This window comes from Mytilus trossulus, chromosome 5 (genome assembly GCF_036588685.1).
Source record: "Mytilus trossulus isolate FHL-02 chromosome 5, PNRI_Mtr1.1.1.hap1, whole genome shotgun sequence".
In the NCBI taxonomy this organism is placed as follows: domain Eukaryota; kingdom Metazoa; phylum Mollusca; class Bivalvia; order Mytilida; family Mytilidae; genus Mytilus; species Mytilus trossulus.
In genome coordinates this window covers 46,050,110-46,338,467 of record NC_086377.1, presented here as the reverse complement: position 1 = coordinate 46,338,467, position 288,358 = coordinate 46,050,110, and the positions used below count along the sequence as shown (strand labels likewise).

General features: G+C 32.1%; 7 protein-coding genes and 1 long non-coding RNA gene across 19 annotated transcripts; 5 read left to right on the top strand and 3 right to left on the bottom strand.

Annotated features, from left to right (window-relative positions):
- The first annotated feature begins 32,162 nt into the window (after positions 1–32,162).
- Positions 32,163–36,353, top strand: LOC134718889 (toll-like receptor 4). Its single transcript, XM_063581738.1, has 2 exons — positions 32,163–32,218; positions 33,720–36,353. The coding sequence occupies exon 2, from the start codon at positions 33,735–33,737 to the stop codon at positions 35,892–35,894; it is 2,160 nt and encodes a 719-aa protein (XP_063437808.1). The 5' UTR covers positions 32,163–32,218; positions 33,720–33,734; the 3' UTR covers positions 35,895–36,353.
- Positions 36,354–42,304: 5,951 nt separating this feature from the next.
- Positions 42,305–53,059, top strand: LOC134718005 (perlwapin-like). Its single transcript, XM_063580504.1, has 7 exons — positions 42,305–42,416; positions 43,921–43,948; positions 47,206–47,352; positions 49,639–49,770; positions 50,670–50,810; positions 51,170–51,348; positions 53,036–53,059. The coding sequence occupies exons 1-7, from the start codon at positions 42,369–42,371 to the stop codon at positions 53,057–53,059; spliced, it is 699 nt and encodes a 232-aa protein (XP_063436574.1). The 5' UTR covers positions 42,305–42,368.
- Positions 53,060–59,005: 5,946 nt separating this feature from the next.
- On the top strand, positions 59,006–64,937 carry LOC134718004 (uncharacterized). The gene is made up of 7 exons (XM_063580503.1): positions 59,006–59,123; positions 59,490–59,576; positions 61,706–61,795; positions 62,615–62,790; positions 63,348–63,420; positions 63,901–64,023; positions 64,745–64,937. Exons 1-7 carry the CDS (start codon positions 59,006–59,008, stop codon positions 64,885–64,887), a joined length of 810 nt encoding a protein of 269 aa, XP_063436573.1. The 3' UTR covers positions 64,888–64,937.
- Positions 64,938–66,098: 1,161 nt separating this feature from the next.
- Positions 66,099–78,349, bottom strand: LOC134718003 (endoglucanase F-like). The gene is made up of 12 exons (XM_063580502.1): positions 78,313–78,349; positions 75,151–75,344; positions 74,658–74,865; positions 73,817–73,987; positions 72,320–72,504; positions 71,393–71,552; positions 70,505–70,616; positions 69,440–69,590; positions 68,839–68,995; positions 68,100–68,265; positions 67,485–67,675; positions 66,099–66,136 (listed from the first exon to the last, which is right to left on the bottom strand). The coding sequence occupies exons 1-12, from the start codon at positions 78,317–78,319 to the stop codon at positions 66,099–66,101; spliced, it is 1,740 nt and encodes a 579-aa protein (XP_063436572.1). The 5' UTR covers positions 78,320–78,349.
- A 28,814-nt stretch (positions 78,350–107,163) lies between these two features.
- LOC134719690 (uncharacterized) lies at positions 107,164–109,953 on the bottom strand. Its single transcript, XR_010107661.1, has 3 exons — positions 109,852–109,953; positions 108,464–108,493; positions 107,164–107,394 (listed from the first exon to the last, which is right to left on the bottom strand). It is a non-coding gene; the product is annotated as an uncharacterized LOC134719690 (long non-coding RNA).
- Positions 109,954–111,544: 1,591 nt separating this feature from the next.
- Positions 111,545–135,591, bottom strand: LOC134718002 (slit homolog 3 protein-like). Its single transcript, XM_063580500.1, has 10 exons — positions 135,528–135,591; positions 131,204–131,406; positions 124,774–124,845; positions 122,995–123,066; positions 120,814–120,894; positions 119,438–119,509; positions 116,868–116,939; positions 116,114–116,185; positions 112,960–113,117; positions 111,545–111,756 (listed from the first exon to the last, which is right to left on the bottom strand). Exons 2-10 carry the CDS (start codon positions 131,380–131,382, stop codon positions 111,545–111,547), a joined length of 990 nt encoding a protein of 329 aa, XP_063436570.1. The 5' UTR covers positions 131,383–131,406; positions 135,528–135,591.
- Positions 135,592–152,870: 17,279 nt separating this feature from the next.
- Positions 152,871–155,558, top strand: LOC134718001 (uncharacterized). Its single transcript, XM_063580499.1, has 2 exons — positions 152,871–154,696; positions 155,516–155,558. The coding sequence occupies exons 1-2, from the start codon at positions 152,871–152,873 to the stop codon at positions 155,556–155,558; spliced, it is 1,869 nt and encodes a 622-aa protein (XP_063436569.1).
- A 3,330-nt stretch (positions 155,559–158,888) lies between these two features.
- Positions 158,889–253,478, top strand: LOC134718888 (unconventional myosin-Va-like). Of its 12 annotated transcripts, XR_010107463.1 has the most exons (47): positions 158,889–159,081; positions 161,730–161,837; positions 168,912–169,023; positions 169,995–170,051; positions 170,505–170,649; positions 171,584–171,740; positions 172,224–172,354; positions 172,888–172,982; positions 173,401–173,508; positions 173,818–173,924; positions 175,649–175,780; positions 176,607–176,740; positions 178,840–178,921; positions 179,348–179,488; positions 180,924–181,133; positions 182,192–182,329; positions 183,104–183,133; positions 185,501–185,598; positions 186,228–186,314; positions 188,065–188,176; positions 189,032–189,076; positions 191,025–191,236; positions 194,898–195,012; positions 195,568–195,759; positions 196,284–196,373; positions 198,893–199,117; positions 199,899–199,992; positions 201,070–201,332; positions 201,828–201,908; positions 204,940–205,101; positions 205,765–205,941; positions 210,135–210,258; positions 211,152–211,193; positions 212,645–212,834; positions 234,612–234,732; positions 235,316–235,333; positions 240,087–240,164; positions 240,599–240,692; positions 241,429–241,578; positions 242,013–242,164; positions 242,750–242,839; positions 244,138–244,288; positions 245,210–245,343; positions 245,995–246,152; positions 246,955–247,126; positions 247,797–248,944; positions 248,995–253,478. XR_010107463.1 is itself a non-coding variant. In XM_063581725.1 (46 exons), the coding sequence occupies exons 1-46, from the start codon at positions 159,055–159,057 to the stop codon at positions 248,031–248,033; spliced, it is 5,778 nt and encodes a 1,925-aa protein (XP_063437795.1). In that variant the 5' UTR covers positions 158,889–159,054; the 3' UTR covers positions 248,034–253,478. The 12 variants fall into 12 exon arrangements, 11 of the variants coding, with proteins under 11 accessions (XP_063437795.1, XP_063437799.1, XP_063437800.1 ...); XM_063581725.1 differs by having other exon boundaries at positions 247,797–253,478; XM_063581729.1 differs by lacking the exon at positions 189,032–189,076 and having other exon boundaries at positions 247,797–253,478.
- Positions 253,479–288,358: the final 34,880 nt, after the last annotated feature.

Sequence of the window (288,358 nt, the reverse complement as noted above, 5' to 3'; positions counted from 1 at the left end):
TGCTGTCCATTGTCATGATTGTATTATACATTAAATCCTGACATAAAAAATATGGCTGATTTACTATGCGGGTATATAGATTTACAAATTAAAGTTCACATATGGTCAGTTTTGGTGGATGCGGTCAAACAATTTTGTTGTACAAGTTAGCTGGAGGTATCAAAACTACTGAAATTTTGTTTCGTATCAATATTTTGAATAAAATGAGGACATGCTGGTATCCTAAATTTATGAGAACCAAAATTTTTTGTTATTATATTGCAATTTTGCTGTCCATTGTCATGAATGTATTATACATTGAATCCTGACATAGAAAATATGGCTGATTTACTATGCGGGTATATAGATTTACAAATTAAAGTGCATATATGGTCAGTTTTGGTGGATGCGGTCAAATAATTTTGTTGTACAAGTAGTTTAGGCAAACAAAAATGTGTAGTGATTTTTTAAATGAATTAAACTATTGCTGATTGTGGCTGCATAGTTTAAGGATGTATAACTAACAAGGACGTATACACCTAACATCAAATATACTTCTTTTAAAAAATATACATAATATGATTGAATTTGATCTCGGAATATATGTATATTCAGTGCCTGTTATCATTGTAACCGAGATCGTTTTTATAATAGATAGATTGTCAGATCACAGATAAATTTGTGTTACGTTCTGTGCGTACTTATTTTCACATATTTGTATTTAATCCTGTTCATGAAAATGAAGTATTAATTTTCAAATTACTTTATTTTCGATGTTTATACTACGAAACAAAGATATTAAAACGAAGAGCAGTCCTGGTTACAAGTAAACTTAGTATTGAGCAGACCAGTCAAAAGTTAACTTGGGAACAGGTCTGGTTTTGATCGGATTTGTCCAAGCAGAAGTTAACTTTGTGACAGGACCGGTTTCCAAGTTAACTTATGTTAACTTTATGACAGGACTGGTTCCGAAGTTAACTTATGTTAACTTTATGACAGGACTGGTTCCGAAGTTAACTTATGTTAACTTATGACAGGACTGGTTCGAAGTTAACTTATATCAATAGCGGACCTGTTTCCAAGTTAACTTTTTGGCAGACATAAAAACAGTCCTAGGACCAAGTCCGCTTTTCAAGTTCACTAGATTTTGGTCCTAGGACTGGTCAGAGCAGTCCTATATTCGGTCACAGGTTAACTTTGACCAGTCCAAATGACTGGTTATCAAGTTAACTTGCTGTACAGGTTAGGAGTGCACCCATCTGTATATAAATGAAAATCGATGCCATAATTATTTTTAACCATGATATTCATCCAATCCCTATTGATTGTGAAATCCATACATAATCTGTAAAAAAAACATATCACATTAACATGACCCAAACATATACATTATTTTTATCATTCTATGTTAGTCGGTAGCTATTATATGTTGAAATTTATATTAATCAAATTTAAAAAATTTGAAAATTGACCGAGACTTGGTCATCAAAAGTAGTTTTTCCTCAAATGATCGATAATTGTTGATGAATTAAATCATTCTTGTAAAATATCGATTAATGTTGATGAATTAAATCATTCTTGTAAAATATCGATTAATGTTGATGAATTAAATCATTCTAGAAGTAGAGCCAAATTTACCAGATGCAGTTTGGTTATCTGAGAGGAGTTTGTCTCACAATCATACACATGTGACGGGTGGTTGATGTAATAATTGCACAATAACATGGTATGCTTACGACACAAAAATCACAACCTGAGCGTACATATGAACCTGTAATGCAATTCAATGTGAAATTAGGTATATTATAGACAAGAATTTTATTAGGCGCAATTTGTAAGAAATAGGGATGAATGTTGTTACCAGAAATTTAAAGTTACAGTTTTCCTAATTCTCTCTTTCGTATTAAGAAATATGTCTATAATGCACTCGGAATTTTCTTCATCGATGTTGTTGAAAGTTGGTTTGGCATCGCAATGTCGTATATTTGTTGTTCTTTCACATTGTTGAATAGCAAACTTAGACAATTTAGTATAGAACTTGTTATCTTTGGTAACCAACAAATAATCAGGTGTGTCTTTTCAAATTGAATTTCAAATACACACTCATGTAGGGAGGCATATCTTTGAACGTGAAAAATAGTTTATGATAATGAGCTCTTTGTTGGCTGGCTGTTATATTAGCATCATATTTGAATTGTGTTGCAATGGTTCTCAACAAGCTAAATAGTTTCCGGGATGAAATGAAATCAGTAGGAATGAACAAAACATGGGTTTAAACATGATTTGTACTCCATACAATATGTTAACGCTCTTTCACACAAATAAAATTACAAAAAGCAATTAGCAGTTATTTTATTATAATTTTGTCAAAATAACCCCCAATATTTTATGGATTTATTATAGACTTGCTAGGCTCATAACACAGATATTTGATTTCATGGTTCAGCACATGTCTGAATACAAACATATTTAAAAATTAGCAATCAAATAAATGACTCAATTGAACTTTGTTTATACATATATACTAACAAAATCCATTAATAAAAATGAGAATTTATTAAAATGGAAATTTCCAGAAGAATAAAAAAAATTATGTTTAATACCTTCACAAAGTTTGCTCCTCCTGGATAAAAAGGTGCGTTTCTTAATACTTCGGATATCTCAAACTCATACTCTTTGGCCGGAAACCTATTTTGTGTTGCCTTTTTTAATGCCCCTACAAAGAATTAAACAAAAAAATAAATTATTCATTTCATCAGGTAAATTATCAGTGTTGAACAGACACCAGTTGAATATTCTTTTCAATATTTGAATTCTTTGATAGTTATTCTTTATATTACATTGGCAATTACACAAATATACAATTTATCTGTTTTTACCTTTTAATAACATAAGTATGATATGCTAAATGATACTTATAAGAAAGGCTGAAGATTACCACTTGTTCTACTACTTAACATGGGGAATACAGCTAATAAAAACCACTATATGGGATATTTAAAAAAAAATGATGCCTTGGCTTCAAATCTTTGTCAGTCTCTTGTGTGATACTATATATGTGATTAATTTTATCAGATAATGTATTATGATAAGTTAATTCCTACTACCAAAGATTTTAGCTGTATGTGCTATGTATAAAAAATAGTGTCCAAAAATGTACCCCAAAATGTCAGGAGTGTAACGCGTTTAGTGTGACATTTACAAGAAAGCATGTGCACTCATTGATGATATAGAATAAACAGGGGCAGATACACTACCATTCAATATCTTTCCTAAAACTATTATATCTAAACCATGATTTCTTGTTTAAATTTCCCATCTTTGAACATTTTTACGAACAGTATACGTTATGTCAAATAAAAAAAAACCAAGGCATCAATTGCAACATTCCACCTTACTGTCATAGCTGGAATAATAAGGAAAGTATACGGCTGTGAACAATCATTGTCAGATAAGCAAAGAAATGTTCCAAATGAAATGGTGTGTTAAAACAATATGATCAGAGAATGTATTTCAGTCCAAGATCTAAAATATTGAAACAATCTGTTTCTCTACAAAACACATATTTTTATCTAATAGTTGACTGTGCACCAAACAAGGATCTTCAGTTTGAATTCAAAGATGTTTTAATCCATAATGAAATAAAGCAAAGTTTATCAGATGCGCATTTGGTTGATTATATATGGAATCACTGGTTCATGTCTGGAGCGGGCCTCCTCTCTGGGGTAAGTCAGTGCCCCCCCCCCCCCCCCCCTTTATGAAAAGTTCTGGCTCCGACACTGAATTAAGCTTTCATTATACAATAAAATTTGTTAAAATTATTGATTTATATACTTACGGTATATCTCAAAAAATATATAATATAAACATGTATATATTAATTATTTTATTCTTTTTAGTTTTATATTTACAATATATGCATAACCTGTATAGTGTGTGGTTTGAACTGATTTAACATCTATTTATTTTTAACCAGATTTTTGTGACAAAAATGTCGGTTTTTGATTTGGGGATGTACGGCGGTCGGGCGGCCGGGCGGGCGTCCACCAAATGTTGTCCGTGCATTTACTCATGAACCGTTCAACCAAACCTTTTAAAATTTTAATATATTGTTACTGACAACAAAATGAAGGTCAAGTTCAATAAAACGATTTTGACTTCTACCTTTCAGGAGTAACGGTCCTTGAAAGTTTAAAAAATGTCGTGTCCGTGCATTTACTCATGAACCATTCAACCAAACCTTTTAAAATTTTCATATGGTGTTACTGACAACAAAATGAAGGTCAAGTTCAATAATGACGATTTTGACTTTAACCGTTCAAGAGTTACGGTTCTTGAAAGACTGAAAAAAATAATTTTCAAGTCGTGTCCGTACATTTACGCATGAACTGTTCAACCAAGGCTTAAAAAAGTTTAATATGTTGTTACTGACAACTAAATGAAGGTCAAGTTCAATAATGACGATTTTGACTTTTACCGTTCAGGAGTTATGGTTCTTGAAAGATCATAAAATGGCGTTTCCATTCACGTTGTTGCATTTACTCATGAACCATTCAATCTAAGCTTTTCAAATTTTAATATGTTGATACAGATGACAATATGGAGGTCAATTTTGATATTGACGATTTTCACTTTCACCATTCATCAGTTATGGTTCTTGTGATATTGCCAGAACACAAACAAATGTTAATAAATCCGGTTTGCTGTCGTTGTGACAGCCTCTTGTATCAAATTAATCAAAAATAACAACATTTCTCATTTATTTAACTGATTTAGTTTCTGGGGTTATAGTAATGACAGTTTTACAGGTTCTATGGACAAGCGATGGTGGCTTTATACATTGTTTTTATATATTTTCAATTGGAAGTAACAAACTATTTTAAAAAGTAGTTATTAAACTAACATGAAAGAAAAGGCTAAGTGAAAATGTTGAATGACAATATAGGGGTAAATTCAGTAAAAAATCTCCCATTGACTTTAATGCTAATCTATGTGTGGAAATAAATATATACCTGATTTACCTTTTAAAATTAAAACTTCCATATATCATTCATGAAAGTACTAATGAAGCCCTATCTTTTGCAACAATAAAAATATAGGGTCATGCGGCATTTTTGGGCATTCACATGGCCTTGTTTAAAGTTGCCAAATCGGAAAAAAATAAGATTAGGTATGACCAAACTTTACATTTGGGAGATTAAAGTAACAGCTTAGAATATTTGAAAGCAATTATTTAACATAAAAATGCAATTACAAACTTTTCAACACTTGTTTCATAGATGAAGGACATGTAATCATGAAAAGTTGTCTAGTAAATTCTTTAAATAAAGAAATGCAATGCGTAACTATAAATGAATACCTTCATGCGGTCAGATTAATCCATATATTTGAAAATGTCCTTTTTCAGATTTCAGAGACAACCTATAAAGATATCAGGAATTGAACACGACGAAGACCTAACTGCGACAAGTAGTGCAATAATATTTCCTGTGTCAGAAGAGGAATCCCAAATTGTAAATGTTCCATTTAGGATTTTGAGTGACATACACCGTTGTGCGAAACAATTACTGAGCGAAGACGGAAACATTACATTATTACCAGGATGCAAAGACGGGAATCGTTTATGGTAGCGAATTTCATAATAAACAATGACCCACACATTTTAAAATATCAAGCAGGACCTGTCACAATATGTTGCGACAAGAAATGCTCAAGGTACTGCAGCTTAAACCTCTGCCATCACACCTTAACACTTAGTCAGTATCTTGGCATATTTAATTCTTATCTTAATAGCTACAGAAAAAAAATATAAAGATAAATGTGATGTCACTAATTTGGCAAATGCAAATATGGCCACAAACAGAGGAAAGAAAGCCTCTAAAGCAACACAAAGAGAAACGGTGCTGCAAATAAAACCAGTATTGAACTACAGGAATATGTGGAAAAAGACATTCCAACTCAAGATCAACCATTTCATCTGACATTTTGTGCTGGTTTAATCCGTAAATGTTATGGTTGTAACCAGGAATTCTCAAAGAAACATGGAAAGTCGCCACATGATTTACTTTTAAAAAGGTATGACTTCAGATCATACTTCAACCCTAAGTCAAATTGTCAAAAAACGTCTTAGAACATGCAGAGCACATACTTTCACTTTAGTGCAGAATGTGCACGTCGACTAGTACCAGGATTTGAAATGACACATGTTATAGTACACAACGAAATTAAAGAACAATTGAAGGAAGGACACAAAGAAATTTTAGATCAGCACAACATTAAATACTATGTTTTTTACAATTATGTGTGGGACGACACACATTGATCTTAGCTTTCCGTCTGACTGTCTGTCTTTCCGTCTGTCTGTCCATCCAATAAATTTAGTTTTACTATGACAAGTTACAGATAAAGTTTAAATTCTGTTTCGGTCTGATATTTATTAGTTATGACCCTTGGACTTGCGTAATTAATTAATGAGTTTTCAACATTTTTATGCCCCACCTACGATAGTAGAGGGGCATTATGTTTTCTGGTCTGTACGTCCGTTCGTTCGTCTGTCCCGTGTCAGGTTAAAGTTTTTTGTCAAGGTAGTTTTTGATGAAGTTGAAATCCAATAAACTTGAAACTTAGTACACATGTTCCCTATGATATGATATATCTAATTTTAATGCCAAATTAGAGTTTTGACTGCAACTTAACGGTCCACTGAACATAGAAAATGATCGTGCGAGTTGGGCATCCGTGTACTATGGACACATGCTTGTTTATCACTATGCTTGGAGATGGTGATATGAGTTTAACCGTGTTAAATTACAGATCAAGTTAATTATCAATTTTCTGCTCTTTTTGTGTCATGATTAAACATAGTGATTTAATATTTGGTATACATATATATTGTGTTTAGACTTGTTCTTTTAGATGCTTCATTAGGAGTTATATACAACTTGATGTACACATGATTATTTATCCTTTTTATTTGAGAGTACCTGCTTAGATTCTGATAACTTGTTTTTTTTTTTTTGCTTTCCGCCTGAGCAAACTTTAAGCGTGTATGCACATGGTTGTAAATGAGAAAATTGTTATTGTTATGACCTATGTATATTGTTATTATGCCACATTTTGGGATTTTAAGTGTAATACAGAGTTCGTTCTCATTGTTTTTCCCCAGATGTAAGAGTGCCAGTCTTTAGTTGGATAAAACACATTGTCATACACCCCTTCTCATATTTTGTAATTTGCCGTTCAACTAAGGGATATATTTTGTAACTGCCTAGTAGTCTATGGTGTGGGACCGATTATGAATTTTGACTCGATTGTGTATAGAAGCATTAAAGACGACCTTCTGAAACTGGAGCGGACCAATTGTAACGGTGGGACCAATCATTGCCCTTGAAATCTCAACGATTTTGGTGGGACAGTTAGTATATAAAGGGCTTTTCACGAGGTGTCTGTAAGATTGTGGGCCCGAGACAAGTGCTCATGAACCTTTCTAAACCTATTATCAGATACTGAATGCAACCAGCCCCCATTGACTCAACACCTTACATAAAGATATATTTAACTTTATTAAACAATCAAATGCACAGTTATACCCCAATGGGGTTGAAGGCATGACATACAAATTAACAATTACTTAAACAGTACATCATAAAAAACAAAGAATAACAAATTAATAAGACATTATATACTAGGGATGACAACGAGTACCCGAATAGTACTCGGGTACTCGATCGGAAGGCCGAGTACTCGAGTACAGTTTTAGTACTCGGATACTCGTTTGCTTGTTATACATTTTCAGATACATGTAGTTCTCTTCAAACTTAAGTTATGTTGAAACATCCCCTTCGTAATATTAAATAAGATTTATCAACAACAAACATATGTTTAACTTTATCATGGGATTACTAGTAGCACCAGTAACATCCTTTCCTTAGGCAGCAACAATTCGATTTTTAGGGGGGGGCTATGGTTTTTTTTGGAAAAAAGAGTTTGTTTCCAGTTTTTGGAGAAAATTTGTTTTTGATACTATACCCCCCCCCCCCTTGTGAACACACAACAAAAAAGGAGCAAGCTATGTGTGTAATACGTTTGTCTTTCGTTAACATGTTTAAGAAAGGTGATAAAAAAAAACCAACCTCAAATCCAAACTTTTCAATAGACGTTTAACAGATTCATCCGAGTACTAGCGAGTACTCGAGTATCATGACCGAGTATCCGAGTATTAAATTTCAGATCTTTTGACATCCATATTATATACATATGTACATATCATGCAGCTGTCGAGTCCACCCTCCTCAGTGACCATGACTTTTTAACAAATGGAGCAGTATACTGCATAATTAACGGACACGAAAGACATACTACCAATTTCTATTAAAATTCTCCACAATATCTATATAAGAATAAGTATTTTAAACTTTCTGTAAAAATTCAAGTCTCAATTTTTCATTTTTTTAAATACAAACAGAAAGTGTTCTTCATCGTCTATTTTATTTAAAACAAATGGTGACATAAACGTTCTACTTTTTTTATATTTCTGTATCTGCCCCTTTCGATTTCCAAAATATGGTCACTTACCTTCAATTTAGTAAAACATTTCCTGATTTCAGAGTTATTTTTTTTTTATTAAATAAGGCTCAATTTCATATATATATATATATGCTCCGGAAGGGTAAGCAGATCCTGCTCCACATGTGGCACCCGTCGTGTTGCTTATGTGATATCAAATTCGGTAAATAGTCTCATTCGGTAGGTCACATTCATCAAAGGGAAGGAGATTGTAGTTACGACGTAAGGAATATCTCCATAAAGTTTTGTGATGCCGTCTCCTGTCTTTTTATTTCTGCTATTTTGTTTTCTAAATTTGCCTATGATTAAAAAAAAATACCTTTCAGCAAGAAATAATAAATCCTATGGTTGCAAAAGCAATGTTTGTGGATTGTGTAGTATACTTAGTAATCATTAACATTGTTTTTAATTTCAAACTATAAATTGCGATATGTCATTTGGTTCTTGTGAAATACAGAAGGAAGGACAGCATATAGCACGCAAATCCAGTGCACAAATAACTATTTTCGAATTGAAGCTCAACAAACGATAAAACAGGCGAATAAACTAATTCAATATATCCAATGATATAAAAAAAAAAAGTCACGTGACGTGATCCACACATATCACACACCCTAGAGCCTAAAATACTAAGAAGGTTTCACTCAACTTTACTAATTGAAATCTTACACTTCTAATTAATCATTTAATCGTATGCGAATCTAAGTATTAATGTTTTCTATATTTGTCATTTGGCTTGAAACCACTGCTGAATATTTGTTTTCTTGGTAGACTTAATTGTTACTGGGTTAGGTTGGACTTGGTGAGATTAGACTTGGTTAGATTGGACATGGTTAGGTTGGTCTTTGTTAGATTGATCATGTATTGAACGCCACAGCTATCTTATGTGGAACTCCGATATTACTCTATGTGGTTTTATTATTACTTGATGATATTTTGTCTTTACTTAATATGGTTTTGACAATACGAAATGATGTTTTGATATAACTCAATATGGAATAGTCCTTACTTAATGATATTTCGATGTTACACAATATGGTTCCGTATTGACTTGATATAGTTTTGTCATTACTCAATATGGTTTTATAATTATATTAGCTGTATATGGTTGCCATGACATAATCTCACATGGCTTGTCATCTAGAAAATGCTTGTCAATAACATCATCTCAAATGACATGTCTTATAGAAAGGGCTTGTCAATAATATAATATCATATGACTTGGCTCCTAGAAAGAGTGTATCAATACCATAACATAATATCACATGAAATGTCGCCTAAAAAGGGCTTGTCAATAATATAATCTTAGTTGACATGTCTCCTAGAAAGGGGTCGTCAATAAAATCATCACCAATTTCCTCTTGATTTGTATTTACTTCATTACTGCAATAATCTTTCTCATGTCAGCATGCATTAATAGTTCATCCTGCATTGCCCACAAATGCATGTTAAGTTAATATGCAATGCATCATAATTAATAAGTCAAAGTATAGAATGATTATAAGTTCATCCTACAGTGGCATTTTATGGCTTTCCGATCATGACTTTAATCGTCCAATGGCTATATTGATTTACATAATAAAGAGAAAAAGGGATCAGTTTTGGTATTTGTGGTTATATATTTTGCTTTACGAGTCATCCTTAGTTAATGGTTACACTAGAATGACACGAAAATCTCTTGAAGACATAAGATGAACCACAATGTATACCTCGCAACTACAAGTATACTATCAGACATGGTTTAATCAATTTTATTTTCATTGCTGATAATCGTAGGAAGCATTTCAATGTCAATAATATGTATAATTTATTCAATAGTGTTCCAATTACACATTTTGCTTACTTTTTAAAGAAGTTGGAACATAGTTTACAATTTTGTTTCAATAGATATTTTTTTAGTATTTTCTTTTTGAAATAATTGAAGGAAATTTTACAGGTGAATCTTTTGTTAAGAAGGGACAATGCTGTTTGTTTGACACATTCACTATTTCCATTCTCAATTTAGATGATTGTACTTGGTTATAGTGATAGTGATACGCATGGTGGTAATTTTACCTCTCTAGTTTGCTAATTTATCCTATGATCCTTGTAGAAAGAAGGATATCGAGATTATCTATTTCAAATTGAACAGAATTGAGAATAGAAAACTTTGGAATGAAAAGAATCGACAAAAAAATATTTGTGACTTTTTGTCATATTATATTTGTGCCTTTAAATCCTATAACTTGCTGTCCGTTTGCCAAAAAAAACAACAAACGAAACCCCCATTGCAGTGAGATGGACGTTCCCTTGGAGGAAACTTGTATATACCTGAACAAACTAAAATATTAATCAGTAATGGAATTGCTAATATACAGATTACACCAAAAACATTTTATGCTAATATACAGATTACACCAAAAACATTTTATGCTAATATACAGATTACACCAAAAACATTTTATGCTAATATACAGATTACACCAAAAACATTTTATGCTTATATACAGATTACACCAAAAACATTTTATGATAATAAGCTGTGTGTTAGCCAGCAGCAATGAACACACCAGAAAAGAATGAGTTATACATCTGATTTAACACGAACACGACTTAACTGAACAGCTTGCAACGGTTAATTGTAAAATTTAAAAACAAGCAAAAGTCAGAATAGTCGTTAACATAGAACATGGAAGCAACTGAACCGTTGTGTGTCCTCGAATCTCCATATATGGACATTTGCTTTGCTAGTCTACTCATTATATCTAAGTATAAAATTAGTTCAGTTAAAGTTAGCTTTGCTTTCATCAATATTCCTATATTATTTAGAGAATGTATCAGACATTTCGTATAACATGCAGAAAAATGTATGAAGCATACATTATTAAATAACAAACATATTGAATAGTGATGGGATTAATAATAGTGTCACTGTACATATAACAGCAAAATTATATTATGATCATAAGCTCTTGTTTAGCAGTAATTAAAGCAGCAAACTTTTACAAATCATTGCGATTCGGGAAGTTTACGAATATATATAAGTGCATGCTATAGTCAATTGTTTTAATTAAGAAAAAACAAATGTTTGAATTGAAGAGTTAACAAAAAAAAACCACCTACCCTGGCATTTGTGATATCGAATAAAATAAAATCACTCATGTCTAAATAACCGCTTGATTTTAAATGTCCATTGAATTCAAAGTCATACTTTCTTAGTAATAATTTGACAAATGCCATTAAATCGTTTTGTTGGGAATTTGTAAGCTATATTCTATGATTCTAGCGTGTCAATTGATTCTAATGGATTAATTACTGTTTAATCTATGTTATCAATGTTCATATGTGTGTCCAAGAAGGTGTATTAAAATTTCCCGTAACGTCTACATGTGTGTCATTCACTTAGAATTCTATAGACTAATCCTAAGTACATAACAAGAAGGCGGATAAGAACTTGAGTCAAACGCTGGTATATTGACCCCACTATCGGAATAATAACAAACATAACATTCCAAGCATGTTTCTTGTTTCAAGCAAAAATCGAACACCTAAAGGTACATCCATTGTCCATTCTTGTATAATATTGAATGACTTCCAACGTAGTGGTTTTTAAAGGCAGTGCTTTAAGGCCTGACTTTTAAGTCATGAGGTTCATCTTTTCATACGCAATCCATGCTGGGGGTCTTTTGGCCAGAAATAGATCCGGAAATGTTCGAATTTCTCCTCTTCTTTTTATGGTATGATATGGTTTTTGTTTCTTTCATTTACATTGGGGACTAAAGAAACGATCAGTGTGTATTGTTCGTTTTATAGAACTTGTTATAAGTGTGTATTTTGCATTATAAGCAGTCAACCTGACTATAAACTATCATTATTTGTATATTCCGTGTGGAAAGAGGTCGGGTCAATTTCAAGTGTTATCTGACATCTAAAGATTCTTTAATTAGTTCAGACGTTGATATAACAATGAAAAGTCGACTGAACATGATTAATATTGCATCTTCTATAATTCAAAGCGGAATTCGGTTTATGAACGAGAAACCGTAAAGCGTTTTCAATTTCGGTATTAGTTATGTATGTTATCTACGTATTATCCTGGTTCCCGGTACTCCGTTCCGGGTATTAGCTATTTGATATATTTGATGTGTAACATTACAATCGGGTACCAGCCAATCTACGTGTGTATGTGTACATGATTTACCGCCAAAATGACCGACTTAAAAAATAGTCCATAAACGTTCCGTATAATGATATGCAAATTCATAATTAATCGTAACTTTTTTTTATCTTTGTATAATCAATATAACAAAATGGATTCCACAAAATTAAAAATAGCATTATTTTACGAGGATTTCTCATATTTTTTTCACTTCCGGGCGCAGTAAAACGTATGTTTTGAAGAAGCTCGAAGAATTTGACAAAGTGAATTGAGAAGGAAACGGATAGATATACGTTCTTGCTATCAGGTAAAACAATTTAAATGTACAGAACAAACACATTTACTTCACACAAATAGTACAGGCTTAAGCTTTTTATTGTCTAGCTTATACACGACTGTAGTCAAGTGTTTAAACAACGGCGGTGACCTACAAGGTACGGGTCATACTGGGTCAAGTCTAAATATGTAAACACATATCCACGGGCTATTAGGTAGAACGCATCGTAATGCAATATCTACAATTTTTCCTCCTTTATACATCGTTTAACCAGATATATTTCTCCTTTTTACATCGTTTAACCAGATTTATTTCTCTTTCAAATACACTAAAACACGGGTTGTATGTACGTATCTTTTCTAGTGTTTTCTTGTTGTTATTAAAGTTCATTTGTTGATGTTTAGAAATTTTTGAACGACTGAACACAGGAGTGAATGAATGCAACAATTATATATACTGAAGACTTGGGCTGTACAATGATAGTGTACGTATATCATACTGATAATCATTCTAGCAGTAATTATGTTAATTTAGGATGTAATGTCTAATGACAGGAATTCATGAGCTATGCCTCAGGCTTTCTGAAAAAATATCAATGACAATGTAAACAGGAACAAAACATTGACACAAATGATGCTCTCTTCTATGTTATATAGTTATTTAGGTATATGTGTTGCACAAGTTTCAATTAAACTTAAGTTATAAAACTTTTTTTCAGGGCACAAACCCACTTTAAAGAGACTTGTCTACTGCCATACCCATCCTATTTTCATGCACCATTTGCAAGCAAGAGACTGAATGGTTTGCAAAATTAAAAATCAGGACGGTGTCCAATTAAAACAAAAGAACTAAACTGGATGAATATTGTAGGAGAAATCTAGACATGCTAGAGGAAAGTTTTGATTTGTGAAATTGGTTTTCCTGAAAAGTCATTCATCCTAGCCTGCAGAAAGGAACTATAACTGTCCACCACCAACTGACGAGCTAATGTTGAGCTTCACATATGGAATTACTCAAATACCATCAATGTCTATGTTTTCAGCACAAATTTCACAATTTATGACACAGCTGTGCTTTTTTTTATACCGTTAAAGAGTTGTATTCCAAATTTTATTTTTTTATCAATAAATATATATTATATTAATTGTGTCATCTAAGAACAAAGTCTTGTATTTTACCAAAAGATGCATACTAGTGAATGAAAGTGGTGCAGTTCATTTTGCTTTGGTATATAGAATTGAATTACAATTGTTCATGTTATTGGAATGCATATAAAAATAAGGAGATGTGGTACAATGTATATGATATTTAGTGAGTTTATCAAGCAAAAGTGAATAAGAAATAGGTATAAGCAGTTACAGGTACTACTGTACATTCTCAAACAAGGAGAAAAACTCATACCGTAAAGAGAATTTCATATTTACAAGTAAGTTTTGTTTTTGCGTTGAACAATTTTCTTCTATTGTTTTAATTGCAAATATGGGAAGTGGTTAAAATGCTAATGAGACAGCTGTTATGGCCACAGAGCCTTAATTGAAAACTTCTTTTTCATTCATACCGGTAGAATAAGATTTTGCCTGGAGTAAGAAACATATCTGCCAACTTTTCAAAATGCACATGGGGGTTTTACGTGAAAGATGGTTCATATACATGTAGTCATACAAAACCTTCAAGGGGGTCTTCAAATGGAAGCAGGACAAATCGGTCCACTTTTTAAAAAAACACCACAAACTGATTTATCAAATCACCCCACATGTGAAATTGGTTAAATCATGTTTAATATTACTCCTGCCAACTCGTCCCACATGTGAAATTGGTTAAATCATTTTAAATCAGGGTTCTCACTAAGGATTTTTGAAGGCGAGCCCAGGGACTCGTCATTTTTGGCCACGGTGAGTCATGGTAACTGTGTTCAGTTTATACAAAATATTTCAATATTGATGTATTTGTGGACTCACCAGTTTTGAAAATGGTGAGTCCAGACAGATTTTGTTTGAGTCCAGGACTCATGGACTCGCCTTAGCGAGAACCCTGTTTAATATTACTCCTGCCAACTCGCCCTACTTATAAAAAAACGGTAATTTTTAGATTAATATATATATATAATTAAAAATAAAAACTTGCACCACTTTAATGAAAACTAATCTACACAGAATACAAACAAACCGAAAATTAATTTAATTACTATTATTGATATATACTGAAGAATAAATGTAAGTTTTGAAGCTTAGTTATTTGCATAACAATTGAAAAGAAACCTGTTAATTGTATCATAATGCAATATAAGGAATTGAACTTATATTCAATGGGATAACATCTTTTTCCATACGTGGGGCGAGTTGGCATTACTAAATTCATCCTGGTTAATAATATATTTATCTAGATTTCACCGATTTCCATTAGGTGGGACCAGTTGGCAAGAGTTATATTAACAGAATTTAACTTATATACAATGGGATAACATCTTTTTACATAAGTGGGGCGAGTTGGCATTACTTAATTTTTCCTGGTTAATAATATATTTATCTAGATATTATCGTTTTCTATTAGGTGGGGCGAGTTGGCAGGAGTAATATTAACGGGATTTAACACAGTTCACAAGTGGGGCGATTTGGTAATCCAGGTTGGGGCAGGTTTTTTTTAAAGTGGGGCGAGATAGTGAAAAAGTGGGGCTATTTGCTAATGGGGCGATTGTCATGGATTCCCTTCAAATATATTCTAATGTGGTTTTTGGCTTCTTCTTGCATTAACAAATTATAGCCATTGTTGAATTAATTGTTTTCTTTAAATAGTCGACAAAATTGCTCTTACAAAATTTCCATTTGGGAGCCTCGAGCTCGATGGAGGAAATACTCTGCAAATACTGACAGTTGGCAGGTATGGTCATCAAAAAAGTTGACATGTTACTATGTACATTTACCATTATGTTACTTGATGTTCTTGCTATACACACAGTACAGAGACTAGTCAATCTTTGTGAACTATTTTTTTATGGGAGTCATAGAATATGCGTATACAATCAATAATTAAAAATAGTCTATTTATATTGAAAAGGAAAAGTTCTTATATATCTAAAGAAGAGGGACGAAAGACACCAAAGGGACAGTCAAACTCATAAATTTAAAGCAAACTGACAAGGCCATGGCTAAAAATGCATTTCATGGCGAGGCACAGAAAATATACTGTAAACAGTAGACTATAGATACATGTATAGGTGAACTAAGGTACAAAAGAACTCTAAATCTTAAATTCTACAAACCATCTCTGTTCTATGGAAGATAATGATATAACTGGACTAGAAATACACACAACCTGTAATTAACTGCCTTTACAGCGCTTTCGCGCTTTGATTAAATCATTTGTTTCTAAAGCATCTGTCACCATTTCTTTCTTCCTCTGCACTTTCAACTTCTTGATCATCTTCAAGAATATGTTCTGTTATAAAATTACCTCAAGTTTGTTCAACTTTAAATTCAAATCTAGACATATCAGTGACTTCTGAGATCGATTTTAAAGTATTTGGTCTCAAGAAAACGATAGAGTGCATGAGTAAATTATGTCTGTTCATTAGTTGACATTAAATTGTACTTATTACATCTGCCATTTGGAAAAGTCTTTCTGATTTAACTTCTGCAAATATATGAATTTTCTTTTGATGGGTGCGTGATGATACACAATCAAAAAGGAAAACATTCTCTACATCTTAAGAAGCTGCAGTTTCACCCCCAACAACTTCATACTGCACTGACTTGTTTTTCTTAGCTAAACAACACCTATTCATGAATGTCTTTTAAAACAACCCCTTCCGTTTCAAAGCATTTTCCTTCCTATGTAATATATACATTCGACGCTGACATTCACCACAATTAAAAGAAACCTCTGTTCTCTCACTAACAGTTTAAATTAACTTTTCTGTTGCTGCATGTATATCCACAATTCCTGTAATATAAAACAAAATCTTCATATTAACTATTATATTCATAATAGTAAAAATATAACACTAACATTTTCATAAAAGTGAAAAGGGAAAGAGAGAATATGTTCCAAAATAAATAAACATGACCATAGAGAAGACAACAGCTAAAGTTTACCAATAACTCTTCAATATTTTGTAAGCAGGACCATATATCCTGTTCGGCAAATGAATGCTTTAAAAACTACAATATTGATTAAAATTAGTTAACCAAGTCTCAGGATATTGAGTATTATCACCTTTAAATTTTTCAATTTTTAATTGATTGATTGATTGTTGGTGGCTTAACGTCCAGTGTCAAATATTTCATGCATATTCAGGACGAGAACAAGTTCACAATAAATACAATAGGTAGGTTGATACAATAGAGGCCATCTGGGATGATGGTCGGAGAATTTTGGACTGCCACCGAAAAAGGAGGGTATATTGGATAGGGACAGAAATTTTGCCTTGCAACAGGCCACCTACGGACCCCTCAAAGAGTTGTTGCAAGGGTTCTTAGCGTGCAAAGAGCGTGGCACTCTCTTTACACGAGGCTTCGGATTTAACGTCCCCCTTCTGACCGGACGTGACTGCGAACTTGATACATCCCGCACAGCCAAACGGACGCCCCACTTCGGCAAGCGTTTTACTGCCGGTCGGGAGAAGACCAAGTGTCCATATTTCTATACCCCAGTCACTCTTGGTTGTACCGTCATACCTGAAGAATTTATTGATGGTAATGTTGATTGTCCTGGTCCTGTTCCTGACGTTCCTGTTGTTGTAACTGACGATGTGGTAGTTAATGCACTTGTTTCAGCAGTAGCGATAGCTGTTGTGTCAGTTGTTGTCAAACTGGGATACAACGCATCAAAATGCTGTGGTGACTGTAACCGTGAATTACCTGCAACATATGTCGGTATTTTGTAAAGCGTGGTAGGAATTATGGCCGGTGTATGCTAGATGGTCGTACCGGCGCGATACTTGATGGAAGAGTTGGCGGTCCTGTCCACGATGAAAAGAAAGGATTGGATTTTATAGGCGAAGACTGCGAAAAAGCTGGTCGTCTTCGGCAACTTGGTGTTCAATCGGATAGCCCTTTTAGAAACTAATAATGTCGTCCTGTTGGTCTGCAAATATATTATGTAGACGAAATGCGCGTCTGGCGTACTAAATGAGAATCTCATGGTACATTTGATTACTATATCAAGGCCTTCAAATGCAGAGTCTAGTTTGTAGTGAACCTGATGTTTGTAGTTATCAGGGGTCTTTCCAGGTTTCGCTGTCTTCTTTTCGTTGCTAAACATGGTCATCTACCATTATATTGTCTTGATGTTTTGTGGTGATGTGTCCAACAATTGTAAAACGCTATGGCACAATCTAGGGGGAGGCTGACGGTAGGAGGCCGGAACCAGTAACGAGAATGAAAACCAAACTAGAATATCAATATAATTTCAAAGTACACATTTTGAAGTCAGAGTAAGTTAAAAACAATGATAAAATAGTACAACAATTCAGGGTTCATATTAAATTATTGCAATAAAAACTACTGTTTAAATAAACCTCTGAATTAAAATATTAGTTACTTAAAAACTTTTTTCAAAAATCAGTACAACAAGAAACATTACTATTGTTGGCAAGGAAAAACAATAGTTTTTACATTTGCAAAGGAATGTATATGATGTACATCAAATAACAAACATATTTAATAATGATGGAATTGCTCCTATGCAGATCGCATCAACATTATTTTATTATTTTATGATCATGAGCACTTTGTTATGGGATGTGTGATGAAATCAACAGACAACAATGAATATTTTGACACGAAAAAGGACACGAACATGTGATATTGCAGGCAATATTTAATAAGTCGTATTCCAAATGAGAAAAAGTTGAATACGATGTTAATAAGAACGGAATCATTGATTTAGTTATGTTCGTCAACACATCTCCTTGTATGGACATTCGCTAGCTAGTCATCTAGAATGTTCGTCTCATCTCCAATTGTTGAGACCGAATTATTATGGTTGCTGTGTACTTCTCATGGGTATCAGTTGTTATGTTGGGACTATGGATGTCTATGATGATATTTTATATTGATAAACATGATGGTTATTTCCATCCTCTAGTTCGTTAAGTTCTCTTACGGTTCTTGTAGTTAGAAATATGTCTTGACATCTTGGAACTACATGTCGTTGTTATGGATTTGATTGGCAGCGAGAGTGGGACTTGCGCCCTGCGAACCCCTTTTAATGAAATAAATAAGAAACTAAATTTGCTGGTAGAATCAAGTATTGTGTTGATGTTTTGTGGTGTTTTTGTATCCCAACAATTGTAAAGCGCTATGGCACAATCTAGGAGGAGGCTCACGGTAGGAGGCCGGAACCAGCAACGAGACAGAAAACCAAACTAGAATATCAAGAAACTGGCTTTTAATTTAACAATGAAAACATTAAGATAAATACAATATAATTTCAAAGTACACATTTTGAAGTCAAAGTAAGTTTAAAACAATGATAAAATAGTACAACAATTCAGGTTTCATATTAAAAAATAACAATATTATATACTGTTTAAATAAACCTCTAAAATAAAATGATAGTTGCTTAAAAACATATTTTTTTCAAAATTAAAAGTGCTATTTTGGAATCTGCCTAACGACCTTTGTAAAAGAATAAACAACGAGAATTCAGTTTTGCTGGGAGGAAAATGATGTTTTAATTATTCTTTCTTTTCTTTTCTTTTTGATCAAAATATTGCTAACACTTCTACGATTTGTATAAACATTTCAGTGTTCTCATAGTTTCTTTAAAGTATGTATCTTTCATCTTGGCCACTTAAAAACTTTCCCAAAATTTTGTCAAAATCGTAGCTACTATCCCTTTAAAGTTAAAATATTACCTACTGCCTGTATAAATTGGTCTTTTTGTTCTTCTTAATTCAAATGATGAGCCTGTCTTCTGTTGTGAGATATAGGCATTTTAATAAATTTCAAGTTTTAATATGTGAAACTTTGCAATTCCACAAAACTAAACAATCATGTGATACAATCTATTTTCTGTAAGGGTATGGTCTAGATCTGTTTATGAACACGTTAAACGTGTCATAGAACGTGTGAAAAGAACTAAGTTATTAAGTGGAAATATACCTTTGGCATTGTCTCCAATTGCCAATCAATTAGTATTTGCTTTAAGTTGCCTAGTTAATTTTCAAGAACCTTTAGTTAAATGAGAAAAATACATTGAATACTTTTTACATGTGCATGATTGTATCCATATAAAATATATATAACATAAATAATATATTTATTGACTTGAAGTATAACTGGTGTATTAATGTCTTTAAAAATAATAAAAAAACAGTTTCCTAAGATTACGTTAACCCAAAAAAAGTCCCCCTGTCATAAGGCAAGTTGATTGTATTGTACATAGAAAAAACCAGTGAATCTTTCTACATGTCATTTGCAAAATATCCAATGACGTTGTAAGAGTCATAGTAAACATACACTTAAACATCAAATATATATTAAATAATATTACTTGATATGACTGTCCATATGTTTTGTAAAAAATCATATAACATAACTTTTATTAGTCGAACATTCCTTTTTTATTGCACTCGTTAGGAAAAATAGAGAAAACATGGACTCTGTTTGCCTTTTGGTCAGATATGTAATTGTATGTCCCTTTCATCTACAAAAGGTCTACGATTTAGCAAATTATCATTATTAGGCTCCTTTCCCATCTCTCTTTATAGTTTGGCGTTGTAGTGTCAAATCGAAGCACACGAACACATATAAATGTTTCAATTCTTTTAGTCTTTTAAATTGTTGTTTGATACCACTCAAAGCAGTCAACCTCAGTTGCTGCTTTTCTAGTCCATTTGTATTGTTCAAATACACCAACCTTATTAGAAGCTGTTTACCCTCTGTCAAAATGACAGAAATATACAAAATGGTTATGTAATATTTGGGTAGAATATAAGTCTGACACTTCCTTTTCTGACGCATCATAGCTCAACTCAAACCTGGCCAAGCACTGTATGTTTGATAGATGTCAAGATTTTGAGTAGTATCACCTTTACATTTTTCAATTTTTAAAATTGTTTGTAGAAGGTTGTACTGTCCTACCTGAAGAATTTATTGGTGGTAATGTTGCTTGTCCTTGTCCTGCTCCTGTTGCTGTATTCTTAAAAAGTTTCTATATTCCTTATATATATTATTTGTTTTATTGTAATTCTTGTCAAGTTTACTAGTTTATCTTTCGCCTTCACTAATCTTAGTGTCGTATGACTTGGTCTGTGATTAATATCATGACAATATTTATTTCATATACATCAAAATAGTTGAAAACAAGAATGTGTCTTTAGTACATGGATGCCCAAATCACAAGACTAACAACATGAACAAAGGCCAGATAATCCTGAATTTGGGACAGGCGCGAAAATCGGAAGCTTACACATGTTATTTTAAAATCTTAAACCCCCTCTCCCTTTACCTCTAGCCAAAGAAGAAAAAAATCAAACACACAGCAATACACACAGTAAAGCTTTGTTCAAAAGAAGTCTGAGTCTGATGTCAGAACAAACAACCTTGACCGAAAACTTAAACCTGAAGTGGGACACAAGGACGATCGGATGAACAGACAAATGGACCACAGACCAGAAAACATAATGCCCACAAATGGGGCGCAACAACAAAACTGGGTCCATTTTTTTAAATTTCACTTTATTTTTACACATGATTATAAAACTATTCAAAACATAACCTTTAAAAAGGTAACAGACATGTCAGTTGCTTACAGACTTCAGGCACTTTTTTCTATTAATGGGACGGTCAAATAACCATATATATATATTATGCATGTATGTACGGATATATGGATAGTTTACTGTTCTCTTACCATCAAATTTTCCAGAACTTTATGCGCATTACCAACAAAGACGCATGCAATTGGAATATAGGTAGTTTCATTTTCAAAATAAATTTTGTGTTTCTTGCCAATTATATGAATTTAAGCAAAATAATCTTTTTAATTTGCCTAATATAAATCATGGATCCGACCCTAATACCAGAGAGTGAAGATTGCCCCATTCAAACACTAGATTTTGAATTGATAATAAGCAGAAACATAAGAAATGTAAAGATGTTGTTATATATTGGTCTATCTAAATTTTCACAATAAAAAAAAAATGTTCTCAAAGTTGTTATTGACTCCCTTACAGGTGTAGTTTATTGCATTCGGATTTTTTAAAGATATTTACCGAGATATACTTATGGAAATAATATTAGGAATACATGTTACATTCATAACCAAAAAAATAAAGTTCCTATAGGCATAAGAATGTATAAACTAAACTTTGTCAGATGAATATGTCCAATTTAAACGGCATATTTCAGCTTTTTATTGCTCCGATTGGCTATGAAAAATATAAAAATAAACTATCGCACCAACCTTGCACCAAAAAAATATTTTATCCGAAGTTTGATATGTATAAACTTGTCAAAATGTGAAAATTTCTAATTGGTTCAAGCATGATGCGGTGGTCAAAATTTGGAAAAACCATCCAAATTTCTGTATTTTTGCTTATTTTCTCAATTATGACGTCATTTGCACCTACCATTGTGACGTCATTGAACATTTTGTTGTTAAATTAAATCATTTTTTTTAAATCATTGACTCATATTCTGATAATTTATGGAGAAAAATCTGCTCTGTTCGAATTTTTATTATCTTGTAAATTTGGGGCCATTTGAGGCCATTATAGCCCCTACTCTAAATTATTTTCCAAACCAAGAGACTCGCCTAGAATATCAAGAAACTCGCTATCAATATCATAGCGGCTTGATCAGTTTATATACTAAGTTCTGAATGTCCTAGTAACCCTATCCCCAAGGGTGACTGGGGTATAGAAATATAGGCACTTGGTCTTCTCCCGACCGGCAGTAAAACGCTTGCCGAAGTGGGGCGTCCGTTTGGCTGTGCGGGATGTATCAAGTTCGCAGTCACGTCCGGTCAGAAGGGGGACTTTAAATCCGATGCCTCGTGTAAAGGGAGTGCCACGCTCTTTGCACGTTAAGAACCCTTGCAACAACTCTTTGAGGGGTCCGTAGGTGGCCTGTTGCAAGGTCAAAATTTCTGTCCCTATCCAATATACCCTCCTTTTCCGGTGGCAGTCCAAATTTCTCCGACCATCATCCCAGATGGCCTCTATTGTATCAACCTACCTATTGTATTTATTGTGAACTTGTTCTCATCCTGAATATGCATGAACTATTTGCCACTGGACGTTAAGCAACCAACAATCAGTCAATCCTAGTAACCCTTAACGGACTGTAACAAACAAAATATGTGCTGACGAAGGCTGACCTTTGTCCGAACTCTTAAGATGTTCTATATAACTCTACTGGACATATAAATATAATTTGGCAACTGCTGAAGTCTCACTGTACAGACAAGTTCAATAGTTTATAATAGTGCTCATTTGCATATTTGAAATGTCCTACGCTTGAAAAATGTATAGAACATTTAGACAATAATTTTATGTAAAATAGCTTACAAGTCAAGATACGAAACATTTGAGTTCAGATAAGTGAAGTTCTCGGAAAAGAGAGAAGCATTCACTTTTAATGCCGTTTCTATTTATGTGTTCAACTTTCATAGTTAACTTAATAAATTAAAATTGAAATTAATTGTTATTACATGGAAACAAAGGTTGAAACGTTTATACGAAGTGTTGCCCATATATTAATCTAAATCAATTTCAACAACTGTGTTCAAGCTTTTTAACTTGTTTTTTTAACTTCTGTTTCAAGTGCTGCATGATAATAAAAGGGGTTATAACTACGAGAAACAGAAAAAAAATATAAGGTATTTTTTTTCAATCATTAACGAAAGTGAAAAGTGAAATAGTAATTTGCTTTTAGATGGCACTATGTTTAAATTAGGCAAAGAAACAAAAAACGGTGAATTGTTCTCTTGCCTGAATTATTCACTTGTAAGTTGTTTAAACTGATTACGGCGGTTGTCCCTTTTCCGTAAAAGTTTTTACTTTTGTTTTTCTCATTGTGTGTATATATATATTGCATATAGCATTTATTAACAATATCAAGAATAAAATTGAAAATGGAAATGGGCAATGTATCAAAGCGACAACAACCCGACCATAGACAAAAAACAACAGCAGAAGGTCACCAACAGGTGAGAAATTCCTGCACCTGGTGGCGTCCCTCAGCTGGCCCCTAAACAAATATATACTAGTTCAGTAATAATAAACGTCATACAAATTTCCAAATTGTACAAAAAAATTAAATTAAAATAATACAAGACTAACAAATTTGTTAAAATAATCTGAGAAGCCATCGTACTTTGACTAAAACCTTGGTGCATACCTTATTAGAAATAACCCCGAAACCAAAAGCTACTCTTTTCTTTTTCTTTATTGTATATTGTTTCAGGGTTGCAAATAAATTGATGTTGACGATCATGATCAGCATTATCACTGCAAAGCAAAAATAATAAAAAAAAAAATGAGCATCTCTTTAGTTTCAAAATCATTAAACATGAGAAATATAGGCGGAGTTGTATAGATAACGCACTCGTATCATTTTTAATAAGTGATAGCCTGTCTTAATTTTTCCTACCTGATTTTATGTTGAGAATTTGGTAAACCAAAAATAAAATTAATTCACGAATTGTATGTTTAACACTTTTTCTCTGACTTCTGGTCGATATAAGCTTTTAAATTTGAAGACCGTGTTAAAGGAATGTCAAAAGACACAATTATTTTCAAATAAAAACTACCAGTGTTTCCAAGAGTCTAATTTACGATTACATCTTTCGTGTAAGTGCGATCACAATTTGTCACTTTCTCAAATTTCAAGCTGTGACCAAGGTTTACTTACCTTTGTTGCGGTCCTTGGTATAAATTGTGCGATTGATCAATTACGGACAAACGAATTGGATCAAAGTAAGCAAGTTCGCATAAAGGTGAATATTAAATGCCTATTTTTTTGTAGCTTCTTAAAAAAAAAGAAGATGAATAGGTTTTTTATTTGCACTCGATTCCTTTATAATGGTTTCACTTATATCCTATGTCAAATTATCATAACACCATAGGACCAATACTATAGTTGTATGTCTGGTAGTAATAAAATCAAAACACAGCGCTAATGTAACACAAGGACCCTAACGCCATGCAGGCTGGTTAACTGGAATTTAATGTTCATTTTTTCACCTTTGTGCAATCACGTTCTTTGTTTTCAGTCTTGCGTCTAATATTAAGTTTTTAGTTAGACCTTTTTGAATAGATCTGTAGTCTAGATGGGGATTATCTTCTATAATTGACTGCAGTAGCTGATCTAAATCATCATCACATATTGAGCTATACTGTTCTGATGTCGACAGACCATGAAACCTTAAACATTGAGATATTAACATAATGAAGCATAACCGCAGATAAGAAATATTCCTTAAAAAATCTGCAGTATTAAACATCATCAAGCTTATAGTCTAGAAGGAGCATTAAAGCTTGTTCTTTATCTGTTTTCGGTGATTGTCAGAAAGGTGTCGCGTATCTATTAATCCTCAGGTGTTACTTTTGAATGATAATTAGATGCCTACTGCTCAGCTGCTCTATAGACACTGCTGTCAGGATATGTAGTAATATGTCTTACTTCAAAACCGTGCCTGTACAGTTTGGATAAGCTCTCACTTGCACTCCGCTGCTCATTTCCTATGCTTTCGACCATCTGTAAGTTTTGTGTACTTTCACAATTTTTTTATTGATGTTTTCATTACTATGATCCTTCCCATGACTGCATAGTTCATTTTTTGTGACAAGATTGATTACTAGCTTTTTATTTGTCATGTTTTCAACAACAACATAATAAATTTGGGTTGCTCACTGAAATGGAGTTTTACCAATACCGCTGTATAGGGGATTATTATAACATCCATCGCCTTCAACATCAATATGAGATTCTGGATGACCCCGCATTTTATTTATTGATTTTAGTTCAGTTCTTATATCAGCCATATCAGCTACATTTTGAATTTCAATCTTGCCCAGTGTTGTTGTCCAGGCATCTCACCAACTCGTATAACCACACAAGCTTTTCTGAATCCACCCAGTACAGCAGTCCAATTCCATCTTGGGTGCTAGAATGAGCTAAGTTGTAATAAATTCCAGCAAGGACTTTATCCAGATTTACTGTCTGGTCTATTTAACATGCTCTCTATCTCATGTTTAGTACTAATATATCTATTACACAAATCGCATGGTGTGTGTATAACTGGTAGATCGTAAAGTGTGATCTTGTCATATCGTAACCTAAAATCCATGGTTGTAGTGTTTTGGAAAAGCCTTTGAAGAGCAATGTTCAGCAAACTTCTGTTACTTTGGATATACATTATTTTGAATGGAGGTTTCCCCTCCCCACTACATGTATGTAAATCTGAATGTGTTAGTTTTCATTTGGAGGAGGAGTGTGAAATAAACTTTTAAAAGCTTGGGGGGAGAGTCGATCTCGATTGAAAAAATATATAAAGCAGTCCAATCAAATTTGATTCCCATTTTCAGAATACATTTTTATACGACCGCAAAAATTTAAATTTTTGTCGTCGTATATTGCTATCACGTTTGCGTCGTCGTCTTGTGTGGCGTCCGAATACTTTTAGTTATCGCACTTTAACTTTAGTAAAAGTGAATAGAAAATCTATGAATTTTACAACAGAAGCAGTACCAGCAATAGTGGAAACTTAAATCCCAACCCGGGTCAAATGAGTCAATACAACAGTAGCAGTACCAGCAATAGTGGAAACTTAAGTCTCAACCCGGGTCAAATGAGTCAATACATCTACAACAGTAGCAGTACACTTTTCAACCTCAGGAGCAACCCATACAACATCAGGGGCAATCCATTCAACCTCAGCAACAACCAAGAAGGTCGCAAAGAATCCGTAACCGTGTAAATAGACTTAATCTTTGAACTTACCTCTGTGTGAGTATACCGTCGGCAATCACCATGATCAGTATCCCATGTTGTGATTTTTTTTAATTCAGCTGTTCTGCTTAAAGATAGCAAGCTAGTACAGTAGTTGCGTCTTTAAAATGTAATGTTAATTTTCTGGTAATCACATCACTATGTATCAATGTGTGGTATAGAGCAACCAATTCCGTATCGAAAGATGAAGTGTTCAGATAGTTCCAATCATAAAGAGCAATTACTTCACTCTTAATATCAACATTATGTTCGCACAACCCACAAGGAAAGTGCATCATATCGAATTGGTTAATATTTTCCATAGCATTTACAACTTTGTCTTTTAACTGTAGAAATTCCATCTTCAAAGTTTTATTTTTTTATTTCTGATGTATACATATCAGGCTTATATATCCTTTCGGTAATTAAAAGGTCAAGAAGTCAGCCTTTTCTTAACTAATTTATTGGTTTATTTTGCAATGAGTGTTGTAAATGCAAATGAAGCAAGGCAGCAAGGCAATACGAAAAATTAATAAATGTTAACTGTAATTCTAATCAACTTTTACATTTATATTTGTAATGTTCAAGGTTTCTATGTTCTTTTCAATCGTATATAAATCTAAGTTAAGGGGTTGCTGACTGTTGTACCTTTATTTGGATTTACAAATAATCTTGATGCTATGTACATCTTTACATTGACACATGTGTTTTCTGGTTTATGATCTTATTAATTATGTGTATATCTGTGATGTTTATTGTAGTGGTTAGATTATTTGTACATTTGTTTTTAACGATATTCAACTTTTAATATTCAACTTTTAGCCAACATGGTTAGTGTATGTTATTTAGGAATATGTCTTCCATGGCAACATTAATAGAACTCTTCTTGGCTATTGTCTTGATATAAATCCAGACATAAAGAGTTGTCAACGAATTTGGGTGGTTCTTTTACTTTAGATTTAGGGAGTTAAATGATTCGATTTCATGCACAAATTGCTTAGGAATATAAAGTGTATTTTTCCTCTTGATACTCATCCTATATTTTATATAGTTCATGCTTTTGTGAGCGTCTCTTGTCTTTGTACTGCTTTGACTGCATATATAATTCTTATTTTTCATTGTGTCGTTGAGTATTTTTCAGGCGTGGGGCAGCACGACTTCCTGGTTCGATGGAAAACCCAGCCGCTTTACAGAGTTTATGATGTATTCTCCAGGGCCATTATTTACATTGTGTTAAGCTGTTTGTAAATCTTGAAATCTGGAAACTTTATAGCATGTCTAATTCATAGTTTTTCTGGACAATTGTTTTCTTCTTGATTGGCTGGACTAGATTTAGGGAGTTTAATGATTCGATTTCATGCACAAATTGCTAAGAAATATAAAGTGTATTTTTCCTCTTGATTCTCATCATAAAGTTCATGCTTTTGTGAGCGTCTCTTGTCTGTGTACTGCTTTGACTGCTTATATAATTCTTATTTTCATTGTGTCGTTGAATATTTTTCAGGCGTGGGGCAGTACGACTTCCTGGTTCGATGGAAAACCCAGCCGCTTTACAGAGTTTATGGTGTATTCTCCAGGGCCATTGTTTACATTCCGTTTAGCTGTATGTAATTTTTTCTATTCAAATCTCTTAAAATTATGATTTTCAAACAGGGAATATTGTATTATTTCTGTACCAAAATATTTAGTACAAATCAAGTACTGTAAAATACAAATACCCAAATATTACAATAATTTTAAAGTAAGGAAATAGTACTAAACATTAAAAGTAAATTTCCAGTACTAAATGATTTTAGTACAGCAATAGTACCTTTGCAAAAGTAGCTGTGAATGTATTGTCAATATGGTCCTATGTTAAACGAAGTCCTCCCGTTCGCGTCCGTCGTGGAATAAGGATTGAATTAAATTTAAACAACACATGATCAGCACCGCACAATAATCATAAATAAGGCCGTTAGTTTTTTCATTTGAATCGCTTACAATGTCAATTCGGGGCCGTTAATAGCTGACTATGATGTATGGCTTTTGCTCAATGTTGAAGACCGTACGATGTCTTATAGTTGCAAATTTCTGTGTTATTGTGAACAATTGTCCCATTAGCAATCATACTGCATCTTCTCTGTTTGGTGTGTGTGTGGTTGCATTCAATTCAACGGTCCTCTAAATGAAAACAATTATTATTTATATATATATATATATATATAACAAGTCAAAAAGGGTACAACATCACCATAAAATAACTATAAAATATACAAATATTAGATATTTCGGATAACAGATATCCTTCTTCAATAATAGCACGATGTCAAATGAATCATGTCAATTCAAATTGAGACTCTATCAAAATCTTGATTTATACAATTTAAGCGAACGCTGGAACAATTTTAAAATTTCCAAACACACCGCAAAGACTACAGAAATATGCCAAAAATAAAAATAGTTATTTACGATGTGAAATGGCACAACTTAGGATTTCCAAAGGATGTTACAGTTGAGATGTAACAACTGCATTGAGGGCAGTCCTCAAACAAAAAAATCAAAATAATCAAAAATGTCCTTACCGATCCAGGATGGTATAAATTAGACAACGGTAGGGCAATTACAACGGAAACTACATATTAAAGCCTTCCAAACGAATAGCAGTCTAATTAATAGTGATTGAAAAAAAAAAAAAAAAAAAAAAAAAAAACAATTTTGTATATTGAGCTTAAATAATTACATCCTTTGGAAATTGAGCTTAAATAATTGAACGTGGCAACGTACTTATACATCATCCCGAATCAATGAAAACCTGTAATTTAAACGGTAATTTTAAAAATAATTTCGAACTGTAAAGCCAGTACAAAATCCGGCGTTGTTTGAAACAGGTGGTCACAGGAAAATGAGGGACTCGTTCTATGTTTTTTCATTTATGCCCTCTGGGGAGACTGTCCGTAACTTTCTTATCCAAAATCTTTCCCGAGCGACTCTGTCGACCTTCGACCAACACTCGTTGTGGTCTATGATCGTGATGGTAAGGTTTTTGAGATCAGCTTGTGTGTGTCCAGGTGATCTCAAATGACGACTTACGGGTAGGTCGGGCTTGCAAGTGTAGTCACTTCGATGACCATTCATGCGTTTGTTAAATGGCTGCTCTGTCTCGCCAACATACTGCATGCCACATCGACACTGAAGGAGGTATACAACATTCTGGGTTTTGCAAGTTACATTGCAATATATAGTGTACACAGACCCAGTCGAGTGGCAAGTGAATGTTTGAGTATTCAGTATTTGTTGACAAGTCAGGCAACGTCTGTTACCACATGACTTGCACCATCCTGCAGTTGAACAGCTTTTATTTGAGGAAACGTCAGCTCTAACAAATAAGTCTTTCAGACTTGCTGGTCTCCGAAAGACTTATTTGTTAGAGCTGACGTTTCCTCAAATAAAAGCTGTTCAACTGCAGGATGGTGCAAGTCATGTGGTAACAGACGTTGCCTGACTTGTCAACAAATACTGAATACTCAAACATTCACTTGCCACTCGACTGGGTCTGTGTACACTATATATTGCAATGTAACTTGCAAAACCCAGAATGTTGTATACCTCCTTCAGTGTCGATGTGGCATGCAGTATGTTGGCGAGACAGAGCAGCCATTTAACAAACGCATGAATGGTCATCGAAGTGACTACACTTGCAAGCCCGACCTACCCGTAAGTCGTCATTTGAGATCACCTGGACACACACAAGCTGATCTCAAAAACCTTACCATCACGATCATAGACCACAACGAGTGTTGGTCGAAGGTCGACAGAGTCGCTCGGGAAAGATTTTGGATAAGAAAGTTACGGACAGTCTCCCCAGAGGGCATAAATGAAAAAACATAGAACGAGTCCCTCATTTTCCTGTGACCACCTGTTTCAAACAACGCCGGATTTTGTACTGGCTTTACAGTTCGAAATTATTTTTAAAATTACCGTTTAAATTACAGGTTTTCATTGATTCGGGATGATGTATAAGTACGTTGCCACGTTCAATTATTTAAGCTCAATTTCCAAAGGATGTAATTATTTAAGCTCAATATACAAAATTGTTTTTTTTTTTTTTTTTTTTTTTTTTCAATCACTATTAATTAGACTGCTATTCGTTTGGAAGGCTTTAATATGTAGTTTCCGTTGTAATTGCCCTACCGTTGTCTAATTTATACCATCCTGGATCGGTAAGGACATTTTTGATTATTTTGATTTTTTTGTTTGAGGACTGCCCTCAATGCAGTTGTTACATCTCAACTGTAACATCCTTTGGAAATCCTAAGTTGTGCCATTTCACATCGTAAATAACTATTTTTATTTTTGGCATATTTCTGTAGTCTTTGCGGTGTGTTTGGAAATTTTAAAATTGTTCCAGCGTTCGCTTAAATTGTATAAATCAAGATTTTGATAGAGTCTCAATTTGAATTGACATGATTCATTTGACATCGTGCTATTATTGAAGAAGGATATCTGTTATCCGAAATATCTAATATTTGTATATTTTATAGTTATTTTATGGTGATGTTGTACCCTTTTTGACTTGTTATATATTATATTTTGTAGTGTACAGAATCATATTACATGATCCATCGCCCTGTAAGATTGATCGTTGACTATTTATTCAGTCATTTTATATATATATATATATATATATATATGTTCATATAGTCTTATGCTCAACCAAGCTGGCGGCCATCTGCAATTATGGATCAGCTTTAAAGTAAGAACGATGGTTCAGCACATCATAAGTTACATGCATACAATGTTTGGTATCATTCCATTTAGTGGTTCTCATAAAGAAGACACATGTTTGTACGTCACATATGGTCATTTGTTAAACTAAGTCACCGGCTGGGGGCCATGTTGTTTTTTTTTAATCGTAGTCTCATTTACAACTATTGGTAAACACCTCATAAGGAACATTCATGCAATGTTTGGTTTCATGCCATCCATTGGTTTCCTAACGGAGGTCCAAAATGTCAAAGATAACTACGACGAGAACGACGGACATCAAGTGATGAAAAAGCTCAGTTGGTCCTTTCGGGCCAACTGAGCTCAGAAGCGAATCAAATTTATAATTTCAATAAATTTTGATGGTTGAATTTTTAATATATATGTTAGTAAGATATCACAAGTTTGACAAACAATTATGAATCATTTCCGAAAGTTTCAACGTCTAGGTCTAAAGTGTTTATGACAATAATCTATATAATATGATCACGTGATATCCGACCATTGATTTGCAATAAGTCTATAAATCAACACATCTCCATTGTCTTCCATTATTTTCTAAAAATTGAACTACATCAGGTAAGATTGATTTAAACAATTCAAAATTTGGTGACTATGTGGAACGCATCTATCCCATCGAATTGGAGATAAAGGATACTACAGATACAGTTAAGTCGGCTTCATATCTTGACTTACATCTAGAAATTGACAATGAGGGTCGGTTGAAGACAAAACTTTTCGACAAAAGAGATGATTTCAGCTTTCCAATTGTGAACTTTCCATTTCTTAGTAGCAACATTCCAGCAGCACCTGCATACGGGGTATATATATCCCAATTGATACGATATTCCCGTGCTTGCATTTCCTATCATGATTTTCTTGATAGAGGGTTACTGCTCACAAGGAAGCTATTAAACCAAGAGTTCCAAATGGTGAAGTTGAAATCATCCCTTTGTAAATTTTACGGACGCCATCACGAGTTGGTTGACCGTTATGGAATAACCGTTTCACAAATGATATCGGATATGTTCCTTACGTCGTAACTACAATCCCCTTCCCTTTCATGAATTTGACCTACCGAATTAGACTATTTACCGGATCTGTAATCAAATAAGCAACACGACGGGTGCCGCATGTGGAGCAGGATCTGCTTACCCTTCCGGAGCACCTGAGATCACCCCTAGTTATTGGTGGGGTTCGTGTTGTTTATTCTTTAGTTTTCAATGTTGTGTCATGTGTACTATTGTTTTTCTGTTTGTCTTTTTCATTTTTAGCCATGGCGTTGTCAGTTTGATTTAGATTTATGAGTTAGACTGTCCCTTCGGTATCTTTCGTCCCTCTTTTATAGTTGTATTTCTCTATTAAATTATTGACGTTAGACTTTAATTATTAGATTATTTAATTTCAAACTGGTAAAATAATATTAGCAGTACCAATGTTTCTGCCCCAGATTCTTATTTCGACTGTAAGTGTCTCTTCGGGGATGCTTGAGGCCAAACTATCTCGAAATCCAAATTTTAAAAGGCATAGATAGAAGTACTATTAATGCGATTGTAAAGCACGAATTTTCTTACGATGTTTAGTTTCGATTTACATGTGTTCATATTTCATTTTAATCCAAAATACCATTGGTAAATAAAAGTAACTTTGATCATTCATACATTTAAGTTAAAAATCTGTATCGTTTTACCTCATAGGGGGGAAACACATAGTCAACGAGTCTACTTATCGAGGCGATGTGTTCATTATTGTATGCTGGATGCAGACGCTTCTATTACAGAACTAAATATTATATAAATTGTGCTTAGTGCATAGATTTATTTTGCCATACCAAACACTCTAATTTGTTTAGAAGCCATCCTTGAAAGTTGTACATACCATTTGTGAACGTTTGTTATACACATTTAAATGCATAAATGCCACCGGTGCAGAATGTTATCGCTGTGTTGATTACCTATATGGACTTTTGCTGTTTTCTGCTTATTGGTTGGGTTGTTGTCCATTTGACACATTACCAATTTGCCTTTCTCAATTTTTAAATTACATTTGTATATATCATGATATTATTTATTTATTTTAGAATTTCACAAGGTACATGATGGCTTCGAAAATTACTTTCACACATGTTGCAATTGTTCTTGGTATTTGCCAGAATGTTGTCCTTGCAATTTGGTTACCATGTGATTTCAATGAAAAATGTCGCTGCACCAGTATTCCACAACATGCTGAAAGGGATAGAAAAGAAATGCTGAATGTCGATTGTTCAAATAGAAAATTAAAGGAAATACCAGATTTACCATCAAATGTTTATACTTTGAGTTTGAAAAAGAACAATATTAAAGTGATACACGATGACACGTTTAGTCAATTAAGAAATCTTTCTGAATTGGATTTATCGTTTAACAAAATCACACGTCTAAATATATTCTCTTTCAACGGACTGTCGAATCTCCTAACCTTGAATCTGAACAATAATCCCTTAATGTACAGTAAAAACGCAATTCCAACTGAAGTTTTTAAATCGTTGATTTCCCTGAAACATATATGTATTAGACATATTACTCCAATTGGTAGTTCATTACCAGAAGTAGCGCTATCAAACTTGAAATTGCTCGAATCATTAGAAATAGATATTCCGTTATCAATAACGCCACGCACAGTAATTTTCGGGAAACGTTTAGACTCTTTAGAACATCTTGAAACCATTAAAGTTGGTCAATGCCTATATTTTGCTATTAAAAACGACACTTTTGTCCATCTGGTTCATTTGAAGAACATATACATTGACATATTGTGTGTGATTTCAATTCTACCTGGAGCACACTATAGTTTGAAAAAACTGCACAAAATAGAAATGCATTTTTTCTACAATAATGATATTTTTCCAATTCGTGATGCAATTAAAGAATTAAGTCTGACACCTGTCCAGGCAATCGTTTTTAAGAAGACATGTTCGCATGGAAGAGAGGATCCATTATACATGTGGAGCGCCCTGGCATTGGGTTTAAACGGTTCGTCAGTAAAACATTTAAAACTTACAGATAACAACCCAGTTTGTCTTTTCCCAGTATCAAAATGGTACCCAGCTCCGCCATCTTTACTAACATTGAAACTGCCAAGTAACAAACTTGACCGGTTCGCATTGGATTTGACAAATATACAGAAACTAGTTTTACGAGACAATAATCTTGGGAATTTTCTTCGTTTGAAATCTTTTAACAAACGGTCGGAAAGCAATTCCAAACTAGAATATATTGATTTATCTGAGAATAATATTTACACATTGATACCCTCTATATTCGAGGGACAGGAAGAATTAAGATTTATCAATATAAGTAACAACCATTTACAACAAGTTTTATTTGACGTGTCACGGTCAAATAATTTAAGTTTCTTAGATTTATCCAACAATTCAATCTCAGCTTTTGATCCGAATTCAATGAGAATGTTTGATTATATTTCTTTTACTTCTAATCTTACGATTTATTTAAGGAATAATTCATTACAATGCACATGCAAAACATTGATATTCTGGAAATGGGTAGTCGGAACTCGTGTTAATGTATTCTACGACCAACAATGTTCATCGGAGGATGGAGTTGTTATTCGATTCATGTCTATACATAAAAGAATTCAGGAGTTAGAAAAAGAGTGCATATCATATGTCATTTTCATCATCATTGCTTCAAGTGTTCTGATGGCTACTCTAATTTGTATCGTTGTTGCCGTTGTTCATAAATACAGATGGAAACTTAGATATATGTTTTACCTTGCTAAAAGCAAACATCGAAGACAAGAGGCAAGCACTGATTTTAAACAATATGTGTATGATGCTTTTATTTCTTACTGTGAACATGACAATTTATTTGTTATAAATGATTGCATTCAAAATTTAGAAATGAACAGAAACTTCAAACTATGTTTACATCAACGCGACTTTTTACCAGGTGAAGAAATTACGACTAATATAACAAATGCAATACATGAAAGCAAAAAGACTATATGCATTGTAACGAAACACTTTTTTGATTCTTATTATTGTATGTTTGAGTTTAATATGGCCCGAATGGAAAGCATGTATTCAAGGGATAAAGGGAACATTATTTTTCTGATATTTTTAGAGCAAATCCTACCTCAAAATATGCCCCTGATATTGTTGGAACTTGTCCAAAAAGACTCTTATATTGAGTATCCAAATGATGAACAAGGAAATATTGTATTCTGGGAGAAAATAGACGAAGCATTGTGCCAATAACATTTATTGTGGTACACGAAAACTACACGTAGATAAGTCTGTAAAAATCGACAGAGCGTTTTACTGACGTTATATGGTTAAGGAAATAATACGCTTCTTAATGTTCAAAATACGTGTTTGTCAATCTGCTATTTTACCAATGAAATGTTCCGATAAAATGTGTTAAAGAGACAACAACCCGACCAAAGAGCAGACAACAACCGGTAACCACCAATGGGTCTTCAATGCAGCGATAAACTTTCGCACCGAAGGCGTCCTTCAGCTGGCCCCTTACCAAATATGTATACCAGTTCATGGATAATGGACGTCATTTTAAACTCCGAATTATACACAAGAAACTAAAATTAAAAATCATAAAAGACTAACAAAGACCGGAGGCTCCTAACTTTGGACGGTGCAAAATACAGCGGGGGTAAACATGTATATATTGTGTAAAAAAAATTGTGAACAATAAAATAGTCCGATTAGTTTTATTCAATTTGTTTTGTACATCCTTAATACGAATAAATATTTTAAAAAAATAAAAAAGGCATTTGGAACAAAAAACTTATTTACAAGTAGACCATTCTTTTCAAATAGATAAATATATGTTCATTGAAACACTTGGATTTGATCAGCAACAGAAAGAAAGTTGGATCATAAAACTAATGCAAATTTCCAAATTGGTTTATATATCTTTAGTTTGAAGTTGATCAGAAAAGGAGATGACAAATGATGTCGTTTGCTAATGATGCTCGCTCTTCTTGTTTTTGAATTTTTGCCAGATATTCAAAATTCTCCGGATTTAAAAATGTAGTGCCAAAACGAAAAATATCAATCCCTACTTTTCTTTTTTTAAATTTATTACATATAGTTTAAAAAGCCATATTTGAAAAAATTCTATGAAATCGTTGTTATTTTCTATATTTGTTTAAAGAAAAGTGTGCCAATGTTTAATGTATGAAAAGTCTAGAGGGTAATTTGTTCGCCAAAGTTTTAATGTCCTATATTTAGAAAACAAGCACACGGACCCTTCATTTTCTTCTGCTATTTCAATGTCATTGTTGTACATACAATCAATTAAATGACATAATTTTAAAAAGCTTGTTATTTTGAAACAAAGAAGCGAACATCATTAAGAGATACATTTACCTTGAAATTTTCTGTGAACTTTGAGCAATTGATATTCCTTTGATGTGACTACTGTACTCTGTCATTCACTTTCGTCAACAATTTTGTTTAACTTCAGAAGAAAGGTTGTTCTCGTTTTTATTTTCGCTTAGAGTAGGAAAAAACATGGATGAATTTTTAAATTTTAATACACGGTTGATGACACAAGTCCTTTGACAGCTAACATTTTTATGAATCTGTTTATCCGATTCTACTTATCATGTTATATTGTCATCATTTCGTGCGTTTAGGACTACGGCTTGCCATGCAAGACCAAGCAACAACACATTAATACATTACTACTTACATACATAAATGACGATGTGAACGTTTTCCTAACGATTTAGAATATCACTAATTATTTCAATGCCATTTGGAGAGTAAAACATAAATCAATGATTTTAGTTGTCGACGCCATTTCAAGCATTCAATAAAATATGATATTGCAACTCATACCACATCTTCCTATATCTATCTGATTTCTTTAAGTGGATGATTTAATTTGATTCGATTTTTTTGGTGTTTTAACGACACTTTTGGGCTATTTCGTGGCGGCCAGTTTTTATTGGAGGAAAACTGACAATTTTTGTCAATTAAGTAGATGATAACTCATTATAAATTATACAACATGTATGTACAGTATATGTGCACTACTTATTGTCGTTCGTTGTCATTTGGACATACGTTTAAGTTTATTTTCTACATATATTTCGATGTCTCTTGTATGGTTAACATTTAAAACATTATCATGGTGTGATGAACACAAATACTTGTTGTAGGAGGCAATCAATTTGCTTGTACCAATAATAACGTATTTTCCAGTGATAATGGAATTTATCCACCTTGTGTTTTCCCGTTTTATCCTCTTTGTTGATCCGAATTTGTTTGTTTGTGTTTGTTCCTCCTATGCATGAGAAGTTAGTGTTATTCACGTAAACGTTATGTCTGTAATAAAACTGAAAATTAAAATGTAGAATATTTCAAAGAGACAACAATCCGACCAAAGAGCAGCTCTGATATTTATACATATGTTATCAAGATGTATTAACGTAAACATAAAAACAAATTTCTCAATGTATTTGTCGTTGTTATTTCGCCTCTTATCTTCAAGATACAGTTGTATGTGTCTTTTCTTGAATATACCGTCTATTATATTAAGAGACATTATGTGTTTTGGCATTGGTGTTTGTGTGCTTTAGTCCCTCATTATGTTAAAGGTTTAGTTTACAGTTTATGTTTCATTAACAGAAAACATAAAACGCTTCTTTATTTTGGTGTTAACTTTCAAGAATGAAAACCACATATATTACACATGTAAGTGGACATGAACGTGAAAATGGTAAGGACGAAAGATACCAGAGGGACAATCAAACTAATAAAAATTAACACCATGGCTGAAAATGAAAAAGACAAAATACAAACAATAGTACACATGACATAACATAGAAATCTAAAGAATAAACAGCACAAACCACATCGAAAACTAGGGGTGATCTCGGATGCTCCGGATGGGTAAGCTCATCCTGCTCCACATGTAGCACCTGTCGTGTTGCTAATGAGATTACAAATCCGGTGAATAGTCTAATTCGGTAGGTCACATTTATGAAAGGGAAGGGGATTGTAGTTACGACGTAAGGAACATATATATCCATTATCATTTTTGAAACGGGTTTTTCCATAACGGTCAACCAACTCGTAATGGCGTTCGTAAAATTTGCGAAGAGGTAATTCCAACTTTACTACTTGGATCTATAGATTTTATAGCTACCTCGTGAGTTTTCAAATGCTGTATATAGAATTAAGGATTAATTTAAAAAATAATCTTCTAACCTTTCCCGATTACCTGTCATTTCCCTATTTATTGTAGGGGTTTATCGTTTAAACTTTCTATGTAGTGTATTTGCAAAGCATGTTGACTTTTACTATTTCGCAATGGCATTTCCATATTCATTCCGTTTAAGTTTTTAAACATTTCCTTGGTCTGTTGGTATCTTTAGACATTTTAAAAATGTTGTTTTGGAAAATGAAATATTCAGATTAACAGGAAGATGTTAATAGGGTCACGAGGAAGAAATACCATGTTTATCCACTTTAAAAAAGTAAATATACTTTCAATTACGTTAGGGAGGAAATGATTATGGATTGAATATTTTAAGTCGAATAATAATAAACAATAACCAATACAAATACCGTTAAAGACAATACCACACAAACTGTTTACACTTTATAAATTAACTCTTTTACTTCATTTAACATGAATCACATGTATTTTACACGCTTTATTCCAACATTACATAAACATTGCTATGGTTGTCAGAAAGTCATTTAAAATGAGAAATGAGTTTCATTATTAACACTTAATGTAAGTCACAATGACTCAATATTTAATATTTAATCATGTAAAGTTGTGTAAGCGATAACAAGGAAGATAGGCAAACAATTTCAAACGAATGTTATCACCCATACGTCAAAGTAGTCACCATCATTGTAAAAGCAAACGAGTTTGAAAGAAACGAAAGTCTACAGAACAAAACGGAAAACTAAAGATGTAGAAACACTTAACAACACCAATAGTATGAAGTGACATCAGGACCGGGATGCAGTTATTGCCTCGCTTGTGATCCCGTCTTGTAATATCTTACAAGGCTTACGTTACGAAGCCTGTGTGTGCTGGTGCGGCGTAAAGCAATCACAAATCAATCACGCAATCCTACTTGAACATACTATTCGTCAACGAACCGATTAGTTAAAGTCTTTATCATAGAAACTGTATCTTTTTGATAATTTGTATTCATAAATAGACTCTCCCTTTTGGTAAAAGCGTTTACGTAAAATGAATGAATTGACAGACTAGTTGTCTTTTGAAAAAGAATAAATACATATTGTTATAATATCTAAAATAGATCTCGCTTTGGTATAGCCTTTTTATGCTTATATATCTCAATGTGAAATTGAAAGACCTGGCCTTTTTGAACTTTTTGTTATTGTAAAGAAGTTGATGGAAATCCGAATCATCTGAAATTTAGGAAATAAGAGTTACCATAAGTATTCTAACTATTTTTTTTAATAATTTTACCTCAAAATATTTAAAAAGCGGTAAATTAGATAATCAGGCATACTGTTTACTTGTTCTTTGGTGTAGCATGTTTACACATGCAGCAATAGATTTTAAGCGTACCATTTTGTATTAAAAACATTGTCAATTATTTCTTTTTGAAAATTTTCGATTTTCTATAGGGAATATTGATATAAAGAGTTGAAAAATCAAAAGTTTTGAAGGAATTATTTTCAGAGAAAGATTGATATTTTAAATAATCTACAAGTTCTTTAGAGAATTGTATAATTCATAAATTAATATTCGAATAAGCTTGTAAACAATTTCACAGTATTTCTGAATACCTTTTGAGAAAACAATTTCATTTCAAATTCAAGTTAAGATAGTTGATAAATAGATATCTTATACTCTCAAGCCTAACGATCGATACACAATTATGCCTGTCTTTGGACTTTATATTGTTGATTGAGCGACATGCAAATATGGACATCCGTAACTATAGTATAAATGTTTAAACCTAGTAAAAACTTACGGCACACATCACTGAAAAAGAATTGAAAGCGTAATCGGGGTTTTTTTGTAACTTGATGTTTTAACTGTTCATTATGAAAGTTATTCATCATCGTAAAAAGAGCTTGAATGAGGAAGTATTTAGACAGATTTATCGGTTCTACTGTAATCTATCTTATAATATAACACATTTGTGCAATCTGGTCACGTTTTTAACGATCGTTGATTTTTTTTATAAAAACAAATATTATCAAATCAAAATGTTCATTTCCTCTCTTTAATTACTAGCATATGGACCACTCATGGTAAGATATGTGTTACTTCAATACTTTAAAAAAAGACAACTTATTTTTTCAAATATAAAAAGGAGAAGAGTTGAAGAAGTATTATAAACAGGGAGTTTTCCACGCACTATTCTGGTACGGTTCACAATTTCAATTCGCCTAGTATTCGCTGGCTCTAAATAATAAATGTATTATAGTAAACATCTTCGATACAACGTATGGTTAAAAAGGGGGATCATATCAGTGTTTCTATATTGGAAGCTTGAGTATAAAAATATTGTCTCTAGAACCGCAAATCAGGCAAAGTCAATGCAAAGAAGGGGTGTTCGTTATGGTATGTGGGATGTACACATATTAGTCGAATTAAGTGTATAACTGTTTTAACCTTGGATTCCAGCTTGGACTTCAAACATTAAAAGTTTTCTGGTTATCTTCCTTTAAGTCGCCATTATTTTTAAGGAAATCAAATCAAATGTCAATCTCGTGCACACCCAATGCCTTCAAAACCTGATAAAAACAAGTAATTATAAATATAAAATGAGAAATAATTAGCAGACGATGTCCACCTTGGTTATCGAAGTTTTTATTGGACACCTTTTTCTTCATGACAAAGTGAGGTATAACTTTGTTTTATTATTGTTAATCCAGTTGCTCAACGACGACCATATTTTGTATTTAGCTGTTTGTTTGGCGTTAACAATTTCATGTTTCAAATTGAGGATATCAACTCAATAGTTTTGTTCCATTAAACTTGACCGAATTGATCAAAACCAATTTTATTCTCTGTAGCTTGTCCCATACGAATACAAACACGATTACATTTGTATATTAAAAGATACCTTTCATTTCTTAATTTGTGTTTTTAGAATTCCACAAGGAACATGATGGCTACGACATGTGATAAAGAACAATCAAAATATTGAAATATACATTAAAACAATCAAAGGATTCTAAACATTCAAACCTATTAAAAGGGTCATATAGACTATCGATGTGTTACGACTAAGTGATTTGATGTTCTATAGACATGCCAAGTTGCTTTTAAACAGCAACGGAGATTTGTAATTTCTGGAAGAATATTCTAGAAACAAACCAGCCATAAATAAACATGTTGAGGTTATATGTTTTCACTTTAATGTAATAGGATATATATATAGCAAATATTCTCTTATTTTACTTTAGTTATATAACAATGTCAGGAATGCAATATGTTACGTCAATCTAGATTAATCATATGTGGAATAATTGGTTTTTAATGTATGATTTGTTCAGTTAATACTTAAACTTCTTGTATGCGAATTAAATATGCTCACTTTCATAAATTTATTAAATCTTGGATGATAGGATTTTCACATTTTGTAATTATTGTAACATAACTTTTCGAAAAATTAACCAAAATCTATAAGCTGTAGACCATATAAAAGTAATTACGTTTACTAAACTCTGGAAGCAGAACAATATTCAAAGCTGATCATAATGACGTATATTTGGATATATGTAACGATAGGTATATACTATCTACAAGTAAGTTTTATTATTTACATTCAAAAGCCATACCCTTTTGGATCAATGGTTTTAAGTCTGTTGAACAAGACATTAGTATTTTTGTGTTTCCTTATTATAGATTAACTACCAACGAGTACTCGATGTATTCACCAAGGTGTTATGCGTAATAAATACAAAATATAGATAGGTCACTTAACGTTGATATCGACGTTATCATTCGGTACGGAAAATTTAATATAAATTCTTATAAGAAGAGCTTCCCCCCATATTTTACATTGAACTTTTCGAAAACAGAGATTACCAATTAGAGAAAATTTCAACTGTTGTTCACGACATACTTAATATATTATTTTGCATCAGCAAAGTGTATATAATTGTGTTACTCCAAAATGTTATCTAAAATGGAAATTTTTTTTAAGAAACATATTCTATTGTGTAAAAAAACAACTATTTTATATATTATTTTAAAGACATACAAAACTCTCGAATATATATTGGTCAAAAGTGAACAAATGTGAAATTCTGTGTTTGTCATTGGTCCGTGTACGTTGTATATGGTTTTTTTTTCTTGTTTTTTTGTTTTATTCATACATAAAAGGCTTTTTTCTAGTTTAAAATAATTTACATTTCATCGTGATGGTAGCAAATATCAGACTACCTACAACAAATTTTGTGTTTCGATCGTTGTTCATGCAGGTAAACCATGCAAAAATGTACTTAATTTGAACGTTGTTGGATTTTTTGGTTCATTTCAACATGCTTGTATTTCATGTATTCAACTATATTATTATTTTTTTTATCATTAATAAAATAACATCAAACGTTCTTTTAAAGACAAATCAATTATTCGAATATATATCATTCACGTCTGAACAATAATTTAGTGTTTGCCATGCTTTCCTGTTTGCTATCTTTTTGCTTTTGTTTGCTGTTCAATACATAATCTAATGCTTTTGTTTTTTCCTCGTCTGACAAGATTTATATGTTTTTTTATAAAGGTGTATTACATAGCTGACTACCCATTTCGGGTTTTAATCATTGTTAAAGGTCGAACGGTGACCCATTATTATCATAATATACTAACTGTTGATTCTGTTGGATATATAAAAAAAGAAAACGTGGTATGGTTGCCAATGAGACCACTCTCCACAAGAGATCAAACTGACAAAGACAAAACTGAAGGTAACCGTTCGGACTTCACCAATGAGAAAAGCCGATACTGCATAGTTAGCTATAAAAGTCCCCGAAATGACAATGTTAAACATTTTAAACGATAAAAAAAATAGCGGCCAAATGTACATATAAAAAAAAGGAACGAAAAACAAATATGAAATGCATAAACAAACGACTATCACTGAATTACAGGCTCCTGACTTGAGACAGGCACAAACATATAGAATGTGACGGGGTTGAACATGTGAGCCGGATCCCACCCTTTTCCCTTACATTGGAGAGTGGTGTTACAGTACAAAATCAGAACATGTATATTTCAACCAATTTAATTTTTCTTATTTATTATCAGGTTGCAACTAGTCAACGCAACAACGGTGGTAAGTAGGAAAGTCATATTCTCATCTACTTGTATCATGTATGAAATATATGTCAAACATTAAATGCGCATTTATTAGATGCATATTACCAAACGTTAATATCATTACTCAATTATTTCAGTAGACGATCAGTAACCTTTTTTTTAATAGACATGATACAAAAAAAATTTGCTTAATTACAAACTGCAATATCGATGAATGCATAACTGAAAACGGATGATATTTACTTTTATTGGTTTATGATTTGTCATTACAGTATTTCATATGTCTGTTTTCAAATACACGGGAAGTATTTATTCATACCGACGTATGCATTTAACATATGAAATCCATATTTGCACTGGTTTATATATTGTAACAGCTTAATTCCTAATCCTATTACGATTTTAACTATTTGTTGTGAGAACTAGTATTCTGTATTACCTGAATTAATCATTATATCTTATTGCCATTTAGTCCACGCAGAGTCACTTGCAATGACATAATCAAATGAAAAGAAAATTATTCAATTTCTTAAACACAAATCAAAGAAAGTAATTCTTTGTTTGAAGTATTAACTAAGCTTTACAATCAACTTTTTGATTTTTAGCTCACCTTTCCTAAAAGCGATTGTGAGCTTTTCTTATCACTTGGCGTCCGTCGTCGTCGTCTGTCGTCGTTAACAATCTATCAAAAATCTTCTCATCTGAAACTACCATATGGATTTGGATTACACTTAGCATGATTGTTCCTTAGATTATCCTGCAAAAAGTTTGTGCTTCGATTTTTTATCCGTCAAAAACATGGCCGCCGTTACTTAAAATATAACATAGGGGTCAAATGCAGTTTTTGGCTTATATCTCAAAAACGAAAGCATTTAGAGGAAATCTGACACGAGGTAAACATATTCAGTAGGTCAATATCCATAAGCCCTGAAATTTTCAGATGAATCAAACTACCCATTGTTGGGTTGCTGCCACTTAATTGGTAATTTTAAGGAAATTTTGCAGTTTTTGGTCATTATCTTGAATATTATTATAGATAAAGATAAACTGTAAACAGCAAAAATGATCAACAAGATAAAATCTACAAATAAGTTAATTTGACCAAAATTGTCAATTAACCCCTTAAGGGGTTATTATCCTTTAATGACAATTTTTCACAATTTTTTCATCATATTTGCTAACTTTAAAAAACCTTCTCATCTGAAACTACTGAATGGATTTGGATGAAACCTAGCATGATTGTTCCTGAGGTTATCCTTCACAAAGTTTGTGCTTCGATTTTTGATACGTCAAAAACATGGCCGCCGTTACTTGAAATAGAACATAGGGGTCAAATGCAGTTTTTGGCTTATATTTCAAAAACGAAAGCATTTAGAGCAAATCTGACGGAGATAAAAATGTTCATTAGGTCAATAACTATCAGCCCTGAAATTATCTGATGAATCTAACAACCCATTGTTGGGTTGTTGCCACTTAATTTGTAATTTTAAGGAAATTTTGCAGTTTTTTGTCATTATCTTGAATATTATTATAGATAAAGATAAACTGTAAACAGCAAAAATAATCAGCAAAGTAAGATCTACAAATAAGTAAATATGACCAAAATTGTCAATTGACCCCTTCAGAGGTGATGGTCCTTTAATGACAATTTTTTCACAATTTGTTCATCATATTTGCTCACTTTAAAAAAATCTTCTCCTCTTAAAAGAGGGACGAAAGATACCAAAGGGACATTCAACTACTCAACCAAATTCAACCACACTTCAACTGAATGATCAGTAGGGTGTATAAAATAAAGTTTGTGTTTTATTTTCTATTTCGTCAAAAAACATGGCCGTCATGGCTAAAATAGAACAAAGGCTTATATCTAAAAAAATCCAGCATTTAGAGCAAATTAGAGAAGAAGTTATAGTATGTATTAGGTCAAGGTCTACCTGTCCCGAAATTTTCAGCCGATTTATCCAGAGATTTAACCAAAAAAAATAAGGTGAGCGATTCAGGCTCTTGAGAGCCTCTTGTTTTAAGATATTTTCATTGTTGAAACATTGCTACATATAGCCTCATGATTTACAAGAAATATGAAATTGTAGATGTTTGCCAGCATAAAATAAAATATCAATAAGGTAAAGGAAAATTCTTAAAAACACAAGTACATTGAATTATTTGATGTCGATATGATGAAAAAACTTTGTAGAGAGCATCAAACTTGTTGTTTGTGAGGCATATACTGTATGATGTGTAATGATAAAGAAATTTAATATTTGTTTTGAAGAAATTATCATCCATGTTTAATGAGACTCTATATAGATGATCACCCCGACGCGAACACCGGAGCTCCTTATCGCTTATTTTATTAGGTCAGAGTGCGTTTTACTTTTTCTTGTTATTAAACATCAAAAAACGCCCTTGACACTTTTTTCGAGCATGGTCTTGAGAAAACGATGATAGCCAGTTGGAAAGGGACGATACATGGCTGTTAAGAGTGTTAATGGAGAGCCATATCTCTTGCACGTTAAACACAACCTTGTAGACTTCGAAACGAGTAGGCTAATCCCGCTACGAGGCAGCACTTGTACCCGCAAAGAAGAAAGTGGTTAATAGAAACTTGTTTCCCAATCCACAATAAATGAATATGTTTATATATATAAAAAAATGTAATCTGAAATAAAAACTTCCTTTACAAAGTAAACAATTTTCGTAATAGGTGAATCTTTTAATTTTTTTTTATTTTCCTATCCTTCCAAGGCTGACCGTGGCATAGAAGTATTTTAACAACATGGTAAAGATGTTCATGTAAACTATTAACATTGAAAGAGTTAAAAAGAATAGCCGACGATGTTAATAAACAATACTACTAGGAAATATATTTCAACCGAACTACTACAGGTGATCCAGAAATCGAATATATATTTTTTCAAGAACAACAAATATAAAGAAGGTATTTGACAAATATTAACATCTCATTAAACGGTGATCATGATTATTTAGCTGCAATATTACGTACTCTGACACTTCTTTAATCACCATGTTTCCATCGATAATTAATCTGCGCATATAACACATATATCTTGAAGTATTTTAATACACTAGCAATTAACATAGTAAAGCTTATATCTTAGACTTAGATATGTATTATATGTTCTTTCATGCACACCTTATATTTATATTTACTATATATCTCTTGTGAAATTCTTATATTGGTGTAAAATTGTGTATATGTATCCTATAAGCTGTATTGCTTTCGGAATAAAGTATTATTATTATTATTATTAGACAATAGAAAACCTGGACGATGTCCAGCCGTTCCACCAGATCCAAAAGGTACATGTGTTGACCTACCAATATGTAGTGTAGATAGTGATTGTTACGGTGTAAAGAAGTGTTGTCCAAATGGTTGTGGACATGAATGCCTTTTTCCAGGTAAGATATACATTTTATTTTTTTCATTATCTCCGTCGTTCATTCCGATGTTAACAATACAATGTATTACAAGGCAAATTTTAAAGGAAATTGTGAGTCTTATAGAAATATAATTAAACTAAATTAACGTTCAAGGATGTTCGCCTTTTTTACCCGAATAAAGGATATCTGTTTTCAATTAATTGTACATTTCGATACAAAGCTCACTCATAGAACAATTTAGACTCATCTGATAGATAATTGATGAAGGTTTCAGGAAAACTTGATTTAAGGAAAATAATGCTTATGTTGGTCACGTGATATCTCTCAAAAAGCAACGTGACATGCTGAATTAAGTGACAAAAATGTACAATTAAAGCAGAAAAGCGGTTGTACAGATATTTAGTGACAAAAATAGAGCATAGTGTGAGTGTTAAAAAATGCATGAAGACTTTTGGAAACGTTATAGGTAAAAACTTTATACAGAAATATGTAAAACCTGTCTGATTGGTAGAAATACCGAAAAATAGTGTTTTTTTGAGAATTTTTGTAAAAGTCAAATAAATGGCCCAAGTTTATCATAAAGATGTACTATTCATAACTGCTTACAGAATGAGCCTTTAGGAAAGACTTTTGAGTGAATATTTAATGAAAATCTTGTATTATTGAGTGCCCAGGCTAAGAATGTAACAAAAACAGAGAGAGAGAAGAGAAAGGGGGGGGTAAAATTTATCATTTTAATTAAATCATGTATTTCAGTTGTCTTAATTGAAATTGAAAGTAAAGTTAAGTTAAATTTGATATAGGAATTTATTTTTTCACCCTCCGGCAGTGAGGTTTGAACACACGATCTTTCTGGTGTCAGATTGTACATCTTACCACTATGCCACAGAAACCATTGGAAACCAAATAAAATTTTAGCATATAGTATTCAAAAGTACCAGGATTATAATTTTATACGCCAGACGCGCGTTTCGCCTACATAAGACTCATCAGTGACGCTCAGATCAAACCAGTTAAAAAGCCAAATAAATACAAAGTTGAAGAGCATTGAGGATCCAAAATTCCAAAAAGTTGTGCCAAATACGGCTAAGGTAATCTACTCCTGGGGTAAGTCACCTTCTCTGTATGAATAGATTTTTTTTGAGAGAGAGAACATAATCCAACTTCTTTTTCTTAAGAAGCTAGTTTTTGAAAATTACGATGTTGTCAAGCAAATATGTAAGAAAGATATTCAGAAATGATTGTGTTATTCGTCGATATGTTACTTTTTCTATATCTTAGCGATACGATATCTAACATCCCTATAACTAGACACTTTAGAAACAAAGATTTGTTATTGCTATTCCGACTTGGCTAACACTTGTTAAGACATTTTAGATGTACTCATTTCTTTTGCTATAAAAACTGACAAAAACAAACATGATTGATTGATTGATTTTTGGTTGCTTACCGTCCAGTGGAAAATATTTTATGCATATTCAGGACGAGAACAAGTTCACAATAAATACAATAGGTAGGTTGACACGATAGAGGCCATCTGGGATGATGGTCGGGAAAATTTGGACTGCCACTGGAAAATGAGGGATCCTTGTAATTTGAGTTTTGTTTCAGTGTTGATACTCTATCAATCAGATTTTTTGTGTATGGGTTTAGATTACAGTTCTGATAGTATTCTTGTAAATGATCACGACACAGTCATCAAAGTTGCCGTATTAAAAACAAAAAACAGCAACAATTTGTCTTGTGGCAATTTGTGAAAATATTCTATTTAAAAGTAAAAATAAAACAGTTTTCCCTAAAAACATTCTTGTCACAATAGGGCAAATTGACACTGCATTTTGTTGTTTTCAGTCACTAAAAATCAGGTTGGTTGTATTCTGATCATTAATTTGAGCCAACAACCACATATGTACGTCAAAAACTGTCAACGCTACCAAACTTCATGCAAACTACTCCTCGAAAAAAATGACTTATCGGTCAGATTGACCGATAGTAACGTTAAAGGGTTAAAACCATGTAAATGAAGAGAAAAAGCAAAATAACAAAAAAAAACTGAACTTTAGGGAAAATTAAAAACGGAAAGTCATCAATCAAATGTCAAAAGTGTCAGCTCAATCGAATCAAACGAACGAGCCCAAACTTTTTCCTAAATGAATTAAACCTGGTTTTGTAGTTTGCTTAACCTCTCGATATAAAGTTGATTTAAATTGACACTAATAAAAATGGTTTATTACTTATCAATTTGATATCGTTAGTGTCTTTTATGCATCTGTCCAACTTATTGAATAAACATCTCTATCTTAGTCGATCCAAAGCCTGGTATCTGTCCCCCTAGTGGCGGCGGTCATTGTGCTGAGCACTGCAGTAAAGACAGCGATTGTCAGGATGTTCAGAAGTGTTGTTCTAACGGTTGTGGACACGATTGCTTCTTCCCAGGTATGTCATACATATGATGACAAAATAAATAGATACTAGATACAGGTTTTTTGTCGAGCATGCAACTTTTGTTGCAGAAAGCTCGACATAGGGATAGTGATCCGGCGGCAGCTACGGCGGCGGCGGCGTTAGCTTACTTTTTAAAAGCTTTATATTTTAGAAGTTGGAAGACCTGGATGCTTCATGCATTGTATATAGATGTCTCATGTAAAGAAGTTTCCGTCAGTCATATGTCAAATGTCCTTCACCTCATTTTCATGGTTCAGTTACCACTTGAAAAAAAAGTTCAGTTTTTTTTGTAATGTTGAATTCTCTCTTATTATAAGTAAAAAGATAATTATATTTGGTATGTGCGTACCTTACAAGGTTCTCATGCCCGTCAGACAGTTTTCACCTGACCCTGACATCATTTCGTGGATCAGTGAACAAGGTTAATTTTTGGCGGTCAAGTCCATATCTCAGATACTATAAACAGATACTTAAACTTAAGACTATTAACATCATTTCAATGATTAGTAAAGAAGGCGAGACATTTCAGCGTGTGCACTCTTGTCTTTTTTTTATATTCATGTTTCTCCTGATATGGAAGAGAACATTTTTTGCCATTTTTCTGCTAAATTTCGTCGTGACATTTTAGAACAGTTCATCTTTACATTTAGTGTGTACAAAGATCTGAGTGACGTTTATCATGTTTAACGATTCAAATATTATACAATGGTTTTCAGGATCATAATTTGAAACGCCAGTCGCGAGTTTTGTCTACATAAGACAGTGACTCTCAGATCAAAAAAATGAATATGAACAAAGTTGAAGAGCGTTGAGGACCTAAAAATCAAAAAAGTTACCAAATACGGCTAAGGTGTGTACAAATAAATACTATTTCAATGTTTCTTTCTAAGTCACTGTTAAGCCTGGTACCTGTCAAACACTTCCACCTGATACTGTTGGGACATGTGTTGACCTTTGCACTGTGGACAGCGATTGTTTAGGTGATCAGAAGTGTTGTTCTCATGGTTGCGGACACAGTTGTTCCTCTCCAGGTAAGACACGTAATCAAAAGTGTTGTTATCATGGTTGCGGGCACAGTTGTTCCTCTCCAGGTAAGACACGTAATCAGAAGTGTTGTTCTCATGGTTGTGGACACAGTTGTTCCTCTCTAGGTAAGACACGTAATCAGAAGTGTTGTTCTGAGGTTGTGGGCACAGTTGTTCCTCCCCAGGTAAGACACGTAATTAGAAGTGTTGTTCTCATGGTTGTGGACACAGTTGTTCCTCCCCAGGTAAGACACGTAATTAGAAGTGTTGTTATCATGGTTGCGGACACAGTTGTTCCTCTCCAGGTAAGACACGTAATCAGAAGTGTTGTTCTCATGGTTGTGGACACAGTTGTTCCTCTCTAGGTAAGACACGTAATCAGAAGTGTTGTTCTGAGGTTGTGGGCACAGTTGTTCCTCCACAGGTAAGACACGTAATCAGAAGTGTTGTTCTCATGGTTGTGGACACAGTTGTTCCTCCACAGGTAAGACACGTAATCAGAAGTGTTGTTCTCATGGTTGTGGACACAGTTGTTCCTCCACAGGTAAGACACGTAATTAGAAGTGTTGTTCTCATGGTTGTGGACACAGTTGTTCCTCCCCAGGTAAGACACGTAATTAGAAGTGTTGTTATCATGGTTGCGGGCACAGTTGTTCCTCTCCAGGTAAGACACGTAATCAAAAGTGTTGTTATCATGGTTGCGGGCACAGTTGTTCCTCTCCAGGTAAGAAACGTAATCAGAAGTGTTGTTCTCATGGTTGTGGACACAGTTGTTCCTCTCCAGGTAAGAAACGTAATCAGAAGTGTTGTGCTCATGGTTGCGGACACAGTTCTTCCTCCCCAGATAAGACACGTATATGAACAAAAGCAGTGACCTAAAGCATTGTCAAAATAGGAAGCAATGCTGATGATACTGTTGTTTAAATTTAACCAGATTAAAAGTAATCTGATAAGGTTTCGATCTTTTATATTGTAGACTAATTGTTATTTGAAAAATAATGTAGACATACATTGTTTTCCCTTCTTAATACTACTGTCTTATGTTTTAATACAAAGAGAGTGTTTTATTCATATAAGAACACAGTTTATTAACTTCTGATCATATCATATTTGTATATTTCAAATATGTTTATTATGCTTCACGTTAAAATGCCATATTTTGATTGGCTAAGAAATGGGTGTCAATTTACTCTATCACATGGCTGAGCGGGTGACAATTTTGTTGAATGTTACCCTCTCGTCTAGACCAATCAGAAATCGATAATTCAAAGAACAATGAATTGAATTTACATCAAAGAATTAAATACAATGCTTAAGTTCTACGTTTTGGCTCAGATTTTATTATCGACTTTTCAAATAAATAAAATAAAACATTTTGCTTGACTTTTTTTGTTTTTTCTAATGCCCGTAACGTTGTTATGAACGTGACGTCATAGAAAATGCTTTTAAAATAAAAGTAATCTGTAAAGGCCAATAATGATAGGACATTCAGTATAATAAATTAAATAACACATAGCTGAGAGGGTGATAGAGCAGATTGTTTTTTTCTAATGCCCGTAACGTTGTTATGAACGTGACGTCATAGAAAATGCTTTTAAAATAAAAGTAATCTGTAAAGGCCAATAATGATAGGACATTCAGTATGATAAATTAAATAACACATAGCTGAGAGGGTGATAGAGCAGATTGGAACCCCTCGAAAAGGCATTGTCAACCTTGGCTTCGCCGCGGTTGACAATGTTTTCTCGGGTTACAATCGGCCCTATCACCCTCTTAGCTATGTGTTATTTATATAATGTTTTTTAAACATTATGGAAGAGAATATGATGGTTAAATACGTTTGATTATTTAATGTCATTAGTGTGTCACTCCAAAGGGAATGGCAATATGGTCACCAATTATCTTCCTCCTTTCATAAATGGTGTCATTTATACAAATATTCTTAGCATTGTCATGTAATTGAGAGATTTGACTAGCCATAATAACAGATTCAACCCACATTTTTCTTAAAATATCCTGTACCAAATCAGAAATATTACACTTGTTATCAAATATCTCGTTTATATATGCTGGTGTTTGTTTTGTTGCCCGTTAGTGATCATATGTTTTCTTCTTATAATTGATTTGTTTCCCACGGTCAAAGTGTGTAAACCGGTTTGTTTTCTTTCAATCGAAGTATGTCTTTTGAACAACAGTATAATACTGATGTCTTTATCTATCATATTATGTAGAAGGAATCAGCACTGTATTCTTGAAACATAACTTGAGAAAATATTCCTTTCATATTTTACTTCTTTCATCACTCGACATACCTCGATTATAAGTTTACTATTAATGAATGTGTTAGGTTATTATAGCAACAATTTCTTATCATTTTAGTCACTGTATGTCCGCCTGAACCAAAATGTCCAGTACCTCCAAATGGTCCTCCAGGAACATGCAAACCGCAGTGTAAATTTGAGTACAACGTTATCAATGGACTCCGATGCAGAGTAAAGTGTGTTATTGGTCCACAAGGGCCACAAGGACCACCTTGTCCACCAACCGGGGTAAGAACTTATTCACTTTGATTTAAATTATGTATTTCATAATCGACCATGTAACCATGGTACCTATAGAACGCGACCAGAATTAAATAATTCAGTGGTTGGATGAGTATCAATTATGTATGGTTTAAACATATATGGTGGTGTATTGTTCTCATTTGAAAGAAAAGTAGTTCTGAAATCTGAAATTATAACTTATCAAATATTGTCATCGATTGCTCACACAGACATTTAAAACCAACAGTATTGTGGTTATACAAATATTATAAACAAAATGTATGAGTCAGGGAAGATACTATGCGTTTAGCAACTGTGTTTGTCACTGTTGGCTTCCTTTCTTTGAAAATGATTTTGAACTAATCTTCAATTAACCGTAAATTGAATTCTTATTTTTTGTTTTTGGGAATGATTTTGTTTGTACATTCGTGTCTTATACAGTGAAATAATTTCGAAATCATTATTCATTTTAATAATTTCAAATCGACAAGATCAGAAATTATAGATCAACATTCATATATTCTTGCATCAATAGAGTGAAATAAGTCTTCAAAATTAAATATTTAATATATCCATGCAGCAACCTAATAAGTCAAAATAATATATTACTGTTAGAGGGAGTGACGTATAGTTAATAGCAGCATATTTATATATTGATTTATTGAAGGTGTTCATGTAAATTTACTCCAATTTTCACGTCTACCAGTAAATGCACGATTACAAAATTGCGTTAACTTGGTCAAAAAGAAAATGTCAAATGTATAACCGAGTAAACTAACATTAAGCGATTTAATGAAGTATCCCAAAAAATATTTACAGAAATTATATATTTTGATAATATTGTAAAATCATCAAATGTAAGGGGTTTTTTACGGTAGATTTAGCTAAGTAATGTTTCGATACTTGAAATAAAGCAAAAGACTATAAAAATCGAAAATAATCGATAAAACTTATTTATGGAGTATACATGTATACTTATTTTAAATTATTTGCCATAGTTCATGATTTAATGAAATTAAAAATGATTTAAATGATCGACGATGTATCATTTAGATTCCATCAAATGCGTTAATCGCTGCAGACATACATGTGTAATTTCAGTCTTATTTAATGGTATATGTACTTGTATACAATAATTTTAGTGTCCCGGTGCAGGAATACCAGAGCCGCCGGCAGCTCAACAAGGTTTCTCTGGAGCAATATTAGGAGGTACGACTCATTAACAAGTAAAACAATGTATTCAAGGTCGAATTACTTACACAAATTTGAAAAATGTCCTCATATCAAAATACTGTTCGAAAAGCCAACGAAACGAACCAAGATAAACAATATAATTGGTGTTGTATTCATATAAGGCAGAGTACAACGTTTTAAAGTAAAACGTTTATGGAGAAAGTTGCAATACTTTTACCCAGAATTTGAACAATCTTCTCAAAACTTTGACTAAACACTCATTACTTTCAGAGATTTTAGATTACGAGTTAAAAAGTAAACCGCATTGTGTCCTCTACTATTTCGTGTGTTTTTTGGTGTTTTTTTTTTGTTTTCATTTACGACTTGGTATTACAAAACATTACATCTGTCATCCGATATTAATTAATAAATATTCTATAAAATTCTCCTTCGCCCTGCTCGTCCGAATTTAAAGTATTTAATCTCTAAATTCGATAGGCTATAAACAAGACAATCACAAATACAGGATAAGTTGCTCGCAGTAACATATTATTTTCTCTAGCGATACAATATTTTATTTTACTTTATTGTACATATTTCTTCGATTGAAACAATTTATAAATACATGACACATAGCATTGTTCCTCTTTCGCATCGTTTCTTTTCCCCTGGCTAATACCTCCAACGCCTGTACGAACAATAAACATAGCAGCAACTGCACATAAACATATGTGACCAACTTCAATTCGACGCTACTGTGAGCACCACCTTCGATACTAATACATTTAAATGCCAAACTTTATATAGTACCATTAAACCCCACCCATAAAAACCGCCAAAACTTTCCTCGTGCCTCCTGCACCTACCATCAAATTTATAAATAGTACAAACTGTTACAAAACCAGTATTCGAACTAGTTATACTAGTTCCCATCTTTAAATAATAACTACAAATAGGAAACAGGAAAAACCCTATTTCAAACGAAATAAAGTACATTGAACGAGTGGTATATAACGGCATTTTTTTGGTAAACGACCGAACAAATTGTATTTTGTAATTAAGGAGAACGTACGAAACCGGGCACATGCCCAGTGTTCCCGCCAGGTTCTGGAGGAACTTGTGTTGAAAAGTGCAGAACAGATTCAGATTGTCCCTGGAAACTTAAGTGCTGTTCTAGTGGTTGTGGACATATTTGCCAATATCCGGGTAAGTTATAGGTTTCAAACGTCTGACGTATTAAATCATAATCCTGGTACCTTTGATAATTATTGACACCACTGAGTCGATGCCGCGGCAGGAGGATATTTTGCCCCTGAGGGTTTCACCATCGGCACTTCGGTGTTGACAAGAATATCAATTAAATTGTATTTTTTTTTAAATTTCCTGTTACATAACTTTTTTCGAAAAACTAAGGATTTTCTTATACCAGGAACAGATTATCTTACCCGAATTTGGCCAAATTTTTGGCATTTGTGGGTCATTAATGCTCTTCAACTTTGTACTTCTTTGGCTTTATAGCTATTTTGGTCGGTGCGTCACTGATGAGTCTAATGTAGACGAAGCGCGCATCTGGCGTCTTAAATTATGATCCTGGTACCCTTGATAACCAATCAAATATAACGTAACTTACAAGAATTTGCATTTATATTGACCATACGATGACTACTAGTTGATAAGATCTATGTTCATGTAGGGTCAGTTGTGTTACTTGAAACCATTCCCAATCTCATGACTGTATATGCTTATCAGATAGTCATTGGACATGGTACATTAACGCTGTGTTTTTGAAAGATTTGAAGTGGGTAAACTCATAAATTGCAATTTATCTATGAAATTGAATTTATAATATGGACGGTAAAACTAACGATAACTTTGAAATAAGCGAACAAAAGAAACTGAACAATTAAGATTTACGGATATCATGTTCTCATGACGTAAAGCATTTAAGATTCATTCAATCAATAACTATGACAATTACATGTTTTTTTTTTTCGGTCGCCATAAGTTTAAATAAAAATGACGAGAAATATCTTCAAACAATATCTTCAAAATAGGTGTACAATCTTTTTTGACGCGTCTGAGATCTGGGTGAAGGTATTGGAGTTGATCCACAACAAAAACAACGGATATTCTCGTTTGTAAACGATATTCCCAAACGAGAAAATTACACATAGTAATGGTAATCTGGATTTTCTTTTTTAAGGACCGATACCTACTTGTGCGCCTGCTTGTGACAAGTCATGTCCTTTTGGTTTTGTGCTAGATGAAAACAACTGTCCTATTTGTGAATGTAAAACAGGTAACACATTATATATAGTGTAAATTTTAATTTTAACGACAAGTAGATATAGGAAGAAGTGGTATGAGTGCCAATGAGACAACTCTCCATCCAAGTCAAAATTTGAAACATTACAAACCATTATTGGTCAAATAACGGTCTTTAACATAGCGCCTTGGTTTACACCAAACAGCATATTCCACAAATGAGCAGTGTGAAAACATTCAAACGGGAAAACCAACGGTCTACTTTGTAAATAAACAACAACTTCTGAACATCAGATTCCTGACTTCGGATAGATGCAAACAAATGCAACAGATTAAGACGTTTAATAGTAACCAACATTCATCATTATCGTGCTTAACTGGAACAACAGTGTTACATCAAAACACCAAAATACACTCTATGAAATATCAAACAAAAACATATTAACACAAAAATTAACATACATTTAAGAAATAACGTTGATCTATTATACAATGTAAATACAGCATCAATAAAATGAGGGATGAACACATATAGTAAACGTAGTATACCGCTGTAGTTTGTTAATCATGTTCGAAAAAAAAAATAATAACCTCGAACAAAAAGTGATCATTTGTAGACATTTGCACAAACAAAGAAGAATACAATATTGAGCAATAAGTATGTACTATTTCAAGGTTGTATCGGAAATTCAGAGCCTTTGTTTCCACCAGTTAACTGTGCGGAGGGACCACGCTGTCCATCTAGTTACCAGTGTGTTATTAATCGCGAAGGGACCTTTGGAGAATGTTGTCCAGTTGGTAGGTCTTTTGAAATGTTTGTGCTCGCCCGATAAATGCATTAAAAGTTATTAGATATTAAAATTACTAATCAAATACCATATGTAGACTATGGTATACGAACGACGACAAAATTTATGAGGCATGTTTTGCAGAGTGGATATATAAACCCGCATCTACAGGGGATTGCGATGTGAAGAGGTGGTTTGACACGTGTAATCTTTAATCTACTGGCCTTTTCTCTCTATAATTAGATTTAAAGTCTTTCCTTTTTTGGCTCAAATGTACATCCTGCATATGCATTGCACCTCACATGACTGATTTTTTTACCAACAGTTTGTCCTACATTCTACTCTACTCCTGAGTCCTATAGAAATTCAATTGGTCCGTTTTCTAACAGTATATATACTGGTGAGTTGTGTCTCTATGATATGAATCATTACTGGAAAGCAGTAAATAGACAACATATGTCTAGCCGTATTCGTAGTCTCCAAAAAATGATGTGCTTATATGTACGAGTGTATGGTGGACTAGGCCATATGTTTTATTTGACACAACGTACTTTTGGATATTTGAAGTTGGACAATTTAAATTGAATGTGGAAAATTTGTTTATTAAAACATTCAACCAAGAGGTAACGATAAACGCAGAAACACGTTTTTTGCGAAAAATATTAAACGTGTTTTTTTATGGTTGGTACTATTTGACTAACTTGGCTTATTTATAAAATCAGACATTTGGTGCCACGCTGTTAATGTCATAATTACAAACTTCAGCTTATCCTTTTGCTGTCCTCAAATTGTTGTCTGTGAACATATATGTTAACCCCTCTCAACTATTTAAAACTTTATTGCAATAAATTTGTAATAGTGTGTTAACATGTATTAGTGTGGATGTAACTGTTACAATTGTTATCAATCATTTTTCGTTTTAGAATGCCCTCAATTGCTCTGTCTTATTCCATGCCCACATGGCTTCAAAGTTGACAAAAATGGTTGTCAGACATGTCAATGTTTACCAGGTAAAGTATTGTTTAACGTCATTCCCACATGGATTTAAGTTTGACGACATGGATTGTCAGACATGTAAATATGTATCAGGTAAAGTTTTGTTTTACGTCATTCCCACATGGCTTTAAGTTAAACGACATGGATTGTCAGACATGTGAATATTTATCAGGTAAAGTTTTGTTTTACGTCATTCCCACATGGCTTTAAGTTTTATGACATGGATTGTTAGACATGAGAATATTTATCAGGTTAAGTTTGTTTTACGTCATTCCTAAATGGCTTTAAGTTTAACGACAAGGATTGTCAGACATACAAATGTTTAAACGGTTATATATTGTTTTACGTTATGGTCATATTGCCAGAAGGATTGGAAAACAGGTGAATGTTTACCAGGTAAGACATATTTTTACGGCATGACTGTCTGGCTCTATGTATGACGACAAGGATTGCCAGACATGTGAATGTGTACCAGGAAAGAAACATGTTTACGCCGTGCCGATATGGATTTAAGTTTAACAACAAGAATGGTCAGACATGTAAATGTTTACAAGGTATGACAATGTTTTACGTCGTGCCGATATGGCTTTAAGTTTGACGACGATAATTGTCTGACATGCAAATTGATAATATTAGACAATGAAATAATTTTGAAGAGTTTTGTTTTTTGAAATGTTTTTAAACCAGATTCAAACTACCATATTCTTCTCAAAATGACTTTTCTAAGATTTCACTCGTTCCATTGCTGATATAATGTTTGATTTTTTTCAGTTTTTGTTGATTTTCCTGTGTTATGATTGACGCTAAAGTCCGGTATTTCCGGTATTTTATTACTTATCTTGTTAACCATTGCAAAAAAAACTCTAAATAATATGATACATTGACATTTGTCCATTAATTTGGTTTTCGTTGTTTTTTAGCATGTCCAAAAGCAATATGTCACAGACCATGTGAATATGGCTTTATATATGATTCAACAGGCTGTCAGACCTGCGATTGTAGAAAAAGTAAGTAAAACATGTGTTGGTTTTTTTTTCTACGCAACTTATTTTTCAATGTTCACTTTATTTATAAATCAACGTAAGTCATTGTTTAAAGCTGTCTGGTGATTTATAATTTCTATATTATCTGGTCTTTTGTGAAAAGTTGTCTCATTAGCAATATTAACCATACCACATTTGTTTTTATTTTAATATTTCATGTTGTCATGTGATATACAGTTTTATAAAATATTGCGTCCATTCACAATGATGACATGCTTTATTTAGTGTGTTTAACGCTATGCCCAAACGTTTATGGCAACTATGATTGATTGATTAACAATTGTTTCTCAGAGAGAGAAAAAACGAGACATTTTCCGTCAGAATATTTGTTGTTTTACAATTTTGCGACCCGTTTTTTTTAAATAATAACTCCATAAAGTTAAAAATATATATACAAATAGACTAATTCGGATTACTTTGAATACAACAACACATAAAATGACAATCTGTAAACACCCGTAGTTTTACAATTATTTTAAAGTAAATTCATGTTGTCACCGATTTTGATTAACAGATTGCTATCTTTATTTAAATCGAAATAACCTTTTTAACCTTTACACAATATTATTGTATGTTCTTTCCGCGTAAATTGACTTCAAGTCAATAACACCCTTGTGTTTCGTTTATTTCGGTAATACACACAATTCTAATTTAGACAACTTTTACCAGAGGAAATGAACCCTCAAATTTGAATGGACGATGTATATGTCGTGTACAAGTTGCGATTTTGTTCAGGTTATAACATGTACAAAATTGTTGTACATGTTATAACTTGTATGATGCAAAAATACAAGTTAAAACATGTACAAAAGTACCTCATACATGTTAAAACCTGTACAAATTATTGCTTAAAAATGGTTTTAACTTGTACAAAATTTAATATAAATCTCAATAAAGTAAAATATACATTTAAATTCACCAATGCATAAAGAACAACAATAAAAAGGGTCAGAACCTGTCTTTTTCTGTAGAGGACAATGATCACAAAATTTCAGGAATATATGTTTCATGACTTATATTGGCAAAATGTGTTTTTATGTAATTGTATGTTTTATGCAGTCCATCTTGGCTTAAATAAGTGTGACACTATTTACTATAAGCTTGCATTTCCTAAATGACAATTACATTAAATACTAGTTCTAGTAACTAAATTCTTCCAAAAAATTTAAGAACAATGCCTAATAATTTTGGGTAATATTCCTCCCTTTCGTTGTATAGCATGCAAAGACTTAAACGATGTCTTATATGCTTACCTGTAAAAGCAAGAGATAGCTGAAATAGTTTTCATTGGACCACGCTTCATTATCAATGTCTTTAGATCTACTCTTCAACTCTTCAACATTTTTGGCCTTCAGCATGTCACTTATGTAAATTTATAACTCATTTTTTTATAAACTATAAGATAATTGCATGAGGCGAATGTCATTTTCATGTTTTAAATATATATCCTCTACTTTGAAAACATGTTTTTGTGGCATTTTGATGTTGTCTGCTCCATGGGCGGGTTGTTATCTTTCAAACACATACCCCATTTTCATTCCCAATTGTATTTGTAGACACATCTGTTCTGGCTATCTTCTTGTGTCTTTTAGTGTCAACTAGAATGAAAGTATGTTACTATTGCCTTCAAAGTGGACACTCACATTTATAATTCATCAAATAAAGATATGACCATAGATAGACATAACAGGTTCTAAGATATGTCCTTTGATATATCGTATGACAGGTCTTAGGAATGCTTCGTAATACCAACCCCTGGCCATTAACTATATCAAAAAAGGACAAAACACACTAACATGAAGGAATAATAAAAAAGTTATGAAAATATTTTTCAGGTTTATAACGTCTGTTACGATAATAGAAACATATCCCTATTTTTCGATTTTGAACAAGGTACTTTTGTACATGTTATAACTTGTATTTTTGCATTTTACAAGTTATAACATGTACAATATTTTTGTACACGTTATACCCTGTACAACATCGCAACTTGTACACGACATATATATAACGGAGGATTTCAGCGACTAGTCTACTAGTCTGATGATATACTTATGCAATGATTGAAATGACATATTTGATTTTTCTTATAGGATCATGTCCTCAAAGGCTTTGCCCATGGGGTTGCCCGAAAGAATATAAACTTGGCAAAGATAGCTGCCAGACCTGTGATTGTAGACGCGGTATGTAATAAACATGGCATAACTAAAAAAAAATACAACTGTTTCCATAATTTAGTGCAGTGACAAGTTAACAGTGTCTAGTTGTCGACTTCAATGATACGTCATTCTTGCATGTTCGATTTGTATTGCTGTAAATCAATTAAATCGTATTCACTTTTGTCCGAGCGTTTATCAATTTTCATATATATATCAAACCCTGTGTTATCAAATGTAATGGTATATCATTTCTGAATATAATCCAATGACAAAAATATGTGCATAGTTACCTATTAACGTATGTTTAATGGTATCGCTCTGTTCGATATCTTTATTTTTCGTCACTTTGGTGAAAAACTTAAATGCACTATTAAAATGTTACACACACTTTTATCATAATATCTATGATTACGCTCAAAAGGTACATAAGTCGTACACCATTGTTAATATAAAAGTAGGCATTCTGAATATCTAAAATGTTTCCCAGTTAGACCTTTTTCTCGGTTTTCTGTTATCTTTCAACAATGGTTGACCTTACTTTGAAATATGATCAATACATTGATCGGTTGGTGCGTCCATTACGCACAGAGCCAAAAGTTGTATGTATATCCAGGACGAGACCAACAATTACAATAATACAATAAAGAAGTGCGAACGCGATGAAAGGTTGGAATATACAAAAAAATTATCTGAATTTTTATATTGTTATTTATTTTATTAGATATAAGATTACATCCAACTACTAAATCATCAAGTATCACTTGTCAACAATGGTTTCTGTGTTTGATCAAATGTATCTGATTGACAACATTAAAAAAGTGCTACACTTTTGGGGTATTTCAGGCATACCGTGTCCTCAAGAACCTATATGTCCTCTGCCAAATTCACCGCATCCGTCCTGTCCTGGACCGTGTATATACCAAAATAGAATTCTAGATGGCATAACATGTAGAGTCAACTGTTTTCGTGGACTTCCACCACTCCCTGGTAGACCAGGCGATCCGTGTCCACCAACGGGGGTATGTAAATAGGAAGATAGGGAGCAATTATTTATGTTTTACTTAATTTTTGATGCTATCAACTAATGTTTTGATCTTGCATGGTCATACAAATGTTTACAGAATATTTCAATTGGAATAAAAAGTTTCACTAAGATAAGGAAATTTGGCAATTCCTTTTTATTGCCTATCGACAGTAAACAGCTTCCATAAAGAGGACGTATGTTTTGCTTTGCTGGGTGTGATTACTCCAAGTCAAGTCTGTTTAGAATGGAAAATTCTAATGATATAAGGTGCAATTAGCGTTTAGAAACTTTCCAACAACTGTGTGTTATAAGGTTATATGTTTTTCCAATATTACAAAAAGAACGTTATTAAAAATTTTTACTAACTGCTCTAGTCGTTTATATTGTTTATATGTTCTCGTCCTAATCATGCGTACACTATTGTCAAAATATGTTTAAATTAAACAAATCTCTTTCAGTCGAAATTCCCTACAGCAATCCGGGTTAAAACTTATAATATATATGAAAACGCATTTACCATATGTAACTTTCAATTGTTAAATAATATTGTAGTGTCCAGGGAAACCAACTGGAGCAGCAGTTCAACACGATTTTCCTTTAAATCCTCCAGGAACACCACCGGGAAGTAAGTGTATATCCCAGCATTTATTTAGATAAACTGTGTATTATTTAAACAAATACAGGGTCAATTTTCGATAGACGCGTGTTTCGTCTACAGAAGACTCATCAGTGATGCTGGAATTAAAAAAAGTTACAAAGAAAAAAAATTAAAGTACGAAGTTGAAGGGCATTTCAAAACCATCTTCTAGCGGAAACAAAAGTTGTATATATTTCTCAACTAAAAATGTATCAAAAGATTACATTGAAAGAAACATAAATTATACTATGTGAATTTGTCTTGTAAATGTATAATGCGGTAGTTTCCATGCAATGTTAAGATGTATTCATACTAAGAAATTCCTTTCTCCATTTTTTTTATTCCCTTCTCAATTTTATATTTATTTAATATGACATCTTTATCAACACAACACCTCAATGTTGAAATTCGAACAAATGCAATGAACCGGAGTTGTTGTATTTTTTTGAATATTAAATACCGTTCCAGATTGTCCAGTTGGACTTCCATTACCAGGATTTAACTGTGGACTTATACCAAACCCTGACAAATGTCCAGCAGGATCTTTCTGTAACGTCGACCCAATGGATAGATTCGGTGTATGCTGTCTGGGTAAGACACTATATTCTTGAATGCAATGGAAATAACTGAAAAAATCAGAAGTTATTGCGTGCATTTGTTATTGCTATTTTGTCATTTTACACTAAAAATTTATTTTATTTCTTTAATATTTAGAAACATTCTGTTTGATTCATATAAAAAAGAATAAAATTTGAATTATTTTTTTTTGCTAATTATAACTCTGTTGTCTGTATTCGCATTAACAAAAACATCACAATTTTAAGTATTATTCGAATTTACATATACATATCAAATAACTCCTCAATAGAAAAAACAAAATATATCCCCAAAAGCAAGGAATCTATCGTGTTTTTTTACAAAAAATATTATGCTAGTTTATTATGAATAAAGGTGATAAATTTATTTATGAATTAGGGCCTACCATTCTGAATTTTTCTCGGTGTTGAGTATTTTGGTTTTTTTACTGTTTACCTATATTGTTTAGAGAATGTTTCTTACGAGAAAATGTTCAGTTAAATCCAATTAATTCATATCTGTATATAAATGAACATTTTGTTTACACAGTGTGTTGAATAGCTGTCCGTCCTTTCTCTGTTTCTTAAGTGTTTTAAATCCTTAACTTGAATAGTATTCTCGTTCTTACTTGCAAATGTATAATGACATACATAATTGCTAATGTATAAATGTTATCCTGCGTTTCATCCTATGTGTGCCTAACTTGTAATAAATGGTCTTGTCTTGTCTTTTTCAGATCGCCGTTGTCCAGTTGATCAAGGTTCTTATTTCCACTGTTACGGACATTACCACAGATACTGTAAAGATGATTCATCGTGCCCTAAAGGGAAAAAGTGCTGTAAGCAGGGTTGCTCCTACAAATGTGTCGATGCTGTTTAACTTTCATTGATTATATTTTTTGAAATTGAACAATACACTTTGAAATTGTTAATAAAGAATCAAACAACAGTTAATCAAATTTATAATAGAACTTGAAGTTGGAGGTTCAGCTAGCTATACAACCAGGTCTTATCCACCATTTTTTAGATAAGCAAATGCCTGTTCAAAGTGTGAAAATGATAGTTATAATTCATTCGATTGATGTGATTTGGCTTTGGATTTTGCTATTTGATAACGAACTTTCCGTTTTGCTCGGACTTCAGTATTTTAGTGATTTTACGTTTTTTATTGATTTAATATGTTGATCACATTTACGGGTAAGTCAAACATGCTTACGTTGAAAATCACTCAGAAACTTTATAAACGGCTTTCATTTTGAAAGTGATTAATCATTTTCAAAATCAGCTGTCCGTTTGATAATAAATGGCTCTCTCCTAGTTAGTCATGGAAACAATTAAAAGCCAATACTATATATATGGGTCTCAATAATTCATCAATTCTGTTTTTGTAGATTAAATGACGAATCTAAGGGTTCAAGCAATGGTAAATTCATTTTGGTTTTGTATATGATTTGACTATTACGGTTTCTGTCTTAAAATCAATAGTTAATAACCAGAAACGATTCAAAAATCAGCGTTAATCGTTTGACCATGAGTACATGTTTTCAGGAAGAAAAAAAATCATTTGCTTTTTTGTGTAAGAGGATGGAAGTAAACAGTAGCTTCTTTTTCACTATTATGTATTCCAATTCACACAACTCAGAGGTTTAGCACTATAAAACTAGATTTAATCCACCATGTTCTACATTTAGAAATTCAAGTACCAAATCAGGAATATGACAGTTGTTGTCCTTTCGTTTGATGTGTTTTATCATTTGAGCTTGTCATTTGATTTGGTTTGTTATGTTTTGAAATTTCCTTGGAGTCCAGTAATTTTTTGTGATTTATAATTATAAGCCAGCTTTTAATTAATAAAATGTTCAGCGGTTATATAATTTTCGTAGTTTCTTGTTTTATTCCATCTAGTGTGATTATAATACACTCCTTTACTTTTTTTAATTATTATGTTTAAGAAATAAGGAAAATTCTGAGACCAGATCAAGATCAATTTAGATCAGGCTTGTGTGTTTACTATCAGATTAATTCGGTAAGGTTAAAAATAAGTCAAATATATGACATTTTTTTTTCTTTATTTTCAAGAGAACACAATTTTCAATCCAGAATGTTTCGAAGGTGTAGTGACTTCAAACCTGTAAAAGAATAAGTTAGTCTAACATATTTCTAATGCAAAATATCTAAAACAAAACTCCTCCTAATAAGTTTTAATTATCAACAAGTCATTATATAAATTATATGTGTGTGTGTATATTATGAGTTTCAGTTAGATTTACTTATTATCGTTTTCTATTCAGATAATAAATTTGAAATTATTGAAATTTGTCTGAAAAAGAAATCTAAAGTATTTGAACAAATAAGTAACATGATACATATTATTAGAAGAAATCAAAGTTCATACTCTCTGACAGAATGTTGTAATGCAGAATATGGGTTTAGCGACTTTAAAAATCATATCTTAAATATGTGTCTGTCTAAACCATAACGACAGTCAAATGATGTATACTAAAGGTCAAGTCGATACTCATATTATTTAAATTTGTAAAAGTACTATCTCCGACCATCATCCCAGATGGCCTGTATTGTCACAACTTACCTATTGTATTTATTGTAAACTTGTTCTCGTCCTAAATATGCATGAAATATTTGCCACTGGACGTTAATCAACTAACAATCAATCATGTTATAGTACTTAGTAATATAGGGAGAAGGTTTGGATCCATTAAAACGTTTAATCCCGCTGCAAATGTTTGCACCTGTCCTAAGTCAGGAATCTGATGTACAGTAGTTGTCGTTTGTTTATGTAATATATACGTGTTTCTCGTTTCTCGTTTTGTTTATATAGAATAGACCGTTGGTTTTCCAGTTTGAATGGTTTTACACTAGTAATTTTGGGGCCCTTTATAGCTTGTTTTTCGGTGTGAGCCAAGGCTCCGTGTTGAAGGCCGTACTTTAATCTATAATGGTTTACTTTTTAAATTGTTATTTGGATGGATAGATGTCTCATTGGCACTCACACAACATCTTCCTATATCTATTTTAATGTAAATGATAGTTTTCTATGTGTGTGTATTCGCTATTGCTACACAAAAACAGTTGTTTCAAGAACAGTTAATTGTTAATGTCTCGTTTTGCTGGGTTTTTGTTTGTCTTAACTTCTTTCGTTGATCTTTATTTTTACTCAACTTGTTTTTGACTAGATTTTAATAGGTTAGTTTTATCACAATCTACTGGGCGTAATTTTTGGTTCACAGAAAACTCGGTCAAAAACTTATTGTAATTCAGTAGAAATAACCGTGTTTAAAGAGCACAATGAGCCGTTGCACAGTCCAATGGACTATGGGTAGTTGTATTGTTCGTACCCATAATGAAACTAACGTTGATCGTAAATGACGTTTTTGACCAACCACGACACTTTTGTGCACACTTTTGAAAATATTACCCATCATGCATATTATATTATTTTTGAATTATTGTGATTACCTGCAATGGCGCCTTGAAATCCAGCATTATAATCCACAGCCACTTCGTTTCGGACATAATCCGAACGTACGTCATCGTATTCGTCATTTGGTCCCGGACCTCCAACTATTGCCCCGTACAAAACGTGTGGATTCGGATACTTCATTTCATAAAAATCATGTGAACATGAGGCTGGAATTAGCGGACATGAGCTAAAAAAATATTAATTTTGTTATAAGCTGTTACAAAATTAGTACTTCATGATATTAGTGTAAACAAATTGCTTTACTTAAAAGTTACACGCATATTTTCAGGGATATTCATTTTTGACGTGCGGTTTTACACATATTTGATGTGCTTGATACATGTAAACATTTTTATTGGAACAGAAGTGAACACTGTTCTTTTTTTTAATTTTTTGTCTTAGGGTTAACTAAACAATTTGTCAGTATTTGGGAAAACATGAGACAATAAACTGGCTAATTTCTCGTTGCCCTTTTTGTTTTTTGTTTTGTTAACTTGTGAGTTTGAATATCCGTCTGATATCGTTCGCCTCTGTTTTACTAAACGAACACATTAAACGACCTGACTTATTAATTCAAACAGTGAATCAGTAATAATCCAATATAAACTCACGCTGCCCTATGATGTTCATGTGATGGAGGGTTAACACCAAATCCTACAACATAACTTCTTCCGGTATCACCTAGGATATAACCTATTTGACCTTTAGCCCAGTTTCGATATTTTGTAGGATTTATTCCAGATTCAGCAGCAAGAAGTGCCATAAAAGCATTATTTGCTAAGAAAAAAATAGAAAATAGTTTATTTGTTTTAGAATAAAAATATTCGACTTTTTAAATTTAAAAACAAACAAAATGTACTTCGGTAAAACATTTTTTTCTAAGTATGTCACCTGGAGTATTTAATAAAAAAAAAACACACGTTTTTAATCAACATTTTTCAAACATCTTTGTTTGTTTACTTTTATCAGACACTCTAAAAATACGAAACCAAAATATGTACGAGAACTAAAAAACAAGGAATGTATACTTACAGTTTACTTTAAGAAATCCGTGTGAATGTATTTATAATGTCTATATTAAGGCTTTTCTACCTCAGACATAGATTACCTTAGCTTTTGGTATAACTTTTAGGAATTTTGGTCCTCAATGGTCTTTAACTTCGTACTTTTTTTAGCAGTTCTAATGTTTTTTATGGATTCGAGTATCACTGATGAGTCTTTTGTAGACGTAACGCGCGTCTGGCGTATATATAAAATTTAGTCCTGGTATCTTTGATGAGTTAATATAAGCCTATAAATTAACATTTAGGATATATTTTAGCAAATACGAAATGTCTTATTTAACATTACCCGCATGTCTGAGAGAACCCCATTTAGTTCGGAATGCCAGGCCTTTTGGTGTATAGGGAACTGCATTCGGGCCTGTCGCCCCAGGTAACCAATTAGTGAATGTAGTTTCGATGTCTTGTTTGTAAACATCTTTCTTTGTTATCTGATATAGCAAAATCTGAAACAGTAAAATTGTAATGTTAACTTTGTGAAGACTTCTCTTTACTTTTACCTGTTGACAACAAAAAATTAATTTCAAGGAATTTGAACCACAAAATTTCAGAAAACTTTCAATGGTAGAGATGTGACGAATAGCAAATAATTAGGAAAATCTAGACATCTTGTCATTACCTGCAAGGTAAACTTGAAAATCACACAACAGCAGGACACATTTCATTATACATACAGATGTTTGAAATTACCAGTTTAAATCATCGAAAAGCTTGATTAATCAACATTTTTAAGTGACGCTCTCGGATCAAAATAGGTATAAAGCCAAATAAGGTAAAAAGTTGAAGAGCATTGAGGACCCAAAACTCCAAAAAGTTGTACCAAATACGGCTTAAGTAATATAATCCTGGGATAAGGTGAGCTTTAGTTTTTCTAATAATTTTATAACTACCATAGATGCAGTAAACTTGCTTCCCCACGATTGTCCCCATTGATTTCCGTGTTGATGATAAGATTCAGCATCTGTCAAGTACTGGGTGTTATTTGTTGCTAAGTATAACATGGCTGCCCCAACTGCCATTTCATCTTGATATTCATCTGATCTGTAAACCACATTTAATTTCATAATCACATCTTTCACAAACAATGATTATGTCTATGCAATTTTGATTGGTTGTCAATATACGTAAACGCCGTCACGAATCGGTGTCAATGTACTCACGGGGACATGTTGTCATCGTATAATATGATACGACACCACCAATTCACATAATTCAACAGAGAATATGTAGCTCCTTGCATTTTTGTTTAATATGCGCAAACGCCGTCACAAATTGGCGTCTATGTACTCATTAGGACTCGTTTCGTTGTATAATATAAAATACGACATCACCGTTTCAGTTCACATTCCAATTTTCAGCTTACAGTACAGACGCAGTTTCAATTGCAAGTAGAACATCTTGTTTTTCATTTTGTGTTGATATAACATAGCGTACATTATCATTCAAATTGACTCCAGTGGCGAAAACCCAAAGAATTTCACCAATAAAATCATTAGAACATATGTATCCGAGGAAGAACTATTTAGAAACTAAACCTTCATCAGACTTGAAAATGTATTGCAATGATTGCCAGACTTGTGTTTCGTCTACAAAGAACGCATTGCTGCCGCTCGGACCCAAACATATGCAAAAAAGTAAGCAATCATTTTAGTTTATATATAGAAATTTGAAGAAGGATATGTGGATGAGGTCAGGGAACTTTGTGTGACACTTTATATGGTTAAATAAAGGATTTGAGGTTCATATTTTGAGGAAACCGAATGCAAACAGAAGTAGAGCTTAATAAGTAGAAAACACAAACTCATTGGAATAAGAATATATTGATACGTTTGTTATAATTTTATACATCTCACAAATTTGGAAAAAAAACGCGTACGAAAGATCTCAAACAAACCTACAAGACTTTAGTCAATTGCAAAAATATTCTTAAGATATTAATTTATTTAATATAATACCCGTAGAAGGGGCCGGCTTCCTTAACACTTTGACTGTATATTCCTGGATAAGTCTTTCCAAATGTATAGATCTGCTTTGAATGATTCAAAAGTTTGGCAGAAAATGCAGGATCTAAAAGCATAAACATATAATTTATGCATGTCTAATTTGTCTGCCATATTACAATTTAATATATATATATATGTAAAACCTTTCACTTTTACACTAGTTTTACCTATACGGTTTCTTTTGGTAGAAAACAAGTTTCGTTGTTTAATGGTATAATGAGTAAATTGAATTGTACGGGCAAAGATGACAATATTTTACAATGGTCCATGTAAGCTAAAGTAGGATATGATAATAAAAGATGAAGATGAACAATCAAATATATTGCGTATACTTCAATGAGAATGGGTTTTTTTCGGTTGTGTATTCCTTTCTCAAGATTCAGTCTACTTTCAAATACCTATGTGTATATAGTAACATGACTAATTATCTTTACATCTTTGCAGGTTCATCAAATATCCTCTTGAATAGAAAAAATAAAAACAGATATACAAAACACATTAAGGGGGTGGGGGATATGTCCTCTTTCCAATTTGCCTTTGTCACACTGACGTTCATACATGTATAAACTTTACAGTCTTCAATGTATTATCATGTTAATAAACTAACGATTGCAATCAAGGCGTTTTAATATAACTAGTCTCAACTATAGATTTGTAAGCTTCTTATAAAGATCTTTTTGGAATATCCTTTGCAAATTTCATCGTTGTCCCTAGATCAACAAGATCTTAGCTTTTGTGAAATGTTAAAAGTTTTTCTAGGATATATATTTTGTTAGGCATTTTGTAATATATCACTGAATTTCAGCAAGGTTAACATTTGAAATCTTAAGTATTAACAACCTTTATCTTTAAACACCATTGATGCAACAGCCATTGCGGCTGCGTACTCCCCAGCTATGTCACTTCCTGGTTTATCAGATGTCACTTTAAATGATGGTCTCGCCATTGTCATGTCCTCTGGTCTTCCCCAGAAATTGTGATCTAGATTTCCATCTCCTACCTTAATATAGAATTATATTTATTTTTACAAGACCGTTAATAAGATCAGTTCACTATTTCATTTGTTTATATTTGAAACAATGGTTGTGTAAAATGCGGAACTGGAGTACTACCGCCATATAGAATGATTTCAATTATCAAATGGGCTTACCATTTCATACCTTTTTTTTCAATCAACCTGCAATAATTTAATTTTGGATGTAACGCGTCTCCTGATTGGCTGACGTCATTTTGTTATGAGCCCATATACATAATTCAGTCATGTGACCGTGACGTCATCAACGTTTTTTCATGATTTTCTACGGTTTAAAATGGAATTTAGAATTAAATTATAAGAATTGACTGTAATATTTTTACTGTCTATTCGAAATAACATAAAAAATGTGGTGCACACTGTTAATCAACCCGCTACGCGCGTTATTCAGTGTGCACCAAATTTTTTATGTTATTTCGAATTCTTCTTAGACAGAAAAAAATATTACAGTCATTCCTTAATTAAATATCTTAAACTAAGAAACATGTTGATTGTACATGGTAATTGACTTGTGTTTTTACAGTATGTTCAACATTGATTGATTCGAAGCCGTTCGTCATGTTTATTTGCTTTTCTAACCTTCATGAGGAAGGTGAGTTTATTTTTCCAATCTTCAAGCATGTGTTTTTAACAAACGATAACTTTTTATTTCTTCTTTTATTTAAGATGAGAATTGATCACTTATAAAAATTTCTTCATTTATTTAAAAAATCAAAAACAAAATAAAGCTGTACCTGAAAATAAAGTTCATTTTGTCCTGTATGACATTTGAGTAACCATTCTAGAGGCCAACGAATACAGTCATACATGTCATCCAATTGTCCACTGGCTTTGTATGCGTCTTTGTATTGTAGGAGACTCCATGTTATTAAAGTAACAGCACTGGCTTGTGGAAATCCAAATTTTACATGATCACCAGCTACAAATACAAGAAAACATATAAGTTGTTTTTCTGATGATCTTGACAGGCTATAACGCCCTCACGCAGTTGGTAATGCATGAGGTCACAAAGGTAAAAAACAAAATGATAATGCCGTAATAGATTCGAAAAACGATTACAAGACAATTATCGTACATCTAAACACAAATACTGTGGATTCGTTTATTTTCGTGGTTCCAACTCTCGTTGACTTAGGATAACTTGCATTTTAGTCAAAGGAGTAGGTTTGACAATGGCCTCAAAGTTAAGGTTCAATTGATGAAATATTGTGCACACTTTTTAAACACTTGAGTGTCTACTTCAGTCTAATTATATAGTGTATGTGAAATGTTTGATCTGATTTAGTCATAAAAGACGCCCCAATTCAAGCTTGGATATGTAAAATCTATCAAATATGGCACAAATTGTCACTCATTAGGTGGGTTTTGCCAAGAATAACAGTGGCCGCATCCGTTTACATTCTCAATCGTTATAAATGTTATGTATAATATAACATACAATTAACATTTAAACATTAAGAATGAACACAAATGCGGCCACTTCGATTGCAGACGGAAATCGTCTAAAAATTATTCAGTAATCTAGTATGACTTTAGGATGCTAGTACGCGATAAATGTGCATTGTACTGTCAAAAAAGGTCCATACATATACACTGTAAATAACAGAATTTTTCTACTTTCCAATAAATAGCTAAACGTTTACATTTTGACAATATTATACAACTGCAATATTTTGGAGCCAAAAACGGGTCTTACTTTGCCTACTCCTTTAAATAAGTAGTGTTGCAAAAAATCTGCATCAGTCTGGTGCTGAAAATGCCTATTTAATTTACAAGTTATCGAAGCCTTAGTAAACATGTAAAACATGAACCAAAGGAAATATGGATATTTTGCATTTTATTGTAGTTTTGTTTAACAAAAACGAACTGAGCTTATCTACGGACGCAAAAAAACGAACTATGTGTTACATCTTAAAAACAAACGTCATTGATTTTTGATAGAAAGTATCTGTTTTAAAACAGACACATATAGTTATGAATATCATTACCAGATAACTGTTTGATTCACTTGTCTTTCGCTACACTTTGCTAATGAATTTTTCCACGTTTTGTTTCGATCGTTGAAACAAAGAAGACGAAAACGCGTCTTGAGTACCAAATTACAAACTAAGAAGACTCACACATGGGTGTAAAACAGACAATAGTAAATCAATGTGCTTACCGTATTTTTGTCTTAATCATTTATATTCACAAATATTTAAAAAAAAAAATGATTCCGGTAATGAACCTACCATCATACCATCCGCCTGTTAAATCCTCTCCGTTTTGTCCCCGGTCATTGAGTGCCGAGTCTTTCCTCCACGGTATGTTATTATTAGCAGGAAGTTTGCCCGACCGTTGAGCGCGATAGAACATAATAGATTTCATTAAAACTTCATCGTAATTGTATTTTGTTCCATCATCTGCAAATACAATTAAAAAGTAAATAATGATAGAGGTTTTCTTGCTTTGTGCAGGAGAACTACCTTAAACGTTGCAAAAATATCTATTATACAAAACCACAGACAGAGGACGCTCTTCATATTCCGGACATTTGCGGTTAAGAATTCAGATATATGCGAACATTTTTTTTTATAAAACTTATGAATTTGAATGTTGCATTTTAATCGTTTAGAAATGTTTATGTGTATTGAAATATCTGACATCAAAATACAATTTCTGCTATGCAAATAGGCAAATAAATCGATAATATAAAGTTTGATCTATTAAGAAGGAATTAAGATCGGCTATAGGATAGACAACTGAAAGGCATTAAAAAAGGATCATGACGTCATCTAAAATGACTTAATATAAAAGTTCTATAACTTGCTAATATTTTAGATATGTTCGACGTAGCATATCATATATATTGTATGCTTATTGGTGTCAATGATTTAACACACAATGTTCCATATTATTGAAAAACTGGTAACTCTATTGACATTTGACAAAAATTCAAACTTAAACTATTCGCTATGTTACTGGTTCATATCCATTCATTATGCTTGTAAAAAAAACAACAGATTTTTGAAACCCTGAACATTTTTCTTCATATTCACAATATGGTATCATTGATATTTGATAATAACGTACTATTTGGTGGTGTTGGTACATTGTAAGTGTCGTGCCCCATGTTTTGCAAAATCGCCTGCGCAGATGGAACACTTCCGTCCTTTGTTTTTCCTTCTACCATAATATCAAACTGGTGTTTAGTCGTCTGAATGCCAGTGTGATCTTTGTTGACAATATAATGAACTGTTTCGTTGTTCGAATCTTTTACAAATTCCAGGCCGACTGGAGACTGAAATAGACAAAATACATCAAATTTATTATATTTGTTTCATTAGAAATACTGAATTGTCTACAAATACTACTGAACAGAACTGAATTGACTGCGGGAAATCAGTTTCAACATTACAAAAACTTCCTAATTGAAAATTAACTGAAAAAATGAACATAACGTAATGTATTGATCAGACTTTTCAAACCTTATCAGCATTATTCTCATTTACCAGTGAAAGAAAAACAAAAACGTCCATGATACAACAACTTAGAAACAACAAGATACATCTAGATGTTAGCTTACCGTGAGTCCTGTGACTGCTTTGGAAAAGTCTATCTGCATTTTCCATCCGACTAAATCTTCAGTTAGGTTGAATATGAAGTGACCCTTGAATACTCCATTGCCTTTATCTGTCACTTGAACCATAGGAGTTGCATCAAGTACACCAACTATGACAGACAGAACACAAAACCAGCGAATCAGCATCTTATTTTTTTCTAAAATTAGTAAGTTCCTCAAACATACAGCATACTTTTAAATACCCTAAATGGAGAACATTTTCCATTTCACTCAATATATATGAGTTACTCGTATTAATGATTGATAACTTTTGTATTTTATTTTGTTTCAATACCAATTCATTCAGTGATACATTGTATACTACTTTTACTCTTTGTACAAATAGTATATTTGAGTTTCAGAAGTTATATAAAAGAAAATTTCCAGAGCTACATGTCTTTATAAACAAGCTAGTCTTAAATATTTTATAAGGATCGAATGACTAACAGTTATTTTTTTCATATAAATCTAGCGTCAAAATATTTAACTGAATGATTAGTCATACATTATCAATTAAACTTTTCCTATATTGTTATTGTGTTGGTATCTATATGCATGCCGTACTGTAATGCTACAAAATAGAAGAGATTATCAATAAGACATCTACATATACCTTCCAGTCTTTTTGCAGTTGTTACATGGGTCATTACTTATAAATAAGAAGTGTTCTTGTAGCCAAACAAATAAATACAAAGGAGTAGGTCTGGTAAGGGCCGATTTTGGCTTTAAATTATAGGTTCATCTAACGAACGATTCTGGACACTTTTTAAACACTTAGGTGTCTATTTCATTTGATTCAATTAGTTTATGTGAAAAATTTTAACTGATTTAGTCAGTGTTATCATCAAATACAACTTGCATTTCAATATTATGAATGAACACGAATGCGGTCACTTTCATTTCAGACGGATTTTCAGTAATTTGTCATGACTTAACGATGCAAGTTCTCGATATATGTGCATTGTATTGTCAAAAACAGCCCATAATTATGTAGCTGAAGCATTCTACTTTCCAGTTAATAGCTAAGATATTACATTTTCACAATTTTGTAAAACTGCTCTATTTTGGAGCCAAAAAGGGGTCTTACTGAACCTACTCCTTTCAAATACAATGATTGTACGCAAGTGTATAGGCCACTTAACGGTCGTCGACAGTCTGGAAAACTCAAACCTGATAGTTGTCTACAAAAAGCACTTGCATGGAAACGTGAACCATGGCTAACAAGAAACAACAAACGATTAACATGAATGACTGACCAGATTCTTTCACAGAACATCATGATTTGCCAAAACGTTAGAAAAAGAATAAAAAGCCAGTTGCAACTAGTTTAACTTCCATGTTTGGTACGAATTGTCAGACTCAGTGAAATAATACTTTTGTGAGAAAATATGTTCACTAAATAAATGCAATTTATTTTTCGACAGGAAATCAATTATTTTTCCTCTTTTTTAATAAATGTTTTATAACCGCTTCATACTTGAAGTTCCTAGATGTTTGGAATGGTAAAATCGTCAGTGCCTCAACGTTAAACAAAGATCTTACCTGTCATAGGATATATATATTACAGACACTAACTAAGATAGCATGATATACCAATACCTTATCAATGATCTATATTTTGAACTTAGGTAATGACCAATATTCCGTCCAATGTCAATAGTATCAGGGGATAAAACCGAGGACACATGTCTTTCTTGTACCAAGTTAGGAAAAAGGCCATTGTTACATTATAGTTCGTTTCTGTGTATGTTACATTTCGGTGCTGTGTCTCTGCTTTGTCGTAGTTCTCTTATATTTGATACGTTTTCCTCAGTTTTAGTTTGTAACCCGGATTAGTTTTTTCTCTATCGATTTATGAATTTTGAACAGCGGTATACTACTTTTGCATTCATTTATCGATAGATTTTAATGAACAATTTCATCTTTTAATGAATAATATTAGGAATGAATACACTAAGGGGGAATAAAAAAATGTAAAAATGAAAAGCCTGGTATACGATACATTAGTGATTCAAATATGATTCTAAAAGGCTAATGGACTCCGAAGTAAATGAAGTTTTCTGTTTTATTGGGGGTATATATATGAAGCTATGTCCCGTTTGCATGGGGATGTGAAATGTAATCCTAATTTTAACAATAATTTTAGATATTCAAGCAATTTAGAGAGCATGTTGAAAATTATAATTGGTAAAGTGCATATTTATGTATCAATGCTACATGTAGGTCAAAACACATTGAATGTAAAGTGTTATATTTTACAACGAAGATTGTCGTGCATAGTGCATGATGTGAATGGTTGTGTGAGCAAAAAGTGGCCGGTTTAAAGATTGTTATTCATTAATCATGTTGTTGATAAAATGTGCGTGATCACGTACTGATGAATTAAATTGCTATTTTCAGTATTTTCTCGTATAAGACAATAATCACAGTTGAATATAATTGATTTGTGTAAATAATATACTATCACATCGTTTTTTTATCCCAATGAAATGTTTCACATGATCAGTTGTAACAAGGATTAAATGTGGGGCTCGGGTAGCATGTGAGGGCTTACACAGGCATCTTGATCTCCAAGACGGGAATATCAATTTGTAAACACGCAACGAATCTAGTGGAAAGACGTCACGAACAGTCCGGGAACCGCATGACTGTTGCTTATAATAAATGTATCAGTGACAACATTAGCCTGAATAAAACATAAACTCTTTCTAAAGTTTGATCACGCCGATGTATTTATTCATTATCTATAATTAACCCTAACCTCAGCGCAAACGCCGCTTCTTGTGAAACAATAAACTATTTCCCTTTATAATCGAAAAAAAAACACTTTGAATTTACAACCACACATGATGAGGGTAAATAAAAGCCGAAAATGATAAATGATTAAGTCTTACATGAGTACACTGTAACATGGCCAAACCGAAAGGCGATAACTCCCTATAGATATGGAGGGTGAACGAGATACATTCTTTATTTACAAATTATGCCCATTATACAATTTTCTTTCTGAAGAGGAAAATTATTTTCCTGTTATGCTTAACATTGTTTTCTACCACTTCATACGCTAGTATCGTAGATATATGTAAAGGTCATCTACGGAGCATAAACTTTGAACAAAGATCTTACCTGTCATAGGATATGCCACACACTGAATAAGATAGCATACTATACCCAACCTTATCAATGATTCTTATTTTTGAACGGAGATCAAAATCAATTATGCTGACCTATGTTAAAAGAGTGACGAAATATACCAAAGGGACAGTCAAACTCATCAAGTAAAAAACAAACTGACAACGCCATGGCTAAAAATGAAAAAAGACAACCAGAAAAACAATAGTACATATGATACAACATAGAAAACTAAAGAATAAACAACACGAACCCCACCAAACACTAGGGGTGATCTCATGTGCTCCAGAAGGGTAAGCAGATCCTGCTCCACATGTGTCACCCGTCGTGTTGCTTATGTGATTACAAATCCGGTAAAAAGTCTAATTTGGTAGGTCACATTCATGAAAGGGAAGGGGATTGTAGTTACGACGTAAGGAACATATCCGATATCATTTGTGAAACGGTTGTTCCATAACGGTCAACCAACTCGTGATGGCGTCCGTAAAATTTACGAAGGGATGATTTCAACTTCACCATTTGGAACTCTTGGTTTAATAGCTTCCTTGTGAGCAGTAACCCTCTATTAAGACAATCATGATAGGAAATGCAAGCACAGGATTATCGTATCAATTGGGATATATATACCCCATATGCAGGTGCTGCTGGAATGTTGCTACGTAGAAATGGAAAGTTCACAATTGGAAAGCTGAAATCATCTCTTTTGTCGTAAATTTTTGTTTTCAACCGACCATCATTGTCAATTTCTAGATGTAAGTCAAGATATGAAGCCGACTTAACTGTATCTGTAGTATCCTTTATCTCCAGTTCGATGGGATAAATGCGTTCCACATAGTCACCAAATTTTGAATTGTTTAGTGAAAGAACATTATCTATTTAGCGGAAAGTAGAGTTAAAGGATATTGCTTACTTCTCATCTTTCTTCCTAAGAAGTTCCTGAATGAAGTCAGCCTCATAATAATAAAGAAACAAGTCGACGAGTAGAGGGGCACAGTTTGTTCCCATTGTCAATCAAGAAATCAAGCGTCTTGATAATATCAGTTTCAGAGAATTTTTTGTTTAAATCAGAGTGATTCTTTACAAAGTAGGATGTATCCCTCCCTAAGACAAGATACTTGTATCTACGTTGGCCATTCTTTTTTATGAAGCAAAGTAATATCAACTCTTTCAATTTGTCTTTTAGTTTAAAATGTGGAATACTTGTGTAAAGAGTAGAAAATTCAAATGTTTAATGCTGTTACAAGATGAAAGAGAGTTAGATTGTATGTACTCTAAAAGATCTAAAAGATAAATAAAATAATAAATAAAAGAAGATAACCGAGAACAATTGTCTTTATTTATAAATATTGTTTAACAATTTCACAAAGATTGTACACTTTTATGAATTGTAGCATGACTGACGACATTAAGGGGGTGGGGGGGGGGGGGGGGGGCTTTCACAAACCAAATGTTTAAGTAAGTCTGATATACGACGCAAATGATTCAATTATGATAATCAAAAGCTGTTAAACTCATATGTAAATGTGTTTTTCAGTTTATCGGGTGTATATCCAGTAAGGATGGGGTTGTGAAATACAATGCTTTTTAACTGTTATATCTAAATATTTACAGAATTTCAGTAAGCTCAACGTACATTTGTAATTCATGAGAAAACATTGAAAACTATGATTAGTATATGGATTTTGTTAGATCACAAACAATTTTTGGGGGATTCGAGCGTCACTGATGAGCTTTCGTAGACGAAACGCGCTTCTAGCGTAAATACAAAATGTAATCCTGGTATCTATGATGAGTTTATTCACAACCTCTAGTTCGATGCCACTCCTGGTGAAGTTTTAATTCTCCGAGGGTACCACCAGCCCAGAGGTCAGCACTGCTGTGCTGACAGGTATCTTCCTTTATATGATCATGTAGATAAATTAACTATTTACAGAACTTTGGAATTTTTGAAATACTAAGGCTTTTCTACCACAGGAAAGATAACCTAAGATGAATTTGGCAAAGCTTTTAGGAATGTTGGTCCTCAATGCTCTTCAACTTCGTACTTTATTTTGCCTTTAAATATTTTTTGGATTCGACAGTCACTGAGGAGTCTATGATGAGTTTATTCATATTTAGTATAATTTTCTATTTAATAATAAAGGTTGTCGTGTAAACTGTAAGATGTAAATGTTTGTATGAACGAAAGGATATTGTGTTCATGATTGTTGAGGTGGGGTATGATCACACACTGATAAATACAATTGTCATCTGCAGATATTCGTCTTCGGCATAGATAATAATTACAGTACTATGATATTTTGTTTTTGTAAAATTATATACTATCATAACGTTGGCTTAAATGTTTTACATGATCAGTTGTAACAATCGTTGATTTTTTTTGGAGAGGAAATTAATTGATTTTTCTTTTTTTGCAATTACGTTTTTTTCAGCCACGTCATACTTTAAGCCCTAGTGATGCTGACCAGTAAAGAATCTGGTTATAAACTTTGAACCACGAACTTTACTGTCACAATGAGTTATATATCATAACATAACAATGCTTATCAATAATTCATATTTTGAACGCAGTCATGACCAATATTCCGTCCAATGTCAATCGACTTAGGGCATATAACATAGGGCATTTGTCTTTCTTTAAAGACCTCAATGGTTGATTTCACTAGGATTTTAATCCATGACACAATTGGCGTATTTACACTTTCATCAGTAAAAAATGACAAAAGTTATTAAGGGGATAAGGCTTGAAAGAGATGTATGTGAAAGTAGAAAGAATAATATATTAGACAAAAGTTATTTACCTATTCTCAACTGCTCTTGAACTCATAAGTAGATGATGTTTCCGTTTTATTCGGTGTGTATATATGCAGCGGCGTTGTCCTTTTGAACATAATTGCTACTTGTTGTATATGAATAATGGATACGATTCGAAAAGTACATGTTTAGATGTTGTTTGGTCAATACACATTTGATAAACATTATTTATTAAATAATGAAGATTGTCGTGAAGAGTGCGTGAATGTGTGTTTAAGCGAAAGTGTGGTTGTTTACTTGTTGTTATAAATAATTCACGTCAATGGTATTTGATGATCGCATTATGAGTAAAGCCAAATCGACTTCAAAGTCTTGATCACTTCAGTTGTTCTTATTCACCTTATGTAATGATCACATTAAAACAGTTGTTTGATTGTAGTATCACAATATCCGTTCCTTCTTATTCCTATTTTAATGTAAACATACGATGTGTAATTCGAATTTTGAATGTTGAAATCAAATGTTGAATTTGAACAATAAAGGCAAGAAAAAAAATTAATGTTAAAAGTTGAATGTTGAAATCGAATGTTAAATGTTGAAAATGAATGCCAAAAAAAAATTGAAAAAATAATTTCAAATGTTGAATGTATAATATTGAACCAACTTTACATCCGTTTTAATTAATACCTGCTCCACCATAGAGAACTTAATCCCGATGAATTGTTTGAAAATAGATAATATACGTAAGACTTCAATGTATTCACATGAAAACATCACAACCTAACCTTTTTTGGTATCTTTCTGTCCAGACAATTGACGAAAATAAAAAAACGGTTATTTCAATACATTCACCAATATGTCCTTGACAAAGATGATTAAACAGAACTGTAACTTCCTTGATGGCAATTACCTTTTAGGTGGTTGATCTATTTTAATTGATTATTAATAGTACATGTATACATTATCTTCCAAGATGTGGTAAAATTTGTGACATATGTTGCTTAAACATTTTTATTTACACATTGTTTTGCTAGATTTATTGATTCGTATAAAAAAAAACTGATCATCATATTCATTGTTTCCTTCTTCCTTCTTTTTTTGTATGCGAGGAGGACCTTTGTGTATAGCAATTAAAAAGTACACCAAAACACATCATATTTACAGCTAAAGTGAAACATGTGATACATGTAGAGTGGAACATACGATACATGTACAGTGAAACATGCGATACATGTACAGTGAAACATGCGATACATGGAGAGTGAAACATGCGATACATAGAGAGTGAAACATGCGATACATGTAGAGTGAACTATGCGATACATAGAGAGTGAAACATGCGATACATGTAGAGTGAACTATGCGATACATAGAGAGTGAAACATGCGATACATGTAGAGTGAAACATGCGATACATGGAGAGTGAAACATGTGATACATGGAGAGTGAAACATGCGATACATGGAGAGTGAAACATGCGATACATGGAGAGTGAAACATGCGATACATGGAGAGTGAAACATGCGATACATGGAGAGTGAAACATGCGATACATGGAGAGTGAAACATGCGATACATGGAGAGTGAAACATGCGATACATAGAGAGTGAAACATGCGATACATGTAGAGTGAACTATGCGATACATAGAGAGTGAAACATGCGATACATGTAGAGTGAAACATGCGATACATGGAGAGTGAAACATGCGATACATGGAGAGTGAAACATGCGATACATAGAGAGTGAAACATGCGATACATGGAGAGTGAAACATGCGATACATGGAGAGTGAAACATGCGATACATATAGAGTGAAACATGTGATACATATAGAGTGAAACATGCGATACATGGAGAGTGAAACATGTGATACATGTAGAGTGAAACATGTGATACATATAGAGTGAAACATGCGATACAGGTACATTATAATGTAACATGCAATACATGAAGAGTGAAACATGTGATACATGTAGAGTGAAACATGTGATACATGTAGAGTGAAACATGCGATACAGATACATTATAATGTAACATGCAATACATGAAGAGTGCAGTATGTGATACAAGAATAGTGAAAACAGGCGATACATGAAGTGTGAAACATGTGATACAGGTACAGTATAACATGCAAAACATGAAGAGTGCAATATGTGATACATGAAAAGTGAAACATGCGATACATGAAGAGTGAAAAATGCGATACATGTAGAGTGAACCATGCGATACAGGTACAGTAAAACATGCGATACACGAAGGGTGAAACATGTGATACAGGTACAGTATGAAATGCAAAACATGAAGAGTGCAATATGTGATACATGAAAAGTGAAACATGCGATAAATGAAGAGTGAAACATGCGATACATGTAGAGTGAAACATGTGATACATGTAGAGTGAACCATGCGATACAGGTACAGTAAAACATGCGATACACGAAGGGTGAAACATGTGATACAGGTACAGTATGAAATGCAAAACATGAAGAGTGCAATATGCAATACATGAAGAGTGAAACATGCGATACATGTAGAGTGAACCATGCGATACAGGTACAGTTAAACATGCAATACTTGAAGAGTGTAATATGTGATACATGAAGAGTGAAACATGCGATTCATGTACAGTGAACCATGCGATACAGGTACAGTTAAACATGCAATACTTGAAGAGTGTAATATGTGATACATGAAAAGTGAAACATGCGATATACGAAGAGTGAAACGTTGATATATGTAGAGTGAAACATGCGATACAGGTACAGTAAACATGAGATACAGGAGGAATGAAACATGCAACAAATGTAGAGTGAAATATGCAATACATGTAGATTGAAATCTTTGATACAGTTAAAGTTAAACATGTGATACATGCAGAGCGAGAAATATAAAGAGTGAAACATGCGATACATGAATAGTGAAACATGTGATACAGGTACAGTATAACATGCAATACATGAAAAGTGAAATATCTGATACATGTAGAGTGATTTATGCGATACATGTAGAGTGAAACATGTGATACATGTAGAGTGAAACATGCGATACATGTAGATTGAAATATGCAATACATGAAAAGTGAAATATCTGATACATGTAGAGTGATTTATGCGATACATGTAGAGTGAACTATGCGATACATGTAGAGTGAAACATGTGATACATGTAGATTGAAATATGCTTTACATATATATTGAAACATGCGATCCATGTAGAGTGAAATATGCGATACAGGTACAGTAAACATGCGATACATGTAGAGTAAAATAAGCGATCCATGTATATTGAAACATGCGATACATGTAGATTAAAACATGCGATACATGTAGATTGAAACATGCGATACATGTAGATTAAAACATGCGATACATGAAGATTAAAACATGCGATGCATGTATATAGTTTACCTCTTACCTGAAAATCGTATCGTGCTGACACTTATTTTATGCAATAGTTGATTGAACCTACATGTTAAGAAATATCACAGCGCACCTTTTGAAAACTATCAAATCGTTAAATATTGAAGATAAAAACAAACTTTTAGACCTATGACCTCAATTATTGTTCTTGATACTTTTGATAATGATATAGAAACAATAATGTTGTTTTGGTTTACATCGGATTTTTAAACTAACATATTAGAAAAAAAATAGCTGTTTCCAATCAGATTCGATGCATGTTTGTGTATGGACTATTCACATACGACGTTGTGAAATACACGAACCGCTACGAACACTTTGTAAGATCTCATGTGCTCCGGATGGCTATGCTAATCCTGGTTTACATGCGGGTTTCTCAAAATAAAATAGTGGCAGCAAAAAAGGTGTTATGCTCTAACGCGATCCCTATATAGATTTAAAAAGCTTTGTTTGAAGTCGGGTGTAGTTAAATGCTTTTATGTTCCAATTCAGAAATTCAAAGGAACATAAATTATTTACCAAATTAACTCTCAACACCTTTGATGTGGATCACCATACGAGACAATGTGCAGTACAAATCTAATTTTATTCAAGAAAAATTCAAAAAGTTACGGCATCATCACTGTCTGTCTAGGCCAATCTACAAGAAAAAGAAACAATTGTTATTTTGTACGTTAATATAAATTCTGAATTAATTTATTAATTCAATTTATAAAAATCATTAATCAAATGACAAACGTACAACATAAAACAATAACATATTGTTAGACTGAACAACATCAATGACTAACATTTAAATACAATATAATTTAAGCATACAACCGCCTATATAGTAGCAAACCATATTTATTAGGAACTTATTCTAATATCATAATCAGTTTCATCCCCTACCATTTAAAATCCTAACCTTTTATATACACTCAACACCCTGTTTTGATGATAAACAAGTCAATCCGGCGTTTTTCAATTAATAAAAATCAACACCCTGTTTTGATGATTAACAAGTTAATCCGGCATTTTTCAATTAAAAAAAACTAATAGATAAAAAACTGTTGTTTGACATGAATTCAAGTTTCTAAAGAACTAACAATAAGATTGGTTGATCCTTCTTTGGTTGCTGAATATCATGTCGCAAATCTTTCGTGAATGTTCTTGTTGAACATTAAGGTAGTACCCTACACTTTGCCAAAAAGTCATCTTGCTCGTTTAGTTTTCATAAAAAAATGTTGACAAAAAACATACTTTGACTCTTTGAAAAAAAATATAAAAATTTCTAAAAACTTGAACCAATTACTTTCTCGGAAAAAATGGTTGGATATATAGCAGTTTGACAATTTCTAATTCTGATAATTGAAAAGTTTGATATTTCCTTAACAATACAACGTGATTAAAACGTATAGCTGATTCCACAGAGTTATCTCCCTGTAGGTATTGATATGTACCACCTTAAATAGAAGGCGTCCATCAGAGACTTTTGGAGTGCTACTGAAAATGAGAAATGTTCCCTTACATTTTCAAAATACTCTATGTTATTTCCATGCAATACAAATATTTGTATCTTAAACATGGACCTACACTGAAATAGTTATGTCTCTGCTGGTGTACTATCAGTCAATGAGGATAACACCAGCTCAGTAGTCAGTACTTTGGTACTGACATGATTTAACAAACTTTACTAAAATTGTCCGTTAATAAATTTTGTAATTATTATGGAACTAAGGTTTCAACACCCTCAGGCAAAGTTGGCTTTAGATGAATTTGACTGTTTTTACTTTTGGTATTGTTGACATTTTGCTCTTCAGCGATTTTCGGTACTTATCGATCTTCGGATTTCAAATGTTTGGCTTTCAGCGTTCTTGATGAAGGTAAATCCAGAAAAGCTCTTCGGACGCAAGAAATTATTGAACGTGCTGTTTGTAATTTTTTATGTCAACGGAGTAATTGTTAAAAGCTTGTGCAATACTATTGTTGAATACAAAAACAATTATTTTTTAATAAACTGTACATTTGGCAAAGTTAACTGTACTACGGGCTGTTTCAACTACAGTACTGTATTATTTTATCGCGGATAGTTGACTCATTAGCAATCCTTTCATATATCCTTATTTTTCTAGCACATAAAATCTAAAAACAAAATTTGTTCGGAGAATTGTTATACATCATGCGAAACCTGACTAAATTATCGCTTCCATTTAGACCTCACTTGCAATCATGGTCACCTCTATTCAGCAATCGACTACCTATCACGGTGACTTGCTGACCCTCCTAAACGTTTCCGGGATATCATTCAACTTTTTTCAGCGTTCACAATCTAGAGATAGACAAAAGACATGTGTTTAAGTCTGTGTGAATAACGATATGTAGATATGTATGTTAGCTAAGGCTTCAAACACAGATATAGAAACATTAATCGATTACGTAAAGTTAGAAACTTTTTTTCAAAACGAACATTACGGTCCGATTTTTTTTGTCGGTTCTTCAAACTTCCCACACCAACCGTGCAAGGGTTGTATAGCCAGTCAAATTCGTTAAAACTTTTGTCGTCCACTCAAAATGTGCTAGTTATTTTAAATTGTTCTACAAAAGAAATCTTAATCTCGATGAACTGTTTGAAAAAAGATAATATACGTAGACTTCAATGTATTTACATGAAAACAACGCACCCTACCTTTTGGTATTATTCTGTCCAGAAAATAGTCGAAAAAAACGGTTATTTCAATACACTAAGCCCTGGCGAAGAATAGTACATTCCTTGTTGGCAACAACCTTTTAGTTGGTTGAACTATCAATAGTATATATATACGTGATTGTCCATGATGTGGTAAAATTTGATGTATGTTGTTTAAACATTTCTATTTATACATTGATTTGCTAGATTTATTGAATCGTTGTCCTTTAATGACGTGAGAATCCCTGTGTAAGCAATTTAAAAGTACACCAGAACACGTCATCATTCAGGTATATGTTTGGCCAAAGCAATTCAACAATCTTTACTGTGTAAAGTCTCGCTTGAGTGGTGTATCGAGTCATTTGCCTGAGTGTATATTAGCTACTGTAGGGACTGTTTTAAACGTAAGTAAAGAAACGACTTGTATTATGAATACTTTTCTGTATTCACAGCGTCTAACATTTTCTTTAACAACGTCGGTTTACCAATTAAAATTTATACTTATATGGATTACTTTTAGCTTGAAACAATGTTTTAAAAATTCATGTATTATGCAATAATCTTTTATATATAAAATGCAACACAAATATTTTAATTTTGCAAAATTGTGCTTAGTTTTTTTGTCCATTAACTGGATTTTAATTCACTATTTTTTTCACTACAGCGCATTCGCTTAGCCTTATGTCAAGTGATCTAGACCACTCGACCAAATCCGCAGCATAGACATATAACTATAATTCGTCTAATTGGAGAAGGCCGTACGGTGACCTATAGTTGTTAATTTCTGTGTCATTTTGGTCTCTTGTGGAGATTTGTCTCATTTGCAATAACACCATCTTTTTTTATATTTACGTGTAATAATGAACGAACATATATTGTTTTGAAAAAGTCGAAAACATCCAAATGATAACACTTCTGCTAATGATTTATAAAGTGTATGTTTCTTATCACCATCGATAATTCGCCGTTTCAGAACTAATGCATACTTGGTAATATTTAAATAAGTATACACCAAAAAATTGTGATTGGTTAGAAATGTCATAATCAATGGAAATTCAACCAATGACGTGATTTATTTTTAGTTTGGTAACGAACAATGAAACAACAAATTATACTCTTGGTTCTGAAAAGGCGAATTGCATCAATCGTATTTTATAATAAAGGAATCGGAAAATTTTAACACCTTCCTTAGAATTAAAGATGTATATTAGTTCAATCACATTTAATATTAGTTATTTCTTTAATACATTTATAACTAGACTCATTGGATGCAGCCATATCTATAAATTACACCCACTTTGCTTCATAACTATTGAGTAAATTATACATTATGTGTGTGGAAGACATCCATATCTATAAATTACACCGACTTTGAAACATAACTAGTGAGTAAATGATACATTATGTGTGTGTAAGACATCCATATCTATTCATTACACCGACTTTGAAACATAACTAGTGAGTAAATTATACAATATGTGTGTGTTAGACATAACTTTAAATTACTCCCACTATACTTCATAACTAGTGAGTATAGTATACATTATGTTTGTGAAAGACTTCCATATCTATAAATTACACCGACTTTGAAACATAACTAGTGAGTAAATTATACATTATGTGTGTATTAGACATAACTATAAATTTCTCCCACTTTGCTTCATAACTAGTGAGTAAATTATACATTATGTTTGTGTTAGACATCTATATCTGTAAATTACACCGACTTTGAAACATAACTAGTGAGTAAACTATACATTATGTGTAAGTTAGAAATTACTATAAATTACACCCATTTTGCTTCAAACCTAGTGAGTAAATTATACATTATGTGTGTGTAAGACATCCATATCTATAAATTACGCCGACTTTGAAACATAACTAGTGAGTTAATTATACATTATGTGTATATTAGACATAACTATAAATTACTCCTACTTTGCTTCATAACTAGTGAGAAAATTATACTTTATGTGTGTGTTAGACATAACTATAAATTACTCCCACTTTGCTTCATACTTAGTGAGTAAATATACATTATGTGTGTGTTAGACATAACTATAAATTACTCCCACTTTGCTTCATAACTAGTGAGTAAATTATACATTATGTGTGTGTTAGACATAACTATAAATTACTCCCACTTTGCTTCATAACTAGTGAGTAAATTATACATTATGTGTGTGTTAAACAGAACTATAAATTACTCCCACTTTGATTCATAACTAGTGGTTAAATTATACATTATGTGTGTGTAAGACTTCCATATCTATAAATTACACCGACTTTGCTACATAACTAGTGAGTAAATTATACATTATATGTATGTTAAACATATAGTAGAGAATTCTCGATACCTGACTTTACTAACGTCATACATAAAGTATACGTAAGAAATCACAATTAAGACTATATTTGAGATTGAATTGTCTCCCTTTTTCCAAAATGCATTCAGTCATAATTTCGCATTTATCTTCATATGTTTCCTTAATCTAATTAGGATACTAGTATTTGAATTAAGACAACGTTAGTGGAAGACGTTTATTTTCAGTTAGGGAATCATGAATATATTGGTCAATTAAACAATCTTTTGTTGGTTGATACTGTACGTGTAAGTCTTTTTTGTTTGATAGAAACAAACCGATCAAAAAACAGATACAGCCCAATGCCATTAATCGGCTGGATTCTGCTTTATGGTCTGGTGTGGTCTTTTTGAAATGTTTTTGTCTTTCATTTTGTTTTATACTTCATCATCCCGGGCTTTAATTAATATCTCAGATCGTTAATCTATGTCCTAGCTAAGACTATTTCTTACGAGTTATCTATTGTGAATTGTTGCAACTGTCTTTATAAACTGATTTTTACCGACTGCTGTTGCATCGCTTTCTAAACTTAGGAGAGAATTTTTGAGTCGTTAAACATGTTTTTCCACCGCCATAATTTATGCTCGGTCATGTGCTACTAGTATCAGTGCTTGACTTTGTTGCTGCTTATAATATTTAGGTTAGGTTCGCACATGATTGCTTTCTCGTTTAAATTCCCTTTCCAAAAAAAAGAGATTTCGTCTGTGCACAATTAGTCGATCTTTAAGCTAACATGCACGACTTAAACTTGAAAAAGCAGTTTTGACTTTTTTAGTATTTAGTGATTCTGATAACTTAAAATTATTGACCATTAAATCGCAAGAAAAATAATCGTAATTAATGGAAGCAAAGGAAGGTATAAAGAGCTGATATCCAGTTTAGGATTCAATAACTGGAGACACTGCTATACATCTGTTATTCTTTGTTTAACATGCCAAGGGTTAATAAAATAAGTCAAAGCATATTATTATTATAATATTATAATTAAAATAAAAAAATTCAAAATACAAATATCATCTCACTTTGTTGACCGTCTATCCACGATATTCACACCAAAATAGGTTGTATCTTTCATTTAAAGTTGTGTTTGACGTAAAGTTGTGTTTGACGTATAGTTATCATAACTAGTAATTTGAAGGATTTTTTTCCACGAAAAAAAACCTTCAGATATACCTTATAGTTAAGTCAGAATAAACATGTGTGGAATTATAAAAAAAAAATCTAATGATAAATATTTATGGTTGATACAAAAGTTCACGCCAACATATAAATGTGTCGTATATCTTATATCAAGATAGTTCTTATAAAAAAGAAGATTTGGTATGATTGCCAATGAGACAACTATCCACAAAAGACCAAAATGACACAAACATTATCAATTATAGGTCACCGTACGGCCTTCAACAATGAGCAAAGCCCATACCGCATATAGTCAGCCTGTTTGTTTATTGTCGTCAGTTCATAATTAAGGCAAACTGAAATTGAGCCCTGGGTCTGGACTAAAGCTCAATAATGAAGGTCATACGGTAACCAATAGTTGCTTAAAATCAACATTACCCCCCCCCCCCCCCCCCCAATTGTTAATATTGATAGATATCGACCATTCATCTTTTGTGGTTAAACAAAAGGATTTTTAAAAAGTTTTATTCTTTATTGCTTCATATATAATACTTCATTAAATTGTCTGTTCGAAATAAAATGCCCCTCCGCACCAAATTTTTAAACAAATAAAAAGAGTGTTCGTTCCTTCTATGATGTTAACATTAGAAAGAAAATTAACGGAACATCTGAGTGGCTATCTCCTGGTCATAGTGTACCAAACATCTCTTTAAACGAGTATCCACAGAAAAGCTGAACACTTAAGTAACGAAGTTTATTTTTTGGGAAGAACTTCTTGCAAATACGTTTATGAAATATCGAATGAAACAAGTGTGGACACAGGCTAGCGTTGATAGTATCCAGCACATAAAGAACTACACGGCCAAACTCATAAGACCCAAAAAAATCCGAACTTGGTCTGGATTTAATCATAGACATTGCCAGCCAGACAATACCACCAGAAAGACAGGTATACAGACAGATAAGACTATCAGACCGACAAGATCATCAGAGAGACAGACCGACAGGCAAGACCACAGACAGTCACACAAAACACCAGACAGACACATAAAAAAACACCACCAGACAAACACACAAACAAGACCACCAAACAGACACAGACAGACAGCCAGCCAGACAGACAAGATAACATGACAGACAGCTAGCCAGACCAGACCAACATATAGACAGAAAATACCACCAGACAGACAGACAGACAGACAGACAGACAGACAGACAGACAGACAGACAGACAGACAGACAGACAGACAGACAAAAACACCAGACAGACAGACACACCAGATAAACAGACAGACGGATAAGAACACCAGATAAACTGACAGCTCCACTTCACAGGTCAGGAACTTTTTTAACCAGTTAACTCTAGATGAGTAACGATCTATATCAATCAACAAAATGTTTTTAGCTAATTAAGCACAAGTCCCACACAAATCAATTTAGTTTAATTAACCCAAGTTAAACTTAATTAGCATATCTTTGCGTCTTGGCTTTAAACGCCATATATTAATATGTAACATAACGTTGCTATGAAATAAAGAGAATAGCAAATATATTTGCGGGTTCCTAAAAGGTACATGAAATACTGTGGCGATCGAATATCTACATATTAGCCTTTTCAAATGATTTTTACATTGCGTTCTTATATTGTACTATAACACCACTGTTCCAAGTTAGGGGGAGGGTTGGAACTCAACTAACATGTTAAACCCCGTTTTACGTACATACGTGCCTGTCCCCAAGTCTAGAGCCTGTAATTCAGTGGTTGTCGTTTGTTGCCGTGTTTCATATTTTTTTTTTCGTTCATTTTTTTGTACATTAATTAGGATTTTAATATTTTATTGTTAATCTTTAAAAGATGAGTCTATCAAAATTATTGGTCTCTTCAAAACTGAGTCGATCCAGAGCTTTACATTTTATGTAGAAAATGCATGGAGAGTTGTCTCATTGGCACTCACACCACATCTTCCTATATCTATAATACTATATTGCGGATAAAAGGCATAGACTACAATTCATTGACGGTTCATGTAATTGTTGTCGTAAAGTCACTTTAACTTATATAGCTACGACTGGCTTACGAACTTGACAGATAAGAATTAATTGGAAACTAGTGATACGAAGAAAGAATGTTATTTGTTATTAAACAACAATTTCCTATAAGAAATATTTTTCTGTGATCTATATGTTTTATTTATATCCCCCTTTTGATGCTTTTATCCATGGACCTCGATGTTTCCCCCTTGTTGACACCATGTAAACGGATATTATCTATGAGATTAAAACATTTGTTTCATCAAAGAGCTTAAAACATTTGTTTCACCATTACATTTTTTTAGATAAGGTTGTACAAGTACCGGTTGGATGAAATTTAAAAAAAAAAAAGGCAGGACAGAAATTTTGATTTTAAAAATACAGGACATGAGTTTCGATTAAAAATAAAGGCAGGATGAGCAACTGGGCAAAAAAAACCCAGACCAAATATAGTGAAAAATATAAATGCAGGACAGAAATTACAACCTTAAAAAAAATGCAGGACACAATTTTTTTTTATCGTACCCCCCCCCCCCCCCCCCCCCCCATACAATCAAATGGTAGCTTCCTGAAATATCAGATGTATGACATTAAGTTATATGAATATACCCCTTAAATTGTGATGCGGCAACTGGTCTACCATGATAGGAATACTAACCGCATCATTTAATTTCAAAAGGTTTTTCGAGAAATCATGCATTGAATTTGCGCTTCAGAATTGTGCAACATTTAGCGAAACTAAATGGAATCTGTAGGAAAAAAAGACTTCATCTTATCTGTGAGAAGATATATTCAAACTTCAATGTTGGATTACGTTATACAGCCGAGGTTAGTTTCTTTATCGTCACTGGAGTGCCGATTGGGAGTACCAACATCTTTCCGCCTTTTTGGTTCTTAATTTCTCGGATGGGTAGATTTGTATAGAAACAGTTCTAGGTAGTCTTTTTTATCTAGGGTTACAATGCAAAATCACTGGCAGTTCCAGCTCAGACCAACTCTTCACTAAAAGATTGAGTAAATTAAAGTAGTTCCGGAACAGAATCGATCAATGTTGGGAGTCTAGTTATAACGGTACAACTACGAGACAGGGCTTTACGGGTTGGGGTGCTTTCTATAAGGTCCGCGTTCTCAAATTCATATATTGACTTGACTAGGATGTAGAATTGTCTCAATGGCACTCACACCACATCTTTTTATTTATATTGATAGGTTAAAATTCAAATTTGGGTGCTTTTTGTGACGTTTTCAAGTTGTGTTATTAAATATCGGCCTAGTGTAGTAATGCTCATTTCACACTTTAAAGTATTGTTGCTGCTGTTGCTTCATGTTGAGTCATATACAAGGTGTTTCCATGTAATGCTTCAACTTCCTCTACAGCTCTTCTGCTCACTACCTTCATGTGTGTGTTTTGTTTGTGTCATTTTGGTCTTTTGTGGATAGTTGTCTCATTGGCAATCATACCACATTTTTTTTTTTATATTTGCTGCTGTCGCTACTTGAGGATAGAGTGTTGTTATTGGTGCTGCTGCTAAAAATACTCATATTATGATTTTTTTAATAAACTGTTTTCAATGCTCCTGCAACTTTTGTCGTTCTCATTTCACTTCTTAGTAGTTATGCTGCTGCTGCTGTTGCTTTAGGGAAGAACGAACAGAGGGGATTTTTCTTTAAATTCATAAACATATAAATATAGAAAAAAAAAGCATGCAATGAGTTTGAATTTGATTTCCTTTATTTGATTCTTAAAATCAGCAACAGCAACATCATAACTATCCCTAAGCAACAGCAGAATACAATGAGCATAAGAGCAAGCTATACAGAGCCCCAAAATGACCATTGTATCAGAATTCAAACAGGAAAACTAACGGTCTAATCTATTTTACAAAACGAGAAACATTTATCAAACATACCAACAAACGACAAGCACTGTTCCTGACTTAAATTCTTGACTGAGGACAGGTGCATATAATATATGCAGCGGATTTGAACGTTTTAACAGGCGCCAACCTTCACCCTAAACCTGATACAGCAGTATATTAACATTACAAACAGAAAAAAACGCACTATAAAATATTAATTGAAAACGGCTTTACTCAGACTAAAAAAAAATGAAAGTAATATGAAATCGTGTGTAGCAGTGTATGACTGAAATTTCTTCAAATTTACTTTTCATATCGTGTAATGGCTCTTGCTCTTTCTGCATGAAAGAGGATAAACTTTCAGAGAGCAAAAAAGAAATATTTTTTTTTGCAGCCATCAGTTTCATTTCCTGTTATCTGTTTTGACTCCTTATAATTTTAAAATCTTGATTTATTTCCTTGCATAAACTTCAAAGTTTGTTCGATTTCCTGTAGTATGCGCTGCAACGCATTTAAAAAAATTGAAATTGATGACTGGGGGCTCTACAAAGATCTTCTAGTAATCTAAATAAGTGTTCATCGGTTGATAAATATCATTGCACATTAACATAACAACTGTAAAGATACAAAATTAATGTCGTCTTCACCAAAAACTTAAATAAATCAATTTGGAAAAAAGGTATCAAATATGTCAACTTCAAAAAAAAGATACTGATATATCTCATTTTATCTATAAAAATCGTATTTTTTAAGCTTACTGTCAAAAAAATATAAATCTGTAAAAACAATCACCGACTTACCATCTTACGTATGCAAATATATACGTTATCACCTGTTTAACGGTCTAATAATGATTTTGGGAAAAGAAAGACAATCCAAATTAATAATTTTCACTTTCATATGTATAATGTATGTTGAAATGACGCTTGGAAGGTATAAATAACATGAAGTTGACGCTTCCTACGTACAAATACCATTGTTAAGTAACATTTAACGTATAAAGTAGATACTTATGTCGCTTGTGTTGTTTTCTCTAGTAACACCTTATGTAAGAATGCTGGGTTTCGATTGGTTAGTAGCCAGTGTATTTTTCACCAATTTATACATTATGTGTGTGTTAGACATAAAATGCCTTCGTATAGGGCTTTTGGAATTGATTACTTACAAACCGATCTTTTAACATTTATTCATAAAAGAATACATCCCCTATAACACACCTGTTTTTTATTGATTTAAATAGGAACATACATGTATCCTCTATAATAAACCTGAGACTCTTTTCAAAAAAACACTTACGATAAAGGGAGTTCGCTTCTTAGTTTCAAAATGCATAACTTTTTTCAAAAAACTAGTTTATACTTATAATTTTGGCGGGAAAATATTATCTCTTGACTTTTCATAGCTTTATCATTGTCAAGTCTAAGTTTTCAAAAACTTTTAAAAAATAACTAAAATTGCATATAAGACTTTCACAGATGGCTTATCATTATACATGTAAAAGATTTATTAAAGGAAGAATGGGGTCAATGGGCAATTTATTTACGACATTCAAATGGATAAAACCAGAGGATTCCAAAAATCTTGACAAAAATCCTTAAAATAACCGTAAGTAATACTGAGGTATGTTTAGTATACGATTTTTTTTGGTTAAAAGAGGTTCCTCTAGGGTAAACACGGTTATTCAAAAACTGAAGCGAAGGTATGATTGACGTGTGTATTGCTGTTATATTTTCCCTATGTCATATTTAAATTTCAAATTTAAAACAAATCTAAGTCTTACATGAATTATTTCTCAAAAACAAAAATGAAAAAATATGTTCAATTTCGGATTAAAAAAAAACAAACCCTTTTTGGTTGGCTACTATTTACTGTCAACTTCAGAGCTGAGATGTCCATTGACCTATAATGGTCTACTTTTATTAATTGTTGTTTGATGGAGAGTTGTCTTATTGGCAGTCACACCACATCTTCCTATATCTAAGTTGTGAGCCCCCATGTTGACGTGTTCAAATCAGAATAAAATCTACAATGTTGCAAATAATGCAATAACATAGCAAATGAGGGTGTTTACGGGACGGAAAACCTTAATTTTGAGAGTTTTCATCCATATGAAAAAAAGTAAAATCACAAAAACACAGAACTTCGAGGAAAATTCAAAACTGAAAGTTCCTAATCAAGTAGCAAAATCAAAGGGTAAAACACATCAAAGGAATGGTCAATAACTGTCATATTCCTGACTTGGTATTTTCATATGTACGAAATGGTGGATTTAACCTAGTTTTATAGCGCTTAACCTCTCAATTTTACGACAGCCGCATTAAATTCTGTTATTTTTACAACAATGCGTGAAAAAAACAAACATAATCGGGAAAATATTTAAAATATGGTTACAATAGTCATCTCTGTTTTTGACACTGTACAACGTCGTGTTAAGACATGACTGCACCACGGCTGTTCTTGAAATTTTATTCCTTCATTTTATTTTTTATTTTTTAAGCTCTAGTGCATTAATTCATTTTTTTATGCATTAGCATAGGAGAAACGGTTTCGAAAGTGTTTTTTTTTTCAATTTCAATGTGAACACAACGAAATCGACATAATGTTAACAAACATGTTACGATACGTATGGATTTACGTGGGAGTAAAATAGTTACAGCCACCAATATGTTAATCTCTGATGCTGCGCTAAATATAGATATATCGGGATATTTTTCAAAGGGGTTTTGACAAAGAGGAAGAAACACGCCTTATCTAAAATGTCAGTTCACTCATATTTGAACTTATTTGTCTCGCTGTTTAGTTATCAAACTTACGCACAGAAACACATTTGAATATTATGATCAATGTTGTGTGCAAAAAGGTAAAATCACAAAAATGCTGAACTCGTCCATAATCACATGGCAAAATCAAATGACAAAACGCATCAAAAACGAAAGGATAAGAACTGTAATATTCCTGACTTGGTACAGGCATTTTCAAATGTAGAAATGGTAGATTTAACCTGGTTTCAAGAAGTTTTAGAACATTTATGCATGCACAAATTTCTTCAATTACATGCTTTCGAAGCGCTTTTGAAACCCCAAAATATAAATCACATGTTCACATATGTTAGATATAATTCTTAATACACAATAAAAAGGGCATCCGATTGAAAACACATTGGTTAGATTGTTAAGAAATAAAAGATAGAAAACATTTAATCATATTTTACTAAATTATAATCCTGGTACTTTTGATAACTATTTAAACCACTAGGTCGATGCCACTGCTGATGGAAATTTCGTCCCCGAGGGTATCACCAGCCCAGTAGTCAACATTTCGGTGTTGTCATGAATATAAATCGTGTGGTCATTGTAAATTTCCTGTTTACAAAACTAAGGATTTTCTTATTCCAGGCATATATTACCTTAGCCGTATTTGGCACAACTTTTTGGAATTTTGGATCCTCAATGCTCTTCAATTTTGTAATTGTTTGGCTTTTTAAATATTTCGATTTGAGCGTCACTGATGAGTCTAAACTAAATTATAATCCTGGTACTTTTGATAACTATTTAAACCACTAGGTCGATGCCACTGCTGGTGGAAGTTTCGTCCCCGAGGGTATCACCAGCCCAGTAGTCAACATTTCGGTGTTGTCATGAATATAAACCGTGTGGTCATTGTAAATTTTCCTGTTTACAAAACTAAGGATTTTCCTATTCCAGGCATAGATTACCTTAGCCGTATTTGGCACAACTTTTTGGAATTTTGGATCCTCAATGCTCTTCAATTTTGTAATTGTTCGGCTTTTTAAATATTTCGATTTGAGCGTCACTGATGAGTCTAAACTAAATTGTAATCCTGGTACTTTGAATAACTATTTAAACCACTGGGTCGATGCTACTGCTGGTGGACGTTTCGTCCCCGACGGTATCACCAGCCCAGTAGTCAACATTTCGGTGTTGACATGAATATACATCATGTGGTCATTTTTATAAATTTCCTGTTTACAAAACTTTGAATTTTTTGAAAAACAAAGGATTTCCTTATTCCAGGCATAGAATACCTTAGCCGTATGGCACGACTTTTTGGAATTTTGGATCCTCAATGCTCTTCAACTTTGTACTTGTTTGGCTTTATGAATATTTTGATTTGAGCTTCACTGATGAGTCTAATGTAGACGAAACGCGTGTCTGGCGTACTAAATTTTAATCCTGGTACTTTTGATAACTAATACCAAATGTTAAACTTTCTATTCTTAGTGACAAATTTAGATTTAAACTGCAGTCAAATTCAAATATATCCAATCAAATCTAAATATGTATTTAGATTGTACACTTACAATAACAAAAGTTAACACATGATGATCATATCTCGGAAACCATAGTATTTCACACTGCGTCAAACCTGGTCAGGATAAATCCAGAAAAGTGCTTATGGCGCAAAACATTTATAACGTGCCTTTCTCTTATTTTTCAAGGACAAGCATAGAACAGTTTGTACTATGGCGAATATAGGGATACTTATTGCAATCGTCAGTTGTTTACCAGAAACATATGCTCAAAGTTGTACTGTACAAGCACTGTCGCAGTGTAAATGTTTTGCCGGATTGGTAGATTGTGAAGGAATCGGTTTAACAGAAATACCAAGAAGTATTCCTAACACCACTACATATTTGTAAGTAATTTTGTATTGTTATAATATGCATAGTACCACTTTGTTTGCACTGGCACCAGATTCGCATTTCGACATGTCTCTTCAGTGATTATCGAGGCCAAAATATTTGAAAATCATAAACTAATTAAAAAAGAGCGATAAACAAAAAAGGACCAAAAGTTCAGCCATAGCTAGGCGTGGAATCAGAGCTTTGTATGAGGGGATACATTTCATGATTTTATATGTTTTCCAAAACTTTACGTGCTTTGGTTAGCTATCTTAAAATCATGTACCAGGCTTATACATTGATTCGCTAGACGCGCGTTTCGTATACATACGACACGTTGCTGACGCTTAGATCTTTATATGTAAGAAGCCAAACACGTATAACGTTGAAAAGACGTTGATAGACAAACAACTACTTGTTAACTTAAACTGCATATGCATATATTTGTCATTGTGAAGAAATTGGGAATTAACGTACCTTCTAAACTTTTCCATTTTCAATATAGGATTAGATGACTATCAATTTACAGAATTTAACTGTAAATGAGGTAACTAAGCAATTATTGAAATGTCATTAAAAATCAGATAGCATATTAGTACATGATTGTTCTGTAATTCGTCACCGTGGTTTTTTTTTAATAAATATTGGTATGAAATTCGTGTTGCTTTTTGTTCATGTTGTTACCATAAACAAAACAATACGTATTGAAAACAAAATACCTGAAAAGAAGATGGAGAAATGACAAAAAAAACAAATAAAAAAGAATAAACCTTTTATTAATGATCAAAGTCAAAAGTCCATTTGCAGCCTATAAATCAAAATGAAGACTTTAACCGATGGACGTCGAATAAACTCTGTCCAGATCAGAGTTGACTTTCTACTAAAATCATTTGACTCAACCAGAATAGGACTCAATCGATCAATTAACATATCAGGTTACTTTTCGGTAACTAAATGCATATGCCATGTCGCTTATGAGTTGAAAACATCGAATGGGTCATCAAGATCTGTAAAAAGTAAAATCACAAAAATACCGAACTCCGAAGAAAATTCAAAACGGAAAGTTCCTTATCAAATGGCGTAATTAAAGAATAAAATACATCAAACGTATGGAACGAGAATTCAAAACGGAAAATCTCTAATCAAATAGAAAAATCAAAGGATAAAATACATCAAACGAACTGTCATATTCCTGACTTTGTACAGGCATTTTTAAATGTACAAAATGGTGGGTTGAACCTGTTTTTAAATGCGCTAAACCTCTCACTGTATTGTCCTGTTAGCTTAGGTAATATTAGTGGCATGCGTTCTCCCGTATATCACTGATGGTAAAGTGTTTAAGGTTATATTTATAACCACAAATCTAAACAAACGTATAGTCGACCAATATGCTCTTCATCTTTATTATATCATGTTTATTGTGTTTGTTATGGGAATCCTGGTGATTCTTCATGAAGTTAGATTTGTTGAACTTGAATGTAAAAAGGAAATCACAATAATACTGAACTATCAGGAAAATTCTAAAAGGGAAGACAATTAAATGGCAAATAAACAGTCAAACAGATCAAACGAATGAACAATAAAAGTTATATTCCTGACTTGGAAAAAGTATTTTTTATGAAGAAAATGGTTTCATAGCTAGCCAAACCTCTCACTTGTATGACAGTCGCATGATGAAACACGGGTTTTGCGTATTAACTTATAATCCTGGTACCTCTGATAACTATATATTGTCAACGATGCGATTATAAAACAAACATAATAGGTAGAAAGGTTAACTCAAATGTAAGACAAACTTATCTCTATGTATATACAAAATGTTGTTGTAATTCCGAGTATATCTAATACCTGTAGATACCTTGGATGGTCGCTCCAGCGGTCAGGATCGGTCGGTTTGCACGTCAAGTGTAAATATAACCCTACGAATACAACTCAACACAATTGTTATTGATAAGGGCCCCGCTACTGAGGTAGGCCCTGCTAGTTTAACTCAAAATCAAAAAAATAAGGAAATCATACCAAATTTATAGAAAATATGCATCATTGTCTGTTTTCTTGTCGGGTGTTGTCTCTTTGACACATTCCCCATTTCCATTCTCAATTTTATCACTCTTAAAATGTATACAATCTATCCCCCTAACAATTTGAACTTGGTTTCATAGCTAGCCAAACTTCTCACTTGTATGACAGTCGCATGATGAAATGCGCGTCTTGCGTATTAACTTATAATCCTGGTTCCTGTGATAACTATATATTGCCCCCCTCACAATTTAAAAAAGCACCCAACCTATCCCCCAAACAGACCCTTCGTATTCATTGGTCTACAGATACACTTAAAAGCTGGTAAAATGGGTTCACAACAAATTGTGGATTGCTCTTCTCTAGATCGTATACCAACTTCCCCTTTCTTTATACAGACTAAACACTTAGTGACTGCAGGTCCTCTATATAGTTGGACCCAAGAGATTGTGCTGATCCATTCTTCGTCATGAAGAGTTCAGTCTCATTTTTCTTCACTTGTATTGTATGTATACATGTGTTAAGATAGGGAATTCCAGGGTCTCAGTGTCTTCTGTTGGGACCCCATCTAGCTGTGAAAATGCTCACACAAAAGACTGGTGTTCCACTGTCTTCTGGAGACGACTGCAGATTAAGGATATTAGTGCCCATATTATCTGCTTTTAAAAGTCACCTTAAACTCATACTTGAATTTTCTGGATTAGGAGATCAGGATTCCTTGTCGAATAAAGATTCTACATTAATGACTGTTCCTTTGAAGATTGAACTGTTGTTGTCACTTAAACCTTTCTGCCAATTACTCTCGTTGAGGACCATTGAGCCTTGCTGTTCATTTCTCCAGTTGAGGAAAGGTCCACAAAAGTGAGGGGTGTATGACCCTGTTCAGTGGTGTCAGTTATTCCTCCGTCAACGTATGAATATTCTGTAAAAGAGTACCCGGTAAATCTTGGGTGCCTTTTAAGGATTTCTTCGAGCAACAAATAATCGTCAGGAAGGTTTCAAAATGCCCAGGTTGCCAGCGACAACGCCCGATCAAGCCAGTCCTCAAGAGAGTCTTCGTGATCTTGTCAGGCATTGTTGAACTGGACCCGGGATCGCCTTGAAACAAAAACGACTGTGCAGCTTCTCAACAAGCTCATATAACTCACCTCCCAGTCTCTTTCTGTTAAGAGGGCATGTTATTCATTCGCCTTTCCTTCAAGGCACCAGCAAAGTCGATACTTGCATTCTTGTGGACCCCTCTACCAAACCTCTGCATACATTGTAAATTTTGTGAAGAAAGCCTGCCAGTTGACCTTCTATATATTAAGTATTTTCCGGGGCATTGTTGACTTTCAATACGCCGCCTGAAGTTCTCTGTGACCCACCTATGCTGTCGATTCCCTTGTATTTTTAACCTAGGCCTAACTTCATTATATACTATGGGTAGGCCTATTGTCTAAAGTTCAACCTAGCGGTAACCCTATGGTTATACTGGCCCCATAAGTACGGGCTGGGCTTTGTCTTGTGTCATTGTCCCTGCTGTTTTGCCAATCTACATAGGTGCGGGATGGGGTCTGCTTTATGTCCTCGCCAGCCCCTATTGTCTTGCCACTGGTAGTTCATACTACAGGATGTCCCATACTGCCCCTCAAGTGTTAGCTGTTTTGGTATAGGGTGCTGACCCCCGACTAAGTTGCTTGTCTGACCGCTTGAATACGAAAGGGGTGCCCCTTTGGTTTGGCAAATCTGATCCCACGCGGTGTCTTCCCCTGTAGACCAATATGGCTAGTTCCCAATACTACCCCCGTGGTGTGGTGGATTATCTTGGAATTGGTCATTAATATCGTGGTGACTCTTCTCTTTTTTCTGCAACTGTTCCCTAAAGCCTCCGTACCAATTCAAAGGGGTCTTAGGCCTATCCCTATCATCCCGAAGATATGGACATCAATCAAGGAAGGCACAATCCATGTGGCTGAGCCCTCCCAAGGGCCCTGGACTTTGCCCCTGGTGCCATGCTTCTTGATTAAATACAGATTAGCCATGTACTCGAGATGGTGTGCACGGTGAAGCCATGTGGTCTACGTCTTTAACATTAGTAACCCTGTTTAACATCTCATCATCTAATTTTTACTGTAACAAATTTTTTTTTTAAACTGAGGATTTTCTTATTTCCAGAAGTAGATTACCGTAGCCGTATATGGGACAACCTTTTTCGAATTTTGGGTCCTCAATGATCTACAATTTTTTTCTTGTTTGGCTATATAACTTTTTTTATCTGAGCGTTACTGATAAGACGAAACGCGCGTCTGGCGTATAAAATTATAGTCCTGGTACATTTGATAACTATAGTATACTGTTGCAGTATATGTTGTCTTTAGATGTCATTCGGGTACTTTTGTGTTTTGGTTTCATTTATTTGTCTTTTTGTAACCACCATTTCATCGTGCATGTAAAGGCGTCGATCGATTTTTCGGCAATATATAAAAATGATCAAACACCAGCTGATATGATGTAGAAGAAAAAAATTTGTGTTACGTAGTGTTTATTACCCGACGTATTAAATCATAATCCTGTTACCTTTGATAACTATCTATTATTTGTTCATGTGGGGTATTTATTGAAATGATAACCACGTTTGTCTTTTCCGAGTTTAAAACCTCAAGACCTCAACCCCAATATGTCCGAGTAACAATGGCCCTCTAATCCAGACTGGACTTCGGTCCAAACGCAGGCATGATGAGATGTTAAACGGAATTACAACTGTATTATATGGGGGCCACATTGCCCAACAAGGTACATCATTCCGAGTGCATTGTCAATCTGCATTTAAGCAAAAAGCATGGCACCAGGGCCAAAGTCACGGCCCCCTGGGAGGGCTCAGCCAGATGGATTCTGCCTTCTTTGACTGAGGTCCATATCTTCGGGGTACTAGGGCTACAAGGAACAGTTGCAGAAACGATATTGGTGACCACTACCAAGATAATCCACCACACTACACGGGGGTAGTATTGTGAACAAGCCATATTGGCCTGCAGGTGAGAACACAGCCTGGGATAAGAATTCCCCAACCAAAGGGGTCATACCTTCATATTTAAGCGAACAAGCAAGCAATCATACTAGTCAGGGGTCAGCACCCTATACCCAAGCAGCTCATTTTTATGGGGGCAGTATGGAACACCCCGTAGTAGGCATGACCAGTGGCAAGACATAAGGGGCATAAGGGGCGAAAGCTCAAGGCATACACAAGCCCGCATCTATGTAGATATGCAAGACAACAGGGGCGAGGACACCAAACAAACCTCAGTCCGTACCTATAGGGCCAGTATATTCATAGGGTTAGTGCTAAGGGGAACTTTGAACAGTAGGCCTACCCATTAGTATATATCAAGGTCAGGCCTAGAAAAAATACAGGGGATTCGAAAGCAGAGGTGGGTCACAAGGAACTTCAGGCAGCGTCTTGAAAGTCAACATTGCTCGAAAATTACTACGTATGAAGGGAAGGGCAACTGGCAGGCTTTGTTCACAAAATTTGCAATGTTTGCAGTGGTTTGTTATTTGGGTCAACAAGAATGCAAGAATCGACTTTGCTGGTGTCTTGAAGGAAAGGCGAATGTATATGCTGCCCTCATAACAGAAAGATACCGGGAGGTGAGTTAAAGGACGCTTGTTGAGAGGCTGTATAAGGTGCACCCTGGGACTACACGAGTCCAGTTTAACAATGCCTGGCAACCTCAAGAAGAGTCCCTTGAGGACAAAACTGCTCGGGTGTTGTCCATTGCAACTTAGGCATTTTGAAACCTCCCTGACGATTATGTGTTGGTGGAGGAAATCCTCAAAAGGCACCTACGCTCCTGATCCCTTAATCCAGAAAATCCAAGTTTGAGTTTGGGGTCACTTTTTAAAGCAGATTATATGGCCACTTATAACTTTAATCTGCAGTCGTCCCCGGTAGACACCAGTCTTTTGTGTGACTATTGTCACAGCTAGATAAGGTACAAACAGAAGACACTGGGACCCTGGAATTTCCTAAAGGTATACATACAGTACAAGTGAAGAAAAACGAGACTGAACTCTTCACGACGACGAATGGATCAGCACAATATCTTGGGTCCAACTATATAGAGAACTTGCAGCTACTAAGTGCTAGGGAGGGAAGGTTTGCATACGATCCAGGGAAGACCAATCCATAGTTGGCTGGGTTCCCAATATGTTTGGTACCCATTGTACCAATTTTTTAGTATATCAGTAGACCCATGAATACGACGGAACTGTTTTGGGGGATAGGTTGTGTACTTTTTTAAATTGTTAGGGGGAAAGGGGGATAGGTTGTATGCTTTTGTTGTATATTTTCATTAAATTTGGTATGATTTCCTAATTTTGTTGATTTTGGGCGAAATACACAAGGCCCATCTCAGTAGTGGGGGCCTTATCAATAAAGCGTAGGATTAGTTTTAGGTCATCAGATAGATCATCAAGAGATGTCGAAGAACTGCCCAGAAATCATCATCTTCCAGTTAAAACTAATGGCTATACAGACGTCTATTTACACTTGTAGAGCAATCCGGCCAATCCTGACTGCAGGAACGACCATTCAAGGTATTTATATGTATTTAGATATACCCGGAATTACAACAACATTTTGATTATTTTGCATATAAATGGAGATAAATGAATGGTATTTGAAAGTTTGCCTTACAGCTGAGTTTACCTTTTTACCTATTATGTCTGTTTGTTTTGTTCACGCATCGTTGTCAATCTAATGGAATCAAATGCGACTGTCATACAAGTGAGAGGTCTAGCTAGCTATGAAACCAAGTTCAATCCACCATTTTCTTCATAAAATACTTTACCAAATCAGAAATATGACAGTTATTATCCATTTGTTTGACCTTTTGATTTTGCCATTTCATTTTTGACTTCCCTTTTAGAATTTTCAACTGAGTTCAGTAATTTTGTGATTTTTCTTTTTACAGTCGAGTTCACCAAATCTAACTTCATGAAGAATCATCCGGATTCCCACAACAAACACAAGAACGGGATATAACAGGTGCAGAACCTTTTGATCGACTTTGATTTGTGGTTGTTGATATAACCTGAAACACTTGACCGTCAGTGATATACGGGAGAACGCATGACACCAATATTACCTAAGCTAAAAAGGCACGTTATAGAAACAGATGACCAATACGATGTGTTCAACCCATAAACTACATGGGGTTTGCATGTTTATCTTACCTCCTATACATTTCTAGGAATGTGATTGGTTAAAAGATTTGATATTAGGTTAGTAGGGAGGCGGGGTTTATTCCATACACGGTTAGTAGTGGAGTTACGTCCCTTTATATTCCATATACGGTAGTAGGGATGCTGGGCTTATTTCATACACGGTTAGTAGTGGTGTTACGTCCCTTTATAAAAACAAAACGGAACTGAGAAAAAATCTTAAAAGGTTTCAACATACGAAGAAAAAGATCTTGATGACCAATACGATGTTTTTCAACTCATAAACGACATGACGTATGCATTTCGATACCACAAAATAACATGAGAAGTAAATTAATTGATTGCGTCCTATTTAGGTTGGACCAATTTATTTTAGTAGGAAGTCGCATCAGATCTCGATAGAGTTTATTCGACGTCCATTGGTAAAAGTCTTAATTTTGATTCAAAGGCTACAAAAGGAGTTTCAAGTATTTTCATTTGTAAACTGTTGCTTGTTCTTTTTTTCAATGTTTTTTTTTATCATTTCTTCATCTCTTTTTCATGTAATTTATTTTCAGTACGTATTGTTTTGTTTATTGTATCAACATACATAAAAAAACAACATGAACTTAATACCAATATTTATTATAAAAAAAGCACGGTAAAGAATTGCAGGACAATCATGTACTAATATGCTATTACACCACAAGTAAATCTGATTTTTAATGTCATTTCAATAAAGTTTTATTTACCTCACTAACAGTTAAGCTCTGCAAAAACATCAGTGCACGAAAGAAACGATTTGTATAACATATATTTCAACTTTCAAATAGTGACAATCCCTCAATATATAATTGATCAAATAAACCAAATTTTTCCCGCACTTATGCACAGTTCTATTTTACACAAGAACATGTTGTACACGTCAGTTGTTGTGAGTGTATCCTCTCTTGAATTCAGTCGTCAATGATAAAAAACTTTCTATTTTCTTCCTCTTCTGTTTCCTCTCTTACATCCTACATTTATAAAAATACAAAGTAAATAATATTACTTCCAAATTTTTCCGTTTAAAATTCAAACTTTTTCTTATATAATTTGCTTATCTATACATACTGTATTAAAGTTTGCTTGTTTAATTGTTTGACTTTTCCCTTAGTTTTGGAACTGCATGTAACAATATTAATTTTTTGTCAGAACACACTTTTTACAAAAAGTAGACCGGGTAAAGACATATGGTAACTGATCTTCTTCGAATAGCATTACAGGCCTTAAAAAGTTTACTATATATTATATGAGGTTTTTTTTATTGTTGAAAGCCGGGCGAACTTTGGTGGTAATTTGTCTCAGTAGCAATCATACCACATCTTTTTATTTCAATATCAAACCGAAAGTTTGGCTGTGCGGAATTTAAAGGTAAAAGAGTGCAATGCTTTCTGCATGTTAATCACCCTTGCAGCAGCTCTTTGAGAGGTCCGTAAGTGGCATGTTGCAAGGCAAATTTGTGTCCCTTATTCAATGTACTCTCATATTCCAGTGATAGTTCAGATTTCACCGACATTCATCCTGTATTACATGACCTATAAAATTGTATTTATTGTCAATATATCTCGCCCTTACTGTGCATGAAGTACTTAACACTGGACGTTATGCAACCAACAATCACTTTCAAATTATCAAAATATTATGTTCGTTTAAATAGGACAACAGAACGTTAGACAATACAAGTAGATTATTTTATTCTTCTTAGAACAATCCACAAAGTTCTGCATGCTTTAAATAAAAGGAAATATGACCCCATGTTCCATATACATGCTGCAGTAATTTCTGAAAGCATGGACTAGTAAACTGTTACAAATAAGGACAATGTGCGATAAGAAAATCGAAAATTAAAACGATCGCCAAATGGACTGCAGGAAGACACATGGCATTTTGATCTGAGCTTCACTGATCAGGCTTACAAAGACGAAACGCGCGTCTGGCGTATTAAATCATTATCCTGGCACCTTTGATAACTATAGTCATATCATGTTTTACTTTTGAATAAATGCGTGTTTCGAGAAATACAAACAGTATTAGAATATTTACCTTTTCTTTTATAAAATTTTCTGTACGGTTCTGTAAATGAATAAGTCATTGAATATCAGAATAAATTATATTTAATTTGATAGGTTTAATTTTATGTTTACTTGTAACTTAAGCAAGGTTTAAGTATTTTAATAGTCATTTCCTTTAAAAATGATTAATTTCGATTTTGTTTAATCGAGTTTCCTTTGTCAAATTTAATAAATTAAGGATAAACTGGTTATATGGGTCTTGTATAGTATCCATTTATGTAGAAAACGTGTCACAATTTTTTATCAAAAGTGGTATACTTCAATTATTTGGTCTTTAGCGATATTTAAGCCTACAGATGTTCATTCTGTTGGATAAATCTTTGGACGTCCGTGTGCTCCCTTTTGGTCAACTGCGATTTCGTTAGTTAAGTTTTCAAAAACGTACCCATTAGCTATGCTTCGATAATATTTGAACTTTTTCAGCTTTATTCATGACATTTGATATAGTTTACAAACCTATGCAAATGTATAACACACTCTTTTATTCAAAGCCTTTTTCAAATTATTTTTCAAACGCACAAATGTAGTTACGTGTGTTATACTGACCAGTGTAACACAAACGTTTCAGAAAGTAGAAAATGGATTATATTTTACTCCGAATTTTTACATTCTTTTTACTACTTTTCCTACTGATTTGATCTACATTACTTTACTTTAAATGATAAATAAACAGATGCGCCACGAGCGCATGATACACCCGTCATCTTTTGTGTGAATTTAAATGCAATAATCATAAATAGTTTCTGAGAAAAAAAAACTCTTTTTACCCAAAAAAAACTCAATAACTCTAAAATGAAATTTTGAATCATCACGAAAAAGTATGTAGATCTTGAGATTGATATAACTAAGAAGTGTGTAATGTTTTAGCAAAAAACATAAATCGTTTTAAAGATATATAAAATGTGGAAACCCCCTCCCCATTCTTTTAAAAAAAACTCAATAACTCGAAATTATATTTTGAACCCTCAGCAAAAACCAAAAGGTATACAGATCTTTAGATTAACATAAATAAGAAGTGTGTGCCGTTTTAAGCAATAATTATAAATCGTTTTTTGTGATACGGCGCAACATGTAAAAAAAAAACCGGTTTTAGATATAAAGTGCCCTTACTCAAAAGTTTTAAATCTTATTTTCACCAAAAAGTATACAGATTGTTTGACAATTCTTAGGAACAACTATGTTAAATTTCATGAAAATTGGATTAGTGTTTATCAAACTAAGGTGCGACATGTTTATGCGAGACAGACACACAGACGGACAGACGGACGCCAGTCGTCTGTGTACCATAATGCGTTCCGTCAAAATGTTGACGGGCATATACAAAGTTAGTGAAGTATAGATGGTCTGCAATAAGTATACCTGTACAGTCTTTTAAGTTACAATTCATAGTTTCCATACTAGATCCTACACACTCTTGTCCATTGTCAGAAGGTGGTGGGCTATCACAACTTCTGTTCCTTGATCTTATACCGTCACCACATGTGACAGAACATGATTGGGTCGACCAGGAGCCCCATTGGCCGTCAACTTTCAAAGATAATTGATATAGAATATAGATAAAACGCATAGCTTAATCAGCGAGTCTTGAAGGCAATATTCTTAATAAGTGTTTTTTACCAAAATTGCTTCAAATAAAAATGGCCCCCAAAAAAATATGACCCTATATTTCATAAAACATGCTGCAGTCAATTCTATAAGTATGATTACTGTAAAAAAATAAGTTAAATGGAAAATCGGAAATAAAAACGATAGCCAAATGAACTACAGGAAGACACATGTCACATTATGTTTCCCTTATTTATTTTAAACCAAGAGTTCCAAATGGTGAAGTTGAAATCATCCCTTCGTAAATTTTACGGACGCCATCACGAGTTGGTTGACCGTTATGGAATAACCGTTTCACAAATGATATCGGATATGTTCCTTACGTCGTAACTACAATCCCCTTCCATTTCATGAATTTGACCTACCGAATTAGACTATTTACCGGATTTGTAATCACATAAGCAACACGACGGGTGCCGCATGTAGAGCAGGATCTGCTTACCCTTCCGGAGCACCTGAGATCACCCCTAGTTTTTGGTGGGGTTCGTGTTGTTTATTCTTTAGTTTTCTATGTTGTGTCATGTTTACTATTGTTTTTTCTGTTTGTCTTTTTCATTTTTAGCCATGGCGTTGTCAGTTTGTTTTAGATTTACGAGTTTGACTGTCCCTTTGGTATCTTTCGTTCCTCTTTTATAGATGCGTGTTACAAGAAATACAAACAGTAAGTATGATATTTACCTTTTCTATTATAGAACCTTTCAGATGTAGTTGATATAGACTTTCGATAAAATGCATAGCTTATTCAGCGAGTCTTGAGAGGTCAAGGATATATTCTCCTAAGTATGTTGTTTTTAACCAACAATGCTTTTTTTTCTTGCGGTTTTAATCGTGGGAACAAAACACACAAAATCAGGAAATATTTTCATTGAGTATATCACAAATGGTAATTGGCACATTTCTTCAAGTGATAGCTTCTATTCAGTAACATAGTAAGTCAAGATAAAACACATTGTTGTGTTTACTTATCTTTAACAGAACATTCCTACATTTGTTTTACGAGACTATGTAGACAGACAGTTTTAATCGTAATCAATATTTCGTCACGTTTCGAAATCTGACCAGATAACCATAATAGGTAATTGTAATGTAGAAGTGGATTCATAAATATACGTAAACATATTTTTCTTAAAGAGAAGTGATACTTAAGTTATATTGACAATATATACCTGGACAAACTCATAACTACAACTACTTGCTTCAATAGTGGCGCTTTAAAGATCGGAACACAAAACTATAGGTTTGTTTATATTTAGTAAGTGTATCACAAATGGTTGTTGACATATTTGCAGAAGGGGACGCTATACTTAAGTTTTACAAACAATATATACCTGGACAAACTTCTAAACTACAATTATTGCTTCAATAATGGCACTTTTGAGATCGGAAAACAAAACTATAGGTTTGTTTTTATATAGAAAGTGTATCCCAAATGGTTGTTGACATATTTTCAGAAGGGAGAAGCGATACTTAAGTTATATTGACAATATATACCTGGACAAACTTCTAAACTACAATTAATTGCTTCCATGTTAGGTCCAACACATTCCTTTCCATTGTCAGAGGGTGGTGGACTGTCACAACTCCTATTTCTTAATCCAGTACCAACACCACATGTGACAGAACACGTCGGAGTAGACCAGGAACCCCATTGGCCGTCCACTTTTATTAAAAATGATATTTATCAATATGTTTAATACAATATTCTCTGATAATTTGGACCAAAATTGATTCTTTTTTTGTATTTCTGTAGTCAAAATACAATAAGTTTATACTATGAAAAACTTCGAAAAACAAATTTTCATTGACATATTTCTGTAAAATATCAACACATATTCAGTAACATATTTTTAAACAACTAATTATAATTTGCGCGAGTAATTAATTTTCGCGACTTTCGCGAGTAGAAAAATATCGCAAATCTAAATCCCGAGCGAATATGTAAAACATGTCCTCACTTAACCATATCAACTAAATTTGAAAATTGCAAAATTTAATCACCGGAAAATGGACTAAAAAGGGCTAAATGCGAAATACTGTATTCGCGAAAATAAGTTGATTTACAGTAGTACCTCAGTCGTCTCATCAGTATTTCACCGTTGTGTTAGTTTTATTCAGTGTGGGTGCATCAGTATTGTGAATAGTGCATACATACACTGTCTACATTTGGAGTGTTTTAATATGATTTATATCTCATTAATGGAAATGTTAACTGAAGATGAGTAAACTTCTTTTACTACTGCAAACTGTTTTATTATAAATTTGATAAATATTTGTTATATCAATCTTTATGAACTCGTTGATTTATATCTAGGTCCCACACACTCATTTCAATTATGTGAAGGTGGAAAACTCTTAAAAACAATATTATAGCTGATGTTTTAGATAATTTCCAATGAGTTCAAAAAGTATAAACAAATATATACCAAGTATTAACAAACCATCATTAATTGCAGTACATGGTTAAAATCCTAAACGCGTAAGACGATTATCCAATCAGCAGTCTAGAAAGCATTTGCTTTTACTTCTTCAAATCAATCCAAAAACTACAAGTTGGAGTTGAAACTCTCCGCTATAGTACAGTAGAAAAAGACACCTCGATAAAGATCAACGATGAAATAAAACTAAAATAGCGCCCACATTGAAAGCAATACTATCTTTGTAAACAAGCCTTGTTCAAATTTATGCGCCTTGTGTACCTTATTACTTTTTACTTTGAAACCAACCTTAGCTTACAATATTTCTTATCCTTTGGAAATAATTGAATATTTGATGGGAAATAATACTTATGAAATGTGAAATCACACCACAACAGCAGACTAGATACTCTTTGATTTAACTCTTTGAAAGAACAAGGAAACTTACCGGGAAATGTACAATGTGACGTATTAAATAAATTGATATCTGTCGTCCGGTTAAAATCGTTACATGTTCCATATAGATTTCTTAATTTGGGTTGATTCGGTCGCCATTCAAAAAAATCTGTCATCGTACAGCACAACAGTGGATTATCTGCCAAGACCCTAAAAAATCACTTTAAGTTACTTGTCTTGTTTTTATACAAAATATTCAATATGAAGAATATAAAGAACATTCCCTTCCCTTCTTTAGGAGGTACCTTACACTTCAAGGAAATAAATCAGCCTTGCGTTTTAATTACGCTGTATTATTTTGGAAATATAAAGCTTTTCTATGATCAAAATCGGTGTTTGTCAAACTGCTATATAACAAAAGATTTTTTTCTGATGAAATGGTTGGTTAATTTGTTTTTAAATCATATATATTTTTGTCAAAGGGTTAAAGTAAATATGTTTAAAAAAACATATGGAAACTAAAGGAGCCAAATTAATTTTAGTCAATGTGATGGGTACCACCCTAACAGAGATTGAATTAATTTTGTGGAAATAAATAATCGTGAAACAGTGTAATTTTTGTTTACAGGATAAGTCATCTGTTTATGGTACCTGCTCAAACAGAGCTTTAAGGACGTGAATCAAACCTACAAATGATTTTTATTCACTATCAAGTGACCTACATAATGTGCCGATGTCGCAACAAAATGGCGACACGTTTGCGTGGTCTAATATCGTTTGATTCCATCGGCAGTTTAATAGACTGATCTGTGATGCTTCAGATAGTGTTTTATTTTCGAGTGTGACACTTTGAACGAGTTGAAATGTTCATGATTGATCATATACACAAAGCAAAATACACGCACCCTTTCGACGCGACCGGTATTAAAGTTTTAATTCCAGTCACTAAGTTTTGAATCGATTCACTGAGTTTTGAAGTGATTCACTATGGTTAATGCAAATAACTTAATTTCTTTTGCAAATCACTAAGTTTTGAAGCGATTTACTAAGTTTGAAAGCGAGTCTTTTTTCTTATATCAAATACAATAATGACATTACGTAGCATGAAATCTAATAAGAAGTAATAAACAATGACATGACATGATAAAATTTAGATTCTATAAATCCTTGCCAAGTTCAGATCAGGGGACACCGATGTCCAGCTTCAAGTGTACAGCGTTGCATCAAGTATCCCTGTTAAATTACCACTTCATACCCAGATAGAATATTTAGTGAAATTAACAAAGAAAAGACATTGGTTTAAATATCTGAATACATTCATAGTTGTAACATAAAAGATTTCCTCATTCGCAAATAGCGTTATCGTTTATATTCATTAAAATAAACTACGATATATAGCTACGGAAACCAATCTTTATCTGGATAATTTTTTTGTTTTTGTTTATTTTATTACCTAATAAGAAACGAATTGCGGTTCAGTAAGTTTTTGTTTACTTTGTTGATATTTATCTTCCTAGAAAAGTTTGCTACCCTGTTTCAAAATAACAAGCTTTCTACGTCTTGTAAATTGATAGTATGGTAATAAAGGAACTAAAAGAAATGAAACAAATAAGGGTTTGTGTTCTTGTTTTACAGTTATAAGCCATTGACAATTTGGCGGCAAATATTTCTCTGTAGATTTTCATACAACTTATAATTAGGTCTTTCCACTTTTCTGTGGAAAGACCTATTGTTTTTCTTCTGATTATTTTTTTTTTTCTTCCGCCTAATTTTGTTCTTGCGATAAACATTTGTTTCGCAATATGTCGCTTAGATATTTTGTATATGATATCGAACAGTTTATGCGCTTTTGAAATTTACCCTGCGTAAACGAATACTTTTCTTTGTAGGAGTTATCTCCCCAAACACTGTTTTCCTTGTTATCGCATCTCCTTCGCAACCGTTAAAGATTATGACAAATTTATTTTACAAAATTGCTCGTTATATCCTTCGCATGATTTGTCCTATTTTGACCGAAGCAATATGACCGCTCCATATGAGAGTTATTTCCCCTTATGCATCTGATATAAGTGATATGAATTTCTATCTTATAAACCATAAGTGATAGAGACCTAGGATCTTTTGATTTGAGGTCCTTGGTCCCAAAAAATGAAAATTAGGTCAAGGTCAAAGGTCAAGGTCATATTCTAATATTTGAATTTGGCTTATTGTCACTTATATCCAAAGACTGTATAAGATATCAACAAATTATTTTTACTAAATTGTTAGTTGCGACATGTCGTAAGATGTAAATTTTGATTGCAAGCGTACGTTGAATGTAAAAGGGAGTTTTCTCCCCTCTTGTATTTAAAATTGGTGATATAACTCATTAACTAAATATAATTAAGACCTATGGTCTTTTGATTTGAGGTCCTTGGTTTATGACCTTGAAATTGATCTCCAGGTCATAGCTTAATTTGACGTTCTAGATTTTGACCTTTGCTTTTATTCTATATGTAAACATGATAAAGATATACAACTTTTAGAAAAAGGTATCAAACCATTTAACCTTGAAAAAAACAACCGGAAGTGACTTTTTGTAAACCGGAAGTAGCTATTTTTGTACTTTATTAATATAAAAGTATATAGAACCAGATATTTTTGGAATCAGTGTCGAGTAAATATTCAAATATAATCGGAAGTAACATTTTTCAAACCGGAAGTAACAAATTATCTCCCTTATTTAAAAAAAATGTATGGAAACAATATATTTTTGGAATCAGCTTACTAGAAGCTATCATTTGACGATTGAAATGACATTTTAAACTTAGTTTCACAACTTTTCATATCAAAATACATTGTTTTGATGGAAAGACCTTCAATTGTTCTCTGAACAATTGGTTTTTAATTGCTACTTTTTTTTCTTTTAAAAACAATGGAAAATAACAAGAATTTGATAGGATTTTAAAACATAGCTTTTAAACTATATGTTATGAAACTATGAAAAGCAAATAAGGGTTTAGCGGGCATAATTTGTAGTGTCGCTACATTTGTAAAACCAAGGAATTCCGAATATCTGGCAAAAAAAATGTTAAACCAGAGAAACGCCTTATTAAATTTGTAGATCGCAATTATATCGCTCTAATAAACCGGGACTATATTTGGATGATATGATTATTTCAGTATACAGGACAATGAGTGGATATACACATTTGGATAATACGTACAGCAGGGAAATGTTTGTTGTTGTGTTAAATATATTCGCTGATACAGTTGTCAAGTTATTACCCCAAAGTTGTCTGAAATAAAGAAAATACTCACAATTAATGTCGACAAAAACATACCTATAATGAATTCCAAAAAAAAGAATTAAAACAATTTAGCGATAGCAACTCTTATCCTACCGGGCTCCATCGAGGGACATGAGGTTGTCCTTGGTGGCTTCCTAATGAAGACGTTGTATAACTTTAATGTGGCTTTACTATTATTGACTCTTGCCTGTTTAGCCTGGGCTTGTGTAGCTTGATCTATTGTACAGTTATAATATGCCTGCTCAGATAAATATTTGATCATTCAGTCTCTGGTGCTTGTTATCTGTAACTCTTGTCTATAATTGTTAGTTTGTTCAGTGTAATTTCTTAACAGTCTCTCATGTTATTACGTATACTTTTTCTGAACAAAATCAATTGATTTCGTAGAGCATGATGAATATCATTCCGTTTTGCAATTTTAATGTTGATTGATTGGAATAATTCTGATATCATCTCCTTTGAAACATGCAATGAACTATTAAAGAGTAAACGTGAAAAAAAGATAGGATAACAAAGCAGATAATGAATTTTCCATAGTAACAAATTGATAGCAAAGGGATAGATCGATGAGATAATGTTTTAGCATTACACACAATATATCATGTTTTAAATTTGATAATGTCACCTGTATTTTCCAGTTACTTTGTAAAAAATATAAAGACATACTTACAAATTTACTAACGACGAAAAGCCGTTGAAAAATCCAGCTTTTATATAGGAAATATCGTTGTTAGGTAGGGATCTAAAATGTATTAACAAATAAATCCCCTTTTCACTAAATACATGTAATAACATCAATAATATTTTGTCACATTTGGTTGCGATTGTTTTGTCTTTTTTTCTTGTTTATTTTTTATTTTTATTTTTTTTGTTGCTTTTGGGGGGGGGGGGTGCAGATAGTATCTCAATTGATTTAAATAAACCAATTATGCTCTTTATTTCTTATATGAACATTTTTAAAATACATCTCTCAATTACTGGATTTTAAAATTATGATTTTCACACGTGAAACTCAATCAAATTATTTAAGACAAAAACATCATTTGAAATTCAATCACAACATGTAAGACAAAAACACGATTTATATTGTCAATATTAGTAGTCCTTTCTTTTATTTTTCTTTAGATACCTTCTTACGGTGTGGACATTTACTGACTCGTTAGCCACGCTAATTTCTGAACTAACATTTCAAATTCAATAGTTATTACCCTTGTATAACTGGTAAATTATTAAGTTTGAGTTCTTATCGCCTTCAATAAAATTGAGAAAGGAAACGGTGAATGTGTCAAAGCGACATCAACCCGACCATAGAGCAGACAACAGCCGAATGCAACCAATGGGTCTTCAATGTAGCGAGAAACTCCCGTACCCGTAGGTGTCCTTCAGCTGGCCCCTTTAAAAATATGTATACTAGTACAGTGATAATGGACGTCATACTAAACTCCGAATTATATACAAGAAACTAAAATTCAAAATCATACAAGACTAACAAAGGCCAGAGGCTCCTGACTTGGAACAGACGCAAATTTGCGGCGGGGTTAAACATTTTTATGAGATCTCAACCCTCCCCAATACATCTAGTCAATGAAGAAAAGTAAACGCATACCAATACGCACATTAAAATTCAGTTCAAGAGAAGTCCGAGTCCAATGTCAGAAGAAAAGAACAAAAGAAAATAAATAAAATGACAATAATACATAAATAACAACAGACTACTAGCAGATAACAGACATGCCAGCTTCAGACCTCAATAAAACTGATTGAAAGATTATGTCTTCATCAAATGAATATCAGGCATAATCCCTCTCGTAAGGGGTTAAGTATCATACTATCTTAAAATATATGAGACGAACATAACCATGTCATGCCAGTTGGTTTTTTTATTTAAATAAATGTGTTTAGTTCCGATGCAAAGACAGCTTTAAAACTTGTTTTATATAACAGCAGTGAACTCATTTAAACACAACTGAACATTTGGAAGCCTTTTAACAATCAGGATGTCGTATTTCAATTTTGCTGTTGATTTAAGAGCCTATACATCCTTACACGGCCCACATAAACCTAAAAATAATGAACATGAAGTTATCAATTTCAACGGTAATAAGACCTTAATCAATACATTCATTTGCATTTATTTATCTTTTTTAATGTAATGTATTTTTTGTGAAAGTGTTGCTTGTTTGCAACTAGTATTAGAAAATTATAAAACTGTGTATAGTAACCCCTCAAAATTTGATGAAAATCAAAAAACATTTGCACAATTTTTAATTAAATTAAAAATAATTTCATAATTTTTTTTGATAATATCATATCAAATATATCTCGAGATTTAATGATATATAGATTATCGCTGATCATCTCAACGAGATTGATTTTCTCGGTTGAGCAGGAACGGCGAAAGCGAGTAAAAGAAATCGAGTTGAGATGACCAATGATAATCTGTTGATCGCTGTTTTACCTATGACCACGTTGTCAATTTTATATCAATGTCATTAGCAACGCCACGTGCCTCATAAGTTTCTGGCGAAAATTTTCATCTCAAGCGAGTAGTATGATATGAAAAAATAACACAAAAAAAAATTAAAGGAAAAATTCACAAAACAGCGATGATAATATTATTTATGCAAAATTTAATTTGTTTTTAGGAAAAACACTTGTTTCGGTTGTTTAACATTCTTGTCTTTCAAATATGAGGCTTTTTGCGTTCCTAATTAGATAACTGCATTAAAGCGCTTCGAACTCATGCAACTTATAACGTACTTTAATCAATTTGTAATCACTGAATCGGTACATTTGAACTGACGTGATTTTTAACAAAAAAAATTAAAAAACGTTGTGATTGGTTAAAAACGTTCTAAACAATTGAAATTCAACCAATGACGTAATGTCATTTTCATTTTTGCGTAGTTACTACATAAGTAAGCCGCCTACCAAAACCAATAACAACAATCTCGGTGTACGAACAATGAGATTACCCATAGTCCTCTAGTTTCTGTAAAGGCAAATTGTCCATTTACAATTTTGAAATTTTTGGAAACTATTATTTCAGCATCCACAGGCAAAGTTGACCATGTTGACCTCAGATGAATAAGGTTAATTTTTATTTTATTATTTTTAGTAATATGACTCTTCAATTTTTTCAGTTCTTATACTCCTTGGCTTTCAAATATTCGCACGCATGGAATTATAATGTGTTTTTTAAATGAAATATAATTTTTCAGTATATACTGTGATACTTACAAAGTCTTAAGGGATTGTAATCCAGATAGTAAATTGATATCTTCTGATGAAATTCTACAATTTATAAGTGATCTGCAAACCAAAGCAAACACATATGTCAACATAAAATTAAACAATTGGCGATTAGCAAGCAACTAAATTTGTATATTATTCAATATACTTTGGTACACCAACAATTAATGACAAGATTGCAAATAAAATACCTATATAGTATGTTCATGAATTATAATTGAAATTTAAGAATGACTTATTGGAAAGGTTCGGGTTTCCAGTTTGAACATGACTAAAACATGTAAAATCACAAAAATACTGAACGGAGAGGAGAATCCAATCGGAAAGTCCATAATCACATGGCAAAATCAAATGACAAAACACATCAAAAACGTATGGACAAAACCATGTAAAACAAATATATGAATAACAGACTAAGCCTACGTGTTATTACACATTGGACATGTATATTAAATTCATTAGCAGCTTATTAGTTTTAATGTTTCTATTTCATATTTTATATTAGCAGTAGGGCAAGCTTGTTTATTTCACATCAGATATAAAATAAGAATGTGCTATGGATGCTCATGAGACAACTCTCAACAAGAAACCAAATAACACAGTAACTAGCTGTCATAGGTCACTGTACGGCGATCAACAATGGGCAGTATGTTGTACTTTTTAGATGGCAGGTTATACCTTGATGCAGGACTCCATTATAAATGTGTCACATGTCACATACTAATGTAGATTAAACGAAATAGCACGTCTGCTATAAAGGGATGTAAATTGGTGTCCATAGAAATACTTATAATCTAGTGATAAACTTTTTTGTAGGAATATTTTTTTTATATAAATTAGGCCGTTTGTTTTCTCGTTTGAATTGTTTTACACTTGATATTTTGGGGCCCCTTATAGTTTGTTGTTCGGTTTGAGCCACGGCTCCGTGTTGAAGGCTGTACCTTGACCTATACTTGTTTACTTTAATAAATTATTGTTTGGATGGAGAGTTGTCTCATTGGCACTCATACCACATCGTCCAGTACCTATAAACTTTTTTGTAGGAATGCTTGATCACATTCTAATGTGATGTCTCTGTAAAACGCATGTTACTGATGAAGATACCTCCAGATTTAAGACTCTATCAATCTTTCGTTTATTATGTAGTGTATTGCATTTTCGTCCTATTATTTTCACCTTGGTATTGTTCCTATTGTTTGTGCTGTCGTTTTACCTATTAGATATAAGTCTAAGTAATTATATAATCTTAATGATTATATAATACAGAATGATTATGAATAATGATAAAAAATGTTTTCACTTTTCATGGTTTGGATTATTTGTTATTAAATGTGACTAAACCAGTACGATACATTTATGCTTACAGAGATGAAAGGTTTGTAAATGAATTAATTGCAGTCAACACTTCTCCAGGAATATCAAGTTCAGTATCTCCTTGTAGGGAGCTGTAAATAAAACTAATTATTAAAAGATTGTAATTCCATAAAGAATATTATGCATTTTTTTTGGTCCTACACAAAAGAAAATATGTCAAAGAATTACGTGATCCCTTTAATAAGCTAAAACCAACGGATTTACTGTTAATTTTATTTTCCTCGGTATGAATGTCCGTTTCTTGAGGAAAACTTGCATTTTCTTGGATATTTGATTTTGTTGTTTAGCTGAAGTCTGCAAACATTCCTAAAGAAAATTTGTTATTCTTTGGGCATTGGAATTCTTGCTTCCCAGATAACCACGAAATTCACGAAAATTGGTTTTAACGAATTCTTATTAAATTTGTTTATCAAGAATAGCCGATTCCTTTCATAGCGCAAAAAAAAAAAACGTTTATTCATCAATCCCATCTTGTAATTTGTTTTGGCTTCTTTGACTTTTTCGTCTTTCGCGTCAGCTTATTGTCGACTTTGTATGCATATCCAAACTAATGACCCCAATAATATGATATTTATATAATGCTCAAGAAAAACTGATGTTATAAAAAGAAATATAGATTATAGTTCCTTTTTGTGCTCTTTAACAATAATCTAAATGTAATTGGTGAACGAGTGGTCAAGCGCGTCGGTTATGGTCAAGGCAATTTGATATAATTTAGTCATTAGAGGATTGCATGAGTGAGATGATTCCTCTATTTGAAGTTATTTATATTTTTTATATGTTTGCGCGTCTTCCGATTGGCTGACGTTGTTTTGTGTATCAGCTAATAGACATAATTATGTCATGTGACCGTGACGCCATCAACGTTTTTTTTTTCATAGTTTACTCCGGTTCACAATGGAATTTAGAACTGAATTATATGAAATGACTGTTCTATTTTTTCTGTCGATTATAACTAACATAAAAAATATGTGGTGCGCACACAAGAATAACACACTATTCAGTGTGCACCCCATTTTTGATGTTATTTTCATAGATAGGAAAAATATTACAGTCATTCCTTAAATAACAGCTAATATTAATTTTTAGTGACATGCCAAGAAGGACAAAAGACCTTATCAACCGTGATTTATTTTGTTAGATCTGAGTTTGCAAAACTGAGTCTTCCAAATGCGTATGTGTCTCCTCATGAGGTTTCTCCGACGTAGTCGGTATAGTTTCGGTTTGTGCCCTTTGAACTTAAGGACGCTTAACTATGGCAACAGAATACGTTGCTCGAAAATCCTTTCTGTGATTGGAAAAAATGCTGTCATGGTGGGTGATTTGGTTGTGTCTGAAAAAACGTCTCAATAATTATATCGTGATGGAAAGCAAGTGAAAAACTATAAATATTTGAACTAGATCTTACAAAGATTTATATTTTTATTAAAATAATTGTTTCTCCAATAGCTCTGTGTATCCATGACAGCTGTTTATTCGGGACAATTATATTATTTTTAATGTAAACTTTGTTGTACGAACGTACATGACTTTTAGAACGCACCTACGCATATGAGATTTCCGCGGGGTTTTGGTGAATGTAAACAGAAAGATACGAGGACCGAGAATACTGAACACAAACAGAGAAAACGTTATTCAGATTGAGATTTAATTAAAGAGGTCCTGCATCATTAAGTCATTGTGCTTCTGAAGGTTATCGAAATTATAGTTTTAAACATATACTCAAATTTAAATACGTCGGATATCTTTTTTAAAGATAGTTCTTGTTTATTATGTGTTCACTTAGACGTTTTATAGTGTTTTGAAAATAACCAGACAGCATAATTTATAATTATTTGATTATTTGATAATCCAGAACTTTATTTTTGTTTATTTGGTTATCTTGTTTAACAAAAATATTAATAATTGTGTGATTATATAAGCAAATCAGTTGTGATTATGTGATTACTTTGGCACCCCTATGAACGGCCCTGCAAATATTCTTGTTAAGGCAAAGTTATCAATATTTACAAGATCCGATCGCATTAGTATGTCTCCAAGCAAGCTATCAAATATTTATTAGCCGAACAAGATGTCTGGGTTTTTTTCTTTTTTCCCCACGAAACATATTGTCTGAAAGTAGCCCTTTTATAGAAGTCATTACGCTACATGCTTTAAAAGAAAAAACTCACAGATAAGTCAGTGACCAAAGCCAATCGAACGCACCCGTTTCTATACTGGTAATTGTATTACCAGTTAAACTTCTGAAAAATATTTAAGATTATATTCATATAAGGTAAACATATATTCATATTATTTCTTGATATTGGATTTATGTCTCAATATATTACTTTAAACAAGCTTTTACATTATGCCTTCATAGATATGCCTAATATACAACTATTTTTACTAACGAAACATTTAATAATCACATTTTCACAAAATCTTAGAGATAGAGAAAACTATATAAATAAAGGCAACAGTAGTATACCCTTGTTAAATAGTCATGAAACACCCGTGTCACAAATCAATACGGAGGGAATCACATGAGCTAATGTAAGACATAATAGTGTCCTGTGAAAAAGTGTGCACGTGGACAGTTTTTTATTGAAATTTGGTATTTAAAAATGTCCATTGCCATGGAATGGTGTCCCTCAAAAGGACAGATTTTTACTGCTAACAATATGAAATAGTGTCCACTCACATGACAAATTTTCATAGTAGTTGCTATAAAATTGTGTCCTCCAAGGGAAGTAATACAAAGGTCATACGAAAGTTTTATTATACTTGAATTTTAATTAAAATATGAAGGATTGATGAGAAATTGATCACTATACAAATGTAAACATAGAAATAATGGATGGAAGTGAATACAGAGAAATTTAAGTTCTAAGAAATACCCAGCAAATGGTAATGACAGTGAAAGAACAACAATAAGAAGGAAGTATAAAATTAAATATGAAGAACTTTACTATATTACTTATGTCAGAGAAGAAGGCAATAGAAAATAAATAATGTCCATTGCCATAAAATATTGTCTCCTAAGTGTACAGCATTTTACAGCAATAGCTATGAAATATGGTCCATCTGCAGAACAAATTTTCGTAGTCAATGTTATCAAAGTGTGTTCAATAAGGAAAATAAAACTGAACAGCATCTGTTACTTATTTGAGTTTGAATTATACATTTTTATATAATATTAAAAAATATGGATATGAAGATAAGGATGGTATGATTGCCAATGAGACAATTTGTATGCCAAAGTAACAATTAATTCAAGTTCGTTATTAATGCGTCCAGTAATAACAAGGCAATGGATATCATTTAACAGTTTAATACTTTAATCATATAAAAAACTTAAATAGGTAATATTGTCAAAATGTGTCCGGTGGACATTTTTTCATGGAGTACATTATTAAATCCTACACTATAACCAAAATGGTGGATACAAGAATTATAGTAGACGCTGATTACCCTTCTCGGGCATACGAAATTCAAATGTTGTTTGCGGGAGGATGATCATGTTGCTCGTATAAAAAAGAAGATGTGGTATGATTGCCAATGTGAAAACCCTCTACAAGAGACAAAATGACACAGAAATTAACAGCTATTGGTCAGTTTTAATGTATCTTGGATGTCATTTGTCTCAACTCGGCAAATTCCGTACCCTCATCTAACGATAGAAGGAGAGTAGCGGATTCTACCGAGGATTGCCGAATGTCTACGATGTGTGATGAAATGTTTTCAATACATTGTAGTAGAATAGAATTATATTATATTTTCGGTAATTAAAAATATGACCGTCTTGCACATTTATATAAATATTATAATTATGGTGCAATAGTCAAGTTAAACGTTATGATTGGACATCAAATCTTCAAAAGTTATATAAAAAAAAATATAGTATTTAATATTTAAAAAAATGGTTGAATAAATAATGATTTGAAATCTGTATTTATAAAGCTACTTACAATAGTTCGAGGGATGTCAATCCGAATAACGAAGCTGAATCTATTATTGTTATCGCATTTCTATCAAGGTATCTGGTCAAATAAAGTGCAGTTGATCAATGTATAAAAATCCTAAAGACAGGTTTGGTCCAATATAAATGCTACATACATATTTGTTAATAACTGAGTTAGTTTTTCAGTAACTTAATTATATATATATATATATATATATATATAAACGCCTAAAAAAGTGTACACAACAACTCCAAATACAAAAAAAGGTAACTATAAATGTAATTATTTATAAATATTTCGGATAACAGATATCCTTCGTCAGTCAGATTCTGATGTGAAATGAATCATCGTTGAGTCTCGTTAGATTAAACTTTTACTAAATCTTGAATTTTATACAAAAAAAAAAGTCAAAACCGAACATCAGTAAAGACGCTTGCACCATTCTAAAAAAATGTTAACATGACATAGGTTATATGGTTTATTACAACAGAGAGCTCATATATATGCTTTAAATACAAATAATAATGTGCGATTTGAACTAGCACAATTCTAAAACTGTATCGGGAACGACAATTATGATGGTATAACATGTATACGCATGATAACGTCTGTAAAATTACCAAATAGACAGCTCTGCTGTACGATCTAAATATTTGAAATTGAGAGTAAAGTAGTTACAACAGAGTCTGAATATATAAACATCGTGAACAAACGGCCGCAAAAATGTAATAATATTTTTTACTAAGTATAACTAGAAGAACGTGGCTAGGGATAAATAAGTACCTAGCCACGTTCTTCTAGTTATACTTAGTAAAAAATATTATTACATTTTTGCGGCCGTTTGTTCACGATGTTTATATATTCAGACTCTGTTGTAACTACTTTACTCTCAATTTCAAATATTTAGATCGTACAGCAGAGCTGTCTATTTGGTAATTTTACAGACGTTATCATGCGTATACATGTTATACCATCATAATTGTCGTTCCCGATACAGTTTTAGAATTGTGCTAGTTCAAATCGCACATTATTATTTGTATTTAAAGCATATATATGAGCTCTCTGTTGTAATAAACCATATAACCTATGTCATGTTAACATTTTTTTAGAATGGTGCAAGCGTCTTTACTGATGTTCGGTTTGACTTTTTTTTTTGTATAAAATTCAAGATTTAGTAAAAGTTTAATCTAACGAGACTCAACGATGATTCATTTCACATCAGAATCTGACTGACGAAGGATATCTGTTATCCGAAATATTTATAAATAATTACATTTATAGTTACCTTTTTTTGTATTTGGAGTTGTTGTGTACACTTTTTTAGGCGTTTATATAATTTATTTATTGTGTACATGTATCGTTACTCGTAACGATCCAGCGCCCACGTGGGGAAAATCGTTGACTACTATACAGACGTTTTATATATATATATATATATATATATATATATATATATCCCATATTTGTTACAAATACGTCGGGTTTTGCATATGTAATAACCTCAAAATTAATGGGGCAAAACAGAGGTTATTAGTTATTGTGCCCTGATTCCAAATGACGTCACGTCATTGCATCCTTAACGACACCTTTGGGATAAAATGTTTATAATTTTACCTGTTATGTTTCATTACATTGTTATAATTGACCCTTTTTTTCTTTTATGCAGAACTTAAATATGTGATAAAAAGATTGTAACATATTGTCCCAGGTATAATCCCTCGATCCATATCGGCCCTCGGCTAAAGCCTAGAGGCCGATATGGGAGTCTCGGGATAATACCAGGGCCAGTATGGAAAAGGGCATGTTATAATCTATACATATATATACATATATATATACAACTCGTCTAAACATCAACCCAACAATGTTAGATCTGTAAATTTGCTTTCGCAAATTTTTGGTTCTTCCCTCGCCGGGATTCGAACCCATGCTACTGTGATATCGTGACACCAAATCGCCTGCACTGCAGCCGTCCCGCTAGACCACACGACCACCTGGGCTCTCAAAAAAAAGAGCATTCGGTGGCCATATGTTACCTTTCCACGTCAGTTTTAATCTAGCGGCGTACTACAGTACATGATATATAAGGCATGAAGATGTTATTGTTACAGATCAGCTAAATTATCTATAGTAAAGGATCCTACAAATTAATGTAAGATACAGTCACAGAAAATAATTATATTCATAAGTCCGTCTGAGTCAGTGACAACCCTACAACAGATGTATCCATCGGATCGCCATCAATGATGGTGATACATGGCTGTGTACATAATGTATATACAACTCGTCTAAACATCAACCCAACAATGTTAGATCTGTAAATTTGCTTTCGCAAATTTTTGGTTCTTCCCACGCCGGAATTCGAACCCATGCTACTGTGATACCGTGACACCAAATCGCCTGCACTGCAGCCGTCCCGCTAGACCACACGACCACCTGGGCTCTCAAAAAAAAGAGCATTCGGTGGCCATATGTTACCTTTCCACGTCAGTTTTAATCTAGCGGCGTACTACAGTACATGATATATAAGGCATGAAGATGTTATTGTTACAGATCAGCTAAATTATCTATAGTAAAGGATCCTACAAATTAATGTAAGATACAGTCACAGAAAATAATTATATTCATAAGTACGTCTGAGTCAGTGACAACCCTACAACAGATGTATCCATCGGATCGCCATCAATGATGGTGATACATGGCTGTGTACATAATGTATATACAACTCGTCTAAACATCAACCCAACAATGTTAGATCTGTAAATTTGCTTTCGCAAATTTTTGGTTCTTCCCTCGCCGGGATTCGAACCCATGCTACTGTGATATCGTGACACCAAATCGCCTGCACTGCAGCCGTCCCGCTAGACCACACGACCACCTGGGCTCTCAAAAAAAAAAGAGCTCTCGGTGGCCATATGTTACCTTTCCACGTCAGTTTTAATCTAGCGGCGTACTACAGTACATGATATATAAGGCATGAAGATGTTATTGTTACAGATCAGCTAAATTATCTATAGTAAAGGATCCTACAAATTAATGTAAGATACAGTCACAGAAAATAATTATATTCATAAGTACGTCTGAGTCAGTGACAACCCTACAACAGATGTATCCATCGGATCGCCATCAATGATGGTGATACATGGCTGTGTACATAATGTATATACAACTCGTCTAAACATCAACCCAACAATGTTAGATCTGTAAATTTGCTTTCGCAAATTTTTGGTTCTTCCCTCGCCGGGATTCGAACCCATGCTACTGTGATATCGTGACACCAAATCGCCTGCACTGCAGCCGTCCCGCTAGACCACACGACCACCTGGGCTCTCAAAAAAAAGAGCATTCGGTGGCCATATGTTACCTTTCCACGTCAGTTTTAATCTAGCGGCGTACTACAGTACATGATATATAAGGCATGAAGATGTTATTGTTACAGATCAGCTAAATATACATATTGAAGGCCGTACTTTAACCTATAATGGTTTAATTTTTAAATTGTTATTTGGATGGAGAGTTGTCTCATTGGCACTCACACCACATCTTCCTATATCTATATATATATATATATATATAAACGAGTCTAAATTGAAAACTACGTTCAAACCTATGACTGCGTTGGATAAAAACCGCAATTTTTATACGTGTGCATGTCAAACAAATTTCGTTGTAGAAGGGTCTAAAAACAGCACAAACAACATTTCCCAAAAGACCAAAAGAGTGAAAAAGTATATTTAAACAAAACGCATTTGACTAACAGGTCGAACAACTGATGTTCTTTAACCCTGCTGACTGCCATTGGCGATTGCCAAATAAAATTGATCAAAAGATGTAACAAAATGGATCCTAATATAAATTTAATACGTCACAGAAAGAAAAGAAAATTGTTAACTTGTGGACAGGATGTTGTGCCACAAACATTCGGTGTCAATATTTCTTTAGTACACCATATCCGGATTTCGACAATAAATGTCTCTTCAGTGATGTTAGGGATCGAAACGGTATTTGGAAGGCCATATAAAAAGTAACCTCATTTATAGAGAAAGTACCCTCATTTTTAGATTAACTCTTGAATTTTAAGAGTCAATATATAGGATATATATATATATATAGCATATAGGTTGATATACTAGGAAGATAAACTCATTGACATAAACGATTATTAACTACGTCCTTGATATACCCGTGTGTTCCTAATTTAAACAGATATCACTGCCAATGACAACATTCAAAACCAAGTGGTAGATTGAAAAACAAAATATATCTTGACCACTACATCTTTTATGCCACCAACAAAAGAAGAGGGGCATTATCTTTTCTGATATGTGTGTCCGTTTGTCCGTTTGTTTGTCCGTTTGGCCGTCTGTTTATCCGTATGTCCGTTTGTTCGTCCGTCTATTCCACTTCAGGTTAAAGTTTTCGGTCTGGGTAATTTTGGATAAAGCTGAAATACAATAAAATTCTGACTTAGTACATATGTTACCTATGATATAATACTTCTAATAGTAATTCCATATCAGATTTTTGAACCCAATTTACGGTCTACTAAATATTGGGAAATTAGTGTATGAATGAGGCTGCCATGTTTTTTTTTACTCATTTTTGTTATTTTAGTAGTAAAGAAGCATACGCGAGTAAAGATATTGACTGACATTTGACTAGTCGCCAATCAGTCAGTGTTACCTATCTCTTAACCAACATATTATCAGATTATTATTTTTCATGTACAAAGATCAACAAATGAAATTCTTTATATGGGACAAAACTGAAAATGAAAATGAAAAATATTTCAAAGAGACAACAATCCGATCAGAAAGCAGAAAACAGCCGAAGGCCAACAGTTGGTCTTCGTTGCAGCCAGAAAACAAGCACCTGGAGGTATGACTCAGCTGGCTCCTAAATAAGGATTTGTACTAGTTCAGAGGAAAAGAACGTCATACTAAACTCAAAAACCTTTGAAATAAAATTAAAAAACAAACATGATTAACAAAGGCCAGAGGCTCCTGATTTTGGAAGGGCATAACAATGTGGCCGGGTTAAACATGTTTTTTGAGATCTCAACCCTCCCCTTTATCTATAGCCAATGTAGAAATTGTAGCGATATTAAGGGAGTTTGTTTCTCAGTTTCAAAATAATTAAATTTTCAAAACACTAACTTATATTGACAGGTGATTAATAAAGGAATCAAAAGAGCAAACATATATAGGTCAATGTTCTTCTTTTCTAGTCAAGTAAAACGCCATTACTATATTTGCATATCAATTGTGTATACATATCTAGTGAAAATAACTGAAGAATAATTTTAATGCTCAATTAAGCTATATACGGTTTATTGGCTGAGTAAGCGTGACCTGCAATTTGTGTATCACATGTAATTTCCGACTGTATATCGGCTATAACACATACACAGAATCAAACAGCCGGAATGGACAAGTTAGTGGGGTATAATTTTCCTGTGAAATATATGAATGGGTAGATATTTTTACATCAATCAATACGTATCTTTTTTGCGGAGGAGGATTTCAAACCGTAGCCTCACGTCTGTACCCTAAATAGCTTGCTAAAACAGATGCAATATTACAAACAAGTGGGGACAACAACAACAACAGCATTACACAGTGAATAAAGTCTGAAAAGCCATGAATGACTAGATAGAGCTACAATAATGTAAACTTTATCAAATGTACCAGGTTTATAATTTAGTACGCCAGACGCACGTTTCGTCTACATAAGACTCATTAGTGACGCTCAGATCAAAATAGTTATAACGTCAAACAAGTACAAAGTAAAAGAGCATTGAGGACCCAAAATTCCAAATAGTTGTTTCAAGTACGGCTAAGGTAATCTCTGCCTGGGATAAGAAAATCCTTAGTTTTTCGAAAAATTCAAAATTTTGTGACAGGAAATTTTTTAAAATGACCATAAAATTGATACATATGTTATCCTAAATTGAAAATGGAAAAGTTAAGAAGGTACACTAATTTGCCATTTCTCCACAATGACATATATGCATATTTAGTTTGAGTCAACAAGTATTTGTGAGTCTAGCAACGTCTCTTCAACGTCATACGTGTATGGCTTTCTACATATTAAGATCTGAGCATCAGCGATGTGTCGTATGTATACGAGACGCGCGTCTAGCGAATCAAGTTATAAGCCTGGTACATGTTTTTAAGATAGCTAACCAAAGCACTAAAGTTTTGGAAAATATATAGAATCATATAATGTCTCTCCCTCATACAAAGCTCTGATTCCATGCCCAGCTATGGCTGAACTTTTTGTTCCTTTTTTGTTTATTGCTCTTTTCTAATTATCTTTTGATTTTCAAATACTTTGGCCTCGATAATCACTGAAGAGACATGTAGAAATATACGAATATGGTTCAGGTGCAGACGAATTGGTACTATAAATATTATTACAATACAAAATTACTTACAACGCTTTTGTGGTGTTCGGAATATTTCTCGGTATTTCTGTTAAACCGATTCCTCGACAGTCTACCTCTGTTCCTCCGTGAAGACATATACACTGCGACAGTTCTGGTACAGTACAAATTTGAGCATATGTTTCTGGTAAAAAACTGACCATTGCAATAAGTATCCCAATATTCGCCATAGTACAAACTTGTCTATGCTTGTCCTTGAAAAATAAGAAAACAGCACGTTATAAATATTTTTCGAATAAGCACTTTTCTGGAATTATCCTAACCAGGTTTGACGCAGTGTGAAAAACTATGGTTTTCCGAGATATGCTTATCATGTTTTAACTTTTGTTATTGCAACTGTACAATCTAAATACACATTTAAATTTGATTGGATATGTTTAAATTTCACTGCAGTTTAAATCTAAATTTGTAACTAATAAGAGTAGAAAGTTTGACATTTGGTAAAATATGATTAAGGTGGTATGGGAGTCTAAAATAGAAATGATAGAATTTGTTCATACTTTGCCAAAATGTAGTATCTATTGATACATGTTAAAAAATATTATAAAAATGATAGGTCACCGTGCATTTTTTCAAGCTACGGGTCGTGACAAAATGACACATTTTGTATGGATTATACAGGAAAAAACACCATTTTGTGAATAGAAACTAAACGAAATGATAGAATTGTAAAATAAATTAGGAAAATATTGCTTTCAAACAATGCTTTGATAATATCAAAAGAAAAGATAGGGTCACCGTACGTTTTTTCCGGCTAAAATACAAAGTAGGAAAATTCCATGAACAATCCAACAGAAAATGCACTGTTTTAGAGTTACCTCCCCTTAAAATTACAATTTCAAAATATTTAAAAACAACCAAAAATAATCTACACTTGTACATATATTTATATTTATAAGTTATATTCTTATAAATTGGATCTTTTAAATGTAGAAACACATGAAATATCTGCATTCTTGCATCAAATTTTGCTAATTTGATAGAAAATATGGACCTTAGATTCTCTGTTTTTTACAATCCAAGATGGCGAAAGACACCCATACCTCCTTAAATGTTTTCTATCTTTCATTTCTTAACAATCTTATTCTAACCAATGTGTATTCAATCGTATGCCCTTTTTTTATTGTGTATTAAGAATGATATCTAACATATGTGAACATGTAATTTAAATTTTGGGGTATGAAAAGCGCTTCGAAAGCATGTTATTGAAAAAATTTGTGCAAGCGAAAATGTTCTAAAACTTCTTAAAACCAGGTTTAATCAACCATTTCTACATTTGAAAATGCCTGTACCAAGTCAGTGACGTGTTTTGTCATTTGATTTTGCCATGTGATTATAGACTTGCCGATTAGATTTTTCTCTGAGTTCAGTATTTTTGTGATTTTACTTGTTTTTTGCACATAGCATTGATCATAATTTTCAAAGTTTTTTTCTGCTTGTACGTTTGATAACTAAACAGCGAGATAAATAAGTCCAAATATGAGTGAATGGACATTTTAAATAAGGTATGCTTCTTTCGCTTTGTCAAAACCCCGGTGAAAAAATCACGATATATCTATATTTAGCTCAGCATCAGAGATGAAAATATTGGTGACTGTTACTATTTTACTCCCACGTGAATCCACATGTGTCGTTACAAGTGAGTTAACATTATGTCGATTTCGTTGTGTTCCCATTGAAATTAAAAATAAACTTACGAAACCGTTTTTCCTATTCTATTGCATAAAAAAATGAATTAATGCACTGGAGCTTTAAAATTTAAAGGAAGTTCACTTGTCATGTTTTAGGATTTTTGTCAGATTTTTGGAATAGTTTTTATGAAAAGAGTTGCAGGTTTTTTAGAGTGGATATATTTCTATTTAAATAATTGACGAAAGATCGGTTTGTTAGTGTAATCAATGCGCCGTTTCAGAATCTCAGTATTACTTACGATAATATAAAGGATGTTCACTTGTCATCTTTTAGGATTTTTGTCAGATTTTTGGAATCCTCTGGTTTTATCCATTTGAATACCTTAAAAAATTGCTGATTGACCCCCCATTTTTTCTTTTATAAACCTTTAACTGTAAAATGAATAATAAGCCATCTGTGAAGTCTAAGACTTGTCAATGATAAAGCTAAAAAAATCAAGAGAGAATATTTTCCCACAAAATTTCAATGGCTAATATATTGAAAACAAGCACATTGACATGCATCATTTTTTTTGTCTCCTTTATTAATAACATTAATCCCCTTATCATTATAAACTAGTTTTTTGAAAAGTTAACTATTTTGAAACTTTTATGCGAACTCCCTTTATCGTAAGTGTGTTTATGAAAAGAGTTGCAGGTTTGTTAGAGTGATTATGTTTCTATTTGAATAATAGAAGAAAGATCGGTTTGTTAGTGTAATCAATGCGCCGTTTCAGAATCTACTGCATCATGGGTAATATTTTCAAAAGTGTACACAAAAACGTCCTGATTGGTTAGAAATGTCATAAACAATGGAAATTTAACCAATGACGTGACGCGTTTTTCATTTTGGGGTACGAAAAATTAAATTACCAATGATGCTTGAGATTCTATCACGGCCATCTCCAAAAGTCCATTACGAAGGCATTATATGTCTAACACATACATAATGTATAATTTACTCACCAATTATGAAGCAAAGTGGATGTAATTTATAGATATGGCTGCATCCAGTGAGTCTTGTTGTACACTGGCTATCAATCAATCAAAACCCAGGATTTTTACATGAGGTGTAATTATATGTCTAACACACACATAATGTATAATTTACTCACTAATTATGAAGCAGAGTTGGTGTAATTTATAGATATGGCTGCATCAAATGAGTATTGTTATACACTGGCTATCAACTAATCAAAACCAAGGATTCTTACATAAGGTGTAATTATATGTCTTACACACACATAATGTATAATTTACTCACTAATTATTAAGCAGACTGGGTGTAATGTATAGATATGACTGCATCCATTGAGTCGTGTTATACACTGGCTATCAACCAATCAAACCCGAGATTCTTACATTAGGTGTAATTATATGTCTAACACACACATAATGTATAATTTACTCACTAGTTATGTATTAAAGTTGGTGTTATATATAGATCTGGATGTCTAACACACACATAATGTATAATGTTCTCACTAGATATGTAGCAAAGTGGGTGTTATTTATAGATATGGCTGCATCCAATGAGTCGTGTTATACACTTGCTATCAACCAATCAAAACCCAGGATTCTTACATAAGGTGTAATTGTATGTCTAACACACCACACATAATGTTTAATTTACTCAGTAGTTATGTAGCAAAGTGGGTGTAATTTATAGATATGGCTGCATCCAATGAGTCGTGTTTTAAATGTATTAATATTTAATGTGATTGAACTAATATACACCTTTTTTACTCAGAAAGGTGTTTAAATTTTCCGATTCCATTATTATAAAAATACGATTTTTGCAATTCGCCTTTACAGAATCTTGAGGATCATGAGTTATTTTATTGTTCGTCACCCAAACAAAAAATGACGTCACGTCATAGGTTGAATTTCCATTGATTATGACATTTCTAACCAACCACAATGTTTTGGTGTATACTTTTGAAACTATTACCAAGTATGCATTAGATGGATGGTGAGTTGTCTCATGGGCACTCTAACCACATCTTCCTATATCTATTAGATTCTGAAACGGCGAATTATCGACGGATAATACGATACATACACTGTATAAATCATCAGCAGAAGTGTTACCATTTGGATGTTTTCGACTTTTTAAAAAAAAAATATTTTCGTGCATTGTGACAAGTAAAAAAAAAAAAGATGGTATTATTGACAATGAGACAACTCTCCACAAGAGCCAAAAACGACACAGAAATTAAGAACTATAGGTCACCGTACCGCCTTCAACAATGAGCGAAGTCAGAACGTGCATAGTCAGCTATAATATTTACAATGTAACACTACGACTATTAAAGTTATATTTCTATACAGTGGATGTGGTCGAGTGGTCTAGAGCACTTGACATAAGGCTAAGCGAATGCGATGTAGTGTAAACACGGTGTGAATTCAAATCCAGTAAACGGACCAAAAAACTAACACACTTTTGCAAAATTAAAATATCTGTGCTGCATTTTATATATAAAAGGTTATTTTATAATACATGATTCTTTTAAAAACATTGTTTCAAGCTAAAAGTAATTCATATAAGTATAAGTTTTAATTGGTAAACCGACGTTGTTAAAATAAAATGTTAGACGCCGTGAATACAGCAAGTTAATCATAATACAAGTCGTATATTTACTTACGTTTGAAACGGTTCCTTTAGTAGCTGATATACACTGAGGCAAATGACTCGATACAACACTCAAGCGAGACTTCACAAAGTAAAGATTTTTTATTTGCTTTGGCCAAACATATACTCTAAAGATGACGTGTTCTGGTGTACTTTTAAATTGCTTACATAGGGATTCTCGCGTCATTAAAGGACAACGATTCAATAAATCTAGCAAATCAATGTATAAATAGAAATGTTTAAACAGCATACGTCAAATTTTACCACAGCTTGTACGATCACGTATACATGTGCTATTGATAGTTCAACCACCTGAAAGGTTGTTGCCAACAAGAAATGTACTATTCTTATCCAGGGAAAAGTTGGTTTAGTATATTGAAATAACCGGGTTTTTTTCTATTTTCGACTATTGTCTGGACAGAATAATACCAAAAGGTAGGGTGTGTTGTTTTTATGTAAATACATTGAAGTCTTACGTATATTATCTATTTTCCAACAGTTCATCGAGATTAAGATCTCTCTTGTAGAACAATTTAAAATAACTAGCACACTTTGAGTGGACGACAAATGGAAGTTTTAACGAATGTGATTGGCTATACAACCCTTGCACAGTTGGTTTGGGAAATGTTAAAAACCGACAAATGAATTCGGGCTCAGACTTTTTAAATAGCTATAATGAATGTCCGTTTGGAAAAATGTTTTTAACATTACGTAATCGATTAATGTTGCTATATTTGTGTTTACAGCCTAAGCTAACATACATATTTACATATCTATATTCACACAGGCTAAAACACTTGTCTATCTCTAGAGTAGAAACGCTGAAAAGAGTTGAATGATATCCCGTAAACGTTAATGAGGTTCGGCAAGTCACCGTGATAGGAACTCGGTTGCTGAATAGAAGTGACCATTATTGCAAGTGAGGTCTATATGGAAGCGATAATTAAGTCAGGTTTCACCATGATATATAACAATTCTCCGAACAAATTTTATTTTTTGATTGTATGTGCTAGAAAAATAAGGATATTTGAAGGGATTGTTAATGAGTCAACTATCAGCGAAACTATAGTTGAAACAATCCATAGCACAGTTCACTTTGCCGAATGAACAGTGAATAAAAAAAAGAAATGATTTTTTTTTATTCAACAACAGTATTGCACAGGTTGTTAACAATTACTCCACTGACATAACTATCTTAGTGAAGGTCCCGGTTTCAGATACAAATAGTTGTATTGCATGTAAATAACATAGAGTATTTTGAAGATGCAAGGGAACATTTCTCATTTTCAATAGCACTCCAAATGTCTCCGACGGACGCCCTCTATTTAAGGGGCTACCTTACACTACAGGGAGATAACTCTGTTAAATCAACTAAACGTTTTAATCACGTTGTATTGTTAAGGAAATATTAAGCTTTTCAATTATCAAAATTAGTGTTTGTCAAACTGCTATATATCCAACCGTTTTTTTCCGAGAAGGTAATTGGTTCTTTTTAGACGTTTTTTTTTCAAGTATATATTTTGTCAAAATGTTTATGAAAATTAAACGAGCAAAATTAATTTTAGGCAAGGTGTTGGGTACCACCTTAATGTTTTACAAAAACATTCATGAACGATTTGCGACATGATTTTCAGCAACCAACAATCGATCAACCAATCTAATATAACACTAAACTTAACACATTTATTTAAAAACCAGTTGTTGGCATGACACGGGTTATGTTCTTCTCATATATGTTATGATGGTATGGTACTAAACCCCTAACGGGAAGGATTGTGCCTGATATTCATATGATGAAGACATAATCTTTCAATCAGTTTAATTGAGGTCTGGAGCTGGCATGTCAGATAACTGTTAATAGTCAGTTGTTATTTATGTATTATTGTCATTTTGTTTATTTTCTTTGGTTACATCTTCTGACATCAGACTCGGACTTGAACTGAATTTTAATGTGCGTATTGGTTTGCGTTTACTTTTCTACATTGGCTAGAGGTATAACGGAAGTGTTGAGATATCATAAACATGTTTAAACCTGCCACATTTTTGCGCCTGTTCCAAGTTAGGAGCCTCTGGTCTTTGTTAGTCTTGTATTATTTTTAATTTTAGTTTCTTGTGTACAATTTGGAGTTTGGTATGGCGTTCATTATCACTGAACTAGTATGTATCTCTGTTATGGGGCCAGTTGAAAGACGCCTCTGGGTGATGGAATTTCTCGCTGCATTGAAGACATGTTGGTGACCTTCTGCTGTTGCCTGTTCTATGGTCGGGTTGTTGTCTCTTTGACACATTTCCCATTTCCATTCTCAATTTTATTATTGTTAGTTTCTTAGAAACTTGCATTCATGTCAGACAACATTTTTTCTATATATTTATTTTTTTCGATTTAAAATAGCTACATTGACTTTGTCTATATCTAAAACAAGTGTTAAGTGTATATACTATGTTAAGGTTTGCAATGGTGGTGTTGGAACTGGTTAGACTATTTGAATGAGTTCCTTATAAATATAGTTTGCTACTATTTAGGCGGTAATATGCTTTTATGATATTGTATTTCTATGTTCGACATTGGTGTGGTACAGTCTAACAATAAGTTATTATTTTATGTTATACCTTTTTCATGTGATTAATTTTTTTTTTAAATTGAATTTATAAATCGATTCAGAATTTATATTAACGTACAAAATAACAATTGTTTCTTTTATTGTAGATTGGATTGTTATGCTTGTTACCTGCAGCGGCCTAGACAGACAGTGATGATGACGTTTTCTTTTGAATTTATCTTAAATAAAATTAAATCTTTGCTGCACACTGTCCGGTTAGGTGATCCACAACAAAGGTGTTGAGAGCTAGTTTAGTAAATAATTTATGTTCTTCGGAATTTTTGAATTGGAACATAAGAGCAATAATCTAGATATGACTTCAAACAAAGCTTTTTAAAGCTATATAGGGATCGCATTAGAGCATAACACAATTTTTGCTGCTACTATTTTATTGTGAGTAACCCACATGTAGACCAATATTTGCATACCCTTCCGGTTTTCGTAGGGGTTCGTGTATTTTACATTGTATTATGTGAATAGGCCATACACAAATATACATTGACTTTGATTGGAAACAGTTATTTTTTTCTGATATGTATGTTTAAAAATCCAATGTAAACCAAAACAACATTATTGTTTCTATATCATTATCAAAAGTATCAAGAACGATAATTGAGGTTATTTATTGCATGTTTCACTCTGAATGTATCACACGTTTTACTATAACTGTATCGCATGTTTCAATCTCCATGTATCGCATGTTTCAATCTACATGTATCGCATGTTTCAATCTACATCGCATGTTTCAATCTACATGTATCGCATGTTTCAATCTACATGTATTGCTTGTTTCAATCTACATGTATCGCATGTTTCAATCTACATGTATCGCAGGTTTCAATCTACATGTATCGCATGTTTCAATCTGCATGTATCACACGTTTCACTCTAATTGTATCGCATGTTTCAATCTACATGTATAGCAAATCTCACTCTTCATGTATCGCATGTTTCACTCTAACTGTATCGCATGTTTCAATCTACATGTATTGTTTGTTTTAATCTACATGCATCGCATGTTTCAATCTACATGTATCGCATGCTTCATCCTACATGTATTGCATGTTTCAATCTACATGTATCACATGTTTCACTCTGAATGTATCACATGTTTCACTCTAACTGTATCGCATGTTTCAATCTACATTTATTGCTTGTTTCAATCTCCATGTATCGCATGTTTCAATCTACATGTATCGCATGTTTCAATCTCCATGTATCGCATGTTTCAATCTACATGTATCGCATGTTTCAATCTACATCGCATGTTTCAATCTACATGTATCGCATGTTTCAATCTCCATGTATCGCATGTTTCAATCTCCATGTATCGCATGTTTCAATCTCCATGTATCGCATGTTTCAATCTACATGTATCGCATGTTTCAATCTACATGTATCGCATGTTTCAATCTACATGTATCGCATGTTTCAATCTACATCGCATGTTTCAATCTCCATGTATCGCATGTTTCAATCTACATGTATCGCATGTTTCAATCTCCATGTATCGCATGATTCAATCTACATGTATCGCATGTTTCAATCTACATCGCATGTTTCAATCTACATGTATCGCATGTTTCAATCTCCATGTATCGCATGTTTCAATCTCCATGTATCGCATGTTTCAATCTACATGTATCGCATGTTTCAATCTACATGTATCGCATGTTTCAATCTACATGTATCACATGTTTCAATCTCCATGTATCGCATGTTTCAATCTACATGTATCGCATGTTTCAATCTCCATGTATCGCATGTTTCAATCTACATGTATCGCATGTTTCAATCTACGTGTATCGCATGTTTATATCCACATGTATCACACGTTTCACTCTAACTGTATCGCATGTTTCAATCTACATGTATCGCAAATCTCACTCTACGTGTATCGCATGTTTTACTCTACATGTATCACATGTTTCACTCTACCTCTATCGCATGTTTCAATTTACATTTATCGCATATTTCAAGTTACATGTATTGCATGTTTCAACATATATCTATCGCATGTATTAGATGCTATGAACACAGAAAGGTAATCATAATACAAGTCGTATCCTAACTTACGTTTAAAACGGTTCCTAGAGTAGCTGATATGTGGTAAAAGTCTCGATACTTTACTCGAGCGAGATTTCACACAGTAAAGATTGTTGAACTGCTTTTGCCAAACATATACTCTAAAGATGACGTGTTTTTGTGTAATTTTAAATTGCGATACACAAGCGTCCTCCTCGCGTACGAAAACAGGAGGAAGAAGTAAACAATGATCATGATGATCAGTTTTATTTTAAAGGAAAACCGTTCAATAAATCTAGCAAAATAATGTGTAAATGAAAATGTTTAAGCAACATATGTCAACGCTTACCACATCTTGGAAGATAATGTCAACATGTACTGTTAATAATCAATTAAAATAGATCAACCACCTAAAAGGTTGTAAATAAGTTAGTTACTATTCTTTGGAAGGGAGAACTTAGCTTAATGTATTGAAATAACCGTTTCTTGATTTTTAATGTCTTTTGTCTGGAAATAAAAATACAAATAAAAAGGTTAGGTTGTGTTGTTTTCATGTAAATAAATTGAAGTCTTACGTATATTATATATTTTCAAACAATTCATCGGTATTAAGTTCTCTACGGTAGAACAGGTATACTCACACTTTGATTGGGTAATGTTAAGACCGACACATGAATTCAGGCCCAGACATTTTAATATCTATAACTTATGTCCTTTGGTAAACAGTTTCTAACATTACCTAATGGATGATTGGAAATTTTTATGAAATAAGTAAGGAATTTGCGTTTGATGCCTAACCTTACACATACATGTACATATCTACATATACTTACACGCTTGAAAACATGACTATGCCTATCTCTTGATTCACTTTACCTTACATTGCAACACTAAGACTATGTAAGTTATATTTGTATTCAGCGGATCTCGTCGAGTGGTCTAGAGCGCCTGACATGAGGGTAGGCAAATAAGCTATTGTTTATAAATGGTGTGAGTTCAAATCCAGTTAACGGACGAAAAAAATTGTAAGCATAAAACCTTATACTAAATAAACACTGTTAGATTTAATTTTTATATTTCTAATCAAAATAACTACTTCATAACGTTTTATCAAGATAAAGTCAAACATTGTTTAAGAGGTCACTTTAGGGTATGTCGGTTTCTCATTTTACCTTTGGATACTGGACACATTTCTTTTCCCTGGTAGATAAATCAAATACAGTGACCCTTGCTTCAAGCTAAAAAGACTAGTGTGTTGAATGTGGTGAAATATTACGGCATTAGTTAAGTGCCCGCTGTAAAGAGTTGAATAATATCGTGGAAACATTAAGGAGGGTCGGCGAGTCACCGTTATGTGTAGTCGATTGCTAAATAGAGGAGACCATTATTGCAAGTGAGGTCAAGATGGAAGCGATAATTTAGACAGGTTTCACGATGATATAACAATTCTCCGAACAAATCTTATTTTTTAGATTTTATGTCCTTGAAAAATAAGGATATTTGAAAAGATTTCTTGTGAGTTAACTATCTGCGAAATTATAGTTGAAACAGCCCATAACACAGTTCACTTTGCCAAATGAACAGTGTATAAAGAAATAATTAGTTTTTTTTTTCTTCAACAACAGTATAGCACACGTTGTTAACAATTACTCCACTGACATAACTATCTTAGTGAAGGTCCCGGTTTCAGATACAAATAGTTGTATTGCATGTAAATAACATAGAGTATTTTGAAGATGCAAGGGAACATTTTCTCGTTTTTAGTAGCACTCCAAATGTCTCCAATGGACGCCCTCTATTTAAGGTGCTGCCTTACACTACAGGGAGATAACTCTGTAAAATCATCTAAACGTTTTAATCACGTTGTATTGTTACAGATTTCTCAATTGTATTTTTACGTGCACTTAAAAGTAAACGCGCGTTTACTTTTCGCGTTAACTTTTTGTTTTTATATGCAATGATTAATTTTCAATAAATTAATTAAAGAGGTGTCATTTCATTAAATGCAATCGTCAATATGTTGATCGAACATGGACAGATGGATATTTTGATGTACCTTATCATGTGATATATTAGGTCAGTGTATCCAGGATACGAGGACAATCTGCGTTAACGCGCGTTTACTACAAACAGTAAACGAGCATTTACTTTTTTACAAAAATAGAAGACACTCTTTTCGCGAAGTGAACGTCAAAGTAAACGCCCGTTTACTCTAAACAAAATTAGAAGACGCGCGATTTTCGTGTTAACGCGGATTTAAACGCGATAGTAAACGCCCGTTTACATGTAATGCTTGGTCTGCACCCAAATGTAGGTGTTGGGTACCACCTTAATGTTTTTTACAAGAACATTCATGAACGATTTGCGAAATGATGTTCAACAACCAACAATCGATCAACCAATCTTATTTAACATTAAACTAAACACGTGTATTTAAAAAACAGTTGTTGGCATGACACGGATTATGTTCTTCTCAAAAATGTTATGATAGTATGATACTAAATCCCTAACGGGAAGGATTATTTATATGATGAAGACATTATATTTCAAACAGTTTAATTGAGGTCTGGAGCTGGCATGTCAGATAACTGCTAGTAGTCTGTTGTTATTTATGTATAATTGTCATTTTGTTTATTTTCTTTGGTTACATCTTCTGACATCAGACTCGGAGTTGAACTGAATTAGTCAACGTGCGTATTGTAATGCGTTTACTTTTCTACATTGGCTAGAGGTATAGGGGGAGGGTTGAGATCTCATAAACATGTTTAAACCTGCCATATTTGTGCGCCTGTCCGAAGTCAGAAGCCTCTAGTCTTTGTTAGTCTTGTATTATTGGTAGTTTTAGTTTCTTGTGTACGATTTGGAGTTTAGTATGGCGTTCATTATTACTAAACTAGTATAGATATTTGTTATGGGGCTATCTGAAGGGTGTGGGAATTTCTCGCTGCATTGAAGACCTGTTGGTGACCTTCTGCTGGTGTCTGTTCTATAGTCGGGTTGTTGTCTCTTTGAAACATACCCCATTTCCATTCGCAATTTTATTAGTGTTAGTTCCTTAGAAACCTGCATTCATGTCAAACAACATTTTTTTCGATCTATTTCGGGTTTTTTTTCGATTTAAAACAGCTACATTGACTTTGTCTATATTGAAAACAAGTGTTAAGTGTATATACTATATTCAGATTTTCAATGATGGTGTTGAAACTGATTAGGCAATTTGAATGAGTTCCTTATACATATGTTGTGCTACTTTTTAGGCGGTTGCTTTTCTCTAAAAGAATTATAAAACCAAATGAGAACCAAAACCACAGTATTGTCTTTATTTTAATCATAAATATCAAGAATAATGCTTGAGGTAAGAAATCTAAAAGCCAAAGTTTATCTTCATTATTTCCTTTTCAAAAATGGCACTGTGATTTTGTTAGCATTTAGGTTCAATCAATCATTGCATAAACCATGTGTCAGCACTATACGAAAATGAGACAAACCCATACCGTAAAGTCAGCTATAAACTGCCTTGACATGGAAGATATAAAAACATCCAACTAAGAAAACTAACAGTTGTTTGTCTTGCAATTGACAATGTCCATATTAAAATTTCAAACATGTGAATACTATATATTTTTAAACCTAAGTGACTGAGAGTTTTATAGTAGAAATGAGTATGAACTTTCTTGGTTATCCAGGGGGGATTTTTAAAAACGACTTCTTCACGATGAAGCAGTGAATATCTTAATCTTCTCTGCTATATGTTTTATGGCGCAAATGAAGTTGTCAGTTTTTGACGCAAAGGAAATATTACCTTCTTTTTAAATTTTATAAAGATTGGCGCAAATTCAATGCACCAAGGTAAGCTTAATTTTCTAAATGAATTACAAGGCGAATTGTCAATTTTATACTAATATATGCAATGAATTAATTTCATCTAAAATCTTTTTCTGTTTGTTAGAAGAAAAAACTGTTGACTGAGGAATAGAAATATGGTCACCCTTGGTTTACTGCGAACGGTAGTAAGACCCATACCAATGTGAAATGCCAGTTTGACTGTGGGAATGAACTGAGTTCGAAGTCACGTCGAGTCAAATCTAATTACTCTTGCACATTACAAATCTAACTCTTCATGCAACAACTCCTTGAGGGACCCGTTGGTGACCTTTTGCAAGGCAATATTTCCGGTCTTATCCAATTTACCAACATATCTAGTGACATTCAAAATTTCCTTTCCATCATCCCGGTCGACGCCTTTTACATGGACATACTTAATGTATGTATTATTATTTCTAATTTCGTCCAGAATATACATGCAAATACACTCATCACAGATACCAGCATTAAATTATGGATTTACGCTACACACGCGTTTTTTCAACAAAAGACTTACCAGTGACGCTCGAATCCAAAACAGTTCAAAAGGCCAATTTAAGAACGAAGTTGAAGAGCATTGAGGACTAAATTCCTAAACGTTTTGCTAAATATAGCTAAGGTAATTCATTCCTGAGGTAAAAAAGCCTTAATATTTCAAAAATCAAATATTTTGTAAACATTTATAAATATGACCATATCATTGATAGTTTATGTCAGCGCATAAGTGCTGACTTCTGGTATGGTAATAATCTCGAGGAATTAAAACTCCACCAGCAGTGGCATCGAACCAGTGGTTGTTAATAAACTCATCACAGATACCATACTTCCGACTAAAAATCAATCATCTATCTGATAAATATCTTAGTCTTTGACAAATTATCGTAACTAAAATAAAATAATTTATGAATAACAAAACATGTTTATCTATAAGGTGGTATAATATCTACGGTCAGGTGCTAAACACATAAGAATTTTAGAAAAATACAAGAAATTTTAATGAATATTGACAACTTAATTTCATTCAATGATATAGGAATTATCATATTTTTATTGTTACTTTTGAGATTCTTTCAAACTTTTCTGTTTTGATGCAGTAACTGGCTGTCAGTATTAGCGAGAATACTTTTAGATTTATACTTTGTGTTTTTGTTGTTGTAATGGATATAGATATATCCTATCACGACCGGTCCGTGTTTTTTTTTCTGCTTTGTATCGATCTGATGAGTTTCACTTTTCACTCAATTTAGGTGTTTTATTATGCTGTGATGTTACAATATGTCCCATATGGATGGATGTTTGGGCGCTCATAAACATGTTACACACTAAGCCCCCCTTTCCTTTAAACACATACATTTCTATATAATTCGAAAATAATGATAAAAATAAGATCAGTTCTTAAAATTAACTATTCAAACTATAGCTTCTATAAACATACATACTCTTTCATTCATTAACACTGAAGACCTCTCTCTCCCTCTCACATCAAAGACACAACTTTATCTCAACCTCTATAAATTTAAGCCTGTTTTCCCTATACACGGAAACTCCCAAGTATAAGACAGGCATATATGCCCTCATTCTCCCAATCATATAGAAACACACAAGTATATATATATGATAACATATGAAAATAATAACAATGAACCATAATCAAAGCACGCGTAGCTAAGATCCGATCATAAAAAAAATTGGACAAATCATCATCTCATCAATGCTTATGTCCTCTTTATGTTGTAGTGAATTTGCAAAAGAATCCCCATCTCTTCTGATTCCATGGATTTGACTTATACCAACCAACGTTTGTGGCAATCTTCAACTTGACGATCATCCCTGAAAGTTACAAAGGCCGAGTTTATCATTTTCTTTGTCACATTTAGCACATTTTTCATTGCGACATATAAAAAAAATCGTTACCATGTAAACAAATTGGTTATTAATTCGATAAATTCTAATAAAATTGAGAATGGAAATGGGGAATGTGTCAAAGAGACAACGACCCGACCAAATAAAAAACAACAGCAGAAGGTCACCAACAGGTCTTCAATGTAGCGAGAAACTCCCGCACCCGGAGGCGTCCTTCAGCTGGCCCCTTAACAAATATATACTAGTTCAGTGATAATGAACGCCATACTAATTTCCAAATTGTACACAAGAAACTAATATAAAAATAATACAAGACTAACAAAGGCCAGAGGCTCCTGACTTGGGACAGGCGCAAAAATGCGGCGGGGTTTAACATGTTTGTGAGATCTCAACCCTCCCCCTATACCTCTAACCAATATAGAAAAATAAACACATAACAATACGCACATTAAAATTCATTTCAAGAGAAGTCCGAGTCTGATGTCAGAAGATGTAACCAAAGAAAATAAACAAAATGACAATAATACACAAATAACAACAGACTACTAGCAGTTAACTGACATGCCAGCTCCAGACTTCAATTAAACTGACTGAAAGATTATGATTTCATCATATGAACATCAGGCACAATCCTTCCCAATAGGGGTTTAGTATCATACCATCATAACATATATGAGAAAAACATAACCCGTGTCATGCCAACAACTGTTTTTAGAATAAATGTCTTTAGTTCCGACGCAAAGACCTTATCAGTGACTCAATATTAACGCCAAAATATGCAATCTTTAATGAATTGACAACAGTATCGTAATTTAATCCCTTCTTAATCAGTCTATTTAAAGGTTTTGTAAGTTTCTGAGGTGAATACTGACACCTTTGTGTTTTATAAAGAATATTTCCATAAAAAATTGGATGTGAAATACTTGAACGTATAAAAAGTCTGCATGTTGAGCTATATTTACGAATGATGTCTTTATACCGATGATAAAATTTAGTAAAAGTTTTGACTAGTTTGTGATATCGAAAACTCTGATGTAATAATTTTTCAGTAATACATAAATTTCTCTCGTTAAAATCTAAAACATTGTTACAAACACGAGCGAATCGTACAAGTTGAGATATATAAACACCGTAAGATGGTGACAAGGGAACGTCACCATCTAAAAACGGATAATTAACGATAGGAAATGAAAAATCATCCCTTTTTTCATAAATTTTTGTATTCAGCTTTCCGTTAGTGATATAGATATCAAGATCGAGGAAAGGGCAGTGGTCATTATTAGTATTAGCTTTATTTAAAGTAAGTTCAGCAGGATAAATTTCATTAATATACATACTGAAGTCGTCATTAATGAGAGCCAAAATATCATCCAAATATCTAAAAGTATTATTAAATTTGTTTATCAGATGTTGTTTTGATGGGTCTTTGCTTATTTTTGTCATAAATTGTAACTCATAACAATACAAAAAGAGGTCCGCAATAAGTGGTGCACAGTAAGTCCCCATTGGAATTCCGATAATCTGACGATATACGGAATCCCCAAAGCGAACAAAAATGTTATCTAGTAAAAATTCAAGGGCATATAGAGTATCAAAGCATGTCCAATTAACATAGTTTTTTTGTTTATTGCTACTAAAAAATGACCTAAAAGAGTTTGAACATATATATTCACATTCTGATTTTTTGAATGCCCATTTAATTAGGTGTGTGAATTTTTTCTTAATGAGAATGTGAGGCAATGTGGTATACAGGGTAGAAAAATCAAAACTTTGAACAGATTCAAATCACCAATATGAGCATACAATTTATCAAGTACTTCCAACGAGTTCTTGACACTCCAAAAGTAATTTATTCCACTATTTTCGAAGGCCCTATTTGAACAATTTATTATAAGGTTTTTAATTGTACCAAGTGTGCTGGTAAGAAGAATAGACAATTTAGTAGTTGAACAATGGCTTGAAGACGAAATAAATCTATATTTGTAAGGGGTTTTGTGTAGCTTCGGAAGCCAATACATAGTTGGGACTTTCATTGTATTTGGCTCTACTTGTAAAGCGGTGGCTAAAAGTTTATGTTTGTTACAGATTTCGTTTTCTGAAAATGGAGTCAGTTGGAATGTTGGTGAATTGGTGATTTCCTTTTTCAGAACCTCAATGTAAAATTTACGTCAAACAATAATAATATTATTAGCAGCTTTATCGGCCGGGACAAAAACAAATTCCTTGGCTAGTTCTTTTAGTTTATGTTTGATACGAGAAATAGGTTTATTGTGGTTATTGTTAATAGTAAAATGTTCTTTAAAATGTTGAATACGTATATCAACTATCTTCATTACTGAATTAAAAAAAGAGTCCAAAGATTTTTTGTCAGCTTTTTCCCGTTTTATCCATTTCATACAGTAGGTATGGAGTGAGTCGTGGATGATATTACGACACTCATTCCAATTAATAATTGACGGGGGACGATATTTAGGTCCTTTACTGAGGAATGATTTTAACTCTCGGTCTTGAACGATGTTAAGAACTCCTGTTATAACATGGGAAATGGGTCCATAAATATATGCAGAATTACTGCAATTACATGAAGTAGGTGTATTTTCACTGATATTAACATCTTTACACAATTGACTATAATTAAACACAAATTTCCGTGTAGATTTCTTGTAAATATAACAAATAAGAGGTAGCTCAAAATTGTCAAAATAACCAGGAATTTGGTTCTTTAACAGAATGGCCGTTAAATATACCGGCAATATTTACAAAATCAAAGCCTTTATTGACATACTTAATTTTAATAAAATGTTTTTTATGATCTTCAGGGCGATCAATTTTGGGAAATAATTTACCATAATAATTTGAACAATTTCATACTTAGGACTGCTATATGAAATTGTGTTGCAATAAGCTTGTAGTTACTGAAAAATAATAGCTGGTTTGTGATACTGTACATACAAAGTGGTGGAGTATTTATATTGGTGATATTGGCATATCTGCTAAAAAATATCTCTCATCCATGCTAGGAAAACACGGTGAAGATATCTTTGGTGATACTTGTTGTTTAATTGTTTCAAAATTGATGGTTTCTTCCTATTAAAAAAACGACAGATATAAAAATGATTAAAATGATAACATGAACTATGTACATGTGAAATCGATAACGTACTTACTATTATTAATTTATTACGTTGTTCTTCTGTCTGTTCAGAATGAAGCTCTGGTGGTTGTTCCTTCTGTATCTGTTTTGATGCTTTGCAACTTACAAATCGTTTATCTGGTAACTTGGCATTAAATCCGTTTGTAATGTGAAATTCCTAAATAAAAATGGGAAATATATTAATTATTCTACACATTATAAAGGCGTTTCGCAAATATATATATTTATGTATCAAAAGATGTGAAAACAAGTCTTGTGCTATTTTCTGCTCTTTGGTCGGATAGTTGTCTCATTGACACGTTCGTTCGCCGTTAACATTTGATGAAATAAACATGATCACTGGTTGAACAATATCCGTGACAGAAATCGTTCCTCTGACATATCTTTCTCTAAAAGAAAACGAACTTAAATATGTTAAAAGATTCAGAGGTGACGGAGTATATAAACTCATTATAGATACCAGGACTAAATTTAGTATAAACGCCAGACGCGCGTTTCGTCTACAAAACACTCTTCAGTGACGCTCGAATCCAAAAAAGTTAAAAAGGCCAAATAAAGTACGAAGTTGAAGAGCTTTGAGCTAGGATCAAAATTCCTAAACGTTTTGCCAAATACAGCGTAGGTAAACTATGCCTGAGGTAGAAAAGCCTTAGTATTCCCAAAAATTCAAAAAATTGTTAACAGTTAATTTATAAATATAACCATATCAATGACAATTCATGACAGCATATATATGTCTACTCATCAAAAAAAGCTGTTGTGAAAGAAATACTTAGGCAAGATTTAGCGATTGAACTATAAATATTATAAGTTAACAAGTGTGGACACAGATCAATGTGGATTGTATGTTTGGATGTTTGACCGTGTTTTCTGACAAAAATCCTCTTTCATAAGTTAAAAAGGTAATGTTCATAAGAACAATCCTGCTCACCTGTGGTGAGTTGTATTGGTTTTTGGAGCTAAGCTTCTCTATAATTGACTCTGCAGCTACAGCTGTAGTTGGCAGTCAAAATCGTCAATGATTGGAAGTAATTCATAAAGTCTACAAACGAAGAATGAAAATGAGTGAACATGGTTGTTTGCACACTGCATTATTTAACTAGGTGAATATTTGAAAACGCTAGACATTTTGTGTGAAAAACAATGCAAAATGGTTAAAAGTATACCGATGATTCTAAAACGGTCATTAATAAAATGTAGTTCTCAGAAAAGAAGTTGCTGAAAGTCGGTCTTCGACATGGAGAAAACACCATAACAGTCACATAAATAATATCATGTATTTCTGAATCGATAGCAAATTAAAGCTCTTGAAAATAATAGTAATTACACTTACCACATGCAGAGATAGTAGTTTACCAAAATTTCGGCTATTTGAAATTACCTCTTGTTGTCTTTGTATGTCTTTGTATATATGTTTGTGTGTTCTCATCAGTTTATACATTTCATCGACATCTGTATAATATTCCTCAGTTTTTACATGATCAAATCTGAAATATGTAATGTGATACTCAAACCGTTTGCATATTCGAAATATTAACTTCGATAAATGTATCAGAGATGATCTTTGAAGGAAGGACTTCTTACTATCAAAACTGCTTGATTGGTGGGATTCGACAACACCTAAAACCATCTCAGTTAGGAGATAAAGCAATTTGTTAATTTCCGGAAAATCTGGAAAACAAAAAAAAAATATGCAACTTAATGAATAAATAGATACAATACACTTACAATCACAATAACATTTAAAGAGGGGGAAACCCAAATTTCAAATAATAAGTGTCAATGTTTTTTTCTGTTCGCTTCACCTCAAAATCTGTTTGGTCACACCTAGCTATGCTATTTTTGTTTATCATTAATTTTTGTATTCCTTTAAATATTTGTTATAAAAAAAACCTTCATCCGAAATTTTAGTTTTCAAAGAACAATGATGCTTGAGAGTAAAAAAATACACAACAGACATAATTAATTAGTCTTAGTTTCAACTAAAAGATAACACATTATTATTATTTTTTATGAAGTCTTGAAATTGCATTTATATGTTAAATCTTATCCGTATTCTGTTTGTAATTCACCATTTCATGCATGATGCCATGTAATTGTTGTCTTGGGAAATCTGTTCCCGAATGGAAGTTCACCTCAAGAAACTCGCTGATAGTAGCAAATACCTCGATTCTTTAGAGGAAGAAAATAACCGAATTATGTTTGACATCAACTTTGACATGATCTTGGTTTATATCTTTTTCGAGATAATCTCATCATGCATATATGCATGTACCAGGATTTAAAAAAATTATATTTACGCCAGACGCGCGTTTAATCTACAAAAAGACTCATCAGTGACTCTCGAATAAAATAAAATGTACAAATGGCCACATAAAGTACGAAGTTGTAGAGCATTGAAGACCAACAATTCCATTAACGTTTTGCCAAATTTCACTGCATATCGTGAGAAAACATTGCGAACTCGTTTAAATCGACAGACACAAGAGGTTATATATATATAGATATCTGTGTACACAATATTTTGTAATGTAACTTGCAAAACCCAGAATGTTGTTTACATTCTTCAGTGTCGATGTGGCATGCAGTATGTTGGCGAGATAGAACATCCATTCAACAAACGCATGAATGGTCATCGTAGCGACTACACATGCAAGCCCGACCTCCCCGTAAGTCGTCATTTAAGATCACATGGGCACGCCCAAGCTGATCTTAAAAAACTTACCATCACTATCATAGATCACAACGAGGATTGGTCAAAGGCCGACAGACTTGCTCGGAAAAAGTTTTTGGATAAGAAAGCTGAGGACAGTTTCCCCAGAGGGCATTAATGAAAAAACATAGAAGAGTCACTCATTTTTCCCTCCATCACTAATTTCCTCTCATCACTTGTGGCCAGTTACTACGGCTTCCGTACTGGACCCTTACACTTTTCAGGAATTTTTGAATTATATTAGTTTTGATTACAGTTGGCAAGGATGTGTAAGTACGCAGCCACGTTCTATTACTTAACCTTAGTAAACATTTATTACTCAATTTTCTTATCATCAAATTACTATATTTTTTAGATGTTTAAATACGCAGTCTCTGATGCAACTGCCCTACCGTTGTCATATTTTAAATATCATACCAGTTTAGATCGGTCAGGACTGTTTATTGGGACTGTATTTCCACGCAGTTGTTTAACATCTCAACTGTCAACACCTTTGGGAATTTAGAGTTGTGCCAGTTCACATCGTCAATAACTTTTTTGTATTTTTGGCATATTTTTGTAGTCTTTGCGGTGAGTTTGAAAATTTTAAAATTGTTCCAGCGTTCGCTTAAATTGTATAAATCAAGATTTTGATAGAGTCTTAATTTGAATTGACATGATTCATTTTTCATCGTGCAATTACCGAAGAAGGATATCTGTTATCCGAAATATCTAACATATTGTTCGTTTTATTGTGTTTTGGTGATGTTGTATTCTTTTAGACTTATATATTTTATTGTGTAGTGTACTGCATCATGTTTATATGATCCATCGCCCCGTAAGATTTATCGTTGACTATTTATTCAGTCATTTAATATTTTTACCTTTTTGTAGTTTGCATTGAGTGTGCTCAATCGATCCGATATTCTTACTGCTTATTCCATCATGCATTTGCAATTTTATTTTAAGAAATTAAGATCTTTTACTATCAAAATTATCAAAACAGAACATCATATTTCAAATTTAGAAACGTACATTGACCAAGGAATTATTCCAAAAGGGTTAGTTTTAAAAGCTTCGCCACTTACAACAGGCGATAAGTCAAACAGATTTTTACATAGATGGAACACTATTCTATACAATAGTTCCTTTAGCCTGATGAATCTTTTACGTCAAGAAGCAATTCATCAAGTTAATAATCTATACAAACTTAGTGATGACTTGCACTGCCGATCTCGTGACCTATTATCTGGTCTTGAACTTGACGAAATTCAAGTACGCCTTAGTGATATCAAACGTATTGAGTCACATAAGCTTCATGTCAAGCAGATACACAAATTTAAACGTGACGGCGTGCAAGTTACCCACCCTTTAAACAGTCCTTCAAAAAAGTCTAGTAAAAAGCCTCGCAACCGTAGATTTCGAAGAAAAATTCATATTACGGCCAATCCCAACAACACAGTTGTCAATTTGTCAACAGTCTCTTTAACTGAGGATGAAACCAAAGTCTTATCTAAGGGTTTGAATTTTTGCCCTACTCCAAGTAACATAGATAATATGAAACTGGAGGATGACCTCAATAACTTTAACAGAACCCTCAGAATTAAAGAATACTTTGGTAACAAGGATAGAGAGGAGGATAATGAGGGAGACACAGCCACGTCCAACTCGGAGGACGAAATCATAATTCCGCATTTTAAGAAGAGTTCATGGATTCCAAAGCCTAGCAAATCTGCTACACTGGAAGATGTTATTGACAAAATCAAATCGGATGTTGTTCATCTCGCCAGCAACAAATACTCGTCGTTTTATAACACCACTCCTGACGAGAAAAAAGCCATACAATCGCTGAGAAACCGACATGATATTGTTATAAAACCAGCAGACAAGGGAAGTGCCGTTGTGATAATGGACAAAGCCAACTACATTGCGGAAGCAGAGCGTCAGCTCTCTGATGAGAGATTTTATAAGAAACTTGATTATGACCCTACTTCCGAGTTTAGTTCCAAAATTATCACTGCGTTACAAACCATGCACAATGACGGTCACATAGATGAGGATACAATTGGATATTTAAAACCAGTGAACGCCAAGCCTGGTCGATTGTATCTTCTTCCTAAAATACACAAGGTTAACAATCCTGGTAGACCCATTGTATCCGCTAACGGCCACCCGACTGAAAAAATCTCGGAATTTGTAGACTTTCATTTAAGATGTCATGTACAAAATCTTCCTTCTCACATTCAAGACACTACAGATTATCTTCGCAAAATGGAATCCATGAACCCTCTTCCTCCGGAAACCCTCCTTGTCACTTTAGATGTCACCTCCTTGTATACCAACATACCTCATGATGACGGAATACAATCGTGTAGGGAAATATGGGACTCTCGCAACACTTTAGAACCACCAACCGAATGTTTAGTCCAGCTGCTTACTCTGGTCCTTAAATGCAACAATTTTACCTTTAATGGTGATAATTACCTTCAAATAAACGGGACAGCGATGGGGACGAAAATGGCACCGTCTTACGCCAATATTTTCATGGGCAAATTAGAGAAACATATTATTTCATCATCTTTATCCAAACCTCTGTCTTGGTTCCGTTTCATCGATGATGTTGACATGAAATGGATCGAATCCCAACAAAAATTGGATGCTTTGATCAGACATGCAAACAACGCCCACCAGTCAATTAAATTTACATATGAAATATCCGACTCTAAGACATCTTTCTTAGACACAACTACATCTATAAAGAACGGTGTCATAGCAACAGACCTCTACTGTAAACCTACAGATAAACATCAGTACCTTTCTCCCCAAAGCTGTCAACCCAAACACTGTACAAAAAGTATCCCGTACAGTCAAGCTCTCAGAGTAAAGCGGATTTGCTCCTCTGAGGAGGCTGTCACTCAGCGGTTACAGGAACTTCGCGGATTTCTAATCAAACGAGGTTATAAGAAATGGGACATAGATAAGGGGTTTGCGCGTGCTAACAATAACAGCCGCAAAGACCTGTTACAGTACAAAAAGAAGAGGCGCAGCAAAATAGTTCCATTTGTGTTAACATACAATCCCGCTTTTTCAAACCTTTCACGTTTGATCCGTGCCAATTGGCAAAGTATTGCCAATCACCCAAAATTATCCAAAATCTTTCCCGATCCTCCTGTCTTAGCTTTTCGGAGACCAGCAAGTCTAAAAGACTTATTTGTAAAAGCTGCCGTCTCCTCCAATAAAAGCTGTTCAACTACAGGATGGTGCAAATCGTGTGGTAACAAACGATGTCTGACTTGCCAACAAATAATGAATACTCAAACATTTACTTGCCACTCCACTGGGTCTGTGTACACAATATTTTGTAATGTAACTTGCAAAACCCAGAATGTTGTATACATTCTTCAGTGTCGATGTGGCATGCAGTATGATGGCGAGACAGAACAGCCATTCAACAAACGCATGAATGGTCATCGTAGCGACTACACATGCAAGCCCGACCTCCCCGTAAGTCGTCATTTAAGATCACATGGGCACGCCCAAGCTGATCTTAAAAAACTTACCATTACTATCATAGATCACAACGAGGATTGGTCAAAGGCCGACAGACTTGCTCGGGAAAGTTTTTGGATAAGAAAGCTGAGGACAGTTTCCCCAGAGGGCATTAATGAAAAAACATAGAAGAGTCACTCATTTTTCCCTCCATCACTAATTTCCTCTCATCACTTGTGGCCAGTTACTACGGCTTCCGTACTGGACCCTTACACTTTTCAGGAATTTTTGAATTATATTAGTTTTGATTACAGTTGGCAAGGATGTGTAAGTACGCAGCCACGTTCTATTACTTAACCTTAGTAAACATTTATTACTCAATTTTCTTATCATCAAATTACTATATTTTTTAGATGTTTAAATACGCAGTCTCTGATGCAACTGCCCTACCGTTGTCATATTTTAAATATCATACCAGTTTAGATCGGTCAGGACTGTTTATTGGGACTGTATTTCCACGCAGTTGTTTAACATCTCAACTGTCAACACCTTTGGGAATTTAGAGTTGTGCCAGTTCACATCGTCAATAACTTTTTTTTATTTTTGGCATATTTTTGTAGTCTTTGCGGTGTGTTTGAAAATTTTAAAATTGTTCCAGCGTTCGCTTAAATTGTATAAATCAAGATTTTGATAGAGTCTTTATTTGAATTGACATGATTCATTTTTCATCGTGCAATTACCGAAGAAGGATATCTGTTATCCTAAATATCTAACATATTGTTCGTTTTATTGTGTTTTGGTGATGTTGTATTCTTTTAGACTTGTTATATATTATATTGTGTAGTGTACTGCATCATGTTTATATGATCCATCGCCCCGTAAGATTTATCGTTGACTATTTATTCAGTCATTAGATATAAGAAGATATATGTTTAGATCAATCAGTCAAATAACTCAATTCATGAAACAACAATTTTATTACGGACACATCCACCCCCCCCCCCCAAAAAAAAATCTGACCATGAAAAACTGTAAAAAGCAGATCATGAATATAGAATATATGTACAGTAGAAAGAACAGTATCAATCAAAGGACAACATTCTAGTAAAAAAAACTTTTATTTGAAACTGAAGTAATTATGTGGTAAATATCTGGAAAATAAATACAATCCATTTTCCTTTTCTTTGAAATCTTTTGAAAACACTGCTACTCAGAAATATCTTACTGGACGTCTTAACGTAGCGAGGGAAAGATTGCCCGGACGACGAAATGATGTAACGTCATAATCTGGTCGTCTTCTTGTTGGACGTTTGAGCCATGCAGGCGGATGGAAAGAACGTCACAATTTTAAGCCGCTGGTATCTATGGCGGGTTTATTAACAAACTATACAAGTTGATTTCTTTAAAAAAAGAAATGCAATCGTAAACCCAAATGCTTGTTTGGCATTATATATTAGATAATCGTTCAATAAAGATCATGTTTTAATTTATATTACTTTTGTTATGCATAAGAATTAGAAACCGGCTTCACACATCAACGTATAGCTCCGACGTACGTCGGCCGTGGTAAAAACATCATGCACGCTACCAATACGGTAGTAATTTTGATGTATTCAATCTGTCAATAATATCTGTGAACGAGCTTAAAGCGTGTATTGGGTGTGCGTGAAGCGTAACTAAGCGTTTCCCCTAGTCTTTCTACATTCCCGACTGCAGGTTTGTCTATATGTGAATGTATGTGAATAAGTCTGTTACATTCACCCGCGTCTGTTTATACATATTTACCAGTCCGTCTATGTCCACTGGTTCGTCTACATTTTCACTAGCTTTGAAATAGCTTTTGGTAAGTGTGAGTACTTTTATTTCAGTGATTTGAGTCTATTGTTTTATGTAAGGTAAGTGATTATTGTGCACCGTACCCATATTTTTAGGGACGCGAATTGCAACTGATATTTTACAGTTTTTTCTTGCGATGTGTTGTCCTAGGTTTGTTTTTTTAATGTATTGAGTAGTAATTTAAACACATTCTAGATACATAAATTAATACTTAAAACATAGTCGTAGAAAATGGAATTATTTAAATTACACAGAATTATATCCGTAATAAGAAATACTGATTGGTCAAAGGTCAAAGACCGAATTATTTTGATATTTCATCTACTGTTATCTGTTTTTGTCCATTTTAATTCCTTGTTATCTGTCAGGTGCCAAATCAATTTGCTGGTTTTCTGTTATTGGGACCCCCTTGCCCCCCTCTGTATATGTAACGGTTTATTTCTTCCTCTGTGATATTTTGTCCTGAGGATAAGTTGTCCCGGTAATCTTTTTCCAGGCCTGGTATTTCACAGGTTGATTTTTTTCCAGAGGAGTGAAAATCTATCTGTGTTATGTGGATAGTATGTACCGGTATATATTTGCCGTACTATATTTCACAGAACCGTGTGAAATAGCGTCCCATTTACTACTATGTAGATTACTCACAATCAATATATACCGGACTATAATTATAAATGTTTCACAAAGGTAGACCAAATTTGCATAATTTATCAAAGGGAGGCAATTATGAGCAATTTATATTTTAAAGATATTAATATAATATATTTCTGAATCTATTTTAAAGTGAAATTTTTCCTTGAATCTTATTTTTTATATATTCATTCATATAAAAAGATGACTTACAACTTGATTTAATAAGACAGATAACATTTCACAGGTCAAAACTATCCAGCTGTTAAACATGCTTTTGTTCCAATATATTGTTATGCTATGATTTATCTGATGAGTGATGTCCATATAATCAACAACTACATCTCTATTTATAAAGTTAAAAATATCATCATAATCAAATTCTTCTATTACTGTTAACAATGCAACTATATTTCTACCTTACTTATAAATTTATATTTGTACTGTGATCTGAAAACAACTCACTTTTACATGTATTTCACTAACCTTATAATATTTAATCATGATATTTTTTCACAATTACGATCTTTGAAATTACTTCTGGTTTTCTTCCCTATGTTTCATGATAATTTTTTTTAAAAGGATGATATTGACTTGAATATTTCAGGAAATTTTTACAAGGATAATCTGTGAAATTATTTTCCATTATAACACATATTTTTTTAAGAATTTCGCTTTATTTCAAATACTCTATCATTATTTCATAGTATTTTTAAATGATACGTTTTTTTCTCATAACTATTCAATAAGTTAACTACCCAGATGGAATTTTACATCAAAGGAGAAAATATCCCAGGGAAATATTTTCCTCCGGATAAAAAAATAACAACAACTACTGTGACATTTTTTCCTCCGGATCAAATTTCACCCGGATATAATTTTGCTTTACATATACACCGGTTCTGTATACACTGACTTTTTAGCGCCTTCTCGTCACTGAGTACAACTCCTTTTTATTTATTTTTTTCATTATTACGCTCCCCTTCACCCTTAAGTAACTCTGCATGGGCTTTAATATATGCCCCCCCCTAAACCCCAAATACCAACAAACGAATACTATCGAGTTGAAAAATCAGTAAGCAACGAGAAATCTATTTTTAGCAAGTTTATTCACGACAACTTAATCAACGTAATTGCCCGAAGAAACACGAGAGTTTCTTTATCATCTAAGCGTTTGATCGTTACCTGGTCAATGTAGATATTGTCACAGGTAAAACAAGTTTGCACATAATCAAGATATCTTGATAATATTCGGTGGGTGGAATAGGAGGTCATCTTTTTAAAGACAATATAGCACCATCAAAACAAATGGATCAGACAAATTACTTGGAATATGTAAAACCCTGAAGAATAACCTTTTGACTCAAAAGAAGTTCTAGTCAGAAAAATGACGGCAAATGAACTTTATGTGAAGGTAAATACGCCCATTTAAACAGGATATATACTGTTGTGTTTATATATTGACAGATTGTGGACAATACCCCAAGCTACCGGTATTTGATTTTAAAAGATCTGGTCACCAAACGATTCAATAAATTATTAAAATTCTTAGAAACGTTTATTCTGTTGAAGCTTGACAGTAACACATGTAATGATGTATACACAAACACAAATAAATCTGAATCATATTTTTGCATCAAAACTTAAACAAGCCTATGATACATGTACAATACTCCTTATCAATATATGAGGGTATGAATGCTATTTACCATTAGGCCTGAATCATTAATTTTTTGTTACGAATGAAGATGGGGGATAGGACCTTTATCGAGACTCCGGGATCAGGTGTTTTTAGATGTCATGATTGACCCTTTCCTACTCCCCCTAATGTAAACATGGTAAAAATTGGTTGAAATGTTATCATGATAATGATTCATCAGAGGTCTTAAAAATAATTATCTGTAACAGTAGTATTTTGGAAAGAATTTAACATGACATCAAAATCAGTCGATTTTTTTTTATATTCTTAAAGAAAATGTGTACATTTTATCGTCATCATGGTCATGTATCAAAATTAACCATTAACATCATTTTGCAAGATTTTTTGGCGTTATTCGTCATGAAAGTTGACCCAATACAACTGTCATATATCTTGCTTTAGTCGCTTCTGCACATCAAAGATTATCTGCGCTTAGCTACATGTATAGTTGAGGTCACAGACAAGCCTCATGCAACTAATATCATCCTGACCTCTAGGACGCTAGGGCGGAGACTAACCTATTTCTGACTTCTTAATAAAGTCATCATTGATACAGGATTAATATTTTTATTTACGCCAGATGCACGTTTCGTCTACAAAAGATTCATCGATGACTGTTGAATCCACAAAAGTTAAAAGGCTAAATAATTTACGAAGTTGTAGACATTGTAAACCATTTTGCAGCTGCCAAGGTGTTCAAAACAATCAATTTCATCTAATTAATGCATACAATTAACGTACAAAATGTACATGTAAGGTTGTGACAACATTGCTGTGATAACAGCCTACCACAACACCCATAACTATTGTTTTAATTGGTAACATCCACTATACACTACCCATAGATAGAAATATCATGGCATGTCCAATTCTCTCATATTTTTTTCTGGAATAGCCCTTATTATATATACATTTGTAGTTAAAAAGATTAAAAGAAATATTTCCCCACACAGAAATAAAATTACCAGTATTAATTAAATCCATGAAAGATGAAGCTACAAGGTATCTAAACAATTAATTAAACCCCCTTCAAAATTTAATTGTTCCAAAAATAAACTCAATCAGAAATCTATTGCAGATTTCCACTTACACAAATAAACAAAAGCTATTGAATCCTGAGTCTGCTACTGTTAACATAAGTATCTAGTGCATCACACATAAATAAACAAATTTAATGAATTTTGTATCTGCTGCTGTTAACAGAAGTATCTGGTACATCATGACTAATAAATAAAATTACAAATTTGACATTTTGGATAATTATTTAACGATTATTTAAATACTCGGCTATTATTAAATATAGTTGTGTGTATTAACTATGAATCAACTAAAGAATTGTGATAGCATTTACAGGAGATTTAATTTTCAAAGTTTTCTGCAAGATTCCGATGTTCAGGAGCTTTTTACCAAGGTCTGTAACTTTAGGGTCTTCTGTATAACTAATATAGGGAACATGGAATGAACATATTATAATTAAGAATTTAATGTCTGGTAGTGGATAGTTTGAAAACATCTGTTTATCTATTTTCTCCATAAGAAAATGTGTGTACATGTACCAACTCAGGAATATGACAGTTGTTTCCATTTGTTTTTTATGTGTTTGAGATTTTATTTTATAAAGGACTTTTCATTTTTAATATTTGTTTTGAATTGGTTTTAGAGTTCAGTATTTTTGTTAATTTACCTTTACTCCCATACTGTTTGTGATATTTAATGAAAGTGATAACCCTGGTACATTTGCTGTCTGAAAAATTTGAAATATATGTCTGAAAAAGGATCATGTAATGGACAAATGTGGATTAGCATCACTTCCATGTCAAAAGCTCATGTGGATTTTATTATTTCAAACAGCTGTCCACCATAGGAATGGACATAAAAGAGGGACGAATCTACTTAATCCCTTTTGTTTTTCCTTTAAATTGTAAACTCTTATCTTTTATCATTTATGAAGATGCTGCATTGACCAGATTCGACAGATATGTACTGTCAAACAGAATACAGTTATATATGCCTTCACCACTGTCCCAGGTAATAGGGTGAGGGTAAGGCACCAGCTAATATGTTTAATCCCACAACATTCTATATATATATGCCTGTCGGAAGTCTGGAGCCCTTAATTGAGTGGTTGTTGATGTTGAATAAACATGTTGGGTGCACTCTATACATGCTATATTCAGGTGCATTTTATGTAAGGAAAAAAACGTCTTCCCAAAAAATCAGCCTTGCCCCTTATTTAGGGGTGCGTTTTTTCCCCAGAAATTATGGTACACATGTGTGTTGTGTTATTTATTAAACAACATATATAATTTATAAAGTTATGAATCTTTTAATGTTTATCATGTTTATATTTGTTTGTTTTTCAGGGTGCCAGGATATGGATTTCCGACCCAGAAGCTATTTGGCGAGGAGCTGAACTATTGGAAGATTACAAAGGACCCGGACAGATTAAAGTTCGGTATGAAGATGGCGAGGTGAGATACATCAAGTTTAGATATTGTTATGTTAGGTGTTTTTGATTTAATTTACTATTATCATGCATGTTTATCATGATTATAAACATAATGTTGAACAAGTAAAGAGGGGGGCAGAACCTTTTTCCAAGACTTTGGGATCAAGGAGTTTTAAATTACTGGATTTCGGTATCCTGGTATTTTTTATTCCAAATTCGGGATGTCCCGATTTAACTATCTGCAAATCTGGACCTATTTATAGCTGACCCCAAGAGTAAATATGTAATTGTATAACATTGATTCCAATGAAATAATGCTATTTCCCAGTTAATTTACAATTGTTAGTTTTGTATTTTACCAACATCCAACAGTTCAAGTTGTGCAGAAAATTCAAATTGTTAGGTTCATATCTCCTTAAAGAGTGATAAGTATATATATAATTTTTCATGTGAAGTTCAATTATTTCACTTCTCTGATGTCATTAGACATGTTAAACAACAGTTGTCAAAATAATATCCATGACCTAGCATAAAAATGAATTAGATAATGTGTAGAAAAAAATGTGTATTCAAAGTTCTTTGTATTTTCTGTTTTATTTACATTAAAAAGTCCTGATGGTCAATGAAATAAAAATCAAAGAACAAATTCTAATTTAGAAATTCAGATAACTATTGCTCTGAATTGATGGATGTTCAATCCCTAGTTAAATTTGGAAATCTTGTTGAAGTTATTTATTAATTCTAATCATTTGTGAAGAATTTTTATTTATTATTATGGGCAGGTCAAAGGTCAGACAAGGACAGGGAGATGCAGAGAAATTAAACATCTTTTTCCAAAAAAATATTATTTAATCAAATAATCATCTACAGTGTTTTATCGTTTGGCTGTTAAATTTGATAAAAGGTGTGATAAATCAGTTGAGGAAGTAATAATACTAGATTATTTATAATCTTTTGATCGTTTTTTTTTTTCATTTTTTCCTTGACATTGTTCTTGTTGTTAGTTTGTTTTCGTCTTAAGAGTTTGACTATCTCGGTTTATTTGGTATCTTTCATCTCTCTTTTATATTAATACAAAGTTTTTATTGGGTGTATCTAATATACACAAAGATATTAGGGACATCATCAAAAGTTCAATGTAGGATAAAATCTTAATTCACATAGTTTTTTCACTGACCCCCTACCCCCTTCTTGGCTTAATTTGTGAAAAATTGATTTACCTATATGGATATAGGTAAAATTGATTTTGAATTAACAAAACTTTCAGCAATGTTGACCCCCCACACCCCCAAACTATTTGATTTAAGTTTTTTTATTCTACATCGATCTTTTGATGTTGTCCCTTTTTGTCAATGCAGGATGCTTGTTAAATCCACATTTGAAGAGGGGGGTTATTAGCACTTTTGACAATTTGATAAAAAAAAGCATGATAAAATGCATTTAACGACAAATTGGTGTAAATATATTTTAAATTAGTAAAACAAAGTAATTTTTATGAGTATTAATACAATTAATTTGTTATCAGCAATCATGTCATGTTTATGATGATAGATATATAAGTCATGGTCACATAGGTGTATAATCTTTATCAAGCTCTGAAATCAACTTCTGTTTTAAGTATACAATTCAATAAAGTATGATTATTTGGTCACTGAAACCATACAAAAAATACAAAGATGTAGTAACTGAAAAATTTGTTTTATTTAATAATCATTTTTTTATACAATAGAAAACTAAGAAGAAAAGAAAAGCAACAACAGGATTAATTGTATTTCATACTGTACATGTCAATGCATGTTTTAGTTAAATTATCAACATCAAATTCATGCATGTACATTATATATTTTTTTTAGATACACAACGGTTTATGCAGTATTACTAAAAAGAAAAATTACAAATAAATTGTTTGCATCATTAAAATGAAAAGCATCGAAACAGAATACACCCAAAACAGTGAAAAAAAAATCAATACTTTTTCATGTTTATAGTCCATTGAAGTTAAATGCTTATATAATAAGCATTAAATTGATACATCACTTAAATTAAATGCCATAATATTATCAAGCTTATTTGTGGTTATTCAACTACATTGTATTTAGGAAATTCAAAATTGTTGACATTCCCAGAAGACAATGAGAAGTTCAATATGACAGGAAACTAAATTTTACTGGATTGTTTGTTTATAATTTGTATTTGTTTAATGATGTTAGAAATTATATATATACATGATATATTCACCAGTGAACTGGTAGAAAAAAGTCTAAAACAGGTAGAAAAAAATAAATGGAAAACTAACTGCATGTTACATGTACATCTTTTTCCTTTAGATTAGAGTGTAAAATTAAAAAAAACATAGTTCCCAATACAGTGGGTCTCATTGGGGTCTAAGCGTGATGTGGGATTGCCAGTTTTTCGTAAGTCTGAAACGTGAAAGTCAAATTGTTGTGTCAAGAAAATGGGAAATGAGGTCTCGCAGGACCCGGGAAATGACAATAAAATGAGAATAGCTTACGCACATAGTGTAAGCGGGATAGGGGAATCTAACAAAACAATAAGCAGGATACGGGATAGGAACCCCTAAATGAGACCCCCAATACATTAATTGAGTTCACTCCAATATTCAGAATTACTCAGATAAACTTATTATTTAAGCATGCTTCTTTATAGAACACTAATTTAAGGGAGTTCACTTCTCAGTTTCAAAGTAGTTAACTTTTATTAGCAATTTTGAAGATCATAAACAAGAAGCAAGATTTTTTATGCCCATCTTTGGGGCATTATGTTCTTCAGTTTGAACTTCCTTTGTTTTTTCCTCTGTCTGTCCCAAATCAGGTTAGATTTTCTGTTCAAGATAGGTTATGATGAAGTGCAAATCCAATCAACTTGAAACGTAGTAAACATGTTTCCTATGATATGACCTTTCTTATTTAAATGCCAAATTAGAGTTATGAAAATATAGCACTTGAGGGTTCAACAGTGCTTTAAGGCCCCCTTTAGAACACTAGATTAGAACCTAGGGAATTTTTGTTTCATATTAAGGCACCCTCTATCCTTTTCTTTAATTTGTATTAATTTAGAAGTTAAATATATAATGGGAGTCCCAGTAGTAGAAACCTTGACTATATCCTGTCTTTTCCAATTTATAACAGTTAATTTTCACTTTATGGACCTGTGTACAAATATGGATTGTAAGTCATGTCCATGGTAGATAATAAAGACCTAGCATGTTTACCTATATGTATATACAAGTGTACCCCATGTAATTGACAACATAATAAGAAATTAACATGTAATTTGTTTCTCTGAAGCAACAATAAAATCTGTCATTGGATTGATAAATCAATAAATGACCAGCAGGCAATGACATGTGTCTATTAAATATGGAGATCTACGTCACTATATATACATGTATATTTGATAATGAAATCTTTGAAAAAGTCCTGGAGTCAAATTTTTAAAACAAAATAAGTTAAATGCATATTTTGAATAAGTGACATTTATATAATTGTGGATACATGTACACTATATTTTGAAGTGCTGTAAGGTTTATAGTAACTGTTGTCGGGCTGCTGTCTAGTTAAATATGGTGATCCAATCTATATCACTATATATATATGTATATTAAAATAAAATTGATAATGAAATAAATGATGTTTTAAAATTTTTTGAAAATGTACTGGAGTCAAATTTTTAAAAACCGAAGCAGATTTTTCCATTTTCTATTTTATTTGAATAAGTGATATGTAGATATCTTGATGATAGTAAGAAAGTAGCCAGACAAAAATTATTGTTAATAAAAAAAAATATCATGTACTGTATAGTCAGCTTTAAAATTCACCGAAATGACAAATTTAAAAAAGTACATGTACAATTGGACTCACAGACTTGACTTTAACAGTCACAATTCGAACAGAACATGGACTTTAACAGTGCTTATTTGTTTCCAAGGGGAAGGTTGGTCTGAACCCCCCTGGCTACGGGTATGAAATTTATAAATGCATATTTTGAATAAGTGACAATTATATAATTGTAGATACATGTACATATATTTTGATGTTTACTGATAAGGTTTACAGTAACTGTTGTCGGGCTGCTGTGTAGTTAAATATGGTGATCTATATCACTATATCACTATATATACATGTATATCAAAATAAAATTGATAATGAAGTTTTTAAAAATGTCCTGGGGTAAAAAAAATCTTAAGTGCATATTTTAAATAAGTGACATGTACATCATGCACATGTGTATTTATAGATACATGTAATTTGACAATTTACAATCTGGTAATCAGTACATCAAATTTTATTTTTATAGTCTAATATTATTGCCAATGAGACAACTCTTGACAAGAGACCAAATCATGGGGAAGTTAAAAACTATAGGTTAAACCATGGCTTTCTATGGCCGTTAGTTTTCTCGTTTGAATAGTTTTACATGGTCTTATCGGGGCCTTTTATAGCTGACTATGCGGTATGGGCTTTGCTCATTGTTGAAGGCTGTAGAGTGACCTATAGTTGTTAATGTCTGTGTCATTTTGGTCTTTTGTGGATAGTTGTCTCATTGGCAATCATATTACATCTTCTTTTTTATACTTTCTATGACATTGTATAATGAGCAAAAACCAGATGTAGATACATGATAACTAGACAGCAATCTGGCATAAGTACATCAAATTTTACTTATGCATAAACATTTTTAAAAGTTAAAAGTCCTGGAGTAAAATTTTGATTATTTGACATACAGATCTGTGCTTGAAAAGGGGGGTTATTAAATACAGAAAGTCAGGATACAGAATTTGAATAAGTTAAGATTTAGAAACTAGATTTAGTCGTAATAATCTTGATACATTTTACAACTGCACTGAGTCACATGCAAATTTATGTTAATATCAGAAATTTTCAATGGTATTTTTAAACTCAGTTTGAATTCAGTCATTTCTTAACCAGTGTAACACAATTTAACATAAAATTTGAGCAGATACAAACAATGTTTAAGATAAAAAAACGTTGAAATTTTACAAAGAAAATTTTACAGCGAACTAAAGACCTTGTACAATGTTGTACATGTTAATTTGACATGAGACAGAAATTTAACCATCCAACTGTAATTTATCACAAAATTTTATTACATATACAAAATTACATTGATAGATAAGCCTTTGGAAAATTAAAGATGTTTATAAAGTCTAAACATAACAAAAACAATTTTTATGAAATAAGTACATGTGGTATGTTTGCCGACAGAACAACTATTCAATAGAGTTTTTAAACTTGAATTTAAGAATTTGAAGGAACAATACAGCCCTTAACCCTTTCCTCCATGGTGACGCCTTTTGACACCACCCCCTTTACGCCACAATGACTTCTGTGTAGTACCTCAGTTGAAATGCTTTGACTACAAAGTGTCTGCAGTAGACTTAATAAAATTTGTATCCAATATGAAAAGGAATATTGCAGGAATATCCGACTTTAATTTATTTGATGAAATATTTGTTTTTTTACAATGCATTAATACTTTAAAGCATATTTTAAGCATTTTATTGAAAAATCACTATGCGAATCAAGTATGCAAAATAAATATTTAAAGGAGGAAAGGGTTAACGATAAGCTAAATCCATACTGTATATACAGTCCTATAATGTGAAGTAACTAAAAAAAAACAAGGCTTGATTTATAAAAAAAACAACACAAAGGCTTGACCGATGACACAATAATTTGTCTGCACCATTAGCAACTAGTCTGATGCCCAAGACTAGAAAATATTGATTCGGACAAGTAAAAATTTTCAAAATTTTATAATTCATATATATAAGGACATGTCTTTATATTTATTTTCCAAACTAGAAGATGAAAAAGTTTTTGATGCAGACTGCAACAATAAAGAAAAAATATTATTATACAGCTCTACAGCCACCAACAACAACTACTAAATTACAGGCTACTGAAAAATTACAAAGTCTTTTTGAAAGCAAAATGTCATTCAGGTTTCACAATTAATATCAATAAACTGAGAGATTGCATGTTTAAATTTTAATTTGCTTTACTTTAGAAAAAGTTTTATATGTACATTTAACTAGGTATTTTATGACACTTGTTTAAATTTTAATTTGTTTAACTTTAGCAAAAAGTTTAATATGTATCTAGGTATTTGATGAAGATTGTTTAATTTTAAAATCTGAATAAAGATGATTTAAATGTCAAATGTAAATAATTGAGAGGTTTATAGTTTTAACAGGTGCGAAGAAATGAGAAATGAACATGTATTATAATTGCAGAAATACAACACTGGCGAATTGTTTACTCAAACTGAAAATATTGTTTTGCTATGCCTATTATAGTAGTGGGTATTTATGTTTCCTGCCAAAACTGCAAAAACACAGACACACAACACACCTGACTGAAATAAAAAGCTCAAACATAAGAAGATAAGACATGATAGATGAGCTAATAATTTTATTATTCCCCTGCTGCAGGGAATGGGCATTAGTATTACCCATGGCTGTCTGTATGTCCATTGGTACCTAGTTTCTCTTCTCTTACTTTAGTTTGCCTCAACCAAATGTAATGTTATGAAACTTTGTTTAATTTGAAAATCTGAATAAAGATGATTTAAATGTCAGATGTAAAAAGTTGAAAGGTTTAGAGTATGAAACTTTTTTTTCTCTCCTACATTTCCTGTTTACAACACTTTAAATTTTTCGAAAAAAATAAGGATTTTTTTTTTATCCCAGGCATAGATTACCTTAGCCCTATTTGGCACAACTTTTGGGAATTTTGGATCTCATGCTCTTCAACATTGTACTTGTTTAGCTTTATAAATATTTTAATATGAGTGTCACTGATGAGTCTTATGTAGACGAAACGCGCGTATGGCGTACTAAATTATAATCCTGGGAACTTTGATAACTAATTATAACTACACAATATTTTTTTTAACGCAATACTTTTCACCAATTAAATACAGATCAAGCTTTAAATTTTGGTGGAATCACCTTTTCATTGCTCTTATGAGTTATGTCCCTTATATGCAAGTGAGGGCATCATTTGTTTACCATGGAGACATTTTCTACTCATTTGATATGTTTTTTTTGCAGGATTCAGTTCTGGCGATCAAAGATAAAAACAACCTGCCACATTTGAGAAATCCAGAGATTTTGATTGGTGAAAATGATTTGACATCTCTAAGTTATCTCAATGAACCAGAAGGTAAAATTATACTTAGATATGTCATGTACTGTAAATTCAGAAATTGCGTTCATTTATTATTGCGATTTTTGTCATCTTAGACTTAAATGCAAGTTTAATTTTTACGATTTTGAGAAAAATCCTGTTTAATTCATATAAAAATTTCAAAATGCAAGTTTAAATTATTGCGTTTCAAACTCTGTCGCATTTTTTGCAATAATAAAAACCTCGCAATAATTTCAGAATTTACAGTATATTGAGTGATAGGCTATTGTTCCTTATGCATGTTTGTGACATTTGATTTTAGGGTTGAATAATAGAAATAATCCTTGGTTCATATCAATGTTTCTATGATTTAATTTAGATTTTTGGTGTTTTAACGCCACTTTTAAGCATCACATTTAGGCTATTTCGTGTCAGTCAGTTTTTATTGATGTAAGAAACAGGAGTATCTGGCAAATCATATAGTCAATTAAGATTGGAGTCGAGTGCACCTGCAGGAGCGGAGATTGAACCCACAACCTCAGTGTTGACTGGCTAGTGATTTATTTCGATGAAAAATTTGATCAATTGTAAAGTTTTTTTCTCATTTTAAAATGAATAAAAAAAATCAAAATTCCAATTCAAATTTTTGCATTTAAAAAATCAGAGATTTTGAAAAATGTATACTTTGATTGAGTATACTCACAACAGTGCCAAAATTGTCCAGTTGACTTGTTTCATTTACACACATAAATCACATCATATGAAATCTCCAGCCTTCATATTGAAACAGCATTCACCCAAAACTCTCAATTTGCTTGTCAATGTATGCCAATATAAAAAAAAATATGAAGATGTGGTATGATTGCAACTGTGACAACTCTCAAACTCAGAAACCAAATTATGTAGAAGTTATTTTGATTTTGATGTTTTGATGCAACATGTCTTGTTATGGATGTTTTTTTTAACTTTTAAGATTTTAATGTAGATTTATCTTTTTATCTTTTCAGTTTTGTATAATCTGCAGGTCAGATTCATGGACCAAAACATTATATATACATATTGTGGTAAGTGTTTTAACTGCAATATCCTCCAAGGATATGTATTGTGTGTCAGCTTTTTACCATAAGGATATAAATGTGAAATAAATCTTTTTAAATGGTTTGGATAATTGGGAATATGTTTTTATTAGAACTTCCGGTAGTTGTTCTTGGTGTTGTTTGTTTTATGATAGACCGAACTTCTTCTTATAACTAATGTAAACTAGATTGCGGGGATACATATTGTAATATAACTCAATCAGACTCGACGCTAACAAAATTCATTTTCACTCCACGCTAATCATTAAATTGTATAATGAACATAAAACATTTTTTTTAATGATAATAAGAGTTTTTGTAAGTTTTTTTTTATGAGATGTCATATTTGATTTTGAGCTGTGAAAAAAATTGATTAAACAAACCACACATTTATTTTCTCTTAGTTTTGACCAAAATCATTGTCATGGTTATATTTTGTAGGAATTGTACTTGTGGCTATCAATCCATATGCTGACCTACCCATCTACGGAAATGAGATCATCCAGGCCTACAGTGGACAAGATATGGGAGCCATGGACCCTCACATATTTGCTGTCGCTGAAGAAGCTTACAAAAAGATGTCTAGGTAAAGACCCTTTTTTAAAGGGGTGAACTGAAGATTTTTACCTACTTTTTGAGTTTTCCGTGATTGATATAAAGATAAGTCCAGTAGCCAAGTGTTCTAATAGATATAAGAAGATGTGGTATGATTGCCAATTAGACAACTCTCCACAAAAGACCAAATGATACAAAAACTATCTGTAGTGTTCACCTGTCTGTGGAGGTTGTGAATTTGAAACCAAATGCATGGCTAGGTGCTTTTGATCTTTATATTTAAGGACTAGGATTGTCAGATTTCTGTTGACAGTTGGTTTCTTCTGTAAACATTTGCCATGATCAGCCCAAGAGTTCTGAAATTGGATTTCTACACCAGGAATCAATCAATCAATCCATAGATAAATAAAGATTTATAAACAAATAATGTTGGGTTTTAAATCAATGCATCAATTAAAAAGAATTTATTTGAATTTATAGGATTAAAAATATTTAAACAATTGTATAATACTTAGATATAGGTAGATGAGGTATGAGTGCCAATAAGACAACTCTCTATCCAAGTCACAATTTATAAAAGTAAACCATTATAGGTCAAGGTACGGTTTTCAAAATGGAGCTTACACCAAACAGCAAGCTATGAAGGGGGCTCCAAAAATTACTACTGTAAAACCATTCAAACAGGAAAAGCAATAGCCTAATCTATATAAAAATAGAGAAACTAGAAACCCTTATAAACCTTGAATAGCTGACTTAGGACAGGTGCAAACAAATGCAGAGGGTTTAAAGTTTTAAAAGGTGCCAACCATCAACAGCAGTCTAACATCACAACAAAGAATGACACACTGTTCTTTAAATCCAATCACATTTTCTGTGAAATAAAAAAAAACATCTGAAAAAAAATATGAATTTACTTTATTAAATTCTAGAATATTGTATAGAATTATACAAATATTATTTTACAGATTTGAGCAGAACCAGAGTATAATTGTGAGTGGAGAGTCTGGTGCTGGTAAGACAGTGTCAGCTAAGTATGCCATGAGATACTTTGCCATGGTGGGAGGATCACAGGCTGAGACACAAGTAGAGAAAAGAGTACTGGCTTCCAATCCAATTATGGAGGTAGGTATTATTCTGGCAATGTAGATATAAGATGGTACTTGTTTTGCCTTCGATGAAAGTCATGGAAAGCAAGATGTAAGGATCATATCAGTTTGACTATTTTGAGGCCCTGCCACCTAGGACTTTGAATTAATTAGCAATTTTTTATGTAATTTGTCTGCTTTAGCTATATTGATATGGACAACTAGCAATTGATAAGGATTTTTTATATAAAGTTCCATTTCTGTTTGTTTCTGTCCATCAGATTGTATCTTATGCCTACAGAGGAGACATATCTTCATTATCTTTTTGTCAACAGTTGGAATATTTTTTTGTGCCAAGGTCATGGGCGAAAAATCATAAATGACAGAACTTTGTTCATACCATGCCAAAATGTAGTTTATATACTATTACATGTGTTATAAGAGTTTTTTTCTTTTTGGTTATTTATCAATGTTTATGCATAGGATATATGACTTTTTTGTGTTTATTTATAAACTATAGGCTATAGGAAATGCCAAGACAACAAGAAATGACAACAGTAGTAGATTTGGAAAATACATAGAACTCTCATTCAACAAGAAAAACGAAATCATTGGTGCTCACATGAGAACTTACTTACTGGAAAAATCAAGGTAAATGTTTGGCCAGTCTATCTTTCGATTGAGATTTTCACTTCTCACATGAGGTCTTACACCATTGTATATCTTTATGGAAATTGTTACTTCTCACATGAGAACTCACTTACTGGAAAAATCAAGATGAAAGTTTTTTTTTAGTACCATGGAAAGTGCTTATTGGAAAAATCAAGAAATTCATCATTAATCAGGGATTATACTTGGGTGTAATTCCCAAAGAATTTGTGCAAACCACAAAATTCAGTAATGAATATCAACCAAAACATTTCTTTTAATCTATAAAAATTGTATCCCTTGATAACATAAGAATCCACAGTATATAAAAAAAATTGTGTTGCATTGGACAGAAATTCTTCTTCTTATGATAAAGGGCTAAATAATGTGGTAAAATACATAATATAATTTGTTTTGAGTATGAAAATTGTTCAGTTTCACAAATTGCAAATATAAAACTAGTTAAGAAACAATTTTAAATGACCTTGTACTTACTATATTTATGATTTGACTAAATTTATCCTATTTCATTACAGAGTGGTATACCAGGCCTCCGACGAGAGAAATTATCATATATTCTATCAGATGTGTGCATCCAGTGATCTTCCAGAATTTAAAAAGTTTCAGTTAAGTAAGTCCTTCTAAGAATCAGATATTTATGAATTTATGAACTTCATTTCTTTGCGCTAAAAATAAACGCTTATTATTAAGTCTTGGATACAAGACTCAGAAGAACTTGATATACTGGTCTTTAATTCAACAATAATCAAGTATTATGATCAGTCAGGATTTGCAAATAGAAAGAGTCCAAGAGTCCTAGGCCTGAGAAAGAGTCCAAGAGTCCTAGGCCTGAGAAAGAGTCCAAGAGTCCTAGGCCTGAGAAAGAGTCCAAGAGTCCTAGGCCTGCATTCATGCAAATTACAATGGAGCTACTCATTTTATAATCATGATTCCCAATTTGAGTCTAGAAATCATTGTTTTGTTTTAAAAAGTTAAAATTTAAAATGATTCCAAGGAAAAGCCCTAATTCATTGTGTTTATATTTGCAGTGTCAGCTGGTGATTTTTTTTACACAGCCCATGGAGGAGATCCAATTATCAATGGTGTGGACGATGCTGATGATCTCGGTGACACCCGGGACGCTTTACTTCTTTTAGGTAATTAGTAAGATCTTGGTGAATCTACAGATTCAATATATTACCTTAGTCTGAAAGAGGTCGTTTGTATGAATGTCTGTCAGCCCTGGCATGGACCTTGCTAGGGCTGTAAATCTAGTCATCATCAGTTCTTTCATTTGACAGTTAATTTTTATAGAATTTCTAGTATATGAAAATAATGAAATGTTGTATGTTTGCCAATGAGACAAACTAAATATGATGTCCAGTTTCAAACAATCTCAAATAGTGATAAGGTTTATGATATTTAGACTTATATTAATTAAAAATGTTTGTTTCTTTCTAACTTAGGTATTTCTGCTAAAGATCAGATGATGATATTCCAGATTTTGGCAGCCATTTTACATTTTGGAAATGTGAGAATAAAAGAGGCTGAAGGGGAAACATCAGAAATTTCTGTAAGTTTGGTTGAACAAAATCGTACAGACATGTTTTCAAGAAGTTTCAAATTACTGTTAATTTAGAAAATTATTTATATATTTATTGAATATGTACATTTTCACAAGTTGACATGAATTTACAGAACCTTGTGAGATGACCTCATTTTACTGTGGATTCATCATTTTTTGTTGGTTAATAATTATTTTGGATTTTGTTGGTATAGAGTTAATAACAAATTTAAATGCTTAAAAAATTTATAATATTTTATTGGTCTCTATACATCTAGAGAATATATATGGCAAATCTATGAATTTGAATTTACATGAATTTACATATTTTCCTCAATACAAGAAAATTCCTAAGTATGAACATAAATGAATCATCAGTACTTAATTAATTCAACCATTTTGCAGAGATATAGTTTATGATACATACATTTATGTATTTAATATATGTATAATTAATGTTGCAACATGCAATATCACACTTGAATAATCCTTTTATCTGAATGACATATTATATAATTGTGTTCTGTTGGTGCAGAGATATGCATGAAAGCCATGTTGACATTTCTGCATTAATTCAATAATTGGTGCATCATTATGCATAGGGCAAGTTCTCATGATATTTCTGTTTTCATTTTTGTAATTGAAGCATCATTAGGCGTAGGAGGTACTCCATATCAGTTTAAATATTTATCAGCATTAGGGACGACATCAAAAGTTCAATGTCGGATAAAAACTTAATTCACATAGTTTTTTCACTGACCCCCTTACCCCCCTTCTTAACTTAATTTGGGAAAAAATGATTTACCTATATGGATATGTGTAAAATCGATTTTGGATTAACAAAACTTGCAGCAATGTTGACCCCCCCCCCCCCCCCCCCCAAACTATTTGATTTAAGTTTTTTATCCTACATCGATCTTTTGATGTCGTCCCTAATAGTCATATGATATATCATTTGTAAAATTATAATGCAAAGCTATCAAGGCCTTTTATAGCTGACTATGTGGTATGAGCTTGGCTCCTTGTTAAAGGCTGTACGGTGAACTATAGTTGTTAATGTCTGTTTCATTTTGGTCTCTTGTGGGAGTTGTCTCATTGGCAATCATACCACAATTTTCGGCTCTCCCTTGACACCATTTGCGAGTATGGTCTTGAGGAAACGATGATAGTCCGTTGGACGGGGACGATAAATGGCTGGCCCTTGTTAAGAGAGAGCCATATCTCTTGCACGTTAAAGACCCCCTTGTAGATTTCGAAAAAGAGTAGGCTAATGCCGCTACAAGGCAGCACTCGCACCCGCAAAGTGGAAAGGGATTAATGTAAGTTGTAAAACTTGTTTCCCAATCCACTATAGATAAATATGTTTAAACTAAACTAATCATACCACATCTTCTGTTTTGTATGGTTTTCAACACTTTCAGAATTATAACACTCATGTTCATATAGTAATATAATTCTATAATTGTTCTATAGGTTCAATTTTAAAGTTGCAATTTAGTAAAATGCTGCATACAACAAAATATTTCCAAATGAATTTTATATTATAAGTGGTTGTAAATGTTTGCTGTCTTATATACATTCACCATATAAAAAATTTGCTCACCAAAAACTATATATGTTACCATAATTATGGATTCCCATATTGAATTTTAACTTTAGTTTATATTTATGTCAAATTATGATGATATATTTGCAAGCTAGCTTCACTCTATTCATGTTATTTTACATTTCAGGCTAAAGACAAACATTTACAGCTGATGTGTCAGTTACTAGGTATAGAGGAATCACAGATGAGGATGTGGCTCTGTAACAAGAAATTTACAACAGTTGGCGAAGTTCTGACAAAACCTCTAACAGCAGAACAGGTACATAGAGAATATATTATAACTTAACTTTGGATAAGTGTTAGGCAGAAAATGGGCACAAATATCTTTTGACTTTATATAGTCATATGATAAAAAAAATCACAAAACATACTGATCTCCGAGGAAAAATTCAAAACGGAAAGTTTCTAAACAAATTGCAAAATCACAATTTCAAACACATCAAACGAATGGGTAACAACTGTCATATTCCTGACTTCAAACAGGCATTTTACTTATGTAGAAAATATAGGGGATTAAACCTGGTTTTATAGCTAGCTTAACCTCTCCCTTGTACATATCTTCTAACTTTTATGATTCATTTTCCTGCTTGCAGCATGAGAATAGGAAGTTATTCACATTAAAAGTAGATGGCCCTTTATGTTTAAATGATAATAATGATAACAAGGCTAACATTTTAATTAGAAAATTTGAAAATACTGCAAATTGGGAAATTTTTGAGTATCATTTGTTTACAATTAGTTTGCGACGAAGATCAGCTTCTGAAATGTCTCCTTGTATGAATTTTTCAATTTACTTTTAAAGAATAAAGATAATCAGAGAAAATGAAATGAAAAAATATCCTAAAACATCCGTAATAGGATTTGCGAGAAATTTTAAAGATTTTAAGCCTCAAAAATAAACATTTCACAGTACCTACTTAAATATTTAGTCATCTGTCTTTTGTTGAAGATCCTATGCTTACCTCTAAATGTTATTTTAGATATTTTATTGTTAATTTGCTGTCATCTGAAGATAATCCTTTTATCTTCTTTATACCTAGAGGTAAAAAAATCCTGATGTCTAAGTATGTGTTAATTTTTTCCAGGCCAGTAATGCTCAGGATGCTCTCGCTAAACATATTTATGCTAAGATGTTTGACTGGATCGTGGAGAAAGTAAATCTCAGTTTACATAGTACAACCAAACACCACAGGTTTATAGGAGTATTAGATATTTATGGGTAAGTTATTTAAAATAAGGCAGAAAATACAAAAAGGGAACCTTGAAATCTAATATGGGTACCCACAAACATAAATAAAGCCACAGTATATTGATTTTCTACAAAAAGTGGTACTTGCAAAAAAAAATTCTTTAATGTGGTACATAACACTACAGGGAGATAAATCTGTAAAATCAGCAGAACGTTTTAATGACATAGTGTTCATAAGGGAATATTAAGCTTCTCAATGATCAAAATAATTGTTTGTCAAACTGCTATATAACCAGTGTAATTTTATTGATAAAACGGTTGGTTAAAATTTTTTGAATTTTTATACGGCCGCAAATTTTGAAAAAAATTTTCGTCGTTTATTGCTTTCACGTTGGCGTCGTCGTCTGCGTCGTCGTCATCGTCGTTGTCGTCGTCGTCGTCCAAATACTTTTAGTTTTCGCACTCTAACTTTAGTAAAAGTGAATAGAAATCTATGAAATTTAAACACAAGGTTTATGACCATAAAAGGAAGGTTGGTATTGATTTTGGGAGTTTTGGTCCCAACAGTTTAGGAAAAAGGGGCCCAAAGGGTCCAAAATTAAACTTTGTTTGATTTCATCAAAATTGAATAATTGGGGTTCTTTGATATGCGGAATCTAACTGTGTATGTAGATTCTTAACTTTTGGTCATGTTTTCAAATTGGTCTACATTAAGGTCCAAAGGGTCCAAAATTAAACTTAGTTTGATTTTGACAAAAAATGAATCGGTTGGGTTGTTTGATATGTTGAATCTAAAAATGTACTTAGATTCTTGATTATTGGCCCAGTTTTCAAGTTGGTCCAAATCTGGGTCCAAAATTAAACTTTATTTGATTTCATCAAAAATTGAATAAATGAGGTTCTTTGATATGCCAAATCTAACTGTGTATGTAGATTCTTCATTTTTGGTCCCGTTTTCAAATTGGCCTAGATTAAGGTCCAAAGGGTCCAAAATTAAACTAAGTTTGATTTTAACAAAAATTAAATTCTTGGGCCTCTTTGATATGCTGAATCTAAACATGTACTTAGATTTTTGATTATGGGCCCAGTTTTCAAGTTGGTCCAAATCAGGATCTAAAATTATTATATTAAGTATTTTGCAATAGCAAGTCTTTTCAATTGCACAGTATTGAGCAATGGCAAGAAATATCTAATTTCACAATATTGTGAAAAAGCATTTTTTTTTAAATTAGAGTTATCTTTCTTTGTGCAGAATAGTAAGCAAGAAATATCTTATTGCAAGATTTTTTTTTAATTGGAGTTATCTTTCTTTTTCCAGAATCAACTTAAATCTTTGTTATATACAATATACAATGTATATTCACTTTATACTACCAACTGATAAATTTAAATTATCTTTACCATTCAGTGATAACAAGCAGTTTTTTTACATCTTAATATTTTATGATGTATTTAAATGAGTAGTTATTGTTGCAAACTCCATTAGAATATTTTAATTGAGATTAGTTTTGGAATAAGGGAAAGGGGGATGTGATTAAAAAAATGGGTTCAATTTTTCTCATTTGAAATTTCATAAATAAAAAGAAAATTTCTTCAAACATTTTTTTGAGAGGATTAATATTCAACAGCATAGTGAATTGCTCTAAGAGAAAACAAAAAACTTAAGTTCATTAGAACACATTCATTCTGTGTCAGAAACCTATGCTGTGTCAACTATTAAATCACAATCCAAATTTAGAGCGGAATCCAGCTTGAATGTTGTGTCCATACTTGCCCCAACAGTTCAGGGTTCAACCTCTGCGGTCGTATAAAGCTACGCCCTGCGGAGCATCTGGTTTATGTTTTTGTGAAAGGGTCAAAGTAAATACTTGGCAAAATTTTAAGAAAATTAAATGAGCCAAATTAATTTTAGTTAAAGTGTCAGGTACCACCTTAAATTGTAAATGATTGTTACCTGATAACTTTTCTAATTTTGATGCTGTCTCTTTGACATTTATCCTATGTTTTCCTGTATTCTTATCAGAAGAAGTTATTTACTTCAAATACATCTCAAAGAGCAAAGCTTAAAAAAACTAAATGGTTGTTTGTATTACAAAATAATGTTTTTAAATGTGATTTTTCTATTTCAGATTTGAAACTTTTGAAATTAACAGTTTTGAACAGTTCTGTATTAACTATGCAAATGAAAAACTACAACAAATTTTTAATAGTGTAAGTATAATGTATTTGAACCCTTATATATTTATTTTGAATATTAGATAACTGACCCAAGACATACACATAACAACACTAACAAAACAGATTTCTGTCAACAGTTAACATCCGTAATATCTAGAAAAAAAAGAAAAAAAAAGAAAAGTTAAAATATATACTTAAGTTAACAAACAGGTCAATTATTATGTTCCCTTAAAATGTTATTGCTGATCAATAGTGGAAAAAAGGGGGAGAGCCCGGGGTGACACATTAATGGAATTTCAAGAAGTGCTATGCATGACAATTATGTCTCTGTTATTTTGAAAGAAGAGTTATAATAATTAACTTGATACTAATTCTGCAATGTTTTTAAAATAAATTGAATAATACAAAGATCACAAAAAATTGTGAATTTAAAATAAAAACTTTTTCTGTATTTTGTAGCATGTATTTAAGTTAGAACAAGAAGAATATGTAAAAGAAGCCATTGAATGGTCGTTTATTGATTTCTATGACAACCAGCCCTGTATTGATCTGATTGAAAGTAAACTTGGTATACTGGATCTCTTGGATGAAGAATGTAGGGTACGGTATTATAACAGTAAAATTGAGAATGGAAATGGGGAATGTATCAAAGAGACAACAACCTGACCATTAAAAAAACAACAGTGGAAGGTCACCAACAGGTTTGCAATGTAACGAGAAATTCCAGCACCCGGAGGTGTCCTCCAGCTGGCCCCTAAACAAATATATACTAGTTCAGTGATAAAGAACGCCATACTAGTTTCCAAATTGTACACAAGAAACTAAAATTAAAATACCGGTAATACAAGACTAACAAAAACCAGAGGCTCCTGACTTGGGACAGGCCCAAAAATGCGACGGGGTTAAACATGTTTATGAGATCTCAACCCTCCCCCTATACCTCTAGCCAATGTAGAAGAGTAAACGCATAACAATACGTACATTTAAAATTCAATTCAAGAGAAGTCCGAGTCTGATGTCAGAAGATGTAACCAAAGAAAATAAACAAAATGACAATTATACATAAATAACAACAGACTACAAGCAGTTAACTGACATGCCAGCTCCAGACTTCAATTAAACTGGATACCAGTTCAAAATGGTTTATCAGTTAACTTAGAAGTTAGATGAACATTTTTATTCATAATATATTTCCTTAAAAAAAGAAAGAGGGCAATATTTTTTGAGAAATAAAGTATAAGAAAATGGGGTACATAATCTCAAATAAGACAATTATCAGTCGTTAGACCAAAGGAATATGATTAAGCTAAGAAAGGCTCTGTCAGGAAAACTATAAAATAATTCAAAAGAGATAGAAAACAATTTTGATTTGGTTTCAACAATGATGGTTGAAGAGTATGTAGCATTGTATGCTGAGTTCACACGTAATTCGAATTAGTTTAATTCGCATTCGAAACTTTTAACGTCCTAACGTCAATTCTAATTTGAATTGGAATGGGCGTCAAATTCGCTTTACTGTCCTATTAACGACGTTAACTTTTAATTCGGATTAAGAAAAACATATTTCTAATGCGAATTAGTCAATTGGAATCAATTCGAATTAATTAAAGAAGAGTGTGTGAACGCGATTAGCAAATTCGATTCGCATTCGATTCGAATTCAATTTGATTAAAGGTACTTGTGAACAAGGCAGTAAAAGAAACTGCTTGTAACCTTTAAAGAAGCATATTGTTAGGTGAGAGAATAACAATCTAACCCTGAAAATAAAGGCGAAAGATACTAAAAGAAACTAATTAAACTTGGAAAACAAACTGACATTGCCATGGCAAAAAATATTACATTGACAATTTACGATAGAGCAAACCAAAGCAAACCAAAAAACTGGGGGTGATCTCTGATGCTCTTGAAGGGTAAGCAGATCCTACTCAACATGTGGCACTCATCATGTTGTTCAAGAAATCATCAAACTAAGGTTCTTGAGAACTTACAGAATACTTAATTATGGTATAGAAAATTTAATAATTTACATTTACAGATGCCAAAAGGTTCCGATAAGAACTGGTGCCAGAAGTTATATGATAAACATTACAACAAAGCTCAACACTTTGACAAACCAAGAATGTCTAACATGGCATTTATTATACACCACTTTGCTGACAAGGTCCAATACCAGGCTGATGGATTCCTGGAGAAGAACAGGGATACAGTATTAGAAGACCATATCAATATACTCAGGGCTAGTGAGGTATGTGGTCAAGATTTTAGTTCTTTTTCTGACAAGTCACTTAGACCATAATCATTATACTGTAAATTCAGAAATTATTGCGAGGTTTTTATTATTGCGAATAATGCGACTGAGTTGTAAACGCAATAATTAAAACTCGTATTTTATAATATTTTAACTGAATTAAGCATGACTTTTCTCAAAATCGTAAAAATTAAAATTGCATTCAAGTGTAAAATGACAAAATCGCAATAATAAATGCACGCAATAATTTCTGAATTTACAGTATTCAGAGCTAGTGAGGTATATTGCCAAGGATTTAGCTCAGTTTGTGATAGACCATTATTAATATAGACTTTGAAATATTCAGTTTTTTTATTTTAAAAAATTATAAAGGCATAGCTAACATTATTCAAAGGAGACAGCTAAATTTTTTTACACAGAAGTTTGGTGCAAATTATTGAAAATACTAGTTAAAATCCAGTTCAAAGATTGAAAAGTTAATATTATTTAGTGATAGAAACTAACACATTACATTTTTATGCCCCATCTATGATAGTAGGGGGCATTATGTTTTCTGGTCTGTGCGTCTGTTCGTCTGTTCATCTGTTCGTCCGTTCGTCCGTCTGTCCCACTTCAGGTTAAAGTTTTTGGTCAAGGTAGTTTTTGATGGACTTCAACTTCGTACACATGTTCCCTATGATATGATCTTTCTAATTTTAATGCCAAATTAGAGTTTTTACCCCAATTTCACAGTCCACTGAACATGGAAAATGATAGTGCGAGTGGGGCATTGGTGTACTGAGGACACATTCTTGTTAGTTAATATTGTATGGAGCAGTCTTGGAAATATTACTTTCAAGTCTGTAATTCTTTACATTTAACTTTTGAATAGCCATTTATGATATAGTAAGAGCAATTTGGTTTAACCTTAAATTTGGCAAATATCCTTTTCAGGAAAAACAAATGGTTTCAAATGCTTTTAATAAAATCAAGGACGTTAGTTATAATGGTAGAAAATGAGTTTAAGATATGTGTTTTAACAAAATAAATAATATGTTTTATTTTCATTGTACCAGCATGCATTGGTGGCAGAACTATTTGAAGACAAACCAGATCCCAATGAAAAGAAGCAGAGAGCTGGTTCCCACCCTACTCAGCCCCTACGAGCCAACCCTAAAGGTAGTAAAAGTACCAAGAAAACAGTCGGTTCACAGGTAAGGAGAATATCGATAGTGCAGACTTATAAATTTTACTTTTGTTTTATAAAAAGATGTTGGGTTTTAATATATTTTATAACTGTTCTGTAACAAATTTTAATTATTTTGGATTTATAACATTTTTCAGATGGCCTAGTCAAGAATGCATGTCATTTTGCATGGTCAATGTTGTTGAAGTAATTAGTTTTCATTATGTTATGCTTCAGTTTAAAAGGGAGTTTTTGCATCAAAATTGTATAAAAAATGAAATGATTTGGGAATGACTCACCTTCTAGCTATTTTAGAATCTAAAGCATTATGGGTAATATTTTGAAATGAATACACCAAGCAAGTCTGACAATAGTTGGAGTACACAAAATAATAATCTTAGATTATTTAATAAGATTGATAGAAAGTCTGAGGCAGGTTTTATCAAAGTATTAACAAATTATATTAACAAATTATAATATTTTTGTTTTACTGTGTATTTTATTAATGTTTAGAATTAAGGTTCTACAACATGTCAAAAACTGTGTTTCTCAGTCTTTAAGTGTATTTTTATTTCTTAGAATCTTATATTTTTAGAAAAAACATATGTTATTTGCTTTATTGGCGATTACTAATTACTCCTATTAAATATTTTGTAATACTCAATTGTGGGACATGTAATACTAATGGGACTGAGAAACAACACATTTTAACTTTTTTTTTTTTTTTTTTTTTTTTTTTTATAAATTTTATTGATTTTTATGTTTATTTAGTATAATATTTCATTATTTCTGGTTGCTATAGCAAGTTACCAAAGCAACTGTTGGAGATCAGGTAACCAAAATAACAAAGCTTTGAGTGGTTTAGCTTAATCTAATACTGACGTTTAGTTGTTTCTTCTGTCAATAGTTATGGGTTCTTTAATAGCTCCCTGAATTTCAATAATCTTCTTAGATTTTTTTTTTTATTATTTTGTCAATGACATTTTTGGGATAAAGTCCCCATTGTTGCCACTAAAAAGAAATGTCTATGTAAATCTATGTATTAACTTCAAGGTTGTGCTTAAAATATACATTAGTTTAAAATTTATTTTGCAAAACCAAAGAAATTATGAAACTAGTTTGATGGAAAAAGTGGTGTGTTTTTATGTTGTTGAGTATAATTGGAACAGTTGAATTATTGACAGAGGAAACTTGAAGCTTTAATATCTAACATTTCTTATACAGGAGTGTGGTTATAATATTATCTAACAATATATATCTGCATGAATGTTAATTTGTTAATTTATGTTGTTTTATGTTTAAACACAGCCAAACTTATTAACAAATTGTATTTTAATACCAAAAACTGCTTTTAATGGTTTAGAAACATCACAGAAACTTGAGATGAAAGTAATTAACAATTTTTCCTAAAAGTTTATTGTGACAATTCTTGAAGACTTTTAAGAATATGGATGAAAGACTCTTAAGCCTGCCCTTATTTAAGGGGACCTAGCCGGTAAAAGGTTATACTAAACCTACCCTAACTCTTAACCTTAAGTTAACCTAACATTAACCTAACTTAACCTAACCTCAACCAACCGTAACCTTAACATTGACCTAATCTTATCCTAACTTTAACCTAACCTCAACCAACCATAACCTTAACATTGACCTAATCTTATCCTAACTTTAACCTAACCTTATCTTATACTGAAGCCTTACACTAGCCCTAAACCTACACCATAACAGTAATCCTGAAGAGAATTTTATCTCTAATACCAGGTCCCCTTGAGTAAATGGCGACTGACTCTTTTGAGGTTAATAATATTTAGATATTTAAAGGACAAGTGAGTTGTGGCAATTTAGATATTTAAGTTGTTTAGGTTTAAGACATGTTGAATTGAAGACTTTGATAGATTTGTTATTTAAGTTTGGTTGTGTCTGTAGAATTATTAACTTATTTACTAAATATTTCAGTTGCTAATTTCAGTTTCTGCAAGATATAAAGGGCTTTTCTGGAAATATTATTTGATTGTAGAAATGTTTGTCATTCTTTCTGCCCATTTGTATTTAAAGACCCACTATACTGAAACAACAAAGATCAATTTGTCCCTTCCTGAACTAATGCTACAAATGTTTTCTAGAATAGCCCTACCAGATAGCTGTAAATTCAGAAATTAATGCGAGGTTTTTATCATTGCGAAAAATGCAACTGAGTTGTAAACGCAATAATTTAAACTCACAATTTGAAATATTTCATATCAATTTAACAGGATTTTTCTCAAAATCGTAAAAATTAAAATCGCATTTAAATCTAAAATGACAAAATCGCAATAATAAATGCACGCAATAATTTCTGAATTTACAGTAGCTGTTTTAACTTTTAGGATCTCAAGATATGAATATTAATTAACACTGTATTCTATAAAGAACATAGAAATAGAGCTAGAATTAATTCTAACAGAAAAATAATCTTTTAGAACCAGTTCGAGCAATGTCAAGATAATATAACTTGCTTTTATTATTCATTATACAACACTGAAAAGTATTTGAATTCTTTTTTGCTGACATTGAATTATGTATAATATTATGATCTAAATAAATTCTTCGTGAATATCAGTATATAAGTTATACAACCTGACAGTTTCTTTATTATAAAAAAAAAGAAGATGAGCTTCAATGAGACAAGAATCTAATGAAAATGAGGCAAAAGACACCAAATGGAAAATCAAAAACCCCTAGCACCTCACCTTGGCCAATTAAAGAAAAGAAAAACTATAACTACTTACAAGCAAAAAAAAATCATACAATATTAAAAACTAAGCACTTCAGACACCAAAAAAGACCATCAAGTTGCTAGACATCTAGTTGTTATCTAATGGCAATTTCTATATCAACAAAACTTGTTACAGATGTGTGCAGAGATGACCTTTCTACATAATATAACATCACATTGTCAAAAGACCTCCAAAAAATTGACAAAACATGTGTCCATATATGATAATTTATAAATATTGTTGATTATTAAATTTGAATCCCCCTGCCCCCTCCCCTAACCTGTAGGCAACATGAGCATTAAGTATAGTTTTACTATAGTTTTTTAGTCTGTCCAATCCATTATTGTTGCAAAGTGTGAGCAGGGGCATTTGTGTCCATTGACACATTCTTCCTTTATTTACGTTTAGTTTTTGCCTAATTTTATTATATTTTCTCATTACAGTTCCGAGACTCACTGTTTATGTTAATGACCACCCTGAATGCTACAACACCTCATTATATCAGATGTATAAAACCTAATGACTTGAAAGAAGCATTTCAGTAAGTACTTGTGGGAAGAGTTATATATACAGTACAGTAGGATTTCACTGTATATTTGTTGGTGGAGTAAAATATACAGTCAGAGGTTGAAGAATTCAAGGATATATTAAAAAAAATGGCAACACTTTGGTAAAAATTGAAAAAGAATTAAAAGATGAACAAATCCACAAAATTCAAACTTGAAAACACAAACTCCACCAAAAATTTGAGGTGCTCCAGAATTGTAAGTTTTTTTCATCAGGAACACAGAACACCTGTCTAAAGGAGATTATATAAAAAGAAGATGTGGTATGATTGCCAATAAAACAGCTCTCCACAAGAAACCAAATGAAACAGAAATTAACAACTAGAGACCACCGTAAGGCTTTCAACAATGAGCAAAGCCCATACCACATAGTCAGCTATAAAAGGTCCCGAAATGCGATAATTCTTTATTAAAAATTCAGAGATGGAAATATGACTATAAATTAACAAACAAATATTTAAAGGTATTTATTTTATTCATTTAAATATAAATAATCACATTTGTAAAATAGTTCACTGTGAAAAATACTACTGACATCTGATTAAATGTTCTGAAATCTACTAAAAATTTGTATGGCCATCATGTATATATATTTGTATTACAGATTTGACCCTAAAAGAGGGGTAGAACAGTTGCGAGCCTGTGGTGTACTGGAAACTATCAGAATTAGTGCAGCTGGTTATCCATCAAGGTTTGTAGGAACAAATTATGTATGACAATCTATTGGAATTTGTTGCATGTTTTAATATTAGCTAAGTTTGTCTTTTAAAATACATTAGGCATTAATTGCAAACAGTGATCATGACAAAGATTTGATTACCTCTTTTAAATAAAAGTCACATGTAAAAGGTTTTGGCAATGTTTACATACTTTCATACAGAAAATTTGTATTTTGTTGAATATTTGAATTCATGGTACCCCCAACCCTGTACCCATGAAATCAATGAAAATTGGTATCAAATGTATAATAATGAATCCTCAATATGTATGATAATCTATTATTCCCAAAATGTAAAACTGAATCCAACTGAAAATAACCTTGATACAATATATTGAGGTTTTACTGAGGTTTGCAACAGTGAAGATTCTGTAGCTATTCACACATTTTTCTTGTCTTTTCTTCAGTCACTGGTAAATTTTTAAAATTTCAACATAAATTACCATTTTGTATGTAAAAGTACTCTGTAAAAATCTAGTCTAGATTTATTTTTCCCTCTGAAGTGCAATTAGTGCAATTGTTCACCTTAAATTAGTGGAGAAGAATCCCAATTTGAATTAAAATGGCTTAAAATTATTCCCAAAAAGACAACTTTTTTCCCAAACAATGCTGTTTCAGTAGTAATTGTGCATGAATACAAACTGAAAAACACTCATTTAAACAATGTTCTTGCCTAAATTGCCTATATGTGCACATTTGAGGGTCTATTTATGTATCATCACTCACAAAATGGAGTCTTATTTTAAAGCAGGGTTTGACTCTTGAAAATGGGTCTGTAAATAGTTATCAAAGATACCAGGATTATAATTTAGTACGCCAGACGCGCATTTCGTCTACATAAGACTCATCAGTGACGCTCAGATCGAAATATTTATAAACCCAAACATGTACAAAGTTGAAGAGGATCAAGGATCCAAAATTCAAAAAAGTTGTGCCAAATACAGCTAAGGTAATCTATGCCTGGGATAAATTACAGTTTCTGTCAAATTCATGGTTTATTTTAAATTTCCCAATTTGATGAAAATGACAAATATATTTCAAATATAAAAAGGTAGAGGTAGTTTTGAAAAAAGCCAACAATATCACTGGCAATCTGCAAAAGAGAAGTGCACAATTAAGATATGAACACTACATGTGTAATGCATAAACTGTTACACTGGAGATTAATCTTCCTATACACAGATAAATGTACACACTACTGGTTAGATGGTCTCTAACCTTGTCGATAACTTTTTTCGTGCATGCACAACTTTAAATACTAATGGAACTTCTTAATACAATTAGCCTGCTTCCTGTAAGAGAGCCGTGGTGTAGTGGTTAGTGCATGGGACTACTAGCACAAAGGTTCCTGGTTCGATTCCCGTTTGGGATGAAAATTTCAGGAACTCAATTTTCTGCTCTCCCTTGACACCATTTGCGAGTATGGTCTTAAGGAAACGATGATAGTCTGTCCGACGGGGACGATAAATGGCTGACCTGTGTTAAGAGAGAGCCATATCTCTTGCACGTTAAAGACACCCTTGTAGATTTCGAAAAAAGAGTAGGCTAATGCCGCTACAAGGCAGCACTCGCACTTAGCAACGCCACATGACTCCTTAGTTTCGGGCAATAATTTTCCATCTCAAGTGAGTAGCATGATATGAAAATTATCACAAAAAAGATCAAAGGAAAAATGCACAAAATAGCGATAAATAAATATATATATTTGATGTGTTCCTTACAGATGGACGTACAGTGAGTTTTTCCAGAGATACAGAGTATTAGCCAGATCTAAGGACATAGACAGAGCTAACCCAAGAAAGACATGTCAGAATGTCCTGATATCAGTTATACAGGTACCTAATTTTATACTTAAATTTAACTTAAACTTGTGACAGTTAAACACAGATTTTATTTTAAAGTGAATTTTTTCTGTATGCACAATTTTATAATTCCAAAGGAAGAGGTGCTTTGGGAAAAAAGTTTTTTTTGTGTAGAAACTATTTACATAGTCAGAATGGTAGTTTTTTGTCTTTTAGGGAAGCAGGACTTAGAAAAGATTCAGTGGTTTAAAGAGTATTGAATGGGATTTCTGAAACCTCTAATATTACTTAATAGGTCTTTAGAAATTATTTTTAGGTTTATTCCAAAAGTAGAAATTAACTTTAGGGTTATTCCAAAAGTAATTGTATAATATTTTCGGGAGATGGAAGATGTGTTGAATTCAAAATAGAGAAGGTAGGGTTGAAAACAACTTTTTCACACTATAATGCATTGCATTACTTACGGAAATTGTATTTTTTTGGCCTCTTATGAAACACTATCGACAAATCTTCTGTATGTTTTGTTTTGTGGATACCAATTTTTGTGGATTGAGGATAACTGGTACTTTTGTGGATATATAATTTTGTGGTTTTGCCAAAGTCTGCATAAATGCAATTGGAAAATTCAAGATTCCTTGAACCTTTACATTCGAGTATAACCTGTACCAACGAAATCCACGAACATTGGTATTCAATGACCTTACTGAATCCACAGTACAAAGCTGGATGTTAGATCACTTTTGTATATTTCTAAGCAATGAACAAAGAAAAATGAGTGGTATCAAAAGCAATCTTATAAATTATGATATAAATATACATATTAAAATTTAATATTTATTAAATATTTATAGTATATATAGACATATATAGTACTATGCTATATTCTAGGAATCGTCACCGACAAAACATCGTAAAAACAAGCAACCAATAGAGGTAGTATATCGGTTATGTCATTGTCATTATGTTATTAGACATTGGCATGTTATGATAATGAAAAGTTGCATTTGTAACCAGTGGCAAAACCAAAATCTGTGGTTTGATTTGCGAAAATTTTGATATTGTAGCAGTGTTCTTGCTAGGATTTAAGGACATAAGGACACAGGGGCACATTTTCAAGATAAAAGTTTGGAAAAAAGACATATTAATTTGCCTGAACTGGTATATATTTGTTTAGGGGCCAGCTGAAGGACGCCTCTGGGTGCAGGAATTTCTCGCTACATTGAAGACCTGTTGGTGACCTTCTGTTGTTGTTTTTTCAATGGTCGGGTTGTTGTCTCTTTGACACATTCCCCATTTCCATTCTCAATTTTGTATTGATACAAAGTTAAAATAATTGAAAAATGAATGTAATTTTGTTGTATTTGTAGCATTTGTGGTTTGAAAAAAGCTGTTCTCAGATGTTAAAATTATCCTTTGTGTATCTCTTTCTGACAATCAAGAACACTGTATAATAGTAACAATTTTTCAAAAAAATTATTCATCGTCAAGATTTCTGCCACTGGTATTTTTACCTTTAGTTCTGTTTAAAAAGAAAAATGATGGATTCAAAGATCCTCAAGAAGAATCCACCATTTTCCTCCATTTTAATTTTTAAACTAACAGATGTTTTCCTTGTGATATCAGGGAAATGCATGATTGCCATGATCAGAATTGTATTTCTTATTTTTATCTGTAACGTCAATATAAGTAGTGACTATGAACTTAAGCTCTGCTATCACAAATTATAAAAGGTTAAGGTTGAGTACTTTAGAAATATTAAATTTAGAATAAGAAGAAATAAATACATTATTAAAGTACAAGAATCTGAACAAAATTAGTTTTTGACTTACCTAGGTAATTAGGAAACTAGTCTTTTTAATATAATTTGGAATGTAGAATAATAATATAAAAGAAAATATGTGAGAAAATTATCATTTGAAATATATATTTAAAAGTCTTCGTTGAATACATATGAAATAATTGCCATTTTATTAATCTATTTTATTAGATCTTTTTAACATTAAAAAAATCAACATAGTACGACAGGGTAGAACTAAAAAGATTTTTTATGTAAACATATTTTTTTTTGTTTTCTAGACCCCAAAAAGTATCTGTTTAAAAATTTATAACTATGAAATTAAACTTTTGAGTAACTTTTGGAATTCATGTTTTATTAAGATTTGAGGTCCAATAATAACTAAGCTCACATGAAAGATATTAGAAAACATTTTTTACATTATAGTTTTTGCAAAAAATATAGTTTTCTTTTTGAAGTTCACATCCTAAACAATTATATATCTCTCAATTTCATCTCTTAAATTATATTTTTCACTATGTTTAGCATGTATTTATTATTTCACGTTAATGACTCTGTTTAATATACAGCATGTAATATCCCTGCTGTTTCTCTTTAGATCTGTCTATATATAGAGTATGTACTAGCCAGTTAATTATATACTTGTAAATATATAGAATATTGAAATGTTTTCTAATTTTACTAAAGATTCTTTATTGGCTGTTCCTTAATTGAATGTGTCACAAACTCATGTTATATTTTTTCTTCAAATTTTATTGCATGTTATTTTTATTTGTTTATATACTATGTTCATATGATATTATGCAAGATTCATAATTTATTTTTCAATTATTTATTTTTTGCTTCAGGAAATCTCTCATCTTTTTGTCACTCTATATTTTAAACTATTTATATATTTTTAAGTCTAAAAACTATCCATTGTATATACCTGACATGATTGTGTATGCACAAAGAGATTTTTTTTGGTCCTAAGAGGTTGTAAAAGAAGAGATGGGTGGGTAGCAAAGTTAATGTTAAAGGAACAGAAATAAACTAAAAAAGTATTTAATGTGATGTATTTTTACCATATTTCCATTAATGTTGTAGGATCCTGACAAATACAGATTTGGAAAGACAAAGATATTTTTCCGAGCAGGACAAGTGGCCTACTTAGAAAAGCTGCGATCTGACAAGTTACGATCGTGTGGCATCATGATACAGAAGCACGTCAAAGGGTGGTTAGAGAGGAAACGATACAGGAAGATCACCAAGTCTATTACACTTCTACAAAAATATGGACGAGGTCTGCTGGCTAGACGGTAAGGTTCTATGTGTGTAGAACTATCCCTTAAGACAAAAAGATTATTTCAATTTTCCTACAGTGAACTTTCCATTTCTGTGTAGAATAAAAAATATGGCTGAGGTCTGCTGGCTAGACTGCTTAACTAAACTTTAGGACAAAGGAGATGATTTCAAGTTTCCTATTGCGAACTTTTCAATGTTTCGAGGCTAATGTGTTTGACTTTTGTGGTTTTTATATGCCCGTCAAAATTTTTACGGGACGTATTATGGTATACTCATGTCCGGTGTCTGTCCGTCTGTCTGTCCAGCGTAAACATGTCGCACCGTAACTTGAGAACGACATATCCAAATTTCATGAAACTTAATATAGTTGTTTCTTATGATGGTCAAATGATCTGTATACTTTTTGGTGAAAATTAGATTTAAACTTTTTGATTTACGGCACTTTGTAACTAAAACAGGGGTGTGTTTTTTTCACATGTCGCACTGTATCTCAAAAACGATTCCTGATTATGGCTTAAAACTTTAAACACTTCTTAGTTATATTAATTTTAATATCTGTATACTTTTTGGTGATGATTCAAAATTTCACTTTTGAGTTATTGAGTATTTTGTAAAAAAGGGGGAGGTTTTTTTTACATGTCGCGCCATATCTCAAAATCGATTTATGATTATTGCTACAAACTTTACACATGTCTTTGTTATAATTATCTTAAGATCTGTAAACTTTTTGATGATGATTCAAAATTTCATTTTTGAGTGATTGAGTATTTTGTAAAAAAGGGGGAGTTTTTTTATACGACCGCAAATTTTGAAAAAAATTTCGTCGTATATTGCTATCACGTTGGCGTCGTCGTCGTCGTCGTCGTCGTCCGAATACTTTTAGTTTTCGCACTCTAACTTTAGTAAAAGTGAATAGAAATCTATGAAATTTTAACACAAGGTTTATGACCATAAAAGGAAGGCTGGTATTGATTTTGGGAGTTTTGGTCCCAACATTTTAGGAATTAGGGGCCAAAAAGGGCCCAAATAAGCATTTTCTTGGTTTTCGCACTATAACTTTAGTTTAAGTAAATAGAAATCTATGAAATTTTGACACAAGGTTTATGACCACAAAAGAAAGGTTGGGATTGATTTTGGGAGTTTTGGTTTCAACAGTTTAGGAATTAGGGGCCAAAAAAGGGCCCAAATAAGCATTATTCTTGGTTTCGCACAATAACTTTAGTTCAAGTAAATAGAAATCAATGAAATTAAACACAATGTTTATGACCACAAAAGGAAGGTTGGTATTGATTTTGGGAGTTTTGGTCCCAACAGTTTAGGAATTAGGGGCCAAAAAGGGACCCAAATAAGCATTTTTCTTGGTTTTCGCACCATAGCGTTAGTATAAGTAAATAGAAATCTATGAAATTTAAACACAAGGTTTATGACTATTAAAGGAAGGTTGGTATTGATTTTGGGAGTTTTGGTCCCAACAGTTAAGGAAAAAGGGGCCCAAAGGGTCCAAAATTAAATTTTGTTTGATTTCATCAAAATTGAATAATTGGGGTTCTTTAATATGCCGAATCTAACTGTGTATGTAGATTCTTAATTTTTGGTCCCGTTTTCAAATTGGTCTACATTAAGGTCCAAAGGGTCCAAAATTAAACTTAGTTTGATTTTAACAAAAATTGAAACCTTTGGGTTCTTTGATATGCTGAATCTAAAAATGTACTTAGATTTTTGATTATTGGCCCAGTTTTCAAGTTGGCCCAAATCGAGGTCCAAAATTAAACATTGTTTGATTTCATCAAAAATTGAATAATTGGGGTTCTTTGATATGCCAAATCTAACTGTGTATGTAGATTCTTAATTTTTGGTCCAGTTTTAAAATTGGTCTAAATTAAAGTGCAAAGGGTCCAAAATTAAACTAAGTTTGATTTTAACAAAAATTAAATTCTTGGGCCTCTTTGATATGCTGAATCTAAACATGTACTTCGATTTTTGATTATGGGCCCAGTTTTCAAGTTGGTCCAAATCAGGATCTAAAATTATTATATTAAGTATTGTGCAATAGCAAGTCTTTTCAATTGCACAGTATTGTGCAATGGCAAGAAATATCTAATTTCACAATATTGTGAAATAGCAAATTTTTTTTAATTAAGAGTTATCTTTCTTTGTCCAGTATAGTAAGCAAGAAATATCTGCAAGATTTTTTTTTAATTGGAGTTATCTTTCTTTGTCCAGAATCAACTTAAATCTTTGTTATATACAATATACAATGTATATTCACTTTTTACTACCAACTGATAAATTTAAATAATCTTTACCATTCAGTGATAACAAGCAGTTTTTTTACATTTTAATATTTTATGATGTATTTAAATGAGTAGTAATTGTTGCAAACTCCATTAGAATATTTTAATTGTAATTAGTTTTGGAATAAGGGAAAGGGGGATGTGATTAAAAAATTGGGTTCAATTTTTCTCATTTGAAATTTCATAAATAAAAATAAAATTTCTTCAAACATTTTTTTGAGAGGATTAATATTCAACAGCATAGTGAATTGCTCTAAGAGAAAACAAAAATTTTAAGTTCATTTGAATACATTCATTCTGTGTCAGAAACCTATGCTGTGTCAACTATTTAATCACAATCCAAATTTAGAGCGGAATCCAGCTTGAATGTTGTGTCCATACTTGCCCCAACCGTTCAGGGTTCAACCTCTGCGGTCGTATAAAGCTACGCCCTGCGGAGCATCTGGTTTTACATGTTGTGCCGTATCTCTATAACAATTTATGATTATTGCTTAAAACTTTACACACTTCTTTGTTATATTGATCTAAAGATCTGTATAATTTTTAGTGATGATTCAAAATTTTATTTTTGAGTTATTGAGTATTTTGTTAAACAGGGGAGGTTTTTTTTACATGTCGCGCCCTATCTCAAAAATGATTTATGATTATTGCTTAAAACTTTACACACTTCTTTGTTATATTAATCTAAAGATCTGTATACTTTTTGGTTTTGATTCAAAATTTCGTTTTAGTGATATTTCGTTTTTTGTAAAAAAAAAACAGGGTGGGGGGTTTCCCGCCGTGTCTCAAAAACAATATATGGTTATTGCTTAAAACTTTCTCAGAAACTATTTATGATTATTGCATATAACTTCCACATAAGACGTTGGGCGTATCATGCCCTCATGGCGCAGCTGTTTATTCAAATAAGTGAAATTGTAAATCTTTTATTCTATCAAAGCTTAAATATAAAATTTTAACTAATTTTATCAAATAATCTTATATTGGCAAAAAGTTCATCTTTTTTTCTGGAAATTGTTCATTTGTAAACTAAGAGCTACTTCTTTTGTATTGTTTCCCCTCTTGCTATATCATAGGTAAATATTAGGTCAGCATCAAGGAATCTATCACTGTCTTGTGTAAATCATGGATAACTGTTGCATGTGTTTTGAATTTTTCATAAGTCACCTATGAAGTGCCTACGATAGGCTATAAAAATATGTTTTAATTTTCACTTATTCTGAAAAATTCATAGTAAATTTTTAATAAGTTTGAGCACTGTTACTTACACTTGTATAAAACCCTTTTTCGATTCCAATTCTACCTTCTAGAGAGAGGTATCTATTAAAAATCGGAAATCCAGATATTTAAAGGTTGATACACAGTTTTATTTTTACTACAGATATGCCAGACATTTGCGGGAAACATGGGCAGCAAAGACAATTCAAAAGAGATGGAAGGGTTACAAAGCCAGGAGTCATTACGAGCATGTCAGGAATGCAGTACTTATATTACAGGTTAGTTAGGAAGGATTTTATAAATGTTTAGGTTAGATATCATTAAAAATAATTTGTAAGTCCCATTTATGTTTTTTTGGTCTGTGTGTCTGTCGTACCGTCCATCTGTCCGTTCGTCCGTCTGTCCTGCTTCAGGTTAAAGTTTTGGTTAAAGTTTTTGGTCGAGGTAGTTTTTGAGGAAGTTGAAGTCTAATCAACTTGAAACTTAGTACACATGTTCCCTATATGATATTTCTAATTTTAATGCCAAATTAGAGATTCACGGTCCACTGAACATAGAAAATGATAGTGCAGATGGGCATCCATGTACTGGGGACACATTCTTGTTTTTATCAGTTATTCATTTTTTCTCTCTTTTTTTTTTACTCAAATATTTGAATAACAAAAATGATGCATATATGTGTATAACTTTAGTTGCACAGAAAACTATTTGATCGAAGATTAATAGATTTTCTAAAAATAACCATTATAAGTTATTTTACATATGCTGTACATAGTTGGCGGAGTAGGCAACATTATAATCTGTCTGGTTAATTATGAAAAATATATTTTCAGGCCAGTATACGAGGCTTCTTTGGAAGACGAGAGTTTGAGAAAGCCCTTCATACTCATAGAGCTGTGGTTATACAGAGATATGCCCGTGGATGGTTGGCTCGTGTCAGATATCGTCGTGTTATCAGAGGTATCATCAAATTACAAGGTCATTATAGAAGACGCAAGGCCAAGAAGGAGCTTCAAAAACTAAAGGTTTGTTTTTCTCATATATTGTTTCCTTGTTTTTGGCAATGAAGTGTACAGATTCTTAAATAACAAACCAAAACAAAACAAAAATGAATTTTAAATGTTGTCTATTATCTTGTGCAACTTTTAATTAATCTCGCACATGTTTTCATGCATATATATGGTACAACAATGACTTTAATATGAATACTAGCAAACATTTCTGAATTTACAGTATATCTGTAAAAATCTTGTTAAGATATTTTTATATAATGATTTGTATTGTAAGTAAATATATGATAAAATAGATGTTGGATGAACACCAATGAGACAGCAACCGCACAAGACAGGTTTACCAAAATAAAAAATGCACGTTGCATCACAGATTACAATGTTATCTATACATGTAGGTGGTTGTTTATTCAGAAATCACTTATATTGATATCACCTATCTAAAAATAAATCACATGTTTTTCACTGATAATTCATTGATAAATTTTGTACTTGTTTATGTGTAGTAGATCATTACTAGTGAATGTGTTGTATTTTAGATTGAGGCTAAATCAGTGGACCATATCAAGAATGTAAACAAAGGCTTGGAGAATAAGATTATACAACTTCAACAACAACTGGATGTCAGGGTAAGATTGTTACCATGGTGATAGTGAAATATAAGATAAAAAAACAATTTCAAAATCGAAAATTAATGTTTTTTTTTAAACTGGACCAATGTGATGAGGCTAGCTCCAGTGCGAACTCCAAAAGACATACCCTTGAAAAGTGAAAACCAGTTATATTTTTAGCTCACCTGGCCCGAAGGGCCAAGTGAGCTTTTCCCATCACTTTGCGTCCGGCGTCCGTCGTCGTCCGGCGTCCGTCGTCGTCCGGCGTCCGTCGTCCGTCGTCGTTGTTAACTTTTACAAAAATCTTCTCCTCTGAAACTACTGGGCCAAATTGAACCAAACTTGGCCACAATCATCATTGGGGTATCTAGTTTAAAAAATGTGTGGCGTGACCCGGTCAACCAACCAAGATGGCCGCCACGGCTAAAAATAGAACATAGGGGTAAAATGCAGTTTTTGGCTTATAACTCAAAAACCAAAGCATTAAGAGGAAATCTGACATGGGGTAAAATTGTTAATCAGGTCAAGATCTATCTGCCCTGAAATTTTCAGATAAATCAGTCAACCCGTTGTTGGGTTGCTGCCCCTGAATTGGTAAATTTGTGGAAAATTTGCTGTTTTTGGTTATTATCTTGAATATTATTATAGATAGAGATAAACTGTAAACAGCAATAATGTTCAGCAAAGTAGGATTTACAAATAAGTCAACATGACCGAAATGGTCAGTTGACCCCTTTAGGAGTTATTGCCCTTTATAGTCAATTTTTAACCATTTTTCGTAAATCTTAGTTATCTTTTACAAAAATCTTCTCCTCTGAAACTACTAAGCCAAATTGAACCAAACTTGGCCACAATCATCATTGGGGTATCTAGTTTAAAAAATGTGTGGCGTGACCCGGTCAACCAACAAAGATGGCCGCCATGGCTAAAAATAGAACATAGGGGTAAAATGCAGTTTTTGGCTTATAACTCAAAAACAAAAGCATTTAGAGGAAATCTGACATGGGGTAAAATTGTTTATCAGTTCAAGATCTATCTGCCCTGAAATTTTCAGATGAATCAATCAACCCGTTGTTGGGTTGCTGCCCCTGAATTGATAATTTTGTGGAAATTTTGCTGTTTTTGGTTATTATCTTGAATATTATTATAGATAGAGATAAACTGTAAACAGCAATAATGTTCAGCAAAGTAGGATTTACAAATAAGTCAACATGACCGAAATGGTCAGTTGACCCCTTTAGGAGTTATTGCCCTTTATAGTCAATTTTTAACCATTTTTCGTAAATCTTAGTTATCTTTTACAAAAATCTTCTCCTCTGAAACTACTAGGCCAAATTAATCCAAACTTGACAACAATCATCTTTGGGGTATCTTGTTTTAAAAATGTGTCCGGTGACCCGACCATCAAATCAAGATGGCCGCCACAGCTAAAATAGAACATAGGGGTAAAAGGCAGTTTTTGGCTTATACCTCAAAAACCAAAGCATTTAGAGCAAATCTGACAGGTGGTAAAACTGTTTATCAGATCAAGATCTATCTGCCCTTTAATTTTCAGATAAATCTGACAACCCATTGTTGGGTTGCTGCCCCTGAATTGGTAATTTTAGGGAAATTTTGCTGTTTTTGGTTATTATCTTGAATATTATTATAGATACAGATAAACTGTAAACAGCAATTATGTTCAGCAAAGTAAGATTTACAAATAAGTCAACATGACCGAAATGGTCAATTGACCCCCTAAGGAGTTATTGTCCTTTATAGTCAATTTTTAACAATTTTCATAAAATTTGTAAATTTTTATTAACATTTTCCACTGAAACTACTTGGCCAAGTTCATTATAGATAGAGATAAATGTAAGCAGCAAGACTGTTTAGTAAAGTAAGATTTACAAACACATCACCATCACCAAAACACAATTTTGTCATGAATCCATCTGCTTCCTTTGTTTGATATTCACATAGACCAAGGTGAGCGACACAGGCTCTTTGGAGCCTCTAGTTTATTTTAGAAACAAATTCGAATTATCTATAGTACTGTTTCATGAAATATATAAAGTGTTTTGAATAACTGTAAGTTTAAAAGACTGAAGAATAATCAAGAAAATTTCCTACATGGACAATAAAATTACAACTTTTTTGGACTTTTTAAATAGACTTAATTGAAAAGTAAATATTTTAGACTAGTTTTTCTCGAGCTTGATTGCTTTATTATTGCTTTACACTCTAGACTGCTATATCATGATAATATAAAGATAAGGAGATGTTTTATGAATGCCAATGTGACAACTATCAATCACTTTTAAATGAAGTAGAAGTAAACAATTATAGGCAACCATACAGACTTCAACAACTAAAAAAATTCATACTGTCCTCTATAACAGGTCTTGACTTAAAAAATAAGTAACAATTCAATTGAGAAAACTAAAGGTCTAACCCATAAAAAAAAAAATTAATGAAAAAATAAATATGACAGAGACAAACTGATGACAACCACATTACTGAAGATAAAATACATCATGTTTATAAACTATTTTTAGAAACAAGAAATGAATGCTGTCAAACAACAAGAAGGAGAAATGGACAAAATGAAAGTAGAACTGGAGAAATTACGAGGGTCGTCAGGTCAAGTGGAAAAGTCATCTAATAAAATTACAGAATTGCTGGCCGAGATTAAGGCTTTGAAAATGGAGTTAGAGAAAGAACAAATAGAAAAACAAGATCTGATTGCTGAGAAGGAAATAATGAGGAAAGACAAAGTGGAGGTACTGTGTCAATATTTAGGTCATGAAACACAATCTGTGATTGCGTAGCTGGGTCAGGAGGTGTAATTGATTTCTCATACCTGTAACGTTTTCTTCTGTAGCTTTTAAAAAAGAAGATGTGGTATGATTGCCAATGAGACAACTATCCACAAAAGACCAAAATGACTCAAACATTAACAACTATAGGTCACCATACGGCCTTCAACAATGAGCAAAGCCCATAACGCATAGTCAGCTATAAAAGGCCCTGATAAGACAATGTAAAACAATTCAAACGAGAAAACTAACGGCCTTATTTATGTAAAAAAATGAATGAAAAATAAATATGTAACACATAAATAAACGACAACCACTGAATAACAGGCTTAGTCCATATTTTTGGGGTTTGTAGTGAGAATAAAATGATGTACCCAATTTGTTTTTATCAACAAGAACAATTTAAGTATTGTTTTACTATATCTTGAAATGAGATTTTCAGTAGATAATCCAGCTTTAAATATCTGGCCTTGTTGTACAAGCTCCTAGCTGTTTTGTGCAATAGATCAAGAATATGTTGTTTCTGATGATTGAAGGACAAGTTTTTAAAAATTTCAAATTATGTTGTTCCAGAGTTTTGTACCTTTTTGCAAAATAATTGTAATGACCACTAGATTTTACTGCCGTTTTATCAGCTTTTTCTCTCCCTGGATATGCATGAAATAATTGCAATTGGAATTAAGCAAGCACAATAATACAATCATTGATAAGGGAGAAGTTATTTATGTCTTTTTCCTTCCTACAGATTGCAAACAAACTAACAGAGGAGAACAACAAATTATCAGCTGATTTAGAACTTGCCAAAACTCAACTGGATGAACAAGAAAAGGAACTTGCAGGTACTGTAGATTTAACTTAAAGTCAAGTTCAAGTAAAAGGACTATGTCACAGATTTTCTTAGATATTGCAATTTTTTGATTTTACGACAAATTTATGGACATCTTGTTGATTTTAAAAGAATTCAATCAGTAATATTTCAGAAAATAAGAGATAAAAAAAATCTGTAACATAATAGAAAAACCCCGAATATGAGATATCAATCTATAACACAAAGTCAGTTTATAGCCCATTTACTGTTCCTTGACCTTAAATCTATACTTTTATATCTTTTGGTAAAAAAAACGCACTAATTTTATACATGAACTACTTTCAAACCTCATACTATATATGCCAGACATGGCAGAAAATTATAAAGTTCCTATCGAAAATATTGAATATTTACTATCAGATGTGTTGTAGCCACCAAGATAAATATTTTAAAGCTTTTGCATTCTGTTTTCCTCATGGAAATTTTTCTTTTGATTAGGGAAATGTAAAAAAGATATATTGTATTATGAATATTTTAATAAGTTTTATATGAACTTTGAAGTTTAGTTATATATAATGTAGGGAAAACCAGGGGTTGAAGTCATAAAACTTTGCTCAGTTCTCAGAGCACAAAAATCATGCTCGAAACATGAAATCCAGTATTTTGATTGGTTGAATCTCAAGTCTGAGTACAAAAATCGTGCTCAAAAGTTTTATGACTGCAAGGCCTGATTTTGTTTATCTATTTTCAGATTAGATAAACAAGAAATAAAAAGTGAACAAATAAATACATTTTAAATAATACGCAGTTGTAAACAAAAATTGATACTTGATAAATCAATTGAGGATATTCATCAAAGAATTTCACATTTTTATCCAGATTATTTTTAGATTTTTTTTTAGATAAACAAGAAATTAAAAAGAAAGCTGTATGAAATTTGTCTCATTAAATAAATTGCATTTGTAAACTAAATTTGATACATAATTAAACATTTGAGATTGTTCAACATGGAACTTTAAAATATATAAAAAAAAATGTATTTGTAAAATAAAATTAATACTTGGAAGAAATATTTGACAATTTTCATCATAAAACTTTGTAATTCCAGATATGGTGAAGGCTAAAGTAGAGGCAGCTAAGAAACAGTTGCTATCAGAGCTGGATTCCGAAAGAGAGCACCATCAGAAACTTGTCAAAGAGCATGCTCGGTTACAACAGAGATTAGAGAACCTCCATGGAGAAATGGAATACCTCACAAGTCCTCAAGGTCACAAACGTACACCGTCAGACATTAGCGCTATCAGTCTAGAATCTTATACCAGTTCTGTATCTCCTGATGAGAAGAAGGAGGAAGAGGAAAATGAAAAAGAGGTAAATCAAGGGAGATAACTTCTGGCATTGGCTACTTTTTGCTATAATTTTTTTTGCATGTTTATTTCATAGCTTTTGTACTGTGTATAAATAGTTATTCCTTGAGGCTTGTATGCAATTTGGTCAAAACTACCTAATATACACAAAAACATGAATAAGAACTTTAAAGATATTTCACGCTTTGCTTTGACCTTCGAAAATGTTTGACCCAAAAATATTTATATGATTTGAAAAATGAGTATTGTATTAAACACAGATGTGGAATAGAAGGAAAATTTCCATGAGGTCCCCATAACCAAAATACTACTAGTAATTTTACATTCCACAAAAGGACATTATACAAGAAGATTTATTTTAACATGAAAATACAACATAGATCACAAGCACTGGACTTGAAATATGTGTGCCCAAACATTGCCAATAATTTCTCCAAAATGTAAAATTTTTATTTTCCATCATGCAACATAAAAATAATAGAGTTGTTTGTATTCCTAGGATCAAGGCTATGGCACAGAGAAATCAAAAAAGAAGAAGAAAGCACCAGCTCCTCCTCTACCGGTTAATGGAGAAACTAAGGTTGGTGTTGTAGTAGGGATAAAGGGAGTTGTAGGTTAAATGTTATTGAGACAGCTACCCAACAAAAGTAATCAAATGTCATCTCCAGGGCAATATCACCTCTTCAGCAATAGATAGCAGGAGGCTAAACAATATGTAAAGCTTTTGATCCTCTAATTTTTTTCCAAATTTTAACAGAAGCTATTAAAGATCTGCCTATTTTTATCAATTTCAATCTGGTAATTTTGTGCATTAGCTTACACACAATTAAATTAGGCAAATATTGACCAGAAATCTAGGGTTAAACTGTAAGAAGTCCTTTTTTAGATGCCAGAAGTCCTATAATTTTGTTGCGGCATCTTATCTGTGTGGACTATATGGATAAACAGATTTTTGGAAAATGACGCAGTCATTGTTCCATAACTGCCGACCTGAACTTCATTACATTGCTCTGCCTACCGCGCTTGGTTTCGTATTTCCTATTTTCCAAACAAACTGGAATCTGCTTGTGTTATCATTATGCATCATTGTGTAGTATTAAACCAGCCAGGACCCAGTTTACACTGGTTTTTGCTTGTATTCCACTACACTCGAACAAAGTGTTGTAGTTTGACGGGAACCAGTTTTAGAATTTGTAAACTACAAAACGTAATCGGTTATTGTTCATTCCGTTTTGGTGTTTCATATCGACTTATATGGTTTGAATAAGCTTAAGACCATTCAAACATTAATGTGATAGGTATATTAAAGATTGTTTTACAAAAGGATTGAACTGTTTTACTTTCAAAGTCGTATACGGATTTCCACTCTCACCGGTTAATTTCTTCTTTTACACATGCTTTGGAAACTTCCTGTTTAATCGCAAGATTTAAAATTGTTTTTGAGTGAATTAAACTTATTTTAACAATCATGAAGCGTTCCAGAATCATTTTAAAGCAGTTTCTTCTTCTCTTTGATGATGGAAAATAGGTTTTCTCAAGAAAATACCGCAAACGATCGCAGAGGAATTGAAACGTACAAGTCAAGTTGGCACCTGGTTAAATTGGCATCTAGTCAAATCGGCACCTATTCGACGTCAATTCGGCATCCAATAATATTTGATATAATATTTTCTAATCAATTAATTAATTACTGTTACCAAGTACATAGTGAATATGTTGTTGTGTATTTTGGTAAACCACGAAACGAAAGTGAATATGTAGTGTATAAAGGTAAACAACGAAGCCCTTACCAAAGCTGTTGTTTTAACAATTAGACAATTTGTGTAATTGTAAAAACAAGTCAATTATTAAAATAAAATGGAAAACTATGAGTCCATTTCAATAAATCAAACTTTCATGCCAAATAATTAGCAAATTTAAGGTGTTTGTTTTTCAGTAAAGTTTAAACAGCATTAAACCAACAATCCTGTAAAATGCTCAACTGGTTAGAATAATGCAGAAAAATACACAATATCTCATGTATTAGTCCAAATAATTATGACGTCTGGCAGGGCTATTTTATTATTTTTCTGGGACGCCTTCCTACGACGTTCAGGTGCCAATTTAACTAGGTGCCAGTTTGACTAGAATTCTTTGACAAATGTTTGAAACTATCTGAGTTTCATTAGACCTTTGATAGCAGTAACAAAAAGATTATTTACTTAATATTTTGTGGGAGAAGGGGGTTCAGACTGTGTGGCATCAGGTCTGTTTGTGCCCAATACATTTTCGCACCCTACACGTTCGCACATTCACACTCTACTCATTCACGCCCAATTTTAATTCAAATTCAAGTTGAATATTTGGAAAATTATGGTTGTTGTTTTAAATTGCTTTGGTGTAAATACTGAATGTATTTATAGCTTGGTATGAGTAAAACATTGAAGATTTTAAAGGAAAAAACACAAAAGATAATTGTTTTTAACAGCTTGGTCCCATTGATCTGAAACAACGAAACAATAAAACATAGAAACCAAAATATAGCAATCCACTAATATAACCAAAACATGATAAAATTTATTCAACATGCAGAAACAAACATAGTCAGAATCTCACTTCATTTTGAAACAAGTCAATGAAACAAGTTATAGCAATACACTAACCAAAACATGATTAAGAGTTATTCAACACAAAATAAAACGTTGACAAAATACCACTTTATTTAGAAAGGATTATTATTATTTTTAGCAATACCTTATCCAAAACATAATTAAGATTTATTCAACACAAAAAAAAAATTGCTGTCTCAATTTATTTTGAGACAATGACAACAATTATACTTATAAGAAAACACTTGCTTACATAGTTATTAAACACAAAACCAATTAAGATTGGGTGCGAACATGTAGGGTGTGAAAGTGAAAGGGGGGAAAATGAGTGGGCGCAAACGTGAATGGAAGCGAACGGACTCAGATTCAGACTATGTACCAGTGAGAAATATACAAGCCTTTCTACGGTATTTATTTGTACAATTCAGCTAGTCTTGACCTATTCATTTGTCTTAAAAAACCAGCCAGTTGTCACCTTCACTTCACACACACACACACATATACGAATATCAATTATATGCTTACGATACATGTTGCATTGTTAAACTAATTACAGTATGTGAAAATCAAGACTTACATAAAAACTATCCCAATATTAGAGACAGTGGCGTCATTTTTCATCAGAGCTTTCAGCTCTTTGATTTTTTATTGAGACCGCAACTCAGCTACAAATAAAACAAAAATCATCTGGAGGCCAACATGCAGTTTCAAAAAATTTCAGATGTCTATACAATAAATGAATCTTTAAATTGTCTCCAGTCTAGAAAAATAATGATTAATCAGAAACATTCATCACTTCCATATTTATAAAAAAAAAAAGAAGATGAGGTATGATTGCCAATGACACAACTCTCGACAAGAGACAAAATGACACAGATATTAACAACTAAAGGTTACCATACAGCCTTCAACAATGAGCAAAGGCCATTCCGCATATATAGTTAGCTATAAAAAGCCATGAAATGACAATGTAAAACAATTCAAAAGAGAAAACTAATGGCTTTTACTTTAATTTCATTACAGGATATTGATGTTGGCTTGTTGCTTAAGTTACAAAACCGTGTCAAAGATCTGGAAAAAGAAAAAGCTGAAATGCAGAGAGAAATTGACACAACTGAAGAACAAGAACAAAAACCAGCCTCTAGTAGTGATGTAATCACTGATTCAGCATTTAATGCACTCAAAGTAAGTGAAATATATTTTACAGGATGTAGTTTAAGGGAGATAATTGGCATTATGTTACATGCTTGTTATTTTACTGAGTATCATAAGAATTGTATCTAGGTTTTTTTGGGGTAAACTTTGTTTTTATTTTGTGTTCCATAATGAATGAAAATGTACAAAAAGGCCTGGAGTCAAATTTGTTTCAAAATTTTCTATACTGCAAATTTTCTATACTGCAATGTTTATGCTGAATTGATATTGATTTGCGAGGGTTACAAACCAAACTATAAAATTGATATGGAAAAGTGGCAAAATTATGATGATAACGTAATGTTTCAACTCCTTTCTGCTGAATACTAATATACAGCACAAACATTGCATCAGAAGGTTTTGTTGGGAATTTATTAAGACTATTTACTCACTTACAAAAAACATATTGATTTGGCTTCATTTTAAAATTACCAAAATCTTCATGAAAAATAATGGAAGATACAAATTTTTTGACTAAATAGTTACAGATCCTAGAAAATTTTGTTTTTTTGTTTTTCCAAAATTATATTCTTTTGGTACTTCTTTTAGACCCTTGTGGATCTCAAATTTATGGAAGAGTTATTTTGGGTGAGATAATCCCATTTGAAAGAAAACGTTTTATTTTTTTAAAATTTACTATGCAAATTTAAACAGAAACAATTGGTGAACGCAGACGATGTCCAGCTCGTCATTAAACTACAAAAACGTGTCAAGGATCTAGAGTTAACGAAATCTCGTCTGAGGAGCGAGTTAGACGACCGAGACGATGATGATGATGAACTGACAAAATTCCAAATAACAACACCAGAATTTGCTTATAATAATTTGAAGGTATACAAAGGGTGGTGTGTGTGGATTGTGGATTTATATTCTCCTAACTTTCTAGATGTAGTACTACTATAGTGTGTGTAGCCCTTTCAACTAATCTTCTTCTTTGGGATAATTTGGCTTCAATACCGAAAAATACATGTTGGTCATCTATACATGTATATACACTCTATATTCTTTTCTTTTCTTCTTTATTCACTTGATTGTATATTTTTATCTTTTTATGTAATCTTGTAAGATATTATAGGTATAGGACCACAGAAAAATTTGAATTTGTAATCAGAAATTTGTATTTTGAATAATAAAAATAAGTTCCCTTGTTATTTTTTTAGAGACTGTGATGTTTTCTGACATAATTAAATATAAAAAATGCAAAAACTTCAGAGAATCATATCTTGATTTATTTTAATTATTCCTCTGTAGGCAAAGTAAAAAGTAATAATCTTGGCTGGACTGTCTGTCTTTATGGTCAATCATTTCTTTCCCATTTTTGCTGAATAGCTTGAGAGGAGGCATTTGTGACCTTAGACACATACTACTTTAATTTATTTAATAGATGAACTAACAATATGTATACACCATTGGAAAATATTAAGTTCCTTTATTTAGTCTTACTCACAAGGACAAAAAGTAAAAGCTTGGCTTGCCTTGCTTTTTGTGCTTCTTTATAATACAAATGTTGTTCGTACTCTTTGAATTTCTGTTCATAAGTGTTCACATCTATTTGTCATTGTAACCAAAGGATGGGGACAAAAAATGATATTTCTTATATCTAACATTGTCTAACAACAAGATTGAATTTACCCAGCTTTTTTCAAACAAAAAAACCCTGGTGAAACCATTAATACCTTCTATCTTTGCAATGATTAGACATCACATAATTTTTTTTTAATGTAAATTGCAGTTATCATACTTTTTAATTTTTCTATTTTTTTTTAATTTTGCTATAAATTACTTGCGTCATACTAATGTTTGGAGAACATGCTTGCTATAACTTAGCTAGATTAACAGATGGTGGTAGTTCATATTATGGATTGAGGTGTAGATTTTTTAATACTTTACTATTTCTTACACTTACACAATATTGTAAACTCTGTACATGTAGATATTTACCACATAGATTTATGTATATTTTAATCATTTTACTAATTTTAATATATACTGTAATATATTAAAGTATAATAATATATTATAAAGCATTTTAGTTCACCATGTATTGTTAATATATATATACGATGCTTATGTTTACATTGAAAACATTTCTAGAGTTACCTTCCTTTTATAAATATAAGGAGATATGGTATGATTGCCAATGAGACAACTAACCATTATAAAAGACCAACACATTACGGTTCAGTGTGAATTACTTCCCCTTGACCAGTTATTAATTTCATTTTTGTTTGGATCTATATATATATATATTTATTTACTGTACTTGTCTTGGTTAATTGATTAAAACCAAACTTATTTTAGAAAATGAATTGTAATATTAAAATACACCAAAGCAGAAATTGTTAAAATCAAAATTAAGGTCATTAATACAAAAATAAATGCTATTGTTGATATAAAATACATAATATTTATTTTCTGTTTTTATGTACTATGGATTCATTTTTATTCGTGGTATACCAATTTTCGTGGGTTTCATGGGTCACTAAGAACCATGAATTTAAGAATTCAACGAAGTATAATACCGATAAATATGTATGGAGTCTGATGTTTATTTCCGGTTATGTTATGCAGTTCTAGTATAGTGTTGAATAGCGATGAACATTGTAACATAACACATGTTTTTTATTGAAAGAAGATACAAGTATTTTAATTAAATCAATGATAAATATATCGAATATCAGCGATAATTTACTTTTTAAAATCAATTAAAACTGATCATGGAAAATAACTGCAAGTTGTTAATTACCGTGTCATAGTTTGGTTTACTAGTGATTGAAAATCAATAGGATTAAGTACGGAGATATTGCCCGTAGGTAATATTGTTTATGACAGGAACATTTATTTTCACACCTTTTACTCATAGGACTGTTTATTATATCGTGATTAGGGAAATGAACTTTCAATCAAAAAGTTTTGATTGCCCTATAGAATTCCGACAAGCATTTATAAATTGTAAAACAAACAAATAATTAGTTGTCTTTGTCCATTATTGCAATAGAAGTTTTCAATGAACTCTTTAACCTAAAATGACCAATCCAGGATTTTGACAATTCAAATTTTTTCAATGGATTCCTTCCTTCTTTTTTGTTTGTTTTATTATTGATCAAACCAAGGAGGTTATATGATCTCCTTAATCAAAAAGAAATTCACGAATTATATATCTGATTTTTTTTTATAATCAGCTATCCACGAATTTACGTATACCACGAAACTTCTTTTTTTCTCTATCCACGAATTTACGTATACAACGAAACGTCTTTTTTTATCTATCCACGAAAATTGATACCCACGAAAATAAATGAATCCACAGTATTAGTTATTTTCGTATAGATGATAATTTTATCAGTCATACATCCAAGGTCATTTTTATGCCCCACCTACGACAGTAGAGGGGCATTATGTTTTCTTGTCTGTGCGTCTGTTCGTCCGTCTGTCCGTTTGTTTGTCTGTCTGTCTGTCCGTCCGTTCGTTCGTCTGTCTGTTCGTCCGTCTGTCCTGCTTCAGGTTAAAGTTTTTGGTCAAGGTAGTTTTTTATGAAGTTGAAGTCCAATCAACTTGAAACTTAGTACACATGTTCCTTATGATATGATCTTTCTAATTTTTAAACCAAATTAAACTTTTTACCCCAATTTCACTTTCCACTGAACATAGAAAATGAAAGTGCATGTTCAGGTTAAAGTTTTTGGTCGAGGTAGTTTATGATGAAGTTGAAGTCCAATCAACTTGAAACTTTGTACACATGTTCCTTATGATATCATCTTTCTAATTTTAATTGCTAATTATATTTTTTATCCAATTTCATGGTCCATAGAACATGGAAAATGAAAGTGTGAGTGGGGCATCCGTGTACTTTGGACACATTCTTGTTATATATGTAATGCCAAATACATAAAATGTTTGTCAGTACATGTATCAGAATTAAATCATAAAGAAGATCTTAATGGAAAATTTAATTTATCCAAGGTCATTAAGATTGATGATAAAATATTATGTATATCTATAAGAGACAGGATTTATCTATTTATCTATTTTCATCTCGTAGTTTTTTATATAGATAATAATTCTACTTTGAACTTTAGAAAACAAGTTTATGTATAGTAAGTTTTACTGTTTTTATCATGCAAATAGTATTTAATCTAGTATACGTTTTCATGTATTAACACAAGTTGAATTTTGAATAATTTTACTAATGCATACAATTCAAAATGAAAACAATTTAGATATATTGTCTTTGAAATACCTTTTTGTAAGGTAGAGATAAAACATGTGATCCTACTGTTCAGTTAGAATTATCTCCCTTTGCCCATGTTATAAATTTATAATTTTTGATGACTTAAATATTTTACTTTCTATGTATTAATTCAAAAGACAGAAAAAAAAGAGAATTAAATTATAGCAAGTTTATATCAGTCCTACATAAGACTTCTTTTAAAAAAGCCTAACTTATGATATGCATACATATTTATGAAGGACTCAATGTTAGATGTGCATAATGTAGGACCTCTTGTTAGATATATATAGATTCTTACATTGATACCAGTGGATTATCGGATTTATCCAATCGAGATAGTTAAATTATCAATTTTAAAGTCCGAGCCGCCTCGGCGAGGACTTTAAAATTTATAATTTAACTATCGAGATTTGATAAATCCGATAATCCACGAGTAACTATGTAAGAATCTGTTTCTCTAATGATTAAAAAGACATTTTTTTTTGTTAACCGAAAATCCCCTTTGAGTGCCTTTCACATTGCACGAAGTTGTCATTTCATTAACACCTGTTATCATATTTTGATTCATTCAGTTAGCCAAAAAGGTCATGACCCTCAAAATCATCCAATGATCTTCTGAAATCACCAGCAACCACACGTTTATTAAATTTTTTTATACAATGGCTTCGGAAAGGGATAAATTTCCATAGAGTTAGATATACATAATTCTGGACCTCCTGTAAGACAGACATCACTTTTGCTATATTCATTTTTGAAGAATACATTGCTAAGAGATATTTATATATATTTTCAGATGCAAGAACTTGAGAATGAGAATGACAAGTTAAAGAGAGAAGTTGGTAAATTAATGAAGGCTATCACTGACAGTACTGACTTCACCCAACAAGAAATGTCCCCCTCTGGTAAAGAACTAATGGGTAGGTTTCTTTCTTAGACTATCATAGAACTATTTCTTTTCTAAAACTATTAAGTTGGTGCAATATCGGCCATCATTTATGCAGGTGTCTGTAAGTTGGTTTAAATGTTATGTTGGTATTCATTTTAGATTTTATTAGAAGTTTTTACATTTTTTGCAATTTCAATCCAGAGGCGTTGCCATAGACTTCAAAGTTCTTGTATAACAACATTATTGTTCATGATTTTCTTATTTGTATTACGTGAAGTAATGCGTAATATGTCTTCATGGATTTATCAAAATACAAAAACAGGCAAATTATGAATTTAAAGAGAAATGTGTCTACAAATATTCAGGGATGATTGCAATTAAGACAAATATCCACTAAAGTTCAAAGAAGTGGATTTTAGCAATTACAGGCAACTGTTAAAAAAACCTTCAAAGATGAGAAAAACCCATACTGTATATTCTACTTCAAAAGGCCTTGACATACAAAATATGAAAAACTTTAATTGAGAAAAAAAACCTTCAATTATGAGATAAAGCCATACTGTATATTTGGGTTCAAAAGGCCCTGACATACAAAATATGAAAAATTGTCATTGAGAAAACTAATGGCCTATGTTATAACAAAACAAAAAACAAATATGAACCAAAGACAACCACTGAACTACTGTCTCCTGACTAGGGACACGCACATAAAGAATGTGGCGGGGTTAAACATCATTGAAGTCACATAAGTTAAGTATCCAATATCTTATTTGGAGAACAGATATTTTATTGACAAACAGAATTTTCTATTTTTGTTTTCCTGTATGGTTTGTTTACCATCATCTATTGGTTATTTTAACTAATTCTCCCTGACTGGTCTGGTCACCATGGTTACAATTAACTAATTCTCCCTAACTTGGATAGACCTTGGTAAAGACAGCAGTCGGTCAGTCCGAATACTCCTGGGTAAGACAAGAGTTATCTGCCCTTTGACCAAAATGTTATTCCAGATAAAATACCTTCCACAGACTGAATTCTTTCTTGCAGATTTTAATTTAATTATGATAATGAAATACTATATTAATTTTGATAAAATATGATGTGCAGATTTCGAGGTTTTTTTCTTAATGTAAAAAATCATATGTTTTCAAAATAAACAGTTTAATATTTGACTTAAATTTAAAAAAAGCAAGAAATATCTTATTTTCATTCAAAATTTCAACTTCTGTGAAGGAAATGACAAGAATCCAGTCTAACATTGCATTGCATCAAATTATTTCCCCTTGCAATTTAGTCTAAGTTTAAATATAAAATTTGCTTTTTGAATTTCAAGAGCTTCAGATTTTTTCCTCTAAGACTATGAGTGTTTTTATGCTGGAAATATGGCTGCCATTGTTGACTATTATGTTAATTTTGAGAAGTTGATAGTTTGCTATGAATTGTTATGTAACAATAAATATTTGTGATAAAATGTTACACTCCCTTTCCCATCTTCCATTTTACCTGCATTTACCTGAAACAACAAATTATTACACATATTATATCAGAATTTCCCCTTTACATATAAACCAAGAAAGCACATTAACACAACAAAGTTATTATTGATTCAAGGATACAGCATACCTGCCAACTTTTCAAAATGCCCATGGGGGTTTTGCGTGCAAGATGGCTGTCATAGTCCAAAAAAACCTTCAAGGGGGGCTGCAAATACATTTTAATGTTGTTTTTTGGCTACTTCATACTTTTATAAGCCTAATGTCATTGTAAAATTAATTGTTTTGTTTAAATTGTGGATAGAATTGCTCTTTCAAAATTTGAATTTGGAAGCCTCCATGGGGGAAATCCCCTGCAAATAGTGACAGTTGGCAGGTATGATACAAATAATAATTTTTCTGAGGGCTGTTCCAATTCAATTTGGAGGGTTAGAAGGGAAACTTTATATCATGACTTTGGTCAAGGATAATTTATGGTTGGTAGTACATTTGATGTATGCAAAATTGTTTGAAGGGAGAATGATGGTTGTTTAGGATTTCCCTACCTTCCTACATCTTATTTAATAGAATTTCCTTGAATAAAACAGCTTGGCTGAAGCATAACAGATTTCAATAGCCCATGTTAATTTGCACCCCTGTGATATGCATGTTTTGATAAATGTTTCTTTGAATGTAAAATAGCTTATATTTGGTGAACAATCAGATCTCTGTGTTTCTTACTAACTACATAATTTTCCAGTTTAAGATTTCAATATTAAAAAGTTGGTTCCCTGATATGTACATTCCAAATTTGAAAGTATTAGTTTTGGATTCTTTTTTCATATTTTTTCACTCAAATAAATTTATAAAAAAAAGATAAATGAACAATTTTTATCGCACATCAAAACAGATAACTATTCCAATTATATTTACAAATAATTACAGACCAGTTTGAGGCTATGAATGATGAGTTAGAGAGAAGACGTGAGGAGTGTCTACAACTCCGCGCCATGATGGCCGAAAAGAGTATCACAACACATGCTATTGCTAAGGAGTCCTATGGTGGTAATGATAATATTGTGAACGAGGATAATGAACTAGCTATGGCTTACAGAACACAGAAAGAACTTAACAGGTATGGAGATAGGAGAAAGCAATACTTAATAACTATGGTACAGAGTAGAGCTTCTCAATTTCTTTGGTCAAGCCTGTTCCTGAAGTTTTATTTTCATATTTTTTTCGAAACCTTTATTCCTAACTTTCAAATTCTGGTAGATTTTCTAAGCTAGAATCCCTGAAATTGCATTGATCAGTATAATATTTTTACCATGAATTTTACATGACTCTTAATAATTACAAACTTAAAGGTGAAGGTCAAATAATAAATGAATTACAAACATAAAGTAAATGTCAAATTATAAAGTAATTACAAATGTAAGGCGAAGGTCAATTTCTAAAGGAATTACTAACGTTAGTTGAAGGTCAATCTATTAAGAAATTGCAAACAGAAGGTGAAAGTCAAATTCCAAAGTAATTGCAAATGTAAGGTGAAGGTCAAATTCTAAATCTCATTGCACTACATAATTCATTTGTTTCCGGAGATGATCAGGTTTTAAATGAAATAACTTGATCAATTTTCACTTGACAGTGAAGTTGATGCTAAATCCATTATGCCAATATATTTTACCTGCTCATGTGTGATAAAATGAACGAAATGTGAAACAAATTTCGCATATCTATGTAATTGGATTCAACAGTTTAGTGTTGACAGAGATCATGTGATTCAGGAAATAGAAAATTTATATATTTGGAAACAAAATTTGTGAGAGATGGGTCTAAACCTTCAGCAAGTATACAACATCAAAAGATGTCAACTTTAAAGTCACAAAATGGAATCACTGATTTTAAGATATACTGATAAGCAAACATGATAAGGATGAAAAAATGAATATTCTGCGAATCCTATACTTATCAAAATCTGTGAACCAATCAGGAAGCATAATGGAAATATACAGAACTCAACTTCTGTGTTATCAATTACATTGACCAGTTGAAGGGTCATATATTGGTCTGGACCAAACCTCACCATCCGCAACAATAATTCATCACCATTTCTTGATTACTCTATTGTGTGACTCACGTCAAGGATATATCTTACAAAGAGGATGTGGAAGATGTTGTCAACTACTTCTTACCCTGTACCAGACAATGAAATCAAAGGTAAGCAAAATATCATTTCTATTTTTTATCTTTTTATCCTGCTGTAGCAATACTGTAAATTCAAAAATTATTGCTATGTATTTATGTGAAAAATGTGACAGGGTTATAATCGTAATAGTTAATAGTCATATTTTGGAATTTTTAATATGAATGAAACAGGATTTTTCTGAATGACAAAATCACAATAATAAATGCACGCAATAATTTCTTAATTTACAGTTATGTGGATGTTTTGCTAAGTGACTCTTTTCACAAAAAATCTTATGATTAAAATTGATAGGTAAGTTATACTTAAATGTGCATTTTTCCTCTTAAGATTTTTTGTGAAAAGAGCTGCAATATTTCTGTGGATTTCTGATAAATGGCATTTTAACATGTTTTATAGTGAAACTTGATTTCAAGATTTTGCCAAAGTTAATTAGCGGGCCTATAGTTAAATTGCGTATTGTTGAATACTTGAAGATGATTGTTCTTTTCTTGTCTACCGATCATATTTTGTTTATAAAGTTAATACATGTACCAAGTACTTATCATATTGCATGTTTCCCATTAAACTAAGGTAAAAGTAATTGAGGAAAATAATATAGTATATTTCCCTATTTTCCTTTAATAGGAGGAAATCTTAAATATTCCTATTTTTTTGTGGTGTACAGCCTTATTTTCCCTTTTTTGATAGAAGATATTTTTAAGAGTGAGAAGGATTTTTTTTCTCTTAAAATAATTACATTTGAAAATGTTAAAATATGGATTTAAAATTTTATCAATAAATTCCAATATCAATTTCCAAAATATTTAATAATTTGAACAAATGCTTGAAGACTGAGATAAAAGTTAAATCAATTTTGTTTTTAAATTAATTGACCTCAGAGCCACTATATATCAGTATATAGTGACCTTATCTGGTGTAATATCTTTGATGTAACAACTATCGTCAATTGACGGGAAGTTGAAATCATTAAAATTAAACAACAACATTTGATACAGGTGAAGTTGGATTAGTACGGAAGGATGTTTGGCGATACATTTCATGTCATTTAACTCCTCAGTCTATAATTGTTGTCACACCTGAGCGATCTTCTTTAAATTGAAAATATGAGAATTAAATACCCGTCTGAGAGCACATGTATATTTGGGTACATTTGTATAATGGAGGAAAAATTTGATTATAATCACAACAAATCATGATTTTTAAAGAATTTTGAAGTGAAGGTGTGGCTAAGCCTTATTCTGGATTTAGACTTTGTGAAAGTGATTTTTTTTCAAGTTTTATGGATAAATAATAAGCTTTAATATTTAAATACTGATTTAAATGGTGCTATGTTTAAAGGGAATTAGTAATTGAGTTGAAGTGGATGATTTTGGAATTTTATTGCACATTTCCGTGAAAAAAGCATTCTATTAATATGTGGGCATTGTTGTCACTGTGGATAATTGTCATGCATGGATAGAATTGTAGAAACAGCATAGTAAGTGTACATTTATTTATAGAATATATGTAGAATAATAGGTAGTTTCGTTTTTGATACTGATTATATCATGTGGAATATTTAGACGAGCACGTTAGGGTGAGTTAAGATATTCCACATGATATAGTCAGTATCTAAAATGAAACTATCTATTATTCTGTTTATCCGTAATTATGACGTCACACAATGTATTGCCTAATAATTTCAGTGATACAGCCAGTACGTTGATACTCGAAAATATTAGGCAGTAAGGTCAAAGGAAAAATATATGAATTACCGATAAATATGTCTATTTCTGTGCATATGTGTTTCAGAGAAGGTTTTAAAAAAAAAGGTTATAATTGATTAATTTTAATAAGGTGTCTTTTGGGTATGTTGATGTTGGCTTGTTGTCTGATTACCCAGATCTCATTTTTCCCTATAGATAATAGTTGAAGTCTGAAGTTTGTCAATCAAAAAATCAAAATCATTAAACTGCAAAAAGCCTAATGTCGAACACTTTTCCAAAATATTGAAAAATCTACAATTGTTAGTCAATATACAATAAAATTTCTGAAAATTTATAGAACGTGTTTTTAAATGACTCATAGAAATGTTCATTTTATGTTCTGAACAGTTATATTATAAGCCAATGTTTTTATTGGTTTTAAATTGGATAATTGCGTGTCTCAAACTATGTCATACTATGAACTCTGTAATTCACTGGACCAGTGTATAGTAATTTATTAGATATTTAAATTCCTCTATAAATGAAATCATATAATTGGGTATAATTTCATATTTAAATGTAAGGGCTGTTTTGAAGGTCACATATGTTTTCTTTAAAAGATTTAAAATTAAGACTGTTATTTATAGGTCAATTTTTTTTCTCTCTTTATGAATTAAAAAAAAAGGTTTGCTGATTTGACATATGAACATGACAGAGTTGTGAAATATTTTGGGTGAACCTTTTTATTTACATGATTTTTATGACATTTTTGTATGTAAATTGATCATGTAAAGATGTAAAGTGGTTTTGTTTTTCCTGTTCAGTTCTGAAATTAGGCTAATATTACATGTATGCTATAAATAAAATCTATTTGTGAGTGAGTGATCCAAAATCCCGGACTTATAAATACGAAATCCCAAGGTCCCAAATTTAAATAAAGTAAATCCAGACATCCCGAAATAAAAAAATAAATAAATTCCGGATCCCGAAAGGGTCAATCCTGAAAACCCGAGTTTAAAAACACCTGATCCCAAAGTGCTGATAAAGGTCCTATCCCCCCTCATATATATCTTACAATAAAGAAAAAAATGTTTTTCCTGATTATTCTTAAGTCAGGGCAGATCATATGAAATCCTATCCCCCCTCAAATATTGTATAATGGGGGAGGGGAGTTCGACAGACTTCTGAAATATTTGTAACATTTAAAAAAAAAAATATCATCATTTTATGTAAATTGAAGATGAAAAAGTAATTGTAACAATATGAAGTTATTATTTTTCTAATTTTCAATTACAAAAGAAACATTTTTATTTAACAAGAAGAATTTCTGGTGTAAAACGGATCAGCCAAAACTGTTATTTTGTTTATCAAACTTCTAAGTCAATATTTAACTGTGAAATTCACAGGGTGAAATGGTGGGTAAAATAGTTTCAGTTGTCTAGGTAATTCCTTTGTTGTTTTGAATGCATACTGTTAATACCCTGTCAGTCAATAAGGCTAGATAGAATATATCTTGTGTGATGTGGTTGTCATTGTGAGCTTGTCTTTGTCATATTATTTTTTTTTTAAATCTTTGGCCTGTATTTATTACTGAGCATAGATCGCAGCCTTACATGGCTGCATGCAGATTTAACAGTTTGCTTAATCACTCAGATGATTCTTTGAAAATGTATTAGGCTGACAAAAATATAGTTTTATTTCTGGTGAGGTATTTGTTGCATGAAAAAATCATCAGCCTATATTTGTCATTTGGTAAATTAAGGTGGTACCTAACTCTACAGGGAGATAACTCTGTAAAATCAGCAGAACGTTTTAATGACATTGTGTTCATAAGGGAATATTAAGCTTCTCAATGATCAAAAAAGATGTTTGTCAAACTGCTATATAATCAGTGTAATTTTTCTGATTTAACGTTTGATTTAAATTTTTTGAAATTCTTATATTTTTGTCAAAGGGTCAAAGTTAAGAAAATAAAACGAGCCAAATCAAATTTAGTTAAAGTGTTAGGTACCACCTTAATCATGTGATTCTTTGAAGATGCATAAGGCCAAAAAAGTCTGGAAAATCACTTCTTCTGAGGATGTTTTAGGCTAAGTTAAAATGCAGTTGTGTTTTCTGTCTCCTTTCCTTTTCTTAGCTTTGATGCTTCTCTAACACATGTTGTGAACATTTTAGGTTTAGTACTGATACCGTTAAAGTCCATGAGTTGATTTCACAAAAAAACTTACAACTAAGATTGGTCGTAAGTTTACTGAATTGTTTATGATTTACGACAAATCTTAGTGTGAAATTGACTCCAGACTTTTAGTGACCTAATTAGTTGCTAATTTCTATATTATTTGGTCTGTGGTGGAAAGTTGTCTCATTGGTAATTGTACCAAGTCTTCTTATTTATAAGAACGTGGTTAAGATTGAAAGTCCAGAACATTTCCATATATATAGTCTAAATATTTAGAACAAGAATGTGTCCATAGTACATGGATGCCCCACTTGCACTTTCATTTTCTATATTCAGAGGACTGAAAATGAGGTAAAAACTCTAAATTTGGTATTAAAATAAGAAAGATCATATCATAGTGAACATTTTTACTAAGTTTAAAGTTGATTGGACTTCAGCTTTATTAAATAAAACTTGACCAAAAACTTTAACCTGAAGCGGCACAGACGCCCAGACCAGAAAACATAATACACTGATTCTATATATATCGTAGGTGGGGCATACAAATAAATCATATGACCTGCTTCTTTTAATTTTCTGCCAGGAGGCAAATAACAAAAATATTTTGTTATGACCTTAAATTTTATTTTAAAAAATTGAATTGAAACTAAAACTTAACAACAAATATATTCAATTAGCAAATAGTTTTGGAGCAAAGTTATGGTATTATAAATGTGAATGAAAATGTAGATATATTAAGATAGATGAGCTTTAAATCTTATGGCTTAAATTGTCAAAATTTAAGGCATGTCACATATAAAGGTATAAATTCAGTTAAACAAATTGCGCATATAAATATTATGTAATAAATTGTAAAGTTGTCTCTGGTATATAAAAGACACTTACCATGTTACTGACATACTTTAGCTGTAACAGAAATTATTATATGAATAGCATAGTGTGATAGTAAATCCAATAAAATTCATCTAAGAGAATGACAGTATTGGCATGTACCACACTCCCAGCATACTTATAGTTTTATATGTGGTCTAAATTTCGCTCATTGTTGAAGGCTGCACATTGAACTAGCTATAATTGTTTACTAAGTAATTGATGTCATTTTGGTCTTTGGTAGAAAGCTGTATCATAGGCAATCATACCACATCTTCTTATTTTCATATCAAGAATCATTTCAACGCTTTGTTATTTTAGAGTTTTATAGGAAGCATGAGGTCTGTTACTTTGTGCATACATGTGCTTGATAAAAATTTAGAAATTAAGAATTTAATAATTTAAACATTTTAATCATTGTAAAATGATCATGTAACCCATTTATACTTATATAGTTAAATTGATTACAAAGATTAAATTAAAGTTTTTAATCATAGAAAAAATTATTTTCATTTAAATCATTTATACTTACAAAGTTAATTTGAGGTCAAAATAGCATGTCAGTTTTTAAGACACCAAAGGCAATTATTATCACTCAAAAGGTTATTTTCACCTGTCAATCTGATGTTTTTTCACTTAAGTGATATTATCATCAAATAAAACATTCTAAAGAATAAGACATAAGAAATAAGTTATTCCTAGGATTTACTATAGGAGATAATCCCTTAACAAATTAATTGGATTAACAAACATTCTAAGGTGGTATTGTATTATTGAGGTTAAGGTGTTTATGCATAAATTGACTTTGACAAAGTCATATGGAAGTTTCTTTAAGGAAAGGCTTTAAATATTTTCATTTGTGTATAAGAAGTTGATTTTGGATGTGACAGTGATATTTGGCTGCATTCTGATGTTCTCTGTCTATTTCACTGCTAAATTTGACCGAAAACTAGACAGGATTTTGTATTTTTTACTTATTTACAAAACAGTGACGGATATTTGAAGATGTTGAACTTTGTGAAAATTCCATCATGTTATGAGAAATGCTTGATATATATATTACCAATTTATTGTGATATATGTTGATGAAGTTAAACAGAAAAATTGAGTTAAATAATCAAACAAATTTCTTACCCGACAACAATAACTAGCTGTGTGCGGCTTATTAAAAAGATTTTGTTTGTGTTTTGGCCATGAAATGCCAGTGATATTCTTGTAGGATTTGATTAAACTATTAAATATTCATGAACACTGAATAACAACATAAATTAGCACTGTAACAATGTGTTAAGATTGATGAGTTCTAAGCATTAGCGTTCATTCTTCTAAGAAAAAAATAGAGAAATGAAAATATACACCTGCATACTTTTATGCTTATTATATTTTAGTCGATCAGGATATTTATGATTCTTCTGTTTATGAATGCACTGTGAATAAACATACAGTTGATGAGGACTTTAGACTTTATCCAAGTTGTTAATGTTCCTTATATGGACATTACATACTCAATGAAGATATTTATCTTCAGTTTATGAATGCACTGTGAATAAACGTTAATTTGATGTGGATTTTATCTGGATTGTTAATGTTCCTAACATAGTCATTACATAGTTATCTTCTCTTTATGAATGCAGATGTTCATTTCTAGGAACTATTATACTGTTTATAAGGACCGTTCTTTGACCTATAATGGTTTACTTTTACAAATTGTGACTTGGATGAAGAGTTGTCTCATTCGCACTCATACCTCATCTACCTATATCTATGAAAAAAATGGTGGTAAAAATCACTGATAAAAGGAATGTAACATAAACAACTGATAGAACTAAGAAGCAATTGTAATGTCTGAATCATAACTAAAAGACAAAAGACAGTTTCTAGTCTCTATTCAAACCATGTGTTGTCCACTTGTACTTTATGCTTGTTGACTCTTACGCCACAGTTTGAATGTTTCTTATGATGGTATTGTTTGCCGTATATGTACATGAAAGGGAACATGGGAAAAATTAGTTGTAAAGGAATGTAACAGACAAAGATAGAAGCAGTTTTAATTTCTGGTTCATAGCTTCAAGACAATCTCTATTCACTGTTGTGTCAACCAAGACAATTCTCAATTCACTGTTAGTGTGAAAAGTTTAGTTACAAGTGACCCATGCGGTGTGAACATAGTATTAAATGTGAAAATCTTTGTAACAAATGACCCAGCGTGATCAAAAACTACCTGAATAAGATGAAGACAGTCTTTATCAGTTAACTTATCTTTGAACAATATCATATTTCCTGTATTGGGGACGTCGGGTGTATTATTTTGGGTGACATTTAAATGTTACTATGAAAACTGACTTTGCAACAATATAGCTTTACGATTTATATCACAAATATTTGAGAACCTGATAGGGTGTGTTTGTTTTTGTTGCATGTTAAATACTTCGGAAGGTTAAGCCTATTGGATTATCATTTGATATAGTAGTGAAATCTGGCTGACAATGGAATAGTTTTAAACTTTTCTCAAAAAAAATTGAAATATTTTTTCGTCTTCCGATTTTATTTAGAGGTTAAATTGACAACTGGATAGATGAGGTGCATTTGAACTAGTGTGTGAAAAAAATCGTAAATTTGGAGAAATTTGGATTTTATTTATGACTGATGATGTGAATGGATTTATAACAATGGAATAATTTAAAAACTTGTCTTACAAATATTTCACATATTTTGTTGTCTTCAGAGTTAAAAAGAGTGTAGTATAAAGTGCATATGTACCTATTGTTTGAAAACACTTGTAAAATGGAAGAATGTTGGATTTTTTTTAATGCAAGATATTGCTCACTAGGATACCGGTAGAGTCTTGTGTGTTGGCATATTTTATTGACCGTAATGTGCACCAACATTTCAACATTTATGAGAAAATGACAATGCTATTCTTCTGACGGAAAAGCAACAAAATTTGCAAGTTAGAAAACTGTCTTGCTTTATTTGTGTTTTAAAAGCATCAAAACTTGATAGTTAAGTGTTTGCCTATAAAGACAACATCTTTTAAATGAATGGCTCGTTTGGTATTTTTATGTAAACAATGTTACGAAATAGGTTATCGTAATTTATTGACTTGATGGAGTATAAATCTAAATTAAGAGAGAAACAGTAAAATGAATATTAATTGACACGTACTTGTGACTAGATTAATTCGGCTCACGGTTAGAGGACATCTCTGGCCAGTTTTTGACTGACCATTGTACTGGTCACATGTGGAGAAACCTACGTAATATTAGATTATCATGGATATGTTGACGGGATTAAGGTCATCTTTAGAATTCTTAGTCAGTCAATGACTTGGTTTCACAAGATGTTGTTATAAAAATCTTGATTAATTGTTTCGGAAAATATAACATTTTTATCATGTGCCGCGGAATGCACTATGTTACATAAATATATTAATAATATGGAAATATGACATATGTTTTAATGTTATTCTTAATTTGACAAACAATTAATGTCATCAGAATTGATAAATTGGGAATTTTAGTTTTTGGAATTTACCTGTAATATGAGGATTTAGAATGTAACAAATGTGTCCAGCGGAATTCATATATAGGTTGTGGTTCTTTATCATCTTTAATCTGCTGAGATAACTATCTTGAGGCTACTGAACTAAGGGAGATAACTATCTTGAGGCTGCTGAACTAAGGGAGATAATTATGTCTAGCTGCACCTGTTGTTTTTTCCATAAACTCTTTCCACCAGGTAAGTCGAGGGGATATTCATCTTAGTAAGAGCTGCCTTAATTTTTGAAAAGTACACAATCATATAAATGGTTATTTACAATTGAATTGACGTATTTATTGTCGATGAATTGATGAATATATTAAAAAAAATCAACTTCCTAGATTATATATTAATAAATTAGTCTATGAGACTACTAGATACTGTTATACAATACAAGAATATGGTGAAATCTACTGATTATATTTATTTCAAGGGAAATAATTCTGTTTCTGGTGTATATTTATTCAGTACTATAAATTTATACAGAAAATATTACAAAATTGAAGACAATAATTTTGTATTAATGTACATTTTGGTGAAATGAGTAATATTGAAGAAATAAGCATGGATATAATTATACGGTTCAAATGAAAGTCATGCCTTTTTTCGTTAGTTGTTCTTCTTTAATATAAACATTTAATCTGTAAACTGGATGTTTCAAGTTATTTTACAGCAAACATCATCATGGTCAATAGATTTAGTTTATTTATTAATATTTCCAACATTATTAGATGAAGCATTATTCTTTTTAACAAAAATTTGTGTTTAACAGCTCAAAGTTCAGTCAATACAGGGGATGCATTTAAACTAAAGTAGGACTTAGAAAAAAAATACATAATGGGATCTTCTCTTTCTTGCTCAATTTTTGGTTATTTGTCTACTTTTGCACACATGTGTACATGTAATAGGACAAATTCCAAGTCCCACTAATTGGGGATACCAAATTATTTTGGATTAGAAAATGTTTATGTACATTATATATATCTTTATCCTAGGATTTACAGATCAACATTTCAAAATATCAAACTATTTAAAATCTATTTTCTCTAAAGATTTTGACATAATACTTGAAAATATGAAATCATCTTGGATTTAGAAAAAGATTATGCATAATAAAAACTAAATCCTAGATTTATAGATCAACGTTTTAAAATATCAATTTAACAATTTAAAACCAATTTTTCCTAAATGACACTCAAAGTTGATCATTTCTTAACAAAGTTGTTGAAAAGAAGATTTAAAAGCTTTATCATAAAGAACAAAGTATTTACATAACTGCTACAAATAATTAACCTAGTAAATTTGAAATTTACCTTGAGGGGGAATTTTCTCTCACCTGAGAAATTATAAGTGTTAATTACAACTATTTGATGTTGAATAGCAATGTACATGAAATGGACATTATTACAGCTCAGGCCACAGGTAGAGTTAATTTGTTTTTTTGTCACTTAGAAGGATCCTAGGGTTGAAAGAGGTGATAAGATCAGATTGACAGATATAAAACCTGTTTGATGTCTATATAGGAATTTTGTTTACAGTTTGAAGGTGATAGATCAATTTATATTTTTTGTTATGGGTTTTGTAGATTTCTCATGGGATTCACAGTAATACATATAATTATATTTGTCCCTAAGGTCTCCCTTATGCAGAGCAGATTTAGGGGAAGGGGGAGGTAATGTGCTCCCCTCCTTTTGTGGGAAAATTTTTATACAGGGGTCTACTGGAGCATGCCTGGAGCTGACCACCTCTTATGTCTTCATGAAAATTTCTGGACCCGCCACTGATATGTGTTTATAGTGTCCCTTTGGTATCTTTCTGCCTCTTGTTTACGATTTTTGACACTGATACAAAATAAGTTTCTATTACTGTAAATGTGAATTATGTCTTTCTGGTGTAATCTTGGGTTATTGCTACTCTTTGCATGTAAAACGCCTTTTACAAAAACTCTGTGAGGGCATCCTATATGGCATGTAGCATGGCAAAATTTTACATCCTCCGTTTCTTTTCCAGTGTCAACCAAAAGTTACCACCATTATTGTGAAATTGTAAGGACAAGACTAAAGAGCTATTCTCTAAGTTTGTCAATAAGGTAAAATTAATAAACGCACTTTACAAATCATTGTTGTGTTGTATTTACAAATTTCTTCTACAACACAAGTTATAAAGTCGGTTAAAGTTTAAGACCACACACCTGCATGACAAGATATATATGCATACAAGTGAACTAAAATGACTTCCTTGTATAGAAAGTGCATTTAGAGAGCAGACTTAGGTATGACATAATTTATGTTTCTGTACATTGCCCACATGTCCTCATTTCCAATGGCAGTCCTAATTTCCTCTGTTCATTATACAATGTAGTCCACCTTTTTGGTGAAAATTTCCTGCAAATGATTAATTAATTGATTATTGGTTGTTTAATGGTCAGTGGCAAATATTTCATGCATATTCTGGACGACTGACAATTGATACTAGAATCAACAATTCTATTATACATCCAGAACTCTATATTTGTATGCCCCACCTACGATAGTAGAGGGGCATTAAGTTTTCTGGTTTGTGCCTCCGTTCGTCTGTCTGTGCGTTCGTTCTTCCATCTGGGCGTCTGTTCGTCCGTTCACATCAGGTTAAAGTTTTTGGTCAAGGTAGTTTTTGAAGAAGTTAAAGTTACATCAACTTGAAATTTATTACACATGTTTCCTATGGTATGATCTTTCTAATTTTATTGCCACATTAGATTTTTTACCCAATTTCATGGTCCATTGAACATGGAAAATGATAGTGTGAGTGGGGCATTCGTGTACTGAGGACACATTCTTGTTTAGTCATCCTCTACATTTTAAAGACGTTAAAGATGAGAGATGAAATTCAGTGATAGTTTGCAACCAAGTAAAATGACTAAATACCCATGTTGAACATTATTGTGTTGTATTTACAAATTTCTTTGACAAAAGTTTGTCAGTCAAAGTTTAAGACCATACACCTACATGACAAGATATATGTGAAATAAAATGACTTCCTTGATGTATAGAAAGTGCATTTAACATGTTAAAGACTTTAAAAGTAGAGATAAAATTATTCAGTAGTCATAAATCATTGTAAATGTTTTCAAGGCGTCACATTGCGATTACCGAATATTATAGTATTAAATAACGAAAATGGAAATAGGAGTATTTTTCACATTGAATAGTTAACAGGGACAATGGAGTCGATGGCACAGGGTAGATATATTACATAATACATTTCAAATTGTTTGACGGGAGGGCTGAAGTTTGAAAGATTAGGGAAAATTGAATGTACCTTCTTCAAGGTATATTAAAAAGATCTGTCTTATTAATCTGCCTATATTCTAAATTCTAAATAATTCTTTTAGAATGATCTTGATTAATTATTTATTATATAATTACGGTCGCAATATAGACTTATTGGAAATTAGTAACTTTGAAAATGAAAGTGGTAAAGTTTAATCAAGGGGACAGTGATTTCAGATCCAATTAGCTATGATAAGCTTCCATATATATATATATATATATAACTCGTCTAAACATCAACCCAACAATGTAAGATCTGTAAATTTGCTTTCGCAAATTTTTGGTTCTTCCCTCGCCGGGATTCGAACCCATGCTACTGTGATATCGTGACACCAAATCGCCTGCACTGCAGCCGTCCCGCTAGACCACACGACCACCTGGGCTCTCAAAAAAAGAGCTTTCGGTGGCCATATGTTACCTTTCCACGTCAGTTTTAATCTAGCGGCGTACTACAGTACATGATATATAAGGCATGAAGATGTTATTGTTACAGATCAGCTAAATTATCTATAGTAAAGGATCCTACATATTAATGTAAGATACAGTCACAGAAAATAATTATATTCATAAGTACGTCTGAGTCAGTGTATATATATGTACTGTGGATTCATTTTTTTTCGTGGGTATCAATTTTTGTGGATTGAAGAAAACTTGCATTTTCGTGGGTATTTGATTTCGTGGTTTTAGTAAATCACTGCATACATATCCTATAGAAAATGTGTAATTCGTTGAACATTTTAATTCGTGGTTCAACTGTTACCCACTAAAACCACAAAAATTGGTATCCAATGAATACTAATGAATCCACAGTAGTTGTTCTCAAGTTTATTGAAAAATAGAAATAAATTGACGCTCATTTTAAATTTTTAACTAGCGAAGTATAAAAAGAAGACCTCCAATTCTAACAATTAAGACATCTTACAGTCTAAACTTTAAGCAAATCCTCCTTGGCTATGTTAACATGCTATATGTAACAAATTATTTGATAAAGATACAAAGCTGTAACTTTCCGAAAAGTAAATAGATTTCAAATTTTAAGACCCACCTGATTTAAATCGAGTTAATTTGAGTCAATAAATAAAGTATCTTTTCAAGGATATAAAATAGTCAGATATATTTGATTAATTTACTGAGCTTACATAAAAATGTCATGATTCTAATATAAATTCTTAGTTAATAAATTTACTGAATTGTTTGAGTTGTGACTTTTGACATTGATTGGGAAGAAGAAATGTCATTTCATAAATGAGAACAAAATACACCATGTATGTGAAATAAAATTACTATTAAATTACCATTACATTTTAAAAGGACATGAGATATGTCAAAAACATACTGGTAACAGTTCAGATTGTAAGTTAAATATTTTTTTTATAACTATCTACATTTAAGCTTACTGGATAATTGTTGGAAAAGGTAATTTTTTGAGATCTTTAATATTTTGACATGCTGAATATTTTCTGTATAGAAAAGAGCCACCCTTAGCAAAACTTTTTTTTTCTTTGGTCCAACACCATAAGTTATAGGTTTTAGACAAGAAAACAAAATCTTATTTTTGTCCTCAGTACAAAATATAAAACACTTACATAAGTATGATAAGTCTGTTAAGTTTAGCTTTTGCTAATTAGTGCCCCGACTAAAAGTCGGGTCGCCCTATAGTGATCAGTCTGTCCATCCATCCGTCTGTCTGTCCGTCTGTCCGTCCGTAACACTTTAACTTTGTGTCCGCTCCATATCTAGAAAACCGTTATGATTTAATACTTTATACTTTACATGTTTATTAACCACCACCAGAGGGCGTGTCATGATGTATGTACAACTTTCTAGGTCAAAGGTCAAGGTAAAAAAACTTTGGTTTCAGTTGACAACCCTGTGTCCTGTGATGAAGATCATGTCCGCTACATATCTAGATAACCGTTCTGATTTTATACTTAATGCTTAACATGTTTATTAACCAACACCAGAGGGTGTGTCATGATGTATGTACAACTGCCTAGGTCAAAGGTTAAGGTCAAAAACTTTGGTTTCAGTTGACAACCCTGTGTCCTGTGGTAAAGATCGTGTCCACTCCATATCTGGATAACCTTTATGATTTCAAAGTTTATACTTGACATCCATTTTAACCACCATCAGATGGCGTGTCATGATGTATGTACAACTTCCTAGGTCAAAGGTCAAGGTAAAAAAAACTTGGGTTTTAGTTGACAACCCTGTGTCCTGAGTTGAAGATTGTGTCCGCTCTATATCTTGGGAACCGTTTTGATTTCAAATATTATACTTGACATCCATTTTAACCAAAACCAGAGGGTGTGTCATGATGTATGTACAACTTCCTAGGTCAAAGGTCTGTCTATCTGTTGGCCTGTCCATCGCTTACAATTTTGATTCACACTATATTTATTTACCCAACGTTATTGACAGCGGGGCCCACAGAGATGGCTTCCATCTCAATGATATCTAGTTATCTTAACAATGTTTGATATCTTTTTATTCAAAACAAAATACTGGTGTTCAAAAGTATTTATAGAGTGAACAAATTAGTAATATAATTAAGTAAAATATTTGAAAGAAACAAAATTTTAAAAAGATTCCCCAATAAGAGATAATAATGTCCCTTTTGGGAGAACATTTAGACTTATATAAACCAAGATTGTATTTGTTGTGTCAAGGCTAACATATGATTTAGACATTTATGGCTTTATTTCTATCTCTGATGTGAATAACATTTTCTGAGTTATCAGAAATGTAAATCTTTTTTTCTTCAACAACATTGCACAACTATGTTCTCTTTTATTTGTTTTGAGTACAAGAATATTGTCGCTGAAAAAACAATATTTTTATGTGACAGGTCAATTGTCCTGAATGACACCAGGTGGTCATCTTGTAATACAAGTGTTTTTTTTCACATTTACACAATCTTTTATTATATCTTTAAAGAAAAAAACTGTCAGAAAAATATTGAAGAAAACTTTTCCCAGGCAATAATAAATATATAATTTTACAAGTTATGGTTTTAGTTGTACATTGAAAAAAAGTTCTGATGAGGTTTTGACCTCATAAATTCTGAAAGAACTTGATTTTGGGAATTTATGCAATAGGACAAGTTCTGTAAGTTACAATACTATAAATTCAGAAATTAATGTAAGGTTTTTATTATTGCAACAAATGTGACTGAGTTGTAAACGCAATAATTTAAACTCGCATTTTATTTGAAATATTTTAAATGAATCTAACAGGATTTTTCCCAAAATTGTAAAAATTAAAATAGCATTTAAGTCTAAAATGACAAAATCGCAATAATTAATGGCCGCAATAACTTCTGAATTTGCAGTATATCAAAATAGAAATTAAAATCATAATTAATTTTTGATTTATTAATTATCACATGACATGATTGATTTACCCCCCCCCCCCCCCCCCCCCCCTACAAAAGGTGTATGAAACTTTTAATTGTTTCATTGTATTAAAAAAGTTTACAAAACTTTTTCAAACTGCATGATCTTATAAATACAGAATATTTTATACTGATAATAACACCAACATTTGAAATGTTTCATAATTTTGATAACCAAAACTTTCAATTTTACATGTCATTTGATATTTGAATTTTAGTGATTTAAACCTTGCTGTGGTTTATGATCAAGCCTAAATTGAAATATTGATTTGTTTCCACAATCCTGACCCTGCCAAGCCAGGTGCAGGTAGGTAGGTAGGGAAAAAAAAATATTTTCCCAAAAAGCTTGAAATTTATCAGACGATCCTGCAAGCCTGAAAATCCAAAATATATGAAATAATATTTTACCTAGTTTTGACAATAAAAATTTTATGAGTAGCACCAATTTTGCAGGGTCGGTCGGTCGGGATTGTGGAAACAAACAATATTTTATTTTATTTTAATATGAATTAAAAATAATTTAAAACTCTCATACAGTTACATCAAACAAATTCAAGAAATCCTTATCCAAATAAATACAAAACTTAGAAGGACCAAAAACTCGAAGATTATAAAAGAAGTCCTGATCTCAGGGTTAAACAGTCTTTGAGCATATTTCTTAAATCTTGTTCATCTAAACCCACAAAAAAGGTTTTATAAGATATAAACTTGAGCTGTATTGAAATCTTAAATCAAAGGCAAAGTTTGTTTTAACAAGAAAGAAAGAAAATATCAAGTTGAGGATTTCTACACTTTTTAATCTCTAAACCAAACATTTTTGTAGAGAAAGGAATTCTGTTTTGATATCAAATTAATCTCTAAATTAAAGTGTCAGCTAATCTCTAAACCAAAATGTCAATTGTTAGATAAGTTCACCAATACTGGGATATTATAAGGTCTATAAGTTACAGTTAGTCAACATTATTATCTATGTGTTATTAAATATTACTTTTTTGAAGTTGGTAATTTAAGGACAAAGCTAGCAGGTGTGTAATTTATTTTGTATCTTCTGTAATTTTGTTTTCTTTGTTTAAAAAAAAACAGCTTCAATAAAATCTGTATATCTTGATGAATTTTAAAAAAATATTTGAGATTTAAATTTAGGTATACCTTAATTGGTCATTCATTATAAATTATTTTGTAGATTTAAAAACACCATGCCACATCATCACAGTGTTTTAATTTTGAGATTTCATAAGGGGTCTTTAATGTGTAAAATTTGAATATTTTATAGCACAATGTAGTGTTCTAAGTTTTAAAATAATGTAATTGACTATTTAAACATAATACCATAAACACAAAAATCATGTAGATTTTATTTTTAATATGCGACCTTGACACAGTTGTTTCTGAATAATGGAGACAGAATGATTTGACAATAACTTTTTATAAATACAAGACATAGAATTTATTGTGTCACAATCAGTTGTTTTCGTACATCTATCAACATTTTATAAATAAAAGCTTCCACCTTTGACTATGTAACACTTTAACAATTTGATGGAATGTAACCCTTGTTCCTACAAATCTAAAACAAATGGATGGAATTTTAAAGTAAGACATGTTGTTAAATTTTATGTACATTTGTAAATTGTATTTTGCTTCAAATAGTTACTTTAAAAACTTTTGTGAATATATCATTTTGTCTTTGACAGAGAGTTGTCTCATTGGCAATCATACAACAACTTAATGAATTCAGACTGTGGACTCTGAACAGGCACAGGACTGTAAAATTTAGTAAAAATGAATTGTAGAGTTGAGACTGTATGTTGATCATAAGTTGTCTGTTGAGTTTAGATGTTGTTAGGTTGTTGTCTCAATTCATATGCCCAAGAGCTTCATGAGTTCATATTTATGATTTAAGAAAGGGATTTTGTTGAAAGTTACATACCATTATCTTGTTCTACAAGCAGACAATGCATGTTCAACAAGATTACAAGGAAGACTTCCTGCCATAGAAAGTTTATAAGTAGAGAATAATTATTGCGACAACAACTTAATAGTCTATTTATTTTTAGAAATATTTGGAAAATTGTTTTGATAATTACTAATCTAAGACTTTTTCTTTTAATTAAAGGTGGAACAGAGGTTGATCAGCCTGGTCAAAGTTCAACAATGGGGGCTGCAGCATCAACTGGTGACAACCAATCAGACGATGAGGATGACAAATCACTCACCTCAAATTACTCCACAAGAAATAGTTCTCTGTGGAACAATAACAAATCAGTATCTTTGATTGACAATCCAAACGCTGTGTCTGTCCAATATTTAGATTTAATGAATGAAACAAGTGGATATTGGACTTTTGACGATTCGGTGAAAACCAGGGTGTCACATGTTCTCTTAGATCAAAATGAGGCAGAATTTGAATCACATGATCTTACTGCCAAAGTATTGAAATTGAAAGATATTGTGTCACATAATCAAACAGAGTCGAAGTCAGAATTAAGTGATAGTACACTTGTTGAATCTTGTGATTCAGGTTTGAACGAAAGTCATGTGACATCAGAAACTTGTGAGAGTTCCTACAGTGATATAACTAGTAACCCTGGTGACCAGATTGTTAGTGACAATGTAAAATGCAATAGTGCAAATGAGAGTGACAGTAGCACTGATGAGGATGGAGAGAACCAGATAACAAGGGACCAGGATGAAAAATGTAATATTAGTCTTGAAGGTGACTGTTATCCTGTTGAGGATGGGAAGAACCAGATTATGAGTGAAGAGAATGTCAAATTCAGTATCAGTACAGGAAGTGATGAATTCTCTCAAACAGTTGACATTGCTGACAGTGATTCACTAATAACTTCTAGATCTGAATCAGAATCAGAACATAAAGGGATTGATAACATGGCTGCAAATATATCTGAAATTGCTAGACCTGTAGACGTTTGTTTTGAACAACCAAAATGTGATATTGATGTAGAAAATAAAAATGATAGTATTACTAACACAGACAAAAGTGATAGTAATTTACTAATTGGGGAGCATGATAGTTTTCATAATGCAGAAACCAAAATATACAGTGATTTAAGTCAAGGTGATGATGTGGCAAGTGAGATGTCCAGTGTTTTAGCAATGGATAATGGCACATTATCTGAAAATATAGACACAAATGAAAATGATTCATTGTTAGCCGAAAAAGAACCTCAGATTAAAGGCATTGATAACTTGGCTGCTGATGTAACGGACCATGAACATGATGGAAGTGGTACATCTTCTTATATTAATGACCGTGATGAATTAAAAATTATAGATCAAGAGTTTGAATATTTGACAGTTCAAAGTTCGGATAATTACACAGTAAAAGATGAGGAAAGTGACAAAACTAATGACCATTATATATTAAATAGTGAAAGTACATGTATTGATACTCATGAGAATAACAAAGGCGATGTTGAAATTACTTGTGATGTAAACTTGCAATGTGAGCAACTTATGTCTGATGAAAATCTAAGTGGGGATGAAGTTTACACGTGCAAGGAGCCTTTGGATAATTTATTAGGAATATACAATGAAAATGGGAGCAATATTTCTAAAAATGAAATTACAGCTTTTGAAAAAAGGGAAAATGTAAAAAGTATAGATGATATTGAAACGTGGGATATTGATGAGGAGGAAAATACTGATGATTGTGGTCAGGTTAAAGTTTGTTCTAGCGATGTAAATAGTGAAAAAGTTCAAGAGATTATAAACAATGATGTGACTGATGAAAGCAATACAGGAGCCTTGGAAAATTATAGTTTTACTAGTGGGAGGGTTTTTAACAAAAATCTGTACACTATTAATGAGATAGAAGTTGTGGAAAATAATAATGAGAAAATATTTTCCGAATTATTTCAAGGAGATGGTAAGGAAATGGGATTTAGTGCTGAAAAGTCAAATGATAAATTTGAACAAAAATTATGGGAAAGTATTGAACAAAATATGACAGAGATTTGTGAACTTGACTCTCATGAAACTGTTGATTTAAATTTTCATCATGATCATGTGATTAATGAACAAGATGAGGATGAAGCACATGTTATAATTGAAGGTCCACAACTTGAAGATGTTTGTCAGTGTGAAAATGAACAGAAAACATCAGTTAAACATCATGTTTGTCATAAAAACTGTGAAGTTGTCCAAGCTTTGTTTACTGATAATGGTAATCATGATATTAGTGATTACTTAAATCATTTATCCGTTAAAGACAATCAGACTTCAAATTCAGGCAATTACAAACTTGAAACAATTAATGAATCATGTCAAGAGAGTGTCAATCCTTCTAATCAATTTCATGATTATCCTCATACAAAATGTGATGACAATCATATTGATTGTGATAAAACTGATAACCATGATTCTTTATTTGAAAAGGAGAATGAAAGTAAAGTAGAGCATGAACAAACTAATCATGATTGGCATGAAGCTAATCACAGTTATCATGATCATCAGTCTGCTGATAATCATAAAAATGATTCAAATCATGATAATGGCATTGCTACAGACATGATAGATAAACCTGTTACAAATTCATTATCAAAGTTGCATATTAATTCAGAGGAACTAGATTTCGAAGAAGAAAAGCCTAATGAATCGTGCCATACAGAAATAAGTGACAATCTGAAAGTATTAAGTGATTCTAAATGCAATATGTGTAACTTGCCAGACAGTCAAAATGTACCATGTGACCAATCATGTGATAAATGTGTTCACCAAACCAAATCACATGATGATCAGACCGATTGTGTTCATGAAAATAATTGCCATTGTCATAGTCAACAACTATCATCCAAAAATCAATCTCATAAACACTCAGCAGAAGATTTATATGACAAACATCTGAGTGATGTTGATTTTCATAACAGAAAACATTTCCCTGACTTAGATCACTCTGCAGACGACATGTCTGTTGAGGATGGTGCTTACTTGACATGTTCTGATAATGAACAAGATGTACATAGCACAAGTTCTGAACATGAACATGGTGAACATTGCTCTAGTATGAGATATTCACAGCCTGAATCAGGTTTTGGAGAAACTATGTCATCAGATTTCAATTTAACAGACAAAGTGTTCAGCCATGATGGCCATCTTGAATCTCAATTTGAAGATTTGTTGGAGGTTGAAAATATAGAAGTTCCAAGTCCAGAAGAAAGTTTTGAAGATTGTCAGTATACAAATTGTCACCATGACAACACTATAGACTGGGATGATGGCTCCATTTGTGGGTGTCCAGATTGTTTGGGACGTTTACGTATTGAGAGAATTATCACAGCAAACAAAAGTACAATGTGTCCAGATGAAGCTCCATATGATTTAATGTGTGAGATTTGCGAGGAGTAAGTCAAAAGTGACGAAAGTTTGAAAATTATTTGAGATTTAAGTTTTTATGCGGGGGATCTAATTTCATAGTTTTTTTTCTTTATAATTAATGGTATACAAATGCCAACAAAATACAAGAAAACTATATAACCAATGTATATATATGTGATGAAAATAAGATATTCCATTGCAATGCCATCACAATGGGCTTGAGGAAGTATTTGACCTTCACCTTTTGTTTTCAAAATACATATTGACCTTCACCTTTTTTTTTCTAAATACATATTGACCTTCACCTTCTGTTTTCTAAATACTTATTGTGTATCAATAAGGAAAATAGAATAATGTCTTAACTTCTTTTCAATATATAATTCACAGACTCCTTGAAAACCAGTTACAGAAAACAGAAAAAGATTCAAAGAAGAAAGAAGTAACATTAAAGAAACAAGTGAAAGACTTAAAGGAAGAAAATGAGAAACAACAAAAGATCATTCAACAGGTTTGTAACCCAAAAAACATAACAAGCCTCCTTTTGGCATTTTATAATGAAATATGGGAGATAACTCTGATTTTTTCCAATAATGTTAAAATTCTTTAATTTCTGGAGACAGAAACTAGAAATTTTTTACCAACCATCCAAAGAAATGGTAGTTTAAGAACTGTAAGGCTATATAAAAAAATTTGACCAAATAATTTTGCAATTACATGTACAAAAATAGAATTCGATCAATAAAATTGAAATTTTTGAATTGTCGAAAAAGATCTATTTTTCAGAAAAGAAACCTAAAATGTTTTTTTTATTATTTGAATCTGATTTATACAATTGAATTTCTTGGTTTTTTTTTTAATTATTTTTTTTCTTTTGAAATATGTAGGTTTCCTTTGCCATGTTTAAGACATATTTTACTTGATATATATGATATATGCAGATATTTTAAAAAGATTAGGATTTTCGTTGTCTATATATAAGAATATTATAAAATAGTGTAATGTATGACAAAGGCTGAAGATGCTGTAAAACCGTAATACTGTGTGGCTCAATATATAAATATTAGTTATCATGGTGGCCATCTTTCTTTCAGCATAACAGTATAACTCGTGTAGGTAACCATGGTTACAGGAATTATTCAGAATGTTCTTGATTGTTGACATAAAATAATTTCGTCAGCTTTATTCCAGATATAACTTCTTTTTAGTATTCTGTCTTTTTAGTTTTATTTTCTGCTTTGAAAACTTTCATATCAACCACCATTATACATTTTCATACACACATACAATTATTAGCATTCTTCTGCATAGTTAGACCAGTAGTTTCATGTACAATATTTGTGTGAGAAGCAGCAAAAAAAAACCATTTTAAATTGTTTTAAAACTTTTAACCGCCCTGAAAACTTTAATAGGACGTATTTTGTGATAACCCTATACACAACATCAACCTTACATTTATCATGACTTTGGAGGCCCTACAGTAAACTCTGGTTGCTAATTTCTCCATCATTTGGTCTCTGGTAAAGAAATATCTTGTTGCCAGTTATACTACAACTTCTTTGTTATTTAAAGTTCAACCAATGATGTCAAATAAAAGTTAAACCAAGCTCTAAAGATTTTGAAAATTCTTAATCACCTAAGTATTGTTAAACTCTTAATGAATTATACAATTTAAACTATAGGCCAGATTCTGTAAATTAACACATGGTGAAAGCCAATGCTCTGTGTTGAAGGCTTTGATCTCTATAATGGTTCACTTTTACAAATGTGACTTGGATGGAGAGTTCTCTAATTGGCACTCATACCACATCTTCTTATATCTAAAAACAAGAAGAAATAGCAATCAAGAATATTTTGAGTAATTCCTCCATTTATATTCATACTAATCAAGACTCTACTAAAATTTCAGTTATGCATTTTCATGTGTTGTCATAGAAAACAGATATTGAAGCAGAGTTTATATTTTTGCACATCTTTCTTGTTGGACAATCAGAAATTTGTGACTGTAAAATATTGAATTGATTGACTCAAAATTTCAGCAGTTAAATCACATTTTTATGCAACAGAATTATTTTAATAGATATTTTTATCTCATGGTAACTTTGATCATGAAGAAAACTTTGTTCTTTATTTTATAAGTGAGGTCCTTTAATTTTCATGTTCATAAGCCAACTAAGATCTTAAAAAATGAAATGTATTCCAATCAAACTTCATTTATTTTTGGAAATATTTATATTTTTTTTAATTTTCTTGTATCTTTTTTTTTACACTTGCGTGGTGATCAGACATACAGACTTAAATTTTGAAATTTTTCTTGTGATTGAGAATTTTTTATGATCTGATTGTGAAATATTGTTGAATTAAAAATATTTAACATTGATAAGTATAGAGGAATAAAGAAGCATAATGAAATTCTGTTGCATTAAAATTTTGGATAACTCTGTTCAAGCATTACATTAGATTATACCTTTAGATCTGTCTTAATATTTCTGTCTTTTACCTTTCTTACATGTAGAAATATTTATAAACAAATGTCCATTGTCCTGAGTTAAGGAACGGAATGGATTTACACCTATGTTAAGCATGACACGAGGAATGGGATATGTTATTGTAAGCTGTATACATCAGACTGATTATTTTCTCTGCATAATTTCTGTCATATCAAAACTGTTATATTTTTTTAATTTTAATTTTTATACGACCGCAAATTTTGAAAAAAATTTCGTCGTATATTGCTATCACGTTGGCGTTGTCGTCGTCCGAATACTTTTAGTTTTCGCACTCTAACTTTAGTAAAAGTGAATAGAAATCTATGAAATTTTATGACCATAAAAGGAAGGCTGGTATTGATTTTGGGAGTTTTGGTCCCAACATTTTAGGAATTAGGGGCCAAAAAGGGCCCAAATAAGCATTTTCTTGGTTTTCGCACTATAACTTTAGTTTAAGTTAATAGAAATCTATGAAATTTTGACACAAGGTTTATAACCACAAAATAAAGGTTGGGATTGATTTTGGGAGTTTCTGTCCCAACAGTTTAGGAATTAGGGGCCAAAAAGGGACCCAAATAAGCATTTTTCTTGGTTTTTGCACCATAGCGTTAGTATAAGTAAATAGAAATCTATGAAATTTAAACACAAGGTTTATGACTATAAAAGGAAGGTTGGTATTGATTTTGGAAGTTTTGGTCCCAACAGTTAAGGAAAAAGGGGCCCAAATGGTCCAAAATTAAACTTTGTTTGATTTCATCAAAATTGAATAATTGGGGTTCTTTAATATGCCGAATCTAATTGTGTATGTAGATTCTTAATTTTTGTCCCGTTTTCAAATTGGTCTACATTAAGGTCCAAAGGGTCCAAAATTAAACTTAGTTTGATTTTAACAAAAATTGAAACCTTGGTGTTCTTTGATATGCTGAATCTAAAAATGTACTTAGATTTTTGATTATTGGCCCAGTTTTCAAGTTGGCCCAAATCGGGGTCCAAAATTAAACATTGTTTGATTTCATCAAAAATTGAATAATTGGGGTTCTTTGATATGCCAAATCTAACTGTGTATGTAGATTCTTAATTTTTGGTCCAGTTTTAAAATTGGTCTAAATTAAAGTGCAAAGGGTCCAAAATTAAACTAAGTTTGATTTTAACAAAAATTAAATTCTTGGGCCTCTTTGATATGCTGAATCTAAACATGTACTTAGATTTTTGATTATGGGCCCAGTTTTCAAGTTGGTCCAAATCAGGATCTAAAATTATTATATTAAGTATTGTGCAGTAGCAAGTCCTTTCAATTGCACAGTATTGTGCAATGGCAAGAAAGATCTAATTTCACAATATTGTGAAATAGCAAATTTTTTTTTAATTAAGAGTTATCTTTCTTTGTCCAGTATAGTAAGCAAGAAATATCTAGTTGTAAGAATTTTTTTTATTTGGAGTTATCTTTCTTTGTCCAGAATCAACTTAAATCTTTGTTATATACAATATACAATGTATATTCACTTTTTACTACCAACTGATAAATTTAAATAATCTTTACCATTCAGTGATAACAAGCAGTTTTTTTACATCATGTATTTAAATGAGTAGTAATTGTTGCAAACTCCATTAGAATATTTTAATTGAAATTAGTTATGGAATAAGGGAAAGGGGGATGTGAATAAAAAATTGGGTTAAATTTTTCTCATTTGAAATTTCATAAATAAAAAGAAAATTTCTTCAAACATTTTTTTGAGAGGATTAATATTCAACAGCATAGTGAATTGCTCTAAGAGAAAACAAAAAAATTAAGTTCATTTGAATACATTCATTCTGTGTCAGAAACCTATGCTGTGTCAACTATTTAATCACAATCCAAATTTAGAGCGGAATCCAGCTTGAATGTTGTGTCCATACTTGCCCCAACCGTTCAGGGTTCAACCTCTGCGGTCGTATAAAGCTACGCCCTGCGGAGCATCTGGTTCAATTTGTTTTTTTAATTTTCCTGCAATTCTTTGTAAAGGCATTAATTTTTTTTGAAAGCCCATTTACTGTAACTCAGTATTTATATTTTATTTACGTTTGAATAGAATTTTGAGTTGGATTTATTTTTTATTGGTCCAAAAAACAATAGTATCATGAAAAGAAAAAGTTGAGCAAACTTTTGCCTTTACGGAAATAAGAGATTGAAAAGAAAAAAAAATATTGTGGCGTATTCTATTAAAACTAAATAGTAGAGCCAGAAAAGAAATATTTAGATCTTTTAGTGTTCCACAATAGTAACTATTTTATGACAAGAACTGAAAATAGGTTTTCTTTTTACCTTTTTATAAGATTACCTTTAGATACTATTATTCAGTCTGAGATGTAGAGCTAGTGTTCTGTGTTTGACTTGTTTATGGAATGCAAAACTTCTACTAAATGTACAATATATATTATATTAACAAAAATTTTACATACACACACTCACACACCTATAAAGAGATAAAAAATCAAAACTGAATAAATACATTTATATACATTTTTATACATTTTTATTTTTCACAATTGCTTTTTTAGAATAGACCATATACATCACATTTTATAAATTAAAACTTAACAATACATTTTACATTTTACATTTTACATTTTACATTTTACATATACTTTGCAAAAATCAGAAACCATACAGATGTTAGTACATTGGTAATTTACATTTGTACAAAACGTTCATTATTCATTATTTCGGCAGGTCTAGAAATCATGATCAGAATAAGCCACACATTTAAATTATTCAGTGTTTACGATTGAAACAACTTATACATTGTTGAAAAATGAAACTTTTGAAATTTAGTTTGCAATTCTTTAATTATATATTTTATCAGAATGGATGACTTCAATTTTGGATAAACTATCTAGCTTATTGCTATTTTTCAATTGGAAGTAAAAGCAAGGTTAAAATTTAGTAACCCATATTTATGCAAAGACTTCATAAATGAGGGTCATCAGACAAAAAATAGGCAACAAAAAATGAAAAATAAAGAATAATGGTCAACAAAATTGGAAATTTAATAGAAAAAATAGCTCTGCTTTGAAGACTGTACTTTGACCTATATTTTTTTTTAATCATTTGGACTTGTATGAAGAGTTGTCTCATTGACACTCATACCACATCTTATTTAAATTTAGACTCTTCAGAATGAATACTTCAATCCACACACTCATAAATTCAAAATATCCCAAGGGTATTATTCTTTGCGTCCTTATTTAGATTTTACATTAACAATAACCCAGTTTGTCCAAACAATTGTGTCAAATCATCTGTTAAAATTATAATTAAAGAATCTGCTTCAACAATGAGGAAAATGTTTGTTGACAAAATATTTAATGATAAAAATATCTCAATGTTTGTTTACAGAATCTACAGCTCGGTCCAGAGGCTAAGATTGAAGCGACCATGCAGCACGAAATTACAAGGCTTACATCGGAAAATTTGGTATGTATATTTGATTCAATCTGGGGAATTTTTTAGAGTTTCAAGTATGGACATATAGAAAATTCAATTGTAACATATGAATTAGTTCATTTAGTAAAGCAGCTATGCAGAAGGAAATAAAAAGGCTTACATCTGAAAATATGGTATGCATTTTTGTTAAATCTGATGTATATAGTTTGTTATTTTAAGAATACTACCCATAAAAAATTGGAAAGGCCTTTATTCATCAACATGAATGTAAATAGAAAATGTGATTTTGACAGTTTTCTAATGTGAATTTTACAAAAAGTTTCTAAAAAAATTAAAAAAATTATTGTCAATAATTAGTTTTAGACTTTGAGATAAAAAAACAGCGACAAGCTTTTTCATTTGTTACAAATACATGTGTGTAAAAAATAAATATAATCTATATGAATTATGCTCTTCTTTGCTAGGATCTGCGAGAATCTAATGACAAAAACCAAGACCAAATACGCAAGCTGAAGAAAATGTTAAAAACTTATGCCAAACGTCTCAAAGATGGAGAAGGTATGTGGAGCTTTTGTTAGTTTGTGTCAATCATTTAAGAAAATCCTTTAAAAGGGAGACAATTCTGTCTAACTTGCATATAATTATAAATTATCCCTATTTATGAAATTTCCAATTGATCTTACTGACTTATAATTTCCTTTCTCAGCAAAGTAAAGTTAAATTAAAAAAAATTGCTAGACACTTTGGGAGCACATTGTGTTGTTAAGGAAATTAACAACTTCCTAATAGGTAAAATGAGATAAACAGATTATCATTGTTCATCTCTACTCCGTTCCGGCTCAAGTGAGAAAATCAATCTTGTTGAGATGACCAATGGTAATCTATAATTATAGATGGTTTTACAAATGAAGTTGTTTTTCAAATAACATCAAACCACATACATTCAAAACTTAAATCATTCATCAATAAACTGAAATTCAAGAATGCAAAAATTAATCAGAGAATTCAAAAAAAATATGTTAAAAAAACTACATTATAAAATATAAGAACATAGGCAACAATTCATTACACAGAAGACAAAAGATCTCAGCAACATCTCAATAGATAATTGTGTGTTTATGTGCTCTGACACTGTAAACAGTTTTCTGCTTTACTAGAATCACCCTTCTGTTGCTTATAAAAATAAAAAGTTTAGTAACAAGTAAAATTTGGTATAAGGTCTTATATTGAGGTCTTTAATAACAATAAATTGCTTCTTTGGGCCACCCTTTCAAATGTTTTTCAATTTTTATAGCGGCTGAGATTGCTGCAGAGATGGATAAAGACGATACTAAATCTAGTGAAGACAATGTTGCCCACGTAAAACATCGAGAGAGGAACTATATGGGCATGTTAGAGTATCGTAAGGAGGACGAGCAAGCTCTCATCAAAAACCTAATTATGGGTATGTAAATTTGCAGTATATAAGGTTATTTTATTGTAAGGTTTAATTCACAGTTAAGGCATTAAATGGGGTAGTTCAAAAAAGAGGGTGGAAAGATACCATTGCGCCATTCAAACACATTATACAATTTTCATTGCTCTGCTTTTTACAGCCTTCGATTGTTTAATATTCTTTTGTAATCTTTAAAGAAAATCTTGTTAACGATCATGGAAGAAAATTGTACAAAGTATTTCTTTATTTTTAGCTCAGCTGGCTTAAAAAGCAATGACCTTTTCTCGTCACTTGGCGTCCCTTGTCCTTGTCATCTGTTGCCTTTTACCAAAAACCTTCTCCTGAAAATACAGCGCCAAATTATTCAAACTTGGCCACAATCATCATTGGGTATTCTTGGAGTATGTGAACATGTTAACTTAAGTTTCTTACTTTTATTTCAGATTTAAAACCTCGTGTAGCTGTTGGTTTGTTACCAGGGTTACCAGCCTATGTTTTGTTTATGTGTGTCAGACATACTGATTATGTAAATGACGATGAGAAAGTCAGAGGTCTGCTGACAAACACAATTAATGGAATAAAAAAATGTGTCAAGGTAGGTCAAAATATAGGTCACTTACAAGTTATATTTTGATCTGATGTCAGGAGACAGGAGAAAAATTGGTTGAAAAGGTTAAAAAAAACAATTTGCCATTTATGTACAACAGCTTTTCCATTTAAACGAGATAAAAAAAATAAAGATATAGTATGATTGCCAATAAAAAACTTCTTTACACAAGACCAAATGACACAGATATTAACAACTATAGGTCACTATACGGCCTTCAACAAAGATGGCCATAATTGGTGGAATCTCTAGTTTTTGGTTTCATGATTTTAATCTTTGCAAGTGATAAGTCTTGCGTAGTTGAAATGTACATCTGACTTAACAAATTATAAGCCTGTAGCCCTTTTTACAAAAAATCATAAGTGTAAAATTAATCTTACGATAAAAATATTTACTTGAACAGTTAAGGAATATTTTAAACTTAAGATAAATTTTACTCTTAAGATTTTTTGTGGCATCTTTATTGTTTTTTTTCAGACACAAGATAAATACTAAAAACTGTTGTGTTTCAAATGATTCAAATTTTGAGAACAAAATTCTGATCATTGTTATCATTGAATTTGACTTTTACAGAAACATCATAGTGATGTTGAGAGAGTAACACTATGGCTGACAAACACCTGTCGTCTGCTGCATACACTCAAACAGTACAGTGGAGAAAAAGTAAGTACCTCACAATTGAAAACTGTATGAATTTACTACATGTATTCCCCTTGATGGAGAATCTGTGAATTTGTGTACTGCAGATTATTTTATATCAGTTTTAAAATTACTATTTTGAGGGAACAGATTACATTCTTAAAGATAAACATGGCTACTATTAGGGTACTTAATTTCATTACTTAATTCCTTAGTTTAGTATTTGCTCCTATTAAAGTTACATAAAAATAGAGCATTTTATAAATTCATTGTTTCCCCTTACCTGTGTTATAAAAAATTGTTTCCCATTTTAATGTTAGATTATAAACACACATAAAGTCAGTTCTTAGAAATGAAAAAAGTTCATGCTGATTTAGAATTACTTCCCTTTGTACAGACTTGATAGGTAAATAAGGTGAGATAGATTATTTCTTTTTTGTTTGTTTGAGAACATGCATGGTTTACCTACCATCTGATTTCATTTGTTAATGCATCAAAAATGATTTCAAACCAACACATAAAGGAGTAGACCTTTTAATTCCTACTTCAATTTAAAATTTGCTACAATTTTCAGAAATATACTCCGTTTGTACCATAATTTGTATACTTTTCAGTTTTGATAAGGACTACTACTGTGAATTCATTTATTTTCGTTGGTACCAATTTTCGAGGATTAAGGAAAACTTGCATGATCGTGGATATTTAATTTCGTGGTTTTGACAAAGTCTGCATACAAGCCTATAGAAAATTTGTTATTCGTTGAACTTTTAATTTCGTGGTTCACCTGTACCCATGAAAGCCACAAAAATTGGTATCCAATGAATAATAATGAATCCACAGTATTGAGTTTTTTCCTCTACTTGCTAATGATGTTGATCTTAAACCTGATGCTGATTGATAAAAATTCTCATGTTGTCTCTTTTACTTTGTGCAAGCTCAATTAACAGTTCCAATTTTATATCACTCATGACTAACAGAAAAATAGGAGGGAAATATCATAGGAACATTTGAAGAGAAACTGGAAAAATATGATGGAAAGACAAACAAAAGTCTACAAAATGTAAATACTAACTAAAGACTGATGAATTTGAACTCCACCTGAGGCCAGGAATGAACTAACGGACTGTGAAAAAGAGGGTTAAATAATTAGGATTTTTTTTGACTTTTCTGAAACACTTCAGAGTTTCATAGGAAAACTCACATATAAGTTTTTGTTCTGTAATGTTTCAACTCACTTTCAGGTTTTGGAGAGCTCTTGGATGTCTGTTGTTTCCTGAAACAAATTTCCCCAGAATTTTAAATTTGATAAACTGTATTTGCAGGCTTTCCAATCAGATAATTCACCAAGGCAGAATGAACATTGTCTACGTAACTTTGACCTATCAGAGTACAGACAAGTGTTCAGTGATCTGGCCGTGTGGATCTACCAAACCATGATTAAACAGATGCAGGAATCAGTGCAGCAAATGATTGGTAAGTTACAGGTCACATGGGCTTTGTCACTTTTCATTGTCAACCCTTAGAATGGACAGATAGTGTACAAATCAACTTAATTGACCTCTGAGGTCCTAGCATTTTTATGCCCCACCTACGATAGTAGAGGGGCATTATGTTTTCTGGTCTGTGCGTCCTTTCGTCCGTCCGTCTGTTCGTCCGTCTGTCCTGCTTCAGGTTAAAGTTTTTGGTCAAGGTAGTTTTTGATGAAGTTGAAGTCCAATCGACTTCAAACTTTGTACACATGTTCCCTATGATATGATCTTTTAAATTTTAATGCCAAATTAGAGTTTTTACCTCAATTTTACAGTCCATTGAACATAGAAAATGATAGTGCGAGTGGGGCATTCGTGTACTGGGGACACATTCTTGTTTTTTATAGTGATAAGAGCCAATGCAAATATGCAGCAATCAGTATGTCCAATGTGTTCATACTGTCTCTGTCTCACTCTGAAATTACACTTCTCTACATGCCACTAGGTTTGTAGATTTGCATGTCTGTGTGGTTGTTTATTTAGTGTGAGACTTCATACCACACCTCATAAACAACAGGATAGAAAAAGCAGGAATTTGAAACAGCACAGATGGGAAATTTAACAAATGATTTAAAAATTGTATAGTACCAACATTCTGTATTTTATCTTTATCATGGTCAATACTGGCATTAATGATTGCTGTGTTTTATTAACTTACTGAAAATAATTTTTCATGTGAATAGGTTGTGCCTTGGAGAATCTACCTATTATGCTAATTCTTTAAAACTCTTTGGTTGAACATGTATAAAAAATTTGTCACTGGACATTAAGTTAACAACAAACACCAATTACCCATCAATGATTAAAATGAATAAAGGGAAGTTGATGAATTTCTTATTTCTAACCTTTGGTCGTACAATTTCAGTGCCAGCAGTATTAGAACATGAAGCCATAGCAGGACTAACAGCCTCCAAACCTTCTGGTATGAGAGGAAGAAGTTCCAGTAATGCAAACGAACTGGAGGAAAAAGAACTGTCTCTTGATTCTCTTATGAAAGTGGTAAGTTACATCACACATGTTAGGTATACTATCCTCCTTACAAAGTACTATAGTCCTACAGACAAATAAATTGGTTATCGCTTGGACTAGTCTACTTTTAAAGAAGGGTAGTATATCTAACCTAATGATGATTTCATTGTTCAACTAGCAAGCAAGCTAGTCAAAGATATTACCTTTACTTACACACTCAAGTCATTTTGCTGTAATTAAGTAAACTGAGAAGTTTTGACTTGTTTATTTCTATGGCAAAATTTGCCACAGGACAGAATACTGTCACATGTTAATAAATTGTTAAACAATGAGAACAATTGATGCATGCTAAAGTTTTGAATTTATAGTCATAAACATCACATTTTAAGCATGTAATTATGTTATGAAATCAACTTAGCTACTTTTTAACTAACTTATTTAGGCAGGCATTTTTTTATTAACACTACTTTTATAAATAAAGGGAAAAAATTCACTGAAAATATGTCATGTGTCAAAATGTGATTCTGTATATTAGTCAACAGTTAAAAACATCAATGATATATCTTAGGGTTTGTATCAAAATTAAGGGTTAATAGAGAGGCAGAAAAAAGAAAATATTAAGTTTTGCCTTATTGAAGAGAGACACAGTTATTTTATTCACATCTTTTATGCCTGTTTCAGATGAACAAATACAGTCAGATTTTGTCCCAGCATGCTGTGGACCCAGAACTGGTTAAACAGATCTTCCGACAGCTTTATTACTTTGTTGCCTCTGGTGCTCTAAACAACCTACTTCTACGTAAAGATATGTGCAATTGGTCAAAAGGAATGCAGATCAGGTATGGTATAGAGTATAAGATACTTGTACTTTACATTTTTATGCCCCACCTACGATAGTAGAGGGGCATTATGTTTACCTGTCTGTGCGTCCGTTCGTTTGTTTGTTCTTTCATTTGTTTGTTTGTCTCTGTCCAGCTCTAGGTTAAAGTTTTTGGTTGAGGTAGTTTTTAATGAAGTTGAAGTTCAATCAACTTGAAACTTAGTACACATGTTCTTTATGATAAAATCATTATAATTTTAATGCCAATTTAGAGTTTTGACCCCAATTTCATGGTCTAATAACCATAGAAATGGTAGTGTGAGTGGAGCATCCATGTACTGTGGACGCATTCTTGTTACCTATCAGTGATTAGGGCCAATAGTAATTGACCACCTATGAAGATACAAATAAAGGTAAAAAATTTAAAACAGAGGGAATCTGATGAACTGGTTTGTCCACATGGTAAGGGTCTTCTGCTATCACCAATCATGTGATCCAATATTTGGTCAAAATGTCAGTATTGGGAATGGGGCACAATTGGTCATGGCAGGAAGCAAATTGTCAAGTTTTACTTTCAGTTAGGATGAATTTGATTTTTGAAGGTTTTCTATGAAATTATTAAAAAAAAATATAATGGATTTTGACCAAGGAGAGGAAGGGCTAGAAAACTATTCTTAATCACTAAATCAAGCATACAGGAATATTAGTTGACCACAAACATAAATAAAAACCCATGCCTGTTATTGAAGACTTCAATAAAGCTATTGCCATAATTTGTGTTGCATAAAGCACTTTGCTGATTTTTTCATATTTTATTTCAGATACAATCTGAGTCATTTAGAACAGTGGTTACGTGACAACAAATTAGGAGAATCTGGTGCCCTGTCAGCATTAGAACCTATTACCCAAGCCTCCCAGTTATTACAGGCCAGGAAAACAGATGCTGATGTGGACAGTATATGTGAAATGTGTTCTAAACTAACAACTCCACAGGTAGGTGTCAGTTGCCTCAAACGCCATGTGGGGTATACCATATAGAGGGTCATTTTCGTAGGTGTAAAAAAAAAGAAAAAAGTTTGGCACAAAACAAAACATAGAAAATTAAAGATTGAGCAACACAAACCAACAAAAACTAGGGGTATTTACAGGTACTAAGTAGATCCTACCCCTTATAAGGCATATATTGTGTTGCTCATGTGAGTACACAGCTAGTATTTATTCTAATTTGGAGACAAGGGGACAGTATTGTAATTCCTACAATTAATGTAGATAATAATTATAAATAAGTATTTTAAATAACACAAAGATAATACAATACTGGCATTAATGAAATTTTTACAAAAATGTGTTGATTTAACAGTCATCTAGTTATGTCCCTTTATGACATTTTTATGTCAAGCCATCATCTGGGACACACTCTGCATTAGCATTTAAAACATTCATAAAAACATAACTTAAATTCCAGAGCTACTTTTTTGTTCAAAGTTTTGCAATCATCTATTGAAATTGAAAGATAATAATTTAATAATCCTTTTTGATCTGTTACTTGTGGTCATATATCAGTTAAAAGCTCATTATATCTTATGTTAAGTCCTTGTTTTGTATATTATGCCGCCTTATAATTTTGATTTATTATTTATTTATTATTCTGATTTTCTTTCAGATTGTTAAGATATTGAATCTGTATACACCAGTTGACGAGTTTGAAGAGAGGGTACCTGTCAGTTTCATTAGGAAGATTCAAAAGAAATTACAAGGACGGCAGGAAGCCGACAACACTTTATTAATGGACACAAAATACACTTTCCCAGTAACATTCCCGTTCAATCCATCAAGTATAGCCATGGAAACAATAGATGTTCCGGAACAACTACATCTAGGTTTCCTTAATAGGCATTAACTACTTAGAACCAATCAAATTTGTTTATTTATTTATTAATTTAAGATGGGAGACCTAATTCTACAAATCACTTGTGCGCTTGTGTGAACTGTTTTCAAAGATTTTTTGTAAGCTTAGAAGTAACACAGATCAAGTTTACATCTGTTTCACATGAGGGCTTTAAAAGCATTGATGAAACTTGATTATTTTCAAACGCATTAATGATATTAAAAGAAGTCTCCCTTATACCAGGTCTAAATATACCACTGAATTCTGGTTTTAATTTTACAAACAGTATTTTTTGCTTTTGGAGATTAATAGAAATGTAATGGAAACATATTTGTGTAGTCTTTCTTTGTTGATGTAACATTCTTCTACAAAATCTATTATTAATTATAGCTCTTCTTGCTTCAACTATTCAAAAGGAAGCTTATCCATTTGATTCTGTTTTTAGAATTACTAGCCCCTTAGAAATATATGTTGATCTTGAAGATGAGTAAACATGTAGAATATCATTTAGAAATTAAAAGATTTTTTTTTTTTAGATAAAACACAATTTAAAAAAAAAATTGCTAAGATTTTATTTTTTGCAACAATGAAGGTTTTTACAACCGAATTTTAGAGAAAAAAAACTGATGGGGAGAACTTAATTTCATTGACCTAAGGGACAAAATATATTTTTTTAAGGTTACATCCTCTACACAACAACATATTTATATTTTGCCTGTAAATTTGCTGGGAATTGCATATTTTTTCATCCTTTCATTGAGTTTGTCGGACTGTTTTACATATCATATTTTTAATGTTTTTGTTATTGTAAATTATTTGTTAATTTTTAGGGATGATATGTTTTATATATTTATTATGTATAGTATATGATAGTTTATTAGCGTTATTTTTATCTTTTGGCATGATGTACATATATGGTATATGTGTATTTATATATGACCCTTGAAGCTGTATTTATATATGGCCCTTGAAGCTGTATTTATATATGGCCCTTGAAGCTGTATTTATATATGGCCCTTGAAGCTGTGAGTTTCTTTTACTTTGTAAAAATGTGATATTTTGTAAGATTGGAGTGAAATTGAAAAGTTTTTTTAAATATCTTGATATTGGAAAAAGTTGAGGGTTTCTTTTTAAATTAAAAAAAATATTTGACACAAAAAAAAATCAAACTTCGTTCTTGCAAAACTAAGACAAAAATAACAAGGATTTTATTAGATTTCAAAAAAGCCTTTTAAACTATATGTTATAACATTATGAAATTAAAGAAGGGTTTGATGGGTAACAATTTTTTCTTGTTGACTTTTTCATATTTTGTTTCATATTCAAAAATAAATTAAAGGAAACTGACTGTTATAGGCCAATAGTACAAATCAAAATGGATGAAAGTTGGAGTAGTATTTAGCTAGTTCTTTCATTTGAAGTCTCAGAAAAAGGTATCATATTTTCATTTTTCCACAGAATTTAATCTTTTACCTTTCATAAAAATTAATACAGATTTATTATATATTTTTTACTGTTTTATACCAAGATTATTTGTAATAAGAAGTCAAAATGAAGGGATTGTTTTCATGAAAGGTATGTCTCGCTATTTCTGTCTCAAACTTTATTACTTTGTTGAATTTTATTCCCTTAATTTCAAACATATATATTTGTTATCTCCCCTTTTTAAAGAATTTGTCTCCTTTCTGGTGAGGGTTAATGCATGCTATAATGCATTAAATCAGTATTCTATATAATTCTTCATCATGCAGACAAGAAAAAAAAATCACTCATGCAGAAAAATGCATTTTGTGAGGTCCTGAATACCATCAATTGTATTTAATTGAAAAGGGAAATAACTCTATGAAAGGGAAGTAACTGTGTTATGAAAAAGAGATATGTATACTGAAATATTAAAGTTTAAAATAGTGCTGTTAAAAACATAGCATAATAATTTGGTCAAGCTACTTATGTCTAGTTTATGTCTTAGGACAAAATATTCCATGTTGGAGACAATTTAAGATATCTAATTTCCATTGTTGCCAGATTTGTTATCTGTTTTTCCAGTATATATTTTTTTCTTGTTGACAATAATTTATCCTTTCCTAACTATAAAAAATGATTTAGAGTTTTCCTTTACAAGTTTCCATTGATATTGTCTTGCGATTGTTAGTTTAGAACTTGATGCATGTGTATGCAATTCAAAGATGACTGAAATGGCAAATTCCATTGAAAATGTGAAACTGACAAAAATATGGTTGGATACCAATTTTTGTGTTTTTTTTGTGGATACAGGTGAACCAAGAATTTAAATGTTCAACAAAGTATTTTCTATCATGTTGTATGCAGACTTAAGTGAATCCTCGAAATTACATATCCATAAAACGGAAAAACTTTCCACAATCCACGAAGAATTGGTACCCACAAAAATAAATGAATTCACAGTAAACATGATTTGATTGGAAGTTTTAAAGGAAATGAACTTAATGGCATATTTACATTTACAAATTTTATTAATTTCTGCATTTGCATCAATTGTTTATTTTAAAAAAGGACTAGTTTAAAGTATTTCATACACATGTTTAAAACCAACGATAAACTGCCAAATGTGATCAGAATTCTTGGTTGTGAGCAGTTTTTGTACCTCTCAGTTACAAGTTTTTTACCTTGTTACTTTTTATACCAAACTATTTTGATGTTTGATGGAATTTTATACTTGAGTCTCTGTGATATGAGTATACACCAGTTTAGATGGTTCAAATTAAGTTCAATGTTTTACTCAATGTTGCAAAAGATGAGATAAATGTTTCATACCTGTCGTCTGTCACTATTTGAGGGGGATTTTCCCCATGGAGGATCCCAATTGGAATTTTGAAATAGCAATAATGTCCACAATTTAAAACAAAACAATCAATTTTATCATTGTAAAAGTATGAAGAAGCAATAAGAACATAAAATAAATTTGAAGGCCCCTTTAAGGGTTTTGTAGGACTATAACAGCCATCTTGCACATAAAACCCCCATTGGCATTTTGGATGGTATGATGTATTTTCCTCTGTTAGAAAAAAACAAACTTGATACAGATTTACTGACTGACTTTATACTATACAGAACTTTTGACCATTCAGTGATCAAATATGATATTTAGACATAACATCTCGCCTATTTCATAAAAGAAAATGGATTGTAATTGCCAAAGAATTTTTCAATGGACACTTCATTTGTGTATTTTCATGATACCATTTTTGTTGAATCAAACAATCTTAGTTCATACCCTAACATTATCTTCCTAAAAATATCCGATTGCTGGTAAATATCTTTTAAAACTAGACACCTTTATAGATGCTTTTTTATACTTTTGTAAATTGAATCCCACCGATAATAAGATGTCATCAAATCTTCTTAATCAGTTTTATACTGGACTTTTAACGTCCATATTTGATTCACTATTTTCATCTATAACATGTAACAAGAAACAATTTTGGTTATATTTAGGAATAGCGTTCCTATTGGTGTAACCAGGTTGCACTAGACCTCAAAATTTTGTCATAAATATTAAGGTTTGTCATTATTCATAACAGTATTCAAATTTTTTTCAATAGCTATAACTAATAACATATTGCTAAGTATTAGCTTTTGGGGAATATCTGTAACTTTACACTATATTTTGTGGAAAAGTTTATTAGCTTAACTAATAAATTAATAACTATATATCAGGTTTTGTAAAATAGCTGTAACTAATATTTCATCACTATATACAAGATGACTAAATGTTGTCTAGTCTCCTGAAAACAGTATAAAATACTGATAAGTCTAGTCTGTGTACTAATCCTATATATTGCATTTATACAAGTATACATTGTAAACATATACAGTATACAGTCTAGCACAACAATTTTGTACAGCCCTTTAGTTCATACTTGTCTATAACTAAAAATTAAGCTCACAGACTGACTCAAAAATAAATATAACACTGATCTGTGTATTATAAAATCAGTGGCTAAAATAATTTCTCCTTATCTTAATTTAGAAACTTGTAAGAATATGTGATTCCAATTCTCTAAGTTAGATTTACCAAAGTTCCACCTTGCCAATATTTGATTTAGCCCCTAAAATGATTGAAGATAGTTTTTGATCAAATAAAATTAGAATTGCACAATTCATTTCTAACAATAGTACATGTAGTATGTTATATATTAAATCACAACAGTTTTTATAATGTATAAATCATAGATTAAAGTAGGTCACATAATTTTGTAATATTTAAATTGTAGGTCAATGTAATGCTGTATATTGGCGTAATTTATGATAGTATATAAGGGCTACTCTATTTAAATTGGGGTGAGGAAGGGATTTTCAGAAACCCTTTAATCAATATTCTAACTTTCAGTTAATTGAGGTTAGGAGGGGGTCTCATTGGGGGGTTCCGATCCCGGATCCCGCTTACTGTTTTGTCAGATTCCCTTATCCTGTCTTACACTATATACGTAAGCAGTTCTCATTTTTTTTGGTCATTTCCCGGGGTCCAGCTAGACCTCATTTCCCGCTTTCACCACACAATAATTTGACTTTCACGTGTCACGCTTACAAAAAATCGGCAATCCTGTGTCATGCTTAGACCCCAATGAGACCCACTTAGGAAGGGATTTTCAGAAACCTCTTACTTCTAGTAAATCCTGTCCTACCCTTCCAAATTAAATAGAATAGCCTGAACTTGTATATAAATGATTTGTCAGTATTAGGGGTTTAGATACTGATGTTAAATGTACTAACAACTCACTGTAGATGTTGCAATATCACTTGAATGTAGGATGTTGACTTTATACAATTTATAAGATGTTATCCAGAATACCAAGAGGAATCAAAAACACCATGTCTCCTTTGAACTCAATTTGTCAAAACCATAGATTGTGTTTGTTAAATGAATAATTAGGCCAAAATCTTTTAGTGATGTTATGAGGGTGTTTATTTTTTATTTTTGATAAAACAAACAAACAATCAATTTAATAATGGCAGCTTAGATTTGTAATTTTTCTTTAAAAGATAGAAATGTTTGGATGTAATGTTATCAATTTGTGTAATATACTTAAAAATATTTTTTATCATTCTAAATTTTAATATTGTCAGCAAAAATAAACTCCATTTCTCAAGGATTATATTTTAACATTTGAATTTGAACATGATATAGGTTTTTTATTTGATTTTTATTAGATAAAAGTTGGTCATCTGAGGTGTACTGGATAACATTCTCTTCCATCTGATATTTTACTTAATAAATATCAATGAGTTAAATAATGTTACATATTACATGTGAGGTTCTACAAATGAGAATTTTATATTTGCAGTAAAACACTTATGATTTATTAATGTTCCTTATGTTCATTATGAACAACTAACAAACCAATTGGGCAATAAATATTTTGTACTAGTATGACATTCCATGGTAAATCTGTGATAATAAAACCATTGCCAGGCTTATTGGTTGTTTGTTTTTTTGTTGGTTTTTTTTAGCTCACTTGGCGTCTGTCGTCCGTCTTCGTCGTCGTTAACTTTTTACATTTTGAACTTCTTCTAGAGAACCACTGAATGGAATGAAACCAAACATGGTATGAATATTCCTTATGAGCTAGTGACCAAGTGTTGTTACTTTGTAGCCGATCCATAATCCAAGATGGCCGCCAGCAGGGGACTTAGTTTAACATAGAACCCTATGGGAAATGCATTGCCAGGCTTGTTGTTCGTTTTTATTTCTTCCTTGGTTTTTATTAAATAAAAGAGGAGTACCTAGATGAGAAAGGACTTTTTCGGGAGTTAGGGATTGGACCTTTATTTTGATCAGGAATAAATGCTAGCAACGCATAACTGTATACACTAGAAAAATCATGTAGAGCAATGGACAAGCCAAACCATGTAAACCTCTTAAAATGCAAACATATATACAGATAATATAAAGAGAAGATGTGGAATGATTGCCAATGAGACAACTATCCAAAATAGACTTCAATTGCTTAAATTTAAATGAAATACAAGATGAAATGAAAATAGAATCTGCAATCAACAACCAATATTTGAAAAAAGAAAAAAAAAAAAAAAAACGATATTGAAGTAAAAGGCCAGCCAACAGTCATCTTCCTAATTGACACTGACACTCAAATCATATTTAGATTACTGAAACCTCACTCTTTTTATGTCCTGTAAACGATATTAGTGTGCATCATATATGTTCATCATAATGTGAAGTTTTAAAACTGTATGCCACATTACAATTATGATTCCAATGCCATGACTCAATGAACAAGGATAATGCTAGATCAAGTGAATCAATTTCAATTGGTTTGTGATTTATTCCAATTATTAAGCAGGTCAAATATATCTGTTAATGTTATTCTTCTGCCTTTATGGGAACTTCAATTTAGGTTACAAACAACTGTTCCCCATGGTATGGATAAAAAGATAAGTGCATTCAACGATTGATGCGTTTCCCTTATATATATACGGAACTGGAATCTCCCAATATGTAGAAAAACAAACACAGACGAAAGGGACACTATAACAAGAACAAAATATATATAAACATTATCCATGCACTGACAATGTCCTTAATGTCATTTATACGTTATCCGTCTGTCGGGTTATTTGATAAAAGTTTGTTTTTAATCATGTAATCTCGAAATTTGATTGATATAAATATACCTTAATCGAGCAGTTTAAAAGTTAAAACTGGAAATATCAAATGCATTACGTAAGTTTTATTTGTAAAACATATTCACTGTATACCAAAACATAAAGCCAATCGACTACATAACACTTTATCCTGGAGGATAAGTTGGCTTATTAACAAACATATCATGTCTCCTGATAGTATATACATTCTCAATATGACATATTTTCGCGATTTGCTTTGTATCTTTACAATAAATAACTTACGAAGATGTCTTTTCGGAGTTACCTTTGTATATAAGGTCGACATTGTTATACATTCATCTTGCCAAATAAACACCCTTAGGGGTCGTGCCATTAAAGGGATTTATATACCTATATGGAGTTATTTTCTTTCAGAACGTCAGGTCATTCTTTTTCAGAATCAACCCGGACGATACCATGTTTCAATGGTATATGCTTCAAGGCATAAAATAATGACCTGTGTAAGGTCATTATTTTCCTTGATTAACATGCAATCTATGATTTACTTCAAAATTTTATTCGTCTAATAGTTTTTTGGTGCCAATTTGGATATTTATTTTCTAAAGTTCAACCGATGATAGATGTAAAAGAAACCGTCATTGTAGACCCGCAATTTAATTTTAGAAACAAATAACGTGAAGTTTTGTTGATTTATCGCTATAATAAAGAAACATTATCATATAGGTCAGAAGAATTTTAATGTAGACTTTCATAAAATTAATCCAGATTTAACATATTCGTGTGTAAGATTTTGAAAATCTTATTGAGTCAAACTGAATAGGTTGATTGCTTAACGTCCAGTGGCAAATATTTCATGCATGTTCAGAACGATACACACTGAATAGGAAATCATACTGTGACCTACATGTATTTATATTCGTCTTCGTGTCAGTTCGTAACTTTTTAAAATTTATGTATACCTTTTACTCTATCTCATGATCAACTAATAAAATAATCTTATATTCTATTGAATAACACGAAAGGGTCGGTGCGGAGGGTAATATATAATTTTATCCTGATTATCTTTTAATAAAATGTATTGCTGTTCGAAAGACAATCTTTCTGAATTTTTCATTCGATTCAAGTAAAATGGTTAAATAAATAACAACTTTTCCGCGATAGAAATAACATAACAAAACGAAAAAAAAACATATACCCTCCCCCTTTTCACTAAGCTAAGTGATACAAAAAATAACTTACAATGTGTCTTGTATTTGTCATACACCGTTATCGGATGGTAACAATACATTTGTGTCTTACTTCATGCAGTTACAGTAATATTTTTATTGTGTATGGATAACAATTTTTAAAAGGTTTATATCTAAATTATTTAGTGAGTTTTATTTCACATTTAAAATGAGCCGCAGGACATATTAACCTGAACCTGAACGCATTAGAAAGGAATATCCCACTTTAGTGTTGTCGGTAAAAAAGGATACTTAATCTTCAAAAAATTAATATTTTTTGACGGTATATAAGTCAGATAATGCATATTTTAAGGTTTTCTTGTCGTAGAACACACCTCGGGGTGTCAGGATTGTTCAAAGAAAGACCTCCCTCCGGTCGGTCTTTCATTTGATCAATCCTGACACCCCTCGGTGTGTTCTACGACAAGAAAAACCTTAAAATATGCATTATCTATAACAGAATTGAAAAGGGCTTATTATACTTACTTATTAATAAATGACAGTATATATACATTATTTAATTGAAATTTCTTACATGTAATTGTTAATTCTTAATAAGAGTTAAACTTATTTGAAGAAAAAGTTTGCTTTATATTTACAGTTTGACCAATCTAGATAAACAAAATAGGTAATGAATATCTTAAATGTTTTAAATATGTGTTTGATCACTGAATCCTCTATAAAATTCAGTCCAGTAAAGAAACTCATCATAGATACCAGGACTAACTGTAGTATATACGCCAGACGCGCGTTTCGTCTACAAAAGACTCATCAGTGACGCTCGAATCCCAAAAAGTTAAAAAGGCCAAATAAAGTACGAAGTTGAAGAGCATTGAGGACCAAAATTCCTAAAAGTTTTGCCAAATACAGCTAAGGTGATCTATGTCTGAGGTAGAAAAGCCTTAGTTTTTCAAAATAATCAAAAAATTGTTAACATGTGCAGTTAATTTATAATTATAACCATATCAATGACAATTCATGTCGGCACAAAAAGTGCTGACTACTGGGCTTGTGATACCCTCGGGGAAATAAATCTCCACCAGCAGTGGCATTTTATATTACCCAATATTGCCCAGTATTTCCCGTTAAAACCCGTTAAAACCCAGTAAAACCCGGGTTTTCCAGTATTTCCCACTGGGCTGGGCAATACTCATAAAACCCGGGTTTTTGCTAAACCTGGCTGTTGGTCTGGTTTTTTTATTTGGAGTTTATAATTTTAGTTTATGATAGAAATCTATTTATTTTATCCAGCTAAATTGAAAATAATTAAATTCATGATTAATAAATTAACTACAGCACTTAAATGGATTAACACACGATCTTTACATGATTTCACTTTGTAAATCTCCCCTTCATGTCAACTGCCGAGGAGGAAAACGCATCAAAGTTACGTTTTTTTAATTGATATACTGTCCATTGGAAGTGTATGTTCTTGATACCTTTTTTGTTGAAATGAATCACTAGAACTGATGTTTAGTATTACCTATATGTAAGATAACTAACAAACTGTTTAGAGCTACAAACAATTTGGAGATCACCGTGTTTCCTGCTCTACTTATAGAAAAGATTATGTAAACGAATTGAACATTTTAGGATTAGGATAACACATGGATTTAATATGATGAAATAGGACATCTATTTGATATGCAAAAAAGATTGTTAATGCAATATAGTTGAAATGAAGTAGATGGATTAATGTCAAAACAACTGAGGCGATAGCAGATGATTTTAATTGAGTGTCATGGAGCCATATTATTCATGTTATTTGATGTGTTTATTTTTTAAACTAGAAACTTTTATAAAAGCAGCTATCTTTAAACTTTCAAACATTATATCCTACCAATTATCATGATTATGACAGGTGTTTTCACCATGACTGGGTTGATATTTTAGTTCAGCTTGTCATCTTATCTTTGAAATCAGTTGTTGTCTACTGGACTTTGATATAATTTCACTGATATTTAAACAGTTATGTATACGAAATCCATTACTATTAATTTAATTGACGTGTGCCTGACTTCAATAGTTTGTGATGCTGTATCTGTTCAAATATTCAGGTCTGTTTCGATTTTTTTACATTTACCTTTTTTAACATGGTAAAACTCTAATGAATTTGAATATAATTGTATGCTTAGCAACTGCCATCGTTACATGGCTATGTGTAAACATCCTGTGCTATCTCAGGAATATTGGAATTAAAGACTTCGATATTTTGCCCCATCATATCCCTTTTACAAAATGTAGATTTTGTCTTGATTTCCCTGTGTAGCTTCATACGTTATAGCAGATTGTTTGGCATAACTAATTAATGACCCATTACTATAAACCAATTTTGTAGTACACATGTATTTAATAATTCACCATTAAACACAGGTAATGTTGAATAGCTGTACATACAATGGTATCACTTTTTAACACTAACAAATTATGGAGCAATACCAACAAAACTTGAAATAAACAATCCGTATGATATCAAGTGTAGTATTTTTTTCCCCCTATTAATCAACAAAAACGGTAGCTGTGCTACCAAACATTAAGATCACCATTGAAACTGCCTGCGTATTTCTGTAGAAAAAAATACAGTGAGAACAATCATATTTTATTTAAATGTGCTAACGATTTATAAAGTCAAATATGGATTGTCAATATTGATATTTGAGTACAGAATATATTATGGCGGTTCCGAAACGAAACTATTTGCTTCAAACAGAGGATATAGATATGCCTGTATATATGTTGTGTACAATAAATTATTATACGGATTTTAAAAAAAAAATCATCGATACACATTTTTGAATTTATATTGAATGACCGTACAATGAAAAGATTGTTTAATGATTGGCTATTTTCTACCAAGTCAAAAATACGAAAGTTCGATCTTTAAAATATTAGATGTAACATAAACAAATATATACATCTTGACAATGTTTGATTTTGTACGCTTTTAGGAAATTCCCTGTACGGTATTTCGTCACTTTTTTTATTTTTTCAGGTACACACTTGATGGTACTGAGGTAAACATGGCCACATCGAAGTTATGTGATTCTGGTATATAAAACCAATTGATTTTACTCGTTATTATCTATTAGATATGAGATACATAACGCAATCTATTGTAAACAACAAGCAACAGTAGTTAACCTATTTTTAAATCTCATAAACATGCAATTGTCAATCAAGTCTTAAAAAAAAAGAGAAGGTATAAATCGTTTAAAGTCATAAATATGTCAAAGTTGCAAAACGCAATATGAATGTATAGCATACACTGAATGCATCGAACACAATCGTGTTGTATATTTCTTGGCAATGTAAACATGTAAAAGAAGAGGGACGAAAGATACCAAAGGGACAGTCAAACTTGTAAACGTTACATGTAATGGAGATCCAAGATACATGTATGTAGCGAACATAATAATTGAAACATTTCAAAAGAAAATCTACTGAAAACAAAACCCTCACAAGATTTCATTTAAGAACGATACTCTACTCTAGATGTTCGCCCAAATTTCTTTCTAAAGAACTACCATTTGTTTAACAATATAAAGGAACCAATCAAATGTTACATAGATACTTCTACAATTAAATCATTATTCTATGATGGTTACTGGCAACGGAAACATTGTTAACTGCGATTGACACATATGCATTTGATATGTTCATATTGCATATGATTCTAATTGTATTTTGATGTAAATTATCTCTTTTGTAGATGCTACACGTTTTTTGGATGGAATTCCTAACACAGAACTCGGTGAAAACAAACCAAGCATAATGGAGAAACTTGAGCAAAGAACTAGCTATTTGGAAAAAAAGGTGGAAGATTTAGAAACTATTGTAGGAAACATGGAAATAGGTAAACCACCCATAGAGGATGATATTTGTGATGGTAGGAAACAAAGAAAAGTACAGTGCAATCAATATTGAGGATTTAATAAAACATTTTGTAGTCGCTGTCAGGTAAAATTGACACCATGTTTTGGTCTTTTTTTTTTTAAATATCAGCTGCATTTATTCGAGATGAAATTTTTGAATTAACGGAATCAAACACCTTTTTGTTATGATTGCACTGTACATTCCGGACCTTCACATTATCCAAGATTATTTGTCATCGTAAGTTCGCCTTCATGGTTGATATGACAATGCATTATTTACATAACATTCGTTTCTCGTAGATGTCAAGTCATTGATGTGATACAGTTTCCTGTGCTTATTGCCATTAATCGATAAAAATGATGAAAAGATTCGAAAGGCCTGAAAAAAAGATTCCACGTGGAACTCCCCAGCAACACATTCAGTAATAACAATGGCCGATTCCACAATAGAAAATATACTTTGATTATGTAACGGTCAAGATTATACATTGCAACCATAATAACAGGTAGCACAGTAATGGAATTTTTGGATAGAGTTTTGATTTAACTAATCGAAAAACGTCATCTCGAGTGAACACGACTGACAATTAAAACAATCTCGACAAAACACACGATGCCAATTTTACGTGATGGTCTCTATACAAACCAAACAAATTAAACTGAACCAGTCTTCTGGTCCAAATTGTTTCTCAGTCAGAATATTGAACATGTATGACAAAACAAACAAACAATTTCAACAAAGTGCTAATGACCAAATATTGACGAATAGATTTGAATAGAAAAAATGTGAATAAAACACTCACTACATAATACATGTAATACAAAAACACACAAACTTTTATTAAGTGTATACGATCCTATGTTTATTGTTTGGATACATTTGCTTTTAGGGGGCACCTAACACCTTGACTAAAATTGATATTCGACTCGTTAAAATTTTGACAAAATATTTACTTTGACCCTTTGACATAAATATATATTTTTTAAAAATGGACAAGACACACTGTCGGAAAATATTGGTTCGATACATAGCAGTCTGACAACCACTAATTTTGTTCATTGAGAAGCTGCATATTTTTTAACAATAGAACACGATTAAAACATTCAAATTATTTTACAGAGTTATCTACCTGAAGTGTTAAGACATATAACTAGTTCATTTATTATGAATAAAGAAGTTGTAATGTTTGCTGCTATATTGCAGATGGAAACAAATTTCACGAAAACAAGACAGATGTTTGGCTTCCACCAAAGTAAATATTTTTTTTAATTTATAATCAAATATTAATACAAGTTGGCAGTTCTAAGTAAACGTAAGTTACATGGCATTTTATATATTACGTTTGTCACCATACACACAAACATTCAGTGTTATCATAGTGTTTAACGCCCCTCCTAAAAATGCAATGAAAGTATTAAAAATATACATTATTCATTACTTTGTTTTCTGACTTGTGAAATATTAAAATAATCAATATATGAGGAGGGCATATTGCAATTCACGAAATCAATATTGCTAGATAATAGCATTTGCTCTCTACAATCAATGAGAAAATCAAGTGTCATGCAAATATCATGTTTTAGGAGTTCGACAACAAAATCTTCTCCGGAAGAACAAGTTGAAAGTTTGAGGAAAATGTTCGAATCAGTGGAATATATGCTGCAATCTCCGGATTATGACGAATACTTACAGTATGAATTGTCTCTAGCATGTCCAAACTACATGACTGTGTTCCAAACAGCAAAACGTGATTTACTGAGAAACGACTGTGGGATCGTCTTGGCAGGTTGGTTGCCACTTTTTATTTTTCATCAGCGACAAAATGTTCTTCTTAGTCACATTGAATCGCACGTATATTTTTGCTTTGGCTATCACTTGGCGTCCGTTGTTTTCGTCGTAACTTTCTTTCTGAAAAACATACCGGTGGAACCACAAGGAATCATAACCAATTTTGACCACAATTAACTTTAGGTCTATTTAATACTGTTTGTTTTACAATTTTGTCGTATATGCGATATTGTCTAACACATTATGTCAAAACTTGCCTTGAGTTAAATCATTAAATAAATAAGCTGTTCAAGGAACAACGAATAGTCAGAGAAGACCAGCAGAATAAGAAGAGCAAACAATTAATCATGATCTTTGATAATATTCTTCTGTAGTGCATTGTCCTTAGTTGTATCTCTTATTCCATATTTATACTTAGTCACTTTATCACAGAAAGCATCATTGGATTACCCAAATCTACTATAAACACGTGAATAAAAGCAGATTAAATGAAATATGTATATAAAAAGTTCAAAACATCGATTATTCTAATCAGACATCATACATATACGATATACGATACCAATTCAACTTCTCGCAGTAAAGGAAATCTACTTATTTGGACAAATCAATCATAATGTGTTATGATACAGTTTTGTAAATGAACATGGTGAATTTTTAGTTACTTAGGATAGATCACTAGTTATTGCTAATTATCTGTAAACTGATTTACAGTATGTTTATTAAAACAATTATCGAAACGTTCGCCTTAAAGGATTCTTACCTCTCTTTTTCTTCGGTTAACTTTTATACATATACTGTTAAACAAGTGTTTCTATTAGCGCTAATTATTTTGAAATGTTTACATATATCTTGGCAATGTTTGTTCAGTCTACATGGTGTTAAAATTACTATATGTTGTATATTTATTCATTATCAATGAAATGCGAACAACACAGAGGGATCAGTTTGTTTTAAATAAATCAAAATAATTTTATGATTAATCTTTTCAATCTTTAATAAACATTGAATACTAAAACCTTGTTACGTGACAAATGTATGCAATGAAATAGTGAGAAAGTTTTTTTCTCGCAGGAAAATCTCTTTCATATTTCTTTGAATTTTTTTCTGCAATAAATAAAGGCAACAGTAGTATACCGCTGAGGAAATTCATAAATCGATGGAGAAAAACATGTAACAACACAATTTAACCTAGTATAAATTTTGTTCACATATGTTGAAAATTCATCTAAATTTCCAAATGAAAACGGAGACCAATAAATGTATGTATGTAAATAATGTTACATTGGTTTATTTTCTCAGGAGAAACAAGTGCTGGTAAAACAACGCTAATAAATCTCCTTATTGGAAATAAACTTTTCGTAACAGGCAATGTACCAACAACTGGTACAATTACACGTATTCGGAATTCAGAAAAGATGTCAATTAAATGTTATGCAAAGGATGCAGCTTTGTTGAAAGAAGAGGAAGCACCAGATATCAAAACATTGAAATCGTTCATCAAACGATTTACTAGCATTAAAAACATTCCAAAAGATCTACAGGACATAAACTTTGTTGATGTATACTTACCAGTTTCTATTTTGAAGGTACAATATTGCGTTAAATTGTTTTTAATTCCAGAAGGGGTGTTTCAGTTACTTAGTGAAAGTTGTTCTTTTCAATCAGCATTCATTTTGAAAAATTAAAAAGATAATGATGAAGGATCATTTTGAAAAGAAAAAAAAGAAAATAAATCTTACGCTTTATAAGATGGTAAAATTTTTAAAATAAGAGTGTTACTGCAAAGGAAGACTTTCTGATAATGTTTACTTGTAAATGATTTGCATGGAAAAAGATAATTATATTATGTAATGTATGATGTATAGAATTATCAAATTGACTATCGCAGTACAGAAATTTAAGATTGACGAAACGTGTTATCAATGTAATTTTTTTTTTTTTTTGTAATATAAAGGTTTTGTAAAACACCAATATAATGTTCATTATGCTTTTGTTCAATATATTTCCAGGGAAACGTCATAATTGTCGACACACCTGGAATAGGCGAAAATGATAGACTTGACCAAATCCTGCTAGATTTTCTACCGCATGCTGTTTCAATTGTATTTATCATTAATGCAAAAAATGCCGGTGGAATAAGTGAAGACAGGGTAACCAATATAAATGTATCATTTATATTAATAATGTGTTTTCTGAACATTTGAAGAAAGGCGAAAGATACTAGAGGGGCAGTCAAACACATAGATTGAAAATAAACTGACAACGCCATGGCTAAAAAAGAAAAGAGAAAAACATAGAGGCCATGATATTAACGAAGGTCATTTGCATAATCAGGTCAGCAGCATCACTCCTATGATCGTCCTAATATGATCAAATCGTATTCAAGCATTATTGATATACCCAATCGGGTTTTTTTTTAAACTGGAAACACATAACTTCGGAAAACGTGAGCCGAATTAATGGGTGGCAAATAAAGGCAACAATAGTATACATTTTTGTACCGCTGTTCGAAACTCATAAATCGATTGAAAAAACAAAATCCAGGTTCCAAACTAAAACTGAAGAAAACGCATCACAGATAAGAGGAAAACAACGACACAACAGAAACACATTATTGAAATGTAACATACACAGAAACGAACTATTATGTAGGAATGTCCATTTTCCTGACTTGGTACAGGACATTTTTAGAAAAAAAATTATGGGTTGAACATAGTTTTGTGGCATGCCAAACCTCCTGCTTTAATGACAATGCTAAATATATAATTAAAATGACACAAACTCATTACTGGGCTACAAAACAAACAAATGGGAGAACATATAGGACATAGAATCACACGAATAGTAGCTTACAAAAGGTATCATGTTTGAAATTTAATACGCCAGACGTGCGTTTCGTTCACATACGACTAACCAGTGACGCTCAGATGAAAAAGTTCGAAAACCAAAACAAGTACAAAGTTGAAGAGTATTGAGGACAAAAAGCTCTACAAAGTAGTGTCCAATACGGCAAGGGTTTTCTGCCTGGGATAAGAACATCCTTATTATTTAAAATAATTCATACTTTGGCAGACAGTAAATTTAAAAAAATGACTATAATAGATAACATGATAAAACCGAAGTGTTGACTAATTTTAAAATAAAAACGGATACATTACATAACAACTTAATCCAGCACATAAAAAAACACACCCAAATTAGCCAAAGCATAAACACATAAAAGTGACTTCACATTTGAAATTCTTAAAAAGCACGCAAAGTAACGTCACATTTGAATTTCCTAAAAAAAAATCCCAAAGATAAAATAAAAGTATGATTGATTTAAGATTAGATTTGTAATACTGATATTACAATTGATAACAGTGAAAATTACTTTATTCGTACTTTATTTGTCCTTTTTAACATTTTTTTATTCGAGCGTCACTGATGAGTCTTTGGTAGACGAAACGCGCGTCTGGTGTAATTATGAAATAATATATTCAATCCTGGTATCTATGACGAGTTTATTTAAAATACTGATTAAAATCAAATTGTGGTAGTAATTAGATTATTAATTATATAATCTAGCTATATCGGTGTTTCTTCTGAATCAAACTGTCAACCAAATATATCGTATGAATTTCGTGGAACCAAACTAAGATATAATAAATAAAGGGGTGATTAATTTTCTTTACCATAACACATGAATATAACAAAAAAGACGTTAAGACAATTAACAAAATCCGATAAGAATTCCAAATATAACATAAAAACTAAATACATGAATTTTGGGATAGAAAAGTGCCGTGACACGTCTTACAGCAATGCAAATTCACACTCAGCAAAATAGTTACAATCGGGAATAAGTCACGTTCGGTAATTAAAAGATTTGACAACTTTATGTCAAACTACAATCTTACACGCCGTAAAACTGTCCTCTGGACAAATACACATCGTATGGATCAACCAATTCGTGATGGTGCCCGTGAAAATTAAGGTGTGTCATTTTTCATCTGTATTCCTCATAACTTTGTTGGAGCAGTTTCAGCGTAAGGAGCACACTCCTGTATATGAATTCGAATAGTGTGAGCAAGCACGAGAATAACGTATCAATTGAGAAATGTAAACTCGATACGAAGGGGCAGAGGGTATGTGACTGCTGATAAATTGAAAATTGATAATTGGGAAGTTGAAATCGTCCTGTGTATCATAGATGTTCGTGTGAAGTCTTCCATTTCTGTCAATATTAAGGAAAAAAATCAAGAAATGAAGCAGTCCTTTTAGTAGCAGAAGTATCCTTAATTTCAAGTTCACTGGGATATATGAGCTGTAAGTATTTGCTGAAATATGGTTTATTCAATGATAGAACATCATCAGTATATCAGAATGTAAAATTATAGAATTTTGGAAGGTGCATTTTCTTTTGTTTATTAAAAGGTTCTGAATGAATTCTGCTTCATGCGAGTACAAAAAGAAATCGGTCAGTAGGGGTGACCAATTAGTACCCATTGGAATACCAACTGTCTGTTGAAACATAAATCCTTCAAACTCAACAAATATATTGTCGATCAAAAAGTCCAGCTTTTTGATAATATCATCTTCAGTATTTTTTCTGTTAGATTCAATGTGGTTCTTCACAAATATACCTGGGTACTAGATTAGTTAACCAAAAGCAATGAGTTTTTTTTAACGACGTTATTGTTTCACGAACAGCTTGGTAAACCTACGATCCTTGCATTCAAATATTGATTTTAATGTTTGATTGACAGAAACAAAATAATAGTATTCTGAAAAGGGTGGTAGGAATTTCATTTATCTATTTATTCAAAACAAAACAACCAAAGCGATGATTTAGATCATGCAAACATCAATATATTAAGAAGATATCGAATTATACTCAATCCAATTATTGATTTCTGTATAAGCTTTCAAGAATTTTGAAAACCATCATGGACAATCGAGAGACAATGCCATGTTTTGATCCTAGAGATGCCATGTTTCTAACAAATCAGTGGGATATTATCGAAAATGACGATTCCTCATCAGATGAAGACAACGATGGAATAACTGAACGAGAAGATCAACATACACAGACGTGGAAACTAATTCAAAGAAAATTGGAAAATGGATGGGGTTTGATAGATGCTGAAAACGTCTTTCGTGTAAGCTTAAAAGAGGTGAATACTTTTGTTCCGCAGTTATCATCCAGAAAACCCTCTGAAAAAACCTATAGCACCATGTGACATGATCTTCATACAGAATATGAAAGATTTATAAGAAAATAACCTGTATCATTCACTTTTCACTATGCAGGTTCGACTTAACGTTATCGCTATGAATTGGTGGTTAGGAAGCTGACACAACTATCATACTTTAAACCTTTATTTTCCTAAATACTCAAATATTTATCAAAGATTTCAAGTTTAAAATTCATTTTTGAAAATGAATTTAAGATTGACGAAATGATGTACCGATCCATTTTTTTTATACATTCAAGCATATTATTTTAATTTATGCTTTTACTTTTACAGGTTGATAATGGAGTTCATAACTGTTTTACTGAAGAATACGAGAGATTCAAAATCTCGTTAAAGGGAGCTATAGAAAAAAACAAAAATAAAAGAGTGGACTTTTACTACAGGTCAGTTTACTTATTAAAGGTTATATAATGAATCTATTTGCCCTTGGTTTTTTTTACATTCTACCTAGAAAAATCCTGATTAACAGTATGTAAATAACACATAGCTGAGAAGGTGATAGAGCAGATTGTCTTGTGTGGCGAAACGCACGTCTGACGTATTATTTTTTTAACCTGGTACCTTTTGTTGGCTAAAATTCGTGTGTTTCTCAGTCCTATATTTTCTCCCATTTATTTATTGTAGTCCTGTCATGTAATGTTGTCGTTTTAATGTTAAAATTAGAATTACATTAAAGCGGGAGGTTTGGCATGCCAAAAAAACAGGTTTAACCCACCCTTTTTTTCTAAAAAATGCCCTGTACCATGTCAGGAAAATGGCCATTGCTATATTATACATTTTAGTTCGTTTGTGTGTGTGTTACATTTTGATGTTGTGTTTCTGCTGTGTCGTATTTCTCTTATATTTAATACGTTTCCTTTAGTTTTAGTTTGTAACCCCGATTTGTTTTTTCTCTACTGATTTATGAATTTCAACAGCGATATACTACTGTTGCCTTTATGTAACCCCGGGAAATCATTGTCAATCGAGGCGAAGCCAAAGTTAACAAGCTTTTTCGTTGGAACAGTACATTCATTTGACGAAAATGTCCTGTACCAACACAACAAATATCAAAACCAAGGAGTAAACAAAGACTCACAAAACCAAAAGACATTTACATCAACAGTTACAAATAATAAATAAGAAACAACCCGAAACAAGTCAGGAAAATGACCATTGTTATATTATAGTTCGTTTCTGTGTGTTGATTTTAATGTTGTGTTTCTGTTGTGTCGTAGTTTTCTCATATTTGATGTGTTGATCTCAGTTTTGTTTGTAGCCCGGATTTGTTTTTTTTCTCCATAGAATTATGAATTTCGAACAGCGATAATAGTTATCAGAAGTACCAGGATTATAATTTTATACGCCAGACGCGCGTTTCGTCTACATAAGACTCATCAGTGACGCTCAGATCAAAATAGTTAAAAAGCCAAACAAATACAAAGTTGAAGAGCATTGAGGACCCAAAATTCCAAAAAGTTGTGCCAAATACGGCTAAGGTAATCTACTCCTGGGGTAAGAAAATCCTTAGTTTTTCGAATAATTCAAAGTTTTGTAAACAGAAAATTTATAAAAATGACCATATAATTGATATTCATGTCAACACCGAAGTGCTGACTACTGGGCTGGTGATACCCTCGGGGACGAAACGTCCACCAGCAATGGCATCGACCCAGTGGTGTAAATAGTTATCAGAAGTACCAGGATTATAATTTTATACGCCAGACGCGCGTTTCGTCTACATAAGACTCATCAGTGACGCTCAGATCAAAATAGTTAAAAAGCCAAACAAATACAAAGTTGAAGAGCATTGAGGACCCAAAATTCCAAAAAGTTGTGCCAAATACGGCTAAGGTAATCTACTCCTGGGGTAAGAAAATCCTTAGTTTTTCGAATAATTCAAAGTTTTGTAAACAGAAAATTTATAAAAATGACCATATAATTGATAAACTATTGTTGCTTTATTTATTAAGCATTTCGAAAGATGAAATGTCGAATGAATGCTTAATATGAAGTTTATTGATTAACATATACAAACCATGTCTTACATATTCATTATAAGATAAACAATAATATAGGTCAAAAAGCCTAATTATGACTTTGATCACATCTTTTTATAGATTTTTGAAACACTTCATTCAAAATGCAGAAAGAGGTATACGCACAAGGCTGAATGCTCTGGAGATGTCAGAAGAAGAATATATCCGAGTTATGAGTCAAAACACTACTATGATTAAGGATTTAAAATCTCTATGCAAGAAGGTACACGTATATGAAAAATACAAAATATACGCGCGATCCAAGAAAGAGGCAGAATGCAAACATAAGGGTAATAGCCATGTGGGTGCGATTGCCTTACAAAATTGTAAAAAAAATAATTAGTTCATTCGCTAGAAGACCTAGATGATTCATACCTTATAATTATAAATGTAATGGAACAAATTTACCGTATGATATACGTCTATTATCCTTGACCTCATTTTGACGGTTATATGACTGCTTGAAGAAGCATTTTGTTATCAATGTAAAATACTCTTTTATTATAAGTACTTAGTAATAATATGATAATTACCAAAATCTAATCGAAATCCCAAGAGGGAAGTGACAATACCAAAAGCTCAAAGAAATCAAACGAATGGAAACATCTGTCCCAAATGTTTATCATCCTTAGTACCTGTATGAGAATGATTTTTGTGGATCAACTCAGTCAATCAAATGATTTACCTTTGTATCACTTTCAATGTTGACATTCATTTTCTTTAAATAACTTTACACATACAATTCACGTGTTATCCATCTCAAGCTAAGGGCTTAGATTAAAGTTCACATGAATACGGATTCAATGAGGTCGAATTCTTCACTTGGAAGTGAATACATCATAATCAATGTTTTTTTCTTAGCTTATTTTGACAAAATTGAACCATGAACCAATGAAAATTATTATTTCACTATTTGAATTTCATTCATGATTGAGCCATAAAAAGTAATATATTAGATATTTCATATATTTCGCAGCTAGTGACCCTTTAATTTTTTTTTGGATATGATTATAGTAATACGAGTTAATCAATTGCAAGCAATAACACATGTTTATGATTTTTGTTTACAATGCTTTAAACAAACATATATAACAGACAAGATTGATAGTGTATTTACAAATGCATGTTTGTATTTTGACATTGTAAAGCAGTCTAGCAAACATTTCCCGCTAGTACTGCGTAAGACAATGTTTTTTTTTTGTACAGTGACACTTAGTGAATGTTGAATGCGTGGCAAAACTCAAGGTAGTTAAAAGATTAACATTCTGTAATTCTAATCTTTTGATCTTCACTCAATGAGTTTTAGCCTTCATGGTTTACCGTTCAAGGTGTGAACAACATTTCGTATGAATGATAAACGGGAGTGTAGACATAGAAAATATAAAAAATAGGATAATTTGGGGGAGTACTAAGGTGCCCCAATAACTGGATAGACGTAGTATATTTTCATATTTTGCGTAAGCTCAGTTTTAAATGAACTATGACCACTGTTTATCTTTGTAACCATGATATACTGAATGAATTTATTTGAATAAATAAATAAAGAACAATCACCTTGAGAGTATGAACTGAGCATTGTATTATTTCAAATTATAATTGGTAACCTTGAATATTTGAAATAGATAATTACCAATTGCAATTCTATATTTTGGTCCGTCCAAGGCAAAATTTATTCACATATTCGGGAATTAATGTTGTCATCGTAATATTTCAAATCTAAAAACGTTTAAATACATCAGCTATTTGGAAAAAGAGTTTAACAATTTGACTCGTATGAAATTTAAGGTCCTTCTTGCATTAAATCGATAAATACGAAAACATAATCTTTTCATGTGTGAAAAAACATAAAGAAATGATGTAATTGGGAATGTCCTTATTAAACTATTTCAAGTCTCACAACTTTAGGTATTTGTCCAACGATGTAAAAAAAAAAGAGAAGACAATTCAATTTAGCGTCAATTTTCCTTATTTTTGAATGCAGGCAGACCGGTGGAATCATTTTTTAATGTGTTTAATATATTGTACCTTTTGCAGGATTTATAATTCATTTATAAACCATGTCTATACTAAAGACATATATATATATATATATGAGGTGTGCAAGTTGTAATGTTGTTCAAGTTATAATTTGTACAGATTTTGTGTACAAGTTATCAGTATTTTATGACCTGCTGAACAAAAATGGACGATGCAAGCACACAGTCTTTTGCCTCGGATATTTCTGTTATAATTTCACAACTTCATGATACAGTCTAATAAATAGCATTGAAACATTATGAGACCACACAAAGATTTTGTATGGATATGAATATGGTATAAGGAAAATATTAAAAATAGAATTTAAACCATACAGATATCCTCATTTCCAGTTTGAAGACAAGGAGAATAGCACTAAATGTTAGGTTGAAGTATTTTGTTTTTAATTTAAAACATTACACTGGTACAGTTTATAAGTTAAACCTGTATCACCTTTTGCAAGAAGGTAGGTGTAAAAAAACTTATAACTTGTACAAAAACCCTGTACAAATTATAACTTGTACAAACTTACATCTTGTACACAACATATATATACATATAATTATAAGTTTAGCTGTTTTAACTGACAAGAATACTCCCAAAGCGGACAAGCAGTTTGTAATCTTTAAATTACTGTTATCAAATACCAAGAAAGAAAAACATCTCGAAATTAAACTGATACTTTGATCCTCAATATTTTTCCTGGAAGATAATTACTTAAATTTCTGAAAATAAGATACGAATGTGGTATACAAAAATGAAGAAGTGTGAATGTCATTAAATTTGTTATATCAGAAACCACTATAAATGTGAAACTGTATACGTAAGACCTTATAGGACGACACCTAACCACATACAGGTGATATACAAGTAGCTCTGTTATATCGGTAAATGTTCAGGTTATTTACTACCAATACTGAATGTATAAATGCAAAGAAAATGTTAATGATTGTAGTGTATGACTAATCAAGATTTTAGAGGAGTCTCTGATGGTGTATTGCCGGAACGATTTAAATTTTCACAAAATTTTTCAATTTAAATCACTTAACTGAAAAAGAAAAGAAAACTTCATCAACGAACAGAATTATTTTTTGTAAATTCATTAAAAAACGCTCTTATTTTATTTTTAAGCCATGGCGTTGTCTGTTTGTTTTGGATTTATGAGTTTGACTGTCCCTTTGATATCTTTCGTCCCTCTTTTGTAACTTTCGATAGACTTGACCTCAAGCACGCCATCTCCCCCTCCCCCCCCAAAAAAACCCCAAACATATCTAACAAAGTTTATGTTCCTACCAAAAGAAAAACAAAACATAAAACAGAAGACAGAGATGAACGGTAAGTCCCATAAGATTCAGTTCTTTATATAGTTGATGTCGTTAACTAGAAATACAAAGTGACATGTCTCTGCGTTAACTTAAGAACCTAGAAATAACAGGAAAGTAAATACTTAAAAAAAGATAGATTGATGGTGAATAATATGCGGCACATTTTTTTTATCAAAGCGTATCGTCATTCATGTATTGTGATTACCAATTTTTTTATATGGTTCTGAAGTTTGGGGTTTTGAGAATTTGAAAATTTATTGAACAGATGCAATCGAAATTTTTCAAAAGAATTTTAAAAGTTCGAAATACTACACCCAATTTTATGATGTATGGAGAATTGTGAAGATTTCATCTGCAAATTCGAGTGAAATGTAGAATTATTTTGTATTGGTGTAAAGTTGTAAATAATAGAAGTTAACTCACTAGTTCTTTGTACAGACTTCTATTATAAAAATTATCTCGATCGAATATCGTGTGATCAGTTTATTAATTCCTGGTTTGGCGATATAGAAAATTCATCTCGGGGACAATTTTATGGGACATTTCAAAAGAACTTTGAACTAGAAAAATATCTGATCAGACTATCTGAACCGATCAGAGGGTGGGTAACTAAATTAAGGACATCGAACTTGCGTATTCCAATCGAGACAGGCCGTTGGCAAAATGTACATAGACCAGAGAGAATATGTACTTTATGTCATAATTTTTTTGGGGATGAATATCATGTTTTATTTGTATGTCAACATGATTTTATTGTTAATTATAGAAATCAATACTTACCTAGATATATATACTATTACTTCGCAATACATTAAATTGGAAGGATTATTGTCCATATGTAAGATGAAAGTTTACAAACGATTGATATTTTTTATTAAGAAAATTGATTGTTTATTCTTAAATATTTACAAATATATGTCTATGTGGTTAGAGTACTGCATGCTCATTTCGTTTTTCAATTGTTTATGTATTACACATTTATGTGTCTGAGCGTTATCAATAAATCTTGAAATCTTGAAATCTTGGAGAAAGGGATCTCTAATCTTTCTTTTTACAAAGCGGACGATATCTCTTCGTAATCTAAATGGGACTGTGAAAAGAGAAGTAATTCCCAAAAATATGAACATAGCCAAACAATCTCGATTAAACTCTGGAACTGTTTATCGCAGAAATTATTGATTAGAAAATACAACAAAAGAAATAAGAAATTTCAGAATTTCAGATAAAAAAAATATAAAATCTACACATTTCCAGTATAGCGTAGAGTAGTTAAAAAATCAATTTTTATTTTATCATATCTGTATTTATTCATATTCACAGAAAAGAACAGAAATAGAAATGCATAAAACCGAGACCATTGCAATTCTCACGGAGAAGTTGTATGCTTACCTACGTTCAGATGATGGACGGGAAGAGATTTTAAATCCTCCTGGTAAAGAAAAAATCAATAACGTCATGTACTTGTCACTTGTGCAAGCAGTGCGATCACGGATTAAGTCTGGAATTAAACAATGGTGCAGGGGACATGAAGTGAAATTAATCATTGAAGATGCAGACACAAAAATCAGATTGTTTGTCAAAGAAGTCGGTACTAGAGTACAGGAAATTGAGTTCGCTCTGACAGGAAAAAATGAAAGGGTGCAATACAGTAACTTCGTTACTACCTTTTTGGTTGGACGTTTGATTCTACCTTCAACAATTATATACGCGACTTTCCTTGTTGTGATGTTTTATCCTATATTCTTGATTAAGGTTTTGCTCGACAGTTCGAAATCTCACCGCCAATTGGTTGATAATATATATGATGAATGTCTTACACAGATGTCATTGTCTGATTTGACGAAATGTTTCGAAAACTCGTTCGGTGTTGAATACGGTAAGGTGATTGAAAGTATTTTTGAAATTTCTTTGCCAAATTTATTAAACAGTCTGCTCATTACGAACGAAAGAGTTCTTGGAGAAATCAAGGACATAAAGAAAAAACAAGATGCATATTGGCGATTAAATGTGTATATCCAGAAAATCCAGGACGCAACCGATAAGTATGAAAGAAAGTCTTAAATTTGCTTGAAGTTGACATTATAACTACGCATTATAAAGACAAGGAAATACGAAATTGAAAGATACGCACAGTTTGGACAAATGTTGTATAATATATAATTTTTTCTAGTTTTTTTCCTGGTATTTCCTATACATTGAAGAACACTTTTTTTTTAAATCGTTATATTTTTGCATAAACCACAAAAAGAATTTGAAATTTTCATTTAGATAAATTAATATATTAGATAACATGAACATAATATGTGGAAAATACAAAATGGAACCTATTTCAAGCTTTTAGATTGATTTATTTACAAATAACGTAGAAATTCATTTCAAAAGCCTATTATTCATCACCTTGTTTCTTATTAAATTTTGTCTCCCGATTGACATCGAGTAAAATTGTTTATCAAGTAAAGATCTATCTGCTCTGACATTTTCAGATGATTTGGACAACATGTTGTTGGGTTGCTGCCCCCAATTGGTATATTTTAAAGAATTTTTGCCGTTTCTAGTTATTATCTTGAATACTATTATAGATAGAGATACACTGTAAACAGCAATAATGTTTAGCAAAGTAAGATCTACAAATAGGTCAGCATGACCAAAACGGTCAGTTGCCCCCTTAAGGAGTTATTACCCTTTATAGTAATTTTTTTACATTAATTTGGTTATTTTTTGTAAATTTTTACAAAATAATTTCCTCTGTTACTAATAGGCAAAGTGCATTATAGATAGAGATAATTGTAAGTAGCAAGAACGTTCAGTAAAGTAAGAACTTCAAACACATCACCATCACCAAAACACAATGTTTTCAAAAATCCGTCTGTGTCCTTTTTAATATGCACATAGACCAAGATGAGCGACACAGGCTCTTAAGAGACTCTAGTTAAGTTGTTTCTGCTGTGTCGTTTGTTTCCTAATATATTTGAGTGTGAATTCACATTACTAGAAGACTTGTCACGGTACTTTTCTATCCCAAATTCCTGTATTTAGTTTTGATGTTATATTTGTTATTCTCATCGGAATTTGCCTAATGCTTAGTTCGTTTCTGTGTGTGTTACATTTTAATGTTGTGTCGTTGTTCTCCTGTTATATTAAATGCATTTTCTCAGTTTTAGTTTGAAACCTGGATTTGTTTGGTTTTCTATCGATTTATAAGTTTCGAACAGCAGCATACTACTGTTGCCTTCATTTATAGCCTGTTATTATGATGTGAAAGAGGGGCGAAATATACCAGAGGGACATTCAAACTCATAGATCGAAAATAAACTGACAACGTCATTGCTATTAAAGACAAACAGACAAATAATAGTCCACAAGACACAACATAGAAAACCAAAGACTAAGCAACAATACCCCGTCAAAAACTAGGGGTGGTATCAGGTTTTCAGGGAGAGAAAGTACATCCTCATCCACATGTGGAACCCGTCGTGTTCTCATGTTATTACACCCGGGTAATAAACTTATTCGAAAGGTCATATTTGTGAATTGGAAGGGGATTAAAGCTATGACACATGGAATGTTACATAGTTATCAAAGGTACCAGGATCATAATTTAATACGCCAGACGCGCGTTTCGACATAATCACTGCACCAAGTAACGCCTGTGTCACATATTTATGTCAGTTCGTCTGAGTGCTGACTATTGATTATGAGTTGTTCTTATTGCTGATGGCCATACAGGTGCCAGTCACTACTGAGTACCACCAAGTCTTTGATAGAACCATGCAAACGACTTAAAATTTTATCAAAAACTACCTTTAAAAAGTAAAATAAAAAAAAATGTCGAACTACATGGAAGTTTCAAAAGGGAAAGTCCGTTCTCAAAAGGCATAATCAAACACTCAAACAAATCAAACGAATTGAAAACAACTTCCATATTCCTTACTTGATGCAGACATTTCCTAATGTAATAATGGTGCATTATACTGCAATCAGCTGTTTTACTATACAGATAAAGCTATACGTATAAACGTCAGCTTTATATGTCAATGACCTCATCTAATAACATTAACGGTACCAATTTTCTTGCACCAGATGCGCATTTCGACAATACATGTCTCTTCAGTGATGCTCGTGGCCAAAATATTTGAAATCCAAAGCTTATATAAAAGATGAAGAGCTATAATCCAAAAGGTCCAAAAAGTATAGCCAAAAAGTATAGCCAAGTCCAACCTATGAGACCCGCCTACTTACCGGAACTACTGTATTTCATTAACAACGTCACGTCACGACCATAACAACGTAAAGTAACAATGGTCAAACTTTTATGAATTTAAAATTGTTATGTCTTCATGTTGGTTATTTACATACCATGTTTATCAAATGTTATTAATTGATTTCATTTTCCCTTTCTTATTCCTTAAAATGACAATTTCTTACCGCCTGGACTACGCTCATAGGGAAATACCCCAAAATGGTACACCAAGAGGGAAATTCCAAACACTTTTTATAACAATTTTTGTTGCATATTTTTTTCATTTTTTTCATTTTGTTTTATATCGATTTCAGTTTAAAAACAATATACGTAAAGTGTCTTGAAATATGAAATTTATTTGTATTCGGCACGAACCGGGAAAATGCTCGGTAGAACCTCGCATTTTCCCGTTTCTAAGCCTCATACAAATAAATCTAATATTTCAAGACACTATACGTATATTGTCTATTTAAACCTTTAAGGAAAGATTTTAAGATGTTCATGTCTGTCTGTCTGAAACATCATTATTGACTATACATACACCTAATATGATATACTAGTAGATACAATATATATATTTTTCAATCGTCCATTTCTTATAATGTCAGTTAAAGTGGAAGTAAAAGGTTATTTAAAAAAAAACACAAGAAAGAAATCATGGTTTTAATCGGTAAATTAAAAGATCAAATTAACGAAAGGAAAAGAAATGTATTTCAAATCCTATAGAGAGGGAGGTCGGCGTCCTGTAACAGAGTTCCATATTCATATATCTAAGTAATATAGTTTCATACGTAAACATTCAAACACAAGACAGATGAAACCAATGCCCGTCGATTTTCTCTTGTCAAACATGTATTTCGTGTTTCTACATGTTGTACCGACAATGTTGTATAATAAACATGACATCAATCATACATACCATGTAACACGTGGTAATCATGTACTGTCCAACTATGATCGAGTTAGACATCATGTGTTATTAGCATCGGTGGTTCAGTGGAAGAAGGCTTGCCTGCTACGCGGGCGGCCCGTTTTATATATGTGTAATTGTTATCTTCGAAATGCATATAGAAGTGAGATTTAAATAAAACTTACAACAAAATGCTCGCCTGCCACGCGGGCGGCCCGGGTTCGATTCCCGGCCGATGCATTTCTTTTTTCTTATCTTTGCCACTTTCTAAAGTACCAACTGGCAATGTAGAGTGAGGATAGTTGTATAAGTTCAATACTTAACAATAATGAACGGTTGTTTGAAATTAATTGTGGTGATACGTTACAACATTCAGACAAACTACTACATGTACATTTTTTTTTCAAAATTGCCAATTACAAATGTATGAATATCGAATGATGTAACTATGTCCTATCATGTCAGTTGAAAGTCGGAAAACTAAATACACTTCTCATCTGTATTTTTTTTTTTCCTAATGACATATATTACAACAACAGTGACAAAATGAAGATGACCAAAAACTAAAGCTCCGATGCCGGGAATCGAATCCGGTCGTCTGGGTGAAAACCAGAAATCCTAACCACTTAATTTAAGGTCATATCAGCAGGTAACGAATGCTTGATCACTGTGTTTAAACCATGTTTGTGTCAACATATAAATGTGAGTCTGCATCAAAGTAAATCATTTCAAAACTAACCCTTTCTATCTTTCTTACACAATCATATAGCAGTAATGCTCTGAAAGTTTATTTCTTTCGATCTTAAATAAATCAATAAAATGCATTGGTAACGTACAGGATGTTTTTTGCGGCAAAATTGCCATAACTAAAAACTATGTTCAGTAAATTAATGTTCATTTACCTAATTTGATTAATCAACCCCCCCTTTTTTACATCAAGATTTTCATTATGAAGCGGTTTCAATTAGATTACTGATGCAAAACCGACGGCATATATATATTAAGACCACGATATTATGATACAGATTGGCAATTGAGTAAGTATCACATGCCCGTCGTTTGTCTCTTGTCGAACGTGTTTTTCGTGTTTCTACACGTTGTACCGACAATGTTGAATAATAAACATGCCATCTATCATACATACCGTGTAACACTTGGTAATCTTGTCAAACAACAAATTACAAAACACAATATAGATTACTGAAGACCGAGGACCTCGAACCTCCCTTAACACCAGGAAGGGGGATATCATTTGTAAGTTACAAATAAATGAAGAAGACGTCATCTTGTCAGCTTAGATCCTGAAAACACTAACAACAAACAATTAAAAGCGAAATTCAGACGGATGACATAATGAGTAGACTAAACTGGCAAAAGAAAATTGGAGAATGCATCGTTTCTGATATATGAAGATGTGTTCACACAAAGTAAAAACATTTCACCAGGACATCGATGGATGGAAATATGACTTTTCGAGGGTGAACAAATTTACAACTCAATGATAAGGAATGTTTTATTCCACTGCCTTTGACATTGAGAATGGAAACGGAATGCGTCAATACCTTTTGTTCATCCTGTGAAATAGAATATTAACTATTTTTTAATCCGCTTGTTTTATAACTTAAACATGATAATCAGCATCTATCAACAAAAATTATTCATATTTTTTTTATTTTTAACAAAATTTATCTCTTTTTTTTAACGTTATATACATTAATCGGGTGTAACGTCGCACAAGACAGTCCCGATGTTCAGAGGGGAATATGATACTCACAGGTGAATATGAAGTTGTGTTCAACGTCAGGTGAAACATTTTCAACCATTTCAAATGTTGCTTCAGCTATCAATATTTATATGCAGTGGAATAATGATATAATATTCAACCTTATATATGTTTTCAATGCCATTATTTTTGAAACAGCAGACTAATGGCAGTTCATTAAAAATTAATAAAGATATTTACGTTACATATCTGTTACAGCGCTGCTCTGTTAATCAGTTTAGTTTTAATTTTGATTCCGAAAAGTTCAGTATGCTTAGGTTTTTTGTAACTTTTGTTCTGATGCAGCATTTCTGGTACGTAGATGGTAAGTGTTGTCATATTTGTAATTTGTTTATTTATAATAACATCTATGTGTACATTACTTTTAATATATCTGAAAACAGAAGTTAATTTATAAAGCTGAAAGATACCAGAGGGACATTAAAACTTAAACATCGAGTGAAGATGCTCAAATCTAAGAATACATTCCGCAACGTTTTCGTGCACATGGTGCCAAGTCAATTACCAAATCAAAGTAAACTATAGTTATAGCTGTTCATATACCTCTATCTTAGAATAAATAAACAGAAATAAAACCATTCCGCAACGTTTCCGTGTACCTGTGCCAAGTCAGTTACATCGTGAAGGGTTGAAACTAGTTATAGCTGTTTCTATTCTTTTATTTGTTTGAGTAACAACGGATAATGTGGTCGTTCGATGATAGTCTCTTGATAATTCGAAAGTCAAAATTTGTATTGTGATTTTGAAATGCTGCGTTTTACTTAGCTTTGATATTCTAATTTCCTAAAAATAAAAACTTTGAGTATCTCTTCCTTTAACTTATTTTATATATATTTTTTTTTACTTAAAAGAATTTTATTTTCATAAATTTGTGATCTCTTGTTAAGAGTATTTTTTTTATATTCGAGTCGATTCAGAGCAAAGACTGACCCATTGTTGAACATCTTGTCTTAATACATACAGTCATCCTGCTCAAATGTTGTATCCGCTACTACCCATTACAGCTTAACTGAATTTGTTAAACTCTTTCTTCTCTTCGTTTCTCCATTTGAATTCTTTATGGAGTTTTACTTTGGAACGAAACGGACTTTGTCATTTCCGCACATAACCGACCACATTTCTATATAGTTCTCCTATACCCCCAATCAGAATTACTTAAAATTTCTCAGAATCTCCATCGTACAATAAAAGAGTATAGCAGAAACACCAAACAACAAGACAAGTTAAAAAAAAGGGGAACTCCATAAAGGCTACCAAAATCAAACACTTTTATTCAACAGAACTAGTGAAAAACAATTGCCAGTCTGAACAGGCATTGTCCATAGAAAATTTTTGGTTCAACCTGGTTTTATAGCCAGCTAAACCTCACACTTGTGTGATAATTGTTTCTAATTTCGTTCTACTGACAGAATTGGGCGTTAATGTCATTGTGCTTCTTTCGAATTTTTGGATCCAATTGTTTGGGTTTCCCTTTTAACAGATCATCATATATGCCAATGTGTTATCTCGGTGGTCTCGTAATAACCTTCCTCGCCTCCAGTGCGAGGGGTCGTGGGTTCGAACTTCACCGGATTAAATAAAAAAGTATAGATTGATATCTGCAGCTTCTCCGCGAAGCCAGCGACAGTTATGTGTAAGAGCAGAGACTGGTGGTCGTTTTGTCTCACTTGTTTAAAAGCCTGATCAATTTATTAGGACCGATCGACATTGACTAAACAAGTTTTTTTTTTCTTTCTACCGCTTGCTGTATGAAGAGTGTATGAGCAGGATCATGGCGACCAAGTATCGGCATTATCTAAAAATTGAATGGCTATAGAAACATGTAAAGCGTGTATGCCAATGTAAATGAATGATTTTTTGGTGTAAGAAGATAACTTTGGAAAACTCGTCATTTTGCATGTATTCATTTTACTCTGTTAACATGTAACACAAAATCGCGAAATAGAGTTCCCTACGTATACGACTAAATTTTATAATATAAATATACATTCATAATAAATGAAGCCTCAAAAACAAATAAGCGAAAATTTGAAATCGCCACAATTTCAATACGTTTCTTATATTCCTATGTAAATATTAAAAAGAAACAGTGGATGATTGTCAATGAGACAACTCCACAAGAGACCAAATGATACAGAAATTAACAACTATAGGGTACCATACGACCTTCATAAATGAGCAAAGTCCATATCGCATAGCTAGCTATAAAAGGCCCCGAAATGACAAATGTAAAACAATTCAAACGAAAAAAACTAACGGCCTAATTTATGCACAAAATAATGAACAAAAAAAAAAATATTTAACACAGCAACAAACGACAACCACTGAATTACAGGCTCCTGACTTGGAACTAAGTATGACTACGGGATCTTCTACAATATGAAAAGTATTTGAATGTCCATATAGAAATACAAGCAAAATTTATCAAATAAATGATTTTATCAAAATCGACAAGAATAGTTAATTAGTAATACCAATCTTTTAAATTAAATTTTTCAAATATGACGACAAATTCCCAAGGTGTGTAAACAAAGTTTTCTATCTAAAGAATCATTTCATTGCAAGAGGAACAAAATGAGAAGTTTATTTAAATTTATAGATATTTGAAACTGTTTTGTTAAGTGCGTGATTAAAATTTCAGGACTTTTAATTACAAACTGCATCACTCTATGATAAAATCAACAGACGACGCATATTTCATTTGAATTTTCGCTATATTGTATAGTATACAAACTAGAAAATTGTTATGATATCGAGTGACTAGTTTTATCTGCATGTTAATTTAAAAATTCATAAATTGCCGATAAGTGACGTTTGTACAAACCCACAAAATTTGAAATATAAACAATGGAAAAATGAGATATCGAGTAATGATAAAAGCAAACCATACAGATACGTTATTCTGATATGGTAAAATAACTATGTGTCTGACATTTCATTTAGGTGGTACCTAACACTACAGGGAGATAACTCTGTAATATCAGCTAAACGTTTTGACTACGTTGCATTGTGGAGGCAATGTAAAAGCTTCTCAATGATCAAAATTAGTGTTTGTCAAACTGCTATATAACCATTCTAAATTTTCTGATAAAACGCTAGGTTCAAATTTTTTGATTTTTTCATATTTTGGTAAAAGGGTCAAAGTAAATACTTTGTCAAAATGTTATGAACATTAAACGAGCCAAATTAATTTTAAAGAAAATGTTGGGTACCACCTTAAATGAAAACCAGATTATGAGGTAGAAAATCATAGGAGATTTAAATAAAAACATAAATGAACTATAATAGTATTAATTAGATGCTCCCTGTCTTCCAGAGTTCATTGTTGCAATCGCTTATCTTTGGTTTTATTTTCAAACATACATGATAACTGTCTCTGAAAATTCGGGATCCCCGAATGCAATTTATCAACAGAATTTTACTTATCTTACCTTATCTTAACAACACGAGGTATTCTTCTAGAGTAGCTAGAACTACATACCTTCCATAAGCATCTGAATGCACACGAGTTTATTTGTACGAATTTAAAAATCGATTTTCTTCTCTGTGATTATTTTTTTTAATTATTTTTTTCCGATAAAGTTTTTTGAAATTTTTATATTTTTGTCAAAAGGTCAAAGTAATTTTTTTGTCAAATTTTATGAAAATAAATCGAGCCACCTTAATCAATATCCATTGTCATTAACAATACAATACAAACAAATAAAGAAATAAATATATAGAATTCAGAAACCAGTAAAGTAGCTGTCTCCTAGTATACATATAAAACACTGACTTGGTCAAAACGTCAAAAAATAGTGGCATTACAATATTGTTCGCATTAAGGAATATAAAGAACAAGTATATGTTGATGTGACAATTTTGTTTTTTTTGCCTCAATAACGCTGAGAGGTCTATATGAGTACTCTCAACTTTTTGAAACTTTACATCATTAGACAGACAGTAGCGTGCAAACCTCAAGTGAACGGAAGCATTTAAAAAGAACATTATAACTTGTAAATAATACTTTGACATAGTTCATAAAATTTAGGAGCATACGATAAAGAAGCAAGACCAGATAATGATCCATTCATATAATACGCTGATTTTTCTAAACTTTGATAATGAATATCATTCAAAAGTTGCGAAAAATCATTAAGGTCATCAAATCGGTATTTGCAAAGAACATTTTGAATATTTAGGCATTCAAAATCTATTGCGGGGCATAAATCTCGAGGCTTACGTAAACTGTTTACTTTTTATTTTGAGAAAATTCGTTTGACAGAAATTCCAATATCTGTTTGGTGTATAGCAGGAATAGCGCACGACGTTGTTGTATTTGGAATACATTGCGACGTAATTTTCGTTTTCTACATAAGAAAATGCCTGTACCAAGTCAGTAGTATCACAGTTGTTTTCCATTTCGCAAATATGTTTGAGCTTTTGATTTTGCCATTTGATAAGTGACTTTCGTTCTGAATTTCCCTTGGGGATCGGTAGTTTTGTTATTTTACTTTTTAGCGCCAAAAACGGAATTGTTATCATTAGCGTTAAAGAAAGCAAAGGTTCTCTATTCCTACATAACAAATGAGCACATGGAACCCCATTTATTATTTTTGTAATCGCCTATGTACTACTTCCAAAAAAGACATATCGAAATTGCAAGAAAAAAATAGCGATTTTCTATTGCCAAGATTTTCACATTTGTTTTCGCATTCAGTCTTTATGTTATTGATTTTCTATACGAACTATCAATAAGAATTAAGAATTTGGAACAAACAGAGTTGTGTCATTTTTTCGGAAAAGTGTTGGAAATTAAGGTTTGTTAATATCATGATGTAGCAAAATTCAAATTGAAATATTTTAACATAAGATTGTAATTGTGGCACGGTGACACGGTGATCACTGCTGTACCCCTATTTGACAATTGTACCTATTATGTCTGTTTGCTCACGCATCGTTGTCAATATACTGGAATTTAATGCGACTGTCATATAAGTGAGAGGTTAAGCACTATTAAACCAGGTTCAATCTACCTCTTTCTACAAATGAAAATGACTGTACCTAGTCAGGAATATGACAGTTGTTGTACATTCTTTTGATGTGTTCTATCTTTTGATTTTGTCATTTGGTTATGGAATTTTAGTTTTGGATTTTCTTCGCAGTTCAGTATTTTTGTGATTTTATTTTTTAAAAGATAAGACATTAAGGTATATTTGCAAAAGGTTTGATATAAATCATGTCAGTACAAAAGTACTGACAACTGAGCTGATGATACCTTTGGGGACCAATAGTCCACCAGCAGTGGTATCTACCTAGTGCTGTAAAACAAATAAGAACAACACGTGCACGTTGTCAATTTCATGCGTTCGAAGCGCTTTTCTGGGTTACCTTCTCCAAGAACGTCTAAAGCCAAATATATGAAAGCTGAGGATGTATAATGACCAAAACAGTTAAATAGCTAAATAATAACATTTTTTTTTTACTTTAAACGCCAAAAAAAAGATTACAAAAGAACTCCGCAATTAATTGCTGTTTGTCTTAGACAACAGAAAGTTTGATGAACATTTTACATGCATTCAAGTGACAAACACAGTTTAAATATAAAGCGTTAAAAGACTGATCATTTGCTGTAAATATTGTGAATGCAATAAATAGATCTTGTTCAAGATAAGTCCTAATTAAATGAAAAACTTTTGATTTTTTTCAGCATGCCAAGGACAATTTCAATGTGGTGATTATTGTATTGATCAAAGCAAGGTGTGTGATTGTGTATTTGATTGTCCTGATGGCTTAGATGAGTCATTGTGTTGTAAGTACTTTTTTCTTTCACAACAAAAAATATATTTTTTCTGATTTTTTTCGTTAAGAACGGAAATTGCGGCTACCTCAACATACGATAATAGTTAGATATGTAATTTCAACCGATATCATATGCTACAATGGCGTTCCAATTTAACAGTTTGCAAGTGAAAGGAAACAAATAACTCTTAAAAAAGGGCATACAATAAAACAAACATGTTCATTGACTTCGTAAAAAAGACGTAGAAAAGCAGACAACTCCAAGTCAAATAAAAACATTTATGAAAAGACAAACAGTAGTAAACAAAGCATAATAAAAACAAGAATAAAAATAAAACCATGTGAATTTGTTATCGCAATAAAAGCTGTGACAAAACATGGTGTCATATGAATAACCAAGTACACGCTCAACATGATTCTGTCACATAGTTCCTTCACATTTGAAAAACATCTCACTAAAGATATGCTTGTGATTTTAGTGGTGCTATAATGTAATGATAGTTTAGTTTTACGAATAAAAATAATTCAATGCCACATTGAAACTAATAATGAATTGTTGACGGAAACAGTGGACAATGAAAATGTGTGTATTATGAATCGCATAGATGTTTTTCTTCTTCGGCAAAAAAAAATCTAAAAGTTCCAGTGATAATTATTTTAGATCGATGTTTGACAAATGAAGTACTAGAAATATGTGCATATTACAGGGATAATAGCTTTATCGTATATTCAATTCTTGACAATCCTTTAAACATCTGATATACATACTACAAATAAGTCCTATCAAATATTCACATACCGAGTGCTGTACCAACGCGCATTCGATATTAGCTCTTCTAAAACTTTGGCCCTTTTGGGTGATATTGATCTATCAGATTTATACAGCATGTAGTACTATATTATCGTCTTACATACCAGGGTTGTAATTTGAGAACGCCAAACGCGAGTGTCTAAATAGTAGCGTTCGAATATCAGATCAGTTAATATGGACATAAGATCATTAGATACGAAAGGCATAAGCAGTAGGAATATAAAGAAATTTAAAATAATTATGAAATAATATAAGTTTAAGTTGTTACGGGAACTTTCAAACATACTGTATCTTTTGAATCTTGGCTACCAGTCGCATCTATGATTACATTTTTAAAATCGAAGTTCTGATTTCAAAATATCAACTTAAAAGCATACTCGTATATAGTAAAACAGACAGATTGGTTCAAAATTGAAACAATCTAAAAGAACGATACATATGATAAATATGGCTTGTGTTTATTTTATATAAAGTTGAACATAATCGTAAAGAGGCTTTTTGGTATTAATATGAATAAGTATTAGTTTTATCAAATTATTTGAATAAGAATGGATTTGAGTAAATGATAGAAACTTTTTCAAATTTCAGATCCTAAAAGTAGGACAATGTGTGAGTCTACCGACTTATACCAACTTGTATGCCCTCATGTTTTAGGAAAGATGGTATCTTTGGATAAAGGTCAGTCATTCCTGGCTAGATTTCAAGATTCAACGCTTTTAGTTGTAGAACTAGGCTATAATTGTTCCTAAACAACAGATCTGAATAAGATTGTTGGGGATGTCTACTTTCATGTCTCACAGTTAAAGGAGGAACTCGAATACTGTACAGACGTGACTTTCCGGAAACTGTTTTGTGACTCGTTAGTAACATACAATATCACTTATACAGACGATTTTGAAGTTCCATATTTCAAAGGTTTGGATATTTTTTTTACAGATGAAATTGAGCAGTGTACGATGAAGTTCCAAAATTTTTTATGCCTGAAAAAATATCGTCTAAATCAAGATGATATGATATTTTTCCTTCTGAACATGACATCTTGCTGGGAGCATTTGTCTTTTACAAATCAACAAGTATTTATCATATCTCTACATGATAATCACATTGACAACCCTGTTTTATTTGAAGGAAGAATGTTATCGGGAATGAGTCAAGGTTACCATCGGCATCAGCTAATTCTGTTAGCAGACGATTCGTGTATAAAACCATTTTATCAGTATGTTCAATTACAAGGTTACCAGAAAAATGAAACAGAATATCTCCTAAGTATAGGCAATATCATGGAATTTAAATCAGAATTCGACTGTCTTAAAATTTATTACCAATGTATAGGGGACTCATATAAAATTATAAGTATATCGATCCTAGAATCCCCAATGTCCTATGCAGAAATGGTATTAGTCGTAGTTGTAACTATTTTTAATATTTTTGTACTATCGATATTTCTACGAAAGGAAAATAGATCACCAGTGGTCATTCTCCTTTCTGCTTTGGCAATATCAGATACTTTATCAGCATTAATTTGGTGTGGTTCAGAATTTATATCTTATTCATTTTACTATCATCAAATGGGTTTTACAAATGGCAAACTAATACGTCTTTTATTGGATTATCCGTTCTGTGTTTGGTATAGCATTGTCAATATTATTTCTGATGGTTTTCATTTATTGTCCATTTTAATCACAATAATCTCTTGTCTACAGAAAACAGCAGTTCTGATGTTTCCATTATGGAGGAGGGAATACCTAACCAATAGGGTCATCCTAATATGCATAATTTTGTCAGTCATGCTAGCTACAGCCTTGACCATACTTTTAATTATGTTGCCGCTTCACTGGATGAGAGAGATTGACGGTCATTGTTGTCTAGATTTAGAATTAAAAAACAACTCAAAAGCACATACAGATATTCAATTCTAGTCGTTACCAACTTGATACTTTTATGTGTGTCCTTAGTTTTAATCTGTACAATGTACATCATATGTAAATTAACTATCATAAGAAAAAACTTACCTTGGATAGATCATCCAACTGTAACACGTAGAAATCGAATATCTGCATTGACTATTGCTTTCATATGCATTGTTTTCATTTTGTCGGAAATACTAAACAGTGCAGTTTGTATATTGTATTTCCTTTCTTCAAACGAGACATTACACGGAAAGCTGATACCATACAGACATCTTAGTCTATCGATAGGCTTTGCAATGAACTTTATAGTATATCTAGTGATGGGTCAGCAGTTTCGACAAAAACTTTCTGCAGGTGTCAGGTCTATGTTTATATTTGAATGTTTTAAATAATTCTTTGCTTTAATGTGCATGTCTATCTGATAATTTGTAATTGACTAAAAGGAAATGTTTAGTATATGTCAACGATACACCAACCCAACGAAATATAGTCATATGCGTGTTTAGGTAGTCGGATATCAATTTTATTTGGTATGATTGTACTTGATGAAGGTAAATCAAGAAAATGTCTTTAATATCAACAAACTCATTTAGTGTTATTTTCATTTTGCACTCTCCCTCATTTCGGGCAGACAATTAAACTTCTTAATTGCAATCAGACATGACTGTTTATATAAACAGCTCTCAGAGTTAGATGGACATCCCCCATTGCAAGGAAGCACTGATAGATAAACAAATTCAAATGAGAATACGACTATACATGAGTTCGCCCTTCACAACCCTGTTATAATAA

What these genes read in the sequence shown, in the direction of transcription:
- LOC134718003 (XM_063580502.1), bottom strand. An exon ending in AACAGGCGGATGGTATGATG is followed by an intron (nt 72,505 to 73,816) that starts GTAGGTTCATTA and finishes TTGTATTTGTAG; the next exon opens with CTGGTGATCATGTAAAATTT. An exon ending in AAAATGAACTTTATTTTCAG is followed by an intron (nt 71,553 to 72,319) that starts GTACAGCTTTAT and finishes TTCTATATTAAG; the next exon opens with GTAGGAGATGGAAATCTAGA.
- LOC134718002 (XM_063580500.1), bottom strand. Translation starts at nt 131,382, where the DNA reads ATGGCGAATATTGGGATACTTATTGCAATGGTCAGTTTTTTACCAGAA. An exon ending in CCGAACACCACAAAAGCGTT is followed by an intron (nt 124,846 to 131,203) that starts GTAAGTAATTTT and finishes TTATTTGACCAG; the next exon opens with ATACCTTGATAGAAATGCGA. An exon ending in TTTTCGTCGTTAGTAAATTT is followed by an intron (nt 116,186 to 116,867) that starts GTAAGTATGTCT and finishes TCTTTATTTCAG; the next exon opens with ACAACTTTGGGGTAATAACT.
- LOC134718005 (XM_063580504.1), top strand. Translation starts at nt 42,369, where the DNA reads ATGACGTATATTTGGATATATGTAACGATAGGTATATACTATCTACAA. An exon ending in TAGGTATATACTATCTACAA is followed by an intron (nt 42,417 to 43,920) that starts GTAAGTTTTATT and finishes ATTTATTATCAG; the next exon opens with GTTGCAACTAGTCAACGCAA. An exon ending in TAGTCAACGCAACAACGGTG is followed by an intron (nt 43,949 to 47,205) that starts GTAAGTAGGAAA and finishes TATTATTATTAG; the next exon opens with ACAATAGAAAACCTGGACGA.
- LOC134718888 (XM_063581725.1), top strand. Translation starts at nt 159,055, where the DNA reads ATGACGGCAAATGAACTTTATGTGAAG. An exon ending in TGAGGAAAGACAAAGTGGAG is followed by an intron (nt 199,118 to 199,898) that starts GTACTGTGTCAA and finishes TCCTTCCTACAG; the next exon opens with ATTGCAAACAAACTAACAGA. An exon ending in TTGCTTATAATAATTTGAAG is followed by an intron (nt 205,942 to 210,134) that starts GTATACAAAGGG and finishes ATATATTTTCAG; the next exon opens with ATGCAAGAACTTGAGAATGA.
- LOC134718004 (XM_063580503.1), top strand. Translation starts at nt 59,006, where the DNA reads ATGACGACAAGGATTGCCAGACATGTGAATGTGTACCAGGAAAGAAAC. An exon ending in GACCTGCGATTGTAGAAAAA is followed by an intron (nt 59,577 to 61,705) that starts GTAAGTAAAACA and finishes TTTTTCTTATAG; the next exon opens with GATCATGTCCTCAAAGGCTT. An exon ending in GACCTGTGATTGTAGACGCG is followed by an intron (nt 61,796 to 62,614) that starts GTATGTAATAAA and finishes GGGGTATTTCAG; the next exon opens with GCATACCGTGTCCTCAAGAA.
- LOC134718889 (XM_063581738.1), top strand. Translation starts at nt 33,735, where the DNA reads ATGATGGCTTCGAAAATTACTTTCACACATGTTGCAATTGTTCTTGGT.
- LOC134718001 (XM_063580499.1), top strand. Translation starts at nt 152,871, where the DNA reads ATGAATCTTTTACGTCAAGAAGCAATTCATCAAGTTAATAATCTATAC. An exon ending in AAATGGGACATAGATAAGGG is followed by an intron (nt 154,697 to 155,515) that starts GTTTGCGCGTGC and finishes TTTTGATTACAG; the next exon opens with TTGGCAAGGATGTGTAAGTA.